Raw genomic sequence first — 288,358 nt, forward strand, 5'->3', positions numbered from 1 at the left:
TAGAGTATGAGAGAGGAGAAACCTGCCATCGTCAAAATCCGTGTGACAAACAAAGAATTAAACGACAAACAATTCTTGGAACTTGTCAATATACTAAAATATGTTGGCAAGCGTCAAATAGAGCTACAAGTTGCAGCACTAGCCACACACTGAATACTGTGAAGCCAAAACACGTCATCCGATTGCAGCTTGAAGATTGCGACATCTAGCAGCAGAATCCAAAATTAAAAGGACACATAGACTGGACCTTCGAAATCACAATCACAAAATGGATCTCAGTGTTAAATAACAATCCTCTAAAAGAGACAGAAAATATTAACCATTACATTTATGAGAAGTAAGATAGACTTAAAATTGCTTACAGCTAGGTAAACTGAACTACCTGGTTACAGCCACAACAAGATAACAGATCCCAACTGAAGTCCTAGTCCTAGATAGCAAAATATATTAAATCAATAAAAATATAAAAATATGTATAAAATTCATAAAAAATATAAGAGATATAAAAATATAAAAAACAAAATATCTAAAACGGTGCTAAGTAATGCTAGACCAGGTCCACATAAAAATCGACCCCTACCCTTTTTTGATTTATGGCCACTGTAAGAATGGATGATTTTTGGTATAGCTGACGTTAGTCGACCAGGGTCCTAATCGTTGTCAGTTTGAGTATCTTAAAATAAATATTACACTGACAGGCTGAGTGACACCCATAGCCACAAATGTAAGGTTAAAAGTTCTGCATTACATACGAGATTTAAACACTTGAACTGAAAAGATAAGGAAGACATAGAAGCCCAATTAACGTTCACGGATTTGTTCAGTGTGATGGGTCCATTACTAGCGATGCCTATAACGCAACATAGGATACCAACACGATTGAATATTCCAGAGTATAGGAAGTCATATAGCATCCCAAACCATTTACAACCATTGGTGGAGGAATTCATCCACCAGCAATTAACTGATGTAATCATTGAACACAATGATATCCCTGAGGTGTTAGCATTGTCATCACGCTCAAATATCATTGGATGGTACAAAGAACTATAGATTATGTTGTGAGTGTGACCGCCTAAATGGAAGGACTGTCCCTGATGCATACCCATCACTAAGATTAGGAAATATTCGACAATTTGGGTCAATGTAGACACTTTTCAACCATGAGTTTGAAGAGTGGCTACCACCAACCTAAAGTAGTTAGAAAATATTGGCCAAAAACGGCCTTTTCATGGAGGAGTTACCAGTACAGTATCATAGGATGCCATGGCTGGCTGTATCACACCAGTCGGAAGACTGACGAAAAAAAGAAGTTGCCTTTTGACCTGAAGAATGCGCTGGCTAAATTCCATAGACTCTTGGATGGATTGTTTCAGCAAATGAAACCCAAAAAGAAGTGTGGTCTTCCTTGATGACGTAATTGTATTTTCAAAGGTCATGGAAGAACCACGGTCAATTGGAAAAAGTTTTTAAAAGACTGCAGGTAGCACATCTGACACTGAGTGCTCATAAGTGCCATTTCACTAGACTTAAAGTAAACTATCTCAGCTATTTAATTAATCAGGAACGAGTAAAACCTGATCCACAGCTATATCAGCAGTTCGAGACTTTCTGGCATTGCAAACTATGAAACAAGTACACTCATTTTAAGGTCTCTTCAATTTTTGACGAATTTTGCACGAACTTCCAAGCCCTTGAATCGTTTATTGAGAAACAAACGAGTCAAATTCGAATGGTCAGCAGAGTGTCAAGTTGTATTTGAGAACTTAAAACATGCATTGATGTAAGTCCTGTGTCGGTATTTCCTGACTTTGAGCGAGAGTTCATCCTATCACGTGATGTGATCAATACAGCAATTGGTTGTGTTTTGAGTCAAATTGTGGATAACAGGGAACTTCCAATGGGTTATGTGTTAAGTCAGTAGAACAAGCAGAATGTAACTGTTCCACTACAGAGAAAGAAATACTAGCTGTCATTTATGGCATATCTACTTTCAGTGTTATTTATATGGACAAACGTTTAAGGTAGTTATGGATCATACTTGCCTTAAGTGATTGTTGAGAGTGAAAGTCCCTTCCAGTATGCTGACACAATGAGTGATGAAGCCAAGTGGATTCAGTTATGAAGTGGTACATATACATGGGAAAAAGCACACAAATGCTGACACACCGAGTAGGAAGATTGGCACACTGCAAACACTAGATGAAAATCTGTTACAATATCAGAAGGCACAAGCAGCTGGTGTAGACTGTCAGGCATTTAGGTCACAGCCATAGTTTGAGAAGCCTGAAGGTTTGGAAGGTTTGTTATGCAGACGAAGCACGAAATGCAGACCACACATCGTGGTTCCCGCATCATTTAGAAACAAATTATTATGACAGGCTCGTTACCACGACCATCTTGGTGGACATATGACACTAGACAGGTGTGAAACTGACAAGTTTTGGTGGACCACCAGAAAACAAGATGTTGAACAGTACATGAAAGACACTGTGCCATGTGCACAAAGAGCAGATCTTTGTCACCAGTGTGTTATATTGAACAGATTGTTGGAAGTGTTAAAACCTTTCGAAATGCTTGGTTTTGATTCGTGTGGATCACTTAATAAGACAGCAGTAGGAAATAAATATATTCTGTTAATACTAGCCACTTTTCGCGGTTTGTAGCAATGGTAGTGATTCCACCAGTGAGTGAGCACATTAGCAAACGGATGGTTACAAATTGGATATAAACATTTGGTATTCCCAATGCTATAATTACAGATCAGTGTACAAATATTGTGTCAGATCTGTTGAAGCAGCTGTGTTGCCAGCTTCATATTAGAAAACTGCACACGAGCTCTTTCAATCCACAACAAATGGACATACTGAGAGAATTGACCACATAGGTTTTAAAATTTTGAGTCATTATGTAAATAATCAGTGTGATAATTGGGACATGTGTTTTCAATACGTCTTCCCAGAGTATAATTCTAAAGAACACACAGGTACAGGTCTTTCACCGCTCGAGGTAGTATGTGGTAGTAAGATGCCACCTCCTTGTGAGCTTAGGAAACCTAAATTAGGTTCTAATGAGGAATCTGTGAACAAGGTCGTGAAACAGTTAAGATAGGTTCGGTAGAACATCAAATAGACGAAAAGAAAGGCACTTGAACATCAAGAATGGATGGTACCACTAACTGGAAAATTGCTGCTATATTGAATGGCCCAGTGGGTTTTAGTGAAAAACCCTTACACACCAAAGTGTAGAAGAAAGAAGTTTTCAGTCTATATCAAGCGATAGAACTGATATAACTGGTAAATGTGAAGATGTAGCCTCCAATGAAGATATCTATTATTCATACCACACAGGTCAAACCCGTCAGTGGAGCAATAGATGATTTGCTGCAGATTCGATCACTGCAGCGGGTGCAAAATGAAGTGTCTATGAGGACAAAGAAGTCAGTATTTTAGAATGATCAGTTTAAATGCAGCATGCCGGATACACTAATACTGCATGATAGGTAAAGAGTATTTAATTCCTTTAGTCTCGATATGTATTATTGTGATGTTGTTTGTGAAAAACAATAACTTATCACTACATCAAATTCCAATTGAATGGCTGCAGAAATCCAGAGCATACACGGTACTGCTAAAATGTATGTAGAGGTAATTGTTGCTTGCTACTTCATTGAATTGTTACTGATCGTCATTCTACCATATTTCTAACATTACTTTCCGAAGATATCTTAATACTGTTGTATTTCAAGCTATTACAGAATGAAGGTATTATATATATAATTTTGCTGATGTACTAAGGTTTCAGCTTTGTTATTGTTTCTTGTTTGTTAGTCATTTGTAGGTGAACATAGGAGAAAATTCGAAGACAAATTTTCCTGGCCAGATTAGGAATGCAGGTTACATAATAATTATGTGTTATTTAAGGTTTGTGTAATAATTATGTATTATTTATGGTTGTTCAAAACAGAGATCAGGCAGAAAAATACATTAAGACTTATTATAGGTTGTGTGAACATTTTAGAGACTTTAGTATATTAGGCCACAATATTCAGAAGCAGCCACAGGTCGAATCAGGAGGCCGATGACCAGCAAAGTTTGCGCAGCAGCAGTCAGCACTTTGACAGATCAACGACCCAGCAGATGGATAATGCTTCCAAGGAGAACAACAACCAGCACAGTTCGCAGAACAGCGGTCAATGGTCCAGGAACTTTTAACATAGTGAACTCACGTGCGTTACGTATCTGGAGATGCAGAAGAGGACGACAGGACAATGCCCGACCACACTAGCATAGGGGTAAAACAAGGAAAGCCGGCATATGTGTCGACATTGGTGACGTTACTGCTCAACGTGAGAAGCATAGATCAATGACCAAAGAGTCTGTCGCTAACCTAGAAACTTTGTGACATTGGCAAAAACACCAAATAAATAGCACTGACAAACGGGCATGAGGGATTGTTTGAGGGAAGAGAGAAAAGACGAAGGAACATCACCTGGATAGATGAACCGATGGTTAGTCAGCAGACGTCATGCTAAGCTGCAGTGACTTACTGGATACACCGCTCGACAGAAGAACTTGTTGGTACCACACCAATAGGTCAGCCTAGAAGATGCCATCCTAGATATTGCCAGAAAGAAGTTCGCGTGGTACTAACCCAGGTGAGGACGAAGGGACTGGGGCCTCACCAAATGGGTCACGAGTGAATCTAGAGGCTGATGATCTCTGCCAGAAGATGCTGACACTGAGGGTCGCTGGTTCGGTTCTGGGATGGAGCGTGCCATGCCACGCAGTAGCTTCTTGTTAAAAACGCAACGAGCGAATTCCCAAGCAGCCACAGAGTGTCACGGACGTGACACTGAGGTAAGAATACGCCGCCTGACCCTCCGCTGAAATGAAATGTCGTGTGACGAGGGCCTCCCGTCGGGTAGACCGTTCGCCTGGTGCAAGTCTTTCGATTTGACGCCACTTCGGCGACTTGCGCGTCGATGGGGATGAAATGATGATGATTAGGACAACACAACACCCAGTCCCTGAGCGGAGAAAATCTCCGACCCAGCCAGGAATCGAACCCGGGCCCTTTCGATTGACAGTCTGTCGCACTGACCACTCAGCTACCGGGGGCGGACACCCTCCGCTGAAACACGAGCCGTCACCGTATCAGCAGTCACTGAAATCTGCATGCTACGACCCCACAGCGTTCTGCTGCTGCGAGGAATTGAGCGAGTCACAACACAATATATTACTCTGTTTGTTCGAAGGGTCTTATGTCTCAATAAATGACTGTTAGTGGAACCACCAAGGTCTCACTCTCACCCACTGAGCCAAGGAAAGAGCCCATCCAATGCCCACAAAGTGTCGCTTTCTGTCTCCCCATCCCTGGTAAAATAAGGATCTTTACTTCAATCTGTCACTAACGCTTAATATCTAGTGTCACAAAACCCCGACTGGCTACAGTAGTAATGTTATGTAGTTTAGTAGGCATGACCAGCCACTCATAATAAAAGACGATAAAAGTACACTATATGTATGAATATAATAGTTGTCACATGTTCATTATAACTGCTTGTATGTCATGAAGAAAAACGGCTAGAAGGGACCGTAGGCAGAGAAGGCAGAGTATGTGTGTGGGAGAACCATTTGTCTGAAGAAATTGAGGTTTCATTTGAGCAGAGAACTTTAAATACCGCAGTCAGCTCTCTGGTGCATCCTACACAAAAGTCTGCACGTAAAGGGGCATCAGAAGATGATCCGCCAGTGACAGCATGTGTCTAGCATGACTATGTAATCTGAGTAATTATGCATGTAACATTATATCTGTACTTTAGATTTCTATATGTATTGCCACAATTGACGAAAGGTCACATTTGATTTGATTTTACCTTTTGCCACATTTCAACATGCTAGGAAGTAGAAACTTACAATAGTAGGTGAGAGTGCTCGATTACAAAATGAGTAAACAAATGGTTTAAGTCTTACTTCTGACTAGATGAAAGTGTCTCTAACATTACTGTACCACTTGGGTGAATTCCTTCCTGTATCAACGACAGCAGCTTGTCGAAATAAGCCACCCCATTCTCACAAAGTTCCAGAATTCCTGCAGGTCTGCATCAGTTTCTTCATCAATAGGGAATACATGCCATCACCTTCCTCCCTTTTTCACAGCCTAGTTCGAACCCAACGATATCTGGCTTGTGCTCATCATTTTACTGCCCTAATCCTAAGAGTGACAAACATTGCCTGTACAGTTGCTCCAAAAACAACTGCATCCTCCATGTCCATAATGCTGTAACAGCGCAGTTCATATAAACATATTCTTGTGATGCCATATGTCATAACTTAAAACAAACAGTTGAGCCCATAATTCAGAACAGAAGTAATGTAGTTCCATGATAGCTGCATAAGAGAACAACAATTACATAATAAATTATAATAACAATTAATTAATAAATAGAAACTTATAGTTCTCAGATATTTTTAATTTTCATGTACAGCTTTACAAGAAGTCAGGCAGCCTACTTCAAGATTTGCACAGAATTACCATCTAGTGTGACTTTATCTTTTGGATTCCTTTTTGGACTCTATTTATAAACTAATTTGTAGTAAAAATGTGAAAAGGAACAGTTAAATATTCATCTAATGCACTTTGGCCATTTTTAACACAATTATTTTCTTTCATCATTCTAATGTGTTGTGTCACTTTTAGCACTTTTTTAAAGACGACGTTTAAGCTTCATTTGTCTTCTTATTTTTGTCCTGAGGATCGCAGTTCCATGTGACTTTTCAATATAAATGTGTACATCACTTGTAACAATTATTAACAAAAGGTTTACATGAAATAATTGCATTTCGAATGCTATTAATCGCTTCCTGAAGCAAAAGTGAATCAATCCAACAATAATAACATTTACCAACATATGAAACTACATACAGTTTCTGTTATGCCAATTGCTGTGGTGTCACTTTGGTTGCAAGTCACTCCTGCACCCCACATCAGTTAAATAAGACCAGATATTACAGTTACTCTATAACGAATTTGGAATGGTGCTTCGCACAAGTGCACTTAAAGACAGTCTAATACAATTCACTTGCGTTGTTAAGAACTACACTTGATCTCTCTAATATCGTTGATGTCCTTTTTTAAAGGGTATATTTAATCTGAAGTTATACTGTCACCAGAAATCTCCTTACTTCCTTCCTCAAATCCTCTAGGCCAGTGTCTAACGCTTTTTACTCTGTAATGGAGACACAGGGCATCTGTGTACACTCATATTTAAATCGCCACCACCTGCTGGCGAGTGCGCCACAGAGAATCGCATAAGCCTCTTCGTGGGAACAATAAAGTCACTGACCAACAACTAGGGCATACATTAAAACAGGAAGTGCACCTTCATGCAAGCATCTTTACATAGGCATTATAATACAAGACTTTTCATTGTGTGATATATTTTGAAACTCTTCAGGGTGGACTGTCCCCATTATCATTTTAATCGAACAGTTTACAAATGAGTCACTGTGATTATAAAGACCATTGTCATGGAAATCATTGATGTGCTAGTTTCCACTTAGATATTTCTGTATAAAATCTCCATTTTCTTCCTCAGAAAGGATTGTATATGAAGAACTAGCCATGTCGCACCTACTTACTTGAATGTGGTAATTACAACTTTTCTCTCAACATTATGGCCATAGTTCGACACTGAGTTAACACAGACTTCCCAAGATGGCAATACTATGCAGCATTGAGGGCTAGTGTAGTCAGGTTCCAGAATGTAAGAGCTACGAAATACAATATTTGGAATATCGAGCGCCACTGGCCATTGGAGTGGGAAGGATTGAGAGCATTGAATCTGTCTGCCCTATAAACCAAATATACTGCCAGTATTATATTCAGTTTCAGCACTTGTAGAATTGAGTGAGCTCATGTGAAACTACAAATCACCTTCCACTAACTATCCACTAATAATACTTGCTTACTCAGAAAGAAATCTTAACTGTGTATCATATAAAGTGCAGAGTTTTACATTTCTAAACATTTAAAGCAAGTTGCCAGTTCTTGTATCCGTTTGGAATCTTATCACGATCTGACTGAGTATTTACACGGCTTCTTTCAGACAGTACTTCATTATGGATGACTGCATCATCTACACAAAGTCTGAAGTTACTATTAATATTGGCTGCAAGCTCATTAATATACAACATAAACAGCAAGGGTCCTAGAACACTTCCCTGGGGCACACCCGATGTTATTGCTACATCAAACGACGACTCTTCATACAAAATAGCGTGCTGCATCCTCCCTACGAAAAATTCCTCAATCCAGTCGCAAAATTCAATTAATACCCCATATGACCGTACTTATGACAACAAGCACAGGTGTGCTAATGAGTCAAATGTTTTTCGAAAATCAATAAATACTGCATCTACCTGACCGCCTTGATCCAAATATTTTAGTATGTCATGTGAGACAAGAATGAGCTGGGTTTCACATGATTGCTATTTTCGGAATTTCATTCTGGTTGGCATGAAGGAGGTAATTCTGTTCGAGATACCTCATCATGTTTGAGCTCAGAATACGTTCTAAGATTCTACAACAAATCGATGTCAAGGATATTGGACTCTGCTATCCTCTTATAGATGGGCGTGACCTGTGCTTTCTTCCAACTACTAGCCACAATTTTTTTGAGACATCTGCAACAGATTACAGTTAGAAGAGGAGCTAACTCCGCTGAAAATTCGATATAAAATCTGAAGAGGATTCCATTGGGCTCTGAAGCTTTGTTCAATTTTAACGATTTCAGCTGTTTCTCAACACCACTGACACTAATACTTATTTCCCTCATCTCTTCAGTCTTATGAGGATTAAATTGCGGCAATTCTCCTGGATTTTTCTTTGTAATGGAAAGTCTGAAAACAGAGTTAAGCATTTCAGCTTTTGCTTTACCATCCTCAATGTCAGTTCCTGTTTCATTCGCTAGGGACTGGACACTAACGTTTGTGCCGCTAACAACGAGAATTGCTTTGGGTTTCATGAAATAACATTTGACAACAATTCTCGACAATTCCTGCCCATCAGTACATGAGGTTTGCCTGGCCTCGGTTAGCTTTGTTTATTCCTTCACATTGAAACGTCACAGGTTTACGCTTCATTTAACTAACTGATTAATTTCTACATGTTTAATAATTCATTTTACGCCGAGAGCGTCCTTTCAATGTTTCGCCTAGTTAATTAACCTCTGGATTCAAGAATGCTTCCGCGTATATTTTATCTTCTGTTGGTATCACACTTCCTCTCTCATCCTTTGATCCCGTGATGTATGTGGATGGATAAACGTAATTATGCATGGAATTTATAATAATCTGGGTTAGTCAAAGATGGTAGCAGTAGGGTAGCTTAGCACCAACATAACAACGTGAGCAGATTCGGCAGAGAGTTCGTGATTCCAAAGATAGTGGGGATGAGCAGGGCAGAGTTTGTGAGGTTTGTTCTCACTGAGGTCCTACCCCCACCACCAGTTTTTTTGAACGATTGGCGGTTGGTCATGGAACGCGCCATGTTAGGACACTCTGGGGCCGCCGATTGAACGAGACGGACGCAGGGGTGCGGCGCTCGTCATGGATGGTGAGAAAAGTTATTCATAATGTAGGTCTTTTGTGGTAACATTGATTATGAAATATGTTCAGGTGTGAATTAATACCGGGAAACGTTCAGGAAATTGTATTTGTAGAAATTTTTCGGATTAATATGTTTCAACTAGCAGACTTGGGCACAAGGTGATTGAGGGCATGAACCAACGGTTCTTGTTCTTAGATCAATAGCAGATAGGTTCATTAATGTTTCATTTGTTGCATAGTTTAGTTCCAGATACAAGCAATATAACTTTTCCATGATTCAACGATTTATTTTACTTGTTTCTTTGTTGTCGAACTTGGCCACGTGTTGCCAGCATTCATAACGGTAGTCACTAAATTTGCCTTTCTTTAATCATAGCATGAATAATGTGGAGTCATGAAGCTTGGGCTGGTTTGCTCACGTTACATTGCGGCTGCATAATACGCGGTTTCAACATGAACTTATCCGCATGGTACTGCATGTGAAGTAACACAAGTAAAGTTTGCGAGAGTGAATGGTGGTATCCTTCCCTTCTCCGCGCGTTAAATAGGTGTGACAATAACTAAATGGTGTTAAGAGGCCACCATTCAGTAACATTCATTTTTACCCATTTTAATCATTAGTGGATGTAATTGACAACGAAGTGTTGTCTATGTTTCCGGTATGACGAGATGCAGGAGATAGTGAGTGCTTCATGAAGGTTTTGTCACTGAGAGTGATAGTTTTCTTAAATATAATAGACTTCCTGTATGTTTTGTCACAGAAATTAAATATTATCGAAATAAATCAGAATGATAATTGAAATTCTCTCTTAGCGTTATTTAGTATCCTTCATTCACACCACTGAGACAATGACTATATTCTATGAATTTTCAATCCAGGCACTTTCATTTGTAGGGAAGCAGCATACTCACGCCTTATAAAATTCACATCAGTCTTTCCATTGTGTGCCAACCTAGTCCGCTGTAACTAGCTCTGACGTCATAAATATTGTGCAATACTTTAAAATGAAGTGAATAACATGAAACGTTTCTAGCATGTCAGGAGTAGTACTAAATCAATATGTTCCCTTAGCCATCTGCACCGCAGCTTTATATGTAAGAAAGCTGCATGAAGAAGAGAAGGCCTCAGTTCTCTCCAGACACTGATTAGCGCACCACCTGTGCTGGGAGTCGCGTCGCGCCGGTATCGTTGATATAAACAGCCTCGGATGCAGTAATAAGTTACTCGGGATACGCGTAACAATGAAATCGTTTTCGAGTGAAGTGTTAATTTTGGGATGACGTTAATGATCTATCTTTAGTTTGCATATGACGTATTTTCACGTTCTGCCAGATGGCAGACATTCTACCATTATTAGCGTGGCGTTTGATGAACATTATCATCAAATTATGGCGAGCATTTACTTAAACATTTAATTTGAACAATTATAGTTGCATCAGCGCATTAGACTCTGAACTGCTCTGGTAGTTGGATTGTGGTCTGTAACTTTCAGAATATAGTGAACATTTTAGAGAGAATGGTTTTTATTATGAATCCCAGACATTCTCCTAATTCCTCAGAGCTATAAGCTGTAGCTATAGATGTATTTCTCAGATGAAGTGGGCACAAGTAATTCTAATTACATGCTACACATTTTGCTAATCACTTTCTGGTTGTCAATATTGTAGTTAGAGAGCCAGTGTTGAGAACGGCAAACAACAGCATTAAATAAATAATAGGAACATTCACAATTATTCCATCCGCCGCCCCACATATGGTGCCAATTGGCTAGGAAAGAAACTGAGTAAAAGTGAAAGTGATTATTAAATATTCGGATTCGGGATTGAAATGCGACACGCAACTGAGTAATAGAACAGTGATAGTGTTACTAGTGCATGTGGACAACGCAATTGGATTAACAACGCATCTGGATTGACAGATCTGGCACTGAGTCTAGCAGCGCTGCCGGCATCGCGAGAAGCCAGTTTCGGTTCACCGCAGTCTTCCGCTGGAGCAACCGGAGCCGCGCCTGCAGTTGCGGGCCATGCAAACACACAGCAGCCGCCAAAGTGCCGTCTGCAGTTCAATGTGCCGCATCGCATCAGTAACCCTGGTACGCCTCGCCGACAACGCCATACGTCGTGCAGAAGGAACTAAGTTAAGTGAAAAGCAGTTAAAATGTTTACTAACCTGCACTAAGCGACTGTCGGCGATGGAACCGCCAGAAGAAACTGAGGTTAAACTTATATCAGGACCTATGTCTGTTGAGGGAACTGTAAATCCAGACAATGGTTCAAGTGTAAATATGCATGGAAATAGTAATGTTAAAGTGAAATATGAAGTATTGTCTCCTGACAGTAGTGTGAAAAGGGGCAATGATTTAATAATAGAGACCCCTGTAGTAAAGCAGAAATCAGAAATTGTTTATTTAATGGATAATAGTTTATCTGATGAGTTAAAAACGAAACAGTCATCAGAGGTGGTAGCGTTTAAAAAGGAAAAGTTAGGTATGACTGATCAATCAGATGTTTCATTTCGTTTTGATGATTCTGGTATTGGAGCTAGTTTTTTGTCACCTGAGTGTGATAAAAAACCAGCTAGTGAGCAACCCAAAGATACTGAGCTATTGATTTAAATGTTATATTACAAGCAATAGCTACCAGTAATGCTAAAATGACAACTGAATTAAAGTCTGAAATAACTGAGGTCAAAAGCAGTAATGCTGAATTAAAGTATGAGATTGTGTCCAGCCAAACTAATTTTAATAAACGATTGGAAGTAATGGACAATACCTTCAAGGCTGGTTGCAATAAGTTGAAAGAGTATCTGGACAGTTTGAATTATAAAATTGATTACAATCATGATGATATTAAGAAAAAGGTTGCTCAACAATTTTCTGAAATGTATAAAACAGTAAAATCCGAAGTTGCTGAGGTTCACAAAGACTTCCAAATGGAAGATGCGAAGCTGGAACACAAGTTAACAGAAAAGATCAAGGCGGAATCTGAACTGTGCTCAGATAGGTTTAAAGATGTTAATATAAAAGTAAGCATATGTCAAGCAGAAGTAGATCCAATCAAAACTGATACTACTCATATTGTGCAAAGAGTAGATAATATTGAAATGAGAGTAGAAAATATTAGTACTAACATTGCTAACATTGAGAGTAAAGTAGCTTCAGTAACTTCTGGTAATGGTAGTATACAACAAGTTGTAGCTGCAAACGCCGCATTTATCGGATGTCGCCAGTTCTTGCGGTTCGATCCAGACAAAAATATCCACCCGCTAGAATTCTGGAACGATTTTGAAGATGTGATTCTACCAACTTGGTCTGAACGAGAGAAAATCTCATTTATTAGAAGGCATTTAGCAGGTGACGCCATGCGTTGGTCAGCTGATGTTATGTTGAAGTGTAAAACATTAGCAGAATTTAAAACAGCTTTCATTAATGAGTATTGGTCTAACAATAACCAAAAGGAAGTGTTGAGAGAATTTTGGAGTGGAAAACGCTTCAATGCAGGCAAGGAATCTATTAAAGAGTTTGCTAGGTCATGGATTTCACGTTTGTCACATTTGGCGGAAAAGCTAAAACCTGAAATGATAATACTAGGTCTTGAAGCCAAACTGCCATGGTATTGGCTAACTAGAATTATATCTGCCCCTAGAGACAATCTTGAGCGTTTCATTGAGTATTTGGAACGTGTAGAGCGTGTTGCTGCCAATGAGGAGCTAGCACGTAATAACAGAAGTGGTAATAACACTAGTAGTAATTTTAAGAACGAGCAGAATGGCAATGTAAACATCAGAACAGTAGGTGTTCGCCATCCTAAGAGAGGTAGGAATTGGAGAAATAATTATCAGAACCAACAATGGCATCCAAATGATAGTAATTTTGTTCCGAACAAAATTATGCAGGTAAACACCAGTGCAGAAAGCAATGCTGTGCCAGTTAACTATAATGGAAATAAAGGAAACAGTAGTAGGCCGAGGCAGGAAAACTAGTTCCCATCTATGAGGACAATGGCGCTCACCAGGCGGTTACTTTTCCTAAGCCAGTAATTACAGTAATTGGTAAGACAGATCAGAATACTCAGACTGAACATGTGGATGAGGGGTCGGTAGCATCTAAGGATACAGCAGAAATATTAGATCACTCACAGTATTTAATAGATACCATGTTAGAGACGCTTTCTAAGTGGGAAGAGAAAGAGAAGGCGCAGCAGTGTAATGGTAGGGAAGAGCAACAAAATACTGAATTGTCAGGTGAACAAGCAGAAGAAATTCATGCTTATATTTGCGATAAGGATGATGTGCTCTTATCTAAAGTGCCTGTGCAGGATGTTGATACTGTACTAATAGATTTAGGACAAGAGGTAAGTGAGAATGTAGAGGATAGCCTGTTGTGGGTCAATGAACCCAGTAGCTGTGACCAGTTGTCACTTGAGAAGGAACCCGACGATAATAGTGAAAGTGGTTTAGCTGTAACTAGTGTTATGCCCGGTCTGGACGCGCAGAATCGCTCAGACTACAGTAATTTGGGTCATGTTCAGCAAACTAATTGTAATTAAGTCATGCGGTGTTTTGATTTAAAATTAATAGACCGACTGGAAAAGGCAGCTTAAAATGTAATTCAGGAAACCCTTACACATTTTGACCTAAATGTAATGAAGACAGATGTCGATCACTTTAGTTGGAGACAAACCCAAAAGGAACTATTGGATGAGTTTGACGGACCACCTGTACAACCTAGAATAAGCCACCCTATAATAATAGTGAATATGTGGGGTATCAATGTACGTTGTCTCTTAGACAGTGGAAGTGAGGTGAGTGCGATATCTCAGTCCTTCTTTGATGCATTACCTAGTAAAGACAAGCTTACCGTAATGAGGGTATCAGGACTAAGAATAATTGGTGCTACTGGCAAGGTGTCAAAAACCGTAAAACAAGAAGTTTTGCTGCCCTTTAACATTAATGGTAATTTAATTGATCATCCATGCTTAATTGTAAATAATCTCAGTATTGAGGCTTTAATTGGCATAGATTTCTTGTCAAAATATCAGAGTGTTGTTGAAAGAAGCCAGTTAAAAATGGTCTTGCCGATAACCGGAGTAATTACGGTACCTTTTATTGATAAACATGTAGTAACTAATGATGAAACTTGGGAGCTGCCTATACGAGTTCTGAAAAATAGGAGATATTGTGACGAAGGTGTTAATCTTAGTAAAAGTAAGCTAAACACAGAAGAAGAAGAAGAAGCAATTATTTTGGACAAAATAGAAGCTAAATTGCAGGAAATCGATAAAATTTCAGCTAATCAGAAGGAAGAACTGAGACAGGTTGTAAAAAGGTATCATAAGGTATTTTCAAATCGAACTGGCGTTGTCAAAGGTTATGAATGTCAATTAAAGGTGAAACCTGACCAAGTGTTTTTCAGGAAGCCATACCAAATACATGTAACTTGGAAGGAGGCAGTTCGAAAGGAGATACAGAGAATGCTAGAGTGGGGTGTGATTGAAAAAGCGGTCAGTGAGTACAATAGTCCTCTTGTTGTTGTACCAAAAAGAGATGGGAGCGTCAGATTGGTCTTGGACGCTCGTTGGTTGAATGAAATAATGATTAGGGAAAGTGACAGACCGCAGAACATGGACGACTTATTGCAAAAGTTCCAGAGAGTAAAATTCTTAACTTCTATGGACATCACGTGTGGATATTGGAATTTGCCACTGGCGGAAAGTTCAAGGAAGTACACAGCTTTCTTGTGCGATGGAGTTTGTTACCAATACCGTGTGGTACTTTTCGGACTTAATATCTCTGTTTGCCTTCGTACGTGTGATGTGCCATGTTTTAGGACCATCCTTAATTAATAAAGTCACAGTCTACGTAGATGATCTGTTAATACAACTCCTACCTGGGAAGAACACATAGTTTTATTAGAGGAAGTGTTAGAGGCTATTGAGAGAGGTGGCATGAAACTAAAGATTGAAAAGACAGAGTGCATTAAAGAGGAAATAGGTTTCTTGGGATATATGATAAGTGGAAAAGATATTCTGCCTGACCCAGGCAAGCTAGCAGTAATTGAATAATTTGAGGCTCCCAGAAACAAGAAGCAGTTGAGATCGATGTTCGGTCTTTTCGGCTTCCATTGGCGTTTTGTTATTGATCAGGCTTTTAATGCGCCCTGTCTTCACCTCCTGCTGAAAAAGAATACCCCTTGGGTTTGGACAGCCGAATGCCAACAGGCGTTCGAGGTGCTTAAACAATCTTTAATTAATAGTCCTATTTTACATCATCCTGATTTTGAAAAACCATTCTGTATGTCTGTTGATGCTAGTGGCTATGGTATAGCTGTGGAGATATTCCAAGTAGAAATAGAGAATGAACAAGACGTGCACAAGACCACAGCTTCAGCAAGTTGATCTTTACAGGCAGCAGAGAGAAATTATGGCATCTCAGAACTGGAATCATTGGCAATTGTATTTGGGGTGCAGAAATTTGAGCAGTATCTATTAGGTCACAAGATAATTGTTTACAGTGGCCTTTTTAAAGACCTGTAAGTTGAGGAATGCTCGTTTGGTAAGATGATCATTGTATCTCCAGCAGTTTCACCTTGAGGTTAGACATATTCAAGGGAAAGACAATCTGGTAGCTGATGGGTTATCTAGAAGTGCGGAGCTCTGTGATGACGCGGGAAATACAGCAACAGACCTAAGTGAAGTACGAATGTTTGCGTTGCACGAAGTAAAGGAAGAAAGTCCATTAAAGAGGGTGATTAAGAACTTGAGACGTGAGCAGAATGCAGATGACCAGCTGAGATTAGTAAAGAGCTATTTGGGAGATGCGAACTATCATAAGGTTTCGCAATACTACCGTCTGCATAAAGGTATTCTGTTTAGGAGGAAAAAGGTAGGTGTTTCTGAGTGGAAGCTGTGCTTTCCCTCACAACATGTAGACTTACTAATCGACTATGTACACCTGACGTATTGGCACTATGGTGCAAAGAAGTGCATTGCAAAATTAAAAGAGAAAGTTGTGTTTGACAACATGTACCGCCGTGTTGCCAAGCGTCTAACATCTTGTGTAGTGTGCCAGAAAGTCCGTGCTGCTAACACCAGAATACAAGGGGATATGCATTCAGTAGAGCCTACTGAAACCCTAGAATTACTGGCTTGTGATTTGTTTGACCCTCTTCCTGCTTCGAGAGGTGGGTGCACCCATGTTTTTGTTGTTGTGGATGGACTTAGTAAATATGTTAAGCTATACCCAATTAAAAGAGTGAATGGAAAAACGTTGGTAGAAAAGTTGGAAAAAGATTTCTTCATGAACGTTGGCGTTCCGAAGAGTTTGCTGTCTGACAATGGGCCTCAATTTACTTCTGATAGATTTAAAGAATGTCTGGATGAGGCTGGAGTGAAACATCAGAAAATATCTGCGTATTTCCCCCAAGGAAATATGAGTAAACGTATTTTGAGAGAATTGAATAGGCTTTGTAGGACTTATTGTGCTCGGAAACACTCAAGTTGGGCAGAGCACATGAAGTATTTTGAGAATGTAATTAACAACTTAAGGCATGATGCAACTGGTTTTGCACCTTGCGAATTGATGTTTGGTCAAGAACTGCACAATGTGATTGCAGATATGGTAGAATTCCCTATTCTAACGCAAATATCCACGGACGAGAAGAAGTTAAAGGCTAGGGCAAATATAAGAAAAAGAGCATTGGAAAGGAAGAAGCGTCATGACGCAAAAGCTGTACCCACCAGTTTTGAAATAGGTCAGTTAGTCCTTGTCAAAACCAAGGAAAAATCAAAGAAAATAAATGAAACAAAGAAATTCATGTTCGTATACCAAGGACCTTTCAGGATCATAGGAAAACCACATGTCAATGCATATAGACTAGAGTACCCTAAGAGTAAAAAGCTATTAGGTCTCAGGAACGTGATCGACCTAAAGAAGTTCATAGGTAGTGAATGCATTCTGTAGGGAGGAGGTTGTTCTGTAACCTCTACACAGTGTGGCAGCTGTGCAGTCCCAGCTGGGTGAGATCTTCTTTCCCATTTCAGGTCTCACTCTATCTTCATCTTTCCTATCCACCAAAGTTTCGACTCCTTCTTTGCAATACAAAAATTTTCCGTCATGGCTATCAAGCCATGAGTTCTGTAACCATTCTATCCACCGATTAGTGAAGAAAATACCTAATGTGACAAACCTAACAGTGACATAAACAACAGAGAAATATGATGTAATTAAGATACAAAGGTATTTAAGTAACAAGTATGTATAGAACCCTGGTAATCTTATAAGTACAAAGTTGTTGTTTTATTGGAAATGGTCCAGCAACAGTAATTTAAAAATATATACAAATTCGTGTACAAGCAGGATCTGAAGTGGCAGTGAAACCTATTGTATGCTGTAGAGCTAACTAATTAATAGTAAAAGACATTGCTTAGTGTTACGAAAAATATGCAGATAAGTTGTAAGAATGAACTCACCTTGTGTAGCAAGGAATGGCAGTGTAATGGAATTGAACAGTGTTTGTGGTTGAGACGTGAAGGACATGTCCTTGAAATATTTATAGGGTTGGAGCTGCCCGTTATTTGATGTAGTGTGTGACAGGACACACGTACACGTATTGAGGTTATGAGTTGGAGGCGTGAATGCGACCATACGTGCCGGCCGAAGTGGCCGCGCGGTTCTGGCGCTGCAGTCTGGAACCGCGAGACCGCTACGGTCGCAGGTTCGAATCCTGCCTCGGGCATGGATGTGTGTGATGTCCTTAGGTTAGTTAGGTTTAACTAGTTCTAAGTTCTAGGGGACTAATGACCTCAGCAGTTGAGTCCCATAGTGCTCAGAGCCATTTATTTTGCGACCATACGTACCCTTATGTTAGATGAGACAGAGCAGCTCATGGTGTCCTATAGGTTTAAGGAATTTAGCATTACGCTTGGCCATAATTACTTAATGCACTTTAGTGGTAGGTCGAGAGAGACTACCTATGGTTTCAGTGGAAATGGATTGCAACGTGAGCAAACTGATCAGCTGCAATACACTATAGATATGAAATAGATGTGCTATCCTATGCGTTAAATGTTAATAGAGTGAGTGTTAAATAAGTACATACACTAGCAACATAGTAGAGTAAGATAATGGCAGACGTGAAACATTATTTATAGCTCAGCATAAATACACTTCGATGAAGTAAGTACATAATTGCAGATGTGGAACTGACACAGCGGCAGAGGACCAATAAGTGGATTTAGTAGTCAACTAAACGTAGTGTGTTTTGAACACGCAGAACTGTACTATTACCACAAGTTACTCACATGTACAAAGAGGCTGAGAAGACAACTGCTAATCAAATATACTCATACTATCTGTAAGAATAAGGTAATCGAAGATGAGTCAGTTAAGTAAATAAAATACAGATTTGTCAGGAAATAACCGAGCATTGGTTCAGTGTTCTGGCCCAGAAATAATAAATTGAGATTAAATAGGATTCATGATTGTATGCCTTGAGCATAAATTTTCTCTAGTACGTGACTAACGGCGTTTTGAACCATTTGTTTACCGATTTTATGACAGTTAAGTAACCGCGAGAGTAAAATTGAAAAAGTTCTTTTAACTTTGTTCCAGTAACATATTGAAAGGTAAAATGTATGTATATATCGCCATTTCATTGTGACCCACCCTTAGATATTAAGCGAACAGAGTCTGAGGCACTCTTTTTGTTTGTTCTACAGGACAAACCAGATAATGGCAGCCTGGTACCTGCGTGAAAGCGTGGAGTGACTTGGACACAACTCACAGTGACCCCTCCCCTTTCCCCATGTAATTTAGAGTGAACGTGAAGGATGCACACCATAGCAACTTTCCCTCCCCTACCCTTGTGAATGGAAGTGTTGAACGCCAGCCAAAGCGGCTACAACCATGTGTGTAAAAATGAAATTGTCATGATTTGTGAAATTTTCTTTCAGGTTTAGAAAAGACTGCAAAGATATAATTATCTGTTTATGTATCATGAATAACTGTGTTATTTTCTATGAGTTTGTGTACGTAAAAATATTTACAGACAATTTAATGGATTTAAGATTTTCGTAATTTTACATATTTTTATGTGTTTGTCTGTCTAAGGCAATATGTATGCCAAAGTGTTTCACTGATTTTGCTTAAACTTTGAGTGATAATGTTGCTTAAGAGGCAGTGAACATGCCAGCAATTTAAAGTAATAAGTTTTCTATTAATATTTCTATATGTTTACACATTTCAATTTTAATTTTCATAGGGAGTTAAGCTGTACTCTTGCTTCTCTTTTTTGTAATTTATTATTTTGCATTTACATTTAAAAAAATCAAGTAGAGGGTGATGTAGGGAAGCTGTATACTCACGCCTTATAAAATTCACATCAGTCTTTCCGTTGTGTGCCAGCCTAGTCTGCTGTAACTAGCTCTGACGTCATAAATATTGCGCAATACTTTAAAATGAAGTCAGTAACCTGAAACGTTTCTAGCATGTCAGGAGTAATACGAAATCAACATGTGTCGAATATCAGTTCAATAACTTTAACCATTTTCGAAATTTGGACGTTTTTCTGTAAAAATCATTGGCGCAACAGAAAAGAGCTAGAAACTTAAAAATTTTATGTTGATTCCGTTTGCATAATAATTTAGTAGAAACAGTATTCTGGATCTCACAAATTAAAATTTTAGTTGAAATTCACGATTTTCTGGTTTTTATCTTAAAAATTAAGGAAGCAAGATAGATTAAGTAGGCGAATAAATAAAGCTAGGATATTTAAATTTAAGTAGAAGGGAGATCCGCTATAATCATAAAGATGTGAGAATTTTCAACCGAATAACTATAAAACTATAGCGATAGCGTATCTCCAAAGGGCAAGTTCAGAGCTCGTCTACTGCGTGTAGTGTAATTAAATTAATTATCTTGCCCAAAATATTTGACTTAGCCACGTCAGACTTTTATTATGATTACTTTCCTGTGTGCTGATTGCACATTTAAATTGAGAGCTTCATCAGCCATCAGCAAAGGAAGCAATGATTTATTCGATAACTTAAAGTGGTTCATTACTAGCCCAGTGGCTAGTCGGGAGAGCAGATTTGATCAGGCGTTCCCTTAGCCATCCGCACCGCAGCTTTATATGTAAGAAAGCTGTGTGAAGAAGAGAAGGCCTCAGTTCTCTCCAGACACTGATTAGCGCACCACCTGTGCCGGGAGTCGCGTCGTGTCGGTATCATTGATATTAACAGCCTCGGATGCAGTAATAAGTTACTCGAGATACGCGTAACCATGAAATCGTTTTCGAGTGAAGTGTTAATTTTGGGATGACGTTAATGATCTATCTTTAGTTTGCGTATGACGTATTTTACGTTCTGCCAGATGGCAGACATTCTACCATTATTAGCGTGGTGGTTGATGAACATTATCATCAAATTATGGCGAGCAGTCACTTAAACATTTAATTGGAATAGTTATAGTTACATCAGCGCATTAGACTCTGAACTGCTCTGGTAGTTGGACTGTGTGGATTCTTTTTGGTCTGTGAGTATCAGAATATAGTGGACATTTTAGAGAGAATGGTTTTTGATTATGAATCCCAGACAATCTCCTGATTCCTCAGAGCTATAAGCTGTAGCTATAAATGTATTTCTCAGATTTAGTCAAGTTACGTGATGTAGGCGAACAGGAAATGGCCGCCAGTGGCGACTTTCCCTCCCTGAGCGCAGGTCGTTGTCCCAACGCTGGCAGCGTTGTTTATCGTTAGGCGAAGCCGCTGCCGAAGAGCGCGAGACGGGGACACGTCTCACCAGGCTCAGGTGCAACAAATCGTGATGTTCCAAGTGAGGCTCATGTCAGTGATGGGCCAGCTCGGATGAGCGTTCTTCTGAAAGAAATAGGACAGAGGTTTGAAGAGATAGATAAGAAGTCTAGCCAGAGGTTTGAAGAAATAGGACAGAGGTTTGAAGAGATAGATAAGAACTGGCCAGAGATTTGGAGAAATAGAACAGAGGTTTGAAGAGATAGGCAAGCGGTTTGACAATTTGAGGGAAGAATGTAATAGACAATTTCAGGAACAAAAAATTATAATAGATTCAGTACAAGAGAGGGTCGAGGGGAATGAAAGGACAGTTAACGAAAGATTAGAGGCAGTGAACGAACGCATAGAAGGCGTGATAGCAGAGGGCGTTGTAACGACGACTAGTGTCGAAAAGAAAATTAACGAATATGGTAAGTGACTAGACGCGCTGCAGGCGCATAATGTAGTAAAAGATAGTGAGGAAGTGCAGTCGTTAATGAGTTTCCGTCAGGCACAAGAAGATATTAATCGCCAGAACAGGGAGGCGATATCGATACTGTTGAGAGATGAGACGGCACAGCAAAATGAAGAGGCAAATTAGATGAATGCCGATGATCCAATGGGCGCTCATAGGCGACGCCACACTGAATTGGAGGAGATAAATGAATTGGAGGAGCGTCTTTGCGAAATAAGAGAGCCAGCAGCAGGCCCCACTGTGGGAACCCGTTCACGAGAAGTCGATCAAGATGAGGAGGAATGCCGCAGGCACTTTGTGTCAGTACTAAATTATTCGGTATATCCTGATAGAATAATCCACAATACCCGCGTGGTTGGTTGGGGCAATTTCAAGATACGATGCCGACTTTGTGGGGTGATAAAATGAAGATACGCTTTGTGTGCACTCACCTTCGTGACGAAGCAAGCGCCAAGATGCAATTAGCGATAAGAGACTGTGTGATGTATCAAGATTTTTGTAAAGCTTTTCTGAATGAGTTCTGGTCGAAGAGCATACAGAATAGGATAAAACTGAACATTTTAATGAAAGAAAATTGCCAGAACCATATTGAGAAGAATCCGGTATGGTGCTTACAGGAAATGGTCAAAGATAACCAATACCTGGATGTGCCGTATGGAGACGGGGAGTTGATCAGAATTTGCCCGACGAAACTACCGTATAGACTACGTAGGGAGATAACAATCGCGGGGAAGAGCACGCATGAGGTGGCTGTTTTTCAGCAATTGTTACAAGAATTAGGGGAAGAAAGTGTGCCGAACCAAGCACAAGAAGTGCGGAGAAATGAGCACGAATGCCATGAGCATAACAGCCATCAGCAAAGATACAGGAATGTACATTATGTGTCATACCCGCAAAACAGTAACGGACGTGGGAGAGGTTTTGGCCCTTTAAATAACCAGGGACGAAATCAACGGTGGCGGAACTATTATGGTAATGGAGCGAGCCATACTGGCTACTCGGACTCTCCTGTTGTCGAAATAAGGCCAGCAGATCCATGACAGGATATTAAGGAGAACGATGCGGCAGTAGTGGCTAGCGAAACAATTTGACAGGCAAGCGCGGCTCCTGAGTCTGACGATAAAGGGGATAATAAGTTAGATTTGTACATAGATTATGGTGAGATGAGGGAAGTTCTTTTGGAAGAACCGGAGGTATTTTTGGGATTTAAATTACCAATTGTCAGCGTGGATGTAAATAACGTAATAATTCCTTGTATCTTAGACTCAGGGAGTCAAGCGTCTGTTATAGGGGAAGACGTATTTAATTGTTGTGGGGGAGATGTGAAGTGGCCGACGTTGCCACTACAGCGTACGAATGTGCGAGGTGCTGTGCCTGGGAAAAGCATCGAAGTAAAAAAGCAAAGTCAAGTTGAGTGTGTGTACAAAGAGAAAACTATTAGTGTTGTGTTCCTGGTTGTAGAAAGAATGACGGTTGAGGCCATATTAGGGGTTGATTTTTTCGGCCGGTAACAAGCCACCTTGGATCTGCAACGTGGATATGCCACCATAAAAATTGGTGACGAAGAAATTAGGATGGGATTCGATGACGCTATAAAAATAGACGCGCATATAGTCGAGTCTCTTAGACTGTCAGTGGACACAGGACCTTTGGCCCAAGGCAATGCGAGGATCAAACTAAAAACACAGGATGACAAAGAATCAGATGCGATAGATTTGGAGTCTGTAATGAACGAGAAAGTGGGTAACATTAAAGATGATGGGATCCATAACAATGATTAGATGGTTGTTGTTGTTGTTGTTGTGGTCTTCAGTCCTGAGACTGGTTTGATGCAGCTCTCCATGCTACTCTATCCTGTGCAAGTTTCTTCATCTCCCAGTACCTCCCGAGGAGATCACGAATGTAAAATTAGAGAGATTAGAGCGAGCACGGAGGCTTTCAGACAGTCATTCTTCCCGCGAACCATACGCGACTGGAACAGGAAAGGGAGGTAATGACAGTGGCACGTAAAGTGCCCTCCGCCACACACCGTTGGGTGACTTGCGGAGTATAAATGTAGATGTAGATGTAGATGTAGTACCTACTGCAACCTACATCCTTCTGAATCTGCTTAGTGTATTCATCTCTTGGTCTCCCTCTACGATTTTTACCCTCCACGGTGCTCTCCAATGCTACATTTGTGATCCCTTGATGCCTCAAAACATCTCCTACCAACCGATCCCTCCTTCTAGTCAAGTTGTGCCACAAACTTCTCTTCTCCCCAATCCTATTCAATACCTCCTCATTAGTTACGTGATCTACCCACCTTATCTTCAGCATTCTTCTGTAGCACCACATTTCGAAAGCTTCTATTCTCTTCTTGTCCAAACTAGTTATCGTCCATGTTTCACTTCCATACATGGCTACACTCCATACAAATACTTTCAGAAACGACTTCCTGACACTTAAATCTATACTCGATGTTAACAAATTTCTCTTCTTGAGAAACGCTTTCCTTGCCATTGCCAGTCTACATTTTATATCCTCTCTACTTCGACCATCATCAGTTATTTTACCCCCTAAATAGCAGAACTCCTTTACTGCTTTCTCTCATTTCCTAATCTAATTCCCTCAGCATCACCCGACTCAATTCGACTACATTCCATTATCCTCGTTTTGCTTTTGTTGATGTTCATCTTATACCCTCCTTTCAAGACACTGTCCATTCCGTTCAACTGCTTTTCCAAGTCCTTTGCTGTCTCTGACAGAATTACAATGTCATCGGCGAACCTCAAAGTTTTTATTTCTTCTCCATGGATTTTAATACCTATTCCGAATTTTTCTTTTGTTTCCTTCACTGCTTGCTCAATGTACAGATTGAATAACATCGGGGAGAGGCTACAACCCTGTCTCACTCCTTTCCCAACCACTGCTTCCCTTTCATGCCCCTCGACCCTTATAACTACCATCTGGTTTCTGTACAAATTGTAAATAGCCTTTCGCTCCCTGTATTTTACCCCTACCACCTTCAGAATTTGAAAGAGAGTATTCCAGTTAACATTGTCAAAAGCTTTCTCTAAGTCTACAAATGCTAGAAATGTAGGTTTGCCTTTTCTTAATCTTTCTTCTAAGGTAAGTCGTAAGGTCAGTATTGCCTCACGTGTTCCAACATTTCTACGGAATCCAAACTGATCTTCACCGAGGTCGGCTTCTACCAGTTTTTCCATTCGTCTGTAAAGAATTCGCGTTAGTATTTTGCAGCTGTGACTTATTAAACTGATAGTTCGGTAATTTTCACATCTGTCAACACCTGCTTTCTTTGGGATTGGAATTATTATATTCTTCTTGAAGTCTGAGGGTATTTCGCCTGTCTCATACATCGTGCTCACCAGATGGTACAGTTTTGTCATGACTGGCTCTCCCGAGGCCATCAGTAGTTCTAATGGAATGTTGTCTACTCCCGGGGCCTTGTTTCGACTCAGGTCTTTCAGTGCTCTGTCAAACTCTTCACGCAGCATCTTATCTCCCATTTCATCTTCATCTACATCCTCTTCCATTTCCATAATATTGTCCTCAAGCACATCGCCCTTGTATAAACCCTCTATATACTCCTTCCACCTTTCTGCCTTCCCTTCTTTGCTTAGAACTGGGTTACCATCTGAGCTCTTGATATTCATACAAGTGGTTCTCTTCTCTCCAAAGGTCTCTTTAATTTTTTTGTAGGAAGTATCTATCTTACCCCTAGTGAGACAAGCCTCTACATCCTTACATTTGTCCTCTAGCCATCCCTGCTTAGCCATTTTGCACTTCCTGTCGATCTCATTTTTGAGACGTTTGTATTCCTTTTTGCCTGCTTCATTTACTGCATTTTTATATTTTCTCCTTTCATCAATTAAATTCAATATTTCTTCTGTTACCCAAGGATTTCTACTAGCCCTTGTCTTTTTACCTACTTGATCGTCTGCTGCCTTCACTACTTCATCCCTCAGAGCTATCCATTCTTCTCCTACTGTATTTCTTTCCCCCATTCCTCTCAATTGTTCCCTTATGCTCTCCCTGAAACTCTCTACAACCTCTGTTTCTTTCAGTTTATCCAGGTCCCATCTCCTTAAATTCCCACCTTTTTGCAGTTTCTTCAGTTTCAATCTGCAATTGTCAATTGTTCCCTTATGCTCTCCCTGAAAGTCTCTACAACCTCTGGTTCTTTCAGTTTATCCAGGTCCCATCTCCTTAAATTCCCACCTTTTTGCAGTTTCTTCAGTTTCAATCTGCAGTTCATAACCAATAGATTGTGGTCAGAATCCACATCTGCCCCAGGAAATGTCTTACAATTTAAAACCTGGTTCCTAAATCTCTGTCTTACCATTATATAATCTATCTGATACCTTTTAGTATCTCCAGGATTCTTCCAGGTATACAACCTTCTTTTATGGTTCTTGAACCAAGTGTTAGCTATGATTAAATTATGCTCTGTGCAAAATTCTACAAGGCGGCTTCCGCTTTCATTCCTTCCCCCCAATCCATATTCACCTACTATGTTTCCTTCTCTCCCTTTTCCTACTGACGAATTCCAGTCACCCATGACTATTAAATTTTCGTCTCCCTTCACTACCTGAATAATTTCTTTTATCTCGTCATACATTTCATCTATTTCTTCATCATCTGCAGAGCTAGTTGGCATATAAACTTGCACTACTGTAGTAGGCATGGGCTTGGTGTCTATCTTGGCCACAATAATGCGTTCACTATGCTGTTTGTAGTAGCTAACCCGCACTCCAATTTTTATTCATTATTAAACCTACTCCTGCATTACCCCTATTTGATTTTGTATTTATGTATTTGTATTATTAGATGGTAGGGACGTGAAATCAAGGAAAGACACATATTGAGTCTGGAACTAAGTCAATATTTTAATTATTTTTTCAAGTAACTACCATGAATGAAATAGTTTGCCAATACCTTGTAATGATGCTGTGGTAACTGTTCGTACAACTATTGTGTTGGTTTAATTTCATTTATTGGGCACATCTGAACCATAAATTTTTTCCACATTTAATTCTTGTATTATCTTTGACGTCTCTGGTTACAGGCGTCTAAAGCTAGCAAAATGAGGGATGCTCAACTACCGGACCTACCGATAGATGGCTCCACCAGCTGATTACTGTCGTCTGTATTGCCCGCCATATTTGAATTTGGCAAGAAGTTTCTCTCGGTCTGTACGGTGTATAAGGAATTACGGACTATCGAAATGGTGATTTCTTGTTCCGCTTTCAATTGTACGAAGCGATGGAGTAAGGAGAGTGACTTACCATTTCAGAGGTAATACGACTACCGATACAATACGATAAAAATACAGACTTAGTGCGTTTGCTAATTCGATGTTTTTGAACAGGTTTCCTCTAAAGCACCCAGAGCTACTAAAGACATGGATTCCTTCCGTGAAGCGGAAAGATTTTAATCCTACGTCTTGCAGTTTTCTTTGCGGAAACCGTTTCCGACAAGATGATTACGTAGTGAACCCTGGAACGTGGGAGAAACGTTTCAAACCCAAGCAGTGCCATAGTTTTCGACTTTCCGACACATTTGATGCACCAAATAAACAGCCACGACGACATGTTGTTAGGATTTTGAGTGACAACGATGATTCTCCATATGAGGTAGCTAATTACTTTCCTTGCTGTGTGTGCGCTTTTTACTGTTGTGAATTTATTTCGTACGCTACATAGGTCTAAGCCATGTTGTAATACGGGTCCATATTTTTGTTTTTAGCGTTCTGTCATGGAATCCGTGCTCGATTTGCCCACTGCAGAAGCTACTGATTGCGTGGAGAATGTTGTCAATGAGAATTCTTCCGTGGAAAGCATGTCCCACTTATCCAATGCAGAAGCTGCGAATTGTGTCGAAAACGTTAGTATAAGGATGTTTTCACACCCCCAACGTTTTCTTATAATATTTTTTCATCAAACCTTGAGTTATTTCAATCGTATATAACGAAATTATTTCCTTATTTAGAGTGCAGTTGGTTCTTCAGTAATTGATTGTGGTATACAGTCGAAAGTATAAATGGAAGACAAGGCGACCGAAACTGGCATTTTTTTTCTCAGACATTGTGCACGAATTAAAACGTAAACTGAAGTGTGTCCGTGAAAAAATTCGAAGAAGAAAGTGTTTTCCGTGGATGACATCATAAGTTCATTGAAGGAGAATGGGCATCTTCCTGAGAAGTTACATAACTTCCTCAATCATCAGAAAGGAACACAAGTGGAATTAGTGTGCAATTTAGTGAACAACTCTCTCTCATCAAAGGGTAATAGATACACAACAAATGTGAAAATGTTTGCGATGACCGTGTACTTTTATTCACCAGCAGAATATGAATACCTGAAAAAATTAATGCCTCTGCCCCATTGATTTCAAAATGGGTGGCAAGTGTAGACTGTGAACCTGGCTTCTTAAAAGATGTTTTCAAGTACATTGTAAGGGACCAGTTCGGCGATTCATGTCTAATTGTAGACAGTGTGGCAATTAGGAAGCAAGTAGTTTGGGACCAAGGAACTAAGCAGTACACAGGTTTTTTAGACTTTGGTGGGGAAGTGCCTCAGTAAAAGAAGTAATAGAGCCATCTGAGGCTCTGGTTTTCATGCTTGTCTCTATTAAAGGCAAATTTAAATGCCTGATTGCATATTTCTTTATCAACGGTGTACAGGCAAATAATCAGGCCACACTGATAAAATCTGCTTTAGAGAGGCTGCATAGTTCTGGCATTAGTGTTTCGTGTTACATGTGATGGCTGTAAGGTAAATATAAGCACTTTACATTCACTTGGCTGTACTTAAAATTTTTACAAGGGTGATTTTAAAAGCTACTTTCCTCACCCTGTGGAAAAATACAATGTTTAGTGTATCTTGGACATGTGCCATATGATTAAGTTTGCCAGAAATGCTCTAGCAGAAGTATCTGCTATTGAGTCTCCAACTGGAAATACGGAAGCGTCCGATCCCACCCGTCTGCTTTGACCCATGACGTCACAAATATGGCGGAAACAAAAACAAACACACACACTTTCCACAACAAGCCTAATGACACTAACGGGACAAGCGCGGGAAATGGGGTGTTTTGGGTGGGGGGCAAACTAAATATAAACAAATTTAGACACCTTGCGTACCTACAACGTGTAAGTGAAGACAGCCATGCATGAATACCGACCCACCTCCCCAGGGGTCGTAACCCCTGCAACCCATAGAAGATAAAGATGCTTCAGTAGCTGATTAGTGTTTTTCGTCTTTAAAAAAAAAATCTCACGGGATAGAACGAACAGATCAAAGATAAATATAATAAACTAAAACAGAAACTCGAGGAAACAGATAATTAAAAGAAATAATAAGTGTTTTTAAATTTAAAAAAATCTTACGAGATAGAACGAACAGATCAGAAAAGTAAATAAAATAAGATAAAACGGAACTGGAGACAGCCACACTCAAACCAAACTCCGCGCCGTCATGACGTCACACGCAACACCCTTACGTCACGGGTCAAAGCTGACGCGTTGGATCGGACGCTTCTGTCGACCCCTCCAACTGGCATTATTACATGGCATTTCATTGACCAATTGAACAAGGTACAACAAGAAGGTATGACATTTGCGAACAAACTATCAGGACAACATATAAGTAGTGTAAATAGAAAAATGAATGTTTCATTAGCTGCACAGACTTTGAGTTCTAGCGTGGAAGATAGTATAGAGTTTTTGAGGAGGGTTTGTGATCCAAATTTTAAAGGAAGTGAAGCAACAGTAGAATTTTTGTATTATATTGATAGGATTTTTGATATTCTGAACTCTAGAAATCCATTAGGTAAAGGGTATAAGAACCCCCAGAGACTTGACAACAAATTTTATTGGCTTGGTATTTTCAGACACTGAAAATTATATCAAAAGCTTAAAAATCATTGGTGTTCCATTGCTGCTCTATGCAAGAAATGTTAAATCTGCATTAGAATGTATTTATCTCTATGCTTTTCCCAATATAGCCAATAAAAATGCATTTGTAAATTTTGTTAACTGGGGAAAACTGTTAAAAACAAGTCACTGCGTGTACTCTGTTGTAGAATACTCAGAAACTGTTTCAGATGTTTGTGATTGCTGGGGATATGCGACAGAAATATATACAGGCCAAGATTTTGCATTGTGTTAAAATTAAATTCGTAGATTACCCATTTCCTGCTCCTGCTCTTGGTCATGATTACCATTATGAAATTGGGTTTGTAAGATTGCATCCCTGTATTCCAGCACATGCTTAAAAACATATGGAAAAAAAAGCCCGCTGAGAAAATTTTAAACAACAAATCACATATAAGGCAGAAGTTAAATAAACTCATATTGTTTAATCATGTATAGTGCTCAAATTGGAAAAGATTATGTATTGGGACATTTCATGCAGATGGGTGTGACATTTTGACAGGTATTTTAAAACTAATTTGTCCATAGATTTGTTGTTGTATAATGATGAACTTCAAACAATGAATCACATTGAAGTAAAATTAACTCTTTACATCCTGTGTAGATATTGTAACAAAATTATAATTATTTATTATATAAGCTTATTTTAAGATGTTAGGTGTTACAAAATATGCACTTGCATTAAAAACAGGTGATTTGTGTGAAATTAATGAAAAAAAAAGTTCTGAGACTTATTTGACAGATAGCTTTCAGTGTGAGAAAATATTTCCCTCAATAACTATGTTACCTTGAATTTTTCACTTTAAGAAAGCAGTTTAATCACAGAATGGGTGTGATCTAATGGAGTATGCAGTGGCCCTATGTTTCAAACAGTAATGTTTGTGGATACTCTGCAACATAAGAGCAATAAAATTGTTACTCTCTTAATTCTTGTTTTAATACTTCTTAGAATGAACACAATGTTCCAATTGATTGTAAGCATTCTTATTACTTTAGAACCATTCTAGAATAAGGGGGCCTGATTCAGGCAAAATCTAATTTTCTTAATTTTGTCTTTATTTTGCTAGGAGGTCTTTCTATTATATTTTCCTGTGTTGAGGGAGGGGGGAGTGGAAGAGAATGCAAATAATCGTATAGAATTATCTTTCTAGCACTACAAAGTACTGAATACAGTGATTACAGTTACACTTGGAAATCTAGGAAATTTCAAAAAATGGTTCAAATGGCTCTGAGCACTATGGGACTTAACATTTATGGTCATTAGTCCCCTAGAACTTAGAACTACTTAAACCTAACTAGCCTAAGAATATCACACAACACCCAGTCATCACAAGACAGAGAAAATCCCTGACCCCGCCGGGCACCGAACCCGGGCGCGGGAAGTGAGAACGCTACCACACAACCACAAGTTGTGGATTAGGAAATTTCAGTATTCATGTTACATGCCTAATTTTCATCAACATTTACCTTAATTATACAGTTACACTTTTTGCTGATTTGAACTGTGTACTACATGTTAAAAAGATTTTGTTTGGTCATAGTAATAAAAGCATTTCATTTTTTTTTGTGGGTCATATGTCCCATATGGAACTGAAATTATCAAGTTACAATGACAAAGGAAGGAATTAACATTAAGGAATCTTACTTCACAGAAATTATGTAACAATGGTTACACTTTTTGCAAGTTAACTTTAACATAAACCATTTAGTTTTCCATTAAGAGTGAAAGCAGTTGCACGAGTCACGTAAAGAACAAAGTTTCCTATAGGGAACTAAAGTATTTTACATTTGACTTATTGCAGACCCAAAGTATTGTGATCTTCATATTTCTATTTAAAAAAGTTTGTAACTCAAATTCACAGACATTTTGGAATCTGTACATACATGTGTGTAACAAGGTACTTTTCATGTGCCATGTGGAACCTTTAATTTTCTGGTTTAAATATAATTTATTTCATGAATTACCTTTAATACCGACAATGTCTGAATGCAATATTTACCATTTAGAAGAAGAAATATTAGTGTACAGAATAACAAACCTCATGAAAAATGCGAGAGATTGTAATGTACTGAACTTGGAATGGCTCTTTATCAATAACAGGTAAAATAAAGGCTTCTATTAAATGTTCAACGAAACCAGTCAGTACCTCTTAATTCACCATAGAGGTGATACAGTAATAAAAGAATTTACTTTTTTCAGAATTTCTGCTAAGTATTAAAAGTGTGAAGACCTATTCAATAAGTATTTGCTTTACCAATAACCTGTAGTACAAGCACATGTATAAGCAGGTAATTAAGGGAGTCAAGACTTATGTTAAAATTAAAGATACTGACTGGTATTACTTGCTCACAAAACATTGTAGTTGCTGTACAGTTTATGATGTAAGTGGTGTACCCAATGTGATTCCTGGAGGACATAATATTCTGTTATCCTAAGGGAATGCACTGCTACCACACCTGTTGAAAGTAAGCTTTGCTGTGGAATAGTTGTATCAGACGTCTGTATCAGAAAACAAATCTCCACTGTGACACCCTCATGTTCTTGGTATGCTATTAGCTATAATTACAGGAATACTCTTCACATGGAGGAGGGAGGGGGGGAGAGAGAGAGAGAGAGAGAGAGAGAGAGAGATGGGAGAAAATCATGTTCTTAGGAGGAGCAAGCTTTACAGCAGCATATGCTGTTAAAAGCATAGTGAGATTTTCTTTTTCATCATTTCCAACATTGTACACAACTTTCTTGCACTTTTATTTTATCACATTTTTCCCTTGAGAATGGAGAAGAGAGAGGAAGAAGAAAAAAAAGAAAAAGTAAGCGAGCTTTCATAAGAACTGAAAACTCTACTTGTGTCATTTGTTATTTTCAAAATGTTACTCTCTTTCCAAATGCTGTTCTATTTCTTCAAACCAATTCTGAATGTCTCAGGTTATTACGTGTTATTTACTGTACATTGTCCAGCAATACTTCTGTTGTTACTGGATAGTTTGTAATTTGGCACTACCTTTGTACCACTGGTATTGTCTAGTGTACTTTTGCAGATAAGAAAATCGACTGGACTAGAATGTCCTGTCAGTATAGGACAAATTCAGACAATATGGAACTTTTTACACAAAATTTGCAATATAATGTCACCCTTGTCTAACACAGATTGTAGCAGCCATTGGGGTGCCTGTCTGGCCAGCTTCTACAGCTTTCGCTTTCAGGTTTGTTTTTTGCTTGGGCCATATCATGACAACCAGTCATTCCAGTGTTTGACACCATGTCAAAGACTGGAACCAACATTCACAGAAATAAAATTCCATGGTTGTAATTCATAGTCTAATTAATTTTGCTCACTGACATGTTTTGAATTCAATTTTAAAATAAAACCATGGTACCAGCCATTATTTGGGTGTCAGAATTGAAAATTACAGTTTTAAGACACCCCAACCTTAAAATTAACAGCTGTGATTGATGTTATTTTCAACAAGTTCCTTCACTTCCTACATCATGGATCAGTCCAATATAATATTATTACTACACTTAACTTCCAAATGATACGAGTTATGCATTTAAGAGGAGCCTTAACATTAGCCTTTGTGTTTGTCTCATTTAAATGTATTTCTTGTCTCGTATCGAAGACTGAAGCACTGTCAAAAACTGGTGCTTCTACCTTATCACTCAGTTAAAATACACTGTGTCATGTACAGGCGTTAATAAAATTATGGCATTTAAATCTCTGATCAAAGAGAGAGCCAAATTCGTAAGTGAATGTTGCAATTACAGTGTCAGCATATATGCAAATCGGTAATGCATCACTTCAGATAAAGAAAAATAACAGTTTTTCCGTTTATAACTAAGTAATACTTTAATAGTTCAGTTGTAATTTCTGTTGTCAGTAAAGATACCCCTAAGCAAACGATGTCAACTTTTTTTCAAGACACGTCTTCACTGTTTTCCACACTTGATTTTCCGAATTATACCTGTAGTTAAAAGCTTTGGCAACCAAGGTAATTTGTTGAGCTCCATTGAATATTAAATAGTATTTTAAAACGGGTAAATAAGTAAAGCACTCATAAAATTAATAGTAAACAATTTATAGGTCAGCTTGTCAAACTTCCGAAACACACTCGAATTTAGGAATTTCATAGCAGAACTGTCACTGTTTTTTCTAACTAGATAAGAAACACTTCATTATGTTGAAGTGTAGATATCTAGAACATCCAAAATAAAAGACTTATCAGGGCGCAGAACGAAAAACATTTTCATCTGTGTTTTGACACTTCGTTTTTCGCCAAATTCAGATATGGCGGACACTCAATTATATAATCTTTGGCCGGCACGCGCTAGAGCCATCTATCGGTAGGTCCGGTAGTTGAGCATCCCTCATTTCTCTAGCTTTAGACGCCTGTTCTCTGGTTATGATTTGGAATGCCTTTGAATTGTATAAGTAATGATTTCAGGTTATGTGTGTAAGAACCAAGCACTTGTTATTTTCAGAGAGCCTGTGTTTCCGCATTCCGAACCGGAGGTGATTAGTGTTTAAACAAACATATTAGTGCAAATTACGTACGTATGCTGTGTGTCATATACGAGAAATACCAGATCGATTTGTTAGTATGTCATGTGCTTGCTGTTTACGTCCTGTCTGATAAAATTGCTAAATGTCTCCCGTGAGTTAGCAAAAGAACCGGCTGAAATTTTGACATGTTGTCTGAAATTACCTGGAAACGTTTCTGTAAATGGTATGGTAGTTAGAGAAAGTGAAGGTCAGTGTGAAATACTTCGTGATTGACAGAAAAAAGGCGCTTAATGAAACTCGCACACACGCTACATTAGTATTGTTATATTGACTTTGGGTTGTGCATGCGATGTTCTGTAAAAATATTTGTGAAGGGATGACTAGGAACATTATTAGAGTTCATTGTAATCCGGTGCGTAGCTCGTCCAGGTTGTAGCTTGAACAGTTGTATTGTCGATACATCCGATTCATTTGCCCATGTTAAGACAGAACTTCAGGGATTTATTATGTTGGGATGAAAGAGAATGCTGTACAGGGAATTCATTGTGTTCCGTTTTCCGTGGGTTTTCAATGTGCTATGTGCTCCATAGTTTAGCAAATATTGTTAACTGCTTATTGTAGTAATGTGCACGTTGGAAACTATTTTTGTGAAAGAGTAGTGCATCACCTTTCTGGAAGGATATGGGAAATGTAATTAACTGTGTAAGGCCTAAAGGGTATGTGTATTTGCCACTGCCAAAATACGGCACATCACAACTCCACAGAAGATTGTCATGGATACTCTTATGTAAGAAAGTAATTTCACTAAGTCTTGTTAGAGGAATTTAATAGGTGTTAAATCTTGACAATAAAAAATCATTTACTTTTCTATGCAACCCGCAGGCTGCAGTGTGCGTTGTTTTTGTAGTGCCTGGGTAAAGAGTCCAGTGTTGCTCTAAACTGGGTTGATAACTTTGATAATAGATGACTGTATAAGGAATCAGTTGTTAAACTGACAAAAAAAATGAACTGTCTGTAGGGGTGGATTTTCGTGTTGTGCTCTCCTAAATACCATGAGCAAATGTGGGTCTATAGATTAAGGATTGAAAGAGCAGCCAGTATGATTGAGAAATAATTCTCTTCTGTTCTCGCATACATTGCTGAGAATATAATTCTGAACATATTACATTATTCTATATATTAAGGCATTTGCAGAATAGATTCTGATATACCTCAAGAGTGTAAGCTTAAGACTCAGTTTAATCTTTTGTTCTTCATTCTTAAAATTGTTGTTGTCTATAGTAAATAGACATATTTGCTAAATTCGCATTGTCGTAGTTGCTTCGCTTGACAGTTAGAAATTTATGTGAAGAAAGCAAGGTATGTCAGTTACCGTATTCAGAATGGGATTGTATACCACATGGAACTGTTACTAAGTAACAGCAGCAACTAATAATCTTTTTTCCATGTGTGTGTTGGTTTTGTTTTCTCTCAAATTGAGTTTCGTTTTCCATTAACGACAGTGAGACTTCAGAGTCTTCATAACAAGCAAGTTGTAAACCAGTTCTTTTCATCAGCCATTTTGAAATTTTCCATATGCACTGACTCATTTGCTGCAGCCAGAAAATACCACCTGTGCACCATAACAAATAGTAACAATGCAAACAATATGACCACTTCTTATTTCTTGTTTTTCAGTGGCTTACTAGGGCAATCATGGACTGCAAGGGAACTAATTGGCTGAAAAAAGAGAAGAATGAAGTGTATGCTGAATCAGGCTCGTTGGTAAATAGCTTCATGTATTTCTTACCATTGTTTCATTAATTTTTATGTGCTATGTGGTGTGTAAACAAGCAGATTACATGTCCTGTTGTTTGTCAAATGAAACATTTGGTATTGGCTGTTGGTTTTGATACATGAGCTGACAAAGTTGTGTAACTCTTGGTTGTTCAACATATTTGAAATGGATTGGTGTCCTGTAGTATATGATGCTGCTCTCTAGTATTTAATTTATTTCAAAATTTCTGTAGCATATTGTTCGAGTGTGATGTTGGCATGTCAGCAGTTAATGATTACAGGTCTGTTGTCTACTATGAAATTCACATGTTCTTAAATTGTTGAGGTGTTAGCAATCAGGTGTTACAAATTAATTTTCTAATTCAAGATTGTTTGGTGTGGTGTTGAAGTCTAGATAGAAAGTGGTATTATTGATGGATATGATGAAGTAATATGTGGGTAGGACTTAACTTGCTAAAGTGCAGATGCTATGGCTAGTACGGTAGATCAGTTCTATGGTCTGTTGGATGAACTGATCAGATGCTATATTTGTGGTCAATTTTTAAGTTGACCACAGTTGCTGTCTCAGACAAGAGGAAGGTATATGTGGATTTATTGCAAATACAATATTTGGCAGTCTATCCATCATGGTGCCTGGTGGAGAAATCTAAAGTCATGACCCCTACAATATTCTCTTCGTGTAATTGGTTTTATACCCTCAAAGTTCTTGTCAGCAGTCTTAATATTCTTGGTCGGTTTTTGTTTTTTCAGTAGGTATTCAGAATCTATTAAATGTAGGGAAGTGGTAGGTGGACCAAGAGCTGTTGTTGAAAACATTTGAGGACCTTAAATACCATTAAATGAAAGTGTAGTTGGTAGTAGAATTCACAAGCTTAAGAAGGAAATGGTGCTAATGCTGATTCTAAAAGAATAAGTGAGTGCTACAGTTCTAACTACAGAATGTTTGCAGTACTGTTTAACCAGTAGATCTTCCCATTACCACTCTAAATATTTGGTATGATACAAATTACTTAAATGTTAATGTAATCACAGAATGAAACTGTGCGGGCTCAAACATGACACACCTGTAACACAAAAAATACACCTACAGATTTGATGCTCATCAAAGAAGTAATTATAATAGAATGTCACTGTTAGCTTCCGGCAAATTAAAACATGCCTTAGGCATGGCAATCTCCTCTTATCACTTTTTTGGAACAACCACAGAAGTGAGGATTACATTGCACCTTTATCTCATGTTACATCTTTATTGTTAACGTATCTGTCTTTCATTAGCTCAAAGCTGTGTAACTGAGCAATTGCTGTTCTACCTTTTCATGTGAGATTGTATCTGAAATGGTCCTATGATGACAGACAAAACTCAGTTGCCTCAGTTATGTTTTCCAAAGAACAAAGAAAGTGAAATCACACAAGAGAAATGTCGGGATAGAATAATGATATACAAAGGATACATTCCTACTCACCATATTGAGGAGGCCTTAGGTTGCAGGTAGCTAGAATGAATTGACTGCTAAATATTTAAGCTTTTCGACAGTCATTCTTATGAAGTACAAAACACACACACATGGCACTAGGGCATGACTTCAGGTAATGCGAACAGAAATCGGTTGAAGTGAGTGGTGGGGTAAAGAGGTGGCATAGGGTGGGGAGGTGAGGGGTAGCAGGGTAGGGGTGGGGCTGATGCTGTGCTGCCTGTGGGTTTGTGCAAGGACATGGGGGTGGAGGACAGGATAGGGCTGCTAGGTGCAGTGTTGGGAGTCTGGAGGGGGGCGGGGGAGTTGAGTGGAAGTTAGGCTAGGGGGGTTACGGGGATGAATGATATGTAGCAGGAAGAGTTTCCATTTGCACAGGTCAGAAAATGTGGTTGCATGTATGCATTTTTTTTAAGATTTGCTCCCAAAGATGGAATCTTTGTTCTAATGGGGCAACACCTTCAGCCTTTTACAACATACCGTACCACAAAAGACACCAATCATTTACTACACTGAATCTCCACAGTTCCTGTTCCTTTACCACTCGGCGCCCTGCTATGATTATATCCCCAACACTCATGGCTTTCTGTTACTGAACACTACTTTTCCCAGTGTCTGCCACCAAACCTACAGCCCCTTTTTTGTCACCACGACCAACTACATCCTCACCTATAATTACTTCTCCTTTGGAGGCATGGCCTACAAACAAATCTGCAGTACGTAAAAGGGCATTTGTATGGCACCATATTATGCCAATTGATTTATAGGCCACCTAGAAGATTTATTTCTAGCCACCCAGAATTGCAAGCCCTTCACCAGATAAAGATTCATTTATGACACCTTTCTGATACTGTTGGTTTGTTTAGTGAACCTGATCTGATTACGTCCATCAGGCCCTCTATTAAATTGAACCACAGTTTCACATATACAATACCCTTTTCATATCTTATTTTCCTGAAGATAAGTTATAATATGACAAATAGTATTAAAATGACGTGAGTGTCTGAAGTAGCAGTGAGAGTAAATAATACTATGATCTAAAAGTTAATATTGGCAGTAGTGGTGATGAAAGAATTAGTAGGTGTGCAAGGTATTTTTTTTTTCTGGTATAGTGAGTTATGGTGAAAGGAAATTCAAGTAGACTCCACCAGCTAAGAATACTGGGAAATAATGTGGTTTGAAGGAATATGCTAAGGGTCTGTCTGAGGCATGCACAGTCTAAAATTTCCTTTAAAACATTTTCCAGAAAGGGATCTCCCATGCTTTGTTTCGTCAGTCACCTACAATCTCTCACATAACCACTGTTGGCCATAAAGGAACACTCCCATTGCAAATCAGTACCACCCAGGATAAGTAACTGAATCATATTCTCTGCCAGGTTTTACACTACCTCTTGTGCCCCAAAATGAGAAATAATCTCTTCACCTTTCCCAGTTGTATTTTGTAACCAACAGAACTAGTGAAATATCCGGGTCAAGGGAAGTGTTAGATTCCAGTGGAAATAGTCTTTAATTCATTTTGGGAAGGTTGTGCTCATTTTATTTTATCGTTTGGTTAAGTGGCATGTGTTCATTTTTTGTTTGTCCCCACTCAAAAACCCCCAATTCCCTTCCACTTGTCCCATTAGTTTCATTATACACTCCTGGAAATTGAAATAAGAACACCGTGAATTCATTGTCCCAGGAAGGGGAAACTTTATTGACACATTCCTGGGGTCAGATACATCACATGATCACACTGACAGAACCACAGGCACATAGACACAGGCAACAGAGCATGCACAATGTCGGCACTAGTACAGTGTATATCCACCTTTCGCAGCAATGCAGGCTGCTATTCTCCCATGGAGACGATCGTAGAGATGCTGGATGTAGTCCTGTGGAACGGCTTGCCATGTCATTTCCACCTGGCGCCTCAGTTGGACCAGCGTTCGTGCTGGACGTGCAGACCGCGTGAGACGACGCTTCATCCGGTCCCAAACATGCTCAATGGGGGACAGATCCGGAGATCTTGCTGGCCAGGGTAGTTGACTTACACCTTCTAGAGCACGTTGGGTGGCACGGGATACATGCGGACGTGCATTGTCCTGTTGGAACAGCAAGTTCCCTTGCCGGTCTAGGAATGGTAGAACGATGGGTTCGATGACGGTTTGGATGTACCGTGCACTATTCAGTGTCCCCTCGACGATCACCAGTGGTGTACGGCCAGTGTAGGAGATCGCTCCCCACACCATGATGCCGGGTGTTGGCCCTGTGTGCCTCGGTCGTATGCAGTCCTGATTGTGGCGCTCACCTGCACAGCGCCAAACACGCATACGACCATCATTGGCACCAAGGCAGAAGCGACTCTCATCGCTGAAGACGACACATCTCCATTCGTCCCTCCATTCACGCCTGTCGCGACACCACTGGAGGCGGGCTGCACGATGTTGGGGCGTGAGCGGAAGACGGCCTAACGGTGTGCGGGACCGTAGCCCAGCTTCATGGAGACGGTTGCGAATGGTCCTCGCCGATACCCCAGGAGCAACAGTGTCCCTAATTTGCTGGGAAGTGGCGGTGCGGTCCCCTACGGCACTGCGTAGGATCCTACGGTCTTGGCGTGCATCCGTGCGTCGCTGCGGTCCGGTCCCAGGTCGACGGGCACGTGCACCTTCCGCCGACCACTGGCGACAACATCAATGTACTGTGGAGACCTCATGCTCCACGTGTTGAGCAATTCGGCAGTACGTCCACCCGGCCTCCCGCATGCACACTATACGCCCTCGCTCAAAGTCCGTCAACTGCACATACGGTTCACGTCCACGCTGTCGCGGCATGCTACCAGTGTTAAAGACTGCGATGGAGCTCCGTATGCCACGGCAAACTGGCTGACACTGATGGCGGCGGTGCACAAATGCTGCGCAGCTAGCGCCATTCGACGGCCAACACCGCGGTTCCTGGTGTGTCCGCTGTGCCGTGCGTGTGATCATTGCTTGTATAGCCCTCTCGCAGTGTCCGGAGCAAGTATGGTGGGTCTGACACACAGGTGTCAATGTGTTCTTTTTTCCATTTCCAGGAGTGTATTTTTTGGAAGAATATGAATTTGATGGTTTTTCGATCTATTTTTGCGTTGGTTGTCATGTTTATGTAATGACGTCATAGCTGCGATATGGGAGTTGTGAATGGTCGTTTCCACCATATTGGTGACGTCATTGGTCAAAGCAGATGGGTGGACTCAGACGTTTCTGTTAACCCCTACATGCAGGACATGCTTGATCCCTCCAGCCCTGTCGGACGTCTCCAACACAAATGCTGGGCTACCTGTGAAAGCAACCATGTCATTGGCAACTACCAGCCTGAAACCACTGTGCTGTTTTCTACATAGCCATGACAACTAACACGCTCTATCTTCATGAGTGACCACTGTGGCCATGAGAGAGCTGGACCACCCACTTGCTGAAAGTGCCCCCAGCATGTTGTTCTTCAGTTCAATGACTGCTTCATGGCCAACACCATCTGGATTCTACCTTCTAACACAACCTATCACTACTTCCTGTAACCCCTCTGGACTTAATTTATGCTAGTCCATGTCCTCTACCCATATGCCCTTCCATGCTCTCACTACTTCAGTACGCCCCCCCCCCCCCACACACACACACACACAAACACTCTTTCTTGATTTCTCTCCTCCCCTTCCCCTTCCACAGTACAGCTTCCCAACACTGCCTTTAGCATCCCATACTGTCTCTGCCACATCCTTGCATTCTCTCACAGGGAACACAGTATCTTCCCCCTCCCCTCCTCCCACCCTTACACTTCTATCCCTCTCTCCCCCTGCCCCATGTCTCCTCATACCTCATCACGTACCCTAACAGATGGTTGCTCATGCCAGAAGCAGATGCTGTCATGTCCCAGTGCCTGCTGACTGTGTGTGTGTGTGTGTGTGTGTGTGTGTGTGTGTGTGTGTGTGTGTGTGTGTGTGTGTTTCCATTCTTGCAAGCATGACATATTAATTGGGTGGTCTGATAAAATTCACACCTGTCAGCACCTGCCTTTCTTCGAATTTGAATTATTACATTCTTGTTGAAGTATGACTGTATGTCAGCTTTCTCATATCTTGCACAAAAGTGGAATAATTTCGTCATGGATGGCTTCCTCAAGTATAGCAATGATTCTGAGGGAATGTCATCAACTGCAATGGCCTTGTTACTTCTTCACTCTTCCAGTGCTGTATCAAATTCTGCTCTACACCTACTTCCTTTCCTCTTTCTAGAGCAAGTTCGTTTCCCTTTGCTTTACAACCATTCTTGTTTAGCCATACTGCATGTCCTGTCAACATCATTCCGTATTCCCTTTTGCCTGCTTATATAGCTGCAGGTTTGTATTTTCTCCTCTCATCAGTTAAATTCGGTATATCATGAGGTGCCAAGATATTCATATAGGTATTCATACTAGGTCTTACTTTTTACACATGTTTCCTGCTGCCTTCACTGTTTCATCTCAAAGCAGGCTAATCATCATCCACTGTATTCCTTTCCTCTATTTATCACTTGTTGCCTAATGCTCATTTTGAAACCATCAGTGAGTTTTGGTTCCATTAATTTGTCCAGATCTGCTTAAATTCTACTTTTACCATTTCTTCAGTGTTATTTAGCAGTTAATAAAAACAACTCTAGCCAGTCCACATCTATTACTGGTAATGTTTTGTAGTTTAAAATCTGGTTTTGAAATCCTTGTTTTTGCCTTTACATAATCTGTTTGATATCTTTTGGTGTCTCCAGGTTATTCCACATACATAAACTACTTTCATGATATTTGAAACAAGTGTTCGCAGTGATTAATTCATGCAATGTTCAAAATTCTACCATGTGGCTTCCCCCTTTCATTCCTTTCTGCTATTGGTTATTTTCCTGCTATTATGCTTATTCTTCCTGTTCCTACTATTGAATTTCATTCCCTTCTAGAATTGGTTTTCATCTTCCTTAGCTACTGAATAACTTTTTGTCATCAAACTTTTTCCTCTTCCCATCTGCTGGTCTAGTTGCCATACAAATTTCTACCACTGTCGTATTTTCTTCATTCCTATTTCAACTGTGGTAATTTATTGGCATTTCTGTTGATAATAGCTTACTCATGTTTCTATTTTCTTATTCATTACTAGGCCTGTCCATAGATGGCACCTATTTGGTTTTTTGTTGGTAATCCTGCACTGACCTGACTAGGAATCCTGTCCTTTCTGCCACTGTGTTTGAGATCTTACTACAACTGAGTACAACCTATCCTTTTTTCCTTTCTAAACTCTCCAACCTTCCTACGCTGTCGTCGTCGTCTTCTTCTTCTTCCGTCTAGAGACTGGTTTGGTGTAGCTCTCCATGCTTCCCTATCCTTTGCAACCTTCTTCATCTCAAAGTACGTGCTGCAACGTGCATCCTCCTGAATCTGTGTAGTGTATTGATCTCTTGGTCTCCCTCCATACTGTCCTCCTATACTAAATTGGGGTCCCTTGATGCTTGAGAACATGTCCTACCAACCGATCCCTTCTTCTCATCAAGTTGGTCCACAAATTCCTCTTCTCCCCGTTTCTGTTGAGTGTCTCCTCATTAGTTACGTGATCTGCCCATATAATCTTCAGCATTCTTCTATAGCAGCACATTTCGAAAGCCCCTATTCTCCTCCTGTCTAAACTATTTATCGTCCATGTTTCGCTTCCATACATGGCTTTATACAAATACTTTCACAAACGACTTCCTTACACTTACATCTATACTCAATATTAACAAATTTGTCTTCTCCAGAAAAGCTTTCCTTGTTTTGCCAGTCTACATTTTGCATCCTCTCTACTTCGACCGTCATCAGTTATTTTGCTCCCCAAATAAGAAAACTCATCTACTACTTTAAGCGTCTCATTTCCTAATCTAATTCCCTTGGCATCACTGATTCAATTCAACTCCATTCCATTCTCCTCACTTTGCTTTTGTTGCTGTTCTTCTTACATCCTCCTTTCAAAACACTGTTCATTCTGTTCAACTGTTCTTCCAGGTCCTTTGCTGTGTCTAACAGAATTACGATGTCATTGGCAAACCTCAAAGTTTTTATTTCTTCTCCATGGATTTTTAATTCCTAATCCAAATTTTTCTTGTTTCCTTTACTGCTTGCTCAATATACAGGTTCAATAACATTGGGTCTCTTTTCTTTCCCAACCACTGCTTCCCTTTCATGCCCCTTGGCCCTTATAACTGCCATCTGGTTTCTGTACAAATTGTAAATAGCCTTTAGTTCCCTGTGTTTGACCCCTGCCACCTTCAGAATTTGAAAGAGAGTTTTCCAGTCAACATTGTCAAAAGCTTTCTCTAAGTCTACAAATGCCAGAAACATAGGTTTGCCTTTCCTTAATCTATCTTTGAAGGTAAGTTGTAGTGTCCATATTGCCTTATGCATTCAAAGATTTCTATGGAATCCAGACTGATCTTCCCCAAGGTCGGCTTCTACCAGTTTCTGCATTCGTCTGTAATGAATTCGTGTTAGTATTTTGTAGCCATTACTTATTAAACTGATAGTTTGGTAATTTTCACCTCTGTCAACACCTGCTTTCTTTTGGATTTGAATTTATATTCTTCAAGTCTGAGGATATTTCACCTGTCTCATACATCTTGCTCACCAGATGGTAGAGTTTTGTCAGGGCTGGCTCTCCCAAGGCTATCAGTAGTTCTAATGAAATGTTGTCTACTCCCTGGGCTGTGTTTAGACTCAGACCTTTTAGTGCTTTGTCAAACACATAACACAGTATTATTTCTCCCATTTCATCTTCACCTCCGTCCTCTTCCATTTCCATAATAGTACCCTCCAGTACATCGCCCTTGTATAGACCCTGTAAATACACAATCAACTTTTCTGCTTTCCCTTCTTTGGTTAGAACTGGTTTTCCATCTGAGCTCTTGATTATCATGCAAGTGGTTCTCTTTTCTCCAAAGGTCACTTTAATTTTTCCGTAGGCAGTATTTATCATGACCCTAGTGATATAACTGGACTCGCATTCAGGTTTTCCGTGGTTTCCCTAAATCGCTCCAGGCAAATGCCGGGATGGTTCCTTTGAAAGGGCACGGCCGACTTCCTTCCCCTTCCTTCCCTAATCCGATGAGACCGATGACCTCGCTGTTTGGTCTCTTCCCCCAAACAACCCAACCCTAGTGATATATGCCTACCATACTAAGATATCTAATACTCCACACTCTGACATATAGGCTGCCTGTCTTGCTTTTCCTGATAACATTCTCCTGGGTAGTCTCTGCCTGTAGATCTGAATGGGGGATTTTTTTATCTCCAGAATGATCCTAAGATAATTTTGTACAGTAGAGATGCATGATCTTGAGAACAAAAACACACAGCTACAGTTGCCCTTTACTTTCAGCCATTTCCAGTATTGGCAAAGGAAGTTATTTAATGCTACAAGGCCAGGTCAGTTGATTATCCAGACCATTGCTCCTGTAACTACTGAAAAGGATTTTATCCCCCTTGAGGAAGCATGGGTTAGCTTGATTTCTCCACAGATAATACTTACTTGTGGTTGCACCTAACATTGTTTTCAGTATCATTGACATGCAAGCAACACTACCTCAGCAATGTCCATGGTATGTTTGGGGTGGGGGCTGTACGCTATATTGTTTAAAGTACTGTCTTTGAGCAGGAGAAATTGTTCTAGCATATATATTTGTAGAATTACTTCCCTATCTATATAAACATAAATAACAGTTCTGAGAGGCTTAATTGATACACATACACAGATAGATATGAAAACTGTTGCTATGTCTCAGATTTAAGGCCATAACTCTTGGTTTATGGATCAGTTACTTTAACAATTACTCTAACCAAGCATGCCTCCAGGCCTGCCAAGGGGACGTCACTTGTTTCCTCATAGGTTTTCATCTTAGGTAAAGCAGTGTGACACAGTTCTCCATGAAAGTAGAAACAAGAAATGCATTTGGACATTGGGTGATATAAAATTTATTACATCGTTGTCTGTAGCGGAGTGCATAGGATAATTCTATAACAATCATAAAGTTGGTGGTTCAGATCACACTAATAGAAACCAGTTCTTTTAGTTTGATTTAAATACCATATGTAAAATGAATGGTAATTTTAATTCATGCTGAATCATACTTTATGAAAAAGTTATTTTAATTAAAAATTACATAAAAATGCAAGTATTGTTAAAAAATTAAATTTGGTATAAAAATGGAAATCATCAGATAGAAAATGAAGAAATTGCCCATAAATGTATCAAAATCTTTGTTTTAAAATGTCAAGTAGGCCTAATGTAAAAAGATGCAATTTTTACTAAACCATTACAATTCAGTATTTGTTAAATTTGCAATTTGTTAGTTGACATTGGAGTTTTTAAAAAGTAGTAGTAGTTCCTACTAGGAGATTTGAACCAGCAACTTTTTCATTACTGCACTTTTATGATATACTCTCAATTACCAGCAATTGTGTTAATAAGTAGGAAATATTTTGTAGTTGACAGCACTCAAAAATCTTCTGATTTTCAAAGTAAATTTTTTTAGTTGTTTGGTAATGGCATAGTACTGGCTCAGGAAATTGATGGTCCAGCACTAAACTCCGTATACTATGAATCTGAAGGAAATTGAAGAGGATGATCTGTAAGATCCCCTTTTCAGTCTAGTTATTATTGTCACAGTGATGTGTCCATAATGGCTAGGGGACAGACCACAAAACGCAAGAAATCAAAGTTTAACTCATCAATGTGGCCCAAATAAATTTTTTCATGTGTTACATAGAAGATTTTCTAATGTTAAACATTCACTAGATCACTTTGTGGACGTTCCTCATTAGCTGAAATCATCTGGTATTCAAAATTGTGTTGGCTGACTGCATTGCAGCAGCACTGTGAGTGAACAGAGCAATCAATGTTACTTGATCAATGACTGTAGGATCCATTTTTATTCTTGCAGAGGAACTGTTTCCTTTCCAAAATCGTTATATTGGTGAACAATTATCTGATGTTAAGGTCTTCAGCTCCAAACATGTTTCCTGCGCCTCTTCTTACAAACCGAAATGACGTGCATTTCTCTATTCCCTTGTGAAGCCATTGTTCCATAAAGTAACACTTCCATTGACAGAGGTGGTTGTACAACATCCACGTGTTTTATTTAATCTGATGGCTGCCCTTTCAGGTCTAGCGGTCTACTCTGTGTAGAATAACTTTGGTTTTTCCTTCTCCCTCCTGTCCCCACCTTAGTCAATTATATATCTGTCATTTTGGTATCGATGCTGTAGTAAAAATGTGAAACGCAATTTTATGTTCTGAGGTAAAGCAGTGTAATTATGTCTTTCTGTTCCTGTCTTCTCTTTTGCTTCTGTGTGCAACAGTGTCAACAAGCATTTGTAGAGATGCTTTTAGTCCATTTGCAAATATTTTTTTTCAAAAGTTGTGGGATTTCTTTTTCCATTTAATTTTTTGCAAGATATGGTCTTCCTTATAAATTAGTGGAACACTTCTTATATAAGCTGACTTGATGATTCTTATGTTCAGTTTTGGTTGGCAGTGGAGATCCAGTAGATTTGGCTTCATTTGAATCTGTTATACAGATGTCTGCGGCCGTGTAACTATGTTATGTTGTTGTTGTTAAACAGATGCAGGTCCTCACTGTATTCCACATCATTCCCCATAGCTGGGTGTATTGGTTATTATATAGTTTCTAATAACTTTAAAAGGTTTGTTAGGCAGAAGTATATTCCTTTCTTTAAAAACTTGTTTTTGACAGTCGTGATCTGTGCTGATTTAGTAGTCCAGTGCTCAGGATCCAATCTCTGTATTTAGAGAATTGATTATTTTGGGCATGTCTATTGCTAACAGAAAAAACATTTTCCTGTTGTTTTTGTTCTCAGAGCTGTGACACCGTCACAGGACATGATTTGAGATGAATGAGTTCAGATTGTCCTCTGGAAATTTAGATCTTCATTTTCTGTGGATTCCCTAAATCTCTTTGAGGAAATGGAGGGACAATTCCTGATAAAAGGACGTGGCTCATGTTGTCTGTTTGCATAACCTCATATATTGTACATCATTGATTTAATTGTCCTCCACATCTTTCTCCCACTCTCAATGCATGCAATTCCAGTTACGTAGTTCACAGGATATGATGGGTGGATGTTGGAACTCAAATGGTTATTTTTCCACCTCACACTTAAAAATAATTTTTTCCTCACATTTGATAGTTAACAGCATGCAGATTATTTCAGATTTCAGTAACATGCAATGAGATAAATGTAGATTTATCTCATTGCACATTACTGATTTTTCATGATGATAAATGTGTTACTGCCAGTGTTCTGTGGTGCATCTTTCTGATGGGTCCTCTGTATGCAATATGAGATTTTGTTGCTAATTATTTCTCGTTTTCCTTCCAGTGTTGTGTGTGCAGTGCTACTGTTAACGAAACTCTATATCTTGTCTTGAATGCTTACACATTTTTCTAAGAGTAAGACGATTGCTTATTGAATGTATAAGTGTGAGGCTACAAATTCAAGTGTTTTGGGTTAAGTTCCAAGTATCACCTGTCACTTTTTCACATATGGAAATTGTCTATGTGGAAAATGACAATTTCCATTCCAGGGTGACGCTGTAGGTCCTCGTGTAACTAACTGTGTTAGTGAGTTCAGAAGTTGGAGGAAGCCAGTGGCATACTGCATCCAGTAAGACAGTGCCTGCTAGAGCACTATTGTGTTAATAACTACCTCCAGGTTGAAGAAAGCTTTACTTTTACTTTGCATTTGCATTTAGTTTTTGTGACATTTGACATGTATTTTCCTCAGTACCAAAATTAGGTGACCCACAATGTATCTGCAGCTACCTGCTTATTGTCTTTACCGGTGGTTTTCTAACCTAAAAAATTCATTCTGCATATAACCTACTATTTGGTTAGCATCTTCTTGACCATAGTACCCTCATGGTCTTTACAGGTGTACCCTATCATCTTCCACTGAATAACACAGGTCAGAAAATAGGGAGCTAAGATCACCATAAAATAAAATAAAAAGTTCTTATTGGAGCCTTCAACTTGGCACAGGCATAATAGATAGTGATTGGGACAAGAAGATAAACATTGTTTTCCATAAAGTAAAGAAGTGTAGCTTGTGAGTGGAGTTCTACAAAACAGACATGACATTTTGTTGTGCAAAAACATTGTTTCATAGGTAGAGATGTGCTGATCAGCCAACCTAACTCAAAGGAACATAATTTAGTTGCAGATGATGATCCATCAGTACATGGAAAAATATTGAGGGTCATACATAACCCAGCCATGTAGAAAAATTAGGTAATGATGGAACACCACATCTCAGATGGAACCATGGCAACACAAGATGTTGACATGTCTCTTGTGCCATGTACATTTATACTCAATATATTTTGTTTCTCTAATCTTGTTACACAAATAACTTCTAGTTGCAAGTATCATTTGATGATGTAGGGATATGCATCACTTCTCTGTAGTGGTATGTATTGCCACATTTCTTCATAGTGGTGTGTATCACTACACAAGGCTGCTGTTTGCTTGAGAGTCTTGGATTTCCCAGTGATGAGCAACCCCTCACTGCTTGATTGGATGCTGCAAGGAGGTATTCTTCAGGCCCAACAGGTGGAGTGAGTTGTGTTGGTTTGGGTGTCCAATCAACAACACTCAGCACATCTTGTCTTATAATAAGGCAAACACGAATAATCTTGCAGCCAGTGTCCTCCCTTTCCTTTTTGGTGAAAAAAAGTCAGCAATGTCAAGCACATTGGAAAGCTTATGGGCCTGTGGCATCTTGACTGGAACCCCAGGGGCTTCTGTTGTTTCTTAGGCATTGCCATGGAGACCTGGTAAGTGCAGGTACTTGAGATGTACATATGTTACTTCAAAGTGGCTTTAATGTGCCCATGTTAATAACATAGTTCCGAAAGCAAACAACTCCTTTGGAGAGGTTTATTAGCTAAACTTTACAAATGATGGTCCATGTACTGCACATGGTTATGGTAAAAAGTAGATATTTGTAAAATGTCTCTGAAGTGGTTTGGTGACAGGCAATGGGAGTATATTACATCATAGACAATGCACAGATGTTAACCAACTCACTCATGCTGTTAACATACAACATAATCAATTTTGTGTATGGCCTTTCCTTCACAGCATGCTTTTGACACTTGCTGATGATTCTGTTAATGTTATATAATCATATATGTGTGTATACAGAACACATGTGCAACTTTGATTTTGAAATTTTATTAATAATTATATCTGTTATACAAGTCTTGGTTTTGGTGATTGGTATTGTGTGGATAGCCCTGTCTTCATGTTCTTTTGCTGCTCACAAGATGTTATTGTATTGGGGTGTAGAGCAGTGTTTCACTGCCTCTCTTCAAATATTATTAAGAGCTTTCTCTCAGAGGTGGAATCTATGTTGTGACAGATGGATACATAGCCTACTCTGAGGTTTTGGATAGCCTGGAAACTGAAAGTTTTTTCCATCATTTCCTGTTTTTGTACAGAGTCCTGCAGGATACAAATAAATATCAGAAACAAATGAGCAAAAAAATTACTGAAAACCCAGTGTTACATTATGTGTTACATGTTTTTTTTTTTTGTTTTGCCCACTGGAAGCAGGGTTTTTCTATGAGAATTCAGTTTCATCGCACTCTAGCACTTGACATGTCGAGATAGTTGTCAGGTTGAGTACTGTTTGTCTTGCCATTGAATCAAAAATATGTCATTGGCTTTTCAGCCATCATAGTTTCCCATTACAGCATGCAACAGGTGTTATTAATATACACTCTGGGGTTAGAGGGGGGGGGGGGGGAGGGGGGAGATGGCCCATCAGAAAGTTGTACCAACTTTTGTTGGCATGTCATATTTTCCTCTAGTGTTGCAGGTGCATAACATCATTTCTTGTCTCAGGTGTTTTTTAACTTTATAAATAAGAACTTCACGAAGAACTTATTTGGCTTCCACATGGAAAACATAAAGAAGTGAGATGCATTGAACTATCTTACTGAATCAGTGTTCCCACATTCGCACTTGGCAAAAACAAAGTGCCATCTTCAAACTAATATCTGTCAAAGCATCTGCTTGTTACATTCATCTACATTGCACCGTGACTCACCCTACACTGCTGTTAATACTAGTTTTTTCTATTGTGGTGGTTTGTGACATCATTACATGGTGTCAAATGACCCCTATGTCATAATTATAATCTGTTTTATGAATCAAATTAAATTTCATGTAATTTAAGGTTCTGGTGTTAGACAACTGTAATGGATACATTCAAATGTCTAAATGATATTTGGAGTCCTCATAAACAGCCAGTTCTGTTTTCATGTAAATTTTACTTATAGTATAGTGATTGAACTAGCCTGAAAGGGGGGCTGGAAGGACTGAAACCATACAAAAATAAAGTTAACTTGAATTCTGAAATAAAAATCAAGAAATGCTATTGTGATGTATGTCAAGAGATTTGATGTGAATTCCATTTCAACTAGTTGTAGTTCTGACTTGCAAGAAATATTAGTAGTATCAGGTATAATATCTAAAAAGGAAACAAAAAGTGAATATTTGCAGTACACAGTGAGATCTGACATAGTAAAAATAATTTAAATAACAGGGTAGAGGAATAAATTTAAAGCGAATCAAATACTGTAACAAAAAGCTTGGGTTACATAGAACTAACTAATGTTTTGTAAAATTTTACATTTTACTTCATGAAGAAGTTTCCATCTGAATCAGTCACATGTAACGAGAGAGAGCTTGCAGTTGATCTTGTACTTACGAAGAGAGTGGAGAGTTCAATCGAGTTGCATCACAAGCTTGAAGCCATTGACCACACCAGACACTTCACCAAGCATTTTACAGACAATTGGCCAGTTTCGCCTGCTCCTGTGCACTTGGAACATGAAAGGTTTAGGATTTGGCTTCATACATGAGGCACACAGTTCAGTTTAGTAATGTTACTGGAGTTTCTCTGTCATGCAATTGCAAATATATTAATAATAATTCCTGTTGTCATCTACATAAACACTGCGAGTAATCAGCATCTTCCATTCATCAGCAAATATAGTGCATTTCTATGCACATAAATTTATCCAATTCTTCACAATAATGAATCAACTTTGCAGTAAAACAGTAGAAATTTTAAAAATTTGTCACATAGCATGATTTACTCAATGATACAGAAATTTCTACCTGCTTACACAAATCCTGATGTGCTCAGTGGCCTGTGTCAATGCTGGTGACTGCGACCATCCCAGCAAAAATGCCTCAAATAAAATTACAATGGTGGCACACTATTTAAATATTCAAATAAAGCATGAAAATGGATGATAGTGGTACTGGTGAAAAGGAGAAAATTGTCATGATATTTTAGATAGTGTGTGTAATTTTGTCTTGAAATGAAATAGTATTGTATTAGTGCGTTTATCTGCATGAACTGTCTACCCACAATAACATGTCTCCCTTGCAAAGTGAGGAAAACTTTAGTTGAGAAAAATAAGATATCCTGTGCGTGCGTGCGTGCGTGCGTGCGGTGTGTGTGTGTGTGTGTGTGTGTGTGTGTGTGTGTGTGTGTGTGTGTGTGTGTGTGTGAGAAATAATTTCTGTTGATTTGGTTGGTATATCTCTGATGTGTCTACCTCTAAATTAAACGGTGCTTTAGTTTCAAATGTTTGTCGTGTATTATTGTTTTTCTAACATGTTCTGCATCGTGTAGGACCTCAGCAATATGGCTCAATTGGAATGAAAATAAATCTAATCTAATGTGACAGATGTTTTCTTGTTACCTAAGGCCAGTAAGTGAATACATCTGACCAATAGCTTTTTAGCTCTGCATGTTGTGTAACCACCACTCAAGTGCAAGGGACGGTTGCTTTGAATATGCCATCATTCTTTCTTTTTTCAGTTTCTTGAAGATCCACTAACGATGCCTAGTCTTCGTATAAAGCATGACCCAGAACTGAAACAGGATTTGGATGGCACTGAACATCATGTAAGTTTTCACATCAGTGATTCATCGTGCATGAAGTACAGTATGAACATCTTGTAATGCAATGGGTGCAGTAAATCTCAGTGATCATAAATGATGAAACATTAAAACCTAGGATAGTAGCACTTCTCCAGAATTTTTATAAAATTTCAATTGACTGTATGTATGTTATTCTCTTGTGTTTAACGCGATTTGAATAAAACTTCTAGGAAACTAAGTTTATTAACTGTAATCCATGGTAATTTTATTGTACATGTAAATAATGAATGCCTCAAATTCGTACTTGGAACAAATGTACCAAAGAAGACTCTCCTTTGCAGCAGCTGTCAATTCATTTGTCTCTGTCACAGTTCTACAATAGAAATAGTGTAAGAGCAATCATCCATAAGCAGTAAGTTATCTGATAAGTGTTGTATTTGGCATACATTTCTATTTGCTGAAGTATTTATAGAAAAACAGCCTGAATTACTGGAATTGTGTGTTTGCCCTGTGTAAAGGCAATGGGTTTATCCAGTACACATGGCATAAATTTACAGTGTAATGGAACATTACTTATCCAAAACAATTTTGCAAAGAGAAAACATCGTGATAGCAAGAATGTTTGTAAATAGCATTAAAATTAGTACAGTATGGTGATGGTCTGTGAAATTCCATATTTATTTGATTAACAATCACCATAGTGTACTAAATTTAAGCTCTTTACAAAAATTTGTAACACCTCTTAGATATCTATTTTTGGTGACAGTAACCAGCTCTGTGGACTAAGATCAATTGTGGTGAGTGTTGATATTTTTACTAGGTAGACGTGATTGGAAAATGAAAAGAAGTGAAACATTTGAGATGTGGCATAGAAAATGCTGCTGAAAATTAGGTGAACTTACGAGGAATATGGAGTCCTCAACTGAACTGTCAATGAAATAAATGTATGGGAAAACTGATTAAAGGAAGGGACAGGATGATAGGATATGTGTTAAGACATCAGGGAATAAAGTAGTGAGGTGTGTTTCCGTCTCAGTTGGGGGAAAAAATGTTGCTATTACACATATCAAATAGGAACTTTAATGGAGTTTAGTTAATTTCTATGTTCGTTACGTACTCAATAGTGGAACCTCGTCAAGCACCGACAACTCTAAAATAGTAGATAAAAAATTTTTTTTGAGAAGGGTATAGTGTACTTCAGTACATGGCAAGATTTGGCAGTATACTATTTATTCTGATATATATATTGCAAAACGATTCTAGAAACAAAATAGGAGGCATTAGTGATAATATAGATGCTATCTGGCAATCGTTCTTCCCAAACACCACCTTCAAATGCAATTGGAAAGTGTGAAGTAATGCACGTAGTGGTACCAGAAGTACCCTCTGGCATGCACCATTAGGTGACTTATATAGTGTGTATATATCTATGTAGGCAGTGATATGTACTATAATTACACATTTATTATGGGACACATTTGGGAGAAGTTATGAAAGAATAAGGAACCCATTTCTTAAAGATCACAGTACTTACAGGCAATGATTGCACAGCACTGAGAGTGTGTTGCAAAACAAGAAAGTTAGGTATAGTAAGCAGATGGGCAGGGACAATAGCAAAGGTGATAATGAGAGTGAGAGATGTACAGTAGATTTAGTGCACACACAAGCTTGGAGAAAGGTGGTGGTGGTGGTGGTGGTGGTGGTGGTGGTGGTGGTGGTGGTTGTCGTCGTCATCATCGAAGCACGTTCAACATAATACTCGAGAAATTAACAGTGATATATCAAATGGGGGACCCTGTGCTTGGCGCAACCATGGCAAATTCAAAAGCTGAAATGGTTGTTTGCAGCATCCATGAAAGTTGGTGTGTAGAGCATTACCTGAGGAAACAGATACGGTGGTTCTTTCTTCTGGAGAGGTGCAGTGTGTCCCACTACACACTGAATTTCATGTTTGCCACCCTGGAGAACTGTTGATACATAGGTACAACATACAGCTGAATATAAAGCACTAGAACCTTAGTACATCACTAACTCTAATAGTATGAAAATGATTGTGTGTAAAATCACAATAGGTACAAGTAAGGAAATTTGTTTGAAAGTAAGAAGAGCATTGATAACATTCACTACATTATAATTCCAACAATTATGATGTGAACAATGAAGATTTCTTTAGTGTCATTAGTGCTGAATTCCTGAGGTGCACTTCATTTGATTGTAGTTGCCAACAACAGCCTTCGTAGTAAGAATTAAAATTTATGAAAATATATCTGCTCTGCAGGTAATTACACCACACGTTCCGTGGTAATGTTCCCAACAGCTTCATTACTGAGTTCCCCAACTGCGGACAGTGTACATTTTTTACTTGTTTCATCACTGTTTTGCAACATAATCTTTAATTTGGGTTCATTTCAAATTCTACTGGCATTGTCAACCTGTCAATTTTTCTATCTAGGCAACTGTAGTTTATGTAGAGAAATTGCATTTATATGAACAATCTTTTTAAAATTTTTGACTTTCACATTCGGAAGATGAAACCAGTAATTTCCTCCTTTTATTTTGGCATAAGTTTCTCATCAACAACAGTACATTTGGGAGCACTATCAAGAACAGATGTTGATGGTGGAGGCAGATTATGCACAAACTATTTCTCTCAACTGATCTTGATTTTGTATAGCAGTGCTTTGAAAAAGAGTGATATCGATATATCCACTGAATAACATTTGATGAAGCTGCTTTTGGCATTGTTAAGCACTGCACAGTCCACAACAAATAACAGTAAATACAGGTAAAATTTCAACCCTATAACTGTACGAAATGAATGCAAACAGTGTCATAGTGCACTGAATGATTCCTTAGGACAGTAAGCTGCCAAAAACTGAACTGCACTGTGCTTGGGAAGTATTTTGGCAGTGTGGTGAAGGTCTATCCCTTGGGATGGACTGAATGTGTGCCCTGCTGGCATTGCATGCCTCACCACACTATTTCATTTCTAGCTGCAAGTCCTAAAGTAATTTAGAATAGAGTTTAGTTATATTACCCTGTTGCTTTCTAGAACCAAGTCCTTGAGCATCATACAGGCAGGGAATGCAAAATAAATTTTGTAGGCTGAAAATCTTGGACATGATCTTGAGTCCAGTGCAAGACACTAATGGGAGGGGAAACCAAAGATTGCCAGAACAAGAATACATTGTCCAGAAATGTGTGTCAAATGCCTGAACCCATTTGAGCTAAAGCTGTGAGTGTGGAAAAAGTTCACTTGATAAATGTGGGCAACAGTAGGGAGGCAAAGGCTGAAGACCTGAGATAACAGGTTTGTGGATAGGAAAAGCACAACACTGCAACTCGAGGCAAACTGTTAGGTCACAGATGATTGTTAGGGTCAGTAGGTGCTATGCTGTGAAGTACGCAGTGTAGGAGAGAGCTGTTAGTGTCTCTGCAAAGAGCACAGTAAAATGTACCACAAGGTGGAATCATGGGAATGTGTGTTAGAAAAGCTGATCACCAAATTAGGTCTTCTTATGTACAGATTTACACTAGCTGTATTAATTCGAATATTCTTTAATATTCTCGAAGATCCATTGGGAGTATATTGTCAGTGATTCTAACAGTGAGGATGCTAGACTAAATTTTGGGTGGGATGATCTTGAGAATATTGCAAGCATTCACATCACAAATATTGCATGTAGAATGAGAAAAGTCATTGGCTAATTGAAATAAACATAGATTGTGAATTTACTAGTGATCAGCAGTATATTAGTACCCATTTGAGTACATTGCCAGGGTACCTATTTATTCGAATCTGGTAGGCCATCTTCTCCTCCCACACTCATTACATCTTTCCTCTGTTACTCTTTCTGTCTCCTTCTCGCCTGCTCTCTCTGACTACATTGTCCTCACCCTTTCGCTCTGCCCCTCAACTCCTCCTTAAGGTGTGCAGTCCACCTACTAGCTACCTTGCAAGCAGAATGACATTCCTGTCTTAATTACAATGTTGTGTAGCCATAGTATTTAAACTACCACATTGAAAAATAAAGTAATGTATTAGTCAGCAGTGTAAACCACATACCTGGCAGTAGTAGGAATCAACTATTTCTAATGACTAGACACAGCCACATTAAAGTTGTACTCAATGCTATGGGATGGTCGAAACTTGTTGTTAAAAATTAAATTTTTTTGTTGATGAGAAAGCAAAGGCATCACAAAGGCAAAGGGTGACAGAATACACAAAGCAGATTTTAAATGTGCATTTTTCTGTATGCAAGTTATGGCAAGAAGTATGTAATACTGAGATGAGTGGAATTAGAATATCTATGCCAAAGGAAAACATGAATGCCTGGGCAATGTGATAAATGTGTTTTATGGCAGAAATTCTGTGAGGTTATGAAAATACAAGATATACCAACTTTGTTAGAGGTTGACAGCTTATGTTCAAGAGAAATGGACTTCAGAGCTAGTAAACAGTCTTGACACGGATAGGAGAACAGACTGATGCTGCTGCCATTTAAAGTGCTGGGTATCTCACCCAAAAACCATTCGTCATGGCGGCGTTTATTCCACATATATCGACAAATTTAAACCCGTTGAAAAGATTTCACCTTGTGAAGTAGCACAGAAGAGGTTTGTGGTTTTGATCCTACTCCACAATGAATTTTTCTTCTCTTTTCCTCTATACTTTCTGTACTGTCACACTGGATGACAATTGATAGTGTACAGGATGGGCGTATAGGCAGGCGGTGGGCGCTATGGAATGATTGTTTATTTTTAGAGAAAGGCCATTTATTGGCTAAAGCATGTTGAAAGGGGCTACATAGGCCTAGGGATGTGAGGGTGAGCCAGAGCTTAGAGTTTGGCGAAACATAGTTCGCGAAGCTACCGAAAGTGGTTGTCTGCCAAAAGTAAGTCCACAGCGCCGCAGGACTGGGAGAAGCGGGAGATGTTCACTGCTACAGGGCATGCATCCGACTTGCGGGTAAGCAAGAATACAAGAGAGCGGGCCTGGCGACGGGCAGCCGGGTATATTCAACGCTCCACGTGGCTTCCTCCACCCTGATTGGTCAGGACCGAGCAAACCGTGTGGGCGGCATGGAACATACCAGAGCGTTGTGTGCTAAGCGACGCCTGGGGCGGCCTTACCTCATAAGAACATGAGAGAGGTGCGTGGTCAAGGTGCCCTTCCTCGGTGCTGACTTCCTGTTACTAGACAGTGGGAAGAAAGAATTTACAGGCCGCTAACACTGCGGGCCGTGGCTGGGCCGTAACTGAAAAATGAAGTTACCGTTTGGAGTCTCATATAATAAAGTAAAATCGCCTATTGTCTGGCTCATCCTTTCCAATAGCGATCTTCAGCGTATGTCATGATAGGAAAATCACTATCTTACTTTTCATTGCACCATGAACATTGCATGAAGGACAGCTTGCCACAGGTGCGTTTAATTTTCAATAAATTTAAGAAACAACTTACATCATGGGCATTCTGCATCATTTATTTTCTGTATCAATTTTACAGGTATTAACTGGTATCAGATTCAAATTCAGCATTCTTAACCCTTATTTTCAGTCATATCGGCCAACACATGATTTCACCAAGAAAAATGTGAAAGTAAGTATGAAAGTAGCATCAAATGTACGAGCTATGGAGCCCCTTTGTGATACTATAGCACTCTTATCAGTGTTAGTGAGTTTACTGCACTGTGCGTGATTACGGGATTAGCCATGAATTGTGCGGCTGGTGTGTGTGTGTTGTGTGTGTGTGTGTGTGTGTGTGTGTGTGTGTGTGTGTGTGTACATTTGAACATTTTTGCATTTACTGTTGTAATAGGTGGTAGATAATTTCATCTCATGTGGTTACCATGCATGAAGTTGCTGCATGACACTGAACAGTGAGAACAGGTTTATTGTAAGACAGCTGGCAGCTTAAGACACACTACCATCTATTCTTCTCCAACCCCAATATGATCCACGGCCTCCACTTGTGAGGAAAATTGTTCCATGAATGAAATTTGTTTACACAGTGTACCTGTGTGAACAAATTATCATGCATAAACAAGGCAACACACTTTCCAAACAGACGAATTACAATAGATTTTTATGAAAATATTAGGCATATTACTGAAGTGGCAAGTGGCTTATTTTGACAAAGTGTGGATTCATGTAAATTGTTCTATGATTAACTACTGCTAGAGCAATAACATCTAAAGATGTGTAGGGTGTTGCATGCTTTGCTTTTTACAGATACCACACTTTCACCATTATGTCCACACACTTCAGTTCTTAAAACATAAACATGGCAGTACTATGGAATAGACCCTGAAGAACTGGATCTCTCTTTCCTCGAGGTACAAGAGCTGTAGACACAATACCTGAGCAGTCGGTTGCAGACCAGTTAGTGACCGACATTGAACTCGGGATGACAGTATTTGCAAAATGCAGTGCAACTGTTGCTGTGATGGTTCAGCAGTTGGCTGCAAACAAATAAGAATTATATAGGGCAGCACACAGTAAGTGGACCAAACATTAAATATAAGGTGGCAGTTACTGGAAGATGTGTCATTGTTGGAGATTAAACAAGATTTTGGGTTTCTGACATAAGCTGCATTTAGGGGGAGGTACTGATTATCACAGAGAGTATGCTTTCCCAGGCAGAAATCACTATAAAGGTGACCTCAAGTGTTTGATGAAGAAATGGGACCTAGAAAAGGGCTATGTGGGGGTGATCAACATACTACTGTGGGTCAGATGATTACCAGTTTGAATATAAAGGCAGCAGGGCCTACTGCTGCCAGAACTGTATGGAGACAATTGTAATGCCTAAGACTTGGCACCTAACCACATCCAGTGCCTACCCATGACTCTTAAGTCACTCCGGATATAAGATGATACCAATTTTGCAAAATTTGTAATAAAAAGTTGTTCTTGTTAGTGTTCAAGGTACAATAATTGCCTTTCAAACATTGTTAGTTTTGTGGCCATCTGGTGTATGTACATACCCATGGTTGATGTTCATTCTATTTATACATCTGTATCTGTACTCTACACTACATGTGAGGGGCAGTCTTAAAAGTTTTTACCACCGCCTCAAAAAAAAGTTGGTTTCATAATTAATTTTTGCCTACATGTCTGCCTTGCTGGTACACGTTTTAATTTGCCTATCACAGTAGGCTGTTTTGACGAAAAAAGAAAAACGATGGAAAAGATTTAGTGCAGAGTAATTTATTTACGGCAGCAGCAGGAATGGTTGAGCTGTGTCAAGCTTATCCAGATGACTGACTTAGCTGTGTGGACTGGCTCCCGTAGTGGGCTTCCACTCTGGCAGGTTTGTGCTTCACTACGATGGGGCCCCAACCTTTGCAGCATCTTTTCCCTTCAGTGCTCCCAGTCTAACTTTTAGTATTCTTTTTCCCCTCCCTTGAGGAAAGTGTCTGAGGTGTTTCTGGGAATTGTCCCTAGCTGACATAAGAACAGTCCCTCACTGTTTCTCGTTCCCATCATCTTTCTGCATTCACCTTCTCCTATCCTTCCTCCTCGTTGTTCATTTTCCTCCGTGTGCACTCCTGAAGGCCGGTCCATATGCCTGATGCATAACAGGTATCTGGGTAACGAGTAATTCCCAGCCCTGAGTCAACAGATCGGTTTTGCAAGTACAAGCCAGGCCCAGGAAGGGGTGGTTGCCTGATCTCCTACGTTCCCAAATTGCCAATTGGTCTCTCTATCAGGTGTTACCTGAGGTGTGAACAATCACCCAAGGTGAGGATGCCCCCATGTGAAGGGGACCTCGAGTTGGAAGGAGTGCGCCCTTGCAGACACTGGCAGTCATGGGGGATTTCTTCACAATCAGCCAATCACCTTCACAATCAATGTCTACTGTTTGTTATGGTCTTCAGTCCAGAGACTGGTTCGATACAGCTCTCCATGCTACTCTACCCTTGCAAACTTCATCTCCCAGTACCTACTGCAACCTACATCCTTCTAAATCTGCTTAGTGTATTCATCTCTTGGTCTCCCTCTACAATTTGTACCCTCCACGCCGCGCTCTGTAGCAGCACATTTCGAAACCATCTATTTTCTTCTTGTCTAAACAATTTATCGTCCATGTTTCACTTCCATACATGGCGACACTCCACAGTAATACGTTCAGAAAAGACTTCCTGACACTTAAAACTATACTCAATGTTAACAATTTGTCTTCTTCAGAAAAACTCTCCTTGCCATTGCCAGTCAATATTTTATATACTCTCTACTTTGACCATGATCTGTAACTTTGCTCCCAAATAGGAAAACTCATTTACTGCTTTCTCTCATTTCCTAATTTAATTCCCTCGGCATCACTGATTTAATTTGACTACACTCCATTCTCTTCACTTTGCTTTCGTTGCTGCTCATCTTATATCCTCCTTTCAAGACACTGTTCATTCTGTTCAACTGTTCTTCCATGTCCTTTGCTGTATGTAACAGGATTACAATGTCATTGGCAAACCTCAAATTATTATTTCTTCTCCATGGATTTGAATTCCTAATCCCAAATTTTTTGTGTTTCCTTTACTGCTTGCTCAATATACAAGTTCAATAACATCAGAGATAGGCTACAACCCTGTCTCACTCCCTTTCATGTCCCTCGACTCTGACAACTGCCATCAGGTTTCTGCACAAATTGTAAATAGCCTTTCGCTCCCTGTATTTTACCCCTGCCGCCTTCAGAATTTGAAAGTGAGTATTCCAGTCAACATTGTCAAAAGCTTTCTCTAAATCTACAAATGATAGAAATGTAGGTTTGCCTTTCCTTAATCTATCTTCCAAGATAGGTTGTAGGGTCAGTATTGCCTCAAGTGCTCCAACATTTCCACAGAATCCAAACTGATCTTCCCTGAGGTCTGCTTCTACCTGTTTTTCCATTCGTCTGTGAAGAATTCGTGTTAGTATTTTGCAGCTGTGACTTATTGAACTGATAGTTTGGTGATTTTCACATCTGTCAACACCTGCTTTCTTTGGGATTGGAATTATTATAGTCTTCTTGAAGTCTGAGGGTATTTCGCCTGTCTCATACATCTTGCTCACCAGATGGTAGAGTTTTGGCAGGGCTGGCTCTCCCAAGGCTATCAATAGTTCTAATGTAATGCTGTCTACTCCCGGGGCTTTGTTTCGACTTAGGTCTTTCAGTGCTCTGTCAAACTCTTCATGCAGTATCATATCTTCCATTTCGGTTTCAACTACGTCCTCTTCAATTTCCATAATATCATCCTCAAGTACATCGCCCTTGTATAGACGCTCTACATTCTCCTTCCACTTTTCTGCTTTCCCTTCTTTGCTTAGAACGGGGTTTTCATCTGAGCTTCTGATATTCATACAAGTGGTTCTCTTTTCTCCAAAGGTCTCTTTAATTTTCCTGTAGGCACTATCTATCTTACCCTTCGTGATATATGCTTCTACATCCTTACACATGTCATCCAGCCATCCATGTTTAGCCATTTTGCACTTCCTTTCGACCTCACTTTTGAGACGTTTGTATTCCTTTTTGCCTGCTTCATTTACTGCATTTTTATACTGAATTTTCTCCTTTCATCAATTAAATTCAATATTTCTTCTGTTACCCAAGGATTTCTACTAGCCCTCGTCTTTGTACCTACTTGATCCTCTGCTGCCTTGACTATTTCATCTTTCAAAGCTACCCAGTCTTCTTCAGTGTCCGAAATGAGGCTAACAACTCAAAGACCCTACCAGCTGCACCATGGTTCCTCGTGGTTTCATGTACTGAACATGGTCAGTCCTTCACAATGGTAAATCCATTTCTAATTCAGAAAGGTGTTGATGCAGTTGCCAGCCCTGTGAAATCCTGCTCTGTTATGGAATGACACTTCACTTTTGGATAGTACTCCTTATTCTCAAGAATGTAAACTGCTTGCCGCTTCGCTTCTCTGTGACATCCTGTTTGTGCTGAGGCCTATAGAACTGTGAATTCTTTCGGTGGTTGTGTAGGCTGCTCAATGATCTGACCGAGGTCGAAATCCAAACATACCTCTCTGACCAGGGTGTCATTGCCATCAATTGGGTGATGAAAGTAGGTGCCTCCTTAGTACACACACACACACACACACACACACACACACACACACACACACTTTTTCTCAGCTTTGATAGTGGTGCTTCCGTCCAAGATCAAAGCAGGCTATGAAGTTACCACAGTCCAACCATACGCTCCAAACCTGATGCGCTGCTACCAGTGTCATCATTTCAACCGCTCTCGAATGTCTTGCAGACATCTGGCCAAATGTGTAACCTGTGGTAGGGATGCGCACAAGGGCAATTGTCTGCCTTCTTCTCCTTGCCGTATCAACAGCATTGGTCACAGTGCTGCTGCCTCTTGAAACTATCCCATGTATCTCAATGAGCAGGCTGTCCAGGACATCCAACTAAAGGAATATGTTCCTCACTCAGTCGCTCAAAAGTTATTGGCCAGTCACAAACCCTTTGTTCTACTGTCTGGTACTTGCAGTACTGTTCTTGCTAAGTATCACTCCATGAAGGACACAGCCACGCAGACATGATAGCTGAAATTCATCTCTGAGATTGTGAAATCGCCCAGTGTCAAGGGAGCATCGTCATTCCCTCATCAGCCGGCCGGAGTGGCCGTGGGATTCTAGGCGCTACAGTCTGGAACCGAGCGACCGCTACGCTCGCAGGTTCGAATCCTGCCTTGGGCATCGATGTGTGCGATGTCCTTAGGTTAGTTAGGTTTAATTAGTTCTAAGTTCTAGGCAACTGATGACCTCAGAAGTAAAGTCGATAGTGCTCAGAGCCATTTGAACCAGCCCATTCCCTCGTCCAGCTGTGCAACAAGCCACCAAACTCTTGCCTCATGGGGTAAAGTCACCAGCTACACAACTGGCAGGCTGCAAAGGACAGAAGGAATATGCCGGTGAAGACTTCATACGTTGTTCCAGCCAACCACTTTCTGAGTCTTCCTCTGCTAAGCAGAAAGATCTGAAGAAGGCCAACAAAGGCAAACGATATTCTCTGTCACCAACGCAAAGATCCTCTTCAGCGGTGTCACCACATAGTACCTTGGCTGGCCGGCCTGTGTGTCGCCGGTGTGCACTACCGGCTATCTCTCTACGTTGGACTCTGAAGGCCGGCAGCATAACAAAGCCGACACTTCCGTAGACTAAATGGAACAGGATCCTCCTGGTTCTGTGCCCTGTAGCAGTGAGTCTTCACAGGATGGCACTCGGCAGTCTCTGAGATGACTTCCATTCATTGTTCCTTTATCCTGACACCAATGGATGTTCGTGGCCCTCAGTCCTACTAAGCGGATTTACGGCTGTTTTTAGAATTGCAGCATCCATCTGTACTCTGCCCTCAGGAAACAAAATTGTGTCCTCATGACCGCATTGAGGCTTCGCATTTCTTCCTGGTTTGTTTTGACCTCGCTCCAAGGTCAGCATTCTATCTCATGGGGGAGTCATGCTGCTCATAAGGGAAGACGTTCATAGTAAACCCATCTCCCGTACTACTCGTTTTCAAGCTGTTCCAGCTCGCCATTTCCTTCCTCACTTGACCTTCTTCCTTTGTGCCACTTATATATCGCTATCGTTTCGTGTCACCAGGGCAGACTTCCTCAGCTCAGTGGGTAGCTACCTCACCCATTTCTGCTGCTCAGTGACTTCTATGCACACCATCCCCTTTTGGGTTCTCCCAGAACCTGTCAGAGAGGTGCCCACTTTGCTGACCTTAATCAACTCAATCTCTTTTGTCTTAACACAGGAGCACCCACATTTTTTCCGACTTCTCGCACACCTATTCCCATTTGGACCTATACTTCTGCACTGCCCAGCTTGCCCATCATCTCGAGTGGTCTGTTCTTTCTGACACCAACTTGAGTGACCATTTCCTGTGTGCTGTCCATATGCGTACTCCTACCTCACCTGCATGCACACCCAATTGGCAGCTTACTAAGGCAGACTGGCTTCACTCCTCCATGGTGACCTTTGATGAACAAGGTTTCCCCAGTTGTGATGACCAGGTAGAATACCTCACAACCGTTATCCTTACTGCTGCAGAACGTTCCATTCCTCACACTTCCTCTTTACCACACTGTATCCTGGTCCCTTGGTAGACAGAGGCATGTCAAAATGGAATACGCATGTGGAGACGTGCTCTCCGCGTTTTCACCCATCATCCTAAGATGGCAAACTGCATTCATCTTACAGAGATGTGTGCACAGTGTCTTGTTCTTCAGAATAGCAAAAAAGCTTGTTGGATTTCATTCACAAGATCTTTTAAAAGTGGGTCAACCTGTCTGGGACCAAGATCCATTCTCCAATTTCTGGCCTGACAGTAGCAGATCAAGCTATCATGGACTCTATTGTGATTTTGTAACACCTTGGTCCGCCATCTTGCGGAAATTTCGAGCTTTTCCCACTATTCATTTTCTTTCCCCCATCTGAAACGAGCAGAGGTGGCTAGGGCAATACCCTTCTCTTCTGAAAATCGGGTGTCCTAGAATGCCGCCTTTAACATTAGGGAGGTAGTTCATGCTCTCACTTCATCCCGATCCTTTGCCTCGGGGCCAGATGCTGTTCACGTTTACATATTGCAGCACCTTTGTCTTGCAGGCAAGCACTTGCTGCTTAATATGTACAATCGCATCTGTGCAAAGGGCACATTTCGCAGACAATGGAGTGAAGTCACTGTCGTACCCATACCTAAGCCTGGTAAGGACAAACACCTTCCTTCTAGCTATGTCATAAATGGTTTTCTGCGGAAATCCCAAACTGTAGCTGCCTTTTTCAAATTGGAGAAACCCTACCACACCTGCTGGAGGACTGTTATCCTCTGCATTCTCTACACGTGGGGCCTCCATGTCCACCTGCCCTATTTCCATGAGGAATTTTTAAAAGACATAGTTTTCAAGGTACATGTGGGTTCTATTTTGTCGAACATTTTTTTCCAGGAAAACGGTGTGCCTCAGGGTTCCATCCTGAGCGTCGTCCTCTTTGCTATTGGCATTAACCCTACAAGGCCTGTCTCCCGCCAGGCACCTCCAGCTCCATTTCTGTTGAAGATTTTTCCACCCATTGCCGTTATCCATAGACGTGTCTCATTGTGTGGCATCTTCAGCGATGTCTCGATTGTTTTTTCTCATGGAGCATCGACAATCGCTTTTGTTTTCCACTGACAGAACAGTTCGTATGAATTTCTAGCATGCAGTTGGTTTTTTCCACGGTCTTTACATCTTGGCCCTGCTGCTCTTCTGTTCGTTGAAACTATGCATTTCCTGTGGCTCTTGCTTGAGAGGAAACTTGGTACTCCCATGTGTCTTTCCTGCAGCCTGCTGTATGCAGTCCCTCAATGTCCTACATGTCCTCAATGGTACTCTCTGGGGTGCAGATCACGCCACCCTCCTCGATTTCTACTGGTCCCTCGTCTACTTGAAATTAGACTACAGGTGCTTTGTTTATACATCTGCACATCCATCCGTCTTACACCCTTTCAATACTATCCACTAGCATGGCATCCATTCTGCCACTGGACATTTTACACTAGCCCAGTTGAGTGTCTGTATGCAGAAACTGCCAAACTACTGTTGTCCTACTGCCGTGGCTTTCTCCTCAGCAGGTCTGCCATGTGTGGCCACCCATCCTGTCTTCCTTCATTGATGACTCATTTGATTGCCAGTATGGGTCGTGTTCCTCTTCTCTGTTACCTCCTGGAGTTCGCTTTTGACTCTTGCTCTGGCAGCTTGACTTTGCACTACCTGTAACTTTCCCAATGGGTGTGAATCCTTCACCATCTTGACATTGTGTGGCAGCCCATGTTCATCTTGGCCTTCATTCACTTCCTAGGGACACTACTCCAGCCTTGCTTTATTGCCTTCAGTTTCATGACCCTCGTATGGTACGTCATGATAGTACCTTTGTGTACACTGATGGTTCTCAGGCCGACCATGGTGTCGGTGCGCCATCATCATTGGCAATGTATTTCAGTATCGGTTTGCAGCACACTGCTCAGTAGCTACAGCAGAGCTCTGCACCCTGTATCAAGTGCTGGAGTATGTCCAGTGACAAGAGCCTTTTTGATTGTCATCTGCACACCCTGTCAGCGCCCTTCAAAGCCTCTGTGCACTGTACATTGTCCATCCCTTAATGCAATGGGTCTAGAAAAACTGTCACTTGCTCACTCTTGATGGAGCCATGGTGATGTCTATGTAGGTTTCTGGTCATGTCGGTCTGACAGGAAACATGGCTGCTGATGCTGTGGACAAGTCTGCAGTCTTCGTACCTCAGCCCACTAGTACTTACATTCTCTCTGATGATCTCTGTGTTGCCGTGTGTCATTAGGTTGTCTCTCTTCAGCAATGTCACAGGTCCTCCCTTTGTGGGAATAAGGGCCAGGTTATTAAGCATCAGGTTGGACAACCTCCTCTCGATCATCCTACCATGAGGAGGTCATTTTAACTATGTTGTGTATTGGGCACTGCCTTTGTAGCCATCAGCATTTGTTAAGTGGCTCTCCCCCACCACTTTGTGCACATTGCGCCCAACTTTCAACTGTCTACCATTTCCCAAGGGAATGCTCTTCTGTAACCATTTACGTGGCCACTTGGGTTTGCAGTCTGAGTTATTGGCTGTTTTTTTTTTTACTTAGCAAATGATGTGTGCACTGTTGACTACATTTTACTTTTTATCCAGCATAGCGATATGGCAAAGGCCATTTAATTTAGACATCAGTTTCTCTGGGGTGTATTTTGTACTCCTTTCTCCATATCTTCTCTTCTGTCCATTGGGAGTGGTGTGTGGTCACTTTTATCTACTCTCTCTTTCTCCGTGTTTCACAGTTTTGATGAGGACGCATATGACCCTAGTAGTTTTTGCATCGTTAAACAAAACAAAACAGCAGCAAACATGTCTGTAAACAGCCAAAAATTTATTTCACAACTTTATATTTTGAGATATTGATTAAATATTGGACTACCCTACACATACACTATGATCAAAAGTATCCACCCAAAAACTTATGGTTTTCATATTAGGTGCATTGTGCTGCCGCGCCGGCCGTGGTGGCCGTGCGGTTCTAGGCGCTTCAGTCCGGAACCGCAGGACTGCTACAGTCGCAGGTTCGAATCCTGCCTCGGGCATGGATGTGTGTGATGTCCTTATGTTAGTTAGGTTTAAGTAGTTCTAAGTTCTAGGGGACTGATGACTTAAGTTGTTAAGTCCCATAGTGCTCAGAGCCATTTGAAGCATTGTGCTGCCACCTACTGCCGGGTTCTCCATATCATCAACCTCAGTAGCTATTAGACATAGTGAGAGAGGAGAATGGGGTTCTCCGCAGAACTCATGGACTTTGAACATGGTCAGGTGATTGTCACTTGTGTCATAAAACTGTATGTGAGATTTCCACACTCTAAAACATCCCTAGGTCCACTGTTTGCTGTATGGCAGTGAAATGGAAACGTGAAGGGACACACATAGCACAAAAGTATACAGGCCGACATCACTGTTCCAAACTGTTTCAGGATCCACTGCAAGTACTAAGACAGTTAGGCAGAAGGTGAGAAAACTTCGATTTCATGGTCCAGTGGCTGCTCATAAGCTGCACATCACGCCGGTAAATGGTAAATGACGCCTTGCTTGGTGTAAGGAGTGTAAACATTGGATGATAGAACAGTGGAAAAAGTTGTGTGGTGGATGAATCATAGTACACAATGTGGCATTGTGATGGCAGGGTGTGGGTATGGCGAATGCCCGGTGAACATCATCTGCCAGTGTTTGTAGTGCCAACAGTCAAATTCAGAGGTGGTGGTGTTGTGGTGTGGTCGTGTTTTCCATGGAAGGGGCTTGCACCCCTTGTCGTTTGGTATGGCATGTGTATTGAAAATGTAATCATAAATATTTAATAGTGAAAATTTGTTCACTTGCCTTTACAAAAAAGGCACATGATCTCCTGCAAGTCAGGGACTGCAGTCACTGGCAACTGGCATGGCAAGTCACATGGAAATGGCTACAGATGGACTGCTTACCTTTCATAATTGCCACTGTGTCTCAGGAAAGAATTACCTCCATTGGTATAATGAATGGAAACACCATATGGGTCACTATCTTTTTAAAATTACTGATGACATATTTTGATCTGACCAGTAGATCACTTTCAGATCTAAATTGGGAAAAGGAAAAATGAGGCCTAACAACTCAGGAGTGTGATGCTACAAATAACAGAAACAGCACTACTCCAAATAACATTAATACTTCATATACTCATTCACAATCAGTGCTGTATTGTGTAGTTCGTTAGTGACAAGAATGAACATAAAACTATGTAAACAGTACAGAGGATGCAAGGGGAAAAGTTGCATAGTCGGTCATGTGAGGTCTGTACACATCAATACCCAGAACATTAATACAGTGTCAAGAAGATTCTTGTAAAGAGAAAGTATGTTGATTTAATACATTTAATCGTGAACAATTGACTACATGATTCTTCTTTTTGTTCTTCTCCCATGATGTGTTAGGTGATTTCACCTGTGCTGGTCAACATGTTCTAACAATCTCTTCTGTTGTCTTCACCTCTTTCTTGTCCCTTGTGGTTTGTAATCTAGAATTAATTTTGGAAGTTGCTTTCAGGCATTCTGTCTATATATTCCCACCATCTGTTTCCATTTCTTGTGCATTGAATCAACTTGCAATTCATTCCTACTCTCTTCATTTCTGAAACAATCCTCCCTGCTTATATCCATATGATCCAATAGTAATTTAAGGAAATGAAGAGAATCTTCAGAGAGCTGTCTATCATCTTGTTTTGTTGGCTTCTAAATGTAACATTAAAATCTCCACTAATAAAATAAGTGTTACGGTAGTCAATGGAAAATCATCTACCAGATCAAAAATTGTTATAAATAATGTAATACTGTAACAGGTAACTCACTTTCATGACATGGTTGTGGCATAAGATGAGATTTTTGCAATGACATTGATAGCAAGATACTGAAATTTGAAACAATGTGTCTCCCATGATAAAAGTGAAACCATACATTTAACAACCAAATTGTATGTTTTTGTGTACATTTAGGTATTTTGTGAGATAGAAATTGTACTGTTAACACACATTTCAGATTTATATTGTTCTGATGCTTAATTTCTTAAAACAGAACTGGAAACACTTACCATTTGTAGAATAAAGGAGTCTTACTTGAAACTCTGATTTAAGTGGGAAACAGAATCTGGTTATAAAAGAGCCATGTTTTAGGAAACAATTATACTACGCATTGATTGAGTTGGAAGATAATAGTGATGGGAAACAGAATGGCCACAGAGATGTACCACATACTACAGCAGGTTCTGTGACAAATGAGAAACCAGTGTGTTTAAGCAGGCCACAGTCTGCGCCAACCACCATCTTACCATGGCCGGCTGACATGAAAAAACATTCTCGTTGACAGGAAGAGTGAGCCACTGGGGATTGTACGTTTACTGGAGAATATTGTCATAAATATCAATAAGTGGTGTGCAAAAAGTCATTTTGTTCATTAATATTGTTTTATTTTCGAAGTACAAATTTGCTGCTCTTGAAGCAATCAAGATATTGCGTCATGTCAACTACATAAAATCACCATGTTGTTGTCAATACTCGTGATTTTGTGATTGTTGACAAATGTGTACAAAGTGCAGTTTTACTTTGTGTAGCATTATGTTTTATGTTACATTTTTATCACGAGTGACGAACTGCAGCTGGCTGCAACACATACAAATAATTTCATGTTTTAATATCATTTGCAGTACCATTGTCAGTGTCAGTGTTATAGTGGTACACTCATATAACGTTTGGTGTCGTTTCACCTCATTATTCCATACACCAACCTAGATCTTAAGATGACCTGCTATTCAAACTGAAACTGGCCCTTATTAAGAAAAAAAATAGTGATCCAGATAATTTTATCATTGATTAAAAGAGCAATAACATTTGTTTATTATTATCAGTTTCAGACTGTTAAAGCCATGCTCAAATTTTTTTAGGCCTGCTATGGCTGGTGGTGTGCACAATCATGGTATCATGAACTGAGCAGCTGCCAGCACCAGCCGTAGGGGGTCTTAAGAATTTGAAGATGGCTTTAATAAAAGCCAAAACAGGTAATAATAAACAAATGTTAATGTGATCTCAACTGTTGTTATGATCAGAGTTAGCACCAGATTTCTGTGCTCCATAGGCAATGCTGTCTAAATTTATAATGTTTTTTAATCATTACACGAGTTATTAACAAACTCAACTGGTGGCACCATGTCTGCTGACTCCTGAGTGGGGGAGGGGGGGGGGGATGCCAAATTGTATCAGAAGTTATTTCCATTTGAGTAGTCCCAGGTGCAGATCCCTTGAGAGTTTTCAGAGGGTTACAAGCCTACCTAGCTTCAATCCTGCTAGCCAAGGTTAAAAGCTCACAAATGTAATGCTTTTAGTCCCATCTTGGTAGAGTCCCCAAGTCTTGACGTGTATCTACAACTAGAGCCAAGATGCAGTGTGTGATGGTGGATACCTTATTTCACCACTGATCATTAACATTGTGTCCCACTAGCAGCTGGAGTGATGGAGAATTGACTGGTTATGGAAATGGAGAGATTAAAGATCGATATAGTGGGAATTAGTGAAGTACGGTGGCAGGAGGAACAAGACTTTTGGTCAGGCGAATACAGGGTTATAAATACAAAATCAAATACGGGTAATGCAGAAGTAGGTTTAATAATGAATAAAAAAACAGGAGTGCAGGTAAGCTACTACAAACAGCATAGTGAATGCATTATTGTGGCCAAGATAGACACGAAGCCCACGCCTACTACAGTAGTAAAAGTTTATATGCCAACTAGCTCTGCAGATTATGAATAAATTGAAGAAATGTATGATGAAATAAGAGAAATTATTCAGATAGCGAAGGGAGACGAAAATTTAATAGTCACGGGTGATTGGAATTCGGTAGTAGGAAAAGGGAGAGAAGGAAACGTAGTAGGTGAATATGGATTGGGGGTAAGAAATTGGAGGAAGCCGCCTAGTAGAATTTTGCACAGAGCACAACTTACTCATAGCTAACACTTGGTTCAAGAATCATGAAAGAAGGTTGTATACATGGAAGAACCCTGGAGATACTAAAAGGTATCAGATACATTATATAATGGTAAGACAGAGATTTAGGAACCAGGTTTTAAATTGTAAGACATTTCCAGGGGCAGATGTGGACTCTGACCACAATCTATTGGTTATGAACTGTAGATTAAAACTGAAGAAACTGCAAAAAGGTGGGAATTTAAGGAGATGGGACCTGGATAATCTGAGTAAACCAGAGGTTGTACAGAGTTTCAGGAACAGCATAAGGGAACAATTGACAAGAACGGGGGAAAGAAACACAGTAGAAGAAGAATGTGTAGCTTTGAGGGATGAAGTAGTGAAGTCAGCAGAGGATCAAGTATGTAAAAAGACGAGGGCTAGTAGAAATCCTTGGGTAACAGGAGAAATATTGAATTTAATTGACGAAAGGAGAAAATATAAAAATGCAGTAAATGAAGCATGCAAAAAGGAATACAAACGTCTCAAAAATGATATCCACAGGCAGTGCAAAATGGCTAAGCAGGGATGGCTAGAGGACAAATATAAGGATGTAGAGGCTTATCTCACTAGGGGTAAGGAAGATACTGCCAACAGGAAAATTAAAGAGACCTTTGGAGAAAGGAGAACCACTTGCATGAATATCAAGAGCTTAGATGGAAACCCAGTTCTAAGCAAAGAAGGGAAAGCAGAAAGGTGGAAGGAGTATATAGAGGGTCTATACAAGGGCGATGTACTTGAGGACAGTATTATGGAAATCGAAGAGGATGTAGATGAAGATGAAATGGGAGATATGATACTGCATGAAGAGTTTGACAGAGCACTGAAAGACCTAAGTCAAAACAAGGCTCCGGGGGGTAGACAACATTCCATTAGAACTATTGATAGCCTTGGGAGAGCCAGCCCTGCCAAAACTCTACCAACTGGTGAGCAAGATGTATGAGACAGGCGAAATAACCTCAGACTTCAAGAAGAATATAATAATTCCAATCCCAAAGAAAGCAGGTGTCGGAAGATGTGAAAATTACCAAACTGTCAGTTTAATAAGTTACAGCTGCAAAATACTAACACGAATTCTTTACAGACGAATGGAAAAACTGGTAGAAGCCGACCTCAGAGAAGATCAGTTTGGATTCCGTAGAAATGTTGGAACATGTGAGGCAATACTGACCCTACGACTTATCTTGGAAGAAAGCTTAAGGAAAGGCAAACCTACGTTTCTAGCATTTGTAGACTTACAGAAAGCTTTTGACAATGTTGACTGTAATACTCTCTTTAAAATTCTGAAGGTGGCAGGCGTAAAATACAGGGAACGAAAGCCTATTTACAGTTTGTACAGAAAGCAGGTGGCAGTTATAAGGGTCAAGGGACATGAAAGAGAAGCAGTGGTTGGGAAGGGAATGAGACAGGGTTGTAGCCTATCCCCGATGTTATTCATTCTGTATATTGAGCAAGCAGTAAAGTAAGCAAAAGAAAAATTGGCAGTAGGAATTATAATCCATGGAGAAGAAATAAAAACTTTGAGGTTCGCTGACGACATTCTAATTCTGTGAGAGACAGCTAAGGACTTGGAAGAGAAGTTGAGCGGAATGGATAGTGACTTGAAAGGAGGATATAAGATGAACATCAACAAAAACAAAACGAGGATAATGGAATGTAGTAGAATTAAATCGGGTGATGCTGCGGGAATTAGATTAGGAAATGACACACTTAAAGTAGTAAAGGAGTTTTGCCATTTGGGCAACAAAATAACTGATGATGGTCGAAGTAGAGAGGATATAAAATGTAGACTGCCAATGGCAATGAAAGCGTTTCTGAGGAAGAGAAATTTGTTAACATCGAGTGTAGATTTAGGTGTCAGGAAGTCTTTTCTGAAAGTATTTGTATGGATTGTAGCCATGTATGGAAGTGAACATGGACAATAAATAGTTTAGACATGAAGGGAATAGAAGCTTTCAAAATGTGGTGCTACAGAAGAATGCAGAAGATTAGATGGGTAGATCACATAACTAATGAGGAAGTATTGAATAGGATTGGGGAGAAGAGAAGTTTGTGGCACAACTTGACCAGAAGAAGGGATCGGTTGGTAGGACATGTTCTGAGGCATCAAGGGATCACCAATTTAGTACTGGAGGGCAGCGTGGAGGGTAAAAATCGTAGGGGGAGACCAAGCGATGAAAACACCAAGCAGATTCAGAAGGATGTAGGTTGCCGTAGGTATTGGGAGACGAAGCAGCTTGCACAGGATAGAGTTGCACGGAGAGCTGCATCAAACCAGTCTCAGGACTGAAGACCACAACACACAACATGCTTCCATAGAAGCCCTGATTTTTTCCCCTGTCTTCTATAGCCTTCTGAGATGTATGTTGGTGTCTATGAAACCTAACATTCTATGGTGCAAGTCAAGGAATCTTCAACCTACATGATTGCAGAACCATCTCTACCTCTGATTCAAGCCATCCACTGGCCTCTGTAACACAGTCAGTTATGTATACAATACTACAGATGGTGAGCTCTGCCTTCATCTCGCAACCAAGACTTGGTCTTTGCTTCTTTAGCTAGCCACTCAGAACCATAGAGAATCTTTTCCAATCCAACACAATACACATTTGTGTTCCAACATGAGCCACTACCTGCACTTGGCAGCACCCTTTGTTCTTTATGGTATCTGGAAGCACCCGTTTCCCATCTAGAATAATTCCTTGCAAAATACCTAGTGATATGCACACGATGCACGCTGGGTTCCTTGCCCTCCTTGGCAGCCATATCCCCTAATGTTGGAAGTCCAAACTACGAGTAAACCTGCCCTCTGTGAATGCCCAGACCTTGTGGGCTGCGAGGCTTGTTCTGGAAAAGAGGAGTGCCTTCACCTGGGTCAGGGATTTCATAAGCCACTAAAGCACCCAGACTCTGTTTGTCATACAATCTGTAGTGGCGCTCAGATAAGCCCCTCAGAATTTATTTTGTTGGAGCTACCAACCACTCGACCACAGGTGAGGAGTAGGCTCCAGTGCAGGCAGTACTGAGGGGGGCCACAGTAGTAGACCAATTGGGGGGGGATGTGTGGGACATGGTAGAAATCTAGTATCCAATAGTGATGCCCATAGGCAACAGCATCAAGCTGTGTGACCGAAGCCAACATCAGCTGGAGTTGTTTGTTAAGAGTCACCAAATTGGCTCACATCTGAATAGAGCAATCAGTCCTTATTCATACCAAAGATTCAAAACTTTACACTACAGTTATTAGGATGCTACGCTGTGCCTGGTAAGTATTCAGACATGCAAGAAATTAGGAACTAAACATTATCCACACAGATAATTGAAAATAAGTCACTGCTGTTTGAGGCTTGTAAATAAAATTTGCAAACAAATAGTGTACTCACCTTATCTGCTGCAGCGCGTGAGATGGGCACTCTGGTGTTGCAGCCAAACTGACCCAATCAAAGCAAAGCAAAACCAAGTAAATGCCAGTGTGATACAGGGATCAATAAAAGTGTCAATAGAAGTACTCCACAGCTCACTGTGGAATGAACAGTTCTCATGAAGCAACACAAGTGCTAGCCCTACCTGGGGCATGTGCCACATGGTCAGTTACAGCAACCATCAACTCCATCCAGATAGGACACCTTCCACTTCCAGGTGCTACACCAATCTCACTCCTGTTTTAGAATTTCATTATCATCTCCTTTAAACCATTTAATGGCATTGGTCCTCACCTTGGCTTTTACTCTGTCAATGCAGCACTGTAACTTCTGCTCTTCACAGAAAACAGTTTCACTAACAGACCATGGTCTCACTTGACAGCAATACTGTTCACTCATGTTACATCTTGTCAAATGACAGCATGGACGTCATAGTGTCAGACAATCAGTGTGCATTGTACATTGTCAAATTTTGCACCTGGTGTCCAAAGTTGGAAGTGATTTTTTCCTGTGAAAACCTGTTCCCCAGTAATGCAACTACCGAGTTTTGCTTTGATATGATGATTAATGTCCACACTGAACCTTTGTGAGTAGCTGCTCTTTAATTACAACCACATAGTGCTAAAGCCCCATATTATATCTCCCATTTTTGTCTTATCAAAATTCAATTTATTGCAGCTTTCATGAAGGCATTTAAATAGTCATTCTTCCTGTGCTCCATATGTGAATAGTCTGGGGAAAAAGCCAGTGGGATGTTACCTCTGCCATGCACTTCACAGTGGTTTGCAGAGTTAATATGTGAATGTAGACAGACCTCTCAAATTTATATAACACTGTAAGTACCAATACATTATTTTTACCATGAAGTGCCCACTGATACCTATTGATTCAAAACCGATACAATAAACATTCTTCATACTTAGTATTACATGCCATAATTGATTACTCTTAACAATCCTTGTGGACCACAAAATGATTTGTTTACATTTTGTGTTACTTCAGTGCTTAAACTAACATTATTGATTGGAATTATCACAAATTACATTAAATTGCTACACTTCTTTTCAAAAAAAGGTACTTAACTTTGGTTGGTTTCTGTTCGCCCAATATGTACGGTTGTATAGGTATCAGCACTGTCTTCATTCCCATATCAAAATATTGCTTTATTTTCTCCCTTTTATGTACATTGCCATTTAGTGATGGACTGGTACATGGCATTTTGCATTAACAATGCGTAATGTAGTTATCTTAAATTCAATGATAGTTACAAACTCATTCATACAAAATGTAACCATGCATGTATGGATCACACTAGATCCTGGTCAGTTTTTAGTACATACAGTAACTGGCCATACCACAGCAGTGTGTTTTGAAATAAATAGACAAGGATACCATTTCAATCTATCAATTTCTTCAAATAAAATAAGTACTTCGGACTGGTAGCCTCCTAATCCAACCTACGAACAGAACAGTGTATAGCAGTTGTGTTACTTTATGACACAACATACAAGTGCAGTAGCTCAGCAAATATTTCATTCTTTGCTTTATATTGATTCTCCAAAGACCTACAATCCATTAAAATTCCTATATTGCGAAACATCACAGTTTTAGATAATACTGTAAATACACATCGTTTATTATTTTCAGCATTGTTTCCATTGAAAACATGTTGCTTCCAAACTATGTAATGAAAATTCTTCATACTTTCATGAAATACAGTCATTGACTTCTAACAATCCTTGATCATAAAATGCTTTGTTTCTATCCTATGTTATTTCCTCAATGTATAAATTAATGTTGATGATGTATACCATCATCTTTTGGAATAAAGAGGCCTGGCAAGGAGTTAGTAATCACTCGACTTACATTCAGTTGGCAATAAACAGCTCTGTGCTGATCATTGACATGAAGTGTGAGGAAAGTGGCAGTCGACCCTGAACAAGAGAAACTGCGAGGTCCTCCAGATCAGAATGGTAAAACTCCACTAAATTTGGGTTTACGTAATGAAACATACAGATTTAATGGTTGTAGATCCAACAAAATACCCAGAGACTCGGGGACTATAATCACAAAACCCTTAACTTCACGTAAAAAATATTGTGGGGGAGATGAACTGAACTGAGAGTTTTATTGGCAGTCCATTTAGAAGGTGCAAAAAATCTAGTAGACTGCCTACGCTATGCTTATCAGCTGTCTTCTGGAGTATTGCTGTACAGTATGGGATTCTTATCCGGTAGGATTAATGGAGGGGACTGAGAAAGTTCAAAGTAGGACTGCATGTTCTGTATTAATTGCAAAATAAGGGATAAAGTGTAATGTATGGTATGAGTTGGGGTGGCAAACAGAACAAAGGCATTTTTCTTTGTATTGAGTTCATGTCTTAAATTTTCAATCACAGAGTTTTTTCCACCAAATGACAAAATACTTTTTGACATCCACCTACATTAGGAAAAATGATGATAAAATACGGAGTCAGGGCATACACAAAGCGAATTGGTAACTAATGTGCCCAGATAATCTCAGCACTGCTAGATTAGTCTATGGCTGGCCATCCATACACTTGCAAGTAGTCTCAAGGGGCACACATACACTGGTGATCTCTGGGCCATTTTCTGTACTGCAACATGATTGAGATGTTGAGCTGAGAAAGAGGAAATGGTGTTAGTATTGTCATGCATAGCTTGGGGGTAAGTATTATAGAAATGGAAAAAAAAGAAGGAAAAACATAAAGTGAAGGTGTTATGTGGAATGTTGGATATTTTATAATCATTATTATTATTATTTATTCGTACAACATTTTTTTATCAAACCCCTACTGTGTTTTAGCTAAGTAATCCTTCAATGTATAAAATAAATTAGCTGCCTTTTTAAGTAAGTGTATTTTTGCAATTCCTTTAATTTTTTGTACAGTGATATTCCTTGGTAGAAATGCTGCTTTGTGTTTTATGTTTATTTTTTCTTGGTAAATGTAAGTTGAGTCGATCTCTTGTTGCATGGTCATGGACAGAGCTGTTTGTGCAGTTACTAACAATGTTATTTTTGATGTGTACATCTGACTGGTAAATGTATTCACATGGAGCAGTTAAAATCCCCATTGTTCTGAACACGTCTTCACAATGAGCTCGACTAGTATTTTTGGTTATTATTCTTATGACTCTTTTCTGGAGTTTGAGTGAGTGTACATATGAATAATATGTAACTAAAAGACATTTCATGTTAACACTGATACTGTCATGCTGATGACATTTGGTTTGCTAGTACTTTTGTGTGTTCACACCACTTCAACTGAGAATCAATATTCATTCCTAGAAATTTTCTATTTGTTACAGTCTATAGAGATGCCATCTACATTTAACTTAACGTTGCCATTTTTCCTCTTCAAATGAAATTCATTGCATTAGTTTTCTTTATGTTCATTGTCACTTTATTACTTATTGACCAATCATAAACTTCCTTGAGATTTTCATTTGCTTTCTCAGCAAGGAGTTCTTGTGTTTTCTCAGTGACTATAACATTGCTGTCATCAGCGAAGTGGATTCTTTCACCATGAGTAACACTACCTGCAAAATCATTGATGTATATCAGGAACAGTATTGGTCCTAATATGCTACCTTGCAGAACCCCTATATTAATGTAGTTTGGTTCTGGTAAGTGTTGTACTAAATCTTAAGATCTATTTGAGGTATGTGTTATCTCTACTCTCTCTACCCTATCTGTTAGGTATGAGCGAAACCAGTCATTAGCTTCCCTTCTTATTCCTAATGCTTCTAATTTATTCAAAAGAATCTTGAGGTCGACTGTATCAAATGCCTTAGAACGACCCAAAAATATGCCCATGACACACTCATCTTTATCAACAGCATCAAGTACAACTTTTGTGAATTCTACTATGGCTGACACATTTTTGCGACTTCGGAAACTAAACTGTGATTCACTTAAAGGATTATATTTATTCAGCTAATTCATTAATCTGCCTTTCATAATTGCTTCTATTATTTTTGAGAATGCTGACAGCAGGGAAATGGGCCAGTAATTTTCATATTCACATTGGTTACCTTATACACTTCATCCCTTGTTTTTCCAGTTTTTTGAAAAGTGTTTTATTTTTATTTCTGATAGTTATCGTTCGTAGGCTTGTTGTTCAGGGAATAATTAGATGCGTGACTTTACTGTTGTTATTTGACAGAAATTGCCTGATAGTCAGAGATATTTTACAGCTACATCACATTTTTGCCTGTCCATATTTGTGGCCACGTGGTCAGTTACTAATGAAGTCATTGTTGTAACCCTTCTTGCACTGTTGACCAATAGGGACATGCCAAATCTTTGAAGGATGATCATGAAGGTGCTGCTGGATTCATTTATGATGATAGTGCTGATGTTAATGTCCCCACACAGAATTATGTTGACCTTTGTACTTGAGACTTTATCTAGAACTTCTGTGAACTTATTGAAAAAAGTGTCCACACTATCACTAGGAGATCTATACCACACAAAATGATTAACTTCTTGGTGATGTCAAACCATGTTAATTCAATAGCTGGTATTTCAAAGTGTTTGTCTTCACTTACAGTACTGAGGTCATGTCTTGCTTTGAACTGTGTTCCTTTTCTGATATAAATGCATGCTCCTCTCCCCTTGAAGTAGTTCTGCAGTACGTGTTTGCCTTTTCATACAATGATAATACTACATGTTGGATTTCTGTGTCTCTACACCAGTGCTCAGGAATACAAACTACTGTGCAGTTCAAAGATTTGAACTCAACTTCTAATAGTTGTATTTTATGTTTTACTGATTACATGATTTGATGGAGGATTGTTAAGTCTGTGAAATGCCCCATGTTACTCTTTCCAGTGGTTTGATTTTCTTTGTGACATCTGCTATATGTAATATTTGAAGTGTTAAAATCTGTCTTGTGAGTGATTGTTTCAGCATTTTTAGAGTGCTGGAGATACTCTTTAGGCAGGGGAACCTGTTGTCAAGATTTATCCTAAAAAAGACCTACTTTTCGTACCTTTGACAACACGTATTTGACCATGTGTGGCCCGAGATCCACCCCCTATACTTCCATGAATCAGCTGTACCAATCTTCCCTTCCCAGTACTGTTTAGGTGTAGGCCATGCCTAGTGAAGCCCCATCTGTTGATAGTCCTGATGGGCACCATAGAAATGTGAGCAAAGTTGGCTGTCCTCAAAGCCATTGCAAACCCCGCATTGACTTGTCTCACAGCTCCCTCATAGTGTGGTTGATTATGATGCTGGGACAGATCAACAAAGTGTACGTTGGTGCCACGAGTCAGGGAAGCTATCTTGTCCAGTTCACCAGCTATGTCATATGCCCCATCCCTGTCCAAACTGTTTCATGCCCCACCCACTATCACTACATGGTCCTCTTTTGTTGTCCTTGCATAAAGACCCTAGGTTCTCTATCACATGACGTAGCCCTGCATTTGGCTTGAAGATACTGGTGGCCTGGTACGCTGCCCCTAAAACTGTCAGATTGATTTCGCTTCCTTCCTATCCTCCTACCAGCTGCCAGTTCCTAACCACCCTCTTGCCCCCTATCTTCCCTGATCCTCCCTTGCTTCCTCCAACTGTGCGTGAAAGGCACAAATTTTCCTTTCCTGTTCCCGAATCAAAATGTTCCTACTGCATACTCTGTAGTTCCAGGTGAGAGAGCCCCTTCTGTTCTCCCAACATTCTCCCCACTGCATCCCCCCCCCCCCCCCCCCCCCGTGAAAATATTTCCTACATGATTGGCAACAAATCTCTCTACCCTCCCATCCTATAACAGCTCCCACATTTCTCACTCATGGTCAGTTTCAAAAGAATAATAATTAAGTCTAAAGAATGTTTTAAATTTAAGGACGCGAGATTGACAAAAAACGACACAAAGGTCTTACGTGTGGTGCTTGTTTTTCTTTTTGCACTGATTTAGAGATACAATGACAGAAGAATAAATTTGTAATTAATTTGCTTTTAGAGAATTTACGTTATTAGGTGTGTTTGGATAGGTTTTTAAACGTTTATAAGTCAGAAAATTTGGGCCTAGATCGCGTCTATGTAATTAGTAAACAATACGAAATGTTAGTTAAATACAATTTACAAATGTTTAATAACACTTTTATGGCGACAATAGATACTGATGAAATTAGCAACAGTCTTTTTAAACGAATTTTGCACTGTCAAGAAAATTTGAATATAATTTCTTTCAGTTTGTCATGCAAAATTTCGGGTATGTGGCGATTTCGGAGCTTCAGCTAAAGAAAGTTTTTTCAAGAACAAGCACTGATGGGATGCTAATATTCAGTTGTGTGACAAGAACGGACCCTACAGGAAGCATAAAAAACAAAGAAAATTTAAATCTGACACTATTTCCTCTTAAATAAGTTCTTTTAGCGGACGAAGAAAATACCCGTGATCTCACTTGGCGGCCATTTTTGTTCTGACAACCTATTGCATCAGTAATTAGGGTTTCTTTGATTCGATTCACATATTTAGTGCAGGAAAATGACTGTGCACGCTGTAATTATTCAAGTCTTGTCCTTATGCTCCGTGGGGAAGTGATATGAACTGAGGTGTAGTATATTTCTAGATTCATCACTTATAGCTGGTTCTTAACTCTGTGTAATAGGTTTTCCTAGGGTAGTTTGCATCTATCTTCAAGCATGTGTGTGTCTAGTTTCTTAGCATCTCTGTGAAACTGTCGCATCGGTCAAACAAACTAGTGAACATTTGTGCTGCTCATCTTTGTATACGCTGAGTATTCTGTGTTAATCATATGTGGTGCAGGTGCCTCACACCTGAGCAGGCTTGTAGGATGGATAGTACAAATGTTTTATAAGCAATCTCCTTTGTGGACTGGTTGCATTTTCCCAGTATTTTGTATTTTACCAGTGAACCAAAGTATGTTATACAAGTGCAGGTTTACATTTCTGAGCAGACCGATGACCTCAGCAGTTTGGTCTCTTAGGAACACACACACACACACACACACACACACACACACACACACACTCTTCTGAACATTTACAGCAAGTTGACTATCTCTGCACCAAAATATAAACAGCATTATGAATGACCTGCAAGCAACAAATTCGAATTCCTGGCTTTTATACAATAAGTAAACTTTACCATCTAAATCCAATACAGGTGACTTTCTTCTGCCTTAACACTGCATAATATGAGCATGAGAGAACTACAGAGGAATGTATTTGATACCTTATGAGACAGGAAAATGCAGATTTGTTTTTTACACACATGTTCTGAACAAGAAATTTCTTAACTACTGACTGATGACCTCAGCAGTTAAGTCCCATAGTGTTCAGAGCCAGTCTTAACTACTGCAGTGTTTCCTCACATTTGGTCGAAAACATGAGCTCAGTCCTAGGAACCACAAAAGAAAACGTCAGTGAATTACACCATCAACAAAAAGTTATTTTATAACAAATAGAGCAATTAATGTGAGAGAGGGAGAAACACTCAGTTATTTGAAAATAATTTTTAACCACAGGTTAGTGGGAGGAAGAACTATGAGATGTGTTTGGAATGTCGTAAGAAATATCTAATATCCGAAAATTTTTTCACTTCTAACAAAACTCTCACACGATCTGTAAGTTTGAAACTTCAGTCACTGGGAACTGGTTGCAGATCAACCAGATACTTTCTTCGTAATCGTTTGCACCGATGAAAGCATTATCGCCATTGGTATAATGAACGGAAACCACCATCTGAATCACTATTTTCTGTAATAAACATGGGCAGTTTACACAGTAGTAGCAGATCAGCTCCATATAGTAGTTAGAAAAGGTAAAATGAGAGAAGGCAATATAAATAGTATGAGAGTGTAATACTATAAAAATAGTGATAATGTTACAACAAAAAATGTTAAATCATGGGCTCATTTATATCCAGTGCTGTTAGCTGCAAATTGTCAATAATGGTAATATTTTACAGAAAACTGTTTAAAAAGTAAAGAGGATGCAATACATGGACTGAAGAGGTGCAGTGTCAGAGAAAGAAATTGTGAAAACAGTATGGAATTCTGTAAATTATGGTGATACACTATGGTATGCTGTGTTTATTTGTCTAATGACCACTGAACTCTCTTTTTATAGTCCAGTCAGTGAAGCCAAAAGAAGTTCGATTAGGGGAAAAAATCGTGTAGCCACAAATTTTTGCACAGTCTCCTGATCTATGTACTAAAATCCTGAGTGGTAGGATGTGAGTCTAGGGATGGGGGAGCGGTGTTTAAAGGTCACTTTACATTTCATTCTGAATAACTCAAACTGCAGTTTCTACTGAAAATCTTTCCCAGTACAGAATCAAACTACATGAAATTTGCTAAAAAATGTTAGTGTTTCTTTAATCTGGGACTAAATGTTTCCACAATTCAGGAAATGGAAAAAGAAGATTATTAAAAATAGTGTTTTAACTGTACAAAATTAATTTATCTTTATATGAACAGGTTTAAAAACAAGTTAGTGTACCACATGTAAGTACAATAGAGCCATATTAAGGGATAAATTACATTCTGGGAATGCAACAGAGTGAAGGGGGAGATACGGGAAGTAGAAACAAAGGAATGATAGATTGCCAGATTATGTTCATGCTCTTCCTTCCTTCACAGGTCTGCAAACTGAAGATAAAGGTAGTTACTCCTTATTCTATCTATCCCACTACGTCACAAGAAGCAACCAAAGGGTGTTGTTTGAAGTTATTACAACTGTGCAAAATGTGCCTATGAAGAGCTCACTACAACAGTCTGCAGACATGCCTGGAGGCCGTTTATTTGCCACAGATTATGTTAAGACTTCATGGAGTGCTGATATCAGTTACTAATGACATTAACACAAGAAACACATACAGACAGAATGTCTGAAAAACTATCCAGAGTGATCTATGCTGTCAGAGGGGAAATTGATTGTGTCATCCTGTATGGCAGTTGTTGCCTTCTTCTGGGAAATGGAAATTCCCTCATCATGAGTGCTGCTTGCTTTTCAATTTACGCAGACTATACCTCCCCAGCATTTATTGTCCAGTTCTCTTGTGTGAGTAGACAAAATAACTTCAATGAGCTCATGTTTGTACAGTGGAGTTATTTTCAGTTCATTAAGAGAGTACTTCTTTATAGTTCTTCGGTGAGCTATTATGTAAACAAAGCTCAACAGCTGGAGCTCTGTTGTCTGCCACACTGAAAAGCCTGTCCAAATTGTAACAATATGTCAATGTATATCTGACAATGTCAATATCTTTGTCTCCATTATCAATTTCTGGAATATTTTTCATGGCATGAGGAATATCAAAATGCAGCTCTCCAGCTTTTGCTTACGCAACATATGAAGAGATCCAGAGTCTTGAACTGCATTTCTCTACAACTGAGGTTGGTAATTGATGTGTTACAGAACTTCAGCATAAGGCAAGCAATGCATTACAGCACATTACTGCTCTAGTTGGAACATGATCAGTCCCATTCCATCAGACATAGTCACACCTATCTTGGGAGATATACTATGGATGTATGGTAAGTGGGTCCATTCAGTGCAGCCCATTTGACAACTTCCAGTAAGTTCCAGTAATTCCGAATGTAAAAGATGTATGCAACCTATCAGTAACACAGTTAATAGTGAGAGACATGCAGCAACTTTCTGATGATTCATTAATTCACCAAGTGACAATGACATAATTTTTCAACTGTACAACATGCTTTCAACAATAGACAGCAACAAGGTGACACATTTACCAATCCAGTCCCTTTCCCACCAACACTATCACATTTACAAGTTAAATACTTCTCAGCCCTGCTTACAGGCTTGTATTTTATACAATGGCTCACATAATACATGCAGCAAGTATTGATTTTAATATTTTGAAAATAACACCACTGCATAGGTTTTTTTTCACTATTTAGAAACTCCAGAGATTGACCGATGAGAGGATACAAAGCAGAAAAGGTGTAATGAACTTACGTCTGGAAATGCATCATCTCCATACTAGACACCATTTGTTCAATCATACATTGTTACAGAGGCTATGGTCTAATATGTACTGTACCATCCAGCCACAGTTACTGTATGCATGGTGTCTTTCTAGAGGGTGGTACTGTTTCTCATACTAGCATCTTCTCCTGCCATAGTAATTGGTAATGTTGTGTCCGATTCACTTCTCTTGTTGACTCACCATGTAGTAGATATGATAAAGCACTGTACACAATGGTTCCGTATTTGAATTGACAGCTTCCCAACATGGTGTTTACTTACATAAAGGCAAATGAGAAATTGGAGGGGCAGCAGGGTTGTATCAGGAGACCTATTCCCGCCATTAACAACCACAGCATTCAATGTTCGCAGTAGTGTTTCGCTGTTTGCCTAAGACAGGGTCGTTTCAGGAAGCAGGAAATCATGGACATACCAAAGTATGTGCACACCAGATGTGGAGCAAAATGTAATTAACACTGTGGAAGGCAATTGCTGTGTCAGTTCCAGGCAGTCAGGCTGCCAGTACAGGGTAAGCCAGATTGCCATGTGGAATGTTTCTCTGACAATTGTTGCTATTGTTAACACTTAAAAGTGCACGGCTTGCTACCGACAGACTTTCCACATCAGGAGCCGTTTAGTCTCTTGTTTCTACACCAGACAACCACAGTTCTAAGATTTGTATCATCCATCCTATTCACATATGAGGCCACCTTTATGCAGAGTTGTATCTGTCACCTGTGGGACAGTACGCAGAGCCCCCATGGTACAATGACAATGAATGATCAGGATTGGTGCAATCGGAATGTGTGGGCCATGATACTTCGTGATGATATTTGGGACGTCTCCCATGTTGTCTGACAGGGCAGAAATATCGATGTTTCTTGTGGGTGACTTTGCTGCCCCTGTTGGAAGAAGTACCATTGATGATTCGAAGTATGATGTGTCTGTATATGATGGTGCTTCAGCCCGCTTCACTGTTAATAACTGGACGCATCTCAGTTGTGTATCCCCTGGTCGATGGATTTGATGAGGGGGTTCCAGTTGCATGACCTGCCCATTCACCGGATCTCAACTCGTGCGATTTCTGGTTATCTCTAAAGTATTGTCTATGCAGGTCCCATTCGAGATGTGTAAATATTGGAGCAGTGTATTCATGGTGCCTTCGACACTGTTTGGATGCAGCCTGGCCAGAACGTGTGAGACAGAACATGCTGCAGCACGTACTTGCATGCAGTGATGCTCATAGAAACAATTTTCATACTTATTGTAACTGTGGCAGCATGGTACAGCACATACTAGAGCGCATTCTCTGTAACAGTGTATAATTAAATAAATGGTCTCTAGTATGGAAACCACCCATTCTGGACATTAATTCATTAGACCTTTGTTCCATATATCCTCATCAATCAGTCCCTCGAGTTTGTACACAGTGGAAAAAATCACCCTGTATAAATTCGAGCTGAGTGAAGTTATTTTGTCTACTTACACAAGAGAACTAGACAGGAAACGTTGGTGAGGTATAGACTGTATGTGAACTAAAAATTGAGCAACACTTGTAGTGGGGAACTTGATTTTCCTAGAACAACACTTCAGATGCTGTACCAGATGACTAAGACGCAATTTCCCCCTCAAGCAATATAGAACAGAACAGACATACACACAGATTTTGTCCATTTGTTACTTGTATTACCATTATTTGTGTATATCTGCACTCTGTGAAGTGTTAAAGCATGTTGTGGAAAAGAAATGAAACACCTTCACTCGTCCCTTTCCACCTCGCATGCACTCCCTCCCCCCCCCCCCCCTTCCCCCCTTCCCCCCCTCCACCCATACCCTGGGCATATCTTCACACTGTGTCCCCAGTTATTCATTAGCCAAACTGTGGAAGGTTCCATATATTTAGTGAAATAACCTGCTGTTAATTTTTGTAACAGTGCAGTAAAGAAAGTGTGGAATTGCCTACTCACTCTTTATTTTGCATGAACGCAATCATGTGACTTACCTTCCATTGTGCTTCTACTCAACACAGCCTCTCTTCACCCTATTACATACCCACCCACCTTTGGTACATAATTTGTGTGTTAATTTTACAGTATTGCACTTAAATGTGGTACAAACATTTAATATTTGATTGTAACCCATTTCATTTAATGATCAACATTAATTATATACGATTAAAACTATTTTTAATATTTGCATTTATTCCGTCCTCCGCAATACTATCAGTATAAACGTGTCCAGGCGATAATAGCAAAACCTGATGAGGAAAGAGTGCTAATCACACATGCATGGTGCATGAGCATCCTCTCTGTGAAGAATGGGGAAGGTGTGTGGTCTGAGTTGGACTGAGGGCAGATTATGATAGCCCAGAGGCTCAGAGCACGAGCATTTCGGAAACTGTATGTCTTGTCAAGTGTCTGATGAATGCTGTGGTGAAACAACACATCCAGACATGGTGGAGCTGGATGTCCTCCCCGCGTTACAGATGTAAGACTTTATAAACTGGGCAGACTGGTAAGAGGATGGGCAGAAAACTGTGGCAGAACTAGCATCAGACTTCAATGCTGGGCAGAGTAAAAAGGTGTCTGAACATATAGTGCACTGAACACTGCTGAAGGACCTCTGCAGCCTACGACCCTTGTACGTGGCAATGTTAACATCATGACATCGGCAACTATGACTGAAATGGGGATGTGACCATTGTTACTGGACCTTGGCACTGTGGCAGTGTGTTGCACGGTCTGATGAACCTCAATACCTTCATCTTCTATGAGAACTGTTCCTTGTCTTGAAATCTGTGCTGTGGGACGGAAACAGTCTGGTGGTGGCTCCATTATGCTCTTTGGATCATGCATGTGGCCATCCATGTGTCCAATAGAACTCAGGCAAGGCACAGTGATGGCCAAGGGGTATTATGCACGAGTTGCAGACCACGTATGCCTCTTCATAAGTCATGTTTCGTGACAGCACTGACATTTTTCAACCAGATAATACACCATGTCACAAGGCCAGGAGTGTGATGGGGTGGTTCGAAGAACACAGTGGCGAGTTTGTTGATGTGCTGACTCCCTTTCCCCCAACATACAAGATCTGAACCCAATCGAATACATCTGGGATGTGATTGAACATAGCTTCCGAGCTCATTCGCCACCCTCCCCATAATTTTTGGGAATTAGGTGACTTGAGAATGCAGATGTGGTCCGGCTCCCTTCAACGACTTACCAAGGGCTCATCACTTCCAGGCCACGATGCCTTGCTGCTGTTATCTGTGCCGAAAGTGGACATACTAGCTATTACGTAGGTGGTCATAATGTTCTGTATGATAACTGTGTATCTTGTTTTTAGTATTAGTATCTGGCTGTGTAAAACAAGAACACCTAGGATCATTACTATGTAGATGCAGGTGTTGTGTTGTTGTTGTGGTCTTCAGTCCTGAGACTGGTTTGATGCAGCTCTCCATGCTACTCTATCCTGTACTAGCTTCGTCACCTCCCAGTACCTACTGCAACCTACATCATTCTGAATCTGCTTAGCGCATTGATCTCTTGGTCTCGCTCTACGATTTTTACCCTCCACGCTGCCCTCCAATGCTAAATTTGTGATCCCTTGATGCCTCAAAACATGTCCTACCAACCGATCCCTTCTTCTAGTCAAGTTGTGCCACAAACTTCTCCCCAATCCTATTCAATACCTCCTCATTAGTTACGTGATCTACCCACCTTATCTTCAGCATTCTTCTGTAGCACCACATTTCGAAAGCTTCTATTCTCTTCTTGTCCAAACTATTTATCGTCCATGTTTCACTTCCATACATGACGACACTCCATACAAATACTTTCAGAAACGACTTCCTGACACTTAAATCTATACTCGATGTTAACAAATTTCTCTTCTTCAGAAACGCTATCCTTGCCATTGCCAGTCTACATTTTATATCCTCTCTACTTCGACCATCATCTGTCATTTTGGTCCCCAAATAGTAAAACTCCTTCACTACTTTAAGTGTCTCATTTCCTAATCCAATTCCCTCAGCATCCCCCGATTTAATTTGACTACATTCCATTATCATCGTTTTGCTTTTGTTGATGTTCATCTTATATCCTCCTTTCAAGACACTGTCCATTCCGTTCAACTGCTCTTCCAAGTCCTTTGCTGTCTCTGACAGAATTACAATGTCATCGGCGAACCTCAAAGTTTTTACTTCTTCTCCATGAATTTTAATACCTACTCCGAATTTTTCTTTTGTTTCCTTTACTACTTGCTCAATATACAGATTGACTAACATCGGGGAGAGGCTACAACCCTGTCTCACTCCTTTCCCAACCACTGCTTCCCTTTCATGCCCCTCGACTCTTATAACTGCCATCTGCTTTCTCTACAAATTGTAAATAGCCTTTCGCTCCTTGTATTTTACCCCTGCCACCTTCAGAATTTGAAAGAGAGTATTCCAGTTAACGTTGTAGATGCAGGTGGAAAATAAAAAATAAGATAACCGAACCACCTCAGATGGGTTATTACAAAAGGCAGATCAAAATTGAACTGATATGATTGGGAATAAGGAGGTTCTCCATTGAATTACAGAAAAAACGCACTTATGGAAAACACTGATGAGAAGGAACAGTATAATAGGATGTGTATATGAAGACGACAGAGAATAATTTGCATGGTACTAGAGGGAACTGTAGAGGGCAGAAACTGTAGGGAATACACATTGGAATGTACCCAACAAGAAATTAAAGATGTTGGATACGATTGCTACTATGAGATGAAGAGTTTGGCACAGGATCTCGAGTCATGAAAGAACACATAAACCAGTCGGAAGTATCCTCCCCTCCCATGGCCAAGGAATTCCAATTTTAATGTTATATGTGTCAATTAGGCACTCTAAATGGAGTGTAAATGTGTGTGTGTGTGTGTGTGTGTGTGTGTGTGTGTGTGTGTGTGTGTGTGTTGGATCCACATCAAGCAGTACAGAGGAGGAGGCACCAAAGTGGTAGATAATGTGTTTCTTTTGAGAACCATATGCCATACATCCATCTGTACAGGAGTTTGTAAGAAGAGTGTGAGATAATATTTATTACAGTATCGCACAACATGACTGTGGTGTCTAAATGAGAGTTTTGTGCTCAAACATATGCTTCCTGACACTTGTTGATACCAAGCACTACATTCACAAATACCTGAACTACAAAGCTGTTTTTGTAATCGTCAGATGTTTCTACAATATTGTCTCTGTGTTGTGGGTTACTGGAAAAAGATAGTTGTAGTGGTCTCACAAATACTCTGACACACGCTATAAAGTGGCTTGCACAGTTTAACAGTAGAAGCAATTGGTGGTTAGTAAGCAGCGATATGAACTGTAAATCACTGTTATGAGGGCATGTTGAAAAGTCATGCTACCAAATTTATGTGAAAACGCATACAGATTTCTGAATAAAATCATATAAACATTCTACACCTTTGTTCTTCATCTATACATAAAAACATTTCTACCAGTGAATGGCCAGTTCTTTGATACTGTCACTGTGGACTGTTCAACTTTGTTGATGGAGCCACAGCCTCACCTCTACTTGCACCACTTCATCACTATATGACTGAATTCCTCAAAGATGTCTTTACGTTTTAGCGAATGCAGCTGTCCACTTTGAGCTGAGGTTAGCAGCTCTGTTTGCTTAATTATGAACATGAACAACTGAGTGTTGGACATTACTAATACTGATATAGTCAACACCATGCACTGCTTTCATTCTTCTATAGATTCTGTTGAAGGCACATTTCCTGCAGTTACAAACTTGATTACAGCACACTTTCTCATGCACTAACATAGTTCCATTACACACTGCACTGTTACATGATAAAATTCAAAGCTGTATAGTAGTAGTGTGTTGCAACTTGTCAGTGAAATGGTAATTTGACCATGTAATATGCATGATAAGTAACACCTCAATTGATATTGAGAGCGGAATAAAAAATTTCAGCAGCATTACTTTTCAACAGGCCTCCATATTATAAGACTCTAGGAGAAGTGCAACAAATTTAAGGAACACATATCTTCGGTGTTTATACATTATTCAGTCGCAGGACAATAGTAACAGACAGAGGTTACACAACAGTGGTAGGGAGTGTTGGAATCCAAGAAAATTAGTGGGTGTAGTGGAAGATGTACAGGGACAAGAGGAAATGTACAAATATATGAGAGAGACGGAGAGATGAGCTGTATGTTTAAAAGGTGTACAGATCTGGGACAAGATTATACATCTCATCATGAATGTTCAACGTAATATTTGACAGATTAATGGAAATAGGGATGCCAACTTGATAGGGCACACGACGTAACAATGAGGTTTTTAGTCTAAAACGCTGAGAAGACAGATGCGTTGATTATTCCTTGAGGTTCAGTGTTGAGTGACCCAATGCAAAGTGGTAATTTTAGATTTATCACCCTAGAGAAGTATTGTTGTGTGGGCACAAACTTACAGCTGGATGTTGAATGAGGCAGTATTAGTACATTAAGAACTGTGAAACTATGAAAATGATTGTGACTTAAAATAGTATCTGCAGCAATACTAAAGTTTAGGCTTATAACACAGTTACAGCCCCAGTGTTGGTTTATAAACAGAGTTCTTCAGTATTGTAAACACAACTGAGAGGAAATCTCATATGTTTTTTGATCCATTCCAAAACTCTGAAGACATCAGGACAGAGAGAAAAAACAAGAAGTGTTGGAAATGAAGCAAAAACGTGAAATTGTTGGAAAAGAGTCTCATATGCCAGAAAATATTCAAACCAGACCTGTGAGCATGAGAATGTGTTAAGCTGGATATAGGCAGGTGATATAATTAAAAATTAAGGACAAGTAGTTGTATGAGTGGAGGGAGAAAACAACACTGAAACTGTAGGCAAACCATAGCGAGTAGAAGAGGAAATGTGCTGACTCCCCTAGGCCAGCGGTTCTGTCGTGAGATGTCAGTTGGTCTGCTTGTGACCCACTGAAGTGTGTGTTACAACATCAAAAACAGCATACTGGCTTAAATTGTGGATTAACTTGAGCCTCTTGAATATTATGTGAATACAAAGGGTTTTTTAAAGTATGTTTTCTGCTCCAAAACTCTGTACTGGTTCTTTTGTTGCAAATATCCATCTAAAATCCGCATTTGTCATACATATGACATCAACGAAAATTCACGTTTGAGCCCAGTTTCTGCAAGAGATTGTGAAAGTTTTACAAGAATGTACTGGCAAACAAATTGTAGCTTGTTCAAGCAGAAGTAGTTTATTACTGACAGGTGACCATTGAAACTTGGAGACCGTATGCTACAGGAGTGATGCTGCTGGTGGGAGAGAAATGAAACATCTTTTCCATAAGTATTTAGGTATTTCTAAGGTGCTCTTAGTGGGTGCTCTTAGTGGGTGCTCTTAGTGGGTGCTCTTAGTGGGTGCTCTTAGTGGGTGCTCTTAGTGGGTGCTCTTAGTGGGTGCTCTTAGTGGGTGCTCTTAGTGGCTATAGAGTTCCTTCGGAAGCAAAGCTTTTACTTTACTAGTGAGAACGCTTCTCTATTTCATAAACGTTTTGTGAGCCTCTGTGTTTTGTACAAACCACAATCAAGAAAATAATGTGTCCACTAAGTTGCTCATCTATCTAATGAATGAACCCATTTATTCTGGAGAACTATCTTGTCGATAAAAACTGTAGTTGATGATGTTATCGTTAAAAAGTACACCAGTTTTATCTCATTAACCATTTCTTATGCAATTTATGACATGAATAGCACATATGAAAATAGTTATATTTTTCTGGTCTTGTCAACTGCATTTGATATTGAGCAAGCAACTTTATTTTTTATGCCAGTAATTTGCAGACACTGCCGGACCTTTTTATTCGGTTGTGTAGTGTACTTTACTGTACGAAGTAAATACAAGAAGTCTCATTTCAGCTTGCTTTAGCTGGATAATTACTTGAATCAATAGATTCTAGACATAACTAAGAGTGGCATTGTGACTCGGGTACACAAGAATAGAGTGAATATGGTAATGCATCAGAGCAAGAAATATGAACACCAGAGCAATCTTCAGTTGAAACTTCCGGGCTGAGAGGCCGTGGTCGATGTCAAAAATTTCCACCTGACGTTTTGTCTCCATCTGTGGGAGACATCTTCTGAGGTCGTCCGGCTACTGCCACTGAGGGTCCAGCTACTCTCGCATTTATAGAGCGCATAGAGGGCACCACCATTCGTCACGTGATGCCGACGGTATGCCTATCTTTGGAAGGCGTCGTTATTCTCGATTAAGAGTAATTGATTGTCATTCTGCTGGTGCAATGTCGACATTCATATTTTGTCCAATTTTAAAACTCTCTCTTTTCTATTAAAATTATTATGGTGTTTGTGAATTTCTATGGCTTCTCTATACATGCGCGCAAGATAATGGGATGTTTGTGCTAGAACGCTTGTCTCATTGAATTTAATTTCGTGATTCCCATCTCGAAAAACATGCTCAGCTACGGCCGATTTTTTGATGTGTCCTAAGCGACAGTTCCGTTTATGTTCGGCTAAGCGGGTGTTTACACTTCTTTAGTTGTTCCTATATATACTTGTCGACAACTGAATGGAATCTTGTATACCCCAGGTGTTGCTAGCGAATGTGGGGCGTCTTACGCAGTTCTTAAATATTCATTAATCTTCTTGGTGGGTCTGAAAATTGTTTCCATCCCATACTTGGCCTGCACTTTCCCGATACGGTCCGTGACCTTATTAATGAACGATAGGAAAACTTTTCCTGTAGGTGACCGTTGTTGTCTGAACTTCTGACTTCTTTTCTTCTTTGATGGAGTGCTCGATCAATTTCCTTGCTGGTATATCCGTTTTTCATGAAGGCTGACCGTAGGTGATTCAGTTCATCTTGTAAGCAAGCCGGCTCGCAGATTTTGTTGGCTCTGCCCACCAAGGTTTTCATGAAACCTCTTTTTGCCTAGGATGATGGTTAGATTCCTTGTGGAGGTATCGTTCCGTGTGTGTGTGTTCTTTCTATATACCTTGTGGCCCAGCGTCCCATCCACCCGTTTAATTACCGACAGATCCAGGAAATTGAGTTGACCGTTGCTTTCTTTCTCCATCATAAACTGTATCTTCGGGTTAATGCCGTTCAGGTGCACCAGGAAGACGTCCAACTCTTCTTCACCATAAGCCCACACTACAAATATGTCATCAGCATTGCGGTACCATTTATTAGGCTTTTTACTGGTAGTCTGCAGCGCTCGCTGTTTGAAGATCTCCATAAATAAATTGGCAACAGCTGGGCTGAGAGGGCTTCCCATCGCCACCCCATCGATCTGTTCATAAAACTCGTTATTATACTGGAAATAAGTTGTCGTCAGGCAGTGTTTAAATAAAGCCACTATGTCAGTCGTAGAAATATCTACTATAAATGAAATAGCTTCGTTTACAGGCACCATGGTAGACAATAACACTACATCGAAGCTCACAAGAATATCACTTGGACTGACGTTAATCTCCCTCAGTTCTTCAATAAATTGCGCCTAGTTTTTAATGTAACTGTCGGTACTGCCTATGTGTGGTTGCAGCAAGCAGGCGAGATGTCTGGCCACCTTTTGTGTTGGAGATCCTATGGCACTTACAGTCTGTCTGGTCGGGATCTGTGGTTTATGTACCTTTGGGAGTCCATAAAGTCTGGGTGGATAGGCTTCCGTTTTGCAGAGTTGTTTTTTATCATCCGAAGAAAGAGAAGATTGTTTCACCAGTTGATTGGTAATTCTCAAAATTTTGGTTGTAGGAGCCTTCTGAAGCTTTTTGTACGTAGTGGGATCCAAAAGGTCACTAATCTTATTGTGATAATCCTCGGTGTTCAGCAAAACTGTAGCATTTCCTTTATCAGCTGCAAGTACATTAATGCTCTTATCCGCATTGAGACAAATTGCTGATCGGTGGTTTCGCTTGGCGTAATATTCTGGCTGTTTGTCCTGATTTCATCTGCAGAACGCGATGATAACAAATGGATTCCTGCCTCCACATTCGCTATAATGTCCTCCATAGGAACCTTTAGTGGCGTGACTGCAAAGTTGCCTCCTTTCGGTAGAACTGAATGTTCCTCTTTTGTTAATTCTCTCTCAGACATGTTAATCACAGTTCGTGAGTTGCCAGCGACTGTGTTTCACCTCTGCCTTTCTGTAGGCCACCGAATTTCCTCTTCTGCCTATTAGATGACATTTCTGCACTCAGTTCCATGATCGTGAACGTTAGACAGTCCACCTCATTCCAGTCATAACACTGCATTATGTTTCAGATATATAAATGGATATATAACAGCTTACTGCTAGTTTCCGCTAGTTCTCGCCGCGTGTGGTGAATTCGTTCCCGTAGCATCGCTAGTTCCATGCGGTTGTAAATACGGTGCGCTTGCGCCGAGTGAAACATTCTCCTCGCCTTCAGAACCTTCGGCACTGTCGTAGTGTCAAGGCAGTGTAAAGGCAGTGTAGCAGGAAACTACGCGTACACAGTTGCTGTGCTTTATTCTTGCACAGTCCCTCCACTCACCGAACCAAAACTGACACTTCCTCCTCGTAGAGGCGTTTAATCATACAATGTAGGCTTTCACGGCCGGTGTTGTCTTCAGTTGAAACTTCTGGGCTGAGAGGCCGTGGTCGATGTATAAAATTCCCACCTGACGTTTCGTCTCCATCTGCGAGAGACATCTTCTGAGGTCGTCTGGCTACTGCCACTGAGGCTCCAGGTACTCCCACATTTATAGAGAGCATAGAGGGCACCACCATTCATCACGTGATGACGACGGTATGCCTATCTTTGGAAGGCGTCATCATTCTTGATTAAGAGTGATCGATGGTCATTCTGCTGGCCCAATGTCGACATCCATATTTTGTCCAACTTATGAGACAAGCGTTCTAGCATGGACATCCCATTATCGTGAGCGCATGTATAGAGAAGCAATAGAAATTCACAAACACATTAACAATTTTAATAGAAAAGAGGAAGTTTTAAAGTATGACAAAATATGGATGTCAACATTGCGCCAGCAGAATGACAATCGATTACTCTTAATCGAGAATGACGACGCCTTCCGAAGATAGGCATACCGTCAGCATCACGTGACGAATAGTGGTGCCCTCTATGCGATCTATAAATGCGAGAGTACCTGGAGCCTCAGTGGCAGTAGCCGGACGACCTCAGAAGATGTCTCCCACAGATGGAGACAAAACGTCAGGTGGAAATTTTATACATCGACCACAGCATCTCAGCCCAGACGTTTCAACTGAAGACAACACCGCCCGTGAAAGCCTACCTTGTATCATCAGAGCAATGATAGGCAAAATTATATTCCCACAAATTGACGAAACCAACTTTCAGCGAAGTGTTATTGAAATGTAGCTTTTCCTGGGCTTTACTTCATCATAAATCAGTGTACCTTTGTTTTCATTTTTTCCTTCCCGAAAATAATTATTAATTGTTCTACAGCCTCTTCGTTAATTGCACATGAGCATTTGACATCATTTACAAAATTTTGGAGATATTTTTCAGAAGGTTTTTGCAACAAGGCGTGCTTCAATCAAATTTTATCCATTGAGCCACTAATTTTCAAGAGCACGCCATCCAGAATGAATTAGTTGTCACACCACATAATGCATTCTCTTGTTTCTAAATTGGCATTTATTTAACGTAGTGGCAACTATGATTTTCTGTTTCTACTGAGTTTCAAATGATATAGGACATTTGACTGAGCCAGCTCATGGTTTTCATCTGAGACTTGATTTCGGAAGAAATTGATTTTGGAATTTGCAGTCCTTGATTTTTCAAGTAATCGCACAATTTCCACTTCCTGGCCCTTCAACTTTGTTTTATTGTAATTACTCCTCCGTTCAGTACTGATATGCTCCCTACATTTTCCTCAACAGAAGCAGCACTGGCAGGCACTGAAACTGCAGCTTGTTTACGGTCTTCTTCTCACAGCTTCCCTTTAGCGAGTGCTTTACTGACTTCTCTTTCGTGTAATATTTTCGACAGAGATTTCAGTAAACTGGGAAATACACAAGGAACTGCTGAGCTGCTCCGGGCTCAAGAGAGAGCACCCTTCTCTTAGAATTACAACTTATTTACCGATAATAAAGATTTGTTGTTCCTCACTGAAATGTGTATCACACACAATGCAGCTCTGAGTCATATTGTCTTTCTGAGGAATTGCTCTCAAGCATTTTGAAATTGTCCTTCAGTTTTTGGAGACCTACAAAATATTTACCTTTTATTTCTCTTCACCCAAATCAGTACACTGTATCGAAAAACGTGGGCATTTTTGTTCATTTCCTTCTAAAAATACCTGTAACTATAACTCTCAACACCTCTTTATAATCGCAACCTTCAACTCTTAAATACTCACTCACAACTCTATAAACAAACTCTCAAAATAAGTTGAGGCAGAAGCAACAAATGCCATCTGATCACATGTCAACTTGAGTCTCAGGTGACAGTGCTAATCGTAGTTCTTGGGCTCGCCACCTTTCCTATTCTACTATGTTAATGCATGGGAAGTAATTACTTTATCTTCTTCTTGCTATGGGCAAACTGTGAGGTTACCAAATGAATGACAAGGGTCAGTAAGCACCTTGAATATAGCGTGTACTGGCTGATTACATGTAAAATTAGTACAGTAGGGCTGTGTGAAATTGTAGTGATCTGTGTTGGCAGAATAGCTGCTCAATAAATTTTTTATTTTTATTTTTTGTGTACAAATGATACAAATCTCTGAAAAGTTGTGATATTTATAAGAAAAATATTGGGACCAATGTCATAAGTACAGAAGGGTACAAGCAGTTCTAACTCAGAGATTTTCTTTTTCTTTCAGTTTCTTGAAGATGACTTGGGAACCTCTTGGCCAAATGATTTTATCAAGAAGGATCCTGAACTAAATTTGGAGGTGGATGAAACTGAGAATACTGTAAGCATTCACATCTCTGATTTATTGCATGTAGTGTGAGAAAAAGTATTTGTTTAATTGCTTTATGTAAATAATGCAGTACTGTGGGACAGGCATAGGTAGTTTTCTGCAATTAAGTGCAATTCCTAATTTTCCAGTGCTCTTGTACTGTTCCACTTGATGTGGATTATCAACTGTTATTTGCTTACTGTTCTGAATAGAATCAAAATAGAATTTGTAACAATATCTTCAATCATATTTTCAGTGACCCTTACAGAGGTTAAACATTTTCTATAAGTTTAAACCTGGGGAGTGTAGATCATTCGAAAAAAATGGCTCCTTTCAATAATTTATGAATAATGGAATGCAGATGAATACATTGGACATTTTCGTCTTTTCTGTGAATCATTGATATTTGCAAGTTCGTACCAAAAATTTTGAAAGGTGCCTAAGGTATGAAATATGATAATATTTGTATATGATAGATCACCCTTGATACATCAGTCTTACAATATTATAATATGGCTACCTCAGTGGTATATGTTGAATTACTTATAGATTCGTCAGTCACAGAAAAACTCTTGTACCTGCGCAGATAGATTTGTGTATTACCTCACCATTGAAGTTGTAACTGATCTAAACAAATTATTTTCCTGGCACACCCTACAGCTTTGTTAGGGTCTGCTTGTGTGAAGCATAAAATTTAACCCAGTAAACTAAAATGTGGTGGTACAATTTTGTCTGTCTTGCGTAAGAGAAAGCGGATGGCTAGATTCATAAACTTCTCACAGGAATAAAACCTAACTAATGTTGTGGAATATAAGATCGAGGACTGAAAAACCTAAATCTAAAGACATATTACACAAGACACAATATGGTGCACGGCAGTGGGTATGGTTCCACCACATTTAGTCATTTCCTTCCCTTTTCCACTTGCAAATAGAGTGAAGGAAAAGCAACTGCCTGTTGCCTCCACACAAGTCATAATTTCTCTTGTCCTTGTCGTGTCTGTAAAGGACCCTCAGGCACATAGATGTCTGTTGTTTATGCAAGCATACCAGTCAAGGAACAAAATTCATCATGCTAGGTACAGCGCATATGGTATATAAAAAAAGAGTGCATGTGGAGGAACTGGTTCCTGCATCAAATTTCCTCTTCCCAAATTAAGCATTTGTTTGTTAGGCCGAATTCTGTTGTATGTGCATGAAGTAATAATGATTTTTTGTGGTGCACAGACATAGTAGTTTTTATATATCGTATTCAGTTTAGAGAATGTGCTCAATATTGAAATAAATTCACTTACTGTGTTCCTTTTCCATCACTGCTCAGATATCTTACCACATTACATCAGTTCACAATATGAGGAAGATTGACACCTTGGAACATTAACTTAGTAGTTGGCATTGCACTTCATAAAATTTTCCATTAGTAAACATGCCTCTGCATCGTTTCCATGTTGCATCCTTCATGCTATTGTGTGGAAAATTAAGCTGAAATGCATAAATTTTAATTCCATTTTGTCCACTATCTTTACAATCCACAGTGCTCCAGAAAAAAGTGTTTGTCTACGTTTACAAGTTCACCGTCGATGACCGTTTACTGCACAACAGCAACCTTACACCCTGATTGGTCTCCTCCCATTGTCATGTCAAAACTCACTATGTATTGGTGCACATCTAAACTCTCGCTCTTCCAGAATGTTACAATAACAAAATCCCGTTAAATGTTTTCAGTTTCATTACACACACTGCTGAACTCCACTTTAGATGAGTTTCAGATACACCATGCTATAGCTAACAAGGATACAAAAATACTCAGTGTAAGAACAAGAAAGGAATTTTTTAGTCATTTCATAGTCTCGTGCATATAAAGATTAGATTTCAGCCTATCAGGAATGAAACAAATCATTAATACATTAACACCCGTAATTCAATGAGTAAAAATTTTTTCAAGAAATTATTCATTCATATACTACGAATTGTAAAAAAACTTGCAGACATACTGAAAACCATTATGATATTATGCTAACCTCAAAGAGAGAGAGAGAACGCAGGTAGTGGAACATTGCCTATGGTCAGGGTTGAGTAGATGCAAGGGAACAAGCATTTAAAACTTTAAATAACAACGAACCTTAGAAAATGTCGGGTATTCTTAAAAGTATAGAAAATAATGTTGAAGGCTATAAGAAAGAGTGTAAACTGGCTCAAAGGCACTGAAGAAACCTTGATTAAGAAAAACACCAGAAACTTTTACAAAATGTTTTGAGAGATCTTAAAAGGTATTGGCCACCTACAGTGTGATACTGTGTACCTGACGAGTCACTTGAGACCAACATGAAAATAACAGTAATTTTAGCCAATTATTTTCACTCAGTTCTCAACTGTGTGCCTCTGAAAGACAATTAGATTTTGGAGGCAAAAAATTCTGATTAAAAATCATGTGTTGAGGAACGGAAGGAAATAATCAGTACTTCTCAAAATAACAAGTCATCTGCAGAAGACAGAAATTCATAGCAGAAGCATGGATATTGGGAGACAATAGTCTGACACAAACAATGCACAGAACTATGTTAAACATTTGTGAAACTGAAAAAAAATTACTGAGGAGTGGAAATGTGCAAAAGTCATCCTCTTCATAGAGAACAATATAAAACCAGTCTGAATAATTACAGATAGTTTCACTGTGTCCTGTTATGTCCAAAATTTTTTAAAAAGCCCTGTGAAGTCAACGGGATGAACAAGTAGACTCATTAATATGAGAGTATAAGGCACGATTTTGTAAAGGGCAATCTTGTATAGAACAGATATGGGAACCAAAGACAATTTTGCGAAGATGGTGATTTGTAAATACTGTGGTAAATTCTGTCAAGTGTCAGAAAGGCTTATGATTTGATAGAAAAGACTTGATTCAGTACTTAAGAGGAATTCAAAATTGACAGGAAAACAGTGGCAGTTATGCAACAGACGTTAATGGGTACAATCCCAAACATTAAATTCATGGGAGAAATTTCAGAAGCATTTCAAATGCACAACAGTGTGCAGCCAGAGATCCGTGCTCCCCTCCAATTTAAAATATTTCTGCAAAAAATTATGAAGATACAGGGGAAGAAGATAATGGAATTCAGCTTGATTGAACAAGAGCAGAGAATCAACATGAGGTGTATAGCTTTTGTAGACAATTATTATTCTGAGAAACAGCAGAGAAGCCAGACTTCTCATTGAGAAACTTCATGAAACGTCACAGAAAACTGGTCTACAAATCATCTATGAGAACTCAATAATGGACAGGAAGGCTACAGATAATCTCTCCTTTATAACTTGATATGAGGAAGTGTCACAAGATACACACATTAAATATCCAGGAGAGATTATCCAAGCACCAAGATTTTTGTAATTTATTTATCCTGGTCTGATAAGGGCCATCAGGTTCTCTTTTGCATCTGACCAGGGTTTCAAACATACAGTACCTTCTTTACATCACAGTTACCCAAAAACAACAGTTTTAATATGGTAAATAGTATTACAATTATTTGTGTGTCTGAAGTGACAATGTAATACCTACTACGAACCAATCAAGTTCACACTGGCAGTACTGGTAGTACTGCAGCTCTTCCCACTGGTGGTGGTGGTGGTGGTGACAATGCTAACAGTAGTAATGAAAACAATAAGAGCAGGCAAGGTATAAAAAGGATTTATAGATTTACAATATAGTTTTCTGATATCGTGAATTCTGTGGAAAGGAAATTTAAGAACCCTTCACCAGCCAAGAATTCTGGGAAAAGAGGAAGATCTGGGTGTAGCATAATTATATGCTCACAGGTCAGTTCAAGAGGTCAAAGACCAGTTCCAAAGCAGCCAAAACTGGTTACTTCAGGAAGTTTGTAGTCGACACACACAAGTCACTTGGTGTTGTTAATGGATGTAATCTCTATGCACATAATCCTCTTGCTTACCTTCTCCATTGTTGGAAGTGTGTAGCACATTGTGATGAATCAGAGCATGTGTGTGTGTGTGCACCTACTCCACCCAGTTGTTGGTTACATCTGTTGCGTCTATGACAGATGTAGTCTTCTCAATTTACTGAACTTGTGAACATACTTGGTTTGAGCCACGTCACTGGCAGAAGTATCAGATGTATGTCCATGTCCTGAAATGTGACACAATTTGTCACAGTGAGGTGGCAGAGATTGGATATTTGAATGTGCAGTACGGAATTTAGTGCATTTGGTTACAAGGCTCGTGAAGATGCTGGATAGTAGCAACTTTAAGCTGGTGAGGCAGGGAGAACAAAGCATACCAAAGCGCACTGGTAGGGGAACAGGGTTCCTTGAAGTGAAAGGGGAGTTATCTCCACGAGGAGAGAGGTTTTATGACAAGGCCAGCAGGCTTTGCACTGGTCAGTGAGTGGACGACTGGAGACAGGAGAAGAAAGATCCTGAACAGAGCTAGAATAATCTGTGCACAACAATACCGAAAGCAAGATAAATGGAATAAAAGCAGTGTGTACTGTTACTGGTTCTAATGATGAGTAACCATAGTAATATGATGATAAATTGTTAATAAAAGTAGAAGTAAGACGGTAAATCGTCGACTGACTCAGATCTTTGTAAGGATAGTCAAGTAATAGTGAATCAATGAATTGTATTGTTATTGTTATTGTTATTGAGCAGAAAATTTGTACTAAAAGTAATACTAGACAAATAGATAATAGCAAGAGTGGAGACTGTTTTAGGTAACATAGTAGTGAAATAAATTGTTTCTTTACAAAATAAAGATATGAAAGTAAATACACGAAATTAGAGGCAACAAGAGTTGACACATTTTTTAGCTTCTGAAGTCTAGACATTCCAGTTCAGCTGCATTGCAGACTGAGCGTTCCTATTTTAGGTTCTCGCCAATATCCTGCCATCATCTGTCCACAAGTTTTGTAGTTGAAATCTTGAAATCACACTGTTCAATATCTTCAGTCTTTCAAAAAGTGAGATCCTCACTTACTATCAGACCAACTTCCAGAGTTTCTGGCTCAAAAGCATGTCAGCTCAAGTGGAGTCTATTGTGATGAAAAATCTTTGTCAATAAAAAACTGCTACTGGAATAACTATTTGCTGCAGAAGGTATTGTGATTCACGGTCAAACAAAAATGACGGGTTGAGGAGCAGGAAAGAAAAATTCTCAGAAAAAAATCAGGGCCAGTTTCCTGTGAATGAATTAGGATAAAGAGGCCCTTTAGAGAGATCTATATATAGATGGAAACAATAAGACACCTTTAGATGAGGAAGGAAAAATTCTGTGAATGTATCACAGGATGAACAACAGGCTCAGAAGGTAGATCTTTGAGGCAGCAAACACTAGAAGAAGCAGTTCAAAATGGATCATGGATCCAGAAGAAGATAATAAAGAAGTGAGACTCTCACAAGATAACATAATCAATCGAAAAAAGTCTAGAAAGACCGTGAAACATACACTAAAACAACATCACATGGAAAACAGAATAGGAAACAAATGTTCGGAAGACCATAGGAGAGACCATAGTGGACATAAAGAAATTGGGAACAATGTAGGAATAAGAAGAAAATGTCAAATTTAGACAGTATCTTTTAAAAGGTAACATGTGAAATAATAATAATAATAATAATAAAGAATAGGCCTCCGGTATGTTCTGCCAGTCGTAAAAGGCGACGAAAAGAACAAACCACTAATAGGGCTAACCCCCCTTTTAGTGTGATTAGTTGGTTCAGGACAGAACTAAAGAAGCCTCGGACAAGCGCCGTCACGGTCGGGGACGATGCTTGAACCCTATGCCCGCCCACAATGGTAACGACACTGCTAGCCAACTGGAAAATGATTTAAATCCAAATAGAGGTGTTTTGCAGGATATGCTTCCTGCAACCACCCTAGAAGGAAAACAAAGACAGAGGGTGAGATGGTCAGATGAAGTTAATCGACACCTCATGTTCTGTTATTGCCAAGCAACAAACCTAGGAACCAACACAACTGGATACAGATCACAAGTATACACAACATTTATTACCAGATACCCAGAATGAAAATTTTTAACAGAACAACGACTAGCTGATCAGATCCGTGTAATAATAAAAAATAACAGGATACCCCAGTCAGAATTAGAAAACATCAAACAACAAGTACAACAAATACTGGAACAAAATAATGTGCAATCAGAAGAAGAAGAAAATACAGTAATGGACTCAAACATCCCAGAGCAAACAAACAAAGAACAACTCGCATCAATTAAACAATCAGAGGAAAACGAAATCTTAAGGAAGCCACCAGAACAAGCACAAATAGAACACGAAGTGACACAGATGTTAGATATAGAAAAAAAATTTCAGCTGACATATATAGAATACAAAGACACAAATACAGGCATTAGACCATTCTTGCATAGACCACCAAATAACCCACAAGTCGAAACAACAATAAAAACTATCAACACAATCATACACAACAAAATAAATGAAAAGACAACTATGAAAGAGTTACAACTACTGGTATATATAGGAGCACTCACTACACTAAATATACACACTAGGCAGAGATCAGAACCAACCAACACACAGAAGAAACCCACAAAACCAGCATGGCAACACAGGCTACAGATCAAAATAGAAAAACTGAGAAAAGACATCGGACAGCTAACACAATTTATAAGAAATGAAATCTCGGAAAAAAAAACGAAAAAGGTTAGGTATAATCTCACAACATGAAGCGACAGAGCAATTAGATGAAAAGAAGCAGAAATTACAAGCATTCGCCAAATGACTTAGAAGATACAAAAAAAGTGAAAATAGAAGGAAACAAAACCAAACATTCAACACAAACCAAAAGAAATTTTACCAGACAATAGATAACACACACATTAAAATAAACAATCCACCAAACATACCAGACATGGAACACTTCTGGAGCAACATATGCTCAAACCCAGTACAACATAACAGGCATGCACGGTGGATACAAGCTGAAACAGACACATACAAGATGATACCACAAATGCCTGAAATGAAAATTTTGGAACATGAAGTCACCCAAGCAATTAATTCTACTCACAATTGGAAAGCCCCTCTAAACGATAAAATAGCAAATTTCTAGCTAAAGAAGTTCACCTCAACACATTCACATCTAACTAAATTATTTAACAGTTACATTGCAGACCCATCCACATTCCCTGATACACTTACACAAGGAATAACTTATCTGAAACCTAAAGATCAAGCAGACACAGCGAACCCAGCTAAATATCACCCCATAACATGCCTACCAACAATATACAGAATATTAACTTCAGTCATTAAACAGAAATTAATGACACATACAACACAGAACAAAACTATAAATGAAGAACAAAAAGGCTGTTGCAAAGGAGCACGAGGATGTAAAGAGCAACTGATAATAGATGCAGAGGTGACATATCAAGCTAAAACTAAACAAAGGTCGCTACACTACGCATACATTGATTACCAAAAAGCTTTTGATAGTGTACCCCACTCATGGTTACTACAAATATTGGAAATATACAAAGTAGATCCTAAATTGATACAGTTCCTAAACATAGTAATGAAAAATTGGAAAACCACACTTAATATTCAAATAATATCACATCACAGCCAATACAGATTAAGCATGGACTATACCAAGGAGACTCATTAAGTCCTTTCTGGTTCTGCCTTGCTCTGAACCCACTATCAAACATGCTAAATAATACAAATTATGGATACAATATTACGGGAACATACCCACACAAAATCACACACTTTCTATACATGGATGGTCTAAAACTACTGGCAGCAACAAATCAACAGCTCAACCAATTAGCTCAACCAATTACTAAAGATAACAGAAGTATTCAGCAATGATATAAGTATGGCTTTTGGAACAGACAAATGTAAGAAAAATAGCATAGTCAAGGGAAAACACACTAAACAAGATGATTACATATTGGATAACCACAGCGACTGCATAGAAGCCATGGAAAAAACAGATGCCTATAAATATCAAGGATACGGACAAAATATAGGAATAGATAATACAAATATTAAAGAAGAACTGAAAGAAAAATATAGACAAAGACTAACAAAAATACTGAAAACAGAATTAACAGCAAGAAACAAGACAAAAGCTATAAATACTTATGCTATACCAATATTGACCTGCTCATTTGGAGTAGTGAAATGGAGTAACACAGACCTAGAAGTACTCAATACACTTACACGATCACAATGCCACAAATATAGAATACATCACATACATTCAGCAACAGAAAGATTCACATTAAGCAGAAAGGAAGGAGGAAGGGGATTTATCGACATGTTCCCACATACAAGTATGCACCACAAAATGTACTAGAGAACGATGAATACAAATTATACTGGAACAGAACCATTATAACAGATAAAACAACACCACATAACAAACCTGACATCATACTCACCAATAAAAAGAAGAAATTAACACAACTAATCGAAATATCCATACCCAATACAACAAATACACAAAAGAAAACAGGAGAAAAAATTGAAAAATTCATCCAACTGGCTGAGGAAGTCAAGGACATGTGGCATCAGGATAAAGTTGACATTATACCAATTATACTATCAACTACGGGAGTCACACCACACAATATCAACAAGCACATCAACACAATACAGCTACATCCAAACATATATATACAACTACACAAATCCGTAATTATTGATACATGGTCAATTACCCGAAAGTTCCTAAATGCAATATAACATATACCGTACAGTTAAAAGGAAGTGACGCTTGATCGAGGTCCGCGTCACGTCCCATTTTTAACCAGATTTAACGTCTGAGAAAGTAAAGAAATAATAATAATAATAATAATAATAATAATAATAGTAGTAGTAGTAGTAGTAGTAGTAGTAGTAGTATTATTGTTATTAGTAGTAGTAGTAATGCAATCTGGAAACATCTCGCGTAAGTGTCAGTGTGAGGAAATTACCAATAGTCAAAGGAATCTCAGCTGGCTGCAGTGGCCGAGCGGTTCTAGGCGCTTCAGGCCGGAACCGAGTGACTGCTATGGTCACATGCTTCTGGCATGGCTGTGCGTGATGTCCTTAGGTTAGTTAGATTTAAATAGTTCTAAGTTCTAGGGGACTGATAATAAGTCGCGTAGTGATCACAGCCATTTGAACCAAAGGTACCTCATTGTCAGTAGGCTTTCGCAAAGTAATCTGCAGGAGCAGCTTCTTCTTTATAACATGTGATGTATCACATTCTGCACCCATCGAGATAATTTGATTTGTGGAACACAATGTGTGGATCATAAAACGAAGAATGAATGAACAACCTTCCCCGGCCAGGGTATAGGCTGTAGTGTGATTTCAACACTGAAAGAGAAATTAAATTTATGAAGAAAATACTAAAAATTATGAAATAAATTCAGCACATCAAGACAGAGCAATATTTCCATATTTTACTGAAAGGGAAGTGATGGCTGTGTAACCAGATCGTGTGGGTGTTCAGAAAAGATTCATCTTAATTCACAAGGCTATATCCTAGACACTAATAAAGATATAAATGTAGGATAAATGTTGCTTAGATGTATCACTATAAAGCTTTTATTTCCAAAAGAACCATTCAATTTATCGAGTGTACATATTCTATATGCAAGCAAGTATAATGGGGTACTTTTAAAAATGTGGTTTAGGTTCAATGTTTTCATTTACCTTTGATGAAAGTTCAGTATTCCCTCCACCAGAAATGCAACAAATATTGAGGCAATAGACTTGTCCCATACTTACTGAAGTACATTTGGAGTTACTGTGATCAAAGTTGCTTCCTTAGCTATCCCCAAGTTGTAGGATGGCACAGGAAATTCATTCATGCTTTGACAAACCCTGACAAAAAAAATTACATACCGCGAGATCAGACAAACTTCAAGGTCAGCAAATGAATGTGAGATGTGTATGCCCCTTATGGCTGATTGTTCAGAAGTGCTCTTTCATGCAGGTGCCAGTGTGGTGATGCTCTATCCTGTTGAAAAATGATTTTTTTTCTGGATAGTTTCCTTTGCAATTATCTCCAAACCTTTTATTATTTCTATTTATATCAACATTTCATTTGTTGCAAAGTTCTTTACTGTACTGATCGTATTCCACATTAGTGCCACTAAAGTTTTGCTTCATTAAATTGCATAATTTGAATAACAAATCATGACCACTACCAAGAAATTGTTTGTTTCCTGTTGTAAAATATATTACACTTATCTTTGTTATTATTCATTACCAGTGCAGTTGTTGTTTTTGAACAAAAATTAGCTGTTTTACTTAGCTTAATTGAAGTTGCTGTCAGAGATTACTCAGTCTGTACTTTTAATGCACACTAGTTTGTTTAATCTGACATGTTTCACAAAATGTGATCTTCTCTGGGTTTGATGACTGAATTTCTGGGTTCTCCTTGCTGTTGAAGGTCTTCTCCTAGGCTCCAGTAACAGACTTGTTTGACTGCTATTATAGTTGTCCACATTCAGAGTGCTTCTTCATGTATATTCATTATATACTGGCTCTTTATAATCTGCCACCTGAATTTATCAGCAGCTGTATTAATCCCTCTGAAATGTATGAATGCATATTCATCCGTTTGAAGAGGACACTGTCCTCATGTTGACCATGTTGTTCATTTCCTATTCATAATAATACAAGAAACTTTGTCATCTATATTCCTATAAAACACCACCACTTCATGTAATAATTCCTATTGCTTTTATGTCAAGCTGTACTCCTAAATTTCCTTTGTGAATGAAACTGATGTGACATTTAAAGATTTTGATGTTCCATGCAGTGAGCTATTTCAAGAGAATGGAATAATATTCAATACTGCAGTTATGAAAAAATACATTTAATAGCATTTCAGATATAATTTGGATTTAGTTTTATCTTTACCTGTTTCATCAATAAAAATGGACCATTTTTTGCATTTTTCTCTGGTATTTTGCCCAACCCCATGTGCATGATAGGTGAATGATATTTCAGGACACTTTTATTTTTCAAGTATCAAGTAGGAAATTAGTATTCAAATGTATAAATTTTATTATAGTTATTTACACAGCTAAAGATAAAGTTCTGAAATGAAGTGTTGATTCTTCCTTTAGCTTTTACTTTATTTTTTACTTTTTACCTTTTCTTCAATTACTGCTACAGTTATGTAGTGTCTCTTTGTTAATACTAATTCCAAGTATTGTTTGGAACAATCAGATGTTAGTGGGTGATAATACAGTTTTATTTATTTACTGTTTCATCAATTTTAAATCACCAGTAATTCTTTGTAACATTTCAGGTGGCAGCCTCAATAAGAAACACATCTGATAGCACAAGGTATGTTTTTATTATTCACTGCACAATTTTTGGAGCAGTATAAATTTTTAGTTAGTCCATATGAAAGCAAAATAAACAATAACCCCTGGGGATCAAAATACTAGAAGTTGTTTATAAAAAGTTCTAGTTTTGGAGTTCAATTTTTGTATGTATTAACTATTTATAGTATACATTATATACACTATATATGTACATTTATAACATTGGCTTGCAATAACGACACAAACAGCAAAGATGAAAACCAAAACACTTACATTAGATACTGTAGTGTAATTTGAAAAATTATACACTCAGATAATTTCCTTATGGAAAACATCCAGAATATTGTGCCGTCACAGGAAAAACAAAAATGCCTGGTTGCTTCAGGCCATCTCTAAAAACTTCAGTAAAAATAATGATCAATTCAGATGTTTCAGCAAATGTGTCAAAGGCATTTAACACTTAATGGTGGGTAGGCAGAATGGTCTTGTCCTCGCATTCTTATGATGCATTTTGCACCTCAGACAGAAACTTTTATACATCAGTTTCAGGACTAACTGCAGGATTTGAAATGTCTTGCAAAATATTCCAGTCTTAGGTGAAGTGACTGTCTCCATCTAACTTGCAACATATCTCCAGGCATTTCCAAATCAGTTCTGCATGTGTTGTGGTGTAACTGATTCCCAATTTGTATTCCATCCAATGCAATCCAAATTGGCATTTCAATCTTGTTTTCAACTATGCAGATTGCACAAGTGGCTTGTGATACAATATCTTCATAGCAGCAGTAATGCCTTGATTCAAAGGCTGAAGGCAACTGGATGTATTTGGAGGTAAAAAGTTAACCTTTACCTTAGTTCTTATTAAAACAAAATAGCCATTTAAGATTAGCTGTCAATTGAAGCGTTCCAATAATGACAGTAAACGCAACGAAAAACATCAGTTTCACGTTCTTAAAACAAATTGGTTTCTCAGATTTACTGATCACCCAAGAATGTTGTTTATCTATGTCATATGAACTACAGACAAGTACATCATTAAACATTGTTTACTGCTGGCCCCACCATGACACATTTCATCTTTTATTTTGTGGTTTGACTTGGTGTAAGTTGTAAAGAAATCCTAATTTTGTCCGCATTGCAGATTTAAGATATAGCAAACTTTTTCTTTCACTTGGTCAAATTCGTGCAACCAGTCCTTGCCCCACCTTCATCAACTTTATTCATTTCACTGCCAATAACTGAGCATGAAATTATGCCACTGTTTTGGAACTTACACAATCGAGCCAACAAGCAAAAACACTGAAGTCTATTTTGAATGTCTAAAGTTTTTGCCATCTCATTTGTTGTTGACTGAATTATAGTTCCACTATAGGGACATCGGAAGTGTACATATAGATGAACCATTGTAGAAGTAAAAGTTCTGCATCTTCAAACATAACACTGTGAAGTCACTTAGATTTGCTCCTGGAATCCAGTGCCGCAGAGTTAAGAACTTTTCATTTAGGTAGTGTGATTAATGTAGATTTGCTGAGTCTAATCTTCCTGCCTGTTGTGCTGTTGCTCAATACACCATGGTATGCTTCCTGCAGAATTTTTAGTTTTACTTCCTGGTCTAGGCTTTCTGCTTCCTATTGATGTGACTACACTTTTACTGCTTGGAACTGAATGTTACTAATACTGGTGCCATTTAAAGAACATAAAAGCACATCTCAACATAGAATTGCAGTTATTGAAGGAATCTAGTTTTTCACACTGTTGGTTTCATGATTGATTACATTGTTGATGATTGTTGAGCAATGTTATGCACAAAAGTCAGCCAGAGAAACATTAGGAAAAAAACAGTTCGTAATTCATGCTGACTGAAATTTGTTTAACCAGTAAAACTTTGTATAATATCATGTACATCACTGCTGGACTTTTCTTTTGCTGGTGTTAACCAAGTGTTCACCTTAAGTGAGTTCACATTAAGCATCATGCTTGAAATATACAAGATTGTTCATTATTATCAATAAGAAGCAGTATGGTTGGTAACACATTCTATAAAACAGCTGGTTTGTGTTTCTGTTCCTTAATAAAAAGAGTGCAGTTCTTTTATACAAAAAAGAGAAAGAAAGTGCAGGTGAAGTGTCAGCAGCTGTATAGTGCTAACTATTGTAATTGAATATGACATGGAAGTCACAGAAATTCAGCATTGTGGGTACAAGCTAATGTAGAACAAGTAAGAGGAAAGGGTGAGTGGTTATAAATGCAAATACTGGAGTCAAGTCTTAGTTCTTTCAGATTAATGAATGGCATGGTGAACAGCTCTTTGAACACTGTGTCAAGAATGTGAATTGGGAAACCTAAGCTTGTTATATTGACAGTTTACATACCACCATCATGATCTTAATTTTCATACAGCAGCTGTGGGCAGCCTTAGTAAGGCCAAGTAGACTTGACTTGTAAGTAGTTATCTTTTGTGACTTTAATGTTGATTTTCTGTCAGAATCTAGAAATCAAGGACACCTGGAATTCCCAATGTCTGAATTTGCGAAATCTAACACAGTACAATTCCCCACAAGGACTTAATGGGCACACCACAAGCTTGGCTGATTTGGGAGCGAAACCGATAGTAAGTGATTTATCTGACCATGACAGTAAAATGAATATTGATCAGTTGTGGTCAGGTCATAGAAGGAAAGTCTTTTCATCACAGTAATTAGTGAAATTTCTTGATGAATGTTATCATTAGGTGTATAAGGCACACAGTGTGGTTGGACAATTAAACTTTGTGTTAATTATTTTCCTAGTCTTCTTACTCTCTAAAAAACGATACTACTGAACGGAAGTAAGAGCAAGGGACGAATAACTTCTTGGACGTAAATACATTGTGTAAGGTAGAGAGAGCTCTGCCTAATTGAGAAGACAACTAATCACGAATAGTGAAATAATTCAGCTGTACTGCCTGTAGTGCACTATCAGATCTTCCTTTGTGTTCAGTAAAGCTCTTTTTTCCTGGCACAAGATGTTCTCATCCCAAATAGTAGCCATGCTTTCTTGGTGCTAGAACTGTAGTTGGTGCTTGACCTGTTGTATAGGAATGCTGGACTCATGAGATTTCCAAATTATGTTTATGAAAGAATTCAATTCCACATTTACTGTGTATATCCATTTTAAACATTTAACATTGTTCGCCTAGTAAATGCTCGCACATCAGTGTGACTGCCATGTTTAGATAAACATCCATTATTTGCAAAGCAATGTGAAGTAAAAGCTTAGTTATCTCTTTTTAAACTTATTTGATAGGTATCATACACACTTAAGCAATATTCTGAGCTGAGTCTTGCAGTTGTTTATAGCATGACTGAATTTCTCTGGTATCCTAGCAGTGTATTCTCTGGTATCGTAGCAACTGATCAAATGTGGTATCTCCACATATTGCTACACTCAAGAATTAATGAGAGTAGTGATAGGATACTGTGTTTCTCCTTTCTTTGAACTACAGTTTGTTTAGTCTGAATATTTAATGCTAGTTGCCAATTGTTGCACCATTTCAAAATTTTATCTAGGTACAAGTTGATAGATTCTTTTAATTACTTCATAATTGGCAGAGCTAGTAATTATATGTGCTTGTACAATCGTGGATAGTTTTGCCTTTTTATCTATCTTGGCTATCGTACTGAGTCCAATATACTGTTCATTACAGTTTACTTCCGTTGCTATATTCTTATTTATAATTACTTCTACTCATGCACTACTCCTGTTCCATTTTGTGTTAATAACTCTGTACTCACCTGACCAGAAATGTTTGTTCCTCCTCCCTCTGCACCACACTAATTACCACCATATCAAACTTAAACTTATCCATTTCTCATTTCATGTTCTCTTCCACATCTAATCAGTCAAGCGACTTAACATTCCACACTCTGACTTGTAGCCATATTGTTCTTTTCCCTGATGATATCCACCAGAGTAGCCGCCTCCCAGAGATCTGTCATTATCATTAAACTATTCAGTAGGGCTGCATGTCCTTATGGATTATAACAGGTGTAGTTCCTTTGCTTTTAGCTGTTCACAGTACTAACATAGCAAGGCCATGTTGGCTAATGGTACAAACTGTTGTGCATCTGCTTCTACATAGATACTCGGCAAGTCATTATACAGTATGGTGGCAGCTGGTACCTGTACTACTAGAGAAACCTGTCGTCCGTCTTCATTAACCACATGTTAGTGTCTGGACTCTCACTAGATATCCTTCCATTGCAGTTTTATGTACTGTATGTCTCTTTCGTTAAGTCGTGCAGATCACTTTGGCAAGATATATACACTATGTGATCAAAAGTGTCCGGGCACCCCGAAAAACATACGTTTTTCATATTAGGTGCACTGTGCTGCCACTTACTGCCATGTGCTCCAAACCGGTGATCTCAGTAGTCATTAGACATCGTGAGAGAGCAGAGTGGGGTGCTCTGTGGAATTCATACTTCGAACGTGGTCGGTGATTGGGTGACATGCATGTCATACATTGGTATGCGAGATTTCCATACTCCTAAACATCCTTAGGTCCACTGTTTCCGATGTGATAGTGGAGTGGAAACGTGAATTGACACACACAGTACAAAAACGTAAAGGCTGACCTCATCTGCTGACAAATGAAGACGATCTTATTGTGTAATAGGCAGACATCTTTCCAGACCATCACACAGGAACTCCAAACTGCATCAGGATCCACTGCAAGTGTGATAACAGTTAGACAGGAGGTGAGAAAACATCGATTTCATGGTCGAGTGGCTGCTCACAAGCCACACATCATCCTGGTAAATGCCAAACAACACCTCGCTTGGTGTAAGGAGCATAAACATTGGACAACTGAACTGTGGAAAAACGTTATGTGGTGTGATGAATCATGGTACACAATGTGGCAATCCGATGACAGAGTGTGGAAATGACGAATGCCTGGTGAACATCTGTCAGCGTGTGCAGTACCAACAGCAACATTTGGAGGTTGTGGTGTGGTGGTGTTTTTTATGGAGGGGGCTTGCATCCTTTGTTATTCGGCATGTCACTATCACAGCACAGACTTACATCAATGTTTTAAGCGGCCTATTGCTTCCCATTCCTGAGGAGGAATTAAGGGATGGCTCTTTCAACACGATCTCGCACATGTTCATAATGTACGGCCTGTGGTGGAGTGGTTACATGCCAGTAACATCCCTGTAATGGACTGGCCTGCACAGAGTCCTGACCTGCTCCTGTAGAAACTTACATTGATACCTCTCCTCAGTGCAATACTCTGTGAAGAATGGGCTGCCATTCCCCAAGAAACATTCCATTACCTGATAGAATGTATGCCTGTGAGAGTGGAAGCCGTCGTCAAGAGTAAGAGTGGGCCAACACCATACTGAATTCCAGCATTACTGATGGAGGATGCCACAAACGTGTAAGTCATTTTCGGCCAGAATTCCAGATAGGTTTGATCACATAGCGTTCATGCGGGAAATGGGTGCTACAAAACTGAAACACGTGAAATAACTTACCTATTACCAAAAAGTCACAAAATTAGAAAGAGATGACATTGTGCCATGGAGCTCTTAATAGCCTTTTAAATTGTACCATTGATATCACAGTTTCTCACAACCTACCTTAGTGAGTTACTGTTTGTCATAAGTAATTTTTTGGAAGCTACCCAAGAATTAAGAATGGCTGGTAGAAATGAGGTAGCACATATTTGAGGAAAATTATTAATAACTAAAATGGTAATCCACAGTTAACAGACATACAATATTACATTCAAGTCCATAAGGGTTAACAGCATGTGTAACTGCTCATTTAATCAGTCATGAGATGATGCCACAAGTCCCTAATATCATGAGCTTTGTTGTGGGATTTTAAAGGACAAGAACTCTATGAGAAATACTGGAAAGCTGCACATGAATCAGCAACATAGTGTTGCAACAACTGTACCAGCTTGAGTCATGACTATCCATCACTAAATGAGGATATTTGTTATGGGAGGGTTGTTCCAATGAGGCATCTTAGTTCACTAGAAAAGTCTTCAAGAACACATTTGGTGGTGATTTGGGGGCTGTGGCTGCAGATGGGGGTGTTAATTAATGCTCTACTCTATCCCAACAGACAAAGATAGAAAATACTTGAAATCTAAAGCCATCACTATAATCACTGGGGAAAAGACATACAAGAACTAACAACTGTCAAAATGACAAGACTAGAAGCTTTCAGAGCATCAGCTACAACTACCTCATACCATGAATCACAGGTGGACACTTTATTTTTTTTATTTTTTGTTGTTGTCAGCATTCTACTGACTGGTTTTATGTGGCCTGCCACAAATTCCTTTCCTGTGCTGACCTCTTCATCTCAGAGTAGCACTTGCAACCTACGTCCTCAATTATTTGCTTGATGTATTCCAATCTCTGTCTTCCTCTACAGTTTTTGCCCTCTACAGCTCCCTCTAGTGCCATGGAAGTCATTCCCTCATGTCTTAGCAGATGTCCTATCATCCTGTCCCTTCTCCTTATCAGTGTTTTCCAGATATTCATTTCCTCTCCGATTCTGCGTAGAACCTCCTCGTTCCTTACATTATCAGTCCACCTAATTTTCAACATTCGTCTATAGCAGCACATCTCAAGTGCTTCGATTCTCTTCTGTACCAGTTTTCCCAAAGTCCATGTTTCACTACCATACAATGCTGTACTCCAGACGTACATCCTCAGAAATTTCTTCCTCAAATTAAGGCCGGTATTTGATATTAGTAGACTTCTCTTGGCCAGAAATGCCTTTTTTGCCATAGCGAGTCTGCTTTTGATGTCCTCCTTGCTCCATCCGTCAATGGTTATTTCACTGCCTAGGTAGCAGAATTCCTTACCTTCACTGACTTCGTGACCATCAATCCTGATGTTAAGTTTCTCGCTGTTCTCATTTCTACTACTTCTCATTACCTTCATCTTTCTCCGATTTACTCTCAAACCATACTGTGTACTCATTAGACTGTTCATTCCGTTCAGTAGATCATTTAATTCTTCTTCACTTTCACTCAGGATAGCAATGTCATCAGCGAATCGTATCATTGATATCCTTTCACCTTGTATTTTAATTCCACTCCTGAACCTTTCTTTTATTTCCATCATTGCTTCCTCAATGTACAGATTGAAGAGTAGGGGCGAAAGGCTACAGCCTTGTCTTACACCCTTCTTAATACGAGCACTTCGTTCTTGATCGTCCGCTCTTATTATTCCCTCTTGGTTGTTGTACGTATTGTATATGACCCGTCTCCCCCTATAGCTTACCCCTACTTTTTCAGAATCTTGAACAGCTTGCACCATTTTATATTGTCGAACGCTTTTTCCAGGTCGACAAATCCTATGAAAGTGTCTTGATTATTCTTTAGCCTTGCTTCCATTATTAGCCGTAACGTCAGAATTGCCTCTCTCGTCCCTTTACTTTTCCTAAAGCCAAACTGATCGTCACCTAGCGCATTCTCAATTTTCTTTTCCATTCTTCTGTATATTATTCTTGTAAGCAGCTTCGATGCATGAGCTGTTAAGCTGATTGTGCGATAATTCTCGCACTTGTCAGCTCTTGCCGTCTTCGGAATTGTGTGGATGATGCTTTTCCGAAAGTCAGATGGTATGTCGCCTGACTCATATATTCTACACACCAACGTGAATAGTCATTTTGTTGCCACTTCCCCCACTGATTTTAGAAATTCTGATGGAATGTTATCTATCCCTTCTGCCTTATTTGACCGTAAGTCCTCCAAAGCTCTTTTAAATTCCGATTCTAATACTGGATCCCCTATCTCTTCTAAATCGACTCCTGTTTCTTCTTCTATCACATCAGACAAATCTTCACCCTCATAGAGGCTTTCAATGTATTCTTCCCACCTACCTGCTCTCTCCTCTGCATTTAACAGTGGAATTCCCGTTGCACTCTTAATGTTTCCACCGTTGCTTTTAATGTCATCAAAGGCTGTATGCTGAGTCTGTCTTTCCGACAATCATATCTTTTTCGATGTCTTCACATTTTTCCTGCAGCCATTTCGTCTTAGCTTCCCTGCACTTCCTATTTATTTCATTCCTCAGCGACTTGTATTTCTGTATTACTGATTTTCCCGGAACATGTTTGTACTTCCTCCTTTCATCAATCAGCTGGAGTATTTCTTCTGTTACCCATGGTTTCTTAGCAGCTACCTTCTTTGTACCTATGTTTTCCTTCCCAACTTCTGTAATGGCCCTTTTTAGAGATGTCCATTCCTCTTCAGCTGTACTGCCTACTGCGCTATTCCTTATTGCTGTATGTATAGCGTTAGAGAACTTCAAACGTATCTCGGCATTCCTTAGTACTTCCGTATCCAACTTCTTTGCGTATTGATTCTTCATGACTAATGTCTTGAACTTCAGCCTACTCTTCATCACTACTAAATTGTGATCTGTGTCTATATCTGCTCCTGGGTACGCCTTACAATCCAGTATCTGATTTCGGAATCTGTGTCTGACCATGATGTAATCTAATTGAAATCTTCCCGTATCTCCCGGCCTTTTCCAAATGTACCTCCTCCTCTTGTTATTCTTGAAACAGGGTATTCGCTATTACTAGCTGAAACTTGTTACAGAACTCAGTTAGTCTTTCTCCTCTTTCATTCCTTGTCCCAAGCCCATATTCTCCTGTAACCTTTTCTTCTACTCCTTCCCCTACCAATGCATTCCAGTCGCCCATGACTATTAGATTTTCGTACCCCTTTACATACTGCATTACCCTTTCAATATACTCATACACTTTCTCTATCTGTTCATCTTCAGCTTGCGACGTCGGCATGTATACCTTACCTATCGTTGTCGGTGTTGGTCTGCTATCGATTCTGATTAGAACAACCCGGTCACTGAACTGTTCACAATAACACACCCTCTGCCCTACCTTCCTATTCATAACGAATCCTACACCTGTTATACCATTTTCTGCTGCTGTTGATATTACCCGATACTCATCTGACCAGAAATCCTTGTCTTCCTTCCACTTCACTTCACTGACCCCTACTATATCTAGATTGAGCCTTTGCATTTCCCTTTTCAGATTTTCTAGTTTCCCTACCACTTTCAAGCTTCTGACATTCCACGCCCCGACCCGTAGAATGTTATCCTTTCGTTGATTATTCAATCTTTTTCTCATGGTAACCTCCCCCTTGGCAGTCCCCTCCCAGAGATCCGAATGGGGGACTATTCCGGAATCTTTTGCCAATGGAGAGATCATCGTGACACTTCTTCAATTACAGGCCACATGTCCTGTGGATACACGTTACGTTGGACTCAGCCAACTAGATTTAAACATTGATGGTTTGAAGATGGAACCACAAAGGTCCACAGCAAAAACCCACAAATTGTCATCTCCCTACTCCCTTCTAGTAATTATACACGAGCTTATCGTTGGTTTAATTACTCCTATACTGCAATGGAACATTCATAGTTTGATAGCACATGTAGAGTAACTGAAAGTTTATATTTGAAGAAGATCACTGTATTTAACTTCAGTGACTTTGTAAATCTTTCAGTAGTCCCATGCTGTCAGGGCACAGTATCTGACTGGTTCCCACTGGGGGTAAGGACTGCTTGATGGACAACCTGTGTTATTTGTCTGTGAGGCATAAGTGAGGACTGAGATCAGACACTAGCTGTATGAATACGAACAGCAGTTTCTCAATAATACTAGATTTTGTTTTAATTTGCCAGGAACCTCTTTGCAAGAAGCATTGCCAATATTGATCTGCAATTTTGACAGCCATTTCGTTTGTAGGAGATACTAATGTCAGTGATATGCAGGGGTAATGCCAGCATCTCCTGGTGGGTCGTGAGACGAACTATGTCTCCTGAATACAGGTGGTAGAATTTGCTGCAACTCAGTTATTTGATTTCTTTAAACTAATCTCTAATCCTGCTTCATTATAATTGTAACCTCAACACACGGGCATGTCAAAAGGAGTTTATTGAGTTTGGTACCGCATATAGCAAACAGGATTGTTTTACCATCTGGTGATTTTCAAAACTGCTTACATGTTGCCATACGAAGATTATTGCAAGGTAAATTCACCACACTGTTGGTGCACTTGTCCTTTTGTGGAAGTAAATGTCAGCCAACATTATTCACCTTTTGCAAAGCTTGGTGATAATTCCAATGTTGCTCATCTCCAGAGCACACTTGTACAGTGAATATTTAGCTGAGAACAGCTGTCTACAACATTTCTTTTGTCAGTTGGCTCAACAAAAATGCGAGTAGCAACCAGGAGTATTTATCATTATTGTAATAGCCGATAAAACTGCTTTATCAGGCAGGGACAAGGTTAAACACCAGATGGGAGACAGGGAGATAGCTCAGGCAGTGTAAATATGGTGCCTCAAAAGAACTTATATATTACTTTTATTTTCAAGTAGTGCTACGTAGCAGGTGAACTGCTAGGAACCATTTATCTTTATGAAAGAAAGCAGTCTTGCCTGTTCTACTGAACCCAGGAGAAAAGATACATTGCACAAAATTACTATAATGTTGCCCTCACCAATTGTATGCCAAATTACAAGAAAAGTTCGATCAGCATGTGGCATACCTGGTCTGTAGAATCCAAGAAAGAATGTACTAACATCCAGCCTACATTTGGAGGATATTTCTGCACCTTGAGCTTGTGGATGGCTGGAATACACTGCCTTTCCCTAATCCAATAATGTCGAAACAGTGTGCATTTGTGGCTGTGTCTTCATGGTATGTGTGTTTGTATGACTGTTTGGGGAAAGTCAGTGCCTGCCATCTATGCCATACGTTAGCTGTGAAAGAAATGTTTTCAGCCACTTTGATTACGGGCACACTAGGCATCTATCATTACCACATGGCCTGTGTGGAAGCAACTGTATAAGAAACATACCTACATAGGACATACCCAAAAGGTGTGTTCTTTTTAATGCAGAATACAATACTGTGGCCAGTGTGATATAATATTATACTTTAACTTAAGAGATGTTAGACAGAAGCACATTTTACTATGAGTTTCTCTTAAAGAACAATTTCTGGTGTATGACATTAGTGACAGTGTATAACTGTTACCTGCACTGGAGTGATTAACTGTAAAGATTTCGATTAATCACATAGAAAATAACTTTTACTGTAATGTGATTAAGACTACTTGACAGTTGACATGTGTCACTCGGCACTGCAGTGTTGCTACATCCACTGCCAGCTACTGCTCGGTTATAGGCAACACACAAACGCAAGGAGTCACTTCACAAATGTGTTAATATGTAATGCACAGCATGACAGAAATGGGATTTGCTCTGTTGAAAGCTGATTGTAAGTGATCTGTGACTAAACTGAGGTAGATGACAGGTTTTGTAGCCCGTAATTTAAACTCATGTCCTAACCTTACCACAACCGTGTGGTGTGCAATATAACTGAGAAAACCGATCAACAATCTGCAGCACAATTCAGATCATGATCATTTTGTGCAGTCGTTTTAAGGCTACCCACTATCAGCAAATGTAAGAGAGAAAAATTTCCTTATTTTTGTTGGCGTAGCCGTATTCTGCAGCAAAATTTCACTTGTTGAGGAAAGCAAACTGTAATTTTTCAGTCATTGGTTACCTGAAACCAAATATAATACCCACCAAAAAGCAAAACAGCCAGAGCAGCAATCAGGATAAAATAAGAATTGTATCACACAAATGTGTGCATGCTCCTCCACACCCACACCCACAGCCATATCCACACTCATTGGGAAGCTCAAGAATTTTCGTTTCCATTCTGATGGTATGGGGTAGCTGTAGGTGGAATGATTGGACCCAGGTATCAGACAGGTAGACCATGCACCTACTGCCATTACTTGCTCTCAGAAGACTATGGTAGGCTGTACAGTGTGTGACTTGTGCTGACATCACCACTGACAAGTGTTTGATACAGCCAAGGATGTTTTGGAATTCCCGGTGACCAAATGTTGAGTTGTAAAAATATTCTTGAATGGGTAGCTGTAAGTGCATTGGCATTCTTCCTACCAGAGGGCTACACACAAGCTGTGCTGCTAACAACACACGTCTTATGTTAGAACTATTTGTGTGACATTCACATTTGTTCATCAGTCTGGAAGTTCATGTATGTGTTCCTTCATGTATTGACCTGACATTATTTCCTATGTATGCACAGATGTTCTCCACCTGGTTGACGCCCTTACTATTAGCCAATAAAGATGATGATGTTTGTGGTAGTTTTTTAATTCATTTAGAATCAAATAAAAAACCATGATTGTTTTGTGAAATGAATTTATCATATGTGGTTTTAAGAATTTCTACCCATAGCTGAAATTGCTCTCCAAAGCAAAGAACAAGCCACTTGGGAAAATTGTTTTATTTCTATTTTAAAATCATTGCTTACTCTTCTTTTTCGTTTCCTTTATTCTTTGAATGGAAACACCTATGTACAAAACTGGAGGATATTATATTTAATAAATGTAGTATTTTTATAATATTGTGACACTTTTAAATAACGGTACCTACTAGAAAATTTGGAAACGTAGTCTGCACTGAATGAGATTGGTCATTATTGAATTTCCTGTGATGGTTTGCTTTATGAAAATGTTAGAGTGTTGCAAAATGATATCATTCTGGTAGAATCTCATGTTAATTTTAAACCACTTACATTTACTGAATAAGTTATCTGTGTCCCTGAGTTTGTGTGTGCTCAAATATTGTTCTTTTGTATCTTGTAAATCAACATTTCACACCTCTTTCTTCATTCCTCAGTTTCATTCAAAGTGCTGGTGAGAGCTGTGACATCTCATTTCAAGAAATATTACATCAAGGAGTAGTCAACGACGAGCTGGAGATGGATGCAGAGAAGTCGACAGATTTCACTGTGTGCGATAGCTATACCAAAATATCGATTTCACAAGAAGATAGCTTATTCAGCACGAGATTTAGTCGTAGCATTAGGGAAAAGGATTTTCACAAGTTTAACTGTAATTTCTGCCTAAAGAGCTTCCCTTCCAAATACAGACTCATAATGCATGTCTTCAACCACATTGATGGTGTGCAGGCACCTGCATATGTGTGTAAGTCATGTGGTGAGGTATTGCCCACTGATGACTGCTTGAAAAAACATTTGAGAATCAGTGAGTGTGCTGCCGACAGTGAGATACTCGACTGCAGTGCTGACCATGAAAACAATATCTCCATGGAGGGTGTACGAGAAGGAAGCATGGAACAGACTGAGAACCAGTCTTCATCCAAGGAAAGTAGGAAAACTTTCAAGAAATGTAATACACATAATGTGACACAAGCTGCTGAAAAACCCGAAAGATGCAATGATGATGGAATTTTATCTACAAATGATAATGTCCACAGCGTCCTAAGTGCAAAGAGGTGTCACAGTTGTGATGTTTGTGCTAAATTGTTTACTCTATCAAGTGCTCTTAGGAGACACAAATTAATACACACTGGTGAGAGATCCCACAAATGCGACGTTTGCGGCAAATCTTTTACTCATTTGAGTACTCTCAAGTCCCACTACATAATACACACTGGTAAGAGACCTTATAAATGTAGCGTTTGTGGAAAATGTTTTACTCAATTGAGCAATCGGAAGAAACATGAATTAATACACAATGGAAACAGACCTCATAAATGTGATGTTTGCGGCAAAGCTTTCACTACACTGTACAATCTCAAGACCCATATATTAATACATACTGGAAAGCTACCATACAAATGTAGTGTTTGTGGAAAATCGTTTGTAAATTCTAGTAATCTGAAGGCACATGAAATAATACACACAGGAAAGAGACCCTACAAATGTGATACTTGTGGCAAATCTTTTAATGCATTGTCCAATCTCAATCGCCATGTCTCAATACACAGTGGAGAGAGACCCCATAAATGTAGTGTTTGTGGAAAATCGTTTAATCAGCCGAGTAGTCTGAAGGCTCATTATTTAGTACACACTGGACAAAGAATACACACATGCGTTGGTTGTGACAAATCTTTTTCAGAACTGGGTCATGTAGAGGCACAAAGATTAACAGACACAGGAAAGAGTGCCCACAAATGTGATACTAGTGGAAAGTGTTTTACTTATTTGGGTAATCTCAAGAAACAGTCGATACCACACACTGGCAAACGACCGCACATGTGTATTGTTTGTGGAAAATCGTTTACTCGTTTGAGCTGTCTCAAGAGGCATGAATTAATACACACTGGAGCGAGACTACACAAATGCAATGTTTGTGACAAATCTTTTTTATTACTGGATCATCTAAAGAGACACGCATTAATACACGTAGGGAAGAATTCGCACAAATGTGATAATTGTGGCAAATGTTTTACTCTGCAACTGTTAAGAAAAAAAACGTAGTACACACTGCCGAACGACCGTATCAATGGAGTGCTTGTGGAAGATAATTCAACCATTCCAGTAATTTCAAAACACAGGAATTACTACACAATAAAAAAGGCTACACAGTTATATATGTGGGAAATTACTTAGGTTGATCGTTTTGAGAAGCATTCTATAGTACATACTTAGTAGAAACCATTCAAAGCATTGTGGAGGTCTATCGTGTTACACATGTTGCAAGACCACACATATGTTATGAAAATTGTTCGCATCTGCTAGAGGGAGGTCATAAAAATGACAAATCTATTTCTCCTTCTTAACGTTTGAAGAAGATTTATACTAAATACTACATATGAATCACACAGTTGCGATTTTTTTGTTCTGATAATGCCTTAATGAACTGGCTACCAGAAATTTGTGCATTGAGAAATATCTTTCACTCGTTTGGGTAGAAGTTCCAAGTAGTAATCAGGACCCCATATTCATCATGAGAATGGATCAATTTGTTGCCAATTTTTTGAAAGATACTGCCAAGCAAGATTCATGAAGCTGTATGCACCAGACAGGTGTCATCTAAGATGTGCTTATTACATATTCTTCACTCAGGCTATTTATCTGAAAAATGGAGAAAGATACAAAAATCTCACGATCTTGCAAACACTCTACTGAGGTATGCTTCCTTAATAGTTGCTATTTGTGAAGTTAATAATCTGCACACATGTTAACTGTTTTGTACTAGAATGAGATTTTCACTCTGCAGCGGAGTGTGTGCTGATACGAAACTTCCTGGCAGATTAAAACTGTGTGCCCGGCCGAGACTCGAACTCAGGACCTTTGCCTTTCGCAGGCAAGTGCTCCACCGTCTGAGCTACCGAAGCACGACTCACGCCCAGTACTCACAGCTTTACTTCTACCAGTATCTTGTCTCCTACCTTCCAAACTTTACAGAAACTCTCCTGCGTACCTACTTGTGTACTAGTTTCCCATTAGGAAATAACTGATGTTGGTGAGTATGCAGCGATAAGCCAAAAATTTTAATCATCTGCCTAGTAGCATTTTGATACACCTTCAGAATGCAATACATCACTCCTGCATGGTGTGGACTCATTAGTTCTTTGTTAGTTTTCCATTAGTACATTGGACTACATGTCGAAACATAGCTCACACAGTACCCATAAGTTATAGGCTGTTGGTCTGTTGCTGTGTAGACAGTGTACAATAGCATCCCAAATGCGTTTCATGATGATCTAATATGTTGAACTAGGTGGGCAAGACAAGTGTGAGCTATCATGCTGCTCAGACCATTGTAGTGTGTTTCTGGCCCTGTGACTTGGACAGTTACCCTGCTGCAAGATAATGTCACTGTCAGGGAAGATGTAAAGAGGTTGCAATAATGTTAGTATTATCCACAGCTGTCATGATGCTTTGAGTTATGACCAGTTTTTCTTGGTATCTCACATGAATATCCCCCATAGCATGACATTGCCTTCATCTTCCTGCATCTGTTGTATGGTACATGTTGTGAATAACCACTCATCTGGATGATGGCATATCTGGGCAACCGTTGACCTGGTCGAACAAGAAATGTCACTTATCCCAACATGTGACACATCTTTCTAGATATGCAGTCCAATCTCAATTATTGCATTTCAACTGCTGCTGTAACTGACAATGTTGTTAGATCAACATTAGAATACAAAGCTGTTATGTAACTTGGGGCCTCATTCTCAACAATGTCTGCTGAATTGCTTGAGTCTCCTGTCTTCATAGACTGACATAGATCCCACTTTACAGAGCAGCCAGACTCTGATCTCCCATTCTCTAGGTAAAGCACAAGCATCCTACACCTTCTTGTCAAGTTGTGGTTTCACCATCTTTCAACGATGTTCTATAGAGGCTCACAATAGGAGCACATGAGCAACCAACCAGATTCGCTGTTAGTGAGATGCTATTACCCAGGTACTAGGAAAAACCATCTGCTCTTTGGCAAAGTTATTTGTCTGTTGTTTTTCACATACTGTCGCTAGAATGATTACACATTCATCTCTGCTTGTACAGATTCATTACTATGTGATATACCCACAATGCCACTGCGCAGCATACGGCCCTCCTATGGAAGTGGATATAATGATTTGGATCAAAACTGTATATTACGCAAAAGGGTCATTTGGTAAATTGTGTAGTAATTCAGATTTTCATGCTTTGTTAAATTTTATATCAATACACTACTGGCTGTTTGAGCTGTATTATTTGTGAAATATTTTTGTGTAGTACAAAGCTCTGTACATAATTCTGAGTTAATGATGAGTAGTTTATGCATAAAGTCTTTTAATTATTTGTCTGTTTCTAATTATCATGTAACTGCTGCACAAACTTATGTGGGAAATCTATGTCATCATGTAGTGTCAGATTATAATTCCAATTGTATAAAACACAAGGACAATTGAAACAGCTCAAAGTGTGACTACTAGAATATAAATTTAATCCAAATGCATAATTTTTATTGTAAAAAGTAAATATAGCAAATGTGGTTTCTTTTTAATTGCTTTGTTTTAATTTTATTTCTTTTTAGTTGTCTTCTTTCATCTACTGTAAACATAATTTCATAGTGTGTGTTTTCCTTTATTTCTCTAATAAGTGTGAGGTTTCAGAAAGCTTTACTAAAGCTCTGTCTCATATTTCATAAAGTTTGTTTTTGATCAGTTTTTTCGATTTTCTACCTCTTTCTTGTTGGTTTGTTATGTTTTGTCATACTCGTAGTAACTTGAGGTAATTGTTATTAAGTGGTAGGCATTTTTGAGTTTTGTGACACTTTCAGCTTTATGGCTTTTGTCTGAAATGAGAATGTATCTGTCATGATGGTTCTTGAAACATAATACTGTGCTGCTATCTGGAGTGTAATACTGCAGTGGCTTTTAAATATTTAGGTAATGGTGATATATTTGCAGTTTGTGGAGTACTATTCTTCATACACACTTGATAAGGAGTTTTTGTTGTGACTTGGAATGAAATTGCATGGATTTTAAAATATATCATTATCCGTATAGCAGTGTTGTTACACTATTTTGTCCAGATATTTAGTTGCATATTTCTGCTTCAGTTCCTTTTGGTACTGCGTGGATGGTCTATTTTAATCATAACAGAAAAATATTTTTCCTCTCAATAGTGCTTGCTGAGACAAAAATTATTATTATTCTTATTCAAGTAAGAACAGAGCCTTGAATTCACAAACTTACAGTGCTTCTACTCAAATGAAGCTTAAATCCTGGCTTGTAACTGTTCTATTTTAATAGTCTCATCACTGAAAATGAGATTCTGATGATTCTGAACAGAAATTAAAGTAACCCACAGTAAGATATTAAAATAGGGTTTCAAATCACAGAATAGCAAATATTGGCAATATAACTTTGTCAAAATACAGTGCCATTAATTGTTGCAGTGTGGTATTTAATCATAAGACCAACACAAATGTCATTATTAGTAACTTTTAGATGTGTTCTGTTGAAATATATCTGACAAATGCCATAAAGGCTGTAATGACCATCTTCACAGTATCACCATTGCCCTTCAAGCTAATATGTGTGGCATTTTCCAACCAAAACGTTCTTAGAAAATTCATTTAGAGACAATAATTGTTGACATTTCTGTTTTGTAAGTGAGCTCAGCAACTCCTTGCACTGTTGTCCAAAATGATTCGTTTTAAAACCTGAGTTGTTATACATCTGTCAAAAGACAAACATTACTGTTCACTCGAGTCCAAAGTGAAATCAAGAAAGTGTGATTATAATATTGTCGTTTGTAGAATTGCAGTACCTTCTTGTTTGAAATTACTTGAGTGAATGGAGTTTGTTGGAAGATGATACAGGTTTCATTTAAAGCTAAAAAAATACTTTTCACTATAGTACAAAATTGTGAACCCTCCCAGGGGACACCGCATTATCGTAGGCACCTTCAGTGTTTGGTAGGAGGGTTTGCATGCTCTGACAAAGTCGAGAGCTGTGCTGGAGGTAGTGTAGCTACTGGCTGTGTCACCCAAGCCAGATTGGTTTCGATCTAGGAGTCAGTGTGTCCCACAACATAGGGCCGGGAGGGGGGTGGGAGCTCTATAGGTGTAGGAAACCCAACCCACCTAGGGGAGTAAACCCTAAAAAATTCAGGTCCTCCAAGTCAGTGGTTAGGTGTGAGGGTAACAACCCCACGCAGGAAAAAAGTGCTGTTGTGGATATTATACATATGCCTCGCAATGGAAAGCATTGCCTCTTATGATCCGGCGAGGAAAACGGTTAAAGAGATATTTGGATAGCCACCTTGAATGTGAGGACAGTCAAGAGGCCTGGCAAGACGCAAGAAATAGGGAGTGAACTAGATAAGTACCAAGTGAAAATAGCAGCTATACAAGAAACTACATGGAAAGGGCAAGGAATGATAGCATTGGGGGAACATTTCATGAAGTACAGCGTTGGAGATACAGGCCTTTATGGCACTGGTTTCCCTCTACATAGGCGTATGAACGCTAACATAATTGGTTTTATGGCAATGGCAGTGACAGAATATGTTATCTAAGGATAAGGACAAAAATTTTTGATGTTACAATAATGAATGTCTACGCCCCTACTGAGGAGACAGATGAAGATGAGGAGGATATATTTTATGCCTAGTTGGAAGAAGAAACTGGTAAAATCGAAAGGCACAATGTGAAAATAATGCTCAGAGACATAAATGCAAAAATAGAGAAAGAAGAGGTTCTTAAAACACTACCACAACAAATGTCAAAAATTAATTATGATTTGTAGTGTTGCTCATGCTGCTAAATATTGCATTTTCGGGCAACAACAAAGTTATATCATGTGGCAGGTGTCATTAGAGCACAGTTAATAAAGTCATTTCATGAAATAATGGATAAACTAGGCACTTCCTACGCTGGTCTCGTTGTGAACTCATGGCTCAATCATCGAAAATCTAGGTAGTGATGATTCCAAGCTCAGATGCAAAGAGGCCTAGGTGTTATTCTGCGATATTCAAAAGTTTTGTAGATGTGTTTCATAAACCATTCTTGAAGATTAAACTTCTGCAAGTTACCACAATGGTGCAATATCACGTAACACACAAAACATCACTTCACAATACAAAACATACTTGAAAATATCTTCCTCACTGTTAAAGTTCACATTTCATAAACTGATTACAAGTTGCGTCTTTTCAACATGACGACCAAGACTTGTCTCCAGTAACCACCTATGCGCCCAAAAATCGGTTACAAGTATGACAAGGATCATAGTGACAACAGAAAAAATACACATAAGAATAATATCATTGCAACATAAACATATTGATTTAGCAAAGTATCTCTACATTAATGAAATCAAATCTGAATGTTGTCTCAGAAATATGTTAACTACTTTACAGAAACACAGTAGAATATTGCTGGTATCGAGGTGCATGGTATTGGGTGTCCCAAACAGCAAGATAAGGTAGTAAGGTACACTAATCATTATATAAAATTATAGTATCTTTGAAACAGTACGTAGAGAGTATTGATCCTCATGGTATAATATTAAAGTAATGAAATGTAATAGATTAAAAGTTGCTTTAACCATATCTTTTCAAACTTGCAAAAATTACTAAATTTTGCAACAGGCCTCACTTCACTCTCTTCAGAACAGTACCTATAAATATCAAAATGTAATCTGTTAATCTGTAACATATTGTATGCAAAGAAAAAACTCATAAAAGTTTTGAATCTTCGTTACAACTATGTACATGAGCACAGAATATGTCTCCTGGCATTATAATAAGAAAAGTATTAAAATTTTTAAACAAGAGTCCAATTGTTATTTTCAGTCCATCATTATATATACATACACACACATCTAAAAACAAAGATGATGAGACTTACCAAACAAAAGCGCTGGCAGGTCGAAAGACATACATACAAACAAACAAACAAACACAAACATACACACAAAATTCTAGCTTTCGCAACCAACGGTTGCCTCATCAGGAAAGAGGGAAGGAGAGGGAAAGACGAAAGGATGTGGGTTTTAAGGGAGAGGGAAAGGAGTCATTCCAATCCCAGGAGCGGAAAGACTTACCTTAGGGGGGAAAAAAGGACAGGTACACACTCGCGCACACACACGCATATCCATCCGTATATACACAGAGACAAGCAGACATTTGTAGAGGCAAAGAGTTTGGCCAGAGATGTCAGTCGAGGCGGAAGTAAAGAGGCAAAGATGTTGTTGAAAGACAGGTGAGTTATGAGCGGCGGCAACTTGAAACTAGCGGAGGTTGTGGCCTGGTGGATAGCGAGAAGAGAGGATATACTGAAGGGCAAGTTCCCATCTCCGGAGTTCTGACAGGTTGGTGTTAGTGGGAAGTATCCAGATAACCCGGACGGTGTAACACTGTGCCAAGATGTGCTGGCCGTGCACCAAGGCTTGTTTAGCCACAGGGTGATCCTCATTACCAACAAACACTGTCTGCCTGTGTCCATTCAAGTGAATGGACAGTTTGTTGCTGGTCATTCCCACATAGAAAGCTTCACAGTGTAGGCAGGTCAGTTGGTAAATCACTTGGGTGCTTTCACACGTGGCTCTGCCTTTGATCGTGTACACCTTCCAGGTTACAGGACTGGAGTAGGTGGTCGTGGGAGGGTGCATGGGACAGGTTTTACACCGGGGGTGGTTACAAGGGTAGGAGCCAGAGGTTAGGGAAGGTGGTTTGGGGATTTCATAGGGATGAACTAACAGGTTTTCAAGTTGCTGCCGCTCATACCTCACCTGTCTTTCAACAACATCTTTGCCTCTTTACTTCCGCCTCGACTGACATCTCTGGCCAAACTCTTTGCCTCTACAACTGTTTGCTTGTGTCTGTGTATATGCGGATGGATATGCATGTGTGTGCGAGTGTGTACCTGTCATTTTTTTCCCCTAAGGTAAGTCTTTCTGCTCCCGGGATTGGAATGACTCCTTACCCTCTCCCTTAAAACCAACATCCTTTCGTCTTTCCCTCTCCTTCCCTCTTTCCTGACGAAGCAACCGTTGGTTGCGAAAGCTAGAATTTTGTGTGTATGTTTGTGTTTGTTTGTTTGTTTGTTTGTTTGTTTGTATGTATGTCTTTTGACCTGCCAGCGCTTTTGTTTCGTAAGTCTCATCATCTTTGTTTATACATGGACAGTGAGTAATATATATATATATATATATATATATATATATATATATATATATATTACTGACAGAGATCGTATCGGACTTCATGAAGAACAATACAAGAAACTTCTACAGAACGTTCAGAGAAAATATGACTGGATATCAACCACCCAACTTGTGCTTCAGAAGACCGGATGGAACCCTAGAAACCAATACCAAAAACAATTGTGACATTCTGGCAAAGTACTTTGAAAAACTGCTCAACACGGACCCCCCCCCATGGAAGAAATGATGACAGAAACGAGCACATACAATCCAGATAGTGAACCTCCAACTCTAGAAGAAGTTAAAGAAATAATAGTCACTCAAGAATCGTAGAGCACCAGGAGAAGATGGCATCATCGCGGAAATCTGGAAGTTGCAAGACCCAGAACTCACCAAAGACATCCACAGGATCTTGGAAGACCATGAAAATTCCTGGCGACTGGAAAACTGCCCTGATACACCCACTACCAAAAAAGGTGACAAGACTGACCCGAACTACTACAGAGGAATATCCCTACTACCGGTCACATACAAGATCCTCTCTAAAGCTTTACTGAACAGACTAGAATGCCAAACCGACCACTTGATTGGGGAATACCAAGCAGGCTTCCGTAAATGGCGGTCTTGTGCGGAACAAATTTGGAACCTGAAAATGATTTTACAACACAAACAGAACCTGATCATTACCTTTGTTGACTTCAAAAAGGCGTACGACTCTATCGACCGGAAAACTCTCTTCAAAATTCTAGCAGAATACAAAGTAGACAACAAAACACGGGCTATCATAGAGCAAACTTTAACCAACACGACCTCCAAAGTAAAGTTCTGTGGGGGACTATCAGAGCCCTTTGAAATAAACACAGGTGTCCGACAAGGCGATGGCCTCTCACCTCTCCTTTTCAATCTGGTGTTAGATAAGGTCATAAAAGAATGGGAAAAATCACAACAGGGGATAACCTTAGGAAACCTACAGATTAAATGCCTGGCTTTTGCAGACGATTTGGCGATTGTCACGAAAGGTATAAAGGAAACAAAAGACGCTATTGAAAAACTGCACGAAATCGCTTCCAAAACTGGACTTCAGATCTCTTACGAAAAGACACAGTTTATGAGCACAAAGAAACTCTCATCTCTGAACACAAAGTATGGCACGATTTACAAAACGGCAAACTTCAAATACCTCGGTGAAACACTACAAATGAGTGGACATAACAGAGACTCAAACGAAGAAAGAAAGACTAAACTGGACAAGGCATACAAAGTAGTGTGGAATCATTACAACAAGAAGTCTATCTCACAAAAAGCCAAATTACGCCATTACGACACGGTGGTGCTCCCCGAGGCACTATATGCAGCAGAGACCACACTAATCCTAGGGCATACACGTATCAGACAATTAGAAAAAGTAGAACGGAAAATACTTAGGAAAATATTTGGCGCAACTAACAACAATGGAATATGGATCAAGAAACCTACAAAGGAACTGTACAAACATATGGAGACAATCACAGAAAAAATTAGAAAACGCAGACTACAATTCTATGGACACCTATACAGAATGCCATCACACAGGCTGACCAAACAGATCTTTGACTGGGTAACCACTAGAAACAACAAATGGGTGGCAGAGGTAGAAAACGACCTGAACCAGCTCAACATAACAGCAGACACAATAAACGACAGAATAAAGTTCAGAAACATCATTAAGAAAAGTAAACTACATGAGATAAAATGCGACAAACGAACAGGCATAAAATGGACCGAAGAACGCAAGCAAGATCACAGCCAGAAGATGAAAGAAATATGGGCAACCAAAAAGGCAATCAAGATGAAGCCGAAGACACAAAGCCGACAAGAAACATGGACAGAGGACTGGAAACAGAAACACAGCGAGCGAATGAGGGAAGTTTGGGCAGCAAGGAAGGCAGCAAAAGGAACTGGCCATGTAGTTTAGTCCAAATGCGCTCTTTAAGGGCAAAACACCAATTTTATATACACACACACACACACACACACACACACACACACACACACACACACACACACACACACACACACACATGCTCTCTCACTGTCCATTTTACCACTGTAGTTCCTGTTCTCCTAGTTAAGTTTTTCCTCTATTACCAGGTCTGTAGGTAGTCCCTTTACATAGTTCCTTTTAACTGGTGGGTTCCTTATCTACACAGGTAGTTGACCTGAAATTATTACATAGGCTTTACTCTTCAGTTCAGTATAAGTTCCTACACAAATATTCAGTGTTATATTGTGTCACCAAGAATGATCAAACACTAGTAGAAGGACATAAAAGAAACAATATGAAAGATTATAATAATCTAACAATTACTCATATTCAATAAAAATTCTGTATATTACAACACACATTAAATTTCTCATTTTCTAACATCACTAAAAAAAAAAAAATCTTGTTTGTGGCATGTCATAAGCAAGCTTTTATTATCCATAGGCCATCAACATTCTGATGTGAAAGTAATTGGAATTTTTACTCTACTATAATACAGTACGATAGTGTGTAAATAAATTTGGAAATTAATTTTAAAGTTATTCAACCAGATACAGTTAACTACATTAACATGGAAATTTGTGACCACCAGACAGCATTTAAGAAAACAATTGCTTGTTGATCTGTATTGAAGAGCATGAGGACATGGTACAATTATAGGCACTGCAACAATGGAGGTGCGATATCTCAAAATATGTGGATGGAAAAGAAAAATAGAAATAGGTACTACTGGAGAGTTCAGCCTAGCCCCCTCTCATCAGCAGAAGAAGAAAAATAGAACAGAATCAGTGACAGGCAGTTGGATAAGAAATAAAAGGGGAGAATTCAAAAAATATAACTGAGAGCAGAATATCAACAACCGCCCACCAATATAAAATACAACGCAGACATGGCAGAGTGGCCAACTGTGATAATACCCCTACAGTAGCTTAAGAAACCCATCACTGATATATATTGTCTATCCCAAAATTCACCCCCCCCCCCCCAAATACAGATCCAATCTAACTGTAGCATAAAAACCTATAATATGACATGTACAAAGGAAGAAAAGTGCTCAGGGGTACACAGAGTCTTACGAAAACAGAAGAAATATTATTGTAATATGCAAAATATCAAAAGGTTTCACACTAATCCTCAACATGTTATATACAAAGATAAAACTAAGAAAAATGAAGATTGTTAGTATCTGTGCATTGCCTCCATAGGCAGACAGAATGGTTCACCAATAATACACAAAAGAATGAATTAATTCCACAATGGGTAAGGTTCTTCTCAATTTCATACATCCCAACTGTCAAGTGGGCAAATAAGCAGGCATAGCTTGTCCATAATATTCCTATTGCAGTCTTCTCATAATGTGTCCAAGCACAAACTCTGGTGGGTTCCAGCATATAGGCTCAGAAAATATAATAACAGCAACAAAGTATTTTCAGCATAAATGGCATCAGCACATGAAGAAAATAGTCACAGATTTAAGCATGTGTACATAATAGCCTTTTCCATAAACATTGTTACCAAAGTGAGTGAGTGTTCATGACTCCACTGCTCACCACACACAACTACCCTAACAAGTCACACTACTAATACTTCAAGAGTATTTTTAAACCATAGTAAGCACAAAATATGAATGTCAAAATGTTCATTAAAATGTCTAATAACTAACATGGGTAAACTACAACTAAAATAGCACATGTCCTACGACCCAAATAAAATAAAATGCATAAGCAACCATCAAAATATTTTCTTACATATAGGCATATATTCAATGTATAGTACATATATTACATGTGTACATGGTTCATAAAGCAAAACCATTTTGCACTTCCTTTCAGCAATAAGTAAGCTTCAGTACCAGATATAGTTACCATATCACATGATAGGAAACAAACTTCATAAACAAAATAAAATGTGAAAAATTTTCCTTGTATTCCAGGTTATTGAGATTTGCAAATTTCATTCTAGGTATCAATTCAGTCACATTCCTCAAACCAAATAGTTTTGGATAGATCAATCTGTAAGCATTTGGGTGAGGATTTTCTTTCACCTCAAATAGTCCTATATAAATGCCAAAAAAAGTGTAAAATCCTGCCTTTTGCATCGTGTCTTTTCTTTCTGTAATCTGCTTGTTTTTTTCATGGTGTTTTTTACAATTTGTTCTCTCTCCTGACGTGACAAAATCTGACGAACTGGAAAATCGATGTGTTCAGTAATAAAGCTAGTAGGTCTTTCATTAAACATAATTTCGAATGGTGAAATACGTGGTTCTTAATACAATATGTTCCGCACAACCTCCGTTTCTCTCTCATGTATACCTCTCTACTCGATTACTGGATGGGTGATAAACTGAAATCAAAATGTTTTATTTTTTGCAGTTTCAACAAAATCTTTCCATACTTTTGTTGTAAATTGTGACCCATTGTCTGACAAGATTGCTTGTCGAGTACCTGCCTTATTGAAATTATCACTGGTTAATTTAGATGTAATCTAAATTCTTAATGGATTCAATTTGATGAATATTGAGAATATGTCAACAATCACAAAGATATAACTGTAACCTCCTTTTGACTTGGGGAGGGGTCCATAAATGTCGCAAGCTGCCAGCTCTAAAATTTTGCTGGGCAAAATATTTTGCATCATCCCTCTGCATGTTTGATTACTCACCTTTACTCTTTGGCATTGGTCACAGGCTGCTAATTTTTTCTTCACTCTTCTGGCAATATTATAAAAGTAGACGTTTTCCTGAATCTTTTGTATTCATTTGGCAGAACCACAATGTCCAAAGCTCTCATGTATATACTTAATTGTGTCTATGTGCTGCTCAGGCCAACATAATTCCCTGTCATCCAAATCAGGTCTTAATGTTCTGAGCAGAGTCCCTTTGTGTACCTTATAATAATCATCTACCTTTTGCTTAACTTCCAAATAACGTTTTACCAATTTCCAATTCTCATCATGATTTTGGTGTCTCCTAATGTCATTACAAATTTTTAAAATTTCTCCTGCCTCTTTTATCCCCTTCAAATACATAATTTTGAAATTTTTGTCATCAATACCTATTTCATTATCAAAATTTAGCCCAGTAGGTGACCTTGAAAGTCCATCAGCAATAACATTTTCCTTCCCCTTAATATATTCAATTTCATAATCAAATTGTTGTAAGAATAATGCCCATCTGGTGATTCTACACTCCTGTAAGTGACTTAGTGCTTTGTGGTCAGAGTAAACAATTACTTTGTGTCCAAGAAGATAATTTTTAAATTTGTTGAAAGTCCAATGTATAGCCAAAATTTCTTTTTCAGTCACAGTGTAAGTCTTTTCATACTTTTGTAATGCTCTACTAGCAAATGCAATGGAATGGTGTTCAATATGATCTCTTACTACTTTTTCCTGAAATAAGTGTGCTCCTAATCCTGTATCACTCTGCTGTCAGTCATCGAACAGAAAGGTAAAGACATGTCAGGCCTGTATAGAATTCTGCTCTGTGAAAGTTGTTTCTTATCTTATCAAATGCTTTTTGACAATCTGATGACCAATCCCAGACAGTATTTTCCTTTAATAGATCACATAACCAAGAAGTGTTCATAGCTTGAGTACTGACATACTTTCTGTAAAATCCAGCAAGACCAAAAAAGATTTTAATTGTTTTTTATTTTTAGGAACTGGAAAATTCTCTATAGCTTCAATTTTTTCTCTGTCAGGTTCAACCCCCTTTTCCGAAATAATGTGTCCCAAAAATTTCAATTCACTTACTCCAAATTTACATTTTTCTAACTTTTAAGGTCATACCCCCTTCCCTTAACTTTGTACACACCTGCGTTAGCAATTCAAAATGTTCTTCCCATGTTTTTCCAGAAATCAAAATATCATCTACATATACAGTAAGTTTAGACAGCAGTTCATCCCCCAAAGCAAGATCTAATGCTCTAATAAACTCAGCAACAGAAACAGTTAGTCCAAAGGGTACAACACAGTAATGATAACTTTTTCCCCCATACAAAAATCCAGTGGATTTTTTAGAATTTATTTCTAAAAGATTTGGTGCAAGCCTGAAATTAAGTTTATCTGCTCATAAATTTTACACATTCAAATTTATTTAACAGTTCATCAATTATTTCTGGATGATCATTTTCTCTTTTCAAAAATTTGTTACGGTGCCTAGAATCAAGTATAAGTCTACCACCCCCTCCACGTTTGGAAACCACCACCAAAGGATTATTATAATCACTGTTACTTCTTTCGATTATACCCCATCTTCCATTTTTTGTATCTCATTCTCTACTTTTCATTTTGCAAAAGGAATACTATAAGGCTCGAGGAAAAAAGGTTCATGGTTTTTAAGGTGTAAAGTGCATTGATAATTCCTGACTCTTCCAGGTTTTTCACTGAAAACATGTTGAAATTCCCACAATAAATTTTCCAACTGTCTCTTTTGATCACTGTCCAAATTAATTGCTTCCTCTACTTTGCTTTTGACTAGGTTTTGATAATTTTGACCAGAAAAATTTAGCTCAGGCTTGTCATCGTAACAGTACAAATTCTCTTCATAGTCAATGTTTTCCCTGACATGATTGCAACCTTCTCCGCAGTGTATAAGAAACAGTTGTGTACACACAGTAATACTGCTTTTGGGTTCACACACAATTACTTCATCTCTCTCCAGCTAAATCCAGCACTTACCTTTAACTCCCAGACCATGCCAAACAATATGTTCTCGTCTAAACTTGGAACAACAAGACAATCCTGCTCAAATTTTACATCTTCCATTCCAAATGATAAAAATACTTGACTTTTGATGACTTTACTGTGTTTGCCTGTAGCTCCTCTTATCTTTACTCCCACCACAGGGACCTCAACAAAATTAACACTGTCTTTAATTTTATTTCTGAATTTTTCTGAAATGGCTGAAATAGGACTCCCTATATCAATTTACCCTCCCAATTGTTTTTTTTTAGCTTTAATGAATGGACACCCTAATTCACATTCTTCTACTTTTTCTTTTAATGATTAATGTAACAGGTCATTTTCAATTTCTCTAAAATTACCCTCATTATTTTCCTAATAAGTTTTTAATAGCTTCACACACACGCATTGACACATTCATTAACATCATCTATGGATACAACAGGTTAAGCATACATCAGATATTCATTACATTTTACACTTTACCACCAGTGAGGATATAACCTTCTACAAATTTTAGCTAAATAGTTCCAAAACTCTTCCCTATCTGTTTTGTAATTGCAAATGTTCCACAATGTTTTTAAAAATTTTTCACCTTTTCTTTCAGAACTTGTATGTGGATTTAAATACTTGTTACTATTAGCTGTCACAACATTACGGTCCTCTGCTACATTAGATTGGCTACACTGACTTAAGTTTATCTGTTCTTTAGATGCATGAGTGTCCACTTCCTCATTACTAACCACACTTACCTCATAATAATGCTCACAATTATCAACTTCATTATCACATAGCTTCACTACTTGACTTAAAATAATTTCGACGAATACCTGATACTCTCCCACAGCATTAATCTCACCATTACTTACCTCCGTACAACACTCAACAACATCATTAGCGTCCATATTTTCATCAAAATCAAAACTTTCCTCATCATGCAGCCTATCCACAGTCACATTAAGTTCCATCTCTCTCTCTTCACATAACTTTTCATTTTCACTAAATAACTCGTGCAAATCAGAGCTGTAATGTTTGTCAGATACTTCAGAATTACATAGATTTTCATCTACCCAATTATGAAATTCTGGCACAATTGCAATATCCTCATCTGGCTTGTTCTCAGAAGTAGTTACCTTGTTGCTTTCAATACGATTAGTTTCTCTTATTGTATCCCAAAATTTCTGATCAGAATTTACAGTATTAATTTGGTGTTGAACACGAGTGTCTGTTATTTGTGGTGTGTATTTGTTTTGTCTTCCACTGGTTTTATTATAGTAGTAAGTTACATTTCTCCTTCTTCCTCTGTCTGTAAATTCCCAGTTGTTATTGTAGGTCCTATTGTGATTAAATTTTCTCGCCCCAAAACTGCGGACCCTCATTGAGGCGGTCCGGAGTTTTCCTGCCTGTTTTCTGTGTTGTTTGATCTCCAGTTTTGTCCCCCCCTGTTTCTGTCATCCCACTTGCTTCTATTTCCAAAATTTCTATCCCTGTCTGTGTCATTACCATTATGATCCCTACTGTTTCCCCTGTGTTGTTCATATCTACTGTCTCTGTATTCTCTCCTCTCTCCATACCTGTTTGAATACCACCCTCCATGTAATTGTTCACCATTGTTAATATTTTGCATATTCCCACTTTATAATGCCCTATCCAATTTATCCACATATTTTAAAAAGTTTTCCAAAAAATCATCAGACCCATGAACTAAATACCAATACAATTTTTCAGGTAGCCTTCTTTTCAGCGCATCTGTTTCTGTCATTTAATCAAAAGGTTTATCTAAATGTATTAATTTTCTCAATTGGTCTTTAAAAAATGCTTTCATGGTGCCCACTGTATAGGTCGCCTAGTCGTAGATATTCCTAATTGCTATAATCGCACTATTTCACTCCCATTTACGGAGCTTGTTAGCACTTGATGTTAGGTTGGCACCATTAAAATGCATTGTGGTAATCGCTGCTGCTTGCTGGATCGCTGATGTGTCTTGATGCTGATGCTGGCTCTAAATCTGGTTGTCTAGGGTTAAAAATATGAGGTCCCGTGTTTTTTATGTGCTTTTGATGATAAAGAACGAGTGAAACCAACAAATATGTAAACTTCAAATATTTATTACTTTGGTGGCCATCTTAATTCCGCTGTCCACTGAAGACCGTGACACAACACAAAGTAGTACTTCCTTTACATGTTCTTTGCATTGTTTATCCACCCCAAACAATAACACACAAACACACTTTACCAAAGTGACATTCCGACTGCGCCCCCGACCCTTCTTGCTGCTGGTATTTATAACATTGTCAAAGAACTACCAAAAAGATATATGGTTTATAAGTCACATGTACATCTGTTATCATAATTTGTGCAGAAAAGTTATTAATTTGCATCGAGTGACATAATTTAATATGTTATTAAAATGACAGACAGATTTGTTGACTTGACAGAATAATTCTTTGTTACAAAAAGGCCGTTTTTTAGAAGTTTGTCAATTGACTTCTCTAATTTGCATAAATAAGCAAATAACATGAATTATTAAGAATTACATTGGTTTTCGTCTAAAATAGGATTGATTACATGAATACTGAGTGAAAACGCTCCTAGTGAACAAATAGGTTTCACTGGGTGATCTTTATTTAAGGAGATCCAAAATACCTAAGTTGGCCACAATTTTTCGTACTTCATATTAATTATTTAAGATGAATTAAATGTTTTTACATGATGACATTTGCTGTATCTGTGTGGGTCAGTTATTCAGTATAATTTAATGGGTTGACTGTTTATGGAGACATGTTATGCAATCATTGTTAACATACACAATAACTTTTCTATAATCATAAATACTCGTTAAACTGGTTGAATTTGGAGGGTATCGCATACTTCGGTAAAGTAAAGCCTTTAATATGTTCCGTTACAATACCCCCCTCAGGTAATATCATTTACAGAATGTTAATGATATTAGCCGACTAGGGCAAATGTTCCAAATGGTTAAAATTTGGAACAGTACTACTTTAATAATTTTTGTTTTGTTTTACTATGCATAATGTGTATGTATACAATGACCGTTACACCGTTTCAAAATGACTTTTTCCTGCAAATATTTTAGTTGTGGTGTTTCAAATGCACTTTGTGTTATGGCTCTCAGTATGACAGCATAATAAAAATATTTAGTAATATGTGGAAGCAAAAAAAAAAAATTGTTAATCTTTGCTCCCAGTGAGCCACATGGAAAATGATCAAAAACAGACACAAATATATCACATGCGATCTTAAGATATAAAAAAAATGTAAATTATTTCAAAGTCAGCTCTCATTGAGTCACAGAATAATCAAGATAATAGAAGGAACATGAATATATTACATAGATGGACAGGTCAGATGTCCATAGGAAAATATTGCAACTGTCTGCTCTTTTTGAGCCACATAAAGGAAATGAAAACAAAGAACATAATTATAAGTATGGACATGATATATAAACACAAACATTAGAGAAGTCACATGTATGAATATAATATGCATTTAAAAAAAAGAAAAGTTTTTTTTTTTATATTGTCTCCCATTGAGACACAGTCAAGATAGTACAAGAACATATGAATACCAAAATTGCACACTTAAATTGGTCACAACATAACACAAACATCAAACTTGGTGTAGAAAATTGTGCACAAATCTTATGCCTAAGAAAAGAATAATAACAAAATGATGGGTCTTGCACAACAATTTTTTACATTGTCTTTTATATTTGGTGCAAGTATGTCCCATATTCAACAAAACAAACAGAAAGTAATAAATGTTTGTTACCTCTTTGGGTGCATGGTTAAACGTGCCCCTTGCAAGTAAAGAAGATGTCTCGAAATTTAATATTCAATAGTGAAAATAAAAATATAAAAACATTGTCTCAGAGATCTGGAACTTTTCCAGGGTCTGTAGGATGAGTGGTAGTTGCTATTTGACACACCCAGTAAAAATCTTTGCTGATAACATGCTTTACGGAAAATGGGTAAGTAACTGTATTCAAACAGGGAAATGTGCTTAATCATGATTATATGGTTTCAATTCAGTGATGTTTCTTAATCCAAATAACCTTCTTGATCTGGGAAAAATTAGTCTATATGCATTAGGATGTGGGCTTTTTTTTATTTCAAATGGACCAATGTAAATATCAAAAAACTTTTTAAGTTTGGCTGACAATTTTGATTTCTCTTGTGTCTTGACGAGTACAAGGTCCCCTGGTTTGAACTTTTAATCCAACAACTGGCATCTCAGGAAAATGTTGAGAATTTCTGAGCTTATCTCTAAGTCTAGAAGTGATGGCAGAAACAGGACTTCCTGTGTCTACTAACACTCTTCCTTCCCACTTGTCACTGTTTACTTTAACATATGGACAACCTAGCTCAACATCTTTGTCTATTTCAGTATTTTCAAACAATGGATCATTTTCAATTTCTTTAGTTCCTAAGTCTAATGTCTCTTTCCTACACTTAAACACATCCCTCTCTGTTAGCAAAGCATTGACATTTAAATATAAACCTTTGTTTTCATCTGTTCCTCTTAACACTGTGTTGTCACTTAACAAAATACTGTTTTCACCCCATTTTTTATGAAGTCGACTACGGATTCTTATCCACCATATAGGATACAAGGTTGCACTTACCTTTGCTAATTCTTTCCAAAAGGTATCTTTGTTTATACAGTTCCCATAGTTGTTCCACAAAACTTCTAAAAACTTTTCCCCTTTTTCTTGAAAACACACATTTACATTCCACCCCTTTATATTTTCTTTAATATTATTATTATTACCATTCTCATAGATTAGTGTTTCATAGTTCCCAATAGGCAATAGCTTGTCCTTAGATACACATTCCCTAGTCTGCATTTCACTTAAATTAACCTCATTATTACCCATGTTTGTCACATCACTTACCTTTACCACATAATCACTTTTCAATTCTACAAATATTTTTATTTCTTCCTCCACACTCTCATCAATAACATCACTTGATTTAGGATCATTATTTAAATGTCCCTCTATTACTTCTTCCTCCTCCTCCACAACCACCCCATCTTCAGCTTCCCCCCTGTGTATCTGAATCTCAGCAATTGAGTCTTTGGCTCCAGTAAACACTTCGTCATCCCCCTTCTTATCAAATAAACCCCCCAAAATAGATTCTATTTGTGCGTGATCCCCCTTCTTATCAAATAAACCCCCCAAAATAGATTCTATTTGTGGTGTGTCTGACTTGTTATTAACACCAGTATCTTTTTCAGCCCAACTATGGAACTCTGCAATACCTTCAACTTCTGCACTTTCACTAACTACCTGTGCTTGAACACTGTTTTTATTAACTGTATCACTTTTACTCATAGTATCCCAAAACCTTTTATTAAGTTCTAATTTATTTATTCTAACAACATCAGTATTTTCATGGTACTTACTCTTTGCATTGTATCCTCTCCTTTTCCAGTTTCGGTTATGTGTTGTCCTGTCATAATTTTGTCTAGCCCCAAAACTACGGACATCTAGTGAGACTGTCCACCGTTTCCCAGCTGGTTCCCTCATTCTGTCCGTTTGTAGTTGTCGTTTTGTTCACTAGTTTCATCTTGTTCTCTTCCCCAATACCTATTTCTATCACTCCTGTTATCTCTCCTCCATCCTCCCTCCTGTGTATTGTTTCTGAAATCATTTTCATATCTCCTATCTCCCCTATTTGGAGCATTATTTCCAGAATTTTCAAAGCCTCTCCTCCCATAATAATCTCTATTTACATTCCTGTTCCACCCCCCATACTGGTTGTTGCCAGAGCCAAAACTTTGGTTATTTTTTCTTTCCAAGGCCCTATCTAATCTATCTACAAATTTCAGGAACTCTTCCATTGAATCGTCTGGTCCATGGACCAATTCCCACTGCAGTCTTTCTGGTAACCTTCTTTTTTAAAACATCAATTTGTGTCATAATATCAAAAGAGTTATTCAAGTGAGCAAGTTTTTTCAATTGATCTGTGCAAAATTTTTGCATTCCCCCTACTTTCCCTCTATACACTGGTCCATTTAGAAATTCTGACTTTAATCTGGCTTGTATGGATTGTGACCAAAATTTACAAATAAATTTAGCTTCAAACTTTTCAAAAGTATTCCAAGAATCATTATTCTCATTTGTCCAGGATAGGGCCTCCCCTTCTAGAAACCGTTTTATTAACTTCATTTTTGTTATCTGACATTCCTACAACAAACATATCCTTACATTGGTAAATAAAGTCAATAGGGTGCAGATTTTCACCAGGAAAGCGTTTCACTTGGATGTGCCCATACATTGTATTTTGATTGTAAATCGTTTGTTTGGACATCAATGCGTCCTCCAATTGTGTATATTTAGTGTGTATATTTTCTACTTTTGTATCTACATTAGTGGTATACAGGCTGTATTCTTGTTTAAGGTTTTCTGATGTTTTGTCTATTCTCTGATCTAATCTTTCAACTTCAGTATCTACTCTGTTGTAGATGACAGCAATGCTGTCTGTGTTAGCTTGTATGTTTTCATTTAAACTTTCAATCTTAACTCGAAACTCTTTTCTGAAGTGTATCAACTGTTCTCTAGTGTCCTTACTGAGGGTAGTTTTAATTTCCTCACACTTCTCATTGAGATGAGTACTTAATAGATCAAAATTCAAACTTAACTTATCCAGTCTATCTGTGTTTTCTTTAAGTTTCAAACTTATTTGTTCACTTGATTGTTTAAGTTGAGAGCTTATTTGAGTTGCAAACTCTGCTAGCCACTCTGTTAAGTTTAATTGTTCACCATCCCCTGGTTCAATTTTTACATTTCCTACGATCTCATCACTCTCAGGTAGAGACATGTTAACTATTAATTTTTTTTTTGAATGACAACAACAAAATGCCTTGCTTTATGTAGCTATGCTATGATGTCGTGATCGGTGTTCTTGTTGGCTTTCTTCACATTTATTCGGTTTTATCGAAGCTGAAGTCTTGATTGATGAATTCCATTGACATAATCCAGACGTTAATCTTCCGAGCGGTGTGATGATAGTTTTTCGTAGTCGCAACATACACACGTTTTTTTTTTCACTTTGACATGTTTTCACTGTTGCCACACTGCACAAATAAACTTTTTTGGCGTGCTAAGCGCTTACGAAATTTATCGCTGCACTATTATCATCGATGCACTTACGGATTTCGGACGAGCCCCCACTTCCCCACTTTCATAATGGTCGCCTAGTCGTAGATATTCCTAATTGCTATAATCGCACTATTTCACTCCCATTTACGGAGCTTGTTAGCACTTGATGTTAGGTTGGCACCATTAAAATGCATTGTGGTAATCGCTGCTCCTTGCTCGATCGCTGCTGTGTCTCGATGCTGATGCTGGCTCTAAATCTGGTTGTCTAGGGTTAAAAACATGAGGTCCCGTGTTTTTTATGTGCTTTTGATGATAAAGAACGAGCGAAACCAACAAATATGTAAACTTCAAATATTTATTACTTTGGTGGTCATTTTAATTCCGCTGTCCACCAAAGACCATGACACAACACAAAGTAGTACTTCCTTTACATGTTCTTTGCATTGTTTATCCACCCCAAACAATAACACACAAACACACTTTACCAAAGTGACATTCCGACTGCGCCCCCGACCCTTCTTGTTGCTGGTATTTATAACATTGTCATAGAACTACTAAAAAGAGATATAGTTTATAAGTCACATGTACATCTGTTATCATAATTTGTGCAGAAAAGTTATTAATTTGCATCGAGTGACATAATTTAATATGTTATTAAAATGACAGACAGATTTGTTGACTTGACAGAATAATTCTTTGTTACAAAAAGGCCGTTTTTTAGAAGTTTGTCAATTGACTTCTCTAATTTGCATAAATAAGTAAATAACATGAATTATTAAGAATTACATTGGTTTTCGTCTAAAATAGGATTGATTACATGAATACTGAGTGAAAACGCTCCTAGTGAACAAATAGGTTTCACTGGGTGATCTTTATTTAAGGAGATCCAAAATACCTAAGTTGGCCACTATTTTTCGTACTTCATATTAATTATTTGAGATGAACTTAGTGTTTTTACATGATGACATTTGCTGTATCCGTGATCAAGTGATATTAACTTTTGTGTGGGTCAGTTATTCAGTATAATTTAATGGGTTGACTGTTTATGGAGACATGTTATGCAATCATTGTTAACATACACAATAACTTTTCTATAATCGTAAATACTCGTTAAACTGGTTGAATTTGGAGAGTATCGCATACTTCGGTAAAGTAAAGCCTTTAATATGTTCCGTTACACCACTCTCCCTCTCAAAATAGGTCTATTCAAAAATTCAGATTTAATCTTCCCCTGTTCAGATTCTGACCAAAATTTAAGAAGCTTTTCTCAAAATTTGCAAAGGTTTCCCACTGATCGAAATTTCTGTTAGCCCAGGATAGGGCCTCCCCTTTCTTGAAATTTTTTGACAAATTTAATTTTTGAATTATCAGACATTCCTGGCACAAAATTATCCTTGCAATGGTGCAAAAAATCAACTGGGTGCAAATTATCACAAGGAAAACTTTTCACTAACAGGTTCGACCATACTGGTCCATGACTCTACAAATTTTTGTTAACAACGTATTCTTCAACTTAATTTATTTTAGTTTCTAATGTGTCTAATTTATTAAGATTTGATTCTAAACTGTTAACCTTTTTCTCAACACTGCTGATTGCATTAACATTGTTTGCTTTCAAGTCATCTAATTTTGCATCTAGTGATTTATTTTCATTTTGAAGTTCCAGAATTTCTTTGACTCTGTTACTATTTTCAGCAATGAATTCATTTCAGAAACAATTACTTTTTTCCCCACATTGTCTACCCTCGATACTATCACCTTTAAGTTACCTTCCTGTGTATTTTTGACCTCAGTTAACTCAGTTTTTATTACATTTAATTGCTCATTCAAACTCTCCCCCAACCTTTCGTCAATTTCAGCCCTCATTTGATATTTTTAATTATTTATTTTTTCATTCTGCTTACTCAGAAGTTGCAGAATTAATTCTATTCTATCAAGTTTTTGATCCCCACCTCCACTATTTCTTCCCCTTCATTAAAGGTATATAGAAGTATAATAGGAAAGGAAAGCCTACACAATGACAATAATGATAATTGCCTCAGACTGATACACTTCGCCAGTGAGAAGAACAGCATAATGAAAAGCACCTTTCACCCAAGGATAGACATTAAGAAATGTACATCGGTATCACTGTATGGAAACACAAAAAAACAAATAGATCATGTACTCCTAGACAAAAGGAATGCATCAGATGATATGGAAGTTAGCAGCTGCAGATGGGCAGATGGAGACACAGACCACTAGTTCATACGAATTAGATGTAGGCAGAAGATAGATTTGGTAAGAAACCAAAGTAATAAGATAAGAATGAAACACAATATACAGAGATTCCAAATGAAGGAAACAGAGAAAGAATATAGGATGAAACTAGGAGAGATATTGGAAGCAGGTAGAAACATAGGGAATGAAGATAATGTGGAAACTAAATGGGAGTCGTTGAAAACTGCCATGAGTATAGCTGCAGAAGAGATACTGGGGAGAGAACAACACAAAAGGGTAGTTATGTGGTTCGACGAGAAATGCTTAGCGGTAATACACAAGAGAAATGAAATGAAATGGAGAATGTTGCAAAGGAAAACGAGGTTATGGGCAGAAGAATATAGCGAAAAGAGCGGATAAGCTTTGTAGGGTAAAGAAAAGGCAGCCTGAAAGGAGAAGGATAGAGCAGCTGGACGAAATGGCAGACAGTAAAGAGATCAGAAGGTTCTATGAAAGAACAAGAGATTTGAAGAAAGGTTTCCAACCTTGAGCAGTTTTCTAGAAGGATAAGGATGGAAATCTAATTGGAGATAAAAGCAAAGTCCTAGAAAGGTGGCAAAAGTATTTTACCAATTTGCTTGATGGGAAAGAAGGGGATAAAGAAGAAGGAACTGTGATTGAGAATGAAGAGGAACAGGACTCAGTATTGGAATCAGAGTTAAATGTAAAGGATCAGGAAGAGGAAAGAGTACCAGAGCCAGAGGATGTGCAGAATGCTATCAAGAGGACAAAAAAATAAAGCTGCAGGAGAAGACGGCTTAGAGGCCGAATTATTAAAATATGGGGGAAAGAAAATAGAGGAGTCAGTCGGTGAGTTGATCAAGGAAATATAGATAAAGGTGGTAATGCCTAAGGATTGGAACATGGGAGTTATCTGCCCAATACATAAAAGGGCGACAAGTCAGAATGCAGCAGTTATCGTTGAATCACTCTCTTGGACGTAACATATAAGATACTTGGTAAAATTTTAGCCTCCAGACTTGAAGGAATGATAGAAGGGATATTGGGGGACTATCAGGCTGGATTTAGGAGGAATAGATCCACGATGGATCAGATATATTTATTAAGACAAGTGCTAGAGACGTTTTATGAGTATGACAAGCAACTGCATCAGTTGTACATTGATTTTAAGCAAGTGTACGACAGCCTACACAGGGAGAAAATTATGCAGATCATGAAAGAATTTAGAATACGACTAAAATTGGCCAATTTAACGGAAATAACAATGAAAGCAACATTGTGTAAAGTAAGAATAGAGCAAGAACTGTCAGGTCAATCCCAACTACAGAGGCGACTATGACATGGAGATGCGATCTCTACAATGCTATTTAATTTAGTTTTAGAAAAGGTGATGTGGAAAATTCTGATAAACCCAGGAGGAATAATACTTAATCGGCAAGTTCAAGTGGTAGCACAAGCATATGATGTAGCATCAGTGGCAACGAATGTAAGGGCACTAAAGGGGAACTACGACACATTAGAGAAAGCAGCAAGAGAAGTAGGTTTAGAAGTAAACGTAAACGAAACAGTGTATGATGATAGAGGAGCCCAATATAAATGGAAGAAAGAATTCAGTAGTAATGAATGGGGAAGAATATAAAAGAGTGAAAACATTTAAATATTGAGGTTCTGTAATAACAAAGGACAATAAAGTACCAGCAGAAATACAAGAAAGGATAGCGAGTGGAAGTCGTTGCTATTTTGTCTTGCAGAATGTTTTTAATTCCAGGAATGTTAGTAGGAATACAAACATCAAAATATACACTACCACGTTAAGAGCTGTAGTAATATATGGATCAGAAGGCTGGGTATTGACATTATAGGACGAGAACTGGTTGTTGAGATGGGAAAGAAAGGCACTGAGAAGGACTTTTGCAGCAGTGAGAGAGGAAGATCGCTCGAGAGTAAGGACAAATGTATAACTACAAATACTTTTTGGACAGATGGATATTGTTGTTAAAATTAAGCATGGAATAATAAGATGGGCAGAACATACACAGAGAATGGCAGAAACTCGGAGTGTCAAGAAAGATTTCATGGGAAAACGGATACCTGACGGGAGAAAAAGAAGAGGTAGACCCAGGAAAAGATGGCTGGATGATATGGAAGAAGATCTAAAAGCGACGGGAATACGAAAGTGGAGAAGGAAGGCGATGGACACAGAAGAATGGAGGCAGGTGATACAAGACGCCAGGGTTTTTAAAGGACTGTAGAGCCAACTAAGAAGAAGATAAAATTGCAAAAATAGTTGCAGCTTCATGTTACTCATTTGGATTCTGTGTGTAAGTATATCTGCTATTAAAATTTTTTATGGTGTCACTTTAGTGTGGCTACATTTACTAAGGGTAGGTGAACATGTGTGCCACATAGGTCTGCAGTTGTATCTGACGCATATAATTGTGCCCATAAATTTGCACAAGTTAGAGCTACACAGTTGCTCATGGACATAGCTTAATGTCTTTGGTTACAGTCCATGGGACATCAGAGAGATCTATGCCATTCAGACATTGTATCATAAAGGACCAAAGATATGCCAGTACCCCCTGTAGCTGTTCCATTAGTAAAGTCTATTTAATGATATTCAGGTCAGTTGATTTTCAACAAATATTGTCATAAAGCATGCTATGGGACATTTCTTAAGTATTTGTTTTACTATAAGTAACTATGATCTCTTCAGAGTTACAGCTTTGTCTAATAATAATAATAACTTTGAAAGAAAAAACCCTATATCATTTGGTTTTAATGTCCAGTGAAAAAAAAAAAAATTATTCATATGTTAGTTGAGGAGACATGACAACAGAAGGCTTTCAGTACAGTGTTGCAGTGACATGGTCCGTAGATACCAGTTGTTGTCTTAACATTTCGTGATGGAAAAGCATTGTTAACAATTCCTCGTATTGCATAACAAACTACAATACTCGTGACGTTCCTGGAAGGAGGGCAACATCCTCAAGTCGCAGGACAGACTCAGACAGTGACAGCATGCTTGCCTTAGCAATGGCCTGTTATATTAGGCAGTATGTAGAGTCAGGAGAAGCGTTGTGGTCAGCACAGCAGCACAGATGCTGATTTAGTGATTTAGACAGCGAGTGACATCCAGCAACAAAGGTCAGACGGACTTGGCACTGTTACACAGCTTGGACTGGGGTGCGCCAGAATGTGCAGAATGAGACTGTAGACTCAGTATGAGTGGCAGTGATTCACAGCGATGATGAGTGCCAACACAGACGGTCGAAAACAAGTACTGTGTTTGCCCCCATGAGAAGATAATTGACAACATTGTTTACCTGCTCAGTTGAGTGCAGCTTGGTTCTGGATCACAGATCACCAGGTTAGGCGACAATTAGTGGTCAGTGGTTTGCTAGTGGGTGACTCAGTGGCCAGAAGGTCCCAAGTCAGCAGCATTCAGATGCAGTACAAGTAGCAGGCCCACACTTGGTGGAAGCAGAGTCTGACGGTGGCTGCTTTCTATATATTTCGTGGACTGGACACCCCCTCTTAACTAACTGGTGAGTACTGATAATACCTGTCGAAATTTGGTGGTATATATGCAGGCTGATGTGCTATGGTTTGGAAATGGTAGCGCTCCTGATCTGTAATTAATAACAGGATCGAGACTGACCACAGAGCAATCATGACATCACTGCTCCATCTTGCCTGTCATGTCAGAAACTTCACACCGGTGACAGCGCTGTAAGGATGTAGTAACTTCTTTCAGAAGGCCAGGGCAGTGTCATCACCTCCCTGATTACAGCGTCTTTCCCAAGAATATTCATTCATTCTGGTTCCTGAGACTTGTTGCATCACCCCTGCTGTGACGTTGCCTGTTAAGCTGGCCACAAGCTCTGTGCATCACTCCAGGAAAGGCCGTGATGTTAGTGCATTGTGCGATCAAGTAGCCACAAAGCTGATGATTAAAAAAGAGGAAAATATCAGATTTATTACTTTGATACCTGATTCCAGTTACAGGAGACCTGTCTGCCATATGACAACCACTAACTTTACAGCGATTTGCAACTGCATGTGACATAAATGAGTCAAAATTCTGAGATACATTCAACAGGAGACTCAAGACGATGCCCACTATCTTCAATATCCTTTACCTGTATAGAAATCACAATAGAAACTTACCAAATCGACAAATGTTTCGTTGTGGGTAAGTGCTAAGCAGTGTTAGAATGGTTCAAATGGTTCTAAGCACTATGGGACTTAACATCAGAGATCATGAATCCCCCAGACTCAGAACTACTTAAACCTAACTAACGTAAGGACATCACACACATCCATGCCCGAGGCAGGATTCGAACCTGCGACTATTGCAGTCGCGTGGTTCTGGGCACTTCAGTCTGAAAGCGCCTAGAACCGCTCGGCCAGAGTGTTAGAGAATAGATCCAATGGAATTTCGGGTACAATAGTGCCCCATGGTTGAAGTAGGCAGTGCAAGAGTAGACGTGAATTTCACTGAACACAGACGTTGGGATGGTAACATTGGCGTGGACTTTACAAAGAAACACTCAGTGGTGACTATTGTAAGAGCATCAGGGCACGTGAACACCCTTACTTTTGACACCTTTCGGAGTTATTGGTGATTCTTCTTTGAATGCTGTTAAAATTAATGTAGAAGCGATAATCTGAAATACACGGCGCTAAATCCACCGTGCTGCGCTGCATTGCTACTCCTCTAGAGTCTGTGAAACTTGATTTCACGGTGGCGAGTACACCTACAGTTGTGTGCAATTTAAGTGGCTTTTGAGCATGTGCAACTGGTGTGACAATTGATTCATGGGCCAAGAACGTACGAATTTGATAAACAACGTGCACGGTTCGTGGTGTGCACAGCTAGCCCTTCCTATTCAACTACAAGTTCACATCAGTGCCACCAGCTGGTGCCAGACTGCAGCAGACTCTTCTCGCTGTTCGCTTCTCATGAATCCCACTAGACCATTGCACACTCCTCACATACGCCAATTCACTCACTAAATAGTAAAATTAGATCGGATACCAATACATGTTATACTTGCACTGATAGAGAAACATATTTTGTGGCCTAATGAATGAGATGTAATATATTAAGCATTGAATTTTATCATACAGTAATCCGTTTGAGGCGCTGAGAACCAGTAAGTACATCATTGTCAATTGTGAGACTGTAGCACGTATTCATGCTTCAGATATATGTTGATCTTATGGTGGGTCGGGTTTATCTGTGTTGTAGGCCCACATTGTGTATATGAACAGTGATGAAAAGCTCTCTCACCCGTTTATTTGATGTTTAGTTAAATGTGTGATCGATGATTGTGTGCTTTTGGTCTGTATGGTTCTCAGCGCCTCATCTGTATTCTGGTCAAGTGATCATGTTCGAAGATGGTACTACATGAATATAACCATTTCCATAAACGGTAGTTTGTGTCTGGAGTAGGTTGTTTAGTGTGCTAGAATCTGCTCCTGTGTGTGGTGTCAACATGAACTGTGTTGAATATGTTTTAAGTGCTAACAGACAAGAAAATTACCAGGAAAAGTTAGCTGCAAAGGAATTAGGGCTTCCCAGGCCAGCTCCATTGACTGCAAAAGTGACTACAACCGAACAAAGAAGTGTGTAACAAGTGTGAGTGTGGGTGTAATATAACAATGTCTGATTTTCTGCCCACAAGTGAATTCGTTTGCTAATACGTCTCTTAGGGATCTTGTACATTTGTCAGAAAAAAAGCATAAAGACTGGCATTTGAATGAAAATGCGATACGGCGAGTAACTCAACCTTAGGCATTGTTTCGTTCTTGCCCTAATCTCTACTTAATTGTGTAAAAAATAACAAAATCACCCAAAACAACTTTTTTCAGAAAAGTTGTGCATATTATTTTTATTATTATTACTACTGTTCTTATTATTGGCAGCAGCTGCAGTTTTGTAAATATTTTGAAAAGCATAACTGTTGTATAGAAGATATTAATTTCATACTCTCACTACATATCTGAATTAATACATTTATGAACACACAATGTACGGTCACGAGTTACTACTGGCAACACCGGTGGGAAACAGTTGTCCATTCAAAAAAACTCACTGAAATTTAATACAGAAAATATGTGATTATTTCCATTTGTTATATGAGATACTTCGACACAAGAATAGGGAAAGATGTCTCAGAATCGAAGGCAGTGTGAGTTTAATTTTAGAGGAATGGAGCATTGCATTCAGCAAAAGATTCTGGGAGTGTCAGGTACAGTTGCTGCTGAGATGTTAGTACGTGTTTCTCAAATAGAATAATTGTTCAGGTATACTGAGTCCGCTTTGCATACCACGTAAGTAAACGAAATAACGAAGGGAAAAATGTGATACTCTGCGCAGAAAACATCGATATTCCTCTGACAAGCAAACTCGTTATGAGAACTGCTGCGCGCCTAAGGTGGATGGTGTATTGGTGTAGATGTACATGTAGACATAGAACTGTCACCCTTTGAGCCTGCTCCCAGATGAATGGCAGATTCAAAAAAAGGAATAGATTGCAAGGCAAACTAGACACGTCATTTTCTCTCCCAAAGAGTGCTTGATAAAAGAGATACAACAAATCTGAGGACTAATACTGATAACCAGAAAAAAGGCAAACTACACTTCTGACAGAGAATTTAGAAATAGTAGACAGATCCTACCGACATTGGCGTAAAAATTTTAGGCTTCTAGTACAAAAGGCTTTTCAGTAAATATCTCTCCAGAGGAACAAAGATATAAAATGTAAAGAGAAGAATACCTCTGTTATGAAACACCCTCAGCTTAGACGGAAATAAATTTTTTACCAACAAACACAGAGCAGAACAGTGGAGGAGGAGCAAAGAAATTGAAACAGAAAGAATTTTTAGCTTTCAGTGAAACACCACTAGCTCTTTATTCACGCGAAGAGATGAATGCTATTGACAGGAGATCTCAAATTGATACTCTATTTCCAAATTTTCAAGAATCTTTTCATAAGATTCCTCAGAAGACACTTCTAAACAAACTCCGCGCCTTATTTATGCGAATGGATTCATTATTTTTCTGCCAGAACGGTCACAGTATGTAGTAATAAAGGGAAAATCATTGAGTCAGATGATGGTGTTATTTACTGTGGAGTAAAGTGATCAGAAGACCAAATCCAATTGCAAACTAATTCAGACAAAATATCTGTATGATGCGAAAAATGTGAGGTCATCCTCATGAGTACGAAAAGAAATCCATTAAATTTTGGTTACATGATAAATTACTCAAGTTCGGGATCTGTCAATTCAATTAAATAACTAGGATTGGAACGATTACGTTGATAATGCTGAAGGAAAGGCAAACTAAAGACCGCATTTTATTGGCAGAAGGCTCTGACGATGCAACGGAACCGCTAAACAGACTCCTTACACTACATTTCTCCGTCCTCTGTTAGAGTGTTGATGTACACCGTGGGATCCTTATCTGGTAGGATTGACAGAGGACATGGAGAAAGAACAAAGAATGGCAGCTCGTTTTGTAGTATCGCGAAGTAGTGAAGAGACAGTAACGAATATGATATGCGACTTGGTATGGCAACCATTAAATCGAAGTCACTTTTCTATGCAGCGAGATCATTTCACGACATTTCAATCACTAACATTCTCCCGTGCATGAGGAAATATTTTATTGTCGCCAACGTACATAGGTGGAAATGGTCAGCGAGAAATATAAGAGAAATCGCAGAACATATAGAGGTACTTTACTACGCGCTGTTAGAGGGTGGAATGCTATAGAACTAGTCTGAAGGCGGTTCGAATAACCGTCTGCCAGGCACTTTAAGTTTGACTTGTAGAGTAATCATGCAGACGTTGAGGTATTTCTTCCATATCCATTGTAATAAACGAAATAATCTTTCTACCAACAAGGGCACGGATTACTCCCATAAAATTCTTATTTAACTGAAACCTAAGAAACAAGTATTTTGAAAGCGATGCCTGAAGTGTTTAGCTGTTACTTACCGCTGTTTCACAGGAACACTTTGTAATAATTAAGAACATTGTTCATCATCTACATATACATATACATCAATATCGACAAACTACTGCGAAGTGCATGCCAAAGGGTACGTCCTATTCTACCTGTTATCAGTGTTTTTTAACGTCCCATTCACATATGGAGCGTGTGAGGAATGATTGTTTGAACACCTGTGTGAATGCTGTAACTGTTCTGATCCTATGGGCCTACTACTCTCAAAAATTTTAAAAGAGCACAATTGAGTTTAAGCCTAGAATTAACAATAACAGTAGGAGTTTACTGTGACACACGCGAATGTTCGAATTTCACAATAGACCACAATAAAAACGGGTAATCATACGATCGATAAAAGATTATGTGGAAGTGACTTCATCAGTAAAATATGCGAATCTAGAATATCAACTCGGCCCATGCAGTCTCGCACAAAGAAAAATTCCAAAGTCGACCTTTAGATACAAATAAGCGTGCGAATTGCACAGATGTTTTAGTTATCTGTATCTGTGCCAACTTCTACGCTAACATGCTGAACAAGAACACTGCAGCATTTGTTATCAGTCAAAATACAGAAAAATGTGCAGCACCAACAGAGCACATCGTCTGCTGCTTGCAGGTAGCTAGATATCTGAAAGTGCAATATGAGTAATGTTTTTCGAAACAGCACAGGGGATAAATATGCTCATCTAAATATTCGTAACAAATTCGTTAACATTTTAAAACTTTAATTATTGTCAATAGTGTCATAATCGTTATAAAACTCTTACGACAACATAAATTTCTATAAAAGCTTAAAAATATCATCAAAATGTGTATCGACATAAAACTTTCATTGCACATCCCATTCTGTCCAATGTACAATATTCGCTTTAAGAGTGACAAAAAAATGGCATAAATTTTGTACTTTCAACTCAGTCGTGCTGCTGATTACCAGGTGCGCAATGCTACATTTCAGTCTGCCCACTTACTGTCAAATGCATTTAGCCTCAATGTAATATCGAATGATATTGAGAAATGTAGAGTGATGAATTGGAAATAATCTAGTGTGATGTCAGGAAGAGTGCAAATTGAAGGAGCACCCCACTGAACTAATATACTTTGTGGTCATTACTCACACTGTCATAAAGGGCGACTCACACATGACAGAATAGAACATCAAAAGCATTTCACAATGCATTCACATAGCGCATGAATGGGACGAAACACAACATTAATGTCAAGGTTTCTTGGGAATAAAGACGTGACACTGGTGGAGGGGGAGGGGATGACGACGAAGAAGACGTCATCATCTGCTAACACCACAAGTTAATCTACATTCACCATGCTTCACTCATGTAACAGTAGTGGATTTCATACATTTGCATATTATTAGTTTTTATTTTACTATTATGATTTGTTTTCTTGGCACATTGCTAACTTTCTATGGCAAGCTTCCTTTTTTTATTGAATGTTCTTCCATAAGAGTGGCTAGATATACGTGTGTGTGTGTGTGTGTGTGTGTGTGTGTGTGTGTGTGTGTGTGTGTGTGTGTGTGTGTGTGGCTAGATATACGTGTGTGTGTGTGTGTGTGTGTGTGTGTGTGTGTGTGTGTGTGTGTGTGTGTGTGTGTGTGTGTGCGCGCTTCTGTAAATAAGAACAAGAATTTACGAAGCAATTTTTTGACAGTGAAACAGTCAGCTCTATTGAAGAATAAAATTGTGTTATTTCTTACATTATTTAGTACAGAGAAAGAAATCATACAGTGGGTAAGGTGAAAAGATTCTGCATAGTATTCCAGTTTTGTTATACATGTTTCTACATGTATAATTTCTTTAGCAAATATTAGTGTCGATGTACAGAAATGTTTGGGCCACACTTTTCCTAATGATTCAGTTCCTAGCAGTTTACTATGAAAATTTTGTAAAGAACATCCTTTATGAATGTTGCTTTGGCCATTAATATCCTTTATCATTGCTAGGTTCTTCATTCTGACACTATATACCGATTTTTTTAATTATGGAGGGGACATAACTTCACTTCCGCCATTCACTACTGTGACAAGCAAAGTGATATCATGTTGATGTTCCATCTAGTGTGAAGATGGCACTATTTGATCATTGCATTGCCCGCCACTATTTTCCATTCTATTGATGTCTAGTGTTAACCAGGCTAAGCTATCAACTCCTGAAAGACAAATAAAGCTTCTACCAAGGTATTGTCTCACAAGGGAACATTATTGGCTGCTCTGTGCACTTCCATTTTATTCATATTGATGGATTGAAGCTCAGTCATCAGACATCAGTTTCCTTAAACAATATGATTCAAATTTGAAAGAATTGCTTTTGAGGAGTAGAAGATTTCTAAATGCTGTCAAGTGCAAAACATTTGAATTTTATTAAAGTAGCCATTGCGAACTGTTAGCATAGTGTGGAAGTTTGTTAATTGCAAAGTTTCTGTTTCGAATGTCAATTTCTTTCTTTTTCATTTAAATCTGTGTTTATATAGAAATAGAAGTGTTAAGTAAAAAATATTGATTTAGGATTTCCTGAAAAATAACATTTTTAATTTTTATTATTAAATGTGTGAAAATGTCAATATTCATACTAAATAAGAATCTGGTGTAAAAATGCAAAATGTCAAGTAGAAAATAAGACTTTTTGTTTCTGGAGATTGAGCAGTGTTGTTGCTATATATACATTTTCAACAATAAGGAATTTTGCTTGTCTCTCAGCTTTTAAATTACTTGCTACTTTAGATGTTCTAACAAGCTACTTTACAGTTATCAGGCGTTTGTACCAAGCAGTCAACTACTACTAATTCTGTTAATCTACTCCACGTTTTACACATGACTGCATGGAAATCTTCTACCCTTCATAAGCAATTATTTCGAGTTTGTTCCAGAATTGTGTCATACTCCTTTTAGAAACTATTGCCCAATCCTACAAGTATAGAGAAAAACGTAAGATGGCAGAGCAGTCTGTGAGGCCCCCACGTTAGCTAAATAGCAGCAGCTTTGCATACCATAGTGAACACCCATTATAAAATATATGTCTGACAAATAGTGCACCGAGTGAGGTGGATCAGTTGTTAGCACACTGGATTCAGATCTGAGAGGACAGTGGTTAAAACCCTCATCTGACCATTCTGATTTGTTTTCCATGATTTCCCTTAATGGCCTCAGATAAATGCCAGGATGGTTCCTGTGAAAGAGCACAGCTGATTTCCTTCCCCATCCTTTCCTAATCGCATGGGACTGAGGACCTCGTTTTTTCGTCCCATCCCCCAAATCAATCAACCAATCATCAAATAACGCAGCCCTGTAGCAATGTTTTTGAATGCACAGGAGACAGCACTTGAAAGGAAATGTGAGACATACAATAAACTATGTTTTCGTGCAAAGCTACTCTTCAGCATCAGCTGCAACAAACAATGGCATCTACTTGATGGGGATTTCTCCTGATTGCCCAGTTCCCAACAGGCTAAACACAAGCAGCGTAACACTTACTCTCTTAGGCTTCCAGTGGCCATATATATAGCTATGACACAGTGTATCAGTCTCTGATGCAAAAGCTTAGGTGGTGGCGACAGCACATGGAAAACTGTGGCAATTGTTATCTTTGGTGCTTAAATCACGGTGGCATCAGAAAGCAATGTGGAGCTGATTGCAGTGCCATCTTGTGCAGTAGCAACTGACCAGTAACAAACTCTTAAACTAAAGCCTTATTTACAGTGGCACAAACGCGAGCAGAAGAAGTGAACATGCATTTGCAGACAATTCAACAGTGTTTACTAATATTTGTTTATGCATGTCTATTATATTGATAATAGTGAACTCACAAAAAAATGCTTTTATATAGCAGTCTAAATGTAAAAAATGAAGGTAATTTTACAGTAGTGGTGACAGGAAGTAAAATAGTATTACTTTTGTCTTCTTTTCAACAATCCCCTGGGGATCAAATGCCTGATATTTTCCAGTAATCAGATCCATATCAAGACTTAAACATTATTTATGCAAAGATATATATTTAAATATTTATAATGATATAAGTGATTTTTTAAAAAGTGTCAACAAAAATAGTATCATGTATTACTTGCTCTCTTTTTAATTATTCCTACATCGCAAAATATGATTTTATATAGTTCTATGTGTACTGCATGTAAAAAATATCAGAATGACTTATTCTCTGGAGTATACATAGTGAGTTACAGCGTACCCATTATTAATATTATATTTAAAGAGGATACAGAAATTCAGCAACAAAAAGTATGCTAATAAACCAAGCTCCCAGCAGAAACCAATAACTGCACAAATATGACCACAAGTGATACCATACGCATATATATATATATATATATATATATATATATATATATATATATAAAACAATAGCTGATTACCTCAAGACTTCTCACGACAAAGATACTTGCTTTTTGAAAACTTTGCTTTCATAATTGTACAGGATGACCCTGCTTCTGTACAATTTGTATCTCCATGGGGGATAAAAATGTCATATATGAGCTATTCATGACATTCTGTGAGGGTGATAAGGCTGATAGCCTCTGATCAAAACAATCTACAATGGCAGTTTCCATATATATATATATATATATATATATATATATATATATATATATATATATATATATATATATAGATTGTTTTGATCAGAGGCTATCAGCCTTATCACCCTCACAGAATGTCATGAATAGCTCATATATGACATTTTTATTCCCCATAGAGATACAAATTGTGCAGAAGCAGGGTCATCCTGTACAATTATGAAAGCAAAGTTTTCAAAAAGTCAAGTATCTTTGTCGTGAGAAGTCTTGAGGTAAGCAGCTATTGTTATTGAGAAGCGTGACAAAACAACATTTAATCATACATCATGTTACAAAGTGAACAATAGTGTTATTAACGAAACAAAATTTCTGGATTTTATCAGTGTGTTGTAAATAGACATGTGACTGGTTAATTAGGTCATAAAAACAAAAGCAAACTATCGAAGTTACAGATCTGATAGCACAAAGACGTAAAGTGTGTATAGAATGACAACATTTTTTTTGAAATTGATGTTAAATGTGGAAAATATGTAGTTTGTATGTATGTGTGTGTGTGTGTGTGTGTGTGTGTGTGTGTGTGTGTGTGTGTGTGTGTGTGTGTTAATCCAGGCGTGACAAAAGTTAAGACTTATCAAAGTTTACTTTTAAATAAAACCAAGATCAAGAAATGATTTCAAAGTTAATCCAATTTTGAGTTAATGAATCATATGGACTGAATTTACAATAAATTTTTGACAAAGTTCATAAAACTGTGACATTAAGCTGAATGTGTTACTGATATTTGACAGTTATAGAATCTTATATTGTCTTCCTGAAATAAGATTAATGCAAATGACTGAATATGTATTGTGGTGTTAGACTTGAAATGAAAGGTGCAATTACAAATTCATGGCAAAGAATAATTATTGCTTTTCTTTAGCAGAGGTATGTTTTAAACCAATTTGCACTCTTCTATTAGATGGAAATAGTAGCCCAGAATAATGAAATTACAAAAATACTTTCACAAAACTCATGAAATTGCAATCAGTACCACTAGAGTGACACGCCAGTAAAGGAAAAATATTAAAGAATGAGAATCATGCATTTATGATTTTGGTTGAATGTTGTCAGTCAAGGGCAGGGTACCAATAATCAAGTGCTAATATATATTAGCAAAATGATGCAAGCACCATCCATTGGAAAATTTTAAAAGAAGAAAACATTTTTCTTTCGTACAGTGAGTAACTTGTCTCGTGACATCAAAGAAATACGAATATAAATTTGATTTTATCCATACTGGACGAGAGGTTGTGGTTTTGAATGTCAATGTTAAGAAATATATCGGCTCAACCACTTGTTTATAGTGTAAAACACTAAGATTGACGCGTTTCGGAATTCAAGCTTCCATCGTCAGAATAATAAAAAGTAAAAGAACCTGTACAACTCGCTAAAATGGAACATGCACCTGGCACAATAAAATTGATAATAAAATTGAAACATAGTGGCTACTTCCCTTGTTGCAGCCGTGTCTTCCAAGGTGCATCTCCACATAGTCATCAAAATATAAAAAACTCTAAAATGGTGTCGCCTATGGTGTTCAACATCTAACCACATGGCTCTCTCCTCTATCGTCGTAAACCGCCTGTGCGTCTCGTTGATACCACACACCACGTAGCCAAACACGACACTGAAACGCGAGTGAGCTCACGCGTAACAAAACAAGGAAGTCACAGAGATGTCTATACAAACAGATAACGTATACATGTTCCAAGTACCTCATGAAATGATGGTATCCTGCCAATTGCTAAAAATGTAGTTACAAAAGGAAACCAGTGAAATGTTCGAAAAAGTTATTTGTATCACCAGTTAGCTGTTCATTCAGTCTGTTCTGATTATCCACCCTATGTATCGTAATTTCCAGCTGTTCTAGTAGATCCAGCTTTTTGCCTTTCTCCTGTCTATGTAAAATAACGAGATCCTGATCTATTCCCAACATGGGGTGTCCCGTTTCTCAAATATGCGTGGCTACAGCTGACTTTTCGAAATTATTAAGCCGGAAAAAATCGCTATGTTCTTTGTAACGTACTTTACAAGACCTACCAGTTTGGCCTACATAGCTTGCCTTGCACGTGTTACACTGAATTTTATAGATCCCAGCTCTATCATATTTATCGCTTTCCTGCTGTAAATTATTTCTTAGCTTAAACCGCAGCGTATTATTTGTGTGAAAGGGCCAAGGAAAGCTGTAAACATAAGTCTACTATAATAATCTAACTATGTAAAACGCTCATTTTTACGCTACTGTTACTATCAATGCTTTTATTATTTGAAATAGATCATGCAAAAAGTACGAATTTAAGAGAAAAGTGTTGTGGGTGGCGAAAGTAACATTTCTTCTGGGGACAGACGTAACACTCTTACTTTCGTTCCTGTCACTGAGAAAAGAGTATTAGGAACACAGATCCCCTTCTTTTTCTCATTAGCGTCAGTAAATTACGTATAATACTGTTAGGAGATATTGCTACAGTGTTTTACTCAAAAAATCTATTTACTTAGTTATTTAGTTATTTTATTACAGGAGAGATCACTAGTTAGGACGACTACAAGAGGACTAACTGTTACACCTGTGTATCAAATTGTGGTAGATGATGTTAAAAATTTTAGCGTAAGTGTTACAGCAGCAGTAAAAAAACACAATATGTGCCATGCGACTTTGCATCAGTACATCAAAAAGAGAGAGAAGTGTGTGTGTGATGGCAGCACACTGACCTCACGTCAGATATAGAAGCATAAACAAATGTTCTCTGATGAAGAAGGAAAAGTAATAGCTGAAAATGTAATTAATGCGTCAGCGATATTTTACTGAGTTTGTCCTAAGGATATCCGTAAATTAGCTCACGAACTGGCAACAATAAACATTATTTAAATGCCATCGACTTGGGTAGATAACCAAACTGCAGGTCCTTACTGGTTTTTAACATTCATGAAGACGAATCCGCAGTTGGCTATTCCGTCGCCTCAAGTCGCAAGTCTCGCTCTAGCAACAAGGTTTAATCTAACAAATGTGAATGCCTTTTTTAGCATCTTGGCTAATGTTATGGAGAGATACAAGTTCTAGCCCATGGACACCTGGAATATGGACAATGCAGGTATCACCACCGTCCAGAAGCCAAACAGGATTTTCGCTAAACGTGGAATAAAGCAGATTGGAGCCATCACTATGGCTGAAAGGGGCCCCATTGTCACAGTTTCTATTGCTGTCAGTACTCTAGGAAGCAGAACTACCCCTCTCTTTGTACTCCCTTTCTGAGGTATCATGACCATTCTGTTTGAGATGATCCTACTGTTTGCACTGGAGAAGGAAATGCAAGTGGTTGGATGTGGAATGAGGAATTCTTGGTGTTCCTGCACCCCTTTGCAAAATTTGCTAAACCAACTCCCGAGCACAAATGTTTGCTGCTTCTTGACAATTACCAATCTCATATATCCATAGAAGCCCAAATGTTTGAAAAAGCTACGGGGGTAGTTACGTTGTCATCCCCATCACATTGTACGCACAGGATGCAGCCTCTAGACCATTCAATTTATGATCATTTAAAAAGATGGTCAATGCTTTTGTCTGGAGCTGGATCAGGAATCTCCAGGAAAGACCATGTCAATTTTCGACATCCCTTCCATTGTAAGAGAAGCACATCCACTTGCTGTAGCTCCCAAAAACATTGCAGCAGGCTTTCATTGCACAGGCATAGTACTATGCAATCGGAGTGTGCACAGTGAAACTGATTTTGCGCCACCTACTGTCGCCGATCGCCCAGCGCCACAAGCTTCTGATCATGAACAGCAAACTGTGTCCTTGGCAGAGCCATTAGCGTATTTCGGCTGACCATCTGAAGCTGTGAGCATATCTAATACTGATCCAGCATGAACACATGAGGAAACACATCCAGGTGTGGCAGCATGCAACGCAGGGCCTAGTTGTTTACAGTCACGTCCTTCAGTTATCATCTGAAGCTATTCATCAGTTCCCAAAACCAGACCCAAGGCATAAAACAAGGAAAGGGAGGAAGAGGAGAAAGCTTGCAATTTTGACCGATTCCCCAGAGAAATTGGCCTTAGAAGAAGAGCTAAGAGCCCATTTGCAGACGAAGAAAGCGAAGAAGAAGCTAAATTTAAAAAAGCAGCATGCCAAGAGCGCAACAGCATGTTGCTTGTGCCAAAGGGGAGAATATGTATGTGTATCACAACTGCGAATCTGAATAGGACGTATCATTTACTCTTCTGACATAAAAGTTTTCTGTATTTAGTACCGCATCATATCTACATCTACGTTCATACTCCGCAAGCCACCTGACAGTGTGTGGCTGCAGTAGTTTTTTACATTATGACGCGGTACCAAACCTAGAAAACTTTTATGTCGACTGACTCTGGCCGCAGAAGCCTACGCAATTATATTTACTCTTCTATTTAATTGACTCATGAACGTTTTATCATAATGCCTGGATTCATTCAGTATTATTAACAGTTATCTCAGTTAATTTAAAAGTTGCAAATATAACTGAAGTTTTATATTTTTCCGCCGCTTATTGACGTTTGTTTAATATTTGGTAAAGGCAATTTACTTAAATCATTTATATGACAAAATGAAGTTTTACTTATTATGTTACTTTTGTAGCCTACCAGTGTTACTATCGTTCCCAGAATAGGGACAAAACTAACACATACATTGATCCAGAATGAGATTTTCACTCTGCAGCAGAGTGTGCGCAGGAGAACTTCTGTAAAGTTTGGAAGGTAGGAGGCGAGGTACTGGCAGAAGTAAAGCTGTGAGTACCGGACGTGAGTCGTGCTTCGGTAGCTCAGTTGGTAGAGCACTTGCCCGCGAAAGGCAAAGGTCCCGAGTTCGAGTCTCGGTCGAGCACACAGTTTTAATCTACATACATTGATGTTTTAAAATTAATTTCACAATAGAAATTGTATGTAATTTTGGGGAAACTAAATGTCGTTCTGTTAGGAAAGCCCCACAGAACATGCACAGTAGTCCGTTTTGTTTAATACATTTACAGGGACCTAATAAAAAAATGCAATATGCAGAATATAACTTTCGTCCCCTGTCTCCCCTATACAAATTCATAAAATTGTGTCATATGGACAGTTCAGGAAAAGATGTAAGGATGATCATCAACAAAATACTGCAAGCAATAAAGAACATATTAAATAATTTAGTATTATAATTCATTTTAGAGTACTACGGATATGTTAAAAGTGGCAGAGGCAATTCACACTACTAGAAAGAGAATAATGTTATGGAAAAGTAAGCTATACACAGGTGCCTGAGGAATTGCTCTACAGCAAGAAAAAGAGCGAAAATTAGAAGATAATACACTGTCTCAACTGGAAAATAGGTCAATACTTAAAAATGGTCTCACAGTAGTCTCAGAAGTTGGCTTATACATTATTTTATCCAACAGCCAAGTTTCACAAATGTTTGCCTTGTTCATTTAAATTACAACTGTACACTTCCCTAATATTATTCCAATTTCAACATCCTCCATTTTATTTTATCAATTTTCTATTTCTGTTTTTTATCTCTAATGTGTCAGACGATTTTGGCAGAATCGTAATTAGATATAACTTATGTGTAGTCAGATACAACATTAATTTATTCTACACTTCAGACATATAATAATCGTAACTTCCTTATCAAGGTCACATACCATTATTTCAAATCTGCTAACTGAGATTCACTTACTGCAACACCACCAGACTCACAAATAACATATTACCAAATTGTCGTATCATTGACAGACAAAATATCACAAGTGATAGCACAAAATCAACTTATATTCTGCACAGAACATACACTAAGTTGACACAATGTATGTCATCATTGTCATCATTTCCATCAAAATGACGAATGCAAACCATTACTTCACGCCACCATATAAACATATCCCACATAATATATTCACACAACTCGACAAAACTCCAAGACCCTCAAAATAATATATAAGTTACAAAGTTGTTCTGGTCATAACTTCCATACCACATTCATGATGGCATAGCACTTACACCAAACAACCATATCAACTCTTCTTCGAGATTCTCACATAAGTAGCAATATAACAAGTCATTTTCCAATTTTTCTTTGAAGATGTGGTGACAAGTAAGTACTTTCCACAAGTTAACACTTATCTCTAATTGCCACAGGGATAAGAAACAGAGTTGACACATTTTGCAAAACTGAAGCTCAAAGAGCTCCATAAACAAGTTTCCTCATTAATATGTCAGATGTTTCTTCAGTAAGCACGTTTATAGCTGACTACACCCACAATATTACGCTAAAACAGTAATAAGTCTGAAATCCCATCTTTCAGAAAATAGTTCAGCAGAAAACCAGTTTCAAGAAAAATGGACAATAGTTCAATAACAAGGGTCAATAATTGTTCGCATTTTCGTCTATTTACTGAAACAGTTTCAAAAACATGTAAGATCCTCTCTGCCAGTAAGTTATTCACAACAAATTCAAAATCATCCTGAAAATGTAAAAATTTCCCCTAATCCACTCACACTTCCTTGAAATAGTATGAATACACTCTGGCTCATCTAATATTTCATCAACTTTTCTTTAATATGGTAATCATTTTGTCTTATACATCCTTGGCTTCAGAAAAAACCGAAATATAGAAATACATAAAAATTATTAATTTATACAGCACCCTTTTCAGACACATATAATAAGAACATTCCCTTTCCAAAAATATCAGTTTATTTCTCATTAAGCAAAAGTGACATGTAAATAATTTTTTCCCTGTGCTGTAAGACTACATTTTAATTTTAACCATTCTTAATCTCTGGTAAAGATGATTCTCAGCTAAGTGCTATTGAAGTAGAAGATAACATTTAAAGCTCAACAGATGAGTAGGAGAAAAAGTGCAGCAGGAAAGGGAGAAAACTTCAGAAGTAACGCTGCTTTGTCTGGGGCAATGCAGTTTTCACACTCGTTTCATAGTCACAGTTTCATGACTCGGTGGGAACATAATCATCAATGCTCACACATAGCATCACTTGTCACTACAGCTTCTGCTTCAATCTCTGTTATGATTCTAATAGTGAAAGTGAGTTTTAACACTTCCTACTCCAAATCTTTGCAACATACTGCAGAAAAATAAACGCTAGATTTCTTTTGACCGTACCCTTTGCAGGCTTGCACATAAATGTAACATCATCTCCCATAAATGTCTCTATGACACAGTTTTCAGCATTTTCAAACTATCGTCACAATAAATGTAATGGAAAGCGCTATAATCAGCCAAAACTTTATTAATATGAGAGTGAGTCAACACATAAATATTTTCGTCTTTTATTTTACAGATATTTAAAAAAATATATAACGCTGCATGTTCATAACATTTGTTTCATAAAATCTTCTTTTTTAAAGTTCTGCAAATTCCATGTAATATTTTGCTAGTTTGGACAAGAGGTTCAAACTGATGAGAATGTGTTTCAGGCATTATACTACAACTCAAAATTGCGTCTTGTTCGACAGAATTACTATTGGTTACTTCAACTGAATTTTCTCCTCTAAAAATAAAACAGTCGTCACTGCCATTACTATTAGTGTTCCTAACTCTTGCATGATTGAATCCGATTTCGATTCACTCATTCAAATTTAATATTTCCTCACTGCAAATTTCAATTTCACTTTCTATTTTTCTTAGTCATTGTTTGATTTCCTTCCTAGACACTCATAATTTTTCACTGTTTCCTGCTAACTTCAACTGCGGTTGTCCATTGATTTCTACAAAGCAAGACAGCGCATTTCTTAGCACACTGGGCACATGTTTGGAAGGAAATCAGTTCAGATTTGCACGGATCCATCCAGATTTAAGTTTTCCTTGATTTCCCTAAATCGCTGCAGGCAGATGCTAGAATGGTTTCTTTGAAAGGGCATCCTTGCCCTTGAAAAATTTTCAATGTGTGCTGCATCAGTAACGACCTCAACGTCGATGGACATTAAACCCTATTCTTCCTTCCTTCCAACCTTCATTGCTTTCTTTAAGTTTTGGCGTGTGATTTTAGAACCATTTGAATGTAGTTTCCTTAAAGTTTGAAATGTAATTTTTCGCCAGCATCTTGCATTAATATTGCTTCCATCTTTTGCAACTGAACTATTAACATTCTCATTATTTCTTCTGAACCTTGAGTCTTTACCTCTTCTAGACCCAATCGGTTTTGTACATCTGTCGCCATCCCACTGTTTCTGAGAGTATCTTTCCACCACAGATTTCGTCATGAGTGTTTCCTATTGTTTCCCACAGATAAAATAGTGTCGAATTAGGTATATTGAAAACACTGAACTATGTAAGAAGTGTTGTTGGCTGCACGTATCTCCACGTGCTACATTTCAATTCTGCAATTGTTTTCGACAGTGTGCTCTGTTCTCAATTTTTCTAGAAATCTGTAGGATCCAAGTACCTCATTATCCTGCATTTGTCATCCACCGTTCTTTGCACATTTTGGCACTGTTTTACTGCTGAAAAATATAACAATAATTAATATTTCAGTCTGTGGTTTTAAATCTAGTCTCCAATAGTGCATATCAGTTTTCCTACAGTCAGGTCTAGGTTGTAGATCGAGACTGAAATACCAATTATATTGTGCATTTTTATATTTATTTCCACTTTTTTTAAATTTTATAACTGCATTGACAGATCAGTTTCTACAATTACAGAGAAGATATCACACATCTTGTACTTTAGCCACAGAACAGTTACACCACGATTAACTCATTTCAACTAACTAACTGGTTACCAGCATGCCATTATTTCACCATCACAGATCCAAAGACGTTTCTGTAGCAGAGATATACAGAGTGTAATAAAAATGTATGGCACAAAATGCAGGATACATTCCTCACACACAGATGAAGAAATTATGTTGTATGAACATCGGTCTGGAAATGCTTTGTTTCCATGTTGTAACTCCTTTTCACCAACTCCTTAATCATGGAATACACAAGAGAACAGAACGTTAGAATCATGTGAATATGAGCTCTTGGTGACATATGGTTACATTTTGCATCACCAGTGTTTTGTTTCACAAGTCCCTGTTGCCATACTACATATGTCATTGCTTGTTTACAGGTAACAAGTATTGCAGAGACACTGTTTGCTACTTAATGACAAACTTGGTTCATGCAGTAGCAGCGTACCAAAATGCCCCATGTGATGCATGGACTAGCACATGGCAATGGCGCTTGCGCTCAATATTTGTAGTGGGAGAGTTTCTCAGGAAAAAGGTGCCCTAACAGAAAACGTTTGAAGCCATTGATCGTCATCTTAGGGAACATGGTACATTTAAGCCTGATACTCACGATGGGGGGAGGCCTAGAAGGATGAGGACACTGCTACGGTTGGTGTCAATTCTTCATGCAGTTGACAACAACCATAGAGCCAGTATAAGACATATAGCTGCAACACTGAATGTTGGCCGCATGGCTGTCTGGCGAGTGTTACACGAGGACCAGCTTAATCCATACCATTTATAGACACTATCATTAGCTGATTTTCCTACAAAGATATCCTTCTGAAAATGGTTTTCAACAAAGAATCTAATTTTAGTGCAATGGTGCATTTCCTTAGGATTCTTCCAATGAATCTCAGTCTCGCATCTGCTTTACCGATGATTAATTTTATATGCTCATTCCATTTCAAATCACTCCTAATGCCTACTCCCAGACAATTTATGGAATTAACTGCTTCCAGTTGCTGACCTGCTGTATTGTAGCTAAATGATAAAGGATCTTTCTTTCTATGATGAATCACACAGAGGCAAAAAACCGTGAGAGTTTGGTACAGAAAGTAACTGAAAGAAATACAGAATGAGATGAATAGATATGACACTTTTGTTCATAGACAATAATTACACTGAAGTCACCACCATTAATGGCGGTCCCTGGACAACTCGAAGGTAAGACATCATTCTTAATAGGGTGTTTGATCACCTCAGATGGCAGTTCATGTTTGTAAGGAGTGGCTGGTGTCAGACTCAGTACAGGTTTCTTGTTACTGATAAATCAAGAAAACTGATTCATGGTAGGTATAGACGGAATTTTTAGGAGTTTCTATACATACAGCTTTGAAAATAGTGATGTGTATGTCAGTATACATGTGTCAGACACTCAGCCTGAGAGGATAGGTGTGCATAGACAGAGAATGGGTCTGACCGTTTTGAGACTGATCAACGAATTTGATGCTAGGGTTAAGGAACTAGAGACGTACACCTGCATCATTTTGAGAAAGAAAGTAGATGACTTAGCTGTAAAGGTTCATGGAATTGAAAAGAAACTACATGGCTTAACTGTAAAGGTTGAGTGAAATGTATATAATGTGCATGTGCATGTGAAGCAGCCCGCTTATTATACAGTAAGATGTCAACTAAGCATGAGGTGATCAATGAACAGAAGGCTGTTAGAGAGAAGTTACAGTTGCTAAGACTAGGACATTTGGATCGAGAGCAGGCACTATGAGAAATGTTTAAACTAGGTACTGAATCTCTCGATGAACACTCAGTGAACTTACACAGCAGCGAGCATGATGCTATTGCTGCTTTCATTAACCATCACAGGGATGCTAGGATAGACCAAAAATTCCATGTCAGTGGTGAAAAATCATACATGTTGGGGGCGCAGCCTATAGCTTTAAATTAAAACACAATACAAACAGAGGATAGGGGACTTTAAAGAACTCCAGGTATACTGAACCTCATTTTCCTAAAACCAACAGAAACAATAGAATTTTCACCCAAATATTTGGAGGTGTATGGTGAAATACTACATTTGACTGGTTTACGCAGGGAAGAAGGAAACCAATGCAGTGTGAAATACAGAGACATTACAAACCCATTATCATTATATGGTTGGTGTAGCAGTGCTTATTGTGTTGGCATTCGGCAGGAAAGAGTCAGCAATTATCCGTGTTATATATTTTGATGACCCCAATGAGGCAATTGATCGATTATGACAGCTCATGGTGTCAGTTGCTGTGTGCAATACCACTCATTCAAATGAGGTTGTCTCAGTAATTTCAGAGTTTAGAGAAAGGTATAATCGAATGAGTGTGGAGATGGTAGTTTGAGAATTGCACAAACCAGCATTCAAAACATACTGTCATAGGCATGTAATGATTATAGGTTTGGATGACTTATGGCAGGTTGATCTTGTAGATATGTGGAAATATTCACATGAGAATAATGGATTCAAATATATTTTAATCGTTATTGATAAGTATTCCGAATTTGCTCAAACAAAGAGGGCGAGAAATGTTGACGAAGTATTTGAGAGTTTGTTGCAGATGGGAATGAGGCTAATATTTTTGAAATATCTGTACTTAACATTGTTCATTTTTAACAAAAATACTAAAATTGAAAAAAAAGTTATGTGTTTAGTTCCAGTAACAGTAACATATATTTGTAAATATGCATCTTAGAGGAAACATATTACATTTGTGACATTGTTTCTAGGACATTACAGAAGTTTTAAACAACAGGGAAACTTGGAGACAAAGAAATTTCATGGCACCAAACCTTCCAAATTTTCAATCTTATCAATAGATCAGCTCTCAAGGATGGACATGACTCGATTATTTTGTACAGTATGTAGATTTCTCTCTGTTTACACTCATTTGAGAGAACTGCAGAAGAGATCATGAGTTGGTTTGCTGTAACTACGCTGATGGCCAGCTTACAGTATCCTATAATAAGAAGGTATTGGCAAAAACAATGGGAGATATCTAATATAACAGGGGCTATGACTAGGGATAGATATTTTTAGTTAAGGAATTCCCTGAAAGTGGTATTTGACAACGACATACCTGAAAATGAGAGACTTAAAGATCGATTGTGGAATGTGCATCCATTTTTGGAAGGGGTCAGAGGAGGCTGTTTTCTACAACCCAGATCTCTCCACATTGCTGTTGATGAAATGATGGTTCCATTTCAAGGCCACTGTGGTTTCAAACAGTATGTAAGAGGAAAACCAAATCCAATTGGCATTAACGTGTTTGTTTTGCACAATCCCAGATTTTGTCTGTTACCAAGGCAAAACATCATTTCCTCAGGAGGTGCTTCTACATCTAATTTGTACTGCTTCTATCTTGCTGCTCACAAAATCATTACATCCTGGCCTTATAATTTACCATGACAGATTATTTACATCTGTGAAATTAGCTGATTTGCTGCTTGAGAAAGGTCTTGTGTCTACAGGGACCATTATGAATAAGAGAATTCCAAAGAAGATCCAGCTAAAGCCACATAAGGATCTACAGAAAGAAGGATGAGGCTCATGTGACATGCTGGTCAGAAGTGATCAAAAGTTGGCAGTTACAAAATGGATGGACAACAAAAGTGTTGTGATGCTGTCCACTGCACAGTGTATTGAACCTAGTGACACATGCTGGAGGTGGTCCAAGAAAGAGAGCAAATATTTACATATTGAGGAACCCAGTGTAATAAAAAATTATAATCAGAACATGGGTGGTGTGGATATGGCAGATCCGCTCAATTCCTACTGCCCAATGGGTGCAAGGACCAAGAAGTGGACACTAAGAACAATATGCCATTTTACAGATGCAGTTTGTAATTCTTGGCTTCAGTATAAAGAGGAACAGAAGGAATCCAACACTCCAGCAAAGGAGAGCTTACAACTGAGATCTTTTAAGATGATACTTGCACTACAGCTTCTGAATCGAAACAAAACTCTAGGTAATCAAGAGCAACAAGAGACTCATAATGACAATGCAAGACAAGAAGAACCTGAGACAAGTGCACCAAAAAGAAGGAAACCAATAACACTGCCACCTCCACAAACCCGAAAGCAAACAGAGCACATGCCTGAGATAATTGAGACAAAAGTATTTCAAAAATGTCATAGAGAGTATTGTAAAAAGCATTTTAGAGCAAAATATGTAACTTGCAAAGTGTTTTTATGCTTAAATGCACATCGAAAATGCTTAGCTGCATTTCATAGCAGTTGACATATGTATTTGTGAAACCATACAAGAAAGGACAAGGTCTCTTCATAGATAAAAAAACCCTGAACTATTCTACCGAATGGACCGCTTACAAATATAGATCTGCTGAAGTTTCTTAGGAACAAACTCAATGTTCCAAGATTCATAGGTGTTTTTATGCGGGATACATTACCAAAGACTAGTGGAAACCAGGAGAATGTAGAATTGTGGATTGAGATGTTGCTTGGGGGGGCTAGAAAACCATTGGGTGGCATATATTAAGAAAAATACAAATACCATCTACTATTTCGTCTCATATGCAGACTTGCAACCACCAGAAGAGTTACAACGATACTTCACCGACAGAAGACGTGTGTTCTACAATTTTCATCGCTACCAAGACTTTAATACCTGCTCATGCGAGCATCTGTGGATCATGTTCCTTGCATTAAGCATCCACTCATCAGTTGATATTCAGATGCAATGCCATATACTCTAACTTTAAAACATCGATCGCCTGTATTACGTGCGAATTGATTTAGGCAACTGGGAGTGGAATACTGCGCTGATTGGTCTGGAGATTTACAAAACTTTCCGAATATCATATAGGCTAACAACAGATTTTGTCTGGAAATTAATAGTGCACAGAAATTGTGGAAATAGAACCTGGTGTATACGATATTGACGATGTAAACAAAGTTTTAAAATGGTCTAGAAAAGGTATTGTGCTACATGTAAATGTCAATACACTCAAATCTGAAATAAAGACAATGAGCACAACGATTCACATTATCGAGAAAGTATCAATAGGACGGCATCTGCGTATTGTGGACCAGGATAATCGACTTGTCGACTTTCATGGCCAGGAAATTATTGTGAGGCTACATCTAAAGCTGAACCACGAGTGACCTTGTACCTACAGAGTCCCAGAAACGGTGTTGCCCTTCAACAAGCCAGGACCTGCTGACGGCAAAAGCGACGACCTTTAATTTCCCGAACAGGAAGGTTCAATCCGTTAGGGACCACAGTATCCCCTAACTGTCAACAAAGAGAGGACGGGTATAAAACCAAAGTTCCCAATGCACAGTGCGGCACTTCACAACAGAACAGCAAGGTGATAAAACATGCAGACTACGAGTTTCTTCCAATGGTGCGTATGAAGTCATGGGATGCCATCGTGCAATATAATTAGGCCGATGGAATATGATGAGTGAATTATATGACAGGATTACTTTTCACAGAAACCTTATCCATCAACCATGTTTAACAAGAACGATGAAATCTGGATTTCATCCAACACGAAGATGCTTTAACCCTCCCATGCAAGAGTTTCATATATCTTGATGGATCATTACGAAAATGGATGAGTTGCATAGAACGTTATGCATAATGCTTTAGCATTCCTGTTTCCTGAGATACAATATGAACTTAATGGGGTCGAGATTGACTGTACACACAATGTAGTCATACCATCAACTCTTAAAACGTTTCTATCTGCTTCTCCTTCGCATGTGAACGATTTAGAAAATGCTGGATGGCTCATTAACGAACCAGTGGATAGAGCAGTGGATGAGTACAAGAGATTTACTGCATGTATACATTTAAAACTGCTTATGAGGTACTTTGAGGCCATGTGGTGAATTGTTATGAATGCTAAACAGGAACTTATTGTGGTATGGAGTGCAAAGCATAACAACTCATTGATTCAAGAAGCTCAAGAGGAGAACGAGATCACCATCAATAAAATGACACAGAAAATGCCACACATCATTGTGTAGAATAAGCAGTGTTTGAAGCTTTTCGAGTACCCAATGCTTCTGACTGCAAGCAGAAAAAATGGTCTATTAAAACTTCTGCTCAACTGGAGACGCCCAGGTTCGTCATACTTGCGTTTCTGACCAATAGAAGAGGGAATATAGTAAATGATTCCGCTAAATTTGATAACTGCGAGTTAACTAATGCCAGAGACTCCCTGAACTCCAAATACTACCTGTATGATAATTTACACTTGCAGTGGGATGAAATGTATACAGTCTAGCATATGTTATGTATGCGAGGTTCATACTATGAAGAAGAAGAATGTCCACTCATTCCACGAAAATTCAAGGAGCTCGTGCTTATCATTGTAATAGACTGCTCAAAACAGAATGAGATAAATAAATCTGGATGCGTAGATATATGATTTGAATTTGAACCTTCAGAAAATTTCCCAGAACACACTGCAGCTTATGCTTCTGTTCCACAAGACCTTATGATTAATTACTGCCTGCTCACCTGTGTTGCCTGCTCACCTGTCTCGTGCAACGCTCTGTATAAATGAAAATGTGCTGCATGATACCCAAAGCATTCCAATATGGTATTTCATGCTGTGAACTTCACTGCAGACGCTCAGGTTTTCTATGATGATGAGAGTAGGTAGTTCATAGTTAAAGATGTTTCATTCGTAGCATATACAGAAAATGCAGGTATAACAGAAACATTCCCAGCAAACATTGCATCATCAAGGTGTTTCAAAGATGTGAAGTGTGCTAAAACACAAAGGAGTGCCAGTGGTTAACATATTTCTACTATGGAATTCAGTGGGATTATCCTGGAATACCCTATAAAGATATAGTGACGTCGCTTCGATTATTCCACAACACAGATGCCATCATCTATGTGAAGAAGAAGGAGATCACATGGATATGTCGAATATTCAAGTTTGCTGCTATTCAAGACCTGGAAGTCTATGGGCATACTGCTCTCTGTTGACTCAAGGCAAAGAAGAAAATGTGTGAAAAATAGTGTTGTGTCTGCTTATGAAAATGTAAAATTACTTTTAAGTTGGATGAAAAATTTTCACCTCAAAGTCTGCAGACGATTTCTTTTCACCCTGTTCCCACTTTAACAGTGTACTGTTTTACTCAGATACTATGTCTATAGTTTTATTCATGCACAGGAGATATAATTTTAGACATGTTTGATATACATATGTGGAAGCAGGCACAGTCATGTGCCACCTGCTCCCATAACCCAATACGTGCAGCACGATAGGTATATCCCCTGCAACCATTCTATACATTTCTTTTACCTTTCATGTTAAACTTCAGCCTCATGATCAGAACTTATGTAATTTGTCTCCTGCGCATCCTTTATACAAACAACGAAATAGTGGATATGTTTTTTTGTAAATAACAACTATGAATTATATGGTAACGAATTTTTTCATTTATTCACTTCATACACATTCAATTTGATTTTTGAGATACAGTTCAATTCTTGAGATACCCAGTTCAGTTCTTGAGGTACAGTTCAGTTCTTGAGACACAATTTGACTCTGATATTTCAGTGCAGAGATACTTGTAACTTACACACTAGTACTAATAACTAGGAAAATAGCCCTCTCAACAGATTATTTTTACAATTTTCCAGTAGCAATGAATGTGAATATGTACAATTTTCCAGATACATAAATCTATGCTAAAAGCTAACATAGAGATACTTTTTTACTGCAACTCAATTCCACAGTCCCATAGCATATGTTTTACAGTAACTGTGATGGGCTGTGAGCTACATATACTTAAAAACTAGCCATTTTTGGACAGTTATCGGCAGGTGATACTTAAAAACTATTCTATTTGTATGAAGTACTACACATAAAATGTGTATAAACAAATATTTTGATGATACATATTTGTTTATACTTTTTACTTTTTTATTTTTTTAAAACTTTTTTTACACTTTTCATGGACACACACACACACACACACACACACACACACACACACACACACACACACACACTCACTCATTCTTTCCCTCTCACTCAACCAGAGTCCCCCATAATGTGTCTCACTGCAAGTGAATAGTGTGAGTATGATCGAGTTTCAGTCCCATCATCACACATCACCCTTTTATCATCATGACACCTAATGCCCTGCATTTGTCTTTGGGCACCTATCGCAACTCGCCAATTGGCAGTGACTGTTGCATGATATGCCCATATAAGTTATTCACATCCAGGTACCTGATGTAATTTGAATCAAGGGATGCAGTGAACCTGTCACCCATCTGTGGGTTATTTGTCTTGGCAAGCCTATGGACACATTAACAAACTCTGCGATGAATCTCTCACTCAACGAAAAGAAACAAGTTTGGATCAGTCAACAATTTGATGCTGCACTTCGTTTTTCTGAGAGTTGCATCCCCATACAACTCTGGTGCCATGTAATAAAGGGTGGGATCCAGAGAATATGTGGTCATGCATAGACACCAGAATTTCTCAAAAACTTCCGCAAGCAAGCTCACGTCTGTGTTCATGCAAATCTGGGCATACTCTCCTAAAGTGGAGATGCTGAATTTCCATCAGACATTCATGTCATGCTCATGCTCTGCATCCGTTATGGCACTGCCTGTTAGGTTGCTGGAAAATGCATTCATATCATGTATCCTGTTTTTTTTTGAGTTTTGCCATGCTATCCAGATACTTGTGTGGGAAAACCCCCTTCCTAGCCACAAGTTCAAACTTTTCCTCATTGGGAAAAGCAGCTTGAATGATGTGCATATCGTCCCAAGGTAATTAACGAGTTTCTGGAGTGGTCCCTGGATGGAATGTAGCGGGTCAAGGAAGCGGAGTGTGAGTCTTGGCGTCATTCATTTGGAGAATGAAATATATTTCTCAATACTCAGGCAGGATCCGATTTTTCTCCAAGCTGAAACCAGCCAAGTACTCAACACGAAAGTGAGTGCATACCAGATTAAATTATGGTAACTGCCTTGGTAACTGATACTTCAAATTGCATGTCTTTTGAGTTCCACCATGGAAATTCCCTGTAAGATGACAGTGGTCCCCATGAGGAGTTTCCATTTTTCTACCTGACAGCAGCCCACAAACTTGACAGTCAATCGTATTATTATACAAAACTTCATTCTCCTTCGATTTGGTCATGGGAACGTTGTTGCTGTAAAGTGTATCAAACTCCTATGGCCGCCCAGGGTAGTCACACGGTCTGAGGCGACTTGTCGTAGTCTGTGTGCCTCCCCCTGTCAGAATTTCGAGTTCTCCCTCGGGCATAGGTGTGTGTGTTGTCCATAGTGTAAGTTAGCTTAAGTTAGAATAAGTAGTGTGTAGGCTTAGGGACCGATGACCTCAGCAGTTTGGTCCCATAAGACCTTAACACAAATTTCCAATTTCCAAAACTCCTATGAAGGTTTATCAAGCTTAGTTAGATGCCACACTGCAGGATTATCTCTGGCATAAGATTTCTAGTGGTTTAGACTTGAAACATACGAAAATACCATTTGGAACACAGTAAATACGATATGTGTTTTTCTGTAAAGCTAGTATCTGAGGCTGTAGGGCCACTTTCACAGTGGGTCTCAGGAGCGACGACATATCTTACAAACGGGCATCGCTCCTGATAGTGAGCATTCCTAAACTTTATGAATCTGTTTTCCTCAGTGAGCACAAAACACCTACAGGGTCCTTGGAAGCACAACCTACTCGATGCTTGCTAAATACTCGCTTGTCGAAAAGGCACTGGGGCACCTTAAACAAATATGTTCTGTACCCTTATTTTTTTTCCCTTATGTTTCCTCATCTGGGAGACGAGAAAATGGGGACATATCTTTGATCCAGACATAATGATAATTGTCTTTCTTCTTATTTTTCTCATTAGTGAATAGGACCATGTTTACATGCATCTTACAATCACTGGCAAATTATGAGAAATGGAGAGGGCCGATGACTTGCATTTCTCCAAGCGATGAACATGAACCGATATTCCAGTATTCTGAGCCTCAAATTTAGGTATGTTCTGGATCTTAATGGGGAACTCTATACCATCAAAGTTTTTCTCTCCAGGGATAGTATTTTTACGCACATGATATCTGCCTGTACTCTGCAGATCTTTTGTATAATTTCCTTTGCAAGCCAGGACTGACCATGCAAAACAAGGCCTTTTCATTTTTGACATTAATGCATGCCCTCTTAGTTGCTATTTCCTTAGGTAACTCAGTATAGCTATTACTCTATCATAGACATTGACGTCCAGGTGTGTTATTTGGCTGAGTGTGGTGGCTGGCACCATAACCTCCATCTAGAAAAACTGGGCGCGTATAGCTCACAAAGCCACTCAGTGATTGATGTAATTGGTGTTATCACGCCATTATCCCCCCAAAGATAATGAAGACTTGTGCCTTCAACGCCAAGGCAACTGCAACTCTTGGGGGTGGGGGGGGGATGCGACAGTTTGATCCATTCAATGGCAGTATACTGTGGATCATTGAGGACCTCCGTTTCCATGACAGGAAGGCATGCTCTTAGAAACACAATAGGGTTGCAGTGCACTCTTTCCGCATTCTCAATGCTAATGAAGGAGATTTGCTTCTCAAAGGCATCCACAATTACCGAGTATTTTAACTGTGGTATGGTGTTACCATTCTGTTGTTCTTCAATAAAGGAACAGGGAAGGGAATTTCCAACAGCTGCAGGATCATTGCTACTACTAACACTATAACTAGATGATGACTGTGTCCACCCCACTGCCGAAAGTGGTTACAGCAAGATGTTGAGGGGTATGTGCCAAGCCACGCACACCATTCGTTGACGCTGCTTCTTGGGGAGGATGATATGATGGAGGTGATGCTACAGGCGTCAGGCCAGTGAGAGCAGCCTGGATGTGATGATTACTCTCGTTGCTGCTGCTGCTGCTGCTGCTGCTGTTGTTGCAGGCCTGACACACTAGCCTGATGGGTGGGAGGCCATTGCTCTTGCTGATGTCCAATCCAGGAACGCCAGAGGAGAGGTGGCGCTGGGGCTACACCGAGTGTGGGCTGAGCAACTGCTGCAGCTGTGGCAGCTTCCCACACTGCGACTGTAAGTGCCTTGCATGGCCTCTCATGCCTCATTGGGCCACCCTTCATGGCTGTTGGTTTGGCCGCCACTGCCACTGGAGCCCTAGGCACAGCAAGCAGCAGCACCTCTGCAGAAGAGAGAGAGAGAGAGAATATCGAAAATTAAAGGGTGACAATTATTGAACTACATGAAATAAAATTGCTTAACTTCCGAACTGTTTGTATTAGGACATTCAAACTCTATAGTTGGCCATGGGGCATGATGGGCATTAGTATGTGCATGTTTTGCATTTGTTTAGTGACAAAGCCCACTTTCATTCGGATGGGTTCGTCAATGAGCAAAATTGGTGCATTTGGGGGACTGAGAATCCACGATTCGCTGTCGAGAATTCTCTTCACCCCCAATGGGTGACTGTGTGGTGTGCAATGACCTGACACAGAACAATCGGTGCGATATTCCGTGATAATATGATGACTACCAAACTGTACATTAAGAGTCTGGTTTGATGCAGCTCTCCATGCTAACCTATCCTGTGCAAGTTTCATCATCTCCCAGTACCTACTGCAACCTACATCCTTCTGAATCTACTTAGTGTATTTATCTCTTGGTCTCCCTCTACGATTTTTACCCTCCACACTGCCCTCCAATGCTAAATTTGTGATCCCTTGATGCCTCAGAACATGTCCTACCAACCAGTCCCTTCTTCTCATCAAGTTGTACCACAAACTCCTCTTCTCCTCAATTCTGTTCAATACCTCCTCATTAGTTAAGTGATCTACCCATCTAATCTTCAACATTCTTCTGTACCACCACATTTCGAAAGCTTCTATTCTCTTCCTGTCCAAACCATTTATCGTCCGTGTTTCACTCCCATACATGGCTACACTCCATACAAATACTTTCAGAAACGACTTCCTGATACTTAAATCTCTACTCGATGTTAACAAATTTCTCTTCTTCAGGAACGCTTTCCTTGCCATTGCCAGTCTACATTTTATATCCTCTCTCCTTCGACCACCATCAGTTATTTTGCTCCCCAAATAGCAAAACTCCTTTACTGCTTTAAGTGTCTCATTTCCTAATCTAATTCCCTCAGCATCACCTGACTTAATTCGACTACATTCCATTATCCTCGTTTTGCTTTCGTTGATGTTCATCTTATATATTCCTTTCAAGACACTATCCATACCGTTCAACTGCTCTTCCAACTCCTTTGCTGTCTCTGACAGAATTACAATGTCATCGGTGAACCTCAAAGTTTTTATTTCTTCTCCATGGATTTTAACACCTACTCAGAATTTTTCTTTTGTTTCCTTTACTGCTTGATCAATATACAGATTGAATAACATTGGGGAGAGGCTGCAACCTGTCTCACTCCCTTCCCAACCACTGCTTCCCTTTCATGCCCCTCGACTCTTATAACTGCCATCTGGTTTCTGTACAAATTGTAAATAGCCTTTCGCTCCCTGTGTTTTACCCCTGCCACCTTAAGAATTTGAAAGAGAGTATTCCAGTCAACATTTTCAAAAGCTTTCTCTAAGTCTACAAATGCTAGAAACGTAGGGTTGTCTTTCCTCAATCTTTCCTCTAAGATAAGTCGTAAGGTCAGTATTGCCTCATGTGTTCCAATATTTCTACGGAATCCAAACCGATCTTCCCCGAGGTCCGCTTCTACCAGTTTTTCCATTCGTCTGTAAGGAATTCGCGTTAGTATTTTACACCTGTGACTTATTGCACTGATATTTCGGTAATTTTCAGATCTGTCAACACCTGCTTTCTTTGGGATTGGAATTATTATATTCTTCTTGAAGTCTGAGGGTATTTCCCCTGTCTCATACATCTTGCTCACCAGATGGTAGAGTTTTGTCAGGGCTGGCTCTTCCAAGGCCGTCAGTAGTTCTAATGGAATGTTGTCTACTCCTGGGGCCTTGTTTCGGCTCAGGTCTTTCAGTGCTCTCTCACGCAGTATCGTATCTCCAATTTCATCTTCATCTACATTCTCTTCCATTTCTATAATATTGTCATCAAGTACATCGCCCTTGTATAGACCCTCTATATACTCCTTCCACCTTTCTGCTGTCCCTGCTTTGGTTAGGACTGGGTTACCATCTGAGCTCTTGATGTTCATTCATGTTTCCATCTGAGCTCTTGATATTCATACAAGTGGTTCTCTTTTCTGCAAAGGTCTCTGAAATTTTCCTGTAGGCAGTATCTATCTTACCCCAAGTGAGGTAAGCCTCTACATCCTTACATTTGTACTCTAGCCATCCCTGCTTAGCCATTTTGCACTTCCTGTCAATCTCGTTTTTGAGACGTTTGTATTCCTTTTTGCCTGCTTCATTTACTGCATTTTTATATTTCCTCCTTTCATCAATTAAATTCAATATTTCTTCTGTTACCCAAGGATTTCTACTAGCCCTCGCCTTTTTACCTACTTGATCCTCTGCTGCCTTCACTACTTCATTCCTCAGAGCTACCCATTCTTCTTCTACTGTATTTCTTTCCCCCACTGCTGTCAATTGTTCCCTTATGCTCTCCCTGAAACTCTGTACAACCTCTGGTTTAGTCAGTTTATCCAGGTCCCATCTCCTTAAATTCCCACCTTTTTGCAGTTTCTTCAGTTTTAATCTGCAGTTCATAACCAATAGATTGTGGTCAGAGTCCACATCTGCCCCTGGAAATGTCTTACAATTTAAAACCTAGTTCCTAAATCTCTGTCTTACTATTATATAATCTATCTGATACCTTTTAGTATCTCCGGAATTCTTCCATGTATACAACCTTCTTTTATGATTCTTGTACCAAGTGTTAGCTATGATTAAGTTATGCTCTGTGCAAAATTCTACCAGACGGCTTCCTCTTTCATTTCTTACCCCCAATCCATATTCACCTAATTCACCTACTATGTTTCCTTCTCTCCCCTTTCCCACACTCGAATTCCAGTCACTCATGACTATTAAATTTTCGTCTCCCTTCACTATCTGAATAATTTCTTTTATCTCATCATACATTTCATCAATTTCTTCATTATCTGCAGAGCTAGTTGGCATATAAACTTGTACTACTGTTGTAGGCATTTGTAGTAGCTTACCCACACTCCTATTTTTTATTTGTTATTAAACCTACTCCTGCATTACCCCTATTTGATTTTGTGTTTATAACCCTGTAGTCACCTGACCAGAAGTCTTGTTCCTCCTGCCACCGAACTTCACTAATTCCCACTATATCTAACTTTAAGCTATCCATTTCCCTTTTTAAATTTTCTAACCTATCTGCCCGGTTAAGGGATCTGACATTCCACCCTCCGATCCGTAGAACGCCACTTTTCTTTTTCCTGATAACGACGTCCTCTTGAGTAGTCCCCACCCGGAGATGTGAATGGGGGACTATTTTACCTCCGGAATGTTTTACCCAAGAGGACACCATCATCATTTAACCATACAGTAAAGCTGCATGCCCTCGGGAAAAATTACGGCTGTAGTTTCCCCTTGCTTTCAGCTGTTCGCAGTACCAGCACAGCAAGGCTGTTTTGGTTAGTGTTACAGGGCCAGATCAGTGAATCATCCAGAATGTTGCCCCTGCAACTACTGAAAAGGCTGCTTCCCCTCTTCAGGAACCACACGTTTGTCTGGCCTCTCAACAGATACCCCTCCATTGTGGTTGCACCTACGGTACAGCCATCTGTATCGCTGAGGCATGCAAGCCTCCCCACCAGCGGCAAGGTCGATGGTTCACGGGGAAGTGTATGGCAACTAAAAACTGGTTATGTGTTTAATTTCGATGTGTCGAAACGAATAACTCATCAATGGGACCACATTCTGCTATCATTGATGTGTTATTCCTTTTGGCACATCGAAATTGAACACATAACCAGTTTGTACTTGCCAAATTAGTGATGGATACGAGCAGACCGAAAGGTTCTAACAGATAAAGGAGATTCACGGGCCAGAATGTGAAACAGAACTATACTCAGCTCTGAGCTACAATTAAGCTTCCGGAAAACCCAATGCTCCACAGGAAAGATGGAATTGCAGGACACTAACAAAGTAACCATAGACACCGATCCGGGTCCTTAAATTTCGCTCTTCCACCATGATACCACGATCGGAGTTTGCTCGTGTCAACCACTGCCAGTTATCTGAAACATAAACACATCAGCAGCACACAACATTCTGGCGCATCAGATACTCAAAATGTATCTGCCGAACTGGTTAGAAATAAACCTTTTATTATACATGGCACAAAATGACCCCAAGCAGAACTAACCTACGTGACCACTTGCCCAGTAACAGCTCTTAAAATTTTATTGGCCAATTCTCTAGAACAAAGAAATAAAATAATAACACAGAAAAGGGAAATAGGTAAAATTATTTCGGCCCACTCTCGAACGCCAGGCACAGACTTACGCACTACTTAGTATGACCTCTAGCTATGCATTAAGCATGGCTTCATGTCTATTTGTTGTGTATGTCACTTAAATGACATCAACATATCAGGAGCCCAGACCAAATACAATGACAAGTAACTGAAACAATCAAGATTGTTTTCAGTGTAATTGAGTATTGAATTAACATGAACAGAACCCACCAAGGAACAATTCGACGACTCCAGTTGATTCACTTTGAGTAATACGTAACAGACGCGAAGCAAATCTGTTCTTCAAATCCCAAGGAAATCCCAATCACTGTCGGCAGCGGATCTGCATTCCAAAGGCTAAACGCGCCGCAGCAGCTGCCCACGCTCCTCCGCCGTCTGGACTCGGCCACTCGTCACGCTGCATACATCCACAGCACCACATGTCGCTGTCGCTCACACAGCTGATATCCGAACTCAAGGCCCCTCAGAGAGCGCGCTCCACAGTTAAATAGCCATCCGCCAAAGATGCGAAGAAGACAAGCAGGCATCGAAAATCGACTCCCAACGATTGGGATGACAATCGAAGGAGACTGGCGCTAGCAGTGTACCAGCTCAACCACCACCCCACAAAGATGAACACGGGGGCAGCTAAGAAAATGGTGGAATATGAGGTGCCCTGGTCCCTGAGCTTAAGCTGGCTCAGGTGGACCCAAGATTTACGACTAGATACGAGGTCCTTGACATCAAAATTGACAGTACTCAGAATCTTCACGATCCGGCAAGGACCTCGGAATCATGGCCTAAAATTCCCCTTAAGATCGAATACTGTGTTACTAGCGACATCCCTCACAAATACCACATCGCCTATCCTCTGTTGACAGGGGTGTCTGCCCTTATTGTACTGAGCTGCTTCACGTTGGTGGGTAAGATCGATGTTATGCTTGGCCCATTGTCAATTTTCGCGCAAGATATAAGGGGTGACATGAAGTGGGATAAGGTCATAAACTCCCACAAATTAGAGAGAGGGGAGTTGGGAATGTAAGCAAACATCAATCGACTGGTTACAGTGCCAGTGGACTCGTGTCTGGCAGAACAGAACACCTGATTGAGCCAAGGCAAGGTAGCGCCTCATCGAGTAAGTGTGGTATAACGGTAAAAACAGAGAGCAGCCTTAAGATTGCGGTTGACGCGCTCTGTGAAGGAAGCCTTGGGATAGTAGGGAGTGGTAGTTATATGCTTAATCCCGTTAGTAAAACACAAACCCTTGAAGATCTTAGACAAGAATTCGGGAGCATTATCACTAACCAAACTCGTTGGAGGACCAAACCAGGAAACGATCTGGGACAGCTGCTGTACCATAATTTCGGCTGTTATGCCTCGGATGGGTAGGAGCCACGTAAAGTGGGAAAAGATGTCGACAGCCACAGTATGTACTTATTTCCCTGTTGGTATGGGGTAGTGGTCCGATATAATCGATAAAAATGGGGTCAAGAGGATACTGCTCCCTAAACGACTATAATAGGCCTTTACGCAGTCCCACATTAGGCTTACCGCGCTTACTGGATACAGCTACCCACAAATCGCCTAACATCCTAATACAAGTTGGGCCAAAACGTGTTCACGAACTCGGTTCAAGGTCTTGTAGAACCGCAAATATACCCCGACTGCCGAATCATGAAAATATCTGAGGACCATACTAACCATTTCCTGAGGAATAAACACTTTCAGTTCACCATCACTGTCTCCCCTTTTACACAAGAGGCCCCTGGGAACGTAATAGCCAAGGACGACCTCGCCATCTGCCAACTGCTGCCAAATCGGCCCCTACCTAGGCTCCTCAGCCTGTTTGCCGGCTAAGTCACAGAAGAGCCTGGGTGTCTCGGAGAGAAGGAAATTCACCGTGAAATGGCTCAAATGGCTCTGAGCACTATGGGACTTAACATCTATGGTCATTAGTCCCCTAGAACTTAGAACTACTTAAACCTAACTAACCTAAGGACATCACACAACACCCAGCCATCACGAGGCACAGAAAATCCCTGACCCCGCCGGGAATCGAACCCGGGAACCTGGGCGTGAATTCACTCTGAGATCCGGCTCCACTTGGCGCTCGCCTTCCCTGGACTCTCCCACGAACATACCACTAAGGGCGTCCGCCACTTCAGCACGTGCCCCTGGCATGATCATTAGATGTTGCTTTCATAGATTAATCTACAATAAAGAATGTGTAGCTCAGACAAGCACATACTACATGAATGATGAAATTCTTAGAATATTACTAACAGCGACACATTACGAAAAAAATATATGTACCTACATTCTTGATGTGCCCCTGCCTCAACTACTGCTGCCAGGTGGCCCTGCTGTCTTTCTGCCTCCAGTTGCTGACTGAGGTCAGCTAAGATCTCATCGAAAAATGCTGCAACAACAAAAAAAAAATTAGCACATGCTATGAAACTCGTTTATGAACACACAGTTGAATGTTTGCTTACAGGGCAACTCAGGATCTTCCAATTCTCTGCGTCATTTGCCAGCACCGCTCTTGTTGGTATTCCTGCTGCTACATTTCATTTTTTGAAAACAGATAAGCACTGAGAAAAGCGGAACTGTAGCCTCCACAGTGGTCGGGAATAGTGTGAGGATGAGGGAGGTACGGGGAGTGGCTTATTTAGACTCACCACATTGCATATGCAGCCAATCAGAGGGCTTCATTTTCAATGGGCACCCAATTGGGATGGGCAGCTGATGGAAAGTTACTGAAATCCCCTGTCCCACTGTATGGTGGCGAGATCAATGATGTCACCCTTCTTTGTTAGGGCTGGAAGCTGTGTCCAGCAGGACTTTGTTCTCGATACAATGGGGTGATCTCTCACGTCACAATGGGTGGATACCCGACTTCTGGCCGGGCTTCACTCAGTAGTATTCAGTAGCAGTGAGTAGATCGCCAAGCGGCCCCTGTTCCATTCATGAAGCACGCACACACGGTGGTGTGGCACAGTGGTTATTATTATTAAATGTGGGGGTTTTTTCCTAGTGCGTCGTTGTAGTAATGATACACACAGGTTTTTTGCCTCTAGGACAATGCTTCGAATTTCATCATCTATTGAGACGATGTATTTCCTCTGACACATTTCGAACTGTTGAAAGCGTGTCATCCGCAAAGAAAACTACAGCTATTGTTGTGCGGCGTTTTGAAGGCAACATTTATCTGTATTTAACGATGTTTTTATTGGGTGTAGAAGTATTACGAAGTCCATTTGCGATAGATGTCAGTGTCTGTATTTGATTTATGCGATGTATTATTGAGAGAAGGTGACTCTTTAGATGTACACTATGTGATCAAAAGTATCCGGACACCTGACTTAAAATGACTTGCAAGTTCGTGGCGTCCTCCTTCGATAATGCTTAAATGCAATATGGTGTTGGTCCACCCTTAGCCTTGGTAATAGCTTCCAGTCTCGTAGATATATATTCAATCAGGTGATAGAAGGTTTCTTTGGGAATGGCTGCCCATTCTTCACGGAGTGCTGCACTAAGGAGAGGTATCGATGTCGGTCGGTGAAGCCTGGCACGAAGTTGGCGTCCCAAAACATCCCAAAGGTGTTCTATAGGATTCAAGTCAGGGCTCTATGCAGGCCAGTCCCTTACGGAGATATTATTGTCGTGCAACCACTCCGCCACAGGCCGTGCATTATGAACAGGTGCTCGATCCTATTGAAAGATGCAATCGCCATCCCCAAATTGCTCTTCAACAGTGGGAAACAAGAAGGTGCTTAAAACATCAATGTAGACCTGTGCTATGATAGTGCCGCGCAAAACAACAAGGGGTGCAAGCCCACTCCATGGAAAACACGACCACACCATAACACCACTGCCTCCGAATTTTACTCTTGGCGCTACACACGCTGACCGACGACGTTCACTGGACGTTCGCCATACCCACACCCTGCCATCGGATCGCCACATTGTGTACCGTGATTCGTCAATCCACACTACGTTTTTCCACAGTTCAATCGTCCAATGTTTACGCTCCCTACACTAAGCGAGGAGTCGTTTGACATTTACTGGCGTGATGTGTGGCTTATGAGCAGCTGCTCCAAGTTTTCTCACCTCCCACCAAACTGTCATTACTTACATTGGATAGTGGATCCTGGTGCAGTTTAGAATTCCTGTGTGATGGTCTTGGTAGATGTCTGCCTATTACACATTACGACCCTCTTCAACTGTAGGCAGTCTCTGTCAGTCAACAGACGAGGTTGGCCTGTACGGTTTTGTGCTGTATGAGTCCCTTCACGTTGACACTTCATTATCACATCGGAAACAGTGGACCTAGGGATGTTTATGAGTGTGGAAATCTCGCGTTCAGACGTGTGACACAGGTGACATCCAATCACCTGACCACGTTCTAAATCCGTCGGTTCATCAGACGGCCCCATTCTGCTCTCTCACGCTGTCTACTGACTACTGAGGTCACTGATATGGAGTACCTGGCATTAGGTGGCAGCACAATGTACCTAATATAGTTTATTTAGACTTGTAGCTGAAGGAGAGATATTTATTTCGACTTATAGGTAAAGTGAACATACTACTTAGAGTTACACAGATTCTTATTTATTTACTTAGAGTTATAGGTGACGGGATTCTCTGTGTAGAGTTTGAGTCTGCATGCTACTAGTTTACTCTGAACTTTTTTTTAACACCAGTTGTGTGACATCGTGAGTTTCTAGCTGTATTATTGTCTTAAGAAACCAATAAATTAACTGTGTGGAATCCAGCCCTGTAACCTGGTTAATTAAATAATATTCCTCACTGTCTTGTCTCCTGAAAATTGTTTAAACAATATTCCTATGCCTTAAACCGTATAATGCAATGTGATTGATGATATATTCACCTAATGTCATCAGACCCTTCCAGTCCAAAAAAAACTGACCGATATTTCCCACCATTTTTATCAGAGGGATTGGGAGGAAGGAGGTGATGGTGGAATGTCCTCTGGTGGTAGCATTCCTAATTGTTTAAATAAATACACACACTGTGAAATTGTTTAAATAAATACCGTATTGATCCTCTCAGGCCTGCAGCTCAATGTAGACTGAACAAACTTTCCACCATTTCCAGGACTGCTGGGGAGGAGAGAGGGGAGAGGGAAGGGATAGGCAAGGGGTTGGGATTTTTCAGAGGGGTGGTGGGAAAAGGAGCCATGTGTGAGCCAGGGAAAACACATTACATCATCAGGGGAGTAAATAATTGATCAATTTATTTAATTTGCATAATTATTTTGATATAAATTCGATATCAATAGTGTGCCAGAACCTGTTTTGCCCTAATACTGCTTTCCACACTGTGTCCAAAGGATGGTTGCTCGATATACTGAAGAAAATATTATTCATTTGTCGAAAATATAGAAATCATATTCTCAGCCTCAACACTAGCAATACCAACGTGTTTCCCATAATGTGCATTACTGAGGGGAAAGGGTACCTTATGCCCGCCCTAAAAAACAAAGTTAGTTAATCACTGTTCAGTCATATTCACGACATATTTTTTAAAGAGATGCTGATGAGAAAGTAGGATTCAAGACCTGAAAGTATCTTTCAGTACACTCTCATCAATATCAATGCACTTTCAACAATGTGTACTATCAAGAGAATTGAGGATACTTGTGCCAATCCTAAAAAATAATTTATAAAATGCACATTTCGTTAATTGTCATTGACTTTTACTCAAAACTTACCTTTTAAAGAAATATTCATATGTAAGTAAGATCCTGAACCTGAAATACTTAGAAACGAGCTGGTGAAAGCCACATGGGACATGCTCCTCTTCACAGTTTGTGACCTCAGTACACGGCAACTGCAGTTATTGGCTGCTTCGGGTTTACAAGTCGCATAGCTTGTTTATGAAAGTGGAGACACATGAAATTGCTGTGTTAGCTGGTTTAAATACACAGTTCCTTCCTTGCTCACGTTCTACACATGATTTTCAGTCTGTAGCATAGGGAAATAAAAACTTTACTATCACCAACAGGGCAAGAAAGAAAGTTCTGTGTCCAGTCAGTCAGTAATATAAATTTACATTACTCTTCCACATTTGTTAAACATTATTTAACCACCCTCTCATTTTAGCAAAACACTAAGGTCTTTCTTCTAGAAACGTGCCTTTATTTAATAGAAAAATTGTTTGACCTTGTAAAATACAAGACTTTAAGCAAAAACCAGCTGCAAGTACTGAGAGCTCTCTTGTAAATGAAGCAAAAAGGAAAAGTGACATGTTTCCAGCAGTAATTCTGTTAAATTTTCTGCACTTGATAAGTGTGTGTATAGGAGAGGTGAGGGAGGTTGTATATGCACACGCATGTACATTTTTGCTTGTGCATACTGTCATAAACAATATTTGACCCCTTTGGGGCACAAGTAATGTAACTCACATTTCTCTTGTTTCGTAATATTCCAGCCTTGGTAGGTTATAGTTAGTTATTAAGTGAAAATATCATGAGACTGAAACGGACTCGTGCATTAATCATAATGTCCTGAGGTGTAAATTTGAAACTTGTCTGCTTCTAGCCAAAGAAAAAAACATTCAGCAAAAATAAGAACTGGATGACATTTGAATCAACGGTTAGGAGAAATATCCAAGTGCAACAAAAATGTAAGTGAAAATTCGATTGTCACATTTAAATGAAAAACGTAGGTGAATGAAACAACCAAAGTTCTGAAATGGCAGGGAGCTTACCCATTTGTAACTTGTCGAGAAAACGTTATGGAGATGGATGTTTGAGAATTTTGACTATACAGAGTGAAGGTTTTTCTTATTGCAACTATATTTTCACTATGGAACATTCATATGATAAGAAGATGTATAAATCTCTTCTTGATTATTTTCTTATGCGTTAAAAATATTTATGAAACAGTTTTCTTATTTTATGGTGGTTTATTGGATAAATGATTAACATATACAGATGTTCGGATGTTTTTCTGAAAAGCCGCCAAACCAGTTCACCATTTGTTCTTTCATCTGGGTGATTTGTGTGTGGATTTTCGTCGTTCAAAGAGGTCATAAGAGTTCACAAATTGTAACAGAATTTAATTTTTTCGAATTTTCATTAATATCTACAGATGTTGAAATGACAAATAATATGTTTATCTTTTGTGTTTAACAACTTTTATGTCAGACTAGAGCAAGGGATTGTAGGGATAAATTTAATCTTTTATTAAACCATATTCATAAAGTATCATTGAAAAATTTCAGAAAAAAACTTGTTTTATTTATTGAAAAATTTTATAAATGCAGACAACTGATTTTAAACGAAGCAGTAGGGAGCTGGGGGAATGCAGTGGAAGTGATGGGGCAATTGGAGAGTGCGAAAATTTGCTGTAATGTGAGAATGGCAATCCATGTTGCCTGACAGATATTAGAATGCAGCAGCAGCAGCAGCATTGTCGCTGTGTGGGAAAGGCATTATTTGACGTGGCTCCTCTGTTCGCTTTGATTGATCATAAATTGATAAACGATTGCAATTAGTTCAATATTTGTTTTTAAGTTTTATAAAGGTTGCCTGAGGAATGTTTTTCACGGAGTTTCCTCAAAAGAAAGGCTACTTTTGTTAGTTTAGGAACTGAATACTAATGCTAATTTCACATTGCAAGTTAAGACATAAACTGCAGAATGTTACACACTAAAGTGTCAAAGAAGCTGGTATAGGCGTGTGTATTCAAATGCAGAGATACGAGGGTTGCCCAGTAAATAATGCCCCATATTTTTTTTCTCCAGAAGTATTTATTCCACAACAATCAAATTTACATATGTGAAAGACTGATGTTTTGTCTACTTGCTTTATTTTTCCACATAATCTCCTTCAAGTTCGACGGCCTTTTTCCAGCGAGACACAAGAGCGTGTATTCCCTGCCGGTAAAAATCTGTACTCTGCCTACGGAGCCAGGTTGTCACTTCGTGAATCACTTCTTCGTCATCGGCAAAACGTCTTCCACGAATGAAATTCTTCATTGGCCCAAACAAGTGAAAGTCTGAAGGAGCCAAATCGGGGCTGTAGGGTGGATGGGGTAACACTATCCAACCCACTTTCGCGATGTGTTCACAAGTCCTCAAACTTGTGTGAGGACGAGCGTTATCATGCTGAATCAAAACATCCTGTGGGTTAACATGACGCCCAAGGCGCCGGAAGCGCTGCTTAAGTTTGTCTAACGTTTTGACATAAGCCTCTGTCGAGTCGTAATGCGTCGATCCCGTCGAATGAGAACATCAGCCCGCTGCAACATGTCAGGCGTGACATCCGTGGGAGGCCTTCCCGACCGCGGCAAATCTCGGAGCTCCGCAGCACCGCCCTCTGATGCTTTCACCCTCTGTGCCCAGCGACCAACAGTACTCCTATCGACTGCAGATGTTCCGTAGACTTTGCACAAGCGTTTATGAATATTGTCCACGGTTTCTTCCTCTGCTACGAGAAATTCAATCACTGCACGTTGTTTATGACGGATGTCACCTGCAGACGCCATTTTAGAACATTCCTACACCACCGCTCTCTGTCGGAGGAAATTGAAACTTTGCGTACACACGCGGGAAACTTCAAATAACTCGCACCTAAAGTGTCACATTTCTAATATTTTTTATTTCGGAGAAAAAAAATATGGGGCATTATTTACTGGGCAACCCTCGTACATAAACAGGGAGAATACGCGCCAAGGTCTTCCATGCCTATATAAGACAACAAGGGTGTTGCACAGTTGTTAGATCCGTTACTGCTGCTAAAATGCAGGTTATCTAGATTTAAGTGAGTTTAAACGTGGCGTTATAGTCGGTGCTCGAGCGATAGGACACAGTGCCTCCGAGGATCTATGAAGTGGGGATTTTCCCATACGACCCTTTAACGAGTGTACCGTGAATATCAGGAATCAACGACGACTGGAGAGAATTGTTCAACGTGACAGCCTGCAAGCCTTCTGCAAATTCCTGCAGATTTCAGTGCTTGGTCATTAACAAGTATCCGAACCAACGAAACATCATCGATACGGGCTTTCGGAGCTGAAGGGCCACTTGTGTAGCCTTGATGACTGCATGACAAAGTTTTACACCTCGCTTGGACCCGTCAACGCCGACATTGGACTGTTTATGACTGAAAACGTGTTGCCTGGTCGGACAAGTCTCGTTTCAAATTGTATCTAGTGGATGGACGTGTATGGGTATGGAGACACTTCAGAAATCCATGAATCCTGCATGTCGAAATGGTGTGAGGCGTGTGCAGTTCCAGTGGTATGGGACTCCGTGATACGTCTAGCAACCACTGACACAGGTGACACGTACATGAGCTTCCTGGCTTATCATCCGGATCCATTCATGTCCATTGTACTTTCTGACTGACTCGGGCAACTCCAGCGGGACAATGCAACACCCCACATGTCCAGAATTGCTACAGACTGGCTCCAGGAACACTCTTCTGAGTTTAAACACTTCTGTTGGCCATCGAACTCCCCAGACATGAACATTATTTAGCATACCTGGGATACCTTGCAATGTGCTGTTCAGAAGAGATCTTCATCCCCGTATACTTTTACGGATTTAATGGACAGTCCTGCAGATTCATGGTGTCAGTTCCCTCTAGGACTTCCTCAGGCATTTTTTGAGTCCATGCCACATCATGTTGTAGCACTTCTGCATTCTCGTGGGGGCCCTACATCATATTGGGCTACCAGTTTCTTTGGCTCTTCAGTCTATATTCTAGGAGCAACTGAAGTTCAGACAGAGATCTGTAGATTATTGGCAACGAAGAGAGTATTTTTCAACTGCTGTGAAGTTTTGAAATGTGAACAGAGAAATATTTTGCACACTGTTTCCTCAAAAGAACGGTTACTTTCATTAGTTTATGAAGTGAATACCACAACCTGTGTCAGATGCTACATTAAGACACAAACAACTGAGACATTTGTATTGCAGCGACAGAGGAGCAATGTCCTTCTGAGTTCGGAATTGAAGATACATTTAATCATACAGCTCATATGGCATTAATCTGAGTATGGTACAGTTTACTCAGGTTTATCCTAGCACTATATGTGTTCCTGCTAAGTACTTCTCAGTAACCAGATACTGTTGACAACTGATTTAAATAACTTATGGGTATGCAGCTTGGTGAAGTCTATGAAGAACTGCTGATATTGCGCCATTTTTGCCTTGAAAATTGTTGGGGATTCACCAGTCAGAATATAGATGGTTATCAAAGACATTGCCCAGTCTGTATGTTGTTTGAACATTATATATGTCAGGAGAAACTCAAATTCCAGACAGAAAACTGTTGTTCATTGGTAATGAAAAGAGTATTTTTCAGTTTTCGTCAAGTTTTTTAAAGTTTGCTCCAGAAGTGTTTTCACACTACTTCCTCAAAAAAAAATGTTACTTACATTTTTTTGTGGATGGCTCCTCTTGTTGTAGTTCTTGAGATGTTATTGGAGCAGTTGTATGTACTTCAGAATGATGAGTACAAATGAATGTTGGTGGAATAAGTTTATTGTATTATTTGTTTTAAAAAATAATGCAGCAAAGCTTTGTTTCACTCCAGATATGTTGATAGGACTTTGAGCTTGGTGTCAGTAAGACTATGACCGCCTTGTGGTTAGAAATCCTGGCGACGTCTGGGGCATGTCCCCATTCCCATCCCTAGACCCCCCACTTGGCTCCTGCCTCAAAAATGGTTCAAAATGGCTCTGAGCACTATGGGACTTAACATCTATGGTCATCAGTCCCCTAGAACTTAGAACTACTTAAACCTAACTAAACTATGGACATCACACAACACCCAGCCATCACAAAGCAGAGAAAATCCCTGACCCCACCGGGAATCGAACCCGGGAACCTGGACAGGGGAAGCGAGAATACTACCGCACGACCATGAGATGCGGGCGGCTCCTGCCTCCATGCAGCATTGTGCAGAGGGGTGTTCTGCCTGATGTCCCTGGCATCCACATCTGCTCCATCCTCCACTAGGCACCTCACCACCTCAACGTGCCTCTCCCAAGCAGTCCAGCGCAGGGCGGTCTGCCTCTCCCCATTCCTTGCATCAACATCCACCCCAGCCGCGAGCAGTGTCCAGACCTCCTCCACTGCCCCCTTCATAGCTGCTTCGATCAGCCTCCTGCCTCTCTCCTCTCCAGAAAGGCTCCTGCACAAAACATCAAATTCGTACATTATAATACACACACACACACACACACACACACACACACACACACACACACCAAGTGAAGAAAGCTATAACACAAACATGACTGTGAGAAATTATGAATACTTATCTACACTTTACCCATTTAGAAATCTATAAATCTCTATTTTATGATACACAACTCTCCAAATGTCAGTGTATGAGCTACAAATGTATAGAATACTACATCCCATCTCACAAACAATACAGTTGTCGCATTTTCCCATAATTAATTCCAAACAGCGAATACATTTGACCTCAGCATGTTATTCTTAACAAATGGTTGAGCCCCTCTGGGACACACACTTAATACAGCTAATATTAGCTCTCTGTGTCAAGCAATCCACTTTGATGCATAAGAAGGAAACACACAAAACTATTTACATCCCTAGGTATTTGAAGGCAGTTTGCTCACATGGCAGCAAAAATCTATAGAATATTTAAATGTAAACTTTTTGACCCACCAAATAGTATAAAAACTGCATCACATACAATAAGTTGCTCACAATATTTTAGATATAACATTGGCAATAAGTTGACTGTCACTGCCATCACTTCACATATACAGATATATAGAGCGTATGTGTTGGCACATGAAAATTTACACACATGCACACCACGATCTTCTGACCTTACCACTTGTCATCACAAATCGTCACCTCAGGAAGGAACATAGGGACATCAAGCAGATCATAACGAGGCTGCAACATCCAGTGGACATCGTAGAAGACTGGGCAAAGGCGAATAAGATTATGCTCTACCCCGCCAAACCAGCGGCAATACTGTTTATCAAGAAAAGGTCTGTATTAAGGACGCAGCTGAGCATCACAGATCAGCGAATACCTAGGCCCCCATTGCTCTCCACGTGTTAAATACCTGGGTATCACATCGTTAAGCCATTAGCAGTAGATATCTAAATCAAACTGCTTAGTTTTTAACGGTGTATTCTCTACACGTTTAACTAGAAGTGCCATCTTCCTGTTTTCAAAAATCATTATTCATTTTCGAGAAAAACAGCAAAGCATGGTTTTGGGTACCAAAACCGAGCTGCGGATTTCAAGGCGGCTAATTATAGAAAATGGTTGAAATTTTTGCAGTATATTCGTAAGATCTCGGTCACGTACAACCTTGATAACTTTCTTGTTATTATATCCATTTCCGAGATATAGAAGTTCAAAGCCATCCAGCATGTGCACGGAACCAAGGCACGTAAAATCCTGATATGAGGCGAAATCTAAATAACAAATTACCGTAGAAAATTGTTCACAGTATACTCTCGAGGCATTTATCTAGCAGTTATAATAAGAGATAGAGTTTATGACAATGGCAACACAGAAGAGAGAGATGGTGACAATGAGAAGAGACAGCAGAAGTTCGAAGGAGTAAATGAGACAGTAGCAGTAAGAGACAGCAAGCGAGACAGCAGCGAGAGGAGACAGTAGTAGTTAGCGAGAAAGAAGGATACTGTGTCTATGAGACGGGAGACAGTGATTTTATATAGAGTCTTGTTTCCAATATTTCTTTGGTTATTGAGCAATAGAAAAACATAAACAATGTGCTAGCAGACGTCATTTTCCGATTTAAGCGGAAAATCAAGCGGAAATCGCCCTAAGTATAAATCAACATATTGTTAACGAACTGTTTTTCGATCTTAAATCAAATGAAAATGTAAATAACTTAATTGCAGACCACTTATGATACTTTACCTCAGTAAAGCGAAACGCGTCTGGTGAAAAAGAGCACCCATTTTTGTAGTTGCAACAACAGAACAAAAATACCCTGAAGAACTGTAAAGCAACTACGCACAACATGGCCACGAAAATGAAGAATTTCTTACCATTGTGCTTAATTTTCAGCATCCTTCTGTGACACCGCATTTCAAACACTCGAACTGTGTTCTTTTCGATTTTCTCACAGGTCCTGATTCAGTTCTATACAATGCTCTGCTATAGACACACAGTCTCAGTAATTTCTCTCACAAGCTGAAGTCTATGTTTCATTCTAGTAGACTTCCTTTGACAACGAATGTCCTCTTGGGCTGTAATAGTTTGCTTCTTATTCCCTTCTTGTTTTGTCCACCATTCCAAGTCAGCGAAATTTTTTCACTTCGTCTAATGTGTATCCCTGAGTATAGGGCTTAAGTTTGTTGCAAATCACGCTTCTGTTAGTCTTCAGTACTTTTGTTCTCTGTCAATATTTTACGCTCGGTAGACTATTGGTTCAACAGCTTCCAAAAGTCACATTCATAAGCACAGGCTATAAAAATGTGTTAATCGAAATTACGCTCAATTTTAATCGCGCTAACCAATCTTTGTTTTAGTGCCGACATTGTTTCTTCTATGTATGGCCCGCACGTCGGAGAAGAAAGGCTTATCCTTATCTCACGCTTTTATTTTTCATCTGAGCACTTGTCCGATGACAATAATAGTTCCGTGTGACTCAAAGGCGTGGTATAGTTTTTGCGATAGTATGCCACTTCTGGGGCTTGCGTGTCCCTAACCTACCCCAGTTTGCTGCCCAGGAAACGGGACCTACAGTTTAACGTGAAATGCGAACCATGGGTCGTTTCTGGTGAATCTTCGTGTCACTGAGTAATGGCGGCTAGCTCGGAGGCAGGATAAAGTCTTCAGTGGATTCGATCCTGCGATCTCTTGGTTCCCATTCACAGGAGGCACGCACTTTACCACCAGAGCCGACCGTTCCCTCTTCCATTCTCATTGGTTTTTCCCCCTTGGCCCTCGTCTGTGTCATTGAAACGTTCTCTGGAACTAAGTTGACTTGGCGGGGTAGGTCGTCAAACTTGGAGCAGGAGAGGCACAAGAGGACGTTTTAATTTGCACTGTCTATACTTTGACAGATAAATTCATAAAACTTTGTTAACGTGACCAGAAAATATTCAGGATTCACACTCATAGCAGTGGAAGTTCAAAAATGTAACAAAATAATTTTTTTTTACAAGTGAAATTTGATCATTTTTTCACTTACTATTGGCTGCATTTGTTGCTATAAGTACACTTTTCTTGATAGATAAGAGAGATTCTTCCATGAATTTTGAACAGCATACAAACCATACTTACAGGTGTATGAAACTCTAGAATTTTCGTAATCTATTAAAAAGTGTGCTAAAAATTGAGATAATTAACTATAAAATTTGAGTTTTTTCTAAACATGAAGTTTAAAATGTAGCAGCTCATTCTTTTTTTCATAAATTAAATAAATTCTAGAGTTTCATACACCTGTAAGTATGATTTGTGTGCTGTCCAAAATTCATCGAAGAATCTCTCTTACTTATGAAGTGTACCTAGAGCAACAAATGCAGCTAATAGTAAGTAAAAAAATGATGAAGTTTCACATCTAAAGAAATTATTTTGTAATCTTTTTGAAATTCCACTGCGATGAGTGTGAATTCTGATTCCTTCCTTTTCATGCTGACAAAGTCCTATGAATTTGTTTGTAAAATTATAGACAGTGGAAATTAAAATGTCCTGTGATGCCTCTCCTGTTCCAAGTCGTCCCGTTTGACGGCCTACCCCCCTTAAAGTCTCTGACATCTCATCGTTACATTTTCCGTTATCCTACAAAGCACTTTTTTTCAAAATTTAGGAGATGGTCGCTTGGCCGAACTAGATGTCTCAGAAGAAATACCTTTACGTCAGCCTTCAGTGTTCCTATGTTACTGTTTTTCCCAGAAATGTTTGATCATAAGTTTCCTTTCTCAGTGGCGGTTCAACTTCATCTTTTATAGTGTTTTCTGAATAGGAGAGGTAGGAGACATCTTTTACACGTCTATTGGAGGAAAAAATTACGTTACAAAATGAAATTGGAGCTATTATGCTATTGACTTTCCTTCGTTTTGCTCCGAAAGATAGTTGTCATAAATAGCTGGTGTCGTGCTACAAAAAACTTGCATTTACCAGTGTTGTTGATGGACGTTACGTGTTCAAAGGATTGGCGCTAGACTGAGAACCACAAGTAGTAGTAGGGGGGGGGGGGCGCAAATGAAAGTGGTACGCACGAGTGGATCCGATTGGACGTGGATGTATGCATCTAACCATCTAACAACACACCGTGACGTGAACACTACGTGTGCGCCCGCCACGTGGTCCACACAGGTTCAGAGGGCAGTGCGGGCTGTGTCAGCGTGAGTGGAGCAGTGCAAAGGCGACGATGGTTCTGAACACAGTGGAGCAGCAGGTGTTCGTAGCGGAAAGTTACGCGACAACAAAGTCGGGCAAACGGCGTGGTAAGAAGTTTAATAGTGTCAAAGTGCCAGCAAAGGGTGCCATGCAACGATTAGTCTGAAAATGACTTCAGACAGGATCTGTTTTGAGCAAGTCAAAAAAAAACATTCCGAAACGCGTCCGCACGCCAGAAAATGTGGCTGCATTTTCTGGTATGATTTTTTTTTTTATAGTAATTTAATTGAAAACTTTGTTGCTTTGGTAAAAATAAAATTCGTTCTTTTTGTCGTGACAGAATAAATTACTATTAATCACACCAGATTTGTCGGAGAACAGCAGCAACATGTGTAATTGATCCAGCTTTAAGAAATTCTATTACCTTTTAGCGGAAAATTCGTGCGGTAGTCTCCGACGTTAGAAAAGTCGTGGTGTTCCGTTCGGAGCAGGAGGCGGCTGTCTTTTCTCATTCGCGATATCGAAAATTACTAAAAAATGAACAGAAATTTTTTTTCGGAGGAAGATCGCGCGGAGCAAACAGACAGAAGTTTTATGAAAGAAACCTAAGGGACCAACTAATTGGATTTGTACGAACATATAAACGGAACTGAAAGAACTTGGAATAAATACTATAACGGTGTCGTCACGACAGCCACCTGTTCCGACAGAACACACGCTGGATCATAAGTTGCACAAATCTTTTAAACAGAAAAGATTATCACAAGTATAATTAATGAAAATAAGGTTGAGAGATTTTCTTTGAAATTAAATAAACTTCAATTTGCGTCCGACTCGCAACACATTCACAGAAGAACAGCTAGAGAGCGGCGCGGCTCCCTGCAGAAGTAAAAATTGGCAATTGTTATTTTGAAACATAGGTGCATCGGTTTTTTTTTTTTTTTTTTTTTTTTTTTACTGATCGATAGCGGCGTATAACAGTTTATAGCTATCGTGATATTCTGCGCTTTTCAGGAGCGCGGCAAAGGTATCTGATTACAACATTCATTGGTATTTGTTAAAAGTTCGCACATACTGACGCGAATACAGAAAAAAAACTTTTACATGTTAAAAATCGCAGTGATAAAGGCTGTAATGTCACAATTTGAGCGGAAAATGCTTCAGGGTCCTACCAAATCAACCTGACACCTGCTGCAAGAGACCGGCACATCACGTCAATGGTGCAGACGAATACTCCACCTGGACCTGCACGTGCATCCTTAGCGAGTGTCAGTTGTTCGTGCATTAAAACCAACAGATGCTCCTCATCGCCTCCATCTTTGTGAATGGCTGTTCACTGAGATAACAATGAACTGCTTGGACATGGATCTGTTCTTTGTCTAATGGAGCCCGATTTCCTCTGAGTGGTAGCGTCAGCTCACAGAACCACAGGTTCTGGGCAGCAGAGACTCCGGAAACCTTCCACAAAACACAGCTGCGTGATCAGAAGGTTGGGGTTCGGCGTCCAGTGTCTACATTGCGCATTATTGGTCCCACCTTCTTTCATCGGGCGCTACACAGCCAACATTTCCAAGCCATTTGTGGCAGCGTTGAAGGAGGAGGAAAAACCTACAGTTACTTCCAACAGGATGGAGCAACTGCCCAGTTAGTCGACCGAACCTTGGTGCTCATTTACACAATCGTGACGTCTGACGGAGTTGTCAGCAGAGGTCAGTCTGGGCTCGGCTCCAGCTGGTCACCCAGCTCACCTGATCTCTCAGTGTGCGATTATTTTGTGTACGGAACCTATAGTCTAAGGTGTTTCGCAACAATCCCCACGGTCTTCAACAACTCTTGCAAAATATTTCGGATGAGATTGCATACAGTTCCAACAGTCCAGCTTCGATCCGCCTTCAGCAACTTGCTGACCAAGGTTCGAAAGTGCCAAGAGATGAATGATGGTTCCTTTCAACGTCTACTATAGTCAGTTTAGTACTGCATTTTCTTTCCTTTACTGCGTTTCTTTGTACCTTGGAGTTCTGTTCACTGGGCCACTTTTATTTGCCCTATCCTGTAAATATTAGGAAAACAGCGGTGAAAGATACACAGCAGGAAGCAAATGTGCAGCCAGTAGGAGACAGAATCGCGTCGAGGAAAACATACTCCGAGCAAAGAGGTTATCTCGGGGTTAACATTCCCAGATAAGCTCAGGGTCAGCTCTTGTCTCTCGAACGAAAACTGACCCGCTCTAGATTGGTAAATGATTCACGCAGTGAAACTGTATTACCGTCATTTCCTCCTAACTATTCGATGTAGTCGTCTGTGTTAACATTGACATCTACCTCCTGGTGGTGTGTGGCGGAGGGTACTCTTGGCGGCACTTTCTTATCCCCCCCCTTCCGTCTACCATTCACGAATAGCGCAAAGCAAGCTAGATTGTCGGTAGACATTCGCATAAGTTCGGAGTTTCTTGTTGTAGTTATTTCGCGAGACGTATGTGGAACTCACTCTCTCGGAATTTCACTAGCTACGTCTCTCTTGTAGCTTCTGCCACTGCAATCTGTCGAGAAACCCTGTAGGGCTCTCGCGTCCATCGCTTCTATTGATCTTACCTGGTAAGTGTCCCACAGTGACGAGCAATACTCAAGAACTGGTCAGACAAGTGTTTCGACAGCAGTGTCTTTCATGGATGAATTACTGTACATTTCCTTACGATTCTTCCTATGAATTTCAGATCGTCATCTGCTTTTCCTAGTATTTACTTCACGTGATTATTCCAGTTAAGATTGCGGCAGATACTTACTTCTAGATGTGGTAGCTACTGTTTCCAGCAATTCTTCACCTACAATGCGACTGTACAGTCGTGGGTTTCTTCTTCTACATACACGCAGTATGTTACATTTAGGTACCTCCAGGGTCAATTTTCAGAGCTTGCATCATGCGTCAGTTCTCTGTAGGTCTTTCTGCAAGTCGCAACTTTTTCTGACGTTGCTGCCTTCTCGTAGACAACCGCATCATCTGTGAACAGTCCTATAAAGCTACCGACGTTACCTACTAGGTCATTCATATACGCTGAAGCGCCTAAGAAACTGGTATAGGCGTGCGTATTCAAATACGGAGATATGTAAACAGGCAGAATACGGCGCTGCGGGTCGACAACGCCCATATAAGGCAACAAGTGTCTGGCGGAGTTGTTGGATCGTTTACTGCTGCTGCAATGGCAGGTTACTAAGATTTAAGTGAGTCCGAACTTGGTGTTATAGTCGATGGGATACGGCATCTCCGAGGTAGCGATGGAGCGGGGATTTTCCCGTACTACCATTTCACGAGTGTACCGTAAATATCAGAAACCCGGTAAAAATATCAAATCTCAGACATCGCTGCGTGCGGAAAAAGATCCTGCAAGAACGGAACCAACGTGACAGAAGTGCGTCTCATCCGCCGCAAATTGCTGTAGATTTCAGTGCTGGGGCATCAACAAGAGTCAGCGTGCGAACCATTCAACGAGACATCATCGGTATGGGCTGTCGGAGCTGAAGGCCCACTCGTGGTCCCTTGATGACTGCACGACACAAAGCCTGTCAAGAACGACACTGGACTGTTGGTGACTGCAAACATGTTGCCTGGTGGGACGAGTCTCATTTTAAACTGTATCGAGCGCATGAACGGGTATGAATCCACGGACCCATCTTGTCAGCAGGGGGCTGTTCAAGCTGCTGGAGTCTCTGTAATGGTGTGGGTCTTGTGCAGTTGGAATGGCATGGGCCCCCGATACGACTAGATACGACTCTGACAGGTGACACGTACGTAAGCATCCTGTCTGATCACCTGCATCCATCCATTGCGCATTCTGACGGACTTGAGAAGTTCCAGCAGGACACTGTGACACCCCACACGTCCAGAATTGTTAGAGAATGGCTCCAGAAAGACTCTTCTGGGTTTAAACAACTCCGATGCTCACCAAACTCCTCAGACATGAACATGATTGAGCGTATTTGGGATGCCTTGCAACGTGCTATTCAGAAGAGATCTCCACTCCCTCGTACTCTTACGGATTTCCGGACAGCCCTGCAGGATTCACGGTGTCAGTTCCCTCCAGCACTACTTCAGACACCAGTCGGGTCCATGCCACGTCCTGTTGCGGCACTTCTGCGTGGTCGCTGCACGTCATTAGGCAGGTGTGTCGCTTTCTTTGGCTCTTCAGTGTGCATTGTAAACAGTAGCGATCCTATCACACTTTCTTGGAGTACTTCTGAAATTACCATTACGTTTGTCGATTTATTTCTGTCAGGGGGTAACACCACTGTAGAATTTTCAAAAAAAATCATTTTTTGATTGGCCTAAAAGATGCCCTGAATGTTCTAAAACACGAGGAAAGAAGTCTAATTCCTGAAAAAGCATTGTTCCGTGGCTCCTTCTCTAGCGCCTCGGATGACCCAAAACTGCGCGCCTGCACCAACTCGATACCCCCCGTGGTGTCTGCGTATGGCTAGAAGCACTCCACAACCATAATACGTTAGCTTTGCGTCAGCAGGCGTCGGTACGTGTAGGAAAAAGATAATTCTTTCGCTTCGAATCTTTGTTCTTGTGTGCAGTATTGACATATGCTTGCTTTTTTTTTTTTTTTTTTTCTTTATTGTATTTCAATTCCCCATCAGGGCGGGCTGGCAGCAGCATATGCGCTGCTCTTCAGCCGAAAGACATAGAACAAAACAATAGAAGACATTTAAAAACAGCAAAGGAGAGAAGAAGGCGAACATAGATATAAAAAAGGGAGAACATCATGGAAGGCAATATACAAAAAACGGGGTGACTGTAAAATGGAGATAAAAAAAAACTGTTTAAAAGTAGCACACACAAAAAGCCACACACTGCGACGATTAAAAGAACACAAGGCACAGTATGACTGGAGCATAAAGGTGTTGACGGATGGCATAGCACACAACGTAACACTGACGGCGAACCTCAAGGCAGTACACAATTAAAATCACACCTCTGGACGCACACGAGAAACAGCACGAAACACAACACTGACGTGGCACACTGATGATGATCAATACAGAGGATCTGCCAGGTTCAAGGAGATGAGGGAGACCTGAAGAAGGGAGGGAGGGGAAGAGATGGGGGAGGGGAATGGGGGGCGCTCGGAAGAGGGCCAGGTAGGGAGGGATGTGGGAAGGAGAGAGGTAAGTATGGGTTGCAGGGTCTCAGGGGAGGGGGGGATGGAGGAAAATCCGCTCTGGGAGAAGGAGGAAAGAGGAGAAGGGGGCCCTGGGGAGGGGGGGGGGGGAACAAGGCCGGGTTATAGTTGGAAGGAAGGGTATATGTCACGGCGAAGTTCGTCATCCGGGAGGGGGTATGCTTGCTTATTTGTGATCCTATATTATACAGCTCTGTATTTCAAGTAAGAACGAGTGCAAGAAAGTGTACACCAGCAGATGAGGTACAAAGAGATCGTATCGAATGCGGCCTCGACGCAGAACGGCATCAAAGCGTTCAAAGAGCAAGACATGACGCTATGAGAGCAGTTCGGAAGGAATGAGCGGTTTTGCTACGAAAATTGAAAGACAGTCACGAGGATTTTGATGTGAATTACGGATTGAGCTACACGTTTATAAATTTTCTTGCCTATTCCTCTGTTATTTCTCAACACGTGAAATGTAAAGCACATCACATTGCGGTAACGACGTCTTCGAGGTTTTCGCTCCACAATAATTATTGCTTGTTTAAACTGCCGGCCGCGGTGGTCTAGCGGTTCGAGGCGCTCAGTCCGGAACCGCGCGACTGTTACGGTCGCAGGTTCGAATCCTGCCTCGGGCATGGATATGTGTGATGTCCTTAGGTTAGTTAGGTTTAAGTAGTTCTAAGTTCTAGGGGACTGATGACCACAGATGTTTAGTCCCATAGTGCTCAGAGCCATTTGAACCATTTCAAACTGCCAAGAAGTTGTTATACCAAGTAGTTTACGCGGAACGCGTTGTAAGTAGGCTGTTTAGGTTTTTTTATTGGTAACGCCACCTCTGTATAAAAATCGCTGGCTGTGCTGTGTACAGTCTGTGGCTAGTTTGCATTGTTGTCTGCCATGCTATGTAAGTAGGTTGTTTAGGTTTTTTTATTGGTAACGCCACCTCTGTATAAAAATCACTGGTTGTGCTGTGTGCAGTCTGTGGCTAGTTTGCATTGTTGTCTGCCATTGTAGTGTTGGGCAGCGGCAGCTGGATGTTAACAGCGCGTAGCGTTGCGCAGTTGGAGGTGGATGTGGGGAGAGAGATGGCGGAGTTTTGTAATTTGTCATGAACTGCTATATATATTATGACTATTAAGGTAAATACATTGTTTGTTCTCTATTAAAATCTTTCATTTGCTAACTATCCCTGTCAGTAGTTAGTGCCTTCCATAGTTTGAATCTTTTATTTAGCTGGCAGTAGTGGCGCTCGCTGTATTGCAGTAGTTCGAGTAACCAAGATTTTTGTGAGGTAAGCGATTTGTGAAATGCATAGGTTGATGTTAGTCAGGGCCATTCTTTTGTAGGGATTTCTGAAAGTCAGATTGCGTTGCGCTAAAAATATTGTGTGTCAGGTTAAGCACAGTCCTGTACAATTCTTCTAAGGGGACGTTTCAGCGTATGAAATCAACCGCCGAATCGTCCTAGCAATGTACCTACTTTGCAGTAGGACTAAACGGAATTGAAAAGTTTTTGCGTTCATGGAAGTGCCACGACCGATATTTCAGATGTTCTATGATAAACTAGTGAGATGATTTCGATCGCAACGGCAACGGTACGACAGGGCAATCCTGGGGTAGCGGATTAATGGTAAGAATTTTCCAAAAGTAGAATTTTTTCACTTCTTCATGTACATAACACATTTCAAAAGTTCAGGCGCGTTTTTCTCGGAATATGATGTTTCAAAACGGCACGCAGAATGACTGCGACAATTTTCAATCTTCTCATTTGAAAACTTAACGACAACTATGAAATAGCATTCCGAAGTGAACCACGTAGAGGATTTTCGTGTAGTTAATTTAAACAGCGCTTATTACAAATGACTCTCCTTTTGTTGGTGAAAATTGAACGACTTGATTCAAACACTCTCCAATTGCACAAAAATCAATATTTTTACGACGGGAAGTGAAAAAGTAAAGGGACATTTCAGAAAAGAAATATTTATTCTGTTGATGGGGAACCGAAACGTACATTATTTTTGATGTGTTGGCAGAAGAGCCAACAGCGTGTTGCTAGAGGAGGCCGAAATGCACGCTCTCAAGCTCACGCAGACCGGCGTGAGGCCCGGAACAAGGCAAAGTAGTCGAGTCCAGCAAGAAAAGAACGTAGTTGCCTGAATACCCAACTCTAATCCATAATTGGAGAACATCGCTCTTGACGATACATAATTACAATCTCAATATAAACTGGCAATGGCGCCTTGCTAGGTCGTAGCGAATGACGTAGCTGAAGGCTATGCTAACTATCGTCTCGGCAAACGAGAGCGTATTTGTCAGTATATCATCGGTAGGGCGAGTGCTAGGACGTCTCTCTAGACCTGCCGTGTGGCGGCGCTCGGTCTGCAATCACTGATAGTGGCGACACGCGGGTCCGACGTATACTACCGGACCGCGGCCGATTTAAAGGCTACCACCTAGCAAGTGTGGTGTCTCGCGGTGACACCACAATTTTTCTTTATAAATTCCCTGCACTACAACGCAATTTGTCCAGAATTTTTTGATTCCGTAGGGAAAAAAGTTTTTTGGTTGCACCCGTAGCCAATTTAGCACCCCAATGATTTCTACATCGGTTGCAAATCTTCTCCCCCTGAGCGCCTCCTTCAGTGGTGCAAATGTATGGAACTCGCCTGGAGCCATGTCTGGACCGTGTGGCGGGTGGGTGTTCCAGCAGTTCGGATCCCAACTCATCTATTGTTTCGGCCGTCTGTTATCTTGCTGCAGGGTGACATCTTTTCGCAGTTTTCTGCGACGTTTCGATCTGATAGCAGGTTTCAGTTTAGTTCGCAACACATCACAGTAATTGTCACTGCTCACAGTTTTGTCACTTGGGGTGAAATGAATGGGTAATAAGGCCTGGCCAGACAGAATGCGGCCTGGCCGTCCGGCCTGTGGCCTTGAACCGCAGCCGGCAGGCCGCACTGTTGAATCGCTCGTTACTGTATGGCGGCGGTCACACGGAGTGCGGCTCTGACGCACCGGCACGCGGCCTGCCGCACCGGCCGCCGCCGCGTTGTCGCAGAGTCAAAGACCTTGTAAAAAATAACTAGACTCACTGATGGCGCTGCAGTCGCGGGATAATTTGAACCTTCGGCTGGACGCCATTATAGTGGTTGTAATCTGATGTGTTGTGTAGTACTGTTGTTTATGAAGAGCCCTATTCAACGTTGTATATTTGTTGGGACGTACATACAGTATTTGTTACTCGTAATTCTACTGTCTGTACGTTCCAATCAAAAGAAGTACAATGGTGAAGAGTCGTGCAGCGATTAATTGCACAAATAAATTCGAGAAAGGAACGAATATTACATTTCACAGGTAAGTGAATATTTTAAGTTGTTTTGTATGTCAATGCACTTGCTGAATAAATGTTTTTGTAACACGGTATTGGTATAATGTCTGTGCATCTATTTGCAGGTTTCGTTTCTCAAAACCATAGCTGTTACAAAAATGGTTTCACGCTGTCAGGAGGCAACATTTCCGACCGACAGAATACCATTTTATATGTTCTGATCATTTTGAAGAAAGTTGGCTGATCTGGAGTGTTTTCATGGTCTAGGTTAGGTTGAAACTTGATAATTTGGTCGTGAGTTTCCAAAGCACTATGTCATCTATAACGCACTTCTCGTCATAAAATCTAAAGCAAGGTAGAGTCAGAAAATACCTATTAATATAGTGGGCAAATCTTCGAGTATTTTGATGCATTTTGCGTACATCTATCGTAAATGAACTACGAAAAATGCTAGGGGTCCAGTACGTAACTTTTAGCTACGGCAGATTCCATGTAGTACGTAAGATAAATTCATAAACAGTGACTAGTTGCTGTTTGTTCATAAATTAAAAAGTATATTGTAGTAACGTATTTAAATGAGGCATTATGTTTGTGACCTAAGTCAAGGGAAGGCATTTTATTACCAAAAGCGATGTATAAACATTCGAACTCCGCGCGTCAGTTTACCACTCTAATGGCCGCCGGCCAGCTATTCAATTTGTCCACTCTTCACAGTCGACCACTCGTGCGGTTGTGGGGGCCTGCGCAGATTACACATTCGCCGCAAGCCGGAGCGGCTGCCTGCCTCTGTTGGCGCACTCAACTGCTCTGCTGTCACACTGGAAGCGGCGGCGTGAGGCGGTTTTTGTCTTGCAGCTCGTAGTGAATGCATCATGGACACAGAAGGACTTATAGAGGAGCTGAGAGAATACAACTTTTTGTATGATACACGCGATCCTGATTTGGAGGCAGAATACTTTTGTCCTCGATATACTCTTGATAGAAAGCTGAATAGTGTTGTCACTGTGACGTCCATAACTTCCAATATTAACTACTGTAAACTCCGTAGTATGGATCAACGATCGCCGGGAGAACTAGCGAAAAGAACCGGGATCCACTATCCTTCGCGCATTTTAACCTGATAGCCTTTCCGTCTACGCTTCCAAGGCAGTTCGGAAACCCCCAGTTCTATAAACCCTTCTTCAGATTTCTTCCACATCTCTGTTGTAGGAGTAGGTAAATACTTGGGCTGTAGAACAGTCCATATTGCCTGGCACACTTGTTTCACAATATCTGAGACTGTTGAACGTCCTAACCGAAAAGAAAAGGCTATGGTCTGGTGACTGTCGCCTGTAGTCAAGTATCTGGAAAAGAGTAAAATCAATTATGCCGATACAACGAATAGATAAGTTAACGACCAAAGATATGTTTGTTTAAATTCAATGACAATGTTATGAATACAGTGAAACAAAACAATCTATTAAGTAGAAAGTTCTCTCTAGCGGGACATACGGAACTAGATGTTACTATCGTTTGCTGTATTCGTAAACACTGCAGATGAATTTATCACTCCACTCGTAACTACGTTGTGGGACAGTACTTTCTTCTGCCGAACCTTTCATATGATACAGCAAAACTGAAATGGAATAGTTTATATGACTTCTATTTCAAGCACAAACAGGCCACAAACGGTAAAACTTGCCTCAAACAAACGGCTTGTCTGTGCCTTGTATCAAGTGGCTTTCTCCGGTTCGTTGTGCACTTCTCGGTGCTGCCTTTTTACCAGCCGATGCATTTCCTCGAAACATTCTCGCGACATACGAAAGTATTTGAAGAACCTATCTTCGTCAGACTCTAGATCAATACACAGACGGTGGTATTCTCCTAAGCTTTCTTTCATGCTATCAATGTCGTGCACCCAACACCTCTTCTTGGTGCCATTTCGTATCGCTAGTGCAAGCTTCTCATTTCTGCAAGCAAGCTTAATAATGGATTTCGGCCCCTTCCACAGTGTAACGCAGCTGACGCATCAAGAGTCGCTGCGGCCGGCCGGCCGTTGCCTGTGTGGCGTCCCCGGCCGCTGACGGGTCCGCCCCACCGCCGCGCCGTCCGGATTCTGTCTGGCCAGACCTTAAGAGACCTCCCACGCGCACAGTGGCGCTGGCATAACCTTACCAGCTGGTGGATGACTCTTAAACTGCTTAACTCGTGGTGATGACGGGTGTTGCCAGACCATGCTCGCAGCCTTACTTTACGGTTCGCGATGATGCACCCACGTTTCTTCTACAGTAACGATTTGCTGTAAGAATCCACCTCCCTGGCGGTGATAAGGGGCCAAATGTTTACGAGAAGATTTTCATCCTTCGCACCTCATGGTGCGCTGACAACTCTGTCGGTACCCACCTTGCACACACTTTCCGAAAATTTATCCTGTCGTGTAAGACGGAATACGCTGAACCACGACTGACATGTAAAGTACTCGCGATTTCGCCCACTGTGATTCGTCTGTTTTCCGTCGTCACGCCCTCGACGACTTCCAAATTGTACTCAGTTGTTGGCTTCCGTGGCCTGCCCCATCATTCCTCGTCACATAGAGAAGTTCTTTCCTGTTTCAAGCGCTCTGTCCATTTGCAGTAAACAGCTGTCGCCAATCCGCACTTGTTGTTGTTGTTGTTGTGGTCTTCAGTCCTGAGACTGGTTTGATGCAGCTCTCCATGCTACTCTATCCTGTGCAAGCTTCTTCATCTCCCAGTACCTACTGCAACCTACATCCTTCTGAATCTGCTTAGTGTATTCATCTCTTGGTCTCCCTCTACGATTTTTACCCTCCACGCTGCCCTCCAATGCTAAATTTGTGATCATTTCATGCCTCAAAACATGTCCTACCAACCGATCCCTTCTTCTAGTCAAGTTGTGCCACAAACTTCTCTTCTCCCCAATCCTATTCAATACCTCCTCATTAGTTACGTGATCTACCCACCTTATCTTCAGCATTCTTCTGTAGCACCACATTTCGAAAGCACCTATTCTCTTCTTGTCCAAACTATTTATCGTCCATGTTTCACTTCCATACATGGCTACACTCCATACAAATACTTTCAGAAACGACTTCCTGACACTTGAATCTATACTCGATGTTAACAAATTTCTCTTCTTCAGAAACGCTTTCCTTGCCATTGCCAGTCTACATTTTATATCCTCTCTACTTCGATCATCATCAGTTATTTTACTCCCTAAATAGGAAAACTCCTTTACTACTTTAAGTGTCTCATTTCCTAATCTAATCCCCTCAGCATCACCCGATTTAATTTGACTACATTCCATTATCCTCGTTTTGCTTTTGTTGATTTTCATCTTATATCCTCCTTTCAAGACACTGTCCATTCCGTTCAACCGCTCTTCCAAGTCCTTTGCTGTCTCTGACAGAATTACAATGTCATCGGCGAACCTCAAAGCTTTTACTTCTTCTCCATGATTTGCATTCGACAAATAATTTCCGAAGGTTTCAACGCCTTCCGCGCCAACGGCCTTGCCGCAGTGGTAACACCGCTTGCCGTCAGATCACCGAAGTTAAGCGCTGTCGGGCTTGGCTAGCACTCGCATGGGTGACCGTCCTGGTCTGCCGGGCTCTGTTGGCAGGCGGGGCGCACTCAGCCCTTCAGATGCCAATTGAGGAGCTGCTTGACTGAGAAGTAGCGGCACCACTCACGTACACTCACAACGGCCGCGAGAGCGGTGTGCTGGCGACATGCTCTTCCGTATCCGCATCGAGTGACACGAAACTGCTGTGGACGACACGACGGCCGATCGGTGCCGTTGGGTTTTCAAGGTATATTCCGACACTGTGTGATTTCGTATAAAGCTTCTGCACAACGATTGGAATTGACGATATCCAGTTCTGTGGCGCTGTACGATAAGTTCGTTGATTTCAAAAAAGCGTACGGGGCCTGAAGATGTCAAAATCAACTGCCTAAACCGGTTGTTTTCAGAATAAAGTAAAATGTCTTAAAGTGTGCGGCTGCTGGTAACGTTAATTGACATGGAAAATTACATACCAGCCGATGACCCCTGGTCGTAATGGGCCAACTGAGATTGTGCGTTGTTTTAACACCTTCCGCCAACAAAAGGCAAATCACTTTCCTCATTTCTTTTTTGGGGCAGATCGGCAAAGGAGCTGTCACGTATCACGGCCGGCTACAATAGAACGTCTATCGCGGGCATAAGAGCGACACGTTGTTTAGAACTGCTGCAGACGACAATACTTCAGCCCTGGATGATAGCAGACAAACTTGCTGACTCCTGACAAAATCCTTTCGTGGTTCACTAGCTACACTCACGTAGATTAAATAGGCTTCTCCTGTTTTTTTTTTTTTTTTTTCAGGTTTAGACTGACAGGAGTTACAAGGCGTGCCGCAGGTCGCCTCAAATTCAATATATCTGGGGAGAATTGCTGCGGTGTCGCCATTTTGTAATATTCCCCATACAATTTTTTGTAATGTACTTTAGGCTCAATAATAATCCCGAGCATTATTTCTCCATCGCCTTTCCTTCCGTGAAAACGCTTTTTTCAGGACGTTACAGTGATAATATACCTTAAGAACGATGTGTTGAGATCTTGTAACGCCGGAAATGCATATCCTCCTATTTCCATCTATTGTACTATAATTTTTTTTCCTTGTTTTGTAACCTCAAGATATGACATTTCTGTCTCTTTATATAATTGTTTTACTGTTTGTATGTATGTATATATATTTATGCATTTATGTTGGTTTGTTTTGTGAATATTATTTGTATTTATACGCTGGGTCTGGCCTAGGGAAAACTATGCTATCGAACGAATACATCGATAGGTCGTCTGGAGAACCAAAGTGTTTAGGATCTTTGGTAGTGTTAACTCTGCCGCGTGGAGCGCGGGCAGAGCAGGGAGAGTCTGGCTGGGGTAGGGCGGTGGAGCAGGTGTGTTGTGTGACGCTCCCGCGAGTTGCGCGCTTTCGAGGTTTGGCAGCATGTAATTGCGCTCGACTTGCTATGATAGTTTCTGGCACGGTGTCGCGGACGGGAAGCATTAGCTGGCGCACATCGAGAGCCCGTTTCGCCTGGTGACCGTGTCGAGAAGGATGCGCGCCAACATCCAGCTTCTGCAACAGCGACGGCCGACAATGAGGGACTGTCGCCACCTCCTCGATCGACGGCTTCAAACCTTCAATCAGCAAACAAGGAAGACTGGAAGCACGTAAAGTTTTAGAACTGTATGGCAGACCTCAGGTTTTCAAACTTTTAAAATTGTTACATCACAAAATTACAGCAACTTAGCATGAACCTTTGTTGCTCATTGTCCCAATTGCATTACTAAGCAGGGTCCCTTCCTTTTCCGGAATGAACCCGAGTGTCGTTGAAATTCAAACGCCAGCATCATTCGATTTCACTGCTTTCATTTCAAAGTTCAGTTAAGGTATTCATAGCTGGCTACAATATTTAGATTACACAAGCACAAATTAAGAGTGCGAGTTTTGTTACCGTATTTCAGCTTACCTGTGACTGCAGCTCAGCTTGGTACATACTAAATTTTACTATTGTTAATTCTTCAGAATCATTTAATTCAAGTTCAAAGTTAAATCTCTTATTTCTAAATTGCGTAGATTCAAGTAGCTTTTGAAATGATTGTTGAGGTAGTCCAAGACTAACCGTATTTTACTGAATTTCGATGTGCTTCAGATAGAAAGCTCACTATTAACTTCAGTCAGTAAATTAACTTTCAATTTTCCGGTTTTATTAATTCTTTTGCTAAATTAAGTCAGAGTGTAGCGAAATTTATTACTTCTGACAAACTTTCAGTTTTCACACTACACGTGTCAACCTTCAGTTGCCACACTTCTAGTGCTAATTATATGTGTAATAACCTTTCTTTTTCAGTTACTATAGTAATTGTCCTTAGGACTGGCGACCGTAATTTCCCCCAAATCTCAAATATCTAATTACCGCTAGTTAATTGTTAATGTAACGACCGCACATTTACTTTCTTTATTAACTTTACCCCTTTTCAAAATTAATTTCCACCAGTTTCATTTGCATTTTTCCTTTCATTTAGATGTAACCCTTTCCTCCATCTTTACTGACAAATTAACTTCGGTGACGATTGCTTTTCCCAAATTTCCATTAGGTACACGCGGTTTAATTTTTCACTGTCATTAAGGTCGATAAGTGAGGGGGGGTTGCAATCTGTCTGCAAGGAACTGTTAAATTAGGTCTGAAATATGGTCCAATACTCGGTAAGCTCGTATTTCTTTCCACTAGATGGCAGTGCATGATAACGTCTGCTTTCCTAAAGCCAGTGACCACGGAATCCTCCTGAGTACCGATGTCTAAGACATCGTGCATTCATGGAGGAACAGAAGGAGCCGAGTTTCGCAGTATCTCTGTTGCAGGAATCCATGCTGAGCTTCATAGAGAGTAAATTTTTCGTTCTCTAAAAACGTCATAATACCTGAGCATGAAACATGCTGCAGGATTTTACAACAGTCTGACGTCAACGATTTAGGTCCGTAATTTTGTCCATCAATCTTAGGAACCTCCTTGAAAACGGGAATGTCTGCCTCACTCAACCTGTGTAGAATCTTACAGGTATCTCATCCGGCTCAGTCGACATTCTACTACTAGGCGATGGTAGTAGCTATTCTGTTGCGCTATCGCCGTCTGCCATTTCGGCGTTCGTGCGATGGTTGAAAGGAGGTACCGTATTACGATCTCCCGCCGTGAAACAGCTTTCGAATGCAGAATTCAGTATTTCGGCCTTCTCTCTGTGTCATCTTCCGTTTGAATGCCAGTGAGTGACAGTATAGGCTATCCGACTCGCCAACAGATTTTTGCCTTTCGTTCGGATTACTTGGCAAAATTTTACCTTGCGGGTCACCCTGAACGCCGCGGCTGTCACGTGCGCGTCGAGTGCCGATAACCCCAGTGTTGAGTGCCACTGTCCCACACACACACACACACACACACACACACACACACGCCGGCTTGGCATCTGCTGTGTGAGATGTTAGGCAGAAATACGTAGGACGTCATACGTATGCAAGCACTGTGGTGGGGGAGAGAGGGTGGGAGACCCGAGGTGGAGGGGAGACTGAGTGGGAGGTAACAGCCAGCTGCGGCCAGGATAAGGATAAAAGGATATAAATGGCAGAATTCGCGACCCGCCGCAGCACAGACTGGTACGGTGTGCACCAGAGCGCGACGTCTTTGGTAAGTCTCTGTGTGCGGAATTTCTTTCATCAGCGTGCGGTGTTGCAGGCAAATCGCTTGCCTCAACTTGACAGCCAGTTGTTTAGACAGTTACTGACTCATAAAAGCGTTGCACATCAAACTCGGGGAAAAACTGAAGTGCGAACCGCCACTTTTTCTCAACTTCTTTCCAGGACCTGCAGCGCAACAGTTTTTCCGATGCATTCCTGTACCACTTCACGCGAGCTGTGCAGTTAGCGGATGACTGTTGCCGGCCGCTGTGGCCGAGCGGTTCTAGGCACTTCAGTCCGGAACCGCGCTGCTGCTATGGTCGCAGGTTCGAATCCTGTCTCGGGCATGGATGTGTGTGTGATGTCCTTAGGTCAGTTAGGTTCAAGTAGCTCTAAGTCTAGGGGACTGATGACCTCAGATGTCAAGTCCCATAGTGCTTATAGCCATTTGAACAAGATCACTTTTTCTTACATCATAAGTCAAATAATAGCGCAGTTTCTTTTTTCCCTTAGTCTTCTGACTGGTTTGCCACGATGCGCCGTGTGGTGTCACCGCCAGACACCACACTTGCTAGGTGGTAGCCTTTAAATCGGCCGCGGTCCGCTAGTATACGTCGGACCCGCGTGTCGCCACTATCAGTGATTGCAGACCGAGCGCCGCCACACGGCAGGTCTAGAGAGATTTCCTAGCACTCGCCCCAGTTGTACAGCCGACTTTTCTAGCGATTGTTCACTGACAAATTACGCTCTCATTTGCCGAGACGATAGTTAGCATAGCCTTCAGCTACGTCATTTGCTACGACCTAGCAAGGCGCCATTATCATTTGCTATTTATCTTGTGATGCATGTACCGTCAGACCGATGTTCACCAATTATGGATTAAAGTTAAGTATTCCAACAGATACGTACTATTTTTGCTAGTCTCATATCCCTGACCTGTTCCATCCTGCGTGAGCTTAAACGCGTGCCTTTCGGCTACCCGTCATTGTGGATTGGCTGTCTTGCCAGTCCACAACACGCCATGAGTTCCTCTCTTGAGCAAAACTCTTCATCTCAGAGTAGCACTTGTAACCTACATCCTCAATTATTTGCTAAATGTTTTCCAATTTCCGTCATTGAGGTTACTCCGTGATGTCTTAACAAATGTCCAACCGTCCTGCACCTTCTTCTTCTTCTTCTTCTTCTTGGTGTTTCCCAAAATGGTTCAAATGACTCTGAGCACTATGGCACTTAACTTCTGAGGTCATCAGTCCCCTAGAACTTAGAACTACTTCAACCTAACTAACCTAAGGACATCATACACATCCATGCCCGAGGCAGGATTCAAACCTGCGACCGTAGCGGTTGCTCGGTTCCAGACTGTAGCGCCTAGAACCGCTCGGCCACTCCGGCTGGCCGGCGTTTTCCATGTATCCCAAATATCCATATGTCTGAAATGCTTCGATTCTCTTCTTTCCCAGTTTTCTCCCACAGTCCATGTTTCACTACCATACAGTACCGTGCTCCAAACGTATATTCTCAGAAGTTTTGTTCGCAGATTTACGCCCATGTTTGATGCTAGTACACTTCTCTTGGTCAGGAGTGCTCTTGTTACCAGTGCTAATCTTCTTCTTATGTCCTCCTTGCTCAGTCTGTCATGGGTTATTGTTAAGTTTCTCATTGTTCTGATTTCTGCTACATTTCATTACCTTAGTGTCTACTCTGCCGCGCGGTGAATGGGCGTCTTGCCACAGTTCGTACGGCTGCTTCCGTCTGAGGTTCGAGTCCTCCCTCGGGCATAGGTGTGTGTGTTGTCCTTAGCGTAAGTTAGTCTGAGTTGGTTTAAGTAGTGTGTAAGACTAGGGACCGACGACCTTAGCAGTTTTGTCCCTTCGCAATCCACACACATTTGAACATTTTTTAGTGTTTACTCGACTTAAAAAATGGTTCAAATGGCTCTGAGCACTATGGGACTTAACTTCTGAGGTCATCAGTCCCCTAGAACGTAGAACTAGTTAAACCTAACTAACCTAAGAACATCACACCCATCCATGCCCGAGGCAGGATTCGAACCTGCGACCGTAGCGGTAGCGCGGTTCCAGACTGCAGCGCCCAGAACCGCTCGGCCACTTCGGTCGGCTACTCGGCTTACTCTGACTCCTTATTCTGTACTCATGACATCGCTCATTCCGTTCAGCGCATCCTTCAATTCTCTTTCACTGAGGACAGAAACGTCATCAGAGATTCTTGTTATTGATACCCTTTCACACTGAATTTTCATTCCCTCGGTCGCTCCTTCTTCGATGTATACATTGAACATTAGGGGCGAAAGGCCAGATCCCTGTCTCATATCGTTTTTAGTCCGAGCACTGCGTTCTTGGTCTTTCACTCTTATTGTTCCCTCTTGGCTCTTCTACGTATTGTATATTACCCGTCTCTCCCTATACCTTACCCCTATCTTCCCCAGAATTTCGAACATCTTGCACCATTTGACACTGTTGAACACTTTCTCAATGTCCACAGATCCTATGAACGTGTCTTGATTTTTCTTTAGTCCTCCTTGGGTTATCAACTGCAACGTCAGAACTGCCTCTCTGGTGCTTTACTTTTCCTAAAGCCTAACTAATTTTCGCCTAACACATCCTCAATCATTTTTTCCAACCTCCTGTACATTGTTCTTGTCAGCAACTTTGATGCATGACCTGTTAATTCTCGCACTTGTCGGAAGTGTGTGGGAGAAAATGGTTCAAATGGCTCTGAGCACTATGGGACTTAACTTCTGAGGTCATCAGTCCCCTAGAACGTAGAACTACTTAAACCTAACTAACCTAAGAACATCACACACATCCGTGGCCGAGGCAGGATTCGAACCTGCGACCGTAGCTGTTGTTCGGTCCCAGACTGTAGCGCCTAGAACCGCTCGGCCACCCCGGCCGGCTGTGTGGGAGATGTTTTTCCGGAAGTCAGATAGTATACCGCCAGATTCAGATATTATAAACATCAACGTGAATTTTAGTTTTGTTGCCACTTTCCCCAGTGCCTTTGAAATCCTGGTGGTATGTATCGTTTCTCGCTTATTCGATCTTAAGTCTTCCAAATTTCTTTTGAATTCTCATTCTGATACTGGGTGCGCTATCCCTTCTATGTCTGTTCTTGTTTCTTCTTCTGTCACGTTATCAGACAAGCCTTTGGCCTCATAGAGGCGTTCGACATAACCTTTCCGGCTAACCGCTCTCTCGTCTGCATTTAACAGTGGAATTCCCATAAGTCTGTTAATGTTACCATCGTTGATTTTAATTTCACCGAAGTTTGTTTTGACTATATAATGTTCTGAGTTAGTCCTTCCGACAATCCTTTTTTTCCGATATCTTCACATTTTTCATGAAGCCATTTCGCCTTACCTTCCTTCACTTTCTGTTTATTTCATTCCTAAGTGACTTGTATTTACGTATTCCTGAATTTCCCTGAACGTTTTTGTATTTCCTTCTTTCATCGATCAACAAAACTCTTTCCTTTGTTACCCACGGTTTCTTCGCAGTTGGCTTCTATCTACCGTGTTCTATCCAGCTTCTGTGATTACCCTTTTTTTATAAATGTCCATTCCTCTTCAACTGAACTGCCTACTGTGCTATTCGTTATCGCAATACGTATAGTCTCAGAGAAATTGAAGCTTGCCTCTTCATAGCTTTCTACTTCCATATCACACTTCTTTGCGCACTGATTCTTCCTACTCTTCGTGAGTCCTAAATTGTGATTTGGGTCTACTAGCAATATTTATTATTGTTACAGGTTGTTTTTGATACGGAGTCTAAACGAATGTCACGTTTGACGTAAGCTTGTTGGACGCAAACGACCATATAAACTTTAGAGGCACGTTGGAAGCCTTCCTCAAACTAGCGAAACACGGAAGTCGCATTCCCTGTTTAACAGAACTTCAAGTTCTCTCGTTTTATCAATGTTTTACTAACACTTTCAACACTGCCCTCTTTACACCCGGCACTTGGCTGTGAACTGGCACATTTAATGGATGTTTGAAATTAGACTGCAAAGAACAGAAAAATGATAGGAATATGGTTCTTGCATCATTTGAAAGGAAAAAGTAAGAGCTTTACATGAATGTGAGTTTATATTACAATATAAAATAAGAAGGCATGTTATAATTAAAAAGAAAAGACACAAAAATATCGTGGATAAAAAAACTTTTTACATGATCACTCTCTTGAGTAGTGCCATTATTACTGTATCTAAATTTAAAACAAAATATCACTGGACTGTCTAACTGCAAGTACCTGTAAACTAGAGTATTTTAATAGTTCAGATGTAGTTAGCCTTCGTGTGAAAATCCTGGAAACACTGTGGGACGCAAAGGCGAACGCCACAGTCTTTGCACCACCATCTACTTTCCTTCCTGGTGCGCTTGCCCGTCTCTTTCTTCTCCCTGCCTGAACATACTTTGCAGTACCTAGTAGTGTTCACCTTGTTTGCAGTGGGTGGGACCTTCTCTGGAAAGTGCCTTGCAAATGTCCTCTCAATTTGTGAGGATGAAGCGGCTTGTTGCTGAAAAATATTTCCGCCATTCTCAGACAATTTCTTCCCCACTCTGTGATTAAAGTCTACTAGGGATACATTCTTCCTAGTGTTCTCTTTATATAAAATAAAACTGTTGACAGTTGACACGATAAACAAGTGGAAAAACAGTTTTTCGGGCAAACGGATAACAGCTGGAGAACTGATCTGCTCTGTCAACCCCAGCTTTATTCTTATTGTAGTCAATAATTACGTCTGGCTTTACAATTTCTGTTATTCCACCTTTGGCCCTCACTTGAATGCTACTGCTGGTAAACTTATGCTGTGTGGAAAGAAAACAAAAAAAAACATCTCGTTTTGACTTCCACTTCACTTCCAAGAGATGGTGTTTCCTTTGAAAAACTATCTTTTTTTTTTAGTTTTAGTGTTCTGAATATTCGTCGCAAACCTTTCCTGTTTTTCATTACAGTTCCCACTCCAAGAGCTTTATTTTCCCACAACATGTCCAAAGGAGATGGACTGGTGTAGTACCTATCCACATAAATGCTATGTCCTTTGCCAAAGTACTGTGAACACAACCTTTTTACAAGGCCCTGGATACTATTGTCAACATTGCCTGCAGAACCCGTATATACATCACAGTTTAGCATATAACCAGTTGATGAATCGCAGAGAGCATACAATTTTATTCCATATTTATTGGGTTTGTTTTTCATGTGTACTCTGAAGCTTGTTCTACCACGAAAGGGACACATTGCCTCATCTATTGTCAGATTCATGCCTGGACGAAAACTAATTTTGCTTTTATTCACAAAGAAATTTTTGTGGACTGGCAAGACAGCCAATCCACTAGGACGGGAGGCCGAAGGGCACGCGTTTAAGCTCACGCAGGATGGCGTGAGGTCTGGAACAGGACAAGGTCTTTATAGTAGCGAAAATAGTACGTAGCTTAGTACGTAGCTTCTGGAATACTTAACTTTAATCTATAATTGGTGAACATCGGTCTGACGGTACATGCATCACAAGATAAATAGCAAATGATAATGGCGCCTTGCTAGGTCGTAGCAAATGATGTAGCTGAAGGCTATGCTAACTATCGTCTCGGCAAATGAGAGCGTAATTTGTCAGTGAACCATCGCTAGTAAAGTCGGCTGTACAACTGGGGCGAGTGCTAGGAAGTCTCTCTAGGCCTGCCGTGTGGCGGCGCTCGGTCTGCAATCACTGATAGTGGCGACACGCGGGTCCGACGTATACTAACGGACCGCGGCCGATTTAAAGGCTACCATCTAGGCGTACCGTTGTCACTAAAGTGTAACGTCGACAATGTAGCGCAAAATCGATCGCGACTCAACAATTTACTCGCAAATCCTGCCTGCGGAAACAGGTCTGTTGACCAATAATCACTGATTTTCGGCAATTTTACGACGCACATATGCAAAATGATACTGAGAGACCAGTAAATCTCTCGCAATTTTACTGCAGACCACTTATTCCAAACAGAGTTTATTTTCAGGCTATCTTTGCGTTTCATTGTCGTAATAACGTTACCAGCGTACAGATTCGTTTCACTTTTGATGAGCGGAATAAGGTCGTCATCAAAGAAATAACTAAAATATCGAAGCTCCTCAGTGGCATCTGAAAAATGCGATGCTACGCCGACTACATCCTGGAAATCCGGCAGTGCTGGCCGATCGTCTGGTTCCGGCCAATCTTGCTCTTTGTGCTCAGTGAGCCACACACGTCCAGCTACCGCAAGATGGTGGCTGATGGTCTGTACCACTGTCTGCACAGAAAAAATATAATGCTAAGATTGGTACTAAAAGGTACTAAATGCAAGTGAAGTAATGAACATTGCTCACAATACAAAATGCGGTAATGAACTCTTCACTTTATGAACAATTGAGACATATACAGGGTTGTTACAAATGACTGAAGCGATTTCACAGCTCTACAATAACTTTATTATTTGAGATATTTTCACAATGCTTTGCACACACATACAAAAACTCAAAAAGTTTTTTTAGGCATTCATAAATGTTCGATATGTGCCCCTTTAGTGACTCGGCAGACATCAAGCCGATAATGAAGTTCCTCCCACACTCGGCGCAGCATGTCCCCATCAATGAGTTCGAAAGCATCATTGATGCGAGCTTGCAGTTCTGGCACGTTTCTTGGTAGAGGAGGTTTAAACAGTGAATCTTTCACATAACCCCACAGAAAGAAATTGCATGGGGGAGAGCGTGGAGGCCATGACATGAATTGCTGATCATGATCTCCACCACGACCGATCCATCGGTTTTCCAATCTCCTGTTTAAGAAATGCCGAACATCATGATGGAAGTGCGGTGGAGCACCATCCTGTGGTACGTTTAGCTCCCTGCTTGCTTTATTCGTCGACTTCCGCGGGCTACGCGTGAAACTTGCCCGCACGCGTTCAACCGTTTCTTCGCTCACTGCAGGCCGACCCGTTGATTTCCCCTTACAGAGGCATCCAGAAGCTTTAAACTGCGCATACCATCGCCGAATGGAGTTAGCAGTTGGTGGATCTTTGTTCAACTTCGTCCTGAAGTGTCGTTGCACTGTTATGACTGACTGATGTGAGTGCATTTCAAGCACGCCGTACGCTTTCTCGGCTCCTGTCGCCATTTTGTCTCACTGCGCTCTCGAGCGCTCTGGCGGCAGAAACCTGAAGTGTGGCTTCAGCCGAACAAAACTTTATGAGTTTTTCTACGTATCTGTAGTGTGTCGTGACCATATGTCAATGAATGGAGCTACAGTGAATTTATGAAATCGCTTCAATCATTTGTAATAGGCCTGTACATACGTGAATCATCACTTGTAGTTTCGTCTGGAGAGTACGAATCCTCTTTGTCAGAATGGTCAATTTCAGATCCTGCATCTCCATAAAGAATATCTAAGATCTTTGCCTCCGTCAACTTGCTGCGCGATATTTTCACGATCGTAAACACCTGTGAATGAACTGCAGGTAACTTCGTCTTTGCAGTGCTCACAGCCGCTCCCAGGATGAGATAGCCGACAAGTGCTTGCCTCTTGCGGAAGAAGAATGAAATACGTCCACATTAGTTGACGAAACTGCTTCGGAGACGCGCTAAACGCGCTTACGGAGCCAAATAGAGCCTCGCCCGTACGACAGGGCGCGCCCGTATGGCGTACGGGCACCGTGCTGTAAGTGTTAAAGCAAGTTAGATAAGGAGCAAAATCGGACGTTGAATTTATTGCGTTACACAGGCAGATTCAAAAAGTTGTGCGGAAGGAGCCGAGATACAGGTATGGAATTGCAGTTACGGTGTTGGAAGTAATGCTGAGGCACCGAGAGCTTTCCGATGTCAGGATTGATGTAAGTTACCAACAACACTTCTGCCAGTACTGATCTCTGTGTGGGACCTCGCATGTCATGTTCCACCCACTGTGAGGTAGGCTCCTTGCCCGTGACACACCATGAGTTCCGTTCTGAAAGTAGGACTCCATCTATGGGAGAAGGGTGCCATTAACGCTACAAGTCATTATGTACCAAGTGGAATTTTGTCGTCCGCAAAGTAAAAAGGTCACAAAATACAGGGTGATTCAATAAGAATACTACAACTTTAGGAATTTAAAACTCTGCAACGACAAAAGGCAGAGCTAAGCACTATCTGTCGGCGAATTAAGGGAGCTATAAAGTTTCATTTAGTTGTACATTTGTTCGCTTGAGGCGCTGTTGACTCGGCGTCAGCGTCAGTTGATGCTAAGATGGCGACCGCTCAACAGAAAGCTTTTTGTGTTATTGAGTATGGCAGAAGTGAATCGACGACAGTTGTTCAGCGTGCATTTCGAACGAAGTATGGTGTTAAACCTCCTGATAGGTGGTGTATTAAACGTTGGTATAGACAGTTTACAGAGAATGGGTGTTTGTGCAAAGGGAAAAGTTCTGGACGGCCGAGAACGAGTGATGAAAATGTAGCACGCATCCAGCAAGCATTTGTTCCCAGCTCAGGAAAATCGACTCGCAGAGCTAACAGAGAGCTGCAAATTCCACAATCAACTGTATGGAGAGTCATACGAAAAAGGTTAGTTATGAAACCTTATCGTCTGAAATTGGTTCAAGCACTGTCTGCAGCTGATAAGATTAAAAGAATCGATTTCTGTGATTTTATCCTTGCTCAAATGGAAACAGATGAATCTTTCGTTTCAAAGATTGTGTTTAGTGATGAAGCAACTTTCCACACTAACGGGAAAGTCAACCGTCACAATGTCTGTATATGGGGCACTGAGAATCCGCGGGAAACAACTCAGTATGAACGTGACTCGCCTAAGGTGAACGTTTTCTGTGCCATTTCAGCCAATAAAGTTTTTGGTCCCTTTTTCTTCGAAGGTGCTACTGTAACTGGACTACAGTATCTGGAGATGTTAGAGAATTGGCTGTTCCCTCAGCTCGAACAAGAAGCACATCAATTCATATTTCAGCAGGATGGAGCGCCACCACATTGGCACTTATCTGTCCGTAACTACCTGAACGTCAACTACCCGAGGCGATGGATCGGCCGCCAGCCAGCCCGTGACAGAGAACTTCATCACTGGCCTTCAAGAAGCCCTGATCTTACCCCCTGCGATTTTTTCTTATGGGGGTATGTTAAGGATATGGTGTTTCGGCCACCTCTCCCAGCCACCATTGATGATTTGAAACGAGAAATAACAGCAGCTATCCAAACTGTTACGCCTGATATGCTACAGAGAGTGTGGAACGAGTTGGAGTATCGGGTTGATATTGCTCGAGTGTCTGGAGGGGGCCATATTGAACATCTCTGAACTTGTTTTTGAGTGAAAAAAAAACTTTTTAAATACTCTTTGTAATGATGTATAACAGAAGGTTATATTATGTTTCTTTCATTAAATACACATTTTTCAAGTTGTCGTGTTCTTTTTGAATCACCCTGTATAATGACAAATTTATGTTTCGTAGCTCCGCGGTAACGTAATTTGTGCGGTCTTGTATTGCGTTCTCTGAGAAAAAGTCTTTAGGAAAATCAAACTTGTGGCAATTAACATGTTTTGCTCTGCTAAATGAGGTAGTGTCCTGTTACAAACACTGTATCATAGACTTTTCAAAACACAGCAAGCAGCGAAATTGGTGGTCGTGTGACTAGGGCCTCCCGTTGGGTAGACCGTTTGCCAGGTGCAAGTTTTTCGATTTGACGCCACTTCGGCGGCTTGCGCGTCGATGGAGATGAAATGATGATGATTAGCACAACACAACACCCAGTCCCTGAGCTGAGAAAAATCTCCGACCCACCCGGGTATCGAACCCGGTCCCTTAGGACTGACATTCTGTTGCGCTAACCATTTTTTTTTGTTTTTTTTGTTATTGATCGTTGTGTTTTCTCGTTGCGGACGTCGCAAGACATCCTGTTCAAGTTCGGCGTTTGATCCTTCGACTCAGTTTTTTATTACAGAGGCCAACCGGCTCTCTGACCGAACACGCTGAGCTACTGTGCCGGCATCCACTCAGCTACCGGGGGCGGGACGAAACAGGTGGTATTGAATGTACGTTGCTTATCTCTTCCTTTACATATCGTTGTTCGTAAGCATACGCTATTTACAGACAGAGGAAGGTAAAAATAAATCTGTCCATTATTTAGATGCATAGGAAGTCAATAAATTGAAAATCAAGTAAAATATTCGGTGTCGAAAAACTCAGGCAGGTAAGAATAAAGTCTGTCAAGGAATGTACAGTGAAGAACGGAGCGAGGTAACAAGTCAGTACTGATATTTAACTCTAAGGCCAGAACATGTAACCATACTGTGTTGTGCAAGTATTGACGCATCCTGCATCAGCAGCGTGTTTTCTTGTTGTTGTTGTTGTTGTTGTTGTTGCCTTTGGTCCAAATATTGGGGTGGTACAGATCTCCATGGTGGTCTGTACTATGTACCTCTCATCATCTCTCTATGCCGACTGCCGCCTACGTCTATCTGATCCTGCTCACAGTAGTCAAGTGTTCATCTGCATCTACAAATTTTACACGCGACATTTCCCTCCATTACCAAACAGACGACTGCTCGATGTCTCAGGATATGCCCTCTGAACCGTCCTCTTGATTTAGTCAAGACCTGCCATAAATTTCTACTTTCTCCAATTAGATTGAGTACCTCCTCATTAGTTATCAACCTGTCTGTCTAATCTTCAACGTTCTTGTGCAACACCACGTATCCAGAGATTTTATATCTGAACTGCTTGTCGCCCACGTTTCACTTTTGTGTAATGATACTCTCAATATACATTGAAAAAAAAAATTCATAACCCTTAAATTCATATACGATGTTAATAATTTTTTTTTTTTTCAGAAATCCATTTCTTGCTATGCCGAACCTGCCTTTTATATGTTTCTACCTACGCAGTAAACAGTAATTTTGCTGTCCAAACAATAAAATTTTAGTGTTTTATTTCCTAATCTCATTCTCTAAGAACAGTTCGGTTTAATTCGACTGCATTCCATTAGCATTGTTCTAATTTTGGTGTAGTTCATCTTACAATCTATTTTCTGGGGAGTGTACATCCAGTTCAACTGATCACCCAAGACTTTTGTTGTCTCTGACATAATTACAATGTCATCGGCAAACCTCAGAGTTTTTAGGAAGTTTCATATCAGCGCACACTCCGCTGCAGAGTGAAAATCTCATTCTGTAAACATCCCCCAGGCTGTGGCTAAGCCATGTCTCCGCAATATCCTTTCTTTCAGGAGTGCTAGTTCTGCAAGGTTCGCAGGAGAGCTTCTGTAAAGTTTGGAAGGTAGGAGACGAGGTACTGGCAGAAGTAAAGCTGTGAGTACCGGCCGTGAGTCGTGCTTCGGTAGCTCAGTTGGTAGAGCACTTGCCCGCGAAAGGCAAAGGTCCCGAGTTCGAGTCTCGGTCGGGCACACAGTTTTAATCTGCCAGGAAGACTCAGAGTTTTTATTTCTTCTCCCTGACGTTTTATTACCTCTACAAAATTTCTCCTCCTCTCAATCAAGTAGCTCATCATTGGCCTCACGAGGCTCAGTCCACCATGTACCAGTTCCCTTACCGAGAAAAAATCCTTGGCACTACCGGGAATCGGACCACACGTCGTTCGCATGAAATACCGCTATGTCGACTCTCAGATATGGAGGCGCACCCCTCAGAGCTACACATTACATTGAAACAATCTTACACAAGGTGCTCGGAAATTCCCGTTACAAAGCTCTAAGGATTGTCGGGTGAAATGCTCTCCCTCTACAAGCATTTGAAAACGTGTTAGTAACACGACCACTTTTACAAGTGATTGATTAGGTGAGACCCTTTATTTTACAATTCTACTCATTAACAGCCAAAGACGTTGCTCGTGTACTTGCTGATGCGTTCGCCTTGAGGTGATACGCCTCTTTCAGTTAATGCGTGCAGAGCCTCCTTCGAGCACAACAGTCACACTTGCTGACGGTTGAAGTACTCTTTCTCAAAGCCGTTGTGTCATTGTGGCGAAAAGGGTATGCGATGGGTCCGGACGTTCTGGAGAACGATCTTGACAAAGGCGACGATTATCTCCTCCGTTACCGTGAGCTTCGCCGTCCAGGAGGATCACACCGGTATATTATGCAAACGTCACTCAACCATATTGCTGTAATACTCTCAGACTCGTGAATGTGGCTCGAACTAGGTCAGAGAGATAGGACATACGTCAAATGACATCAGCCACTTGGCACATGGCTGCCCTGTCGCACACCTACCTACGAAACATGTTTTGTGGCACAGTAACGGTGCGTTTCTGGACCTGAGTTCCTTCTCAACATGTTACTCACTCCCCTCTACAAGTTGTAGAACATTGGAACGGGAGTTTCCGAACACCCTATATTCATTATTGCCATTCTGTGGTCTCCCAAGTTACAAACGTCAGATTATTACACAAGATATAAAAAAAAAAATGTAAATCTTGCTCACAGTAACTTTGATGCTAACTCAAAAGTATGCTGTGCATACTTATACAAGTATATGTGTGCAGGATAGAAGAGTATCAGTCCACCCTCTGTTTATTTGTGCTTCTATATTTTGCGTATGTACCCCATTAATTTTTTATTTTGCATTTTTACAATTGGTCATTTACATAACCAGTAAAATAATAATTATAATTATCACTTGATGACCTGGAATAATTAGAGGTGGACGTGGGTAACTAATGCTATCTTCGTATTACGTGTGCCTGTGGCAAAATGAGAGTTATAAATAATGTTATAAGATTGGCTGCAAATTTCAGAACATCAAAAATAAATGATATGCAACTTCTGCCGCGTTTATTGACATATCTCACTCGCATTTTGTACCTCATATGTTTGTCATTCATTAATTTTCAGTTGCCTGTCACAGTATTAACAATTACAAACATTTGTAACAGTTGCAAAATTATTATAAAATTACGAACTATTTAGCAATTAGCTCCTCTCATCGCCACAATTTGTGTAGTATCTTTGCTCTCACTGTATCTTTTTACGAAATAGCAACAGCTGTATTTGCCTCACCGGAGCCGGCCGGTGTGGCCGAGCGGTTCTAGGCGCTTCAGTCTGGAACCGCGCGACCGCTACGGTCGCAGGTTCGAGTCCTGCCTTCGGACATGGATGTGTGAGATGTCCTTAGGTTAGTTAGGTTTAAGTAGTTCCAAGTTCTAGGGGACTGATGACCTCAGATGTTAAGTCCCATAGTGCTCACAGCCATTTGCATCATTTGACTCAGCCGTCAGTAGCCGCCTTATACCGCTAAGGCCATAGCTTCCCACACTGCCAATCTGGGAAGTGCCAACAAGCCTGCCCTTATCTGCCTGAGGCTCGTTTAGCTGGCTAATGCTGCTGCTATGGCCGAGACACACACTCACCCCTGTCTCACTTTTCGTGAAACATCACCTCCTGCCGCTGGAGGTTGCCGTGCGGTCCAGGGCGTCTTGCCACGGTTCGAGCGGCTTCCCCCGTCGGAGGTTCGACTCCTCCCTTGGGTGTGTGTGTTGTCCTTAGTGTAAGTTAGTTTAAGTTAGATTAAGCAGTGTGTAAGCTTAGGGACCGATGACCTCCGCAGTTTGGTCCCATAGAACTTACCACAAATTTCCATTTCATGAGCTCCTAATGTTATACAGGGTGATTCAAAAAGAATACCAGAACTTTAGGAATTTAAAACTCTGCAACGACAAAACGCAGAGCTAAGCACTATCTGTCGGCGAATTAAGGGAGCTATAAAGTTTCATTTAGTTGCAGATTTGTTCGCTTGAGGCGCTGTTGACTAGGCGTCAGCGTCAGTTGATGCTAAGATGGCGACCGCTCAACAGAAAGCTTTTTGTGTTATTGAGTACGGCAGAAGTGAATCGACGACAGTTGTTCAGCGTGCATTTGGAACGAAGTATGGTGTTAAACCTCCTGATAGGTGGTGTATTAAACGTTGGTATAAACAGTTTACAGAGAATGGGTGTTTGTGCAAAGGGAAAAGTTTTGGACGGCCGAGAACGAGTGATGAAAATGTAGCACGCATCCAGCAAGCATTTGTTCGCAGCCCAGGAAAATCGACTCGCAGGGCTAACAGAGAGCTGCAAATTCCACAATCAACTGTGTGGAGAGTCCTACGAAAAAGGTTAGTTATGAAGCCTGAACGTCAACTACCCGAGGCGATGGATCGGCCGCCAGGCAGCCCGTGACAGAGCACTTCATCACTGGCCTGCAAGAAGTCCTGATCTTACCCCCTGCGATTTTTACTTATGGGGGTATGTTAAGGATATGGTGTTTCGGCCACCTCTCCCAGCCACCATTGATGATTTGAAACGAGAAATAACAGCAGCTATCCAAACTGTTACGCCTGATATGCTACAGAGAGTGTGGAACGAGCTGGAGTATCGGGTTGATATTGCTCGAGTGTCTGGAGGGGGCCATATTGAACATCTCTGAACTTGTTTTTGTGTGAAAAAAAAAAACCTTTTTAAATACTCTTTGTAATGATGTATAACAGAAGGTTATATTATGTTTCTTTCATTAAATACACATTTTTAAAGTTGTGGTATTCTTTTTGGATCACCCTGTATAATACAGTTATATTCGAAAAAGCGAACTTGATACTGATATCAATACAAATGATTTGGGTGCGACAAAACACCATACACAGTTTGGAAAGCACTTTCTCACAATTAATACGATGTAAACGGAATTAAAAATTTATTAAACGATTTTGGAAATCAGCCAGTATAGATATTGCGTTAAATGAAGCGATCTCAGACTTGTAAATTGCCAGCCGGGGCGGCCGAGCGGTTCTAGGCGCTACAGTCTGGAACCGGGCGACCGCTACTGTCGTAGGTTCGAATCCTGCCTCGGGCATGGATGTGTGTGATGTCCTTTAATTAGTTCTAAGTTCTAGGCGACTGATGACCTCAGAAGTTAAGTCGCATAGTGCTCAGAGCCATTTGAACTTGTAAATTACGTGAAACTTCCTGAAAGATTAAAACTGTGTGCCGGACCGAGACTCGAACTCGGGAGAAGAGCTTCTGGGAAGTTTGGAAGGTAGGAGACGAGGTACTGGCAGAATTAAAGCTGTGAGGACCGGTCCTGAGTCGTGCTTGGGTAGCTCAGTTGGTAGAGCACTTGCCCGAGAAAGGCAAAGGTCCCGAGTTCGAGGCTCGGTCTGGCACACAGTTTTAATCTGCCAGGAAGTTTCATATCAGCGCACACTCCGCTGCAGAGTGAAAATCCCATTCTTGTGAATTATGTAGTCGAAATTGGACTGAAGCACAGATTTACACTAATTGATCTCCTGTAGACCTTGGTGAAAGAAAATGAGATTTGTAACTACATTTATTGATAAAATTACAGGTTGTTGATCAGCGTGCAACTTTTCTGAAGATATTTTGAAGCAAAAGTTATTTACTTGGCCCAACACATTTGACCTTGCATTATGTTCTACAGAAGCATTTACTGGTTCACGTGCATTTTTGTGGCAGTGGTCATAGCTTCTGACTACAATGATACAGATGTCATTACAGGTAAAGATTTTTCTTATTTCAGCTGCCTGTTATAATTTTGGGTATGATAGTGAATAGTAAATTTATAATAAGTACTGAAATACGTGCCAAATTTATGCAGTGAAATTTATATGAATTTCTTTTTCAGGATTTGATTCGGAAGTCACAGTCAATCATTTAAGAACCAGTAGTACAGGTATGTATTTTTTCGCGTAATTTCCAAACACATTTCTTGTTTCAAGTAATGCATTTGGTGGTAACTAATCATATTGTGGTAGATTTATTTCGTGATTTAATAACTGTTTTGAGTGACAGTCATGGCACTATCATGAACGAAATCTGTACGGTGGTGGATACAGAAAAACCTCAAGCAGGGGGCGCTAAAGATGTCTTGAGGTACCTTTACTTATTTATTAGTAAACATATTGTTACCAGTCTCGTAGCAATACTTTTACTGAGAAACTACTGTGAATTACTGTAATTAATACTTCACAATCAACTGATCACTCTCACCCTCGACTAATCTTCACACTTGCACTTGCTACAATCAGGACTTTTTACTTATTGATTCTTCAGTCTTAATACTTCTGCTTCTGAATGTAAACTAGCTTCCTACTCGGCGAATAGTCCGTATCTATAACGCTACGCATCGAAAGTTCTCTGTACAAGAAAACATTAGAATGTTTACGATTTTTCCCCAACAAATGCCAGATAGAATAATGTATCGAGATCACTAGAATGGCCGCGACTTTTCTCGTAGGTGTGTGTTAGCTATCTATGTGACAGACAGAAACGTATAAAATACGATGATGCGGACGCGAGTGCTACACAGGAAAGTACAACTACTCGATTCAGTTGAGTCGACTAAGGGAAGAAACGAACGAATTATTTGCGGGCTAACTTGCCCCACAAGGGTGGGGGGGGGGGGAGGGGGGAGGGGCGCGCCCCACATATGTATCCGCCACTGAATCCGTAACATCATTGCTTTTGGTTCTGTACCCAATATTATTTAGAGTGATATTTACTTACCTGTTGCTCACCTGTTCCACACATCATTACAGTGTTAATTGTAGCCTGACTGTAGAATGTATCACTGCCATTTTCTCAAAGATTTATTTGTGGAGTATATATATGAACAGACAACAGCTAAATTTATGAACTCAGTGCTGGCATCCACACGTTTGAAATATCTCTCAGCATTACAGTAGAACACGCACAATACACTCCTGGAAATTGAAATAAGAACACCGTGAATTCATTGTCCCAGGAAGGGGAAACTTTATTGACACATTCCTGGGGTCAGATACATCACATGATCACACTGACAGAACCACAGGCACATAGACACAGGCAACAGAGCATGCACAATGTCGACACTAGTACAGTGTATATCCACCTTTGGCAGCAATGCAGGCTGCTATTCTCCCATGGAGACGATCGTAGAGAGGCTGGATGTAGTCCTGTGGAACGGCTTGCCATGCCATTTCCACCTGGCGCCTCAGTTGGACCAGCGTTCGTGCTGGACGTGCAGACCGCGTGAGACGACGCTTCATCCAGTCCCAAATATACTCAACGGGGGACAGATCCGGAGATCTTGCTGGCCAGGGTAGTTGACTTACACCTTCTAGAGCACGTTGGGTGGCACGGGATACATGCGGACGTGCATTGTCCTGTTGGAACAGCAAGTTCCCTTGCCGGTCTAGGAATGGTAGAACGATGGGTTCGATGACGGTTTGGATGTACCGTGCACTATTCAGTGTCCCCTCGACGATCACCAGTGGTGTACGGCCAGTGTAGGAGATCGCTCCCCACACCATGATGCCGGGTGTTGGCCCTGTGTGCCTCGGTCGTATGCAGTCCTGATTGTGGCGCTCACCTGCACGGCGCCAAACACGCATACGACCATCATTGGCACCAAGGCAGAAGCGACTCTCATCGCTGAAGACGACACGTCTCCATTCGTCCCTCCATTCACGCCTGTCGCGACACCACTGGTGGCGGGCTGCACGATGTTGGGACGTGAGCGGAAGACGGCCTAACGGTGTGCGGGACCGTAGCCCAGCTTCATGGAGACGGTTGCGAATGGTCCTCGCCGATACCCCAGGAGCAACAGTGTCCCTAATTTTCTGGGAAGTGGCGGTGCGGTCCCATACGGCACTGCGTAGGATCCTACGGTCTTGGCGTGCATCCGTGCGTCGCTGCGGTTCGGTCCCAGGTCGACGGGCACGTGCACCTTCCGCCGACCACTGGCGACAACATCGATGTACTGTGGAGACCTCACGCCCCACGTGTTGAGCAATTCGGCGGTACGTCCACCCGGCCTCCCGCATGCCCACTATATGCCCTCGCTCAAAGTCCGTCAACTGCACATACGGTTCACGTCCACGCTGTCGCGGCATGCTACCAGTGTTAAAGACTGCGATGGAGCTCCGTATGCCACGGCAAACTGGCTGACACTGACGGCGGCGGTGCACAAATGCTGCACAGCTAGCGCCATTCGACGGCCAACACCGCATTTCCTAGTGTGTCCGCTGTGCCGTGTGTGTGATCATTGCTTGTACAGCCCTCTCGCAGTGACCGGAGCAAGTATGGTGGGTCTGACACACCGGTGTCAACGTGTTCTTTTTTCCATTTCCAGGAGTGTATATTCCAAGGCATTTGCAACAAGCGACTACAGGCGATAGATTAAAGCCTGGGGGAAATTCCTTTCTTCAGAGACAAAATGTTCGCTGACGTTTCCCAGTGTTGCTAGGAGTCCTTTCGTATTCTCTGGTACTGGGACGATGAGATTTCATGAAGACAGTGATATTCAAGTAGAGAAGCATAAGAATGAGTGTCTCTAAGCCGAGAATGATGTTTTGGGAGTGAATCAGGAACTTCAGTTACGCTCGGCCTACTGCCTTTCACGAGGGGTAGAAAACAGGATGATAGGCCAGACACACTGCACACAGACACCGCGGGGTGCCTATGTCCTGTCGTCTCTCAGAGGCATAAACAGTCTTAAAGGACGCCTCATCCTGGTGGGAGGAGGTAGCGAACATTTGTACCCCAGTCACATGGCGCATTGTCATCCACAAAAAGTCGGTCGTTGTTTTGGAACATGAACTCCACGAATGGCTGCAAATAGCCTGCAAGTAACTCTTGAAGTTTTCCCGGCATATCGAATATTCCACAAGATTTCCGGATTGCAGCCGGATCTCATCGACTTCTTTCCACGATATTTCGGCTGACAACCTTACAGCCATCTTCAGGCGAGTGTTTGACCCTGGAGATTGCTAGTTTCTTTTTTTTTTTTTCTTTATTGTAATTTTCAGCACCTCATACAAGGCGGGCTGGCAGCAGCTTAATACGCCGCTCTTCAGCCGTATGGGGTACAATAATATGAGATAGGTGACACAGAAAATACAAAAAATGGCGGGCAAAGAAAGTAGTTACAAAAAAACAAAAAAACAAGAAGCCGTTCACGTTGGACGAAAAAACACTAACACTTGTTGACACGGCGCACAAAACACGGAGAGCTGCGACGGCACATGTGAACAGTGGAGTTGTAACTGCACGAAACACAAAACGAAGCACACACACTAGACACTGACGGCGATGATCTCCGGCGCGCGAAAGTTCACCATGCGTGTGCGAGTCCGGGGACCTGCCAAGAGAGGAGGAGGAGGAAGGGGAGTGGGAGAGGGAGAGGAGAGAGCGGAGATGCCACGGGCAGGGGAGAAAGGGGGGAGGGAGGAAGGGGGAGGGGAAGCCCGGGGGGAAGAGTGGTGGAGGGAGGGGACGGGGGAAAAGGAAAGAGAAGGGGAGGGAAGGGAAGAGAAGGGAGGGTGCCTAAAGGAAAGGACACCGGAAGTGGGTGGTGGGGCAGGGTCAAAGTTGATAGGAGGGGTAGATGGAGGGGAGGAGGACATCATCAGAGAGGGGGAGCTGGCGGAAGCCACCTTGGGAGAGAGTAAGGAGGGTGGAGAGATGGAGACCGGGCGGGACGTGGGAATACAGGCGCGGCAGCGGGCGGGGATGGGAGAGGATTGGGGAGACGAGCGGGTGAGGAGGATCGAGTTTGCGGAAGGTGTACAGGATCCGCATCCTTTCAAGGAAAAGGAGGAGGTGGGGGAAGGGGATGAGATCATACAGGATCCACGTGGGGGAGGGGAGACGGATGCGATAGGCAAGGCGGAGAGCATGGCGTTCAAGGATTTGGAGGGATTTATAAAAGGTAGGGGGGGCGGAGATCCAGGCTGGATGGGCATAACAAAGGATAGGGCGGATGAGTGATTTATAGGTGTGGAGGATTGTGGAAGGGTCCAGACCCCACGTACGGCCGGAAAGGAGCTTGAGGAGACGGAGTCGGGAACGCGCCTTGGCTTGGATTGTATGGAGATGGGGAGTCCAGGAGAGGCGACGGTCGAGGGTGACGCCAAGGTACTTAAGGGTGGGAGTGAGGGCGATGAGACGGCCATAGACGGTGAGATAGAAATCAAGGAGGCGGAAGGAAGGGGTGGTTTTGCCTACAATGATCGCCTGGGTTTTCGAAGGATTGACCTTGAGCAACCACTGGTTACACCAAGCGGTGAATCGGTCAAGATGGGATTGGAGAAGGCGTTGGGAGCGTTGCAGGGTGGGGGCAAGGGCGAGGAAGGCGGTGTCATCGGCAAACTGGTGGAGGTGGACGGGGGGCGACGGCGGCGGCATGTCCGCCGTGTACAAAAGATACAGAAGGGGGGAGAGGACGGAGCCTTGGGGCACACCGGCGGAGAGGAAAAAGGTGTAGGAATCTGTGTTATGGATGGTGACATAGGAAGGACGGCGGGAGAGAAAGGAACCGATCAGACGGACGTAGTTAATGGGAAGGGCAAAGGTTTGGAGCTTGAAGAGGAGACCGGAATGCCAGACGCGGTCATAAGCGCGTTCGAGGTCAAGGGAGAGGAAGATTGTGGAGCGACGGGAATTAAGCTGTTCGGAAAGGAGATGAGTGAGGTGAAGGAGAAGATCGTCGGAAGAGAAGGATGGCCGAAAGCCACACTGGGTGACGGGAAGGAGGCGGTGCTGGCGGAGATGCTGGTGGATGCGGCGGGTGAGGATATATTCCAGGACCTTGCTGAAGACCGAGGTAAGGCTGATGGGACGGTAGGAGGAGACGGCGGACGGCGGTTTGCCAGGTTTAAGGAACATGAGGATACGGGAGGTTTTCCACAGGTCAGGGTAGTAACCGGTGGACAGGACTACATTGTAGAGCCTGGCCAGGGTGGAGAGGAAAGAGACAGGAGCTTCACGAAGGTGACGGTAGGTGGCACGATCGTGACCAGGAGCGGTGTTGCATTTTGTGCGGAGTGTATCAATGAGATCCTGTGTAGTGATAGGGGCATTGAGTTCCGTGTGTGTAATGTTGTCCAAGTACTGGAAACCAGGAGCGAGGGGAGGGACAGAGGGGTCAGTTCGATCGCGGATATCCGGGAAGAGGGAGTAATCGAACTGGGGATCGTCGGGGATGGAGAAGACATCGGAGAGGTAGGAGGCAAAGTGATTGGCCTTACTAAGGGTGTCAGGGAAGGGGTGATCATCGTGGAGAAGAGGATAGTAGGGGGAGGGTTTAGTTCCGGTAAGGCGACGGAAGGCCGACCAGAACTTGGACGAGTTGATTGGTAGGGTGGCATTTAAACGGGTGCATGTCTGTCGCCAGTCCCGGCGTTTCTTAGCCGCGAGCAAATTACGAACGTGTCGCTGGAGTTGCCAGGAGATTGCTAGTGCAAGTCGCTCTATTTATACGTAAAAGTGCCGCAGGCGCGCATGCGCAAGTTACCGTAGCATGCGCGCCACCTGTCGATTCCAAGACCCTCTACAAGATTACTGCATCTATGGAGGGCAATCGAATGCGTGAAAAAAGTAAAACATGCACGCAGACGTGTCCAAAACAATAAAATTTCAATATTAAAATTACTTATCGCTCGACGTGTCAGAAGCCATAAAAAGTTTTCTTTTGGTTGAAATTAAAGAAATCAACGGGTCCCAGGCCATATTCAATAAAAAGCCACCATCACGATTAATGAGATTATCCGCTAAACGTATTTCCACGGATTCCTTCACAACTGAATCCCAGAAGGATCTCGATGGGGCCAAGATTTTCGTGGCCGAATAATCCATAGTATGTCCTGTGGAAATACAACTTTCATCGAAAGTAGGCAGAATTTTAAAGAAACATCGTGTGAAAGCAATCTTCCGGCCACCTACAAAGACTCGTGCTCTTCTGGGCTCAGCCAAGGATGACCTGGGATTACGAAAGGCTGGAATTTATAAAATACCTTGCGAGTGTGGGAAAGCCTACATTGGTCAGACCACACGCACAGTACACGACCGCTGCGTTGAACATGAGCGCCACACTCGCCTTTTACAGCCCAGTAAGTCGGCTATAGCCGAACGTTGTATTTCCACAGGACATATTATGGATTATTCGGCCACGAAAATCTTGGCCCCATCGAGATCCTTCTGGGATTCAGTTGTGAAGGAATCAGTGGAAATACGTTTAGCGGATAATCTCATTAATCGTGATGGCGGCTTTTTATTGAATAAGGCCGGGGACCCGTTGATTTCTTTAATTTCAACCAAAAGAAAACTTTTTATGACTTCTGACACGTCGAGCGACAAGTAATTTTAATATTGAAATTTTATTGTTTTGGACACGTCTGCGTGCATGTTTTACTTTTTTCACGCATTCGATTGCGCTCCATAGGTGCAGTAATCTTGTAGAGGGCCTTGGAATCGACAGGCGGCGCGCATGCTACGGTAACTTGCGCATGCGCGCCTGCGGCACTTTTACGTATAAATAGAGCGACTTGCACTAGCAATCTCAAACACTCGCCTGAAGATGGCTGTAAGGTTGTCAGCCGAAATATCGTGGAAAGAAGTCGATGAGATCCGGCTGCAATCCCGAAATCTTGTGGAACAGCCTGCAAGTAGCTGAACATCCAGGCGAACCAATCCAATCTGGGTAAACACAAACCAGACCATCAAAGGGCCACCATCAGTTTGCACAGTGCCTTGTTGACAATGTGGATCCATGGCTTCACGGGGTCTGCGCCAAACTCGATCGCAACCATCAGCTCTTATCGACTGAAATCGGGACCCATCGGACCAGACCACGGTTTTCCAATCACATAGGGTCTAACCGATATGGTCACGACCCCTGGAGAGGCGCTGTAGACGATTTCGCGTGGTCAGAAAAGACACAAGCGTCGGTCGTCTGCTGCCTGGTCTGTTGACTAACAGAGACTGCCGACAGTTGAAGAGGGTCGGAATGTGTAATAGGCAGACATCTACCCAGGCCGTCACACAGGAATTCCAAACTGCATCAGGGTCCGCTGCAAGTACTATGACAGTTAGGAGGGAGGTGAGTTAACTTGGATTTCATGGTCGAGCGGCTGCCCATAAGCCACACATCACGCTGGTAAATGTCAAACGACGCCTGCCTAGGTGTAAGGAGCGTAAACAATGGACGAGTGAACAGTGGAAAAACGTTGTGTGCAGTGAGGAATCACGGTACACAATGTGACGATCCGACGGCAGGGTGTGGGTATGGCGAATGCCCGGTGAACGTCATCTGGCAGCGTGTGCAGTGCCAACAGTAAAATTCAGAGGTGGTGTTGTTATGGTGTGATCGTGTTTTTCATGAAGGAGGCTTGCACCCCTTGTTATTTTGTGTGGCACTACCACTGCACAGGCCTACTTTGATGTTTTAAGCACCTTCTTGTTTCCCACTGTTGAAGAGCAATTTGCAGATGGCAGATGGCGAACATGATCGAGCACCTATTCATAATGCGCGGCCTGTGGCGGAATGGTTACACGACAATAACATCGCTGTAATGGACTGGCATGCACAGAATCCTGACCTGAATCCTACAGAACATCTTTGGGATGTTTTGGAACGCCGACTTCGTGCCAGGCCTCACCGACCGACATGGATGCTTTTCCTCAGTGCAGCTCTCGATGAAGAACAGGCTGTCATTCCCCAAGGAACCTTCCAGTACCTGATTGGACGTATGCCTGTGAGAGTGGAAGCTGTTATCAAGGCTAAAGGGGGGCCAACACCATACTCAATTCCAGTATTACCGATGGAGGGTGCCACCAACTTGTAAGTTACTTTCAGCCAGGTATACACAAAGTGTATGAACATCGCTAACCCATGAGTTTTATCATCTCCGTGTCTTACTGTAGTTGTTAATATTGTGCTTGATCTCTATTTAGAATGACTTCCTGGGCAGGTAACAGTAGAAAAAACGAAGAAAGTGAAGTCTGCATCAGTTCTGGAACTAGTTGTTCAAACGGAATGTGCTGAAACAAATGCCGCGTCTTATAAACGGTACTGTTAAGGGGCTCCGGAACGCCGTATACTTGCAATGTTAAAATAATGCTTATAAATTACATCTTTGCTCACAAAGTATTTGAGGTAGGAAGTTGAACTTTTTACAGATTATTTATTGGAATATGGGCTACAACTTAACACAGGGATTTTACAAAATTTTAGTTTAGCTATTAAAGATGATTTTTTTTCAATTGTAATGAAAATTCACAACTTTTTTTGCAATTTTTTATTTATATATTCAAAAATATACAGTTTTTTGGAAAAAAGGCTGTGTTAAATTATGCAGAAGGTACTGTGTAATATTTACTGAAAGTTTGAAACAAATATGTTTGGAAGATCCTTAGAAAACATGTAATTAGTATGAGAAAATAAAAGTTTTGGGAATCGAGCGACAAAGATTGGATTAACTTTTTAGTGCATTCCAGGTCCATAGGATGGATTATCTTCATCCTCTGCAAAGTCCTCCTCCAGCTTCCTCTTCTTCCTCCTGCTGTTTACTCTTGCTTGTATTTCTAGACTCTTTACAGACCTGTCTGCAGCCCGAAGGCGTTCCTTGTCTAAAGCAAGCATCGCTGGTTGTTGTGTTCGTAGATTTTGCTACCATTTTCTTCAGTTGCAGTTACTGCAACACTGTTCCAAAAGGTGGTCATGTATGAACACTTATCACATTTCAGTTGTATTTCACTAGCAAGTCCTACGTGATTTATTACGGAGACTTCCAGACCAACTTCACTACAATGAATACATCTTACACAGTTTGAAAAAATTCCTTTGAGAACCGACATATCAAATATTTCATTCACATCCGATTCGCCCATAAAACATTCATAGTTTTCACTCATTGAACCAAGCTTCTTCTGTGAAGTATTTTCTTTCCCACTTTGACTGCTATGGGCAGGTGTACTTGAGAGGTTAGGTTCACTCACTTGGTTATCGTCTTTATTGTTTACAGTAATAACACATACCTTTGGCTTTCCAACATTTCTCCTTTTCTTAAAAGCCTTCAGAGGATTTCTAATAACTTTACTTTTACTCATTATTATACTTCAACGAAACAGAGACTCAAGAAACAGAATTAATTACGAATATTTTCGAGATAACGAAAGAGTAAATAAACATGAAACAATCGACAATCACACCAGCGATATATATTGAACCATCACAGGTTAGCCACAACACATACTGTATCTCACATCACTAAAATGTACCTGATGAACACGGACGTTAATAATAACACCATTTGACAGCAGTTTAACAGCGCCACAGTGGGTCACGCCCATGTAGAACACATTTCAAAAAAAATTTAAAAATAGTTGTAGTCTTCGGAATTGAATAAATTATATATCTATTAAAAGGTAATTGTCTACAGATTCAGAAAACGCAAAAAAGTAAAAATTGAACTTTTCGTGATTTTGAACCTTTCCAGAGCCCCTTAAAGATTTGCAGCTGGTCACCTCTGGCATCTTCTGGTGTGCTAAGGATCTCATGATCGACAACATTTACCGACTGTTGCTCAATAAAGGTCTACCTGAGGCTGGGGGAGGGTAAGTAATCCTTCACTGACGCCTTGTTTCAGAGCTGCCTACAACAGAACGAGACGTAGCCCACCAGCAGCCCAGCGTCACACCCCAGATGCCAGTGGCCGCAGAGCACAGCTCCTCAGACCTGAAGTATGTCTGTGAGCAGCAGGTGGTCGGACAGCTGTCGGTGGAGAACGCTGCGGCAGCAGCTGTGCACGCGCTGAGGCACTCTTGCTCCAGCCTGAAGCAGGCCGCCGTCGCGTTCATCAAGGCCCACACCCACCAGGTGGTGATGACGCAGGGCTGGGCAGATGCTACGGTCAGCCACCCGCACTCTGTTGTAGAACTGACTCGCCTGCTTGCAGAGCCACCCGCAGAAACCAGGTATGCATGCACTAAATATTCAACTACTCTCCCAGGCCTGTCTATGTATGAGCCTACGAGTTTACAACCTCCAGCACGTCAATATCCCCCAGCCACTTAGTTTCCTTAGTGGTGTCTGTCCCGTGAAATGCATGTTGATGGGCAGCTACAAAAGTCATGCCAGATGTCTCTCAGAATTTATATCTATACTTGCCCTTTGTATTGCACAGTGGCTCTCCCCTAGGAAAAAACTGAAAACTCAAGGGCATTGAAAATGGCGATGAGGTCAGGTCGCCAAAAGATTTCGTCTGGAAAACTTAGGACATAGGCTGACTAGGCGTGACATAGTTACCATGTAGGTAATATCGATCAAATGTTATTAAATTTTGTACATACCACAGCGGTCTCTGATCACAAATATTTGTGTATTCAATTACCGGATCAAGAACAGAATGCCAGCGATAGCCTGACATTATGGGTCATGATTGTTTAGCATTTATATAAGACGATGCCATTGATGGTTAGATATTTTACTTGTTTACTCTGTTAACGTCATGAAGACAGGTATCTTTGCTAACGTTCCAGACTATGTATATCAAGACACTGTTCGTAATAACTGAGAGCCTACTATCAGTTAAAAAATGGTTCAAATGGCTCTAACCACTATGGGACTTAACATCTGAGGTCATCAGTCCCCTAGACTTAGAACTACTTAAATCTAACTAACCTAACGACATCACACATATCCATGCCGGAGGCAGGATTCGAACCTGCGACCATAGCAGCTGTGCGGTCCCAGATTGAAGTGCCTAGAACCGCTTGGCCACAGTGGCCAGCTACTATGAGATACATTTTTTAAATAAACATTCACATTTTCTATTTTTAGATCAATATTAAGATGATCATTTTTGAGACGTTAAAATCCTTCTTGCGTCCTTCATTTACTGCATTTTTATATTTTCTCGTTTCATAAATTAAATTCAATATCTCTTCTGTTACCCAAGGATTTCTACTAGCCCACGTCTTTTTACCTACTTTATCCTCTGCTGCTTTCACTATTTCATCCCTCAAAGCTACCCATTTTTCTTCTACTGTATTTCCTTCCCCCATTCTTCTCAATCGTTCCCTAATGCTCTCTCTGAAACTCTCTACAGCCTCTGGTTCTTTCAGTTTATCCAGGTCCCATCTTCTTAAATTCCCACCTTTCTGCAGTTTCTTTAGTTTTAATCGACAGTTCATAAACCATAGGTTGCTGCCCCTTGAAATGTCTTACAATTTAAAACCATGCTCCTGAATCTCTGTCTTACCATTATATAATCATCTGAAATCTTCCAGTGTGTCCAGGCCTCTTCCACACATACGACCTCCTTTCATATTTCTTAAACCAAGTGTCAGCTATGAGTAAGTTATGCTCTGTGCAAAATTCTACCAGGCAGCTTCCTCTTTCGTTGCTTGCCCTCATTCTATATTCACCTACTACTTTTCCTTCTCTTCCTTTTCCTACTATCGAATTTCAGTCACCCATGACTATTAAATTTTCGTCTTACTTCACTTTTTGTATAATTTTTTTATCTTATCATGTATTACTTCAATCTCTTCATTATCTGCGGAGCTAGTTGGCATATAAATTTTTACTACTGTGGTAGGTGTAGGCTTCATGTCTATCTCGGCTACAAAACGCATTCACTATGATGTTCATAGTACATTACCCACATTCCTTCTTTTTTATTCATTATTAAACCTACTCCTGCATTACCTGTATTTGATTTTGTATTTATAACCTTGTATTCACCTGGCAAAAGGTCTTGTTTCTCCTGCCACCAAACTTCACTAATTCCCACTATATCTGACTTTAACGTATCCATTTCCCTTTTTAAATTTTCTAACCTACCTACCCGATTAAGGAATCTGACATTCCACACTCCGATCCATAAAATGCCAGTTTTCTTTCATCTGATAATGACCCCTTCTGAAGATCCGAATGGGCGACTATTTTACCTTCCGAATATTTTATCCAAGAGGACGGCATCATCATTTAACCATACACTAAAGCTGCATGCCCTCGGGAAAAATTACGGCTGTAGTTTCCCCTTGGTTTCAGCCGTTCGCAGTACCAGCACAGCAAGGCCATTTTGGTTAATGTTACAAGGCCAGATCAGTCAGTCATCCAGACTGTTGCCCCTGAAACTACTGAAAAGGCTGCTTCCCATCTTCAGGAAGTTGTAGTATGTCACAAAATCGAACTCAACTTTCTGAGCCGCATTTTTGTCTGAATTTCTTCTCCTGCTCAGTTGGAAAGCTGTTGTCCATGTGCCTACTGTCTATGCTTACTGTCTGTACCTTCTACAGCCCTGTCCCTAACATACGAGCTACAGATACTTTAAGTACTGAGTCATAATGATAGTACCACATTAAGTACATTCAAAGGATATTGCCATTCTAATTTATGTGGTTTTTGATGTCATGCATTGAAACAGTCCTCTCCAGTACTACTTATGTCACTCCAGCATAATTATTGACGATTGTACAGGAAGGATCAAATAAAAGTGGCCCAGATGAGTGGACACGATAGAACGTACTACATGACAACAAGGTAATGGATACTACGTGATCAGTTGTTTGCTGAGAAGTTTAACCGTGTCAGACTGCCAGCCAAGAGTGCCATGCCACGCTTAGTCCAAAAATGCCATCATACAGGATCTGCAGATATGTCCCTACTGAGTGTCTGTTGTTCATGCATTAAAAGCAGGAGATGCATCTCAACGCCTCCAGTTTGGTGAATGGGTGTTCGCTGATATAACAGTAAATGGCTTGGTCGTGTATCAGTTCTTTATTTCTGATGAAGCATTTTTTCACCTGAGTGGCTATCACAACTGAGAGAAGCACAAGTTCTGGGCAGTAGTGTTTGCACACTGCATTACTGATCCCATCTTCTTTCATCAGACACTGATTTCCACTTGTTACGTTGACAACATTTTGAAACCATTTGAGACAGCATTAACAGAAGAGGAAAAGATCTACAGTTACTTCCAACAGAAACAACTGCCCATACAGCTGGCCAAACGCTGGAGTACATTTACACAATCTTCACACCTGACAGAGGTGTTAGCGAAGGTCAGGCTGCTTGTGTCCCTAGCTGGCCTACTTGGTCGACTGATTTGTCAGTGTGTGTTTACTTTGTGAGGGGAGCCCTCAAGTCTAAGGTGTATCAAAACAACTGCCATAGTCTTCAAGAACTGCAGCAGAATATTTTTGATGAGACTGCAGCAATTCCAGCAGTCCATCTTCTATCCGCCTTCAGCAATTTGCTGACCAAGGCCCAAAAGTACCAAGAGATTAATGGTGGTCACTTCCAACATCTGCTATAGTCAGGTTGGTACTGTATTTCCTTTCCTCTGCTGTGTTTCTCTGCACCTGGTAACTTTGTTCTCTCGGCCACTTTTATTTGTATATACCTATAATTTGTGTTTAATGTGGAACAGTGTATTGTGTGATATGATAAGCGGCTGCTATGCGGAATTCAGAAGAAGCAATATGTAAAGTAACTAACAGATCTTAGCAATAAGGTGTGTTCTATTGTCGTCATGGACAATCCCTCACCAGCACTGCCTGTAGTACGAGACCCTGGGCTCCCATGTGAGTACACTCGCCCACACAGTGTCTCTCTCTGTGCAGCACGGCAGCCACTCCAGGGGGCAGACCCACCACTGGCTCTCAGCCCCACAATGACGGTGGCCAGACTCCTTATGTGGCTGCACTGCCTACGGCTAACCACCACACTCCTCCACCTGATGATGCCACCATCTCTCACATGCGGTGAGTTGTGTCACACATGTGCACGTTTTCCACACTCATAGTACCACTTACTGAGGTGATAACCATGTGTCGAAGAACAGATAAAGGTGTTTTCCTGTTTTTGAAATTTTGGGTAAAGCAGAGGTTACAACTGTGAGAAAAATCATTTTTGAGTTATGATGGCGTGATAGCTGAAGTTTGAGATTCTGTCCATATGACAGATGCAGCATCTTTCTCTGGATTCTTAGTGAGATCAATCTGCAGTTCAGAACCACTCAACTGCAGTTTACTTTCTATGATTGTAATGTATCTTACACGTTAGTCCTGAAGGAAATGGGTGAGGAAGAAGAGTCTTGTTCACTTCCATTCAGCGGACCTTAGACGTTATGTGAATGAAAAGTTGTGGGTGTAAGTGCATCATGGTTCTCAGAAAGAAATAGTGAAGGAAGAGTATGCAGAAATCGAAGTCATATGTAAAGGAAGTGAATATTCAGCACAGATGTGAGGATATGGCTTGTTTCGAGTGTGTGATGAAAGGAGTTTATTGCCACATACGTAAGCAGTGATGACTGAAAACCACAACAGGCTATCTAAAACTGAAAAACACCATGCGGAAACAGTCAGAGGAGGAGGATGAGGAAATGAGAGTCATAGCAGAAAATAAAATGAATTAGGAAAATGAATTGAAGCAAAGGTTTATTGGTAAAAGTAGTAAGAAAATCAGCTTAGAGAGCAGAATTTATGTTGAGAAAGAGTATGTAGACATGGTGATAATACACTGATATGCCAAAACATCGTGACTACTGCCCACCGTGACGTTGGATTCCACATGGTGGCGTTGTTGGCATGTGAAGTGGTAACAAAAGTATGTGAGTGGAGCAGACAAGGACAGAGGGTCATCCTAGCAAAGATGCGGACTACAAATGGGGAAATCCATTGAGATCAACGACTTTGACAAAGGGCAGATTGTTATTATGCAGAGCCTGTGAACGAGTATGCCAAAAATGGAGAAGCTCGTCGAATGCTCATGCGCTACTGACATGAGCATAATGGAAAGATGCAGAAGGACAGTGAAACTATCACTGTGTACTAAAGGCTTAAGCGCCCACCACAGTTCACAGAACATGAACTGCTGGCTCTGTAAAATGGGACAGACGGTATTGCTGGCATCTGCGCCAAAAGAGCGCAGCGCTGGTGGATGCGTAAGTGTTTTGGAGGACGCCATTCATTGCACATTGTCAGCACGGAGTTCTGCTTCATAGTGTAGTATGTGTATCTCGTTTGGAGATGTACCACAATGCACGCATTTCCACTGTATGGTCAAAACACGGTCCTGTTGCACTAACTAAGATCGCTCTGCTTCTACATGGGTTGCAGAAGGTGGTTGATATGGCTTTCTCCGACTTCTGCTCAGTTCTTACTTAAATTGGGATGATCATATGCGTGAAGCTGTATAAATGGGAGCAGTTGCAAGATGTGTAGAGACTGACTAAAACCAGGTTGTAATTTTACTGTAGCAGACAGGTTCGAGAAAGGTGACTCGTTTCGAGAGACGGGAGTAGTGGTTGTAATCATTAAATGACTTCTCCGTATGATCGAATGCGGGTATGTGGTTGAATGGAGAGACTTGATTCCAAATCCCAGACAGCATTTCTAGCGGATAGCGTAGCATTAGAGATCTGAAAGTTAGTGTACATTTTCTTACAACCTCAATCAGCACACCATCTTCTACTGTTTGTGATCCTTCTCAAACACTCATCACCTATAGCCCAGTGGATACATCACCGAACCTCTGACACGGGATCGAGACAGAATGCATGAGGGATTCGCAAATACCAGTTTCATACCACGTTCCTTAGCCGAATCACTTTCAGAATTGAGCGATTTTATGACGAGGTTGCATCGTGGGTTACGTGTAACCGGACTGCCGGTCTGATAATATACACTCCTATGATCACCGTCTTGATATTTGTCTGGAAAAACCATATGATTCATTGGTAATGTCGTACCTCAATTTGTAAAGCAAGTATAGCTTTTAACATGGATACTTGTATGCACCTGTAGCACCAAGACTGCTTGTGACAGTAATATACAGTAGTATGTTTCTTAACATCTGGCGGTTTGTAAGGCGATAACGCCTATCTTTGTAAGACGCAGTGGTATCGCTCACAAGAAAAACTTGGGGACATGTCCATCCATGGTTGATTTTCTGTCAGTATTATTTCGTATCAGAGGCAATCAGTTATTGACGAAGTATTATACTTAGTAATAGTAGGTGATGCGTGATAGGTTCATCTTGAGCATCAGGCTTATAAAGTATGTGTTTGTGTTCCGACATGTGCAAAGGAAAGGACTATGTCCAGTCATAAGGAAGGTGTGGATTTGATGTGGAGTACTGTGATAGCAAAGGGAAGAGTATACCAAGTTATAAGAATGGGTACCGATATTTTTATTTCCAGAGTCACAGCTGTCAGCAGGGTGTATTTCTGATACTTCGCTCATTGTCAAATGTCATTCAATTCAAACGGCAATGGTAACATATAATTGTAAGTATAGCGATGAAACATAGATGTGAACGATTTCGTAGGATCATTCCGTCCATGCTTGCTTGGCGTGCAGCGCCGGTGACTTCTGGCAGGAAGAATTCACGTTTCCATTAACTGTAGGAGCTGTCTGAATGAAAAGGCCTGTAGGATTGTAGGAATATAGCAGAGTTAACTATTGTCCTTTAGACGGCCGAATAGCGAACTAACACTTAGTATGTGTTGGATAGCTTTCGTAAACATGTGAAAATTTGAGAAGAGTCAATATATTTTTAGTTAAGGTGCAATCGATTGTGGTGTGTGCATCTAGCATGTGGAAGACATGTTTGCTGGTTCCCTAGACATCAGAAACACTCTAGTTGACCTTGTAAACTAAAGGGATGATTTGGAAACTACATCACTGACATCGGTATTCAAGAGTGGAAATATCAGTTTTGTCTATTTTTTTCCGAGTTGCCGAATAAACGTCTTCACATATGTGACAAATTTCTAGATAGTCACTGGTTTACAGCACTCACCACCTAGCTAAAGTTTCGGGTTTGTAGAGAAATCATTTCCAGTCTATATCTTGGGAATTATGTTGCGCTGGCGATCAGTATGATGTTGTCAAGTGCTTGATACCGAGAAGTACCATGAAAATGATATAATATTATGGCAAACGATGCTAAAATACATGTGTTCTTGTAAACCCCGAGTCTGGAGATGGGTGTAGAAAAGCGTGCAAGCAAGGAAGCAGGTTCGGACCAGAAACAGTGGTGTGTTTGTGCTGAGGGAAAACGAGTCCGAACTTGTAGAACAGTTCTGAGAGCGACTTCAGTTCGCTGAGGGTGCACTGGTCGCGTGCTAGGGGTGGATGACTTGTGATCGTCGGCTGGGGAAAATTATCTAGCGCTGTGAGGAGTGTATATGGTACTGTCCGTCTTCGCGGTATATGTGCGAACGATGTAAAAGGGGCGATTTTGTATGTGTATTACATCGACATGGTTAGAGATAGGTTTCATGCTCTAATATTCAAGCTTCTGTCCTCAGTATGAGAGCAGTGTAATTGAGTAAAAGTCTTTCTGTACTTGACGATATGTAGGGGCACTTGGCAGGGCTTAATTGTCGGTGCAATATGGTGATCTGTACAAACACAATCATAATGCTCTATTAATTAACAAGACATGCTTTGTGCCAGGACATAGCAGTGTCTACAACCTGATTCGAACAAGAATGGAGGTAAGGTATGTACTGAAAGTTCTGAGAAAGCAAGTGTTCAAAGACAAGTTGAAGCAGACCATCCATCTCTGGCGAGGATGCCGTCACTCATACGCCACTGTGCCATTACGACACCTCCAGACATGTGGCTGTAGGATACAGAAAATTTGGGACATTTTTCTCTTCTGTATGACAGTGCTTCGAATTCTGTTTGCGTAATTGTTCTGAATTCCCCCGTGTGTGCTTAGACAGTGACTTCTTTCCAAACAGAAAGAATGCACTTATAATTAATGGTGTTTTCACATGATTGCACAGGCCTTTTAGCAGTGTGAACATTCAACGTATGTATATTGACAGCAGCACAAACATTTCTCCGAGGAGCATTAGCCGCACTGGGTATTAGTGCACACTAGACACAGCTCGCAGTTTCTGCTAGGATCGCGAGGGACAAAGCATCCTGTGTTATTCTGGGAAGCATTGGAGCATCTCTCTCGGCGCTGAACCATACCACAGCGATGCGTCATCACATGTGGGACTTGGGTGAGCACGCCTTGGAGCTCTGTGACGTCAGTATAACACTCGAAGAATTCTAACTGTGTGCACGAAAATAGACTCAACTTTCACCTGCAGCGGTGTGGGAGCGTTGGCTCGTGCTGGCTTGCGTCCAGTGTTGGCTTGCAGCGGCGGCGGAGGCTGTGGTGGGGGCGGCGACGACGTCGGGCATCGAGTGCTGGGGTGTGTTCCTGGTTAGCAATCTTTTATTTAAACTACTTTCTATCGATTTCACCAACAAATAGGATGCTGCGAATTAAAAAAAAATCTAGCCCATACATGTGAAGAATACCGATTTAATTAATTTGCATAAATTTTTTATACCAATGTGGTGTTAGTGGTACAGTAGTTAATGGGAGGGAGTGCATGAGTGGGTGACATGGAGTGGAACTGCAGGTTAAGTGCATAACACTAGGTTAGTTTGCATAATTTTTATGTAAAATGCAGTACAAAAGTTTAAGATGGTGTGTGGTAAAGAAGAATGCGGCAGAAGTGGCATTCAAAAGCATGTGAAATTCTAAAAGTGTACCAGAAAATGGTGGGAGGACATAACTAATTACTTAATTTGGTGTCAATGGCCGTAGAATACTTTAAGGAAAAGGGGGTGACATGGAAAACCACTTCACAGAACAATAGATTAAGTTCTGACAAAGACCCAAACATTAGGTTAAGACACGCAGAGTACAGTGCCATACACAAGGTTAAGCATCATGTTAACTCCATGTCATTACTTCTTACAAGACCTACCTGTTTCCAGACAGCAGAAAATGATGAGCAAAAGAATTCCAACCCCCACAAACTGATTTCTTTTTATAAATAAACAATATACCCTTGATTTTCCGGTTATGAGATCCTTCCTCTCCACCAATTTCCATATATTGCATACAATGCCTTGCATCCCCTAAATTGTTTAAATAAACAATATCCCACACAGTGTCTAAATTGTTTAAACAATATCCCATGCACTACAATCGAATACCCTCCAAATGATCGATCAACTGAGTCTTTTTCCCGCCAATTCCTAGGAAGAGGTGACAGTCGAATGACTTAGGTTAGTGGAGGTGCCATTTTTCCCGCCATTTTCTTAGGTTAGTAGAATTGCATTGTCCTGATGGAATTTGAACTTCCCACCAGGGGGCATGGCAGGGTGGCGTGGCACTGTCCCACCAGAGACATTAACTATTTGATCAGTTTAATTAAGTAGTCAATCAAACTGATAGTAGTGAGAGGGGAAACCTATTCCAATAACTCGCATCTGAAAGTGTACCTGCAGCAGAGAGGGGGGAGGGGTGGGGGAACAATAGGTTAAGTGTGGTGATATGGAAAACCACTTAACAGAACGATAGGTTAAGTACATGTCAATCAAAGGAGAACAATAGGTTTGCCACAGAGTACACACCTACTCCTTATGTAGGGAACCCACAAAATGGCTTCATACCCCTATATCCCCACTACTAACACATGTCTCTTTTTCTTATCAGTGTTTTCCATATATTTCTTTCCTCTCTGATTCTGCACAGAACCTCCTCATTCCTTACCTTATCAGTCCACCTAATTTTCGACATTTGTCTGTAGCACCACATCTCAAATGCTTCTATTCTCTTCCGTTCCAGCTTTCCCACACTCCATGTTTCACTACCATACAATGCTGTACTCCCGACGTACCTTCTCAGAAATTTCTTCCTCAAATTAAGGCCGATATTTGATATTAGTAGACTTCTCTTGGCCAGGAATGCCCTTTTTGCCACCGATAGTCTGTTTTTGATGTCCTCCTTGCTCCGTCTGTCACTCGTTATTTTACTGCCTAGGTAGCAGAATTACTTAACTTCACCTACTTCGTGACCATCGACCCTGATATTAAGTTTCTCGCTGTTCTTGTTTCTACTACTTCTCATTATCTTCGTCTTTCATCGATTTACTCTCAACCCATACTCTGTACTCATTTGACTGATTATTCCATTCATCAGATCATACAATTCTTCTTCACTTTCACTCAGGATAGCAATGTCATTAGCGAATCGTATCATTGATATCATTTCACCTTGAATTTTAATTCCAATCCTGAACCTTTCTTTTATTTCGATCATTGCTTTCTCGGCGTACTGATTGAACAGTAGGGGCCAAAGTCTACATCCTTGTCTTACACACTTTTTAATTCGAGCACATCTTTCTTGGTCGTACACTCTTATTATTACCTCTTGGCTATTGTACATACTGTACATGACCCTTCTCTCCCTATAGCTTACCCCTACTTTTCTCAGAATTTCGAACATCTTGCACCATTTTACGTTGTCAAACAGTTTTTCCAGGTCCACAAATCCTACAAACGTATCTTGATTTTTCTTTAGTCTTGCTTCCATTATTAATCGCAATGTCAAAATTGCCTCTCTCGTGCCTTTACCTTTCCTAAAGCCAAACTGATAGTCATCTATCGCAATCTCAGTTTTCTTTTCCATTCTTCTGTATATTATTCTTGTCAGCAACTTGGATGCATGAGCTGTTAAGCTGATTGTGCGACAATTTTCGCACTTCTCAGCTCTTGCCGTCTTCGGAATACTGTGGATGATGTTTTCCGAAAGTCAGATTGTATGTCGCCAGATTCATAATACATTCTACACACCAACGTGAATAGTCGTTTTGTTGCCACTTCCCTCAACGATTTTAGAAATTCTGATGAAATGTTACAGTGTATGTGTCTGGATGTTTTGTGCAGGAACTTTTCTAAGCAGGACAAGGACAGGCTGCTGATAAAGGCAGCTATGGTGGGGGCAACGGCGGACCTGAGGGCCCTGCTGGCAGCGGGAGCCGACGTGGGAGCGAGGGATGAGGCCTGGGAGAGCTGGACTGCCCTGCACTGGACAGCTGACAGGGGGCATGTGGAGGCGGCGAGGCTGCTGTTGGAGGCTGGGGCCGAGGTGGGAGCGAGGACCAGGCAGGAGAGCACTGTTCTGCACCTGGCTGCATGCAGTGGCCACGCAGCTGTGGTGCAGCTGTTTACGGACTCCACGATGTACTCCGTCGATCCTAACGCCGCAGATATCCACTCCCAGACACCGCTGCACTGTGCGGCGTCGTGGGGCCGGGCAGAGGCGGCGTTTGCACTTCTGGTGGCAGGTGCTGACAGGGAGGCTACAGATGCCAGTGACCTTACGCCGCTGGACATCGCTGTGAGACGGAATCGGCAGGAGGTGATGCAGATGCTGTCACCAAGGTAGCAGTCCTCCAAATGTGGAGTAAAGGAATTGTTTTTAAAATAAAGAATACCAAAAAGTAATTCTGCAGTTGTTGTTTGTACCGATCATTGTGTAGTTCACTGAGGTTCTCCAGTAGCACCACATCTAGAGTGGTAGTGGAAGATATCAGTAAACAATCTTTACAAAGCTCATGAACAAATGAAGAACGCTCCCTTCATTAACATCAGTTCTCCATCGCAGACTTCAGTTTCTCCCAGTGTATAAAAAAAATGGTTCAAATGGCTCTGAGCACTATGGGACTTAACAGCTGAGTTCATCAGTCCCCTAGAACTTAGAACTACTTAAACCTAACTAACCTAAGGACATCACACACATCCATGCCCGAGGCAGGATTCGAACCCGCGAACATAGCAGGCGGGCTGTTCCAGACTGTAGCGCCTAGAACCGCTCGGCCACTCCGGCCGGCCAGTGTATAAAATATTCAAACAACTCACAGGAATGCAGCCAGGTGATGTCCCCAGAAACCTTCGATATTCGGGCAGGTGAACAACCAATCATTTTCAAGACATAATTGGCAAAATATCACTGGTTGTCAATAATGCCATAGGCTGCATCTTCGTAAGCTGTTCAGGCCAGTCGTGTACATTATGTTATTACTGAAAGCTAGTTGGTACATACATGTAAGGTGCCATGTTAAACTACTGTAAATTGCACTGTACCCAGACTACTGTCATACAAGCTGTCCAATCTTGGACTGAATTTACTTTTGCGATTGTGGTACATATGGTGCAATTGGTAGCAACATTCACACCATATGGACCTCTCATCTGTAATTATATTATCAGTTCACATTTAATCAAAGAGAATTGAAGAATCACCTCAAATAATTCCACTCGCATGTGGCTGTAATGCTGCCATGACCACATCTGCCATGAGCATGCACCTTCACTCTCAACTTACAGAGCGCAACAGCAAATTTTCCCACTTTGCACATTTCCCACGATCTTTAGCGCATTTCCCTCAGTGTATTGGCACCGCAGCGCCTGCAGGGACCGCCGTCCAGCTCACAATGCAGCATCTCTGTCAAGACAGGCACCACTGCCGACAAAGCCCTCACTGCTCGAGCTGCTCAACTATTGCTCGGCCAATCGTGTACACATCATTTTGCTGTTGTGTGTTGTGTGTATCATCCTTGCTGTGTGTTTACAGACTGATTTACTTAACTACGTTGTCGTTGTGCCTGCTTTTCTGTTGCTCTATGGGGTACAGGTCTTTCCTCATAGATTAAGTCGATAGAGTCGAGCACTGATAACAAAATATTCAGTGTGGTGCTCTGGCGTTGTGATTAATTTTTCTGTAATGTGCGATGGTAACCGACTTTTCAAAATTTTTGACACGTCTACCTGTGATATTGGGTTCGTCCAGTAGTGTGTCGTGTTCAGGTATTTTTCAAAGTATACACGGAGACTACCGTTTTTGCAATTGAATGGCGCAGGATTGAAAACCTCGCGTCTGAGCATTCTTGCACTGCCTGAGGCCAGTATTTGTCGAGGAAATGTCGTTCAAATTGGGTATAAAGTGCTGCAACGTTCGGCCACTTCAGTTGCCCATAAGAGCACGTCGTCTTGCGTATATCCCACGACAAATCTGATTTTGCCGGCCGCGGTGGCAGAGCGATTCTAGGCGCTTCAGTCCGGAACCGCGCGACTGCTACGGTCGCAGGTTCGAATCCTGCCTCGGGCATGGATGTGTGTGATAGGTTAGTTAGGTTTAAGTAGTTCTAAGTTCAAAAGGACAGATTACCTCATATGTTAAGTCCCATAGTGCTCAGAGCCATTTGAACCAAATCTGATTTTCTGTGCTTCCGTCCAGTTGCGTGGAAATACATGACGAAAAGCACTAATAAATACTATGGGATTCATTCTTTTACCTTCGGTAGTAAATGTAGGATATTTTTGGTGTCTCAGAAAACCCTCGTCTGCAAAACTAGATGATAGGCTCGTGGCATTTTCGATCGTATTTATGTTGTTATTGTAGTTGCTGGTAATTCTGGCTGGTGATTGTTCAGGTACTGGTGTTGTGGGTATGTTTACATTTTGCAATTCTACGCCATCTTGGCTGACTGCGTTTTCGCTAATACTATCAACAATGGGCATATATTGTTCGGCCATGTTGCATGAATATCCAAAAAATAAAATTTTCATGAAAATGGTCAAATTCCATACGCTCATTATTACACTTGATAAATCTAGTTTATTTGTTATTCGTCAGTTACAATGTGCAAACTACTGTACTGCAATCCTTTATGTTTTTCTGACAATATGTATTACACTGAAATATTCCTGTAAATTTCACGCAAATGAAATTCAAGGAAGAAAATAACGAGGAAAATGTCTCTATCTACATCAAAAGAGGTCCTACGAAGCGTAGCCATACAAGCAACTTGCGTAATCGTCCTACATTTGCTGCGCCGAACAAAACAGCTTATTTTGAAAAATTTTACGTAACCTGCGTCCAGTCCTTATTCCTTTCCAAAATTTCTCCTCAGTTTTTACCTTTTTGCAGTACTTGCTCCCCGTCGCCATTCATGCAAACAAAAAATTCAGACAATTAGTTTTTATGACCAATAACAATGTCATATAAATTTCTTAATATAAGAATAATTAACAGACTCCACTCACAACCGGTGCTCTGAAGTCCTGGCACAAAGGTGTTGTATCCAGATAAGACAAAGGTCCCGAGTTCGAGTCTCGGTCCGGCACACAGTTTTAATCTGCCAGGAAGTTTTTTAATGTTATTGTATATTCATATGAAGAGACATTTTTGTAGGACATATAATACGATTGTGTTATTAAAAATGTTCCATGCTTATTTGTGTCCTTTGGCTATCGGACTTCACTTACATTTCAATTGTGGCTACAGGTGGCGGACTCTTAGCACACCACCTCTTATCATAATCAACAAAATCCTCCTTGTATGGATTTCACTTCACTTCAGTAACTGAAAAGTACTTGTAGTGTTGTTCAATATATTATTATTCAATAAATAAGAAATACTTGATACTGTTGTTCAATATATGCACACATACGAAACACAGAACTCGTAATACTTCATATTTAAATCGCACTTCTTCATCATCCTTCCACATACTAGAGAGTGTTTAAAAACAAAAAACTGTACAAATAATGAATGAATGCTTTTTCCTTTGTCTACGCCTTACCACGCATACATAATTAACGTCTTTGCTAATGTATATGATCGATCGGTGTTTCAATTTTTAAAATAAATATTCACTTTACGGTATCCTGGGGGTCTTCCATCATCTACCTACGCAAGTGGGAATGTTACGTATTTGTGCAGACGATCCGGTCACAAAGCTAAATATGTTACATGAGACATTAAACTTACTTCGCTCCAAAGAAATAAAAACTAATGGAGTTAGTAATATTTTACCAAATTACAATGCAGATAGAAAGGAATTCGCAGTTTGCTAAAATACATTATGTGATCAAAAGCGTCCGCACACCTGGCTGAAAATGACTTACAAATTCGTGGCGCCCTCCATCGGTAATGCTGTAATTCAATATGGTGTTGGCCAACCCTTAGCCTTGATGACAGCTTCCACTCTCGTAGTCATATGTTCAATTGATCAGGTGCTGGAGGGTTTCTTGGGAAATGGCAGCCCATTCTTCATGGAGTGCTGCGCTGACGAGAGGTATCGATGTCGGTCTGTGAGGCCTGGCAAGAAGTCGGCGTTCCAAAACATCCCAAAGGTGTTATATAGGATTCAGGTCAGGACTGTGTGCAGGCCAGTCCATTACAGAGATGTTATTGTCGTATATGCACTCCGCCACAGGCCGTGCATTATGAACAGGTACTCGATCGTGTTGAAAGATGCAATCGCCATCCGCGAATTACTCTTCAACAGTGGGAAGCAAGAAGGAGCTTAAAACATCAATGTAGGCATGTGCTGTGATAGTGCCACCCAAAACAAAAAGGGGTGCAAGCCCCCTCCGTGAAAAACACCACCACACCATAACACCACCGCCTCCGAATTTTACTGTTGGCACTACACACGTTGGCAGATGACGTTCACCGGGCATTCGCCATACCCACACCCTGCTGTCGGATCGCCACGTTGTGTACCGTGATTCGGCACTCCACACAACGTTTTTCCACTGTTCAACCGTGCAATGTTTACGGTCCTCACACGAAGCGAGGCGTCGTTTCACATCTACTGGCGTGATGTGTGGCTTATAGACAGCCGCTTGACCATGAAATTGCACCTCCTTCTTAACTCTCATAGTACTTGCAGTGGATCCTGTTTGGAATTCCTGTATGATGGTCTCGATAGATTTCCGCCTACTACACATTACGACCCTGCCGGTCGGAGTGGCCGTGCGGTTCTAGGCGCTACAGTCTGGAGCCGAGCGACCGCTATGGTCGCAGTTTCGAATCCTGCCTCGGGCATGAATGTGTGTGATGTCCTTAGGTTAGTTAGGTTTAATTAGTTCTAAGTTCTAGGCGACTGATGACCTCAGAAGTTAAGTCGCATAGTGCTCCGAACCATTTCGACCATTACGACCCTCTTCGACTGTCAACGGTCTCTGTCAGTCAACAGACGAGGTCGGTCTGTTCGTTTTTGTGCTGTACATGTCCTTTCACGTTTCCACTTCACTCGTAAACACTGGACTTAGTGATGTTTAAGAGTGTGTAAACTTCACGCACAGACGTATCACAGGAGTGATTCCCAATCACCTGACCACGTTCGAAGTTCGTGAGTTCTGCGGAGCGCCCCATTCTGCTCTTTCACGATGTCTAATGACTACTGAGGTCGCTGATATGGAGTACCTGGCGGTAGGTGGCAGCACAGTTCACGTAAAATAAAAACTTTTGTTTAGGGAGGGGGGGGGGTCTGAATACTTTTGATCACATAGTGCATGTATGAAAAAAATGGATTGCCGCTGACTAACAAGTAATAACTAAACCTTATCTTACAAGCTGTGGTAACATCAGCATTGTAATGTTGCCCTCTTCAAAATTTAGAAAAGGTATCTACAGAATATTGAGATACTAAAGCAATCTACAATGAAGTATGTGCCGAAGATCCATTTTCTTTACTGTAAAATAGCTGAAGTGACCGGAAGTACTAATGTAGTCATAATTTAAAGATAAATTTCTGCCATCCGAGAAACAAGACACCAGGATAAAATTGGTACCTCACTATCAAACCACAAGTAAGCAAAGTGCCGCTGAGCCCACTCTAGAATCGTAGCCATAGACGACGACATCATCATCTTGCTACAGAGCTAGCAGTATGGGAGTTGTATTAGACAGAACTATGTAGCGAAATTTATAGTCATTTGTACCTTGAGAGAACGAAACTAAAACTAAACTCCCCTGAACACGTCTCGGAAGACCTGATGGTACTGGACGAGCACCGTGACATGCTTAGTCTGTGTGTGGCATCAAATGTGGATTCAGAGGACAGTGAGTTCAGCACACCGCCCTTCTGGCCGTTGCCACTTCTCATTCAAGTAGCTCCTCGACTGGCCTCACAAGGGCTGAGTGCATCCCACTTGCCAACAGCGCTAGGCAGACTGGACGGTCACCGCTCCAGGTGGTAGCCAAGCCCGACAGCACTCAAATTCGGTGTGGCAAGGCAGTCAGCACGATGAGAGAAGAGACTACTGTTCTGTACTGTATCAAGAGAGGTGTTAGTGTTCAGTGTCAGTAACAAATATACATAGGCAGTTCCGTGGACATGGATTTCTTCACAAGTTAAGTGTTTTGTCTTTTTGGAGCTACAGTATGTGATCAAAAGTATCCGGACACCCCAAAAACAGACGTTTTTCATATTGGGGGCATTGAGCTGCCACCTACTGCCATGAACTACATATCAGCGACCCCAGTAGTCATTAGATATCGTGAAAAAGCAAAAAAAAAAAAAAAAAAAAAATGGTTCAAATGGCTCTGAGCACTATGGGACTTAACATCTATGGTCATCAGTCCCCTAGAACTTAGAACCACTTAAACCTAACTAACCTAAGGACATCACACAACACCCAGCCATCACGAGGCAGAGAAAATCCCTGACCCCGCCGGGAATCGAACCCGGGAACCCGGGCGTGGGAAGCGAGAACGCTACCGCACGACCACGAGATGTGGGCTCGTGAAAAAGCAGAATGGGGCGCTCCACGGAACTCACACACTTCGAATGTGGTCAGGTGATTGGGTGTCACTTTTGTCATACGTCTGTAAGCGAGATTTCCACACTCCTAAACACCCCTAGGTCCAATGTTTCTGATGTGATAGTGAAGTGGAAACGTGAATGGACACGTACAGCACAAAAGCGCGCAGATCGACATCGTCTGTTGACTGACAGAGACTGCTGACGGTTGAAGAGGGTCGTGATCTGCAATAGACAGACGTCTATCCAGACCATCACTGCATCAGGATCCACCGCGAGTACTGTGACAGTTAGGCGGGAGCTCAGAACACTTGGCAATGGCAAGGGAAGCGCTTCTGAAGAAAAGAAGTTTGTTAACATCGAGTATAGATTTAAGTGTCAGGAAGTCGCTTCTGAAAGTATTTGTATGGAGTGTAGCCATGTATGGAAGTGAAACATGGATGATAAATAGTTTGGACAAGAAGATAATAGAAGCTTTCGAAATGTGGTGCTACAGAAGAATGCTGAAGATTAGATGGGTAGATCACATAACTGACTTTTCGTGTGGTGTGTTTACCTGACATCAATCGAAATCCGTCCTCAGCTTGGGTGCTATCTGCTTCTCAGCAGATGTTTCTATTTTCCTCCCATGTGCTTACTATTTGATTCTGAGTTTGTTGTTTTCTACATAAACTGATCAGGACGCAGTTGTGAGCTCCTGCACTGCCCCCTCATCTACATGTTCACTGCTTTCAACGAAAATTTTCTTGGTAGCATACCTTAACGAGAATATTAAGGCCTTAGTCAACAATAACAAACATAGAAATAAGAGACTCAGCAGGTAGCTTGAAATACTGATGAGGCAAGTAGATTGGATGTCGGAGATAACGCATATCCCTGGCACGCATTGACCCTGTGATGCGCTGAACGGCAATTTACTCTCTGTCTGATCCTCTCATCTGGGAGTGACTGAGAGAGTCGGTGCTGAGGCCGCAGTACAGTACACATCTGCTGGCCTTGACAGTAGTCTGAGTCTGTTGTTGGAGTCCACAAGTCTCTCCTGAGAGGCCACGTCCAGCCGAAGCCACTCGCCAGGTCCTGAAGAGCTACCAGATTGTGGCGATGTCGACTCGCACGTTTCACATTCCAGCCCGGACGTTATCTGTTGTTGGTTCAAATGGTTCAAATGGCTCTGAGCACTATAGGACTTAACTTCTAAGGTCATCAGTCCCCTAGAACATAGAACTACTTAAACCTAACTAACCTAAGGACATCACACACATCCATGCCCGAGGCAGGATTCGAACCTGCGACCGTAGCGGTCGCGTGGTCCCAGACTGTAGCGCCTAGAACCGCTCGGCCACTCCTGCCGGCCTATCTGTTGTTGTTGTGGCCTTCACTCCACAGACTGGTTGGATGCAGCTCTCCATGCTACTCTATCCTGTGCATGCTTCTTCATCTCCCAGTACTTACTGCAATCTACATCCTTCTTAATCTGCTTAGTGTATTCATCTCTTGGTTTCCCTTGAAGATTTTTACCCTCCACACTGCCCTCCAATACTAAACTTGTGATCCCTTGATGCCTCAGAACATGTCCTACCAACCGGGCCCTTGTTCTTGTTAGATTGAGGGGAACCAGCCTGCAGTCGCTGAGGCAGATGGAAAACTGCCTTAGAAACCTTCCACAGGCTGGCTGGCACACCAGACCTCGACACTTATCCGATAGGCGGATTTGTATGGGGGACCGGCACGCCTTCCTGCTCGGCAAGCAGCGTGTTAGACTGCATGGCTAGCCAGGTGTGCAAACACCCAGAGGCCAGGCCCTCACTGTTGAACTACTTGTCTATAGAGTGACGTCCAGTCAGTGCCATTGAACCTGGTGACGATGAAGCAGCTGCCACCACCACCTTCAAGCTTCAAAACTTCGATCACCACCCGAACATTTGGGCACTCGATGCTTGGTTGCCCAGCTGTGTGGTGGTAACACACAGCAGCAGCAGTGGCAGCACATGGTTTGTGCCACCACCAACTGGACCGGGCATTGAGGTCAACACTGGAAGACACTGTGGCACCATTCGGACAGCATCGAACACTGACTGATGTAAATAAACTGAAATAAGGGTTTCTTATATCCAATAACTGCCTTCTTTCTCTGAATGCTCATCCATCACCAATGCAGCATCACCTTGTTGCAGTTTCAGATGGAGATATTAACTTACCAGCAACAGACTGGGAGATTCGAGTGATTAGGATGGCTTATAAGGACATCTGAAGAGAATGTCTTGGACCTGCTAGTGACAAACAGACCCTGAGTTTTCAAGTCAGTTAGTGTAGAGCAGGGAATCAGTGATTACTAAGCGGTTACAGCATTACTGAATGCAGCTGAAATAGGAATACAAAGAAAGATTTCCATTCTGATCAGCAAGAGCGACAGGAAACACATTTCGGATTACCTGAGTGATCAGCACGAAATTTCATCTCTAATATTTTCAACATTTCGCGGCCCTGCCAGCAACTGTATAAATATTAATTTTAATTTTAATAACCAACAGCCTCTGTTTCAATGTTTACCTAGATTTACCTAGGTTTCAGCCGGGATAACGAAACCTTCTTCAGAATAAAAGTAACTACCGTTTGCCCATAGTGGACATCGTATAGTTAAAACTACAAATCCATAAATTATTGTCAGACTGTAAAAACTTATCTGAAACTGTCTCGGCCCCACTTCGAGACCGCGATGCAGCAAGCACGAGTGCTGCACTGGAACTGACCATAGCGTCATGAGGCCCGCCTAGGCAGACACAATACCTTGCGCCTGTGCGTAAACTGTGTGATAGTTACTTGTTGGGACAAGACGCGAGCCTAACTCCTGACCTTGAATTTACTTGTAAAGCGAAATAAAACTTACAGCTGACAACCGGTAGTTACTTTTATCCTGAAGAAGGTTGGGTTATCCCGACTGAAACTTATGTGAATCTAGGTAAACATTGCAACTGAGGCTGTTGGTAATTAAAATTAAATTCATTTCCGGCTCTTACAATGTTGAGTACCAATGGACAAAGCTGAAGAGCAGTGTACAATATGCTTCAGGTAGGTACAGGGTGACAATTATTCAACTACATGAAATAAAATCATAATAACTGCCGAATGGTTTGCGTTAGGACGTTCAAACTGCACAGTTGGCCGCGGGGCGTGTTGGGAATCAGCATGCGCTTTATGGTTTGGTTTAGTGATGAAGCCCACTTTCATTTGAATGCGTTTGTCAATACCCAAAATTGGCGGATTTCGGGTTCTGAGAATCCGCATTTCGCGATCGAAAAGTGTGTTCACCGTCAAGAGGTGATTGTGTGGTGTGCTATCTCGAGTCACAGAATAATTGGTGCGGTATTCCTTAACAGCACAGTGACTACCGAATGGTACGTAAAGGCTTTTGAAGATGATTTCATCCCAATTCTCCAAAGTTACCTTGATTTCGACAAGATGTGGTTCATTCAAGGTGGAGCTCGACTCCATCAAAGCAAAAGAGTGTCTGATGTCCTGGAGGAGCACTTTGCGGCCGCATTCTGGCTCTGGGGTACCCAGAGGCCACTGGTATGGGCCTCGATTGGTCACCATACTCTCCAAAGGTGAACACATCCGACTCCTTTTTGTGGGGCCGTATTGAAGACAAGGTGTACAGCAATAACCCCAAAACCATTGCTGGGCTGAAAACCGCCATTCAGGGGGTCGTCCACAACATCGATGCTCTGACACTTCAGGGTGTCATGCAGAATATCGCTATTCGTCTGCGCCACATCATCGCCAATGATCGCAGGCTTATCGAACATGTCATAAACTAAATCCGTATATCTGTATTGCCGTTTACATATCTAATAAAGTGTCTGCACACCTTAGTTTGTAACTAATTTACGTTTTTTTCATATAGTTCAATAATTGTCACCCTGTTTGTGCCAAGCAAAGTAATGAGCGATGGAAAAGACCTGTCATAATTTGACAGACATGTTAGAAAAGTGCTAGGAAAGCGCAGGGAACTTCATTGCAAATTTGAACGTAGTCAAAGCCTCACGGACAAACAAAGGTCAAGCGAAGTCCGTAACGCGTTCAACGAATTCGAAAGTAAAATTCTGTCTACCGACTTGACAGAAAGCCCTAATTAATAATGGTCTTATTTTAAACTAATAAACGCATCGAAGCTATCTGGTAAGACATTGTCTGACCGTAATAGGAGTGAAACAGAGGGCCACATAGAAAAGGCCGAACTATGAGCGCTAAACATCTTTTTCCAAAACTGTTTTGCAGAAAAAGGTTGCACTGTAGCGTCTCCTGTAGTTCGTCGCACTAAGGACAGGAGGCTGATATCGAAATAAGCGTTCAATGTGGTTGAAAAGCAACTGAAATCACTAAACAGAGGGAAGGTCTCTGGACTTCATGAGACATCAGTACGATTCTAAACGGAGTACGCTAAAGAACTTGCCCCTTTTCTAGCAGCAGCGTGCCGTAGATCTTTTGAAGAGCGAAGTGCTTCTGGTGATTGTAAAAAAGCACAGACCATTCCTATTTTCAAGAACAGACGCACAATATTATAGGTCTGCATCTATGACGTCGATTACTTGTACAATTTTGGAACATGTTTTATGCTTACGTATTATGAGAATGTCGCAGGACGAAAATCTCGTCTGTAGGAATCAACATGGCTTCCGGAAGCTACGATCGTGTGAAACAAAGCTCGCTCTGTAGATACAGACCCAGAAAGCAGAAGATACAGGCGTCCAGGTAGATTCCTCGTTTCTTGACTGCCGAAAGGCATTCGATACAGATCCGCAATGCCGCCTAATTAATAAAATATCAGACCAACTGTGTGACTGCAAACAGAAAGCAACGAATGGAAGTCTTAAGAACACGTAAAAGTAATCATGGGCTTGCCTCATGGCGGGGTTATAGGACCATTAATTTTCAAGAATGGTTCAAATGACTCTAAGCACTGTGGGATTTAACATCTGAGGTCATCAGTCCCCTAGACTTAGAACTACTTAAACCTAACTAACATAAGGACATCACACACATCTACGCTCAAGGCTGGATTCGAACCTGCGACTGTAGCAGCGGTGTGGTTTCAGACTGAAGCGCCTAGAACTACTCGGTCACAGCGGCCGGAATTGACTTTTCACACTATGTATCGATGATGTAGTACATAACGTCTGAAGTTATATGAGGCTTTTCGCCGGTGACGCTGTTGTATACAAAGAAGTCGCGACAAAGGCAAATTGTAACAAAATTTAGTAATTCTGCAGAGGACTGACGCTTGGAGAGTTGGGTGGCAGTTGACTCTGAGCATAAACAAATGTAACATGCTGCGAATACATAGACAGAAAGACCCTTCGCTTTGTGATCACACAATTGCAGAACAATCAATGAAAGCAGCTACCTCCATAAAATACCCTGGAACATGCATATGGAGCGAGTTGGATTTGAACGACCACATCAGATTAATCGCGAGTAAGGCAGATGCCAGTCTAACATTCATTGGAAGAATGCTCGGAAAATGTAGTCCGTCAGCAAAGGAAGTAGCTCACAAAACACGCGTTCGGCAAATACTTAAGTATTGCTCGTTAGTCTGGGATCCGCACCAGACAGGACTGATAAAAGAAATAGAGGACATACAAAGAAGAGCGGCGCGTTTCGCTACAGGTTTATTTAATAAGCACGCAAGCCTCACAGATATGATCAGTCAAACCCAGTGGCACACAACGCATTCTGCATCATGGTGTGGTTTACTGTATAGTCGTGGTGCAGGAAGCTGCCAAAGCTGTGGCCGCTGCTTAGCCTGCCCTCGTGAAGCCCCAGGGCCACCTCTGCTCTGGCGTTCCTGGATAGGACATCAGCAAGAGCAATGGCCTCCCACCCATCAGGCTAGTGTGTCAGGCCTGCAACAACAGCAGCAGCAGCAGTGGTGAGAGCCATCACCACAGCCAGGCTGCTCTCACTGGCCTGACCCACTAGCATAGCCTCCTACTCCAACATCTTATCCCCTCCAGAATCGGCGTCAACGAAAGATGTGTGTGGCTTGGTGCATAACCCTCAACACCTTTTTGTAACCACTTTTGGCAATGGGGTGGACACAGTCATCATCTAGTTATAGTATTAGTAGTAGCAATGTTCTTTTAGTTAAGAACATAGAATAGTAACACCATACCACAATTAGAATACTCGGTGATTGCGGACGTCTTTGAGGAGCGAATATCCAGCACTAGTATGGAGCATTCGGCAGGGAGTCACTACAACCTTGTTGGGTTTCTAATAGCGTGCCTTCCTATCGTGGAAACGATGTTCCTTGAGGGTGTTAATGATCTGCAGTACCCCACCATTAAATGGATAAAACTGTCGCATCCCCCCACTCCCCATCCCAATGTTTCCCCCATCCCCCATCCCAATGTTTCCTCTGGCTTTGAAAGCACAAGTCTTCCTTATACTTGGGAGGATAATGGCGTCATAACGTCTTGCATATCAATCACCGAGTGGTTGCGTGAGACCACCTTGTGAGCTATATGGGCCCAGTTTTTCTAGATCGAAGTTATGGGGTCAGCTAAAACACTCAGCCAAATACTACACCTGGACATCCATATAGACGTCTATGCTGAGTTATCTAAAGATATAGCGAATAAGAAGGCATGCATTCATGACAAAAGTGAAAAAGCCTTGTTTTGCATGGTCTGTCCTGGCTTGCAAAAGACATTATACAAAACATCTTCAGTGTACAGGCAGATATCATGCGTTTAAAAATACTATCCCTGGAGGGCATAACTTTGATGGTATCGAGTTCCCCATTAAAATCCAGAACATACCTAAATTTGAGGCTCAGAATACTGGAATATGGCTTCATGTTTATGGCTTGCAGAAATGCAAGTCAGATGAGCAGAACAAGTGTATAGCCATCGGCTTCCTCCATTTCTCATAATTTGCCAGTGACTGTAGGATGCATGTAAACATGGTCTTCTTCTCTGATGAGAAAAATAAGGCGAAAGGTAATTATCATTATGTTTGGGTCAAATACATGTCCCATTTTCTTCTCTCCCAGATGAGTAAACATAGTGGTAAACAAAATAGGGGCACAGAAGGGCTTAAGGTTCCTCATTGCCTTTTCGAGAAGCGGGTATTTAGCAAGCATCTAGCAGGTTGTGCTTCCAAGGACCCTGTAGGTGTTATTGTGCTTACTGAGGAAAAAAGGTTCATAAAGTTTAGGAATGACCACCATCAGGAGCGATGTCCGTATCAATGTCTCCTCGCTCCTGTGACCCGCTGTGAAAGTGACCCCACAGCCCCAGATACTGCCTCTACAGAAAAACGCGTATCCTATGTAATGACTTCCAAATGGTATCGTCCTGTCTGAGTCTCTAATACTGTCTTCTCAGTGAGAGGAACGAAAGTAAGAGTGTTAATTTTGTCCCCAGCAGAAATGTTACTTTCACCACCAACAACACTTTTCTGTTAAATTCGTACTTTTGGCAGGATCTATTTCAAATAATAAAACATTAATACTAACAGTGGCATAAAAATGAGCGTTTTACATAGTTAAATTATTATTGTAGACTTACGTTTACAGCATTCCGTTGCCCTTATCACAAAACTAATAGGATTGAGGAAACTTACTCGAAGCACTGAGAACACGTTTTATTGCATCTCACACACAACAATTCCTCTCCAATAATGGCCAGCGATTGGTAGACTGCAGAATCTTCAAGGACATGTGATTTTCGGGGCTACATGCAAAGATGGAGGAGGGAATGATACTTTCATTTCCTATTTTTTTGTCACCAGTCTCTGCTATTATGAATTCAAATACAGCCATTTTGAATAATCATTATATGGATTACTTGTGAAGTCTGACTCCGAAAGAGCTGTTTCAAAAGTAATAATCATTTGTGGTTGTGGAGAGCTTAAACTCTATGATAAAGATTTTGTTAATAATCTACGAAAATTGACTACTTTGAACAGTATTGTCATGTCATTTGGTGAAGTTGTGCTCAGTAGTGATTTTCAAGGAATAATGTTTTTGTTACATTTTGAGATAAGGTACTTCTGTCTGAATAATTGGATAAGTTACTTGAGATAATGCAGAGCTTTGGCAATAATTCCCACTCTTCAGTTTACAGCTATGTTCCGAAATATACCTTGTTATATAATTGGTGCGTTATTCAAGTGTTTTCACATGTGTCTAGTAGTTCATTCAGATCTTTTTTGCTTACCACACAGAATGTGTCTGATTATTAGTGAAGTTTATCATTTTCTGCTAATTATGATAAATGGAGAATTTTAAGTCATTCATTCCTTATAGAATTATTTAGTAGACTTTGTACCATTTATATTCGTATTTCCTTGATGTCACGAGACAAGTTACTCACTGTACCAAAGAAATATGTTTTCTTCTTTTAAAATTTTCCAATGAATGGTTCTTGCATCATTTTGCTAATATATATTAGCACTTGATTATTGGTACCCTGCCCTTGACTTACAACATTCAACCAAAATCATAAATGTATGATTCTTATTTTTCAATATCTTTCCTTTACTGGCGTGTCACTCTAGTGGTACTGATTGCAATTTCATGAGTTTTGTGAAAGCATTTTTGTAATTTCATTATTTGGGGTTTTTATTTCCAACTAATAGAAGTGTGCAAACTGGTTTAAAACCTACCTCTGCCAAAGAAAAGCAATAATTATTCTTTGCCATAAATTTGTAATTGCACCTTTCATTTCAAGTCTAACACCAACAATACATATTCAGTCATCTGCATTAATCTTATTTGTAGAAGACAATATAATATTCTATAGTTGTTAAATATCAGTAACACATTCTGCTCAATGTCACAGTTTTATGAACTTTGTCAAAAATTTGTTGTAAATTTAGTCCATGTGATTCATTAACCCAAAGCTGGATTAACTTTGAAACCATTTCTTGATCTTGGTTTTATTTAAAAGTAAACTTTGATAAGTCTTAACTATTGTCACTTCTGGATAAAACACACACACATACAAACTACATCTTTTCCACATTTAACACCAATTTCAAAAATAATGTAGTCTTTCTATATACACTTTACATCTTTATGCTATCAGATCTGTAACTTCTGTATTTTGCTTTTGTTTTTACGACCTAATTAACCAGTCACATGTCTATTTACAACACACTGATAAAATCCAGAAATTTTGTTTTGTTAAGAACACTATTTTTCACTTTGTAACATGATGTATGATTAAATGCTATTTCGTCACACTCCAATAACAATAGCTACTTACATCAAGACTTGTCATGACAAAGACACACTGACTTTTTGAAAACTTTGCTTTCATAATTGTAAAGGATGACCCTGCTTCTGCACAATTCGTATCTCCATGGGGACAAGAATGTCATATATGAGCTATGCATGACATTCTGTGAAGATGATAAGGCTGATAGCCTCTGATCAAAACTGAATCTATCAATGGCAGTTTCCATATATATGTGTATGTTACCACTTGTGGTCATATCTGTGCAGTTATTGGTTTCTGCTGGTTTCTGATGGTTTATTGGCATACTTTTTAGTTGTTACATTTTCTGTATCCTCTTTAAACATAATATTAATAATGGGTACGCTGTAAATGACTATGTACACTCCAGAGAATATGTCATTCTGATATTTTTTACATGCAGTAGAGATAAAAATGAATAAAATCATATTTTGCGATGTAGAAAAGATTTAAAAGAGAGAAGGAATACATGAGAACTATTTTTGTTGACAATATTAAAAAAGTCACTTCTATCATTGTAAATATTTAAATATATATCTTTGCATAAATAATGTTTAAGTCTTAATATGGATCTGAATACTGGAAAATATCAGACATTTGATCCCCTGGGTATTGTTGAAAAAAAGACAACAGTAATACTCTTTTACTTCCTATCACCACTACTATAAAATTACTTTCATTTTTTACATTTAGACTGCTATATAAAGGCCTTTCTTTGTGAGTTCACTATTATCAATATAATAGACAGTGGTTAGAACATACATAAACAAATGTTAGTAAACACTGTTGAATTGTCTGCAAATGCATGTTCACTTCTTCTGCTTGCGTTTGCGCCACTGTAAATAAGGCTTTAGGTTACGAGCTTGTTACTGGTCAGTTGCCACTGCACATGATGGCACTGCAGTCAGCTCCACATTGCTTTCTGACGCCACCGTGATTTAAGTGCCAAAGCTAACAATTGCCACACAGTTTTCCATGTGCTGTCGCCACCACCTAAGCTCTTGCATCAGAGACTGCTACACTGTGTCATAGCTATATCTATGGGCACTGGAAGCCTAAAAGAATAAGTGTTACGTTGCTTGTGTTTAGCCTGTTGGGAACTGGGCACACAGGAGAAATCCCCATCTAGTAGATGCCATTGTTTGTTGCACCTGATCGTGAGAGTAGCTTTGCACAAAAAATTGCTTTATTGAATATCTCTCACTTGTATTTCGTTTCAGTACTGTCTCCTGTGCATTCAAAAACATTGCTACAGGGCTGCATTATTGGATGGTTGGTTGATTGATTTGGGGGATGGGACCAAACGACGAGGTCCTCAGTCCCATGTGATTAGGAGAGGATGGGGAAGGAAGTCAGCTGTGCTCTTTCACAGGAACCATCCTGGCATTTGTCTGAGGCAATTAAGGGAAATCATGGAAAACACATCAGGATAGTCAGATGAGGGTTTTAACCATTGTCCTCTCAGATCTGAGTCCAATGTGCTAACAACTGATCCACCTCACTCAGTGCGCAATTGGTCAGATGTATATTTTGTAGTGGGTGTTTACTATGGTATGTGAAGCTGCTACTATTTAGCTAACAAGGGGGCCTTACAGACTGCTCTGCCCTCTTACGTTTTTCTCTATACTTGTAGGATTGGACAACAGTTTCTAAAAGGAGTATGAAACAATTCTGAAGCAAACTCGAAATAACTGCATGGAAATCTTCTACTCTTCAAAAGCAGTTAAGTGTAAAATGTGGAGTAGATTAACAGAATCAGTAGTTGTTGATTGCTTAGTACAAACGCCTGATAACTGCAAAGTAGCTTGTTAGAACATCTAAAGTAGCAAGTAAATTAAAAGCTGAGAGGCAATCAAAATTCCTTTTTGTTGAAAATATATATATAGTAACAATACTGTTCAATCTCCAGAAACAATAAGTCTTATTTTCTACTTGACATTTTGCATTTTTACACCACATTCTTATTTATTATGAATATTGACATTTTCACACATTTAGTAATAAAAATGAAAAATGTTATTTTTAAGGAAATCACAAATCAATATTCTTTTACTTAACATTTCTATTTATAGATAAACACAGATTTAAATGAAAAAGAAAGAAATTGACATTCGAACCAGAACTTCAAAAAATCGGAATGTAGTGTCAGAATGAAGAACCTAGCAATGATAAAGGTTACTAATGGCCAAAGCAAAATTCATAAAGCATGTTCTTTACAACGTTTGCATGGTAAACTGCTGTGAACGGAATCATTAGGAAAAGTGTGGCCCAAACATTTCGGTACGTCGACACTAATATTTTCTAAAGAAATTATACATGTACAAACATGTGTAACAAAACTGGAATACTATGCAGAGTCTTTTCACCTTACTCACTGTATCTTTTCTTTCTGTGTACTAAATAATGTAAGAAATAACACAAATTTATTCTTCAATAGAGCTGATTGTTTCACTGTTATAACACTGCTTCATAAATTCTTATTCATATTTACAGAAACAAACAAACACACACACATTACGTTGATTTTTTCATCTGTGCTGCTACTGAAAAAACCTAACTCGTATTGTGCATTCAGATCTCTCTCCACTCTTATGGAAGAACTTTCAAAAAAAACCGCTTGCCATAGAAAGTTAGCTATGTGCCAAGAAAACAAAACATAATAATAAAATAGAAACAAAGAATATTGCCAATGTATGAAATCCACTGCTGTAACATGAGTGAAGCATTGTGCATGTAGATTTACTTGTGGTGTTAGCAGATGATGACGTCGTCTTCGCCGTCATCCCCTCCCCTTCCACCAGCGTCAAGTCTTTATTCCCAAGAAACCTTGACATTGATGTGTTTCGTCCCATTCATGCGCTATGTGAATGCATTGTGAAATGCTTTTGATGTTCTATTCTGTCATGTGTGAGTCGCCCTTTATGACAGTGTGTCTAACGACCACAAAGTATATTAGTTCAGTGGGGTACTTCTTCAATTTTCACTCTTCCTGACATCACACTAGATTACGAGGGCAGTTCAATAAGTAATGCAACACATTTTTTTTCTGAAACAGGGGTTGTTTTATTCAGCATTGAAATACACCAGGTTATTCCCCAATCTTTTAGCTACACAACACTATTTTTCAACGTAATCTCCATTCAATGCTACGGCCTTACGCCACCTTGAAATGAGGGCCTGTATGCCTGCACGGTACCATTCCACTGGTCGATGTCGGAGCCAACGTCGTACTGCATCAATAACTTCTTCATCATCCGCGTAGTGCCTCCCACGGATTGCGTCCTTCATTGGGCCAAACATATGGAAATCCGACGGTGGGAGATCGGGGCTGTAGGGCGCATGAGGAAGAACAGTCCACTGAAGTTTTGTGAGCTCCTCTAAGGTGCGAAGACTTGTGTGAGGTCTTGCGTTGTCATGAAGAAGGAGAAGTTCGTTCAGATTTTTGTGCCTACGAACACGCTGAAGTCGTTTCTTCAATTTCTGAAGAGTAGCACAATACACTTCAGAGTTGATCGTTTGACCATGGGGAAGGACATCGAACAGAATAACCCCTTCAGCGTCCCAGAAGACTGTAACCATGACTTTACCGGCTGAGGGCATGGCTTTAAACTTTTTCTTGGTAGGGGAGTGGGTGTGGCGCCACTCCATTGATTGCCGTTTTATTTCAGGTTCGAAGTGATGAACCCATGTTTCATCGCCTGTAACAATCTTTGACAAGAAATTGTCACCCTCAGCCACATGACGAGCAAGCAATTCCGCACAGATGGTTCTCCTTTGCTCTTTATGGTGTTCAGTTAGACAACGAGCGACCCAGCGGGAACAAACCTTTGAATATCCCAACTGGTGAACAATTGTGACAGCACTACCAACAGAGATGTCAAGTTGAGCACTGAGTTGTTTGATGGTGATCCGTCGATCATCTCGAACGAGTGTGTTCGCACGCTCCGCCATTGCAGGAGTCACAGCTGTGCACGGCCGGCCCGCACGCGGGAGATCAGACAGTCTTGCTTGACCTTGCGGCGATGATGACACACGCTTTGCCCAACGACTCACCGTGCTTTTGTCCACTGCCAGATCACCGTAGACATTCTGCAAGCGCCTATGAATATCTGAGATGCCCTGGTTTTCCGCCAAAAGAAACTCGATCACTGCCCGTTGTTTGCAACACACATCCGTTACAGACGCCATTTTAACAGCTCCATACGGCGCTGCCACCTGTCGGAAGTCAATTAAACTATACGAGACGAAGCGGGAATGTTTGAAAATATTCCACAAGAAATTTTCGCTTTTTTCAACCAAAATTGGCCGAGAAAAAAAATGTGTTGCATTACTTATTGAACTGCCCTCGTATTGGCAGTTCATCATTCTACATTTCTCAATATCATTCGATATTACATTGAGGCAAAATGCATTTGGCAGTAAGTGGGCAGACTCAAATGTAGCATTGCGCACGTGGTAATCAGCAGCATGACTGAGTTGAAAATATAAAATTTATACCGTTTTTTGTCACTCTTAAAGCGAATTTTGTGGATTGGAAAGAATGGGATGTGCACTGAAAGTTTTATGTCGATGCATATTTTGACGATATTTTTAAGCTTTTATACAAATTTATGTTGTCATAGGAGTTTTATAACGATGATGACACTGTCGACAATAATTGAAGTTTTTAAAATGCTAACGAATTTGTTACGAATATTAAGATGAGTATAACAGATCTTACGATGTCCGCCCAGATAGCTCAGTGGTCAGCACGACAGAATGCGGCGTGAAGGGACCCGGCTTCGATTCCCGGCCGGGTCGGGAAGTTTTCGCCGCTCAGGGACTGGGTGTTGTGTTATCCTTATCCTCGTCATCATGTCATCCAACAGGGTCGCAACGCGAAGGGCACCCGGCCACCCCTTAAATTAACATCGCCAAATCAAAAATTAACCATGCCGACCCTGCAGCAGTGCGGGACACAGGCACAAGGAAAGAGAGAATTTATTTTATGATCATAAGATCAAAGCATATTTTGCACTGTTATCTTACACAGGCCAGTGAAGCCAAACTTCAAATGATTTAATGAAAAATTGCTTCATAAATTTTTGTTCTCATTTACGTGCACTTACACACACACACACACACACACACACACACACCACACACCACACACCACACACCACACACACACCACACACACACAGTAGAGGTATTATCCCCTCTGTTGTTCTGAAAAACATTACTCATATTGCACTTTCAGATATCTAGCTAGCTGCAAGAAGTAGATGATGTGCTGTCTTGGAGCTGCACATTTTTCTATGTTTCGACTGATAACAAATGCTGCAGTGTTCTTGTTCGGCACGTTAGCGTAAAAGTCGGCACAGATACAGCTAACTAAAATATCTGTGCAATTCCCGCGCTTATTTGTATCTAAAGGTTGACTTTGGAATTTTTGTGCGAGACTGCATGCGCCGTGTTGATATTCTAGATTCGCATATTTTACTGATGAAGTCACTTCCGCATAATCTTTTATCGATTGTATAAGTACCCGTTTGTATTGCGGTCTATTGTGACATTCGAACATTCGCGTGTGTCACAGTAAGCTCCTACTGTTATTGTTAATTCTAGGCTTAAACTCAATTGTGCTCTTTTAAAATTTTTGAGAGTAGTAGGCCTATAGGATTAGAACAGTTACAGCATTCACACAGGTGTCAAACAATCATTCGTCACACGCTCCATATGTGAATGGAACGTTAAAAAACACTGATAACAGGTAGAATAGGACGTACCCTTTGTCATGCACTTCGCAGTAGTTTGTCGATATGGATGTAGATGTATATGGAGATGATGAACGATGTTTTTAATTATTACAAAGTGTTCCTGTGAAACAGCGGTAAGTAACAGCTAAACATTTCAGGCGTCGCTTTCAAAAGACTTTTTTCTTAGGTTTCAAGTAAATAAGAATTTTATGGGAGTAATCCGTGCCCTTGTTGGTAGAAAGATTATTTCGTTTATTACAATGGATATGGAAGAAATACCTCAACGTCTGCATGATTACTCTGCAAGTCAAACTTAAAGTGCCTGGCAGACGGTTATTCGAACCACCTTCAGACTATTTCTATAGCATTCCCCCCCTAACATTATGTAGTAAAGTATCTCTACATGTTCTGCGATATCTCTTATATTTTCCGATGACCATTTCCACGTATGTACGTTGGCGACAATAAAATATTTTCTCATGCATGGGAGAATGTTACTGATTGAAATTCCGTGAAATGATCTCGCTGCATAGAAAAGTGTCTTCGATTTAATTGTTGCCATACCAAGACGCATATCGTATTCGTTACTGTCTCTTCACCATTTCGCGATACTACAAAACGAGCTGCCATTCTTTGGTCTTTCTCCATATCCTCCGTCAGTCCTCCCAGCTAAGGATCACACAGTGCACATCAACACACCAAGAGAGGACGGAGAAATGTAGTGTAAGGAGTCTGTTTAGCGGATCCGTTGCATATTCAGAGCCTTCTGCCAATAAAATGCATTCTTTAGTTTGCCTTTCCTTCAGCATTATCAACGTAATCGTTCCAATTTAAGTTGTTCGTAAATGTAATTCCTAGTTATTTAGCTCAATTGACAGATCCCAGACCTGAGTGATTTATCATGTAACCAAAATTTAATGGATTTCTTTTGGTACTCATGGGGATGACCTTACACTTTTCGCATTATACAGATATTCTGTCTGAATTATTTTGCAATTGGTTTTGATCTTCTGATCACTCTACTCCACAGTAAATAACTGCATCATCTGACTCAATGATTTCGCTTGATTACTACATACTGTTCTCTTTCTGGAAGAAAAATCATGAATCCATTCGCATAACTAAGGCAATATTCCATAGACACGCAGTTTGACTATAAGTGACTTCTGAGGAATCGTATGAAAAGTTTCCTGGAAATCTAGAAATATGGAATCATTTTGAGATGATCTGTCAATAGCATTCATCTCGTCACGTAAATAAAGAGCTAGCTGTGTTTAATAAAAGCTATAAATTCTTTCCGTTTCAATTTATTTGTTCCTCTTCTACCGATTTGCTCTGTGTTTGTTGGTAAAACATTTATTTTCGTCTAAGCTGAAGGTGTTTTATAACAGGGTAGTCTTCTATTAGTATTTTATATCTTTGTTCTTCTGGCGAAATCTTTACTGAAAAGCCTTTTGTACTTGAAGCCTAAAATTTTTACGCCAATGTCGGTAGGATCTGTCTACTATTTCTAAATTCTCTGTCAGAAGTGTAGTTTGCCTTTTTTCTGGTTATCAGTATTAGTCCTCAGATTTGTTGTATCTCTTTTATCAAGCACTCTTTGGGAGAGAAAATGACGTGTCAAGTTTGCCTTGCAATCTATTGCTTTTTTAAATCTGCAATTCATCTGGGAGCAGGCTCAAAGGGTGACAGTTCTATGTCTACATGTACATCTACACCAATACACCATCCACCTTAAGCGTGCAGCAGTTCTCATAACGAGTTTGCTTGTCAGAGGAATATCGATGTTTTCTGCGCAGAGTATCACATTTTTCCCTTCGTTATTTCGTTTACTTACGTGGTATGCAAAGCGGACTCAGTATACCTGAACAATTATTCTATTTGAGAAACACGTACTAACATCTCAGCAGCAACTGTACCTGACACTCCCAGAATCTTTTGCTGAATGCAATGCTCCATTCCTCTAAAATTAAACACACACTGTCTTCGATTCTGAGACATCTTTCCCTATTCTTGTATCATAGTATCTCATAACAAATGAAAATAATCACATATTTTCAGTTTTAAGTTCAGTGAGTTTTTTTGAATGGACAACTGTTTCCCACCGGTGTTGCCAGTAGTGGCTCGTGATCGTACATTGTGTGTTCACAAATTTATTAACTCAGATATGTAGTGAAAGTATGAAATTAATAGCATCTTCTATACAACAGTTATGCTTATCAACATATTTACACAACTGCGGCCACTGCCAATAATAATAATAAAAATAATAATATGCACAACTTTCCTGAAAAAAAAATAGTTGTTTTGGCTGATTTTGTTAGTTTTTACATAATTAAGTACAGATTAGGGGAAGAACGAAACAATGCGTAAGGTTGAGTTACTCTCTGTGTCGCATTTTCGTGCAAATGGCAGTCTTCATTCTTTTTTATTTTCTCAAACAAATGTACAAGGTCTCTAACATGCGTATTAGCAAACGAATTAACTTGTGGGCACAAAATCAGACATTGTTACGAGGGTCGGTCAAAAAGTAATGCCTCCCATTTTTTTTCTACTTAAAGAAATTAAGTTAAGTGAAAAATTTGAATTTGGCGCCATTCCTCAAACCTTCTTCTGCAATCCACTGCAGTAGCAACTTTCTGTGTCAACAGGTGGTAGCACAGCAGAAGTTTGTAAGATGGCCGACATCGATGTTCGTTTGAGACAGCGTTGTGTGATTGAATTCTTGAATGCAGAAGGTGAAACGCCCATACGCATTCATGAAAGACTGAAGAAGGTGTATGGTGTTGTGACAGTGGATGTCAGCACTGTTAGACGATGGGTTCGTCGTTGTAAGGAAGCTGAAGGGCAAACACCGTTGACTGACGAAAAGCGGAGCGGCAGGCCGGTGAGTGCAGTGACTCCACACAACATTCAGCAAGTTGATGACATCATTCGTGGTGACCGTCGGGTGACTGCAGATGAAATGTGTCGCATTATTTCTCTTAGTAAAGGCAGTGTGATCACGATTATTAAACAATTGGGGTACTCAAAAGTTTGTGCACGGTGGGTTCCAAGAATGTTAACCGATCAGAATAAAGAGGCAAGGAAAACAATAGCCTCCCAACACTTGCAGCGCTTCCGTTTGGAGGGAGATGAGTTTCTGAAAAAAATTGTGACCGGGGACGGAACATGGGTGCATTTTTTTGAACCCGAATCAAAGAGGCAGTCAATGGAGTGGCGTCACACAAGCTCGCCGAGGAAGAAAAAATTCAAAACTGTGCGATCGGCAGGGAAAGTTATGGCAACAGTTTTCTGGGATACAGAGGGTGTGATTCTGATTGATTTTTTGGAGCAGGGATGCACAATAAATTCTGTTCAATACGTCACAACCCTCAACAAACTTAAAGCACGTCTTCAGCGAGTTCGCCCAACAAAATCAATGGCAGATGTTCTTCTTTTGCATGACAATGCAAGACCACACACCAGTCTTCACACCTCTGACGAGATTGTCAAAATTGGATGGGAAGTTTTGCCTCATCCCCCATACAGCCCTGACCTGGCACCATCAGACTTCCATCTGTTCGGGCCACTAAAAGAAGCTCATCGTGGGATTCATTTTGAAGATGAGGAGGCCGTCAAAACATCCGTGCGTCAATGGCTTAGGAAGCAGAGCTGTGATTTTTACCGTGCTGGGATACATGCCCTTGTTCAAAGATGGACCAAAACTGTAGAGATGGGCGGAGATTACATTGAAAAATGACAAAATGATCCTCAATGTTGTGGTTTTCAACCTATGTAATTGCATTTAAATTTCCTGACAATTAAACGTAGAAAAAAAAATAGGAGGCATTACTTTTTGACTGACCCTCGTATATTACACTCACAAAAAAACTTACACTTATTACACATTTCTTTGTTCGTTTGTAGTCACTTTCTCAGTCAATGGAGCTGGCCTGGGAAGCCCTAATTCCTTTGCAGCTAAATTTCCTGGTAATTTTCTTGTCTGTTAGCACTTAAAACATATTCAACACAGTTCATGTTGACACCACACACATAAGCAGATTCTAGCACACTAAACAACCTACTCCAGGCACAAACTACCGTTTATGGAAATGATTATATTCATGTAGTACTGTCTTCCAACATGAGCACCTGACCAGAATAGAGATGAGGCGCTGAGAACAATATGGACCAAAAGCACAGGATCATGGATCACACATTTAACTAAATATCAAAGAAACACGTGAGAGAGCATTTTGTGAATGTTGATATACACAATGTGGGCCTACAGCACAGATAAACCTGACCCACCATAAGATCAACATATATCTGAAGCGTGAATACATGCTACAGTCTCACAACTGACAATGATGTACTTAATAGTTCTCAGCGCCTCAAACGGGTGCTTTATGATAAAATTCAATGCTTAATAATTTACATCTCATTCATAAGCCCACAAAACATGTTTCTCTGTCAGTGCAAGTATAACATGTATTGGTATCCGATCTAATTTTACTATTTAGTGAGTGAATTGGCGTATCTGAGGAGTGTGCAGTGGTCTAGTGGGATTCATGAGAAGCGAACAGCGAAAAGAGTCTGCTGCAGTCTGGCACCAGCTGGTGGCACTGATGTGAACTTGTAGTTGAATAGGAAGGGCTAGCTGTGCACACCACGAACCGTGTACGTTGTTTATCAAATTCGTACGTTTTTGGCCCATGAATCAATTATATCACGCCAGTTTCACATGTTCAAAAGCCCCTTCAATTGCGCACAACTGAAGGTGTACTCGCGACCGTGAAACCAAGTTTCACACACTCTAGAGGAGTAGCAATGCAGCGCAGCCCGGTTGATTTCGCTCCGTGTATTTCAGATTACCGCTTCTACATTAATTTTAACAGCATTCAAAGAAGAATCACCAATAACTCCGAAAGGTGTCAAAAGTAAGGGTGTTCACGTGCCCTGATGCTCTTACAACAGTCACCACTGAGTGTTTCTTTGTAAAGTCCACGCCAATGTTTCCATCCCAACGTCTGTGTTCAGTGAAATTCACATCTACTCCTGCACTGCCTACTTCAACCAGGGTGCACTATTGTACCCAAAATTCCATTACATCTATTCTCTAACACTCTGGCCAAGCCGTTCTAGGCGCTTCCAGACTGAAGTGCCTAGAACCACGCGAATGCTATGGTCGCAGGTTCGAATCCTGCCTTCGGCATGGATGTGTGTGATGTCCTTAGGTTAGTTAGGTTGAAGTAGTTCTAAGTCTGGGGGATTCATGATCTCTGATGTTAAGTCCCATAGTGCTTAGAGCCATTTGAACCATTCTAACACTGCTTAGCACTTCCCCAGAACGAAAGATTTGTCGATTTGGTACGTTTCTATTGTGATATTTATACAGGTAAGGGATATTGAAGATAGTGGGCATCGTCTCGAGTCTCCTATTCAATGTGACTTTACGCAAAAAGTATCTCAGGATGTTCTCTCATTTATGTCACATGCAGTTGCAAATCGCTGTAAAGTTAGTGGTTGTCATATGGCAGACAGGTCTCCTGTAACTGGAATCAGCTATCAAAGTAAGTTATCTTTGTGTTGTAAGAAATCTGATATTTTCCTCTTTTTTAATTATCAGTTTTTTAGCTTCACAGCAGAGGTGATGCAAGAACTCATAGCAACCAGAGTGAATGAATATTCTTGGGAAAGACGCTGTAATCAGGGAAGTGATGACACTGCCCTGGCCTTCTGAAAGAAGTTACTACATCATTACAGCGCTGCCACCGGTGTGAAGTTTCTGACATGACAGGCAAGATGGAGCAGTGATGTCATGATTGCTCTCTGGTCAGTATCGATCCTGTTATTAATTACAGATCAGGAGCGCTACCATTTCCAAACCATAGCACATCAGCTTGCATATATACCACCAAATTTCGACAGGTATTATCAGTACTCACCAGTTAGTTAAGAGGGGGTGTCCAGTCCACGAAATATATAGAAAGCTGCCACTGTCAGACTCTACTTCCACCAAGTGTGGGCCTGCTACTTGTACTGCATCTGAATGCTGCTGACTTGGGACCTTCTGACCATTGGGTCACTCACTAGCAAACCACTGACCACTATTTGTCGCCTAACCTGGTGATCTTTGATCCAGAACCAAGCTGCACTCAACTGAGCAGGTAAACACTGTTGCCAATTATCTTCTCATGTGGGCAAACACAGTACTTGTTCTCCACCGTCAGTGTTGGCACTCATCATTGCTGTGAATCACTGCCATCCATACTGAGTCTACAGTCTCATTCTGCACATTCTGGCGCACCCCAGTCCAAGCTGTGTAACAGTGCCAAGTCCGTCTGACCTTTGTTGCTGGCTGTCACTCGCTGTCTAAATCACTAAATCAGCATCTGTGCTGCCGTGCTGACCACAACGCTTCACCTGACTCTACATACTGCCCAATATAACAGGCCATTGCTGAGACAAGCATGCTGTCACTGTCTGAGTCTGTCCTGTGACTTGAGGATGTTGCCCTCCTTCCAGGAACGTCACGAGTGTTGTAGTTTGTTATTGAATAAAAGGAATTCTTTTCCATCACGAAATGTTAAGACAACAACTGGTATCTACGCACCATGTCACTGCAACACTGCATACTGTAATGTATTGGAGGCCTCCTGACCATCCGTTCTCAGGTGATTCATTTTTCTTTCACAGAAGTTCACAATTAAAATCATGTATGTCTTTGCCCTTGACAAACAAGTCAACAAGCTACCGCCATTATAATTTTGTAAAGTTATTTTTGGAAACAGCAAAACAACACAGTATTTCTTTTATTGTGTGTGAATATGAATGATTACAACTTCTTCTATGTCTGCTGCTGTAGGTGCTGTCATTTGCTTCACACCTCTATTGCGCTGCATTATTTGTTATTTATGTAACTCCGATTAGGCAACCTGTCCAGATAGCGACACACGTTCGTGTACCACACAGAGGATTTGGGAAGGCGAGCTAGCACTAGTTCGAATTAGCCTCATGGAGGACAGGTGAGCCAGGGTGTGGTTTTTAGGTAATTTCCCTGAACCAACTACGTAAATACAGGGCAGTTAGCGATTTCCTGCCTCAGATATTCACTACACAAAAATTTAAAACAAAATGTTCTCACACTTGCACATGAAATATACCATACATGCAGACAGAGAGGATACACAGACGCCATACTGGGGGGATGCTGGCATCAGGAAGGGTATCCAGTCACCTGTTGTCACTAACGTTACGACAACCCAAACGAAAATTCCAATCCCAGTGTAAAATGAGACAAGACAAGCAAGCACAGCTCTTGTGCTTTACACATGCAAAATTTTAGATTAATACGTTAATAAATATGGCTGTAACGACGTTTTAAATAAATGTTTACTTTATCTGTTACGTCCCCCCTTACAGTATGTATTTTAGAGCCCATGTCTGCTAGGCAGTTTTTCTTGTTTTGATACATACTACTGCCTCTCACAATATGGAATACTTGTTTCTAAACACTGTGCATACTTGTTTTTCAATTTGTCCCCTTTTACTGTATTTTCTACTTTCATGTTATTGTGTTGTGGACTAACAACTGGGTAAAAATCTTCAAATTTCTCCCATTTTTAAAAATATTGTAATTTCTACACAGTGAGGATCATTCTATTCATGGTAAGTGTACTGGCAATTTGTACTTCTAATTAATTTTCATTCCCACAGTTTAAATAATTATTGCATACCACATTTATCCTCAGTATCAACACAGCCTTTTTTTTTGCATTATTGGTGGTGGTTGGTTGATGGGTTCAACGGACCAAACTACAAAGGCCATTGGTCCTACTTGTATTATTATTATTATTATTATTATTATTATTATTATTATTTCCAAAGACTCCTTCCATTACGATTGTCCACAAGTTCCAAATGTTTTCTTTTCTCAGCATGTCATTTCAACAGTTCTGCCTGATCTGGAACGCCACAACTATCCTGGCTCTTCTAATGGCCAGCAAACCTTTTGTTATGGGCAGATTTTTATTTTTATATTCGTTATTGTAATGTAAAACAAACTCAGAAGTGAACAAGCTCTGTTGCCCTATAATTTTAGGTCCCTAAAAATATCCCTTCGCCTACATCTGTGGCCTATTCAAAAGGGAGGAAGGTGAAGAAGGTACAAATGTGTTTCAGTCCAAACAAGAATCCCTAGATATTATTGATTTCTGTCTCTTCGTTTTTCGTTAAGGTTCCACCTTCTGTGCTCAGTTGTAGCTAGGTGCACATGCTGGTACAGGAGAGTTGATTTAGTCCAATATGCTTGTGAGTTTTTATTTATTTGCCTGTGCTAAATCAGACATGGTTTATACCATCTACAACAGCCTCACTTGTGTTTTATTACTGCTACAGAGCATGCGATACACCCCTGTTGCCATTGAGACTGGCAACTTCATCTTTCCTGGAGGGCCCAGTATAAACTATCTCTGCAATAACTGCAGACTTCTCTAATTGTCGTTATGACTCTCAATTGGCCCTCACACAGTCATACAACCATTAACTATCTTGCCCACAATTCACCTGGTGTTCTGCACTGCAGCAGCTCCTATATTCCCACAAATGATGCTGATAAGATTTTATGCTAGGGTTTCACTCATTTTTCTTTTTCTTTTGGCACAACACTTGTAGCTGCTGCTATCCATCATCCTTTTAGTGTTTGCTGAACTGTCATACATTGAGTACTAATATCTTCCACCATATCCCTACTTTCGCTCTTCTTGTCAGAAGGAATATCAAACTGAGTATATATTAAGTAGGTTGCGCAGATTATTGCATTCCATCTAATTAACCACAAAAAGGATGCAGTCTTGGATTTACTTTGTTGTTAGGATTACCGTACTGAAAGCCCTCTGTTGTCATGTCTCCTCTACTAACATATGAATGCTCTCTTTTTTCCACTGGACGTTAAAACCAAATGATATAGCGTTTTTTCTTTCAAATTTATTATTAGTAGACAAAGCTGTAACTCTGAAGAGAATATAATTATTTGTAGTAACACAAATTCTTAAGAAGTGTCCCATAGCATGCTTTATGGCAATATTTGTTGAAAATCAACTGACCTGAATATAATTAAATAGACTCAACTAACGGAACAGCTACGGGGGGATACTGGCATCTCTCTATCTGTTCTTTACGACACAATGTCTGAATGGCATAGATCACTCTCATGTGCCATGGACTGTAACCAAACACATTAAGCTATGTCCATGTGCAACTGTGTAGCTCTAACTTGTGCAAATGTATGGGCAGAATTACATGCATTAGTTACAACTGCAGACCTTTGTGGTACACATGTTCACTTACCCTTAGTAAATGTAGGCACACTAAACTGAAACCATAAATATTTTTAATAGCAGAAATATTTACACACAGAATCCAAATGAGTAACATGAATCAGCAACTATTTTCGCAATTTTATCTTCTCCTTCTTGGTTGGCTCTACAGTCACTGAAGAACCTTTAACTCCCGTATCATCTGCCTCCATTGTTCTGTCCAAAGCCTTCCTTCTCCACTTTCTTATTCCCATCGTCTTTTCCTGGGTCTACCTCTTCTTTTTCTCCAATCATGTTTTCCCATGAAATCTTTCTCGACAGTCCGAGTTCCCCAGCCATACTCTGTGCATGTTCTGCCCATCTTATTCCCTGCTTAATTTTAATGACAATATCAATCTATCCAAAAAGTATTTGTAGTTATACATTTGTCCTTACTCTCCAGCCATCTTCCTCTCTCACTTCTCCAAAAATCCTTCTCAGTGTCTTTCTTTCCCATCTCAACAACCAGTTCTCGTCCTATAATGTCAATACCCAGCCTTCTTATCCATATATTACTATAGGTTTTAGTAAGGTCGTGTATATTTTGATTTTTGTATTCCTACTAACATTACTGGAATTAAAAACATTCTGCAAGGCAAAATAGCAACGATTTCCTCTCGCTATCCATTCTTGTATTTCTACTGGTACTTTATTGTCCTCTGTTATTACAGAACATAAATATTTAATTGTTTTCACTCTTTCATATTCTTTCCCATTCATTACTATTGAATTCTTTTGTCCATTTATATTGGCCTCAATATAAATTGCCCCCATCACCATATACTTTGTTTTGTTTACGTTTACTTCGAAACCTACTTCTCTTGCTGCTACCTCTTATGTATCATAGTTCCCCTTTAGTGCCCTTACATTCGTTGCCATTAATGCGACATCATCAGCATGTGCTACCACTTGAACTTGCCAATTAAGTATTGTTGCTACTGGGTTTATCGGAATTTGCCGCATCACATTTTCTAAAACTAAATTAAACAGCATTGTAGAGATCGCATCTCCCTGTCGTAGCCGCCTCTGTAATTGGAATTGATCTGACAGTTCTTGCTCTATTCTTACTTTCCACACTGTTGCTTTCACTGTTATTTCTATTAAATTGGCTCACTTTAGTGGGATTCTAAATTCTTTCATGATCTGCATGATTTTCTTCCCGTGGAGGCTGTCGTACACTTGCTTAAAATCAATGTACAACTGATGTAGTTGCTTGTCATACTCGCAGAACGTCTCTAGCACTTGTCTTAATAAATATATCTGATCCATCGTGGATCTGTTCCTCCTAAATCCAGCCTGATAGTGCCCCAATATGCTTCTGTCATTCCTTCAAGTCTGGAGGCTAAAAGTTTACCAAATAGCTTATATGTTACGTCAAAGAGTGATTCCACGATAATTGCTACATTCTGACTTGTCCCACGTTCCAATCTTTAGGCATTACCTCCTTTATAGATATTTCCTTAATTCATGGACTGCCTCCTAAATTTTCTTTCCCCCATATTTTAATAATTCAGTCTCTATGCCGTCTTCTCCTGATTTTTTTTTTTTGGCTCTTGATAGCGTTCTTCACTTCCTATAGCTCTGGTACTGCTTTCTCTTCCCGATCCTCTACATCTAACTCTGATTCCAATTCCGAGTCCTGTTCCTTTTCATTCTCAATCACGGTTCCTTCTTTTTTATCCTGTTCTTTCCCATCAAGCAGTTCAGTAAAATACTTTTGCCACCTTTCTAGAACTTTGCTTTTATCTCCAATTAGATTTCCGTCCTTATCCTTCTAGAAAACTGCTAGAGGTTGGAAACCTTTCTTCAAATCTCTTTCTTTCATAGAACCTTCTAATCTCTTTATTGTCTCCCATTTCGTCCAGCTGCACTATCCTCCTCCTTTCATGCTGCGTTTTCTTTACCCTACAAAGCTTATCCGCTCTTTCCCTCTTTTCTCTGTATTCTTCTGCCCCAAACCTCATGTTCCTTTGCAACATTCTTCGTCTCATTTCATTTCTCTCATGTATTACCGTCATGCATTCCTTGTCGAACACCATTACTACCCTTTTGCGATGTTCGCTCCCCAGAATCTCTTCTACAGCTACACTAATGGCAGTTTTCAACGACACCCATTTAGTTTCCACATTATCTTCATTCGCCGTGTTCCTGCCTGTTTCAATATCTCTTCTAGTTTCTTCCTATATTCTTTCTCTGTTTCCTTAGTTTGGAATCTCTGTATATCGTGTTTCATTCTCATCTTATTACATTGGTTTCTTGCCAAATCTATCTTTTGCCTACATCTAATTCGGATTAAGTAGTGGTCTGTGTCTCCATCTGCCCGTCTGCAGCTGCTAACTTCCATATCATCTGATGCATTCCTTTTGTCTATGAGTACATGATCTATTTGGTTTTTTGTTTCCATCCAGTGATACGCATGTACACTTCTTAATGTCTTTCCTTGGGTGATAGGTGCTTTTTATTATGCTGTTCCTCCCACTGGCGAAGTCTATCAGTCTGAGCCAATTATCATTACTGTCACTGTGTAGGCTTTCCTTTCCTATTATACTTCTATATACCTCTTCTTTCTCTATTTTTGCATTTACGTCTCCAAGTATTATTTTCACACTGTGCCTTTTAATTTTACCAATTTCTTCTTCCAATTTGACATAAAATATATCCTTTGCATCTTCACCTGCCTCCTCAGAAGGGGCATACACATTCACTGTTGTAACGTTAAAAAAATTTTGTCATTATCCTTAGATAACACATTCTGTCACTTACTGCCATAAAACCAATTACGTTAGCCTTCATAGATCTATGTAGAAGGAAACTAGTGCCATAAAGGCCTGTGTCTCCAACGCTATACATCATTAAATGTTCCCCGATGCTATCATTCCTTGCCCTTTCCATCTAGTTTCTTGTATTGCTGCTATTTTCATTTTATATAGTTCACACCCTATTTCTTGGATCTTGCCAGGCCTCTTGAGTGTCCTCACATTCCAGGTGGCTATCCAAATATCTGTGTTCCTTCTCTTTAACCATTTTTCTCATTGGGTCATAACAGACAATCCTTTCCATTCTGAGGCTTACGTATAGTATTCACATCATCACTTTTTTCTGGGCTGGGGTTGTTACTCTCACAAATAACCCCCAAATTGGAGGACCTCGATTTTTTTAGGGTTTACTCCCCTGTGCCTATAGATCCCCCCTGCCCTATGTTTTGGGACACACTGACTCCTACATCGAGACCAGTCCGGCTTGGGTGACCCTGCCAGTAGCTACACTACCGCCATACAGCTCTCAACTTTGTCGGAGCACACAAACCCTCCCAACAAGCACTGAAGGTGCCTATGATAATGCAGGGTCCCCTTGGAGGGTTCGCAATTTTATACTTCAGTGAAAAGTAGTTTTTTTAGCTTTAAATGAAACCTGTATCATCTTCCAAAAAACTCCATTCACTCAAGTAATTTCAAACAAGCAAGTACTGCAATCCTGCAAACGACATTATTATAATCAAAGTTTCTTGATTTATGATTCAGTTTGGACTCAAGTGAACAGTAATGTTTGTCTTTTGACAGATGTCTAACAACTCAGGTTTTCAAATGAATCATTTCGGACAGGAGTGCAAGGTGTTGCTGAGCTCACTTACAAAATATAAATGGCAACAATTATCGTCTCTAAATGATTTTTCTAAGAAAGTTTTGGTTAAAAAATGCCACCCATATTGGCTTGAAGGGCAATGGTGATACCATGAAGATTGTCATAACAGCCTTTATGGCATTTGTCAGATATATTTCAACATAATACATCTAAAAGTTATCAGGAACATCATATGATGATGGCAGTAATAACCACTTACTAATAATGACATTTGTGTTGGTCTTATGAATAAATACCAGACTAAAACAATTGATGGCACTGTATTTTGACAAAGTGATATTGCCAATATTTCCTATTCTTCCTGTCATTTGAAACCCTATTTTAAGATGTTACTGTGGGTTACTTTACTTAATTTCTGTCCAGAATCATCAAAATCTCATTTTTAGTGACGAGACTATTAAAATAAAACAATTACAAGCCAGGATTTAAGCTTCATGTGAGTAGAAGCATTGTGAATTTTGTGAATTCAAGGCTCTGTTCTTACTTGAATAAGAATTGTAATAATTTTTGTCTCAGCAAGCACTACTGAGAGAAAAAAATATTTTTCCGTTTTGATTAAAATAGACCATCCACAAAAAGAGCAGAATAAATGGATGTGAAGAAGAAATATGCAACTAAATAGCTCGACAGAATAGTGTAACAACACTGCTATACGGAGAATGATATAATTTAAAATCCATGGAATTTCATTCCAAGTCACAACCAAAACTCCTTATGTGTCTATGAAGAATAGTGGTCCACAAACTGCAAATATATCACCATTGTCTAAATATTTAAAAACCACTGCAGTATTACAGACCAGATAGCAGCACAGTATTATGTTTCAAGAACCATAATGACAGATATATTCTCATTTCTGATAAAAGTCGCAAAGCTGAAAGTGTCACAAAACTCAAAAATGCCTACCACTCAATAAAAATTGCTTCAAGTTATTACTAACATGACAAAACATAAGAAACCAAATACCTTACACCAACGAGAAATAGGTAGAAAATCGAAAAAACTAACGAAAAACAAACATTATGAAATATGAGACAAAGCATTAGTAAAGATTTCTGAAACCTCACATTTATTAGAGAAATTAAGGAAAATACACATTATGAAATCATGTTTAAAGTAGATGAAAGAAGATAACTAAAAAGAAGTAAAATGAAAACAAAGCAATTAGAAAGAAAGCACATTTGCTATATTTACTTATTACAGTAAAAATCATGCATTTGGATTAAATTTTTATTCTAGTAATCACACTTTGAGCTGTTTCAGTTGTCCTTGTGTTTTATACAATTGGAATTATAATCTGATACTACATGATGACATAGTTTTCCCACATATGTTTGTGCAGGAGTTACATGATAATTAAAAACAGACAAATAATTAAAAGACTTTACGCATAAAACTACTCTTCATTAACTCAGAATTATGTACAGAGCTTTGTACTACACAAAAATATTTCACAAGAAATACAGGTCCAACTGCCAGTAGTGTATTGATATAAAATTTAACAAAGCATGAAAATTAGAATTACTACACAATTTACCAAATGATCCATTTGCGTGAATATACACTGTTGATTCGATTCATTATGCCCCCTTCCATAGGAGGGCTGTATGCTGCCCAGTGGCATTGTGGGTCTATCACATAATAATGAATATGTGGAAGGAGAGATGAATGTGTAATCATCCTAGCGACAGTATGTGAAAAACAACAGACAAATAACTTTGCCAAAGAGCAGATGGTTTTGCCTGGTACCTGGGTAATTGCATCTCACTAACAACGAATCTGGTTGGCTGCTCATGTGCTCCTATTGTGAGCCTCTATGGAACATGGTTGAAAGATGGTGAAACCACAAGTTGAGAAAAAGGTGTAGGATGCTTGTGCTTTACCTAGAGAATGGGAGATCAGAGTCTAGCTGCTCTGTGAAGTGGGTTCGATGGCAGTCTGTGAAGACAGGAGATAATGTTTGAGCATGCTCAAGACTCAATAATTAAGCAGACATTGTTGAGCATGAGGCCCCAAGTAACATAACAGCTTTGTATTCCCATGCTGATCTAACAACATAGTCAATTACAAGCGCAGTGGAAATGGGATAATTGAGATTGGACTGCATACCTATAAAGATGTGTCACATGTTGGGATAAGTAACATTTCTTGTTCGACCAGGTCAATGGTTGTGCCCAGATATGTCATCATCCAGATGAATGGTTATTCAAAACATGTACCACACAACAGATGCAGGAAGATGATGGCAATGTCATGCTATGGGGGATATTCATATCAGATGCCAAGAAACAGCTGGTCGTAACTGAAAGCACCAATGCAACTGTGGACAACACAAACATTATTGCAACCTGCTTATCATTTCCCTGACAGTGACATCATCTTGCAGCAGGGTAACTGTCCAAGTCACAGGGCCATCATCACACTACAATGGTTTGAGCAGCATGATAGCTCACACTAGTCTTGCCCACCTACTTCAACCCATTAGATCATGATG

General features: G+C 40.3%; 3 protein-coding genes across 8 annotated transcripts; all 3 read left to right on the forward strand.

The window, feature by feature from the left end:
* The first annotated feature begins 34,174 nt into the window (after nucleotides 1-34,174).
* LOC124553908 (zinc finger protein 708-like) lies at nucleotides 34,175-124,496 on the forward strand. 4 transcript variants are annotated; one of them, XM_047127929.1, is made up of 6 exons: nucleotides 34,175-34,319; nucleotides 35,988-36,074; nucleotides 52,483-52,569; nucleotides 97,889-97,981; nucleotides 109,279-109,316; nucleotides 122,065-124,496. In XM_047127929.1, exons 1-6 carry the CDS (start codon nucleotides 34,242-34,244, stop codon nucleotides 123,668-123,670), a joined length of 1,989 nt encoding a protein of 662 aa, XP_046983885.1. In that variant the 5' UTR covers nucleotides 34,175-34,241; the 3' UTR covers nucleotides 123,671-124,496. The 4 variants fall into 4 exon arrangements, with proteins under 4 accessions (XP_046983885.1, XP_046983887.1, XP_046983888.1 ...); XM_047127931.1 differs by having other exon boundaries at nucleotides 34,179-34,357; XM_047127932.1 differs by lacking the exon at nucleotides 34,175-34,319 and adding an exon at nucleotides 34,402-34,557.
* Nucleotides 124,497-171,779: 47,283 nt separating this feature from the next.
* LOC124553532 (piggyBac transposable element-derived protein 2-like) lies at nucleotides 171,780-172,463 on the forward strand. Its single transcript, XM_047127381.1, has one exon. The coding sequence runs from the start codon at nucleotides 171,780-171,782 to the stop codon at nucleotides 172,461-172,463; it is 684 nt and encodes a 227-aa protein (XP_046983337.1).
* Nucleotides 172,464-214,626: 42,163 nt separating this feature from the next.
* Nucleotides 214,627-251,770, forward strand: LOC124553671 (ankyrin-3-like). Of its 3 annotated transcripts, XM_047127554.1 has the most exons (7): nucleotides 214,667-214,684; nucleotides 218,443-218,558; nucleotides 230,022-230,191; nucleotides 230,319-230,366; nucleotides 240,103-240,430; nucleotides 244,085-244,225; nucleotides 251,210-251,770. In XM_047127554.1, the coding sequence occupies exons 3-7, from the start codon at nucleotides 230,104-230,106 to the stop codon at nucleotides 251,709-251,711; spliced, it is 1,107 nt and encodes a 368-aa protein (XP_046983510.1). In that variant the 5' UTR covers nucleotides 214,667-214,684; nucleotides 218,443-218,558; nucleotides 230,022-230,103; the 3' UTR covers nucleotides 251,712-251,770. The 3 variants fall into 3 exon arrangements, with proteins under 3 accessions (XP_046983509.1, XP_046983511.1, XP_046983510.1); XM_047127553.1 differs by lacking the exon at nucleotides 218,443-218,558 and having other exon boundaries at nucleotides 214,627-214,684; XM_047127555.1 differs by lacking the exons at nucleotides 218,443-218,558; nucleotides 244,085-244,225 and having other exon boundaries at nucleotides 214,627-214,684.
* Nucleotides 251,771-288,358: the final 36,588 nt, after the last annotated feature.

The sequence above is a fragment of the Schistocerca americana genome, chromosome 11, assembly GCF_021461395.2.
Source record: "Schistocerca americana isolate TAMUIC-IGC-003095 chromosome 11, iqSchAmer2.1, whole genome shotgun sequence".
Lineage (NCBI taxonomy): Eukaryota > Metazoa > Arthropoda > Insecta > Orthoptera > Acrididae > Schistocerca > Schistocerca americana.

Bases quoted from the DNA above. Each gene is read 5' to 3' on its own strand.
- LOC124553908 (XM_047127929.1), top strand. From the start codon at position 34,242: ATGATTTCAGGTTATGTGTGTAAGAACCAAGCACTTGTTATTTTCAGA. The intron at 36,075-52,482 runs GTAAATAGCTTC...TTCTTTTTTCAG, and splicing joins ATGCTGAATCAGGCTCGTTG to TTTCTTGAAGATCCACTAAC. The intron at 97,982-109,278 runs GTAAGCATTCAC...GTAACATTTCAG, and splicing joins TGGATGAAACTGAGAATACT to GTGGCAGCCTCAATAAGAAA.
- LOC124553532 (XM_047127381.1), top strand. From the start codon at position 171,780: ATGCTGGTCAGAAGTGATCAAAAGTTGGCAGTTACAAAATGGATGGAC.
- LOC124553671 (XM_047127553.1), top strand. From the start codon at position 230,104: ATGTTCTACAGAAGCATTTACTGGTTCACGTGCATTTTTGTGGCAGTG. The intron at 230,192-230,318 runs GTAAAGATTTTT...TTTCTTTTTCAG, and splicing joins TGATACAGATGTCATTACAG to GATTTGATTCGGAAGTCACA. The intron at 240,431-244,084 runs GTATGCATGCAC...CTCTCTGTGCAG, and splicing joins GAGCCACCCGCAGAAACCAG to CACGGCAGCCACTCCAGGGG.